The 248,313-nt window shown below is 39.2% G+C and overlaps 2 protein-coding genes and 1 pseudogene across 3 annotated transcripts; 2 read left to right on the top strand and 1 right to left on the bottom strand.

Moving 5' to 3' along the window:
- The first annotated feature begins 41,620 nt into the window (after positions 1–41,620).
- On the top strand, positions 41,621–42,696 carry LOC148097897 (uncharacterized; annotated as a pseudogene).
- A 38,258-nt stretch (positions 42,697–80,954) lies between these two features.
- On the top strand, positions 80,955–164,773 carry chrm2a (cholinergic receptor, muscarinic 2a). The gene is made up of 3 exons (XM_006780846.3): positions 80,955–81,090; positions 110,951–111,076; positions 156,671–164,773. The coding sequence occupies exon 3, from the start codon at positions 156,712–156,714 to the stop codon at positions 158,218–158,220; it is 1,509 nt and encodes a 502-aa protein (XP_006780909.2). The 5' UTR covers positions 80,955–81,090; positions 110,951–111,076; positions 156,671–156,711; the 3' UTR covers positions 158,221–164,773.
- Positions 164,774–164,835: 62 nt separating this feature from the next.
- Positions 164,836–221,084, bottom strand: ptn (pleiotrophin). 2 transcript variants are annotated; one of them, XM_035908082.2, is made up of 6 exons: positions 220,910–221,084; positions 180,211–180,274; positions 178,755–178,846; positions 177,282–177,455; positions 173,113–173,274; positions 164,836–165,625 (listed from the first exon to the last, which is right to left on the bottom strand). In XM_035908082.2, exons 3-6 carry the CDS (start codon positions 178,843–178,845, stop codon positions 165,558–165,560), a joined length of 495 nt encoding a protein of 164 aa, XP_035763975.1. In that variant the 5' UTR covers position 178,846; positions 180,211–180,274; positions 220,910–221,084; the 3' UTR covers positions 164,836–165,557. The 2 variants fall into 2 exon arrangements, with proteins under 2 accessions (XP_035763975.1, XP_006780910.1); XM_006780847.3 differs by lacking the exon at positions 180,211–180,274 and having other exon boundaries at positions 220,910–221,073.
- Positions 221,085–248,313: the final 27,229 nt, after the last annotated feature.

The raw sequence follows: 248,313 nt of genomic DNA on the forward strand, positions 1-248,313 counted from the left end.
GTTTTTAGCTAATGGCGCTTTCTATTTTATGCCTGTCAAACTGTGGTATGTTTGGCATTTTTTATAGATTCACCTAAAGAAGTGGGAACAAATTACATGATTTTCAACAGTTAGTAACAAGTGCCTAAAGATACAAATTTGTTGTTTGCTAAATTGTCCGTTATGTGGAGACACAACACTGTTTCACCCCTTGAATTAAGTGCCGTTTTAATGCTTGAATGATTCATAGGTCAGTGTTAAGTGGATGAACAAATAAAAAGAAAAAACAAAGCATTTCTGTAAAAATCGACTGAGAGGAACTGGACTGAAATGAAGTGAAATGTGCAAAGAAAAACGTTAAGAAACCTAACGAAATGAGGCATCTCAAGAATGTTCTACAATGCTGCATACTGTATATTGTGTGCACAACTCGAGTAGTCTGTGAAAGTAATAACGCTGATCCCAGGCTATAACAGTATTTACAGTAAGGTTAAAGGTCCGAATAGAAAACCGCTTACAGGCAAGGCTGTTTGTCAGTTTCGCTCTCATGCCTGGATGAAAATGGCCCAGCTAAATAGAAGGTCGCGACTTCAAAACAATAACTATTACCATTCAGAAACTGCATGGACCTACAAGAGCAAGGTCAAATTGGACTGCATTAGCAAGCACAAGCCATGATATCATACAGTGCTTTCTTTGACTTGCGGTAAGTGAAAATACAGAAACAGCAAATGGAAAGGTGTAAATTATGAGAAGACCCTCTGGCCTGAGCAGCCATGGCCTAGAGCAAAGCAGTCATTACTGTAACAGGAATAATGCTGAGGAGAGAATTTAAAATTCTGCACAGGACACATTAAAAATAAATCAAGGATCACTAACACATTATGCTGCCCTTCTAATTAGTTTTTTTTTTTTACAAAACATGTTTCCACTACCTTTACAATCCTTCCTCCTCATCACCATATTTTATGCAGGACTACGTTTCCTTTTTTTCTCTTAACTGTCTACCATAAGCCAGCGCCTATCATCGGTTGACCAGTGAATAAAACTTAGATTGAATCCAAGCCTTCGTCTTTTGAAGTGAGTGTTCTCAATTTCCATTTTCTATTCTTGCTGTCTTATCCAATGCTGATGCCATCTCTGCAGCTCTCTTGACGCACTGTTCTATTCAGGATTTATCGGGCCAGGCTGAATAAACTCAACTATGAAGTGGTTCGCATCATATGCTCGCAGTGGCTGTGCACAACAAGACAAAAGAGCCCAAAGAGTAAAGGCAGGCAATATGATTTAACATCTCGTTTTATCATTGGTTCCATCAACAACGCAGTGTTTACAGTGGGAATAAAAGAAAAGGGCAAACACGCATTGGGAGTAGAAATAAATACTGTGTATTATATGTTGATATCACTCGGCGTCTTTCTCTGTCTTCTCCTTGGAGATCACTTGAGTGCGGTTATTGATCAATAGCCAGTCTCACAGCTTGGTCAGAGCCATTAAGATGTGTAGGTGTAAACAGAGGAAAAAAAAAAAAGGTGATCCCTGCTCACTCCTGTTGCACCAATCAGTTCCAGGCACAGCAAATGATCCTCTGCAATACTGTGCATCAATACAGCATCAAAGCATCTGCGGATGGATTCAGCAACACACAACAACAAACAAATAAATACGCCTACAGTTCGTCTGTGTATGGATCCACAGAGCATTGCACAGAGGCTGCTTTTAAGTTCCAACCAATAAATTATATCAAACAGTGCAACATGAGAAAACAAATAAACAAACAAAAAACATTTGCATAGTTGACCTCTGTGACAGAAATGCCGTTTTTGAGACATTTAATTGCTGACTTCATTCCCTCTGCTCTATCAGATCACTAATTAAGCAATAGACGCTCTGATTGAAAGTCAAGAGAGCAGCAATGGCTGAGAAATGAGATATAACAGTACCTCTGGGACTCCCATAGTCACACTCTGACATCTATAGTCAGGCCTAATAGACCTGCTCCTCTATTTATGCACCAAGTGTAGTTTATACTAAGCTCATCACCTTCCTCAGTGCAAATAGCAAGTATATAGCTAGACAAGTCATGCATGTGTCAATTAATATGTATTTGGGTGGGTTTAATGGCTTAAACTTGTAATAAAGTGTATAGAAAAGGGTATGTTTATTGATCAGATGGCTGTTTGGATAAAGAGAAGGTAAACAGATGTCTGCTAATGTTTCTGATTAGTATCTCAACTGAAAGGCTGCAGGGTTTGTGGCTTTTTTTCCTGCGTGGTGCCAGGTTGCTTATTTAACATGTATAGACTGTTAACAGACCTTTCTGCCTGCAGAAGCTTAATATATCTGGAACTTGTTAAAAACACAAATCTAAGGTTGTTTCTATTACTTGCCATGTGTTTTGTGAAGCACTGCAAGGCTAATGGTATGTGCTATTGAAAGCATTACAGTTCTATTCTTTAATTTGACCAAAAGGTTTCACATCGTGACTGGATATTTAACTTTAAGAAGTGGTCACTGTGCCTTATTTGTTACAGTTGATTCAAGTTCTTGCTTGTATAGTGGCCTCTTGAATCTCGACAAGGGTTTGTGCCTCCTTCCAAGACAAATCCTTTTTATTAGTAATTAGCAATGCAAATAATACCGCTGTTTTTTTCTGTTCTTTTAATATGTTCACCATATTGTGTTTCAACTATTTTACTCCATTCAGGACTTCAGTCCTTTGATATGACTGACCAAAACTGGGCCAAAACTCAAGTAAATAATGGCTTTATAGCAGGCAGAAAACACACAAACATTTCCAGTGGGATGCCTGTTCCTACCCTTTAGGTAGCGAATTGATTGCAAACTCGTTAGCTGTAATCCAATTGTACATCACAACTCTCACAGGAGTCTTTGTACTACCTAATGCAAAAATGTACCTTTTGCATTGGAGGTAGTAATTGCAGAGCCAAAGGCTGAATGACAATGAAGGTAAGATACAAACGAAATATAAAGAAGCATGTGTTTATTTACAGATCAGCGCTAATAGTTGGTTTGCCTCAAAGGGTGTTTAACCATAGCCTTTTATACCAAACAGCATCTTTGATAAAGTTATTACTATTTTCATTATCTCAAGAATAATGGACATTTTTTTGGTCAATTGTCACTCAGAATTAACAAGAGAGTTCACAAGTCATTGTCAAGTAAGTCTTAATTGTCTTAATTCCTTTACTGTACATGTTAAGATTGTGCTTGCTTCCATAGTTACCTATACCCATCAGAAGCCCATTATGCTGCAGGTAAAACACAGCAGGTATGTTGAACTGCAGTGCAGTAGTGCAATGCAGTAGTGGTAGAATCTGTATGAAATCCCCAGGTAACGCTTCAGGAGCTGTCACATGCATCAGCATGAGGATTCGCAAAATTGAGTATATTAGAAATGTAGTTGTAGATGTTTTAATATTTCAGTTGCTTTGTAACACTAGGGTACTGAGATGCATTAAAGAAGATTACATTGTATGCCTTGTCTGATTCATTAGCAGACATGCCCAATTGACTCTAAGTACAGTAGCTCTTTTGGCCGTCACTGAACAGCTTCAGGGCAGTGTCCTTGAGCCAGTGACTTAGTTGTTGTATGCACCCATATGTAGAGGGACCTAGTGTTTTCCCCCTCAACAACCTGAGGCATGTTGGCAATAGCTAAATGCCTTGAAAGCAAATACTGACACCTCCCAGTACTAGTGCTGTGGCTTGCAGATGCCCCACGAGAGGAACTAGCTCGAACAAAAAGACTGGGGGGGACGTTGTAAAAGAGGAAGGCGTGATAGGAGATGTTTGTCAAGTCATTTCCTCAGACACAATTCTGAGTTGTGGCTTGGACGTTAAAGCAACCAGATTGAAATGCTGTAAGCTATTTTTTTTTTATATTTCACATCTTAACCAGTCCAGTTTATTAGGCACAGTTTTTGACTGAGTCTAGTGGCAAAATCTGACACTAGAATCCATGGAGATGTGTGCATGGATTTTGTAAGTACATCTCTGGTTTTGAAACCACTTCCACCAGTCTTTTCTGGCACATTCTCCATTAGCTACTAAGAATATCTCCTGCTGTATATACCTGTGCCTACATGCCGAGGTGGACAGGTGGCTGGTTATAAGCTCTGCTTTTCACCACCACAGTGAAAGAGCTCTACCTTTCTGATTAGGCAGATGTCAGATACTTGGCAGAACTGTCACCAAGATTCCCCTACAGTGGTGATCTTAACTATTTTTTCTCCATGTAGCTGCACTGACACTTTTGCTATGTGACAGAAAACCACACAGTTTTGGGTAATGGAAAGCAGAAATGTTGGTTCCATATTAAATGTAATGACTTGAATCTGCACGTGTGAAGGATAAACAAAAAATGACTTGTCCAGATTCTGCATGCCCATCTTATACACCAATCAGCTATAAAATTGAAAACTTCCCCCTCGAGTCACTGAATGCTGGTGTCTGGTGTCATGGAACGGCTTCTCTTGTGGAGGCTTGTTCCACTGCTTTCTTCTCATGCTCAGTCAGGATCTGGGGAATTTTGAACGTAGGCCTTTGTATTGTTCCTGAGCAGTTTTTTTGCAGTATGGTGGGGTGAATACTGTCTTGATGAGGAAGGCTGCTGCTGTGGAGTAGTGCTATTTCCATGGAGTGGTGTGCTTCATCTGCAGCAATGTTTGGGTGTGTGGTACATATTTTAGTAACATTCACATGAATGTTAGCACCCAAGGTTTCCTCTCTATTTCTCTCACAGTGAGTTTCAGTTGATTTTTCCTTAGACCTTTTCCTTGCTTTACCTGCTGCCCTCCTGTATTTCACCCCAACTTTATTGCAACTTAGGATGCCAAAATAAGGGCAGCATGGTGGCACAGTGGTTAGCACTGTTGCCTCACAGCAAGCAGATCCTGAGTTTGAGTCTGCCATCTGGCCACGGCCTTTCTGTGTGAAGTTTGAATGTTTGCGTGGGTTCTCTCCAAGTGCTGTTGCTTTCTTCCACGGTCTAAAAACATGCAGTTAGTGGGGTTTATTGGTGATTCTAAAATGTCTGTGAGTGTGAATGAAATGCTACATGAGAGTAAGGTCTTTAAGTTATATAATTTAGTCAGTTTTCAAGCAAGTTTGAGCAAGAAACTGTGTAGATACTTCATCGCAAGAAGTCCTTTTAAAATTATCACTTGTTCTCCATGTACTTATCTATCCAGAAACACTTCTGCCATTGGGCTATTCCCAAGGGCTACCAGAGCTCCCAGCACTGCAGAGAATATGTCTTGTGTCTTTGGCCTACACTGCTAAATGCCTATTGTAGGTGCTTGAATTTTTTTTTTAAAAAAAGATTGTGAGCATTGGTTACATTACCATATATTATAATATACCTGGCGAGTACTGATTAAAGCTTGGCAGATCACATATGGCTTGTGAGTGGTGCAGTGAGTAACACTGCCTTACAGAATGTCTCTAGACAGGCTACTACTCTGTGCCAGAGATAAAAGTGATCTTCCTGTTCCCGACTCTGTTCCAGATACTTTTCCCCTCCTGTCTGTTTTCACTTGGCTGGTTCCACTTTTAATAGGTCATCTAATGATGAAGGCAGACTTGTGGCCGACACACCAATCACAAATGAGGAGCAGGGCTCAGACTTACCCACATTCTAGCTCTCCTGCTGAGCTCACTGCAGGGAGTTTATCGGCTCGTCCTAACAATCCTTATAATGCTTTATTCAGACCCACTTTACTTTTGAATCGGTGCTTTGTCACTCACATTTCTTTTTTTTTTCTTGCCTCCCTCCTGGAGGGAGAGATTGTGTATTAAATCATTAACGGTTGTCCTAACAATGCAAATTCCCTGTGAGTGCTGATCTGTCAGTGCAAACTCTTGGCTTCACACAAAGAGTGAAACCGAGTATGATAAGGGGGCTCATGAATAAGTGAACCTGACATTTCATGCTTTGAAAAGTCATACCATCTCCATTGTGATGAATATTTTCATTTGCGACTCCATTATTTTCAAAAGGAGTTGTGTTCCTGCTGACTCTTTCTGCCTGACACTTAACCTACTCTTAGCCCACGATGTTTTGCATCACAGGTACATTATATAAACGAATTTAACCCCTTCTGACAAGAGGGAAATAATAGCTTGGGATTTGGCTGGTAAGAGCAAACTAATATGAATTAGTGCAATAGAGCGCAACAGTGGCTTCTCTTTTACTGATTAGGAGTTGCTATCATATGGACTTGTGGATATCATATGGATGGTATGAGGCTGAAGCACATACCATCCTTTCACAGTGTTGTAACTCGAAGTAAGTCTTCTTTGGATGGTAACAGGATTGTAGCCCAAAATCAGAAACCCTAGGGATAATATGAATGGGAGTCTTACTTCCAGAACTCACCCAGTGACAGAGTCAGATAATTTTGTAGAGGTGAGCTAGATCATTACCTAACTTGGACATGGGACAAAATCTTACACTGTTTGTTCACCTGTACTGGTTTGATTTTCTTGAAGAAGGAATGCATAGATGTTTAGGAATGTTGAACAATGAACTTTAAGAAATATCAAAATGGTTATTCTAGAAAAAATAGTAGTAATAATAGTAATAGTTGTGAGCCTGTGTGTTGCACCACTGATGGTCTTTAGCCTTTGGTGATCAGAAAGGTTGTCAGGCTTTAGAGTTTCATCGAAATAGTTTGGCCCCTACCCATTTGGCAATTGTGCATTATTCTAAAGACACAAACACAAGCAAGAAAGAGGTGTTGATTTTGTTAACAACAAAATAATAAAGCAATAAATATACAATAAATTAAATAGAAATATGTCTAAAACTGAAGTACTGTCCCTCTGAAATCAAAAGGTAAATGAAAAACTTCCCCAAAGCTAAAAAAAATAAATAAAATCTGCCTTCCATGAAATTGTATGAATGTTCTCCAGAACACAGTTGAGTCATATATCCAAAAGTGCAGTTCTTTTAACTGGACTGGTGAGCTCTGTGTTACAAATCATGAAGTGATATCATCATGCTACACTGACTCCTCAACACTGAGGAGGAGAAATGCTAATTGTTAGTACTGTGTTCCTCCTTAATTTGAAAAAGAGGGGTTCCGCAGGCAGCTTCCTCTTGCCATATGCTCAGCCAGCTCAGCTCCGTCTTGCAGGAGCCACCTCAGCCTTGCAAGTGTGCAGAGGAAGTTGACATAATAGCCCTAAGTCACAAATGACACAAAAACCCAAAAAATACAGAAACTCTGCCACAACTGCTCCCAGCTATATGGCGGTTTGTGTTTGTGCACTGCTTTCTTAATGTCTCAAAACATAACATCTGTTCAGCACTATTTTAAGAAGCATAATGCCAGTGAGCAGTGTTTGGAGATGGAGCCACAGGCACAAAGCAAGAGCCTCTTTTTGCATGCTCATAAAAGAGGCATACACTAAAGCCAATTGTGTCAAGATTTATCAGCAGGGCTTTAAAAATCATTTATTCGATGAAGATGGACATATATGTCAAGTCTTTGGTGATTGTGAATAAGTCAGAATAAGCCTGACATCTGGTTGACATCTAAATGATGTGCTCATTGCAACGATTGGTGGTGATTTGGGTGTCGCATCACTTGGACACTTAAATGACAGAATAAATGAAAGTTCATTCATGTAGTGAATGAAAGCCAACAGGAAAGAAAAGATTTCAACGATGAACAGTGTACAAATCTGGTTCCAATGCTGCTCAGCTGAAGGAGTTAAAAACAATATGATGATTGAATGCATTCCCAAGATCACCATCAAACATCAAACATCCACATACCAAATCCCAGTTTGTACAACTTGTTCTAAAAAAATGTTGCCTTTATTGTTTAAATGGCAATAATCCCTGCTATCAGGGAGGCTAAATCCACCGACTGAACAAAGCTCTTTGAATATGCCATTTAAAAAAAATAGTATACAGCTACTTTAACAGGCTGCACAAGATTCTCCATTTTATTAACAAATAAAAGTGGATCAGGGCCAGCGGTAATAAAGGCTGGAGAAACAATGCAGGACTTTTAACAGATGAATTTCGCCCAAGGCAGAAATGTTGCTCCCTTCAGAAATAAAGCACAAGAATTTTTATAGTTTGTTTCATAAGGGGGCTTTATGACATTACAAGTTACAAGTAACGCGTTACTGTAATCTGATTACTTTTTAAAGTACCGAGTAAAGTAAGGGATTACTATTGCAAAAAAGGTAATTTTTTCACGAGAGTATCTCATGACAATGACGTGAACGAGTGCGACGTTCGTGGCAACAGCTGTGTGCAGATCAACAATGGATAATATATCGAGTGGGGGAGAGAGTATGACCGTGCAGCGTTTAAAGCGTGGAAGTACTGACCTTACTCTGAGTTTAATTCCATAAAAAGTGACAAAAACATTAGTGTCCACTCTTCACTGCGTGGGAAGAAAACTTTTTACAGCGAAAAACCCTAAACTTCCGAGCAAGCACCGAGTACGCTGCCATGGGAAAGTGAAATTCATAGAGAAACCGCCGTATCCTTCCACTGACCGCTGCGGCACACCTGCACCATGCATGGCAAACCTCCGCCTGCCCCACTCCTGCTATACAGGTGAAAATAGAGCAACAGGACCACTGAGTCTTTGATTTTATTTATTTTCTGCTGTGTTTTACGTGCATCTATTTGAAAGACTGAGTGTAAACACAAAAAAATATTTTATTTTATGTGCTGGAATGTGCAGAAAATAGGTTTAAATGTTAAACAAATTTCTTCCAGTCAGAGAATGTTGCATATAACTTAATGTTTGCTTGATGCATAAAGTTAAAAGATTAAAACTAATAAAACTAGTTTCAAAAAGAGACTTTTTCATTTGATTACATTTTATATGATGGATTACGCAGAAAAAATAGAACTGGGCTGAAAGATCTATTGCTTTATTACCTATTCAGGTTGTAAATATTTTTTAAAGTAACTAAGTAACTAATTACCTTTGAAAATAAGTAATCAGTAAAGTAATGGGATTACTTTTGGGGGGAAGTAATTAGTTACTGATTACTTTTTTCAAGTAACTTGACCAACACTGGTGGTGTACCAAGGAAAAATTGCAAAAACATAATGGACCTAACATGAACCAGCTCTATAATTTGTATTCAGGTGTTGAAGAAACACTGTTAGAAAAAAAAAAAAGGTTTAGGAGGGTTTTTTTCTTTCTTTTTTTTTCAGCAGCCAAAATCTTTGAATTGATCTTCTTCAATGACCAAGTCATGGGTCACAGTGAACTGAAACTAAAGTCGTAATGCTTTCATTTCAACATTTCAGTACCAGTGAAACTATACCGTATCTGCTCGATGCTAGTAGAAAGAAAAAAGGGGTCTTTTAAATTATGAACCAGTCTACTCTTCACAAAAAACTGTAAGAGTGTGTGCGGAAAACACGGTTCAAAGGCCTTCTGTTCAAGTGCGAGTTAGAAACAACCTGAGGCAGCTGCCTGGGGGAACAGAGGGTGGGGTTGGGACATGATAGCTCTGAAAGTCGAGTATGTAGGGGAGGCAGCTGGTTGACGCAATGAAGTGCAGTGAGGTGACTTTAAAAAAAGAAGAAGATAAAATTAAATCATTTTTAGTGACCAGTACATTTACTCAGTGATTATTTGTCTCTTCCATGAAAATCATTGGAGTCAGGAGTGTGACCTGCCCTTAAAACATTTTCATAACCATGTTTGAGGGTCAACCACTGAAGAAAAGGGGGGAAAAAAAGATCAAATGGGAGGCTTTTTACTGCCAGCAGCAAGTAATGATTTCCTATCCTGTCTGGACACAATCTTGTACCATTGCCCTGGAAGGCTGTACTTCACCTCTTTAAGACAACATGGAATATCCCATTGGCATTAACCTTAAGAAACGATCAGTGAAAACAGGTTAATGTGGTTAAAGACAGAACTTCCAAAGATGGACTACCAGTGATAAATGAGGAGAAAATGAAGATTTAAACCCCCGTGGATTAATGAAAGGTGATCACTTTCTAAGGTTTGAAATTTATGTATGACTTTGGCAAGAAAACCTGGGGACAGAAGGATGTGTTGTCACTGCAACGGACACCAGGTGTAGGGAAATTATTGTCAAATTAAATTCGGAGCCAATTCTAAAGTATTATTAAACTGCCTACCTTGATCATTCATCCTTGAGTAATAAACTGTGATAAACCTCTTTTTGATGGTCTCAACATGGAAGACATCTACTAACTGCTACATGGACAAATACAGACACCGAGACATGAAAAGAAACAAAAAATATGTCAAGTTTCCCCTAAAGGACTCAGACACAGTTTTTAATTAACGACACTCAAATGAAAGGCAACAAAAAGTGATCACAGGTAAGTAACAGATTCCCAGGTAAGTCTCCAGTTAAAAGCTTAGGAGGCAGTTTTTTCAGGTTGGAAGAAGAGGGAGATACATTATACTTCAAGTAAGTAGCTGATTGGAATGAACAGTTCTCTCTATTCTCAGATTGTTGGGTTCTGAGGAACTTACTTGGAAATCATGCAGGACCTCCAGCTATCTTACAAGTGTAGAGTTATCTTACAATCATTGGCCCGGTAATTTAAATTTTACCATGTGCAGCGGGGTGATCGCCGATCTTAACAAATAAAAGTGGATCAAGGCCAGCGGTAATAAAGGCTGGAGAAACAATGCAGGACTTTAACAGATGAATTTCGCCCAAGGCAGAAATGTTGCTCCCTTCAGAAATAAAGCTCAAGAATCTTATAGTTTGTTTCATAAGGTGGCATTATGGCAATGGTTATTGTGTGCCCATGGGTGAATGTGCACGTCTCTTGATTTTTTTTCTAGCTTAGCTTTAGTCAGGGCAGATGCAGGAGAAGAGAAGGAGAACTTAGAAAGAGAAAGAAACCTCCAAGGCTCAAATGAACAGGTTTTGTGCAGAGGCCAGGTGGCAGATTGCTGGAGTTTGGAGATGAAAGCAGCAGAAGACTACTGATCTACTCTACAAGACAAGTATAAAACCCCTCTTTTCTATTTTCTCCCTTTCTGTGTTTCTCTCCTCCAAGCCCACGAGCAAGTGATACATCAGGGTCAGGCGTTGTTGAGTGTAGGGAGGATCAGAGTGGCTGGCGCCTACTCATTTGGGCTCAAGACATATGAAAAGGTCAGAGGAAAAAAATGATTGGAAAACATGGAGGGAATGTTGTCAAAAAACTACACAATGCACCAAAAGCTGCTTAGTATTTTCGCCTTATCAGTTTCTGAATGAGAAAAATGTCAGGCTGTACAACAATGATGAAAAAGTCACATTAAAATTAAGTTTGTTGGTTCCATAGAAAGAACTCGCCGACAAGCTCTATGCAGAGCATCATGATGCTTTCATCGACCTTCAGGATCCAAATGAATGAAGGGTGCTTAACTTTTAGGTATCCATAGTCTGTTAAAGGAAAACATAAGGTGTTATTCATGTATTTGCATTGCTGATGAGCTGTCTGGCATCTGAGTTTGCAGGTGGTTCATTTTTTGTTTATGAGAGTGCATAAACAAAAAAACGCATGCTGTAAATTCCCACCCAGGATGCAGATGTTGCATTGTTTCCACACTTGTCTCTCTGTAGTACAAAAAGAGGGGTTTGCAGACAGGATATCACTGTTGTAATAACCACAATAATTTGTAGAACAACATATTCGTCCGTCACATAACAAGTCAGGAATCTTTACTACACTTAAGTAAGTCCTTGATTATTAGAGTAAACACTGCAGTTCGTTTTTAACCTTCCCATCAAATGACAGGTTGATTGTCGTACCTTCAGAGCACTGATTATAATAAACGCATATTTCTTATGTTATTAGCATATGATGAAAAATTAATTCTTGTGGATTCCATCATGGAAACTAAACAAGCTTTTAGGACCATGCACAAAAGTATTGGGCCACACCAGGTAACATTTGAAGTCAGTGGTTTTCCCACTCATTGTCACAGGGTTATCAAACTAAACACCTAGCCATTCAGTCTCCTTTAAGAGCTCACTGAATTCACATATGGTATCTTAATAGGATGGTACAGTACCATTACAACAAGTCAGTCACTATAAAGTTCATCCCTCCTCAGTCAACTGTAAATGGTATGTAGATTAGTGACTACCTGCCTGCAAAATATTTGTCTGCCTATGTCCGGGTGTGTAGCCCAGTAAGACCTTAATCCACTTGCTCTCCGAGCAGTAGTGAAGTTGTGAAAAATTAATCATAAGACAAAAATTTAGACTGTTCACCTTCAAAGTAAAAGTTGTGCCTTACCTCAGCAACCAACACATTCAAAAGGATTTTTACTTTGATGATGATTAAAACACTAATTATTTTTTGCTTGTTTTGTTTTTTGTAGTAGGCAAATCTAATAATTATTATCTTATAATTACATCTAGTCATTTTAATAATTCTTTCTCTCTTTTCATTAACGTGAACATCAGTAGAAGCACTAGTTTTTGAACACCGCCCTGGATAATACAAAATCTTGTACCTGGATAAATATCACCAGACGTCCCATCTGTTTTTAGAAGTCATTGTAAGAACTGATGAAATTCATGATCTATCCTCACTGACTCACTAGCCCTCAGGGTCGGCTGGGAGGGCCTGTCCTTTCAGGGTTGCGTCATGCGGCAGTTGTGTATGCACCGACTCTCCGAGGAGCAACTGTAAGACAAAAGAAGAAAGGGTGAAAAAGATTTAGTGGGTGAGATTAAAATCTCAAAGGGATGGTGAGAAAGCCAACCCTGTGCTGTTCAATTTAAACAAGCCTGGTAGGGGACTTTATTATTTATATTCTTATTTACAATGGCTTTGACATTTTTATCTCCATTCCCAGCAGCAAGTGGCAGTCAGAGCATTGCTTCTGCCCTTGGACGAAATGTCGTCCGAAATAAAACTTTTACTTTCCAAAATCACAACAATTTTTCCATCAGCTTTTTCGATTCCAAGACAAAACTGTATTCTGCTGTGCTCTTACACTTTTCATTGAGAGCAGAAGAGCTTATTACACAGTTGAATGACTAATACTTCATATTGTCATAGGACAACAAGCATCAAAGATGAGGATCACCATAGTCCTCTATTGTGTGCCTCAGCTATTGTCATCAGTCACTAATTAGTAAATAAGAGCTGTTGACATGGTGCTGCACAGTACTAATGAACACAAGAGGTGTTAAGCCACAGGGGACTCAGTCACTGTAATGTGGAGGTGGGTGGTGAAATCAAAATGGCTGTGCATGTTCCTGTGTGCTTAAAAGAAGAAAAGACTTATTTGTGCCTACTGAAATAGCATTCTCCTCTGATTCGATGATATGACAATGAACAATGTAATGCAAGTGTGTTAGTGCTCTAATGCATGGATGAGCTCAAGACAGAAAGCGCGAGAAAGGAATCACCAGATAAGCACTCTCCCAGAGCTTTATGAGATGGTGGCAATGTGAGTATAAAGAAGGAGCTGTGATTGAGACAATAACTCGTAAACTGCAGCTGCTGGCACCCGTGCTAGGAAAAAAAAATGCTTCTTAGGCAAGGGCGGTGAATGGTGTTGGGGACGGGGGAGGAGTGAGGAAGAGGAGGGAGGGGAGATAGGGAATCTGTCAGGTATAGAAGCGAAACAAAACAGTAGCACGAAATGAGGAACAGGGCTGCCTGGGAGTTGACAGAAAGACATCAGTCCTTGGTGACAAGGACAGAAACCCTTATCAATGGGCTGCACTCTGCAGACAGGAGGGTGGGGACGAGCTGTGCCCCAAAGACTTTGTTTTCCACCGATGAAAATCCACTAAAGACTCTGCCATGCCTTAACTGTATAGATTTATTCTCGATTTGTAGTTTGTCCAAACACTCACCTTACAGTGATACCATGGCATGTTGTACTCGGGCTGCTGTTTCTCTTTTCCAGTCACCTAAAAAGAGGATTGAATATGTATGTATGTATGTATGTATATGTACATATGTATTTTATATATATATAAAAACAAACATTGACTACTGACATAAAGTTAATGAGTAAGAACATGTATGTAACCCTTTAACCCAGCACATAGAAGGACTTAGAAGGATGTGACACTTATAAATATATCGTATCTATAAACACCAGTAAAAAAAATATTCCCGATCGATCGATCGTTAGATAGATAGATCGATCGATCTTGGGTTTTGATTGTTGGTATAATCAACTATTCGAAGCTCTAACCATTGATATATTTTGCTTGTAATGATACCTTGTAGCAGACCTTATGGAATAATACACTGAACCAATGGTAAGAATAAAACTAAAATAAATATTTTCTATGTCATACACCAATAATGTCCTTTTACACAGTCATGCAATTGATAAGACTGAATTACAGTCACATCCAATATGTGACAAAAAGTAAATAAATAAAATAAATGAAAATAAATGAAAAATTCCTTTATTATTTGCAGAGTTAACAATTTATTAAAAATGAATTAAATTCTTATTTTAATATTTACAGACTTGCTCAGAACATCCTAACCATCTGTCATGTGTATATTGTGTTAGTTTCCTGGACTCAAAAGCAGATGTGGAGAGCACAAATTATAGACAATAGAACAATGCTTTAAATAAAGTTTAAAAATCTAAACTGAAGCTACATGAGGGGAAACCACACAAGCAGGCAAACCATCAGTATAATGCAACACAGAACTGAGGGGACACAAAGGCTATAAACACACACAAGGTAATTGGGGAAATGGGAAACACTTGGGGAACACAGCTGAAACTGATCAAGGATGACCAGGTCACTGGTCACTGATGAATTATTCTACATGTATACAAAAACAAATTTTTTTTTTTTTAAACTTGATTAAATAGAGATAGAATATCCAGATCTTCTCCATCAAAGCCAGAATGGGAGCAGAAATACAGCAAACCCAGCGATAGAGATCTATACTGCCTGTCATCAGTATTCTGGAAAGGTCCTTGGCCACTAAACTGAAGACTAGTCAGCAAGTGTCTGTAATCTGCTGTGAAAGCTGAGTGCTATGAAGGAAACATGTCAAGCGTTCAGCTGGCGACGGCTGTCTGCTCCTTTTGCTAAAGTCAATCTCCCGCTTGACTCTCTTCTGCTGCACTGATGGATATGTGTGTGTGCGTGTGTGTGTGTGTGTGTATTTCAAGGGAATGTAAGTGCACACCTACACATAGACGGATGGAAACACACACACAGAAAATTCAGTGAATCATCAGCAGGGCTTTTGCCCACAAGTTTGCCGGTGTGAAGGGGGGCAGGTGGAAGTGGGGGGCGCGAGGGTTTGAGTTGCTCGAGCTGACAAATGTCTCCTCTCGCTCTAAAACTCTAAGACCAGGCGATTGTTCAATCTGAGGACAGCACTACAGGGCCAGTACAAGGCACAGAAACACAAAGTGAGAGAAACTGTGAAAGAGACAGGACCAAAGAGAAAAAAGGCCTGTTGACAGATTTGGTGAGATTTTTCTGTTACAGGATAAAAGTCATCTTTGACCTGATCATCTTAGCTTTTATGTTCACTTTTGTCGAGTGGTGAGAAGATAGTGAACGGCTAGAACTTTGACTCATGGTAACTAGCCTTCATTTTATTTTGCTATCCAGATGATGCCTAAATTTGCTTTACTTTTAATTTTTGACCAGTTTTACATATCTTAAACTAAGGGCAACTGGGTGAAGTGCTGTAATTTATTCAAAGCTGCTGGTGTCAGAAAGATGACCAAAAGCTTTTTCTTGGCCTACTTGTTGTGAAGCACAAGGCCAAGGTGGTGGCTTAGGTCTCACTCCTAACTTTTTAGATACGGATGTTTGCTCGGGATCCCCGGCCACAGATGCACTCTGCCTTTCTTTACTCTGAAGACACCAACCTGCTCTACCTCGTCCACACATACAAGCCCAACTACTTTGTTACAACCCACCTACTCTACAAATGTGTGTGTGGTATTAAGGTTCGTGTGTCTCCCACACAGTTTCCTAAAGTAGCCCATGAATCAGTATAAAAGTAATAATAAACTGCTCACCACATGCATACTGTATGATGGGTTTGAAAGTTTAATTACCCTGCTTTATTTATGGAAAATTGGCTGAAAAAAAAGTGACAGACAATAACAGTGTCAGCTGCCATTCACTGTTATTCATTTTCCAGTGATGCAAAAAAAGACACGGCATGCCCGAAATGAGGAATTTACGATGTGTTACAGAACTTGTCAAAGATGCAGACAAAGAGGTGAATATGAAGAGAAAACCATACATCCAGGAACAGAATGTACAGACCATGACAGCGAGGTATGGAGTGAATTCAGACTGATCTGTGTGTGGGAAAGGCTGGCTGACAGAGTGTGTCGGAGAAACACTGGGGAGACTAGCAAGACAGCTGGATGGAGAGGAGGCTACTGCCTCAGATTCACAGCACACTGCCGAGCAGCTGGCCACCTATTCTCTATCTCTCTCATGCGCACGCACACACAGCGGCACAGAAACGACCTGAATAAAGACACGAGCATGGCTGGACAAGCTTGAGGACGAACAAATCTAAAATTGTAGGTTAGAGAGTGGAGAACTGTGTGTGATGTGCCTCACAGTGAACACAGATTGGTACTGAAATACGCTGTCACCCTTTAGCCCTTGTAAGTCAGAGCTGTGCAGGTGAAACGAAACAGCTGAAAAGATGGAGAAGACAGAAAGGACAGAATGAGGGGCGGGGAAAATAAAATAAATTGAGTCAGTCTTCCCAAGAAACCGATTCCAACATGAAAGTGGTGCACTGCCACACCGCACTACGTTGAGTATAAATTGAAGAGGACGTGCATACCAATACTCTACACGAAAACTACTTGCCCTGAAGGTGTGTGCACGGGGCCTCTGCAGATCTGACAAAACTCTCCACCCACAAGTGAAATCAGCAAATTGTATTCTTTCACCTGTCATGCTGACATCAAAGGCAATTTCCTCTGTTTACGCTGTCTGAAACAATCACTTTTATTTTCAGCAACAAGGTAGTCTGAGGATGTCACCTGCTTTGTCTTCATCCTGCTACCGTATGCAGCATTTTCAATAATTGGTATTGTAATAAATAGTTTAGCTGGATTGTTCTATTCTCATAGGATTTTGGGAACGGTGGTTTATTTCATGTTTTGGTGACAGCACATTATTAGATAAACCTAAAGTGCTTATGGGCAAGTCAATTTACTCTGAATGTTTCAGACTTTTAATCACTTTTCTACACGAGATGGGTCTATAATGGCATATTTACCAAAATACAACAATTAATCAGACTCAGAAAAACCTAAAGTGGGTTAATGTTTAAATGTTAGGAATACATAATGCTGACTTTAATTAATAACTGAGTGATCTCATGGCATTCAAGAAATACAAACACACACTTGGCACTCTGTAACTTCATTAGGGCTGCCACAAACGATTATTTTGATAGTCGACTAGTCACCGATTATTTTTGCGATTAGTCGACTAATCCGATCATGCATCCATTGGATGTAAAACGTACAGCTTATTGCACCAGTAGCATCTGCTCTTATATAACTGTTATTAGCTTACACCTTTAAGTGTCTCTAGTGAGCCTTGCCCCCGGCTAGCTATCGAGCTGGTGGGTAACAGACGTCTCCGAAAACGTCGGAGCGCTTTTGAAAATATGTGGTGTCTTGATAAACTGAGCAGATATTTGAGGTTTACACAGTTACATTCTGGCCTGAAAATATGTTAAACGTTTATTTTGTGACCCAGAAAGAATAATAAGAGTAATATTAAAACTAACTAGCTGCCGCCATTGTTGGAAACTGAGCTGGGCCGCGCTATGAATTCTGGGACACTGCTTCTTCTTCTTCGGAGTTTAACGGCAGCTGTCATCCTTGTACATGCAGTGTTGCCATCTTCTGTTTAAGTCCGTTATTACACTCTTAAATCCTACTACTTATTCCTGCGTCTTTTGGGATCTTACAAAGCTTCAAACGACACGTCGACTATTAAATTAGTCGTCGACGATTTTGATAGTCGACGTAATCGTGACTAGTCGACTAATCGTGGCAGCCCTAAACTTCATTAATACTTTTCAGTAGAGGTAGGCGGAGCGATCCAAATATTAATAGTATTGGATTGATACTATTGATATGATTGAAAAAATCTGGGGGGGAATAAAATAAATAAGGAAAATATACCTCAAACATGCATTATGAAAAGTGTCTGAACCATTTTGTGTTGACTGTAACGTCTATTTATCTATAACTTATAGCACAGTTCATTTAGTCCTTCAGAGTCAGGAACATTTAAAATCCAGATCTTTAAAAATACATGAAAAGCTGAAAGCTGTGTTGTTGTTGTGTTAACTAATTACTGTGGAAAGAAAAGGAAAAGTCTTTAAAATGTGTTCAGAGTTTGGCAAATCATGACACACTGCTCTCCCCTACATAAGCAGCCTTTATAAGTTAACCTCCTAGCTCCTAGGACCTGGCGTCCACATATGTGGACATCACGTTTTGGGACGTCTAGACCAAAATACTTAATTTTTCTCTACAAGGGCCTGATATCCACTTACGAGGACTTTATACTGCCACTGTTCTATCAAAATTTGAAACAAATATCCTCATATGTGGATCTCATTTTTCTCAAAAAACAAAAATGAGGTAAAAAAAAAAATCTGGTAATTCTTTGTTTTTACATTCTTTAGGTCCCAATCAACCCAAATAGCAAAGAAAAATTAAAAATGCATGCCATGAAAGAGTTTGGGTCTTAGGAGGTTAAAATGTTAAAAGGTTCGGTACTGGTATCTGCAATATTTACTTGATAACGGATCAACGCTGATGGGCCAGGATCTGACAGTAAATAATGTTTTGTGTTCTTCTTCTGAACCTCCTGCAAGTCATTTATAACACAGATTTCACATTTATATGATGGAATAGTTTGCAGTAATGCAGCCCTCCTCTGCATAAATCCTACACTCTTCCTGATTAGATTTATCCAGAGATGACACACACATTTGTCTACACAAAGTTCCCAGCTATTTCTAAAAGTGTTCATCCTTAGATCAAAAACATATTAATTCTCTGCTGATTTCAAATTGATTTGAATTGCTGTTTCCACATGAGTAAAAACAGTGCTTATACTTTGGGGTAAAGTGGTTTTGGGCAGGTGGGGGAACCCTAACATTAGGCGTAGTGCAGCACGGGTATAAGAATTATTTGGAAATAAGTCACAAGAATTTTTATTGTAAGGAGGCTGTGGGGTGTCATTATTTTCTTATTACTGACCAAGTATGTCCATGCTGTCATTGAAACAACAGGCCGCAGGTCATAAAAAATTAGGATCGGATTTAATTGCTCATTAACTGAAGGTGCTGGAATGCCATTTGGATTGTTCCGGCTTACTTTAACCCCTGTTTTCACTGTATTACTTTAGTTAGTAGATTACTCGCTCCATTAATGGATCTGCTTCCTTTTGCCCTGCAAACTCTGCTCTTGCTATAATACGTGTAATGTGTCATTATTAAAATGAACAGGATAATTATAAATTAATACATGATTGGTAGATCACCCACAGAACTTTACACTTCCAACAGCACATTTTTAATATTCTACACAGTCATTTCCTCCACTTAGTAAATTTGGTCCTGAAAGTGTTAACAGGTTCACACTGTCAGCTTATACATTAGGTAAGATGCAGGAGAATGTTAAAGCTTAGGTTTACACAATAACATGTAAAAATAAAAAAGCAGCAAAGTTACCCCCAAATTTTTGAAGCACTCCAAAAGCTAAAGGCTGATCAAACTTAGGATCACTATTGCTTTATCCACTTTAACACTATGCTTCCTCATACAGTCACATTATTTACCTCAGAAGCCGCAGAGAATTAGGTCTTGTAATATAAAGCAAGTTCAGCATATTGAGGGTATTTTTCCATTATCTGGATTCACTTACCCCAACGCTGGCTCACTATCAGCTTGCTAAGTTCATCCAGGGTCTCCCCTGTGTCTTCACATGAAAAGGGTGGCGCTGACAGTGCCTGACCAATCACAAACATGAATAAATGTGCTTGCAGCAGAGCGGCTGATTTTACAAAGTTAAATAAAACGATACTATGGGAATAATATGAATAGATAATATGAACAGCTGCTGCTGACAAAGCAGCAGTGTGTGAGAGGAAATGCTCATTTATTATAAGTAAAACTGCTGCATGAGTGTCTGCACTTTAAGGGCTTTGGTCGGTAAGCTTGGAAAAAGCCAACTTTAATAATAAAGTTCATACATTTTCACCTATATTTGAAGGCAGGAAGGAAAGCTTGAAAAAAGATTCTGTAATTTTATAATTGTCAGTGCCACAGTTCTGTCATTAAGACAATCAATGTTTAGTTTTTATTCTTTCAGCTGCAACTCCAGTGATGTTTAAGGGTTTGAGAGCATAAGAACGTCCAAATTCTAAAATAGAATCTGCAAGTACAAATTGGTGCCTTGTTTTAGCATCAAATATATTCATGCTTATGGAACAATAAAATTATTGTAGGATGTTTTGCAACCAACAAGAACCAACAAGAAAACAAATCAATAAAGCTGGATCTAAAAATTGATCATTCTTAAACACAGAAGTCTGAGGGATCTTCTAGGAATGATGATTGGTCAGTTGGTAATGATTTCAAACTATTTAATCCATAATCCACTCTTGAGCAGATTAGATTTGCAGCCTGAGTTACCATGGCAATGTACCTTGGTAAGAAGCAAACCACCGTTGTAACCGCAAAAATCCAGGTTTAATCCTGAAGGAACCTGGCTCTTGCTGTAGTACAGGCCTCTGTTCTTTTCTTAATCCTTCTGACTGGCATTATATCAACCCGTGATCATGTGACAGTCCATCAGTGTTTTTTGCTCCAGATGTGTTATAATTACTGCAATACACTGTTTATACTAACTAAACACAAAAAGGCTTCAACCTTTCAATGGACAGAAACACATATTCATAAAGAAGCTTTTATTGTGAACTCATAAAAAACTTGGAATAGATGATCAGACAGACACTGCCTGGCGCACTGACATTAGAAAAACAAAAGAATCAATTTCCAGGACATAACACAATATAGTAATATATAAATATAATAGTAGATTCCATGATACTTAAAGAAACAAAGGGGTCACTATTGTTAGAAACCCTTCAAACATAAATTGAAGAAGTAACTTTTGAATGTGCAGCTCTGCCCAGCTTGCTACTCTATGAGGACCATGTTTCTCACACAATGAAACAAACACAAAAAAAACACACTTTATGAAAATTACATAATCTCACAGAGTTTTTTGCCAGCTCATTTGATATCTAGCTGCTCAGACAAGGGCACTTCCCTCTTATCCTATGTATCTAATTACCAATGGCCCCCGAGGAAGCGACTGTGAGGCGGTCTCGCCATTGTCATTAAACTTTTAGCTCTTATGCAAAATAGTACTGGACTCAAATGACCCAGTAGGGTCACGGGTCAGCCGCTGATACCAGCCCACAACACACCCACACACACGTTCATGTGCACACAGAAACGCACATGCTCACAATACACAAACTTTCAAAACAGCATCTGCTTGACCACAAGGTGAGTCAGGTGTGTTCATGCGCTGTGCCCTGCAGACTCAATATGCTGCCTAGTTGTGAGCAGACCTCCAATGGCTGTGCTCTGGTTGGTGTGTGATTTCAAACTAGCATAAAACACAGAAGCCCACCTACCGTATATGACCCCCACTGGAGGTAAATAAATGAAAGTTGGAAGGCAGCTTTGTCTCTTGTTACATGCGCATGCATTCTATTTGAATGGTTTAGTTTAGCATAAAGTAGGAAACATTTGGCTTTTGTTTTTTTAACACCATGATCTGCAGTAATGGTACCTATGGTGGATTTAAAACCTGTTTGTTTTTTTAACGACTGCCCCATAAGACAAAAGGCACAACAAGAATATCCATGATATCGGATCAGAGTACCGATCCTTTCTTAGTATCACTACTTACCAAATCTTTTTTTACAGCTCGGAAATTGTCTCAGCATTACTCAGTGGAGCTGTACATGAAAATGCAAATGTCTGACTCAGTGAGTTTGAACAGTCTTTATCCTGCCAGCTCCCCGGTACAAAGTCAGTATGATGTCCGATTGAGCCCGTGCAAGAATAGCACAGGCAATTTTTGCAGCAAGGGAAGTGGATGTTATGTATCGTCTTTCCTGCAATCTCTACCTAAGCAGCAAACTAGGCAAAAAAGAGAAAACATTTAAATGCATTAACAACGTACTTTGATAAAATCAAGTTTGTTTCTAGATTATACCTGTATGCAAGAAAACAGTTGTGCTAATTGGCAAGATAATGGTCTCTTAGTAGTATTTAGTGTATTTACAATAAGTGTACTAATTAGCATTAATCCTTCAGTTCATTTTTAGTGTTGTCAAAGCATACAACCCCAAAATATCCACAAGGGTTTTTATCATGCATTAGATAAGTTTGCCTTGCATACTTATGGTTTTTAACATCACAGGTGTTTTGATGCTTCCTCATAAAATTTAGCCAGAAAACCTGAGATGCCACATATAATACTTTGTAACAGGCAAAATTTCCCCAAAAGGTTTTGCCAGAAGACTTTTTTAAAAAGAAAATAAATGTTCATTATTAATAAATAAGTATTTAATATTTAAACCGGTGACTTTGGGATTAGACATTAAGCTTCAGTGTGTATGCAAAACAATTTGTAAAGAATGATTTAAAAACAAAATCCTGTGAACATCTTAGCCTCTAAAAGTCCAAAACTCACAGGTGTGTGAGCAATATTGGATAGATAAGCGATGTGTGAACACTAGCTGAACACTCCACCAGAAGCGTAATTCAAGTATAAATCTCTGGTTTATATGGAGCATTAAAAAAGAAGGTTGCACTTCGAGATTCGGAGGCAAGTATCTGATTCTGTGAAGCAGAGATTGAGCTGGAGGGCTGCGGCACGGCGAGGCTTCGCTGTGAATCTGGATATTGAAAAGAGACTGAAATGAGGAGGGTGGGGGAGAGAGGTTGGACAGACAGAGGAAGAGGAGACAAAGACATGCTGACAGCACTGCTGAGAGGAGACTGAGGCAAAGAATATATGGAGGAGGGAGGTGGAGTGCTCAGAAACACTGGAGGGTAATATTCCAGGAGTGTGGTTGCCATACGGCCAGTATATACTGAGCAGAAGCCAGTACCTTCTTTAACGCGGGCAGACGTGTCTGTGTGTGTGCATGTGTGAGGCAGCAGAGCCTGAGGCTGTACCCGCTGAGAACAGTCAGACTGGGAATCAGACGGCTTGTTGGAGACAGTTCAGCACAGACTGGGAGAGAGATACTTATATATAAACCTCCACGCAGTACATAAACACTCAGTACATAACATGCCAGCAATTTTCTCATACTAAGCAACCATAACATGAGACTGGATTTCGATTCATTGTACCTTATTGTTTGCTTCAAGTGCTAATGGCTAAAAATACCATTTAATACGTGTCATCTTGCACGGAAAGGGAGAGCGATAAGGAGAGAGCTGGAAAAGGAGGAGCAGATGGTGTTGTCGCATGCAGGACGGCGCGCGCATCTGAGTGTATGTGACCAAAAATTCCTGAGGAGGGTCACTTGAGCTCTGAATGCATTATTAAAAACGTGTCGCATTAACACCTGTCACATGGCTATAGCTAGAGAGTGGGTGCTCTCTGTGTAATGGATAATTAGAGGACACTTAAATACTAAGAAGAGACACAATGGGTCTGAGGAAGTAACAGTGTTTGAAGTGAAGTGTTTGTGTCTAAATTATCATCCAGAGAGCTTTAATTGAGAGTTTGGGTGTCCTGAATAAAGTGGAGGGTGGTTTATTTTAGGGTTCTCCTCAGCATGTTTGTGTGTACTCACAGATGATATGTGTGTTCTAAAACCATGACATATGCAACACTTCCAAAGTGGCGATTCAGTGAAGACTGAATTATTTTGGTACGAGTGGTGAACATTGTATCAATCAAATCATGTTTTTTCCACACTAGCACCCTGAATAATCAACTTTTTCACTTTCTAAATGGTCATTAACATCACATAGAGTGACATACTGTTGAGTACTTCATCAAATTGAACATTATGGATTTATCTCTGGCAAATGTTGGGGTTATCCAACTTTACAAAATAGGAGGGCATATAAAATTCATTTAATAAAGCACATCTATCATATTTGGCCTGCTCTTCTAAAATACCCTAATCAATTATACATGGGTGCTGCTTGCAAGCTGAGTGTGAGTCTTTTCAGCCCAGATTCAGCAGCTGGGTTTGTCTGTGTGTGTTTTTTTTTCTTTCTGTTTGTTTGACAGGAAGGCTGATAGTGTGCGACTGAATAACACTCTGCATCATCAAGTTTACCAGTTTGTCTTTTATTTGTCTTTTGATTGCTTCAGCAACTAGACCAGGCCTCGGTTTGTGCTAAATGCTGGCCATTTCTACAAGATAACAGAAATTTTGACAATTCTTATCAAATCTTATCACCCTTCATTTTTGTTTCATCAAGAATTAAAACAACATTTGAAAAAATCCATCCACTTTTCCACTACACAATTCAAAACTGTAGTGGCAGAGTGAAACTTTATTTTGCTTGTCGTACACCATAATGTTTGTATGAAATGTTGGATCTCAGTTGATCTAATAGTCGGGAATTTTTGCAGTATTCTCCATGCTTTTCCCTTCATCCTTTTGCAATGACTGTGGCAAAGCCACCACATATTTGTCACTACCTCTCTGCTGCCATAAACCAAGCAGCTGCTGGTATCATTCAAGGAACCAGGCCATCTTGTTGTGTCTCTAAAGCACCATATGGATCAGTATAGGAGCTCCTTTAACACAGAATCTGGGATATGTTTGTGCAAACTTTAATTTAATAGACAAAACTTCACAGGCTTGCTGGCTGGACAAAGATTTTATGAAGCTGTCCCTAAAGAGAAATATAATAGTCATAAAATGAGATAAATGTTAACGCTAATAAAAGTCAAAGTAGCTCTTTCTTTATTCGCTGATTATACTGCAAGAAATGTTCGTCTGAGAAGAGAGTAAAATATATCAGATTCGGTCTGTTGTTGTAAAAATGTTTTTTTTTTAAAAAGAAGTTTATTGCAGCACAAAGTTTGTGAGCTAGACAATGCAAACTGGCCAGAGATAACAGGAAGAAGAGTAAAAGTTGCTGCTGCGAAAATAATGACATGTCCCTAGTTTCCAGTTCTTGTTATTCCAATTTACTTCTCCTGACGCTTCACTTGAGATGATACTGGCTACTGTTATTAGTTTAACACCTTGAGTGGAACACAGTGGCTTGCTATAGTGAGGAAACTCTTCAGAAACTTGCTCAGAGAGCGCAGTAATTAAAATAAGCAGAAAACAAACTCAAAAAGCTGCATTTGCCATTATGTCCAAAAATATGTGGGCAGATAAACGGTGAACGGTGCTAATTTCGGTTTTTCATGGTCTCCATATCTATTAATACCAGCTGGCCAGTCTGATATTGTTTCGTGAGTCTGTGATTGTGAGTCTCCCTCTCTGTTCCAGCACAAGCACACAAGCACTTTTTTCCTACATCTAGCTAACATCCATACATATTCAGCATCTTGTCCAAGGATGCTTTGGTATACACACTGGAGGAGCCAAGGATCCAACCACCAGCAGATCAGTGAATGACCTGCTCTACCTCCTGACCTGCAGCCACCCCAGGTATCTTGGAGAAATATGGATGCATAGCAGGAAATGACTGTTACTAATAACATGATAGTAACAAAACTATGCTAGATAAGACTTCAAGTATTGCTGGGTTTATACATATGAGTATGGAACGGTTCCCCAGCATTTGTCCCACTTCTGCCTGAATTATCTTTAATTTTCTATGTGTTATTGTATGTTAATCCTCATATGTAAGTAGTTTTGACAGGTATTTAAACATATTGAATAGTATACCTTGTACTGTTTTCACATGTGGCCCTGGAGAATGGGTCACATGCTACAAATGTTGTTTTTAATACTTTAGCAGAGGTGTATATGTGTGCTTATGGATACAGTGTGTCAACACAATAGCACAAGTGTGGAGGATGTTGGTATAAAACTTTGATGTTCAGAGTGTTGTTCTTCTTTTAGGGGTCGCCACAGCACACAGCTGTCCTCATGTCACTCATGCCTAGCATTCTTCTTCAGTCTTCTGTCACACCAACCCTCCGCATGTCCTTCAAAACTACATTCATGAATCTTCTCTGAGTTCTTCCTCTTGTCCTTTTGCCTGGCAGCTCCATATTCACCACTTTTAGTCTAATATATCCACTATCCCTCCTCTGCACATGTCCAAGACATCTCAGCCTTGCCTCTCTAACTTTCTCCAAACTCTCAACCTGAGCTCTCCCTCTGATATACTCATTTCTAATTCTGTCCCTCCTGGTCACTCCCAATTAAAGCCTCAGCATTTTCAACTCTGTCTCTTGTGGTTCGGCCTCCTGTCTTTTTGTCAGTGCCACCGAAACATACATCGCAGCAGGTCTCACTATCATCTTGGAAAATTTTCCTCTTTCACTCTTGGTGCTATCTTTTTCTCACAAATTTCCCCCTAACATTAATCTCCACTCACTCCACCCTGCCTGCACTCTTTTCTTTGCTTCTCACTGTCTGTTGCTTTAGATAGTTGACCTCGGGTTTTTAAACGCCGTTGTGTGACGTCAGTAGTGACTATTAATTGAATATTTAACTGATGAACACCGAGTACATAGGGGTGAGAACATCAATAAGTTGATGGGCATATTTGCTTTTGTCAAAAATGGTCTTTAGTCAGCTATTACATTTATTTACTTCATATAGTCAGCGTAACAGAGTCAGCATATTTAAGATATTTCTCAAGTGGCACACTAATAGTTTCAGGCTCAAAACTTCAACTAATCATTATCTCTTTTGGCTGACGGTAGGCAGCACAAACAACCAGAACCAATCACCCAGCTGAATGTACTAATAAGCCAAGCGTGTCATGGTATATTCATTTTCTGACATCAGCTTATGGCTCCGTGTGCAAAAAAGAATTCACACAATCTTTTTCTACTGCCCAAACTCCAGTTTTGAGAGCATAGGGTATGCGGTTTTTCTGTAATGTCACTGTTAATGGATCCCAGTGGGCTCACTCATATCCCGAAAGCTGACAAAGGATTCTTCTAAACAATGATTCGTGGTGGGTGGCTTGTCATTTTTAGTGTTGCGGGGCATGAATTAATGAGTAAAACCCTGAAAAGTCTACAAATGACCAATCACCCAATGTGAAACCTATTTGCATTTGGAAAGATAAATGGTGTGGAGCCAGCAGAGGCCTATTAATTGTGTCAGTTTGGTCAAAATCTGAACTTTCTCAAAATCAGGAAGTTGATAATTAAAATGGTCAGTATATGAACCTTTATTCCACTTGAGACTAAAACAACACTTCAGAAAGTAAGACTTTATCTTTGTATTGTTTTTGCTCATATACTTTATTAACCTCCTAAGACCTGAACTCTTTCGTGGCATGTATTTTTAATTTCTCTTTGCTATTTGGGCTGATTGAGACCTGATGAATATAAAAAACAAAGAATTACCAGATTTTTTTTTTTTTACCTGGTTTTTGTTTCTGAGAAAAATGAGATCCACATATGAGGACATTCATTTTAAATTTCAATAGAACAGTAGCAGTGTAATGTCCCCGTAAGTGGATATCAGGCCCTTGTAGAGCAAAATTTTGTATTTTGGTCTAAATAACCCAAAATGTGATGTCCACATATGTGGATGCCAGGTCCTAGGAGGTTAAACACGGTTGGGAATCTTTCAAAATATTGTCCCCAAATGCTGACCACCCATCTTTAGTGTCAAATGATTGATAATCTGGGGCTTTTAATGATTTCTGTGAACTGTTCTTTTCCAGGGTGGAATGATTGTACAGCATACATCTTTAATGACTTAAAAAAAACAACAACAACAAGAATTGGGTATTTAAGTCTGAATGTATTTTGGATTTTCTCTAATCCACATGAGCGTCAAAAGTATGCACACAGGCTCAAGTAATGTATGTCCACTCAAAGCCTTTAATCAATATAAGTAGAGCTGAAGGTTCTATCATATTTTTTAACTTGACAAGGCCAAGCCTATTAACGTCACCTCAGTGATCATGATTGACTATAAGTGGTAGATTCGCTTGAGGAGGATTGATTTGACAGGAGGCATTTGTTTAGAACCACTATAATAAAATCTTTAATATAATAACATAAAATAATAAAAAAGAAAGCTCTGTTTGGAAGCAGTCTCATTTTGCAAATCCAGCAAATTCTGAAACCAGTCTTGCGTGACAGCACTCAATTAAGTAATTAAAAATTCCATCTATTAATACCATCATCTCCATGACAACACTGTCTGTGACAGCTACATCGCTCGACAATGTATACCAACTTTATTCCACGTTTTAAAGCGGTAAGTGCCAGCTAAGAGGCCAGCATTTCCTAGTTTCCCAGCAAGGATGAGATCAGGTCTTTTTTTTTTCTTTTTTCAAAAGTCTCTTCTCTCTGTCCCTGAACCCTGGGGGGTAAAGGAGAAAACGATGCAATTGCCCTCAGCCATGAATGATTCAAGAGCTCACACTGCCTTCTGAGTTTGCAGTGCTTGCAAACATCCTGGGGCGAAAATTGAGGACTCACTAAAGCCAATCTTTTTCTGTCATTTAAATATTTGAAAAAAAGCTGCTACCTTTAAATATTTGCTTCATTTTGATGAGTTCTTAGACATAATGTTTGAAATACTTTGCTCATTACTGTCTGAAAATACACCCTTGATGCATTTGTAATATTTCTCCTTCATCACCTTGTTTGGGGTCGTTACTGCTTACATACGCAGCTCTAAATTATGAGAAGTACCTTGCTTCTTTATGATAGTCTAAACTCCCACAGCACCCATGAATGGAGATTTATCTGCTAATCTCACTGCGTTAAGCTTGAATTTGAAAGCGATGGTATGAATAGACACCAATCAGGAGCTACAGAGACATCTCAGCACAGCACCTCTCTCAAATCATTCCGATTTCAGAGCTTCAGAGCATATGAGTATTTAGACAGTGGCTGATCATCAGAATGGATACTGAGATTTCTGCAGCCAGCTGATGAAGAACCATAGGTGTAACCTGATGGACAAGTGCTGCTCTTTTGACACATCTGACCCCTTTGTTACCAAAGTACAAGTTTACAAATTGTACATTACAGCTGATGATGTAATGCCTGCATCAATATCTTAGAGTGGTATTGCTCATCTAATATCTTAAGTAAAAAGTGATTTTTACTACCAGCTTGTAGACTATAGTGTTTATGTGCACAGTGTAAAATTGAAAAGTTTATTAGACCCATGTTATACCAACACGTTCTCACTCCCGAGGCGTAATATTTTATGCTAGGAGACAAATCGTCAACATTGTGTTAATTGAGAGGTTCAAAGTTAAGGATCGTTATCAGCATAGGAATCCGGTCAGAAGAGGACTGCTACACTCTGAAAGAGAAAACAAGGTCAGACTATAAGCCATCAACTTAAAAATGAATGTGCTACTAAATAATTTTTAAATTAAATCAACTCAAGAGAAGGACAAAGTAAACTCACTTTAGCTGCCTCTCTAGATGGGAGTGGAAAGAGTGTAAGGGAGTGCAGTCCTTAATAATGTGTCCCAGGTTGTTTAAGTTAAGGAACAAACAAACTCATTAGGCAATCAATAATGAGAAAAGGAAATGAGGAAAGGAAGTAAGGTAAAGGAGGTGAGGTGTGCATTAATGAGTAATGAAGTGTAGGTCACTGCAGATCTGTATTATGTGAGGAATATACTGACCAAAAAAGCAATCTCAGCCCAAGTGCCAGCTATAAAAGCAAAAATCTACAGTTCCCCAAATGTACACTTAAAACATGGCAATCCTCATCGATCTCTATGTTACAATCTCCAGATTTACAGCTAAGATAAACATCCATTTGGTTTTTTATTAATCCTTTATTTGTTGTGTGGTAATTTTTTAGCAATCAGTTTTGTTAAAAGTGACCAAGACAATAAAGAGTCATGCTCAGATTTCTCATTGTTTGACCTTTGGGAAATTATCATATTATTTAACGTCACGGAAAATTACAGATGCAGCTTGCTAACCAAGAAAATATGATAATTTCTTTGTATCTCATCACTGAGTTTGAACAAATGAGACGAGTTGGAGCTACACCTCGGGGTTGTATAAATGCTGGTCATCCTTTGTTTGCATTTCTGTTTTACTAAAGTGTACTGAAGTGTCGCCCTTCCTGCTGCAAATGGGTTGGATTGTTCCTAATTTCAGTGATAGTTGCTGACAAAGCTTTAAAAGCAGCAATACAGGGTGCCTGCAGAACGGCAAGCCTCTGTTTGCATCAAAGAATCAGAGAGTTTAAGGCTGGATAAAAAGATAAGCACAAGAAAGCTCTGTAGTTAAAAAGTGGAAAAAAGGGAACGTTTAAAGGTTTAGTAGAGCTTTACTTCTCCAGGTGCGTGTATGCGTGCGCAAGAGTTCTACACTAGGGAGTCCGAGAGAGATTCTTTAACTTATTTCCTAAATATTTACAGCTTTGAGATCTATGGGGCACAGATGCGAGTTCGTATTTGTCATTGCACCTTATCAATGGTAGATCCAGCTTACAAAGCTAAGCAAATATGCCTCATAGCAGAAACCTCAGGGAGAAATTTCCGTATTTTTTCTTTGGTGTGATCCTTATTTTTGAAATTGCTTACAGCTGACTGGAAGACAGCTGGTGCAGCTGGTTTCTGATGTGACTTTTGTTGAACAGCAGGCAGGTATAACTTCACCCTCTGAATTGGAAAGCCTCCTAAAACCACCTCCCAAACACCTGCCAGACATCCCAAGCAGTGACATTGTTGAAAAAGTTAGAGGACCCACGTTTTTTTAGTGCTGCTCCACTTTTTTTTTTAAAGCATCATCTAAAAATAGGTTGGCAGCACTGTGTCTGTTTCATGTGTCTTTTAATCTCTTGATTGAATTCAAACTAAAATATAGATTAGCCATCAAAGCTCTCCTGTAGTTTTTACAAAGGCGTGCATCTGCTGGTATTCCTGCTCCATCACTATGTGTGGAAAGCCACCTTACAGTCTCTCTTAGTCTGTCTTGTTTTTGACTTAGTCACTACCTACATTTTCTGTCAGGTTTATGCTTGTAACCCCTGCTGAGAAACTAATGGATGAAACGCTGTCTCTTTCTGGCCAAGCTGATGGGCTGTCTGCAGGGCAGAGTAAGGCAGCAGGTTGGTGAAATAAAGATAATGGTCATTATCTCCTCACCACTTGCCACAATTGCCAGATGTCCGATGACCCACCCTGACAGATGCATTCGGCTTCACCTCCCATGTTGCACCCAGCTGAGAGGAGAATGAACAGAACTTTTTATAGTCTTATTGCGTCATTGAGCAACATCAATCAGCAAGTTTTTGGGGGGGACTGCAGCTTTAGCTTTTGCAACAGACCATTCAAAATCCATCCACACAAGGTTGTTCCTACATATCTGCATACCCTGCACTCTAAGATGCCTGATGACAGTGTAAAGCCAAGGAAGGGAATTAAGGAGAACCCCTCTGGCCTGCAAACAAGGATTAAACGGGTGAGTGTGGGGGATGCGCTCTTTAAAACGGAAAATGAATCATTCGAATAGGAGGAGCTTAATTTAAGTGTTTCAAAGCTAAATCTTCTTTTGTTCTTCGGAGGGACTCAATCGAAACTGTTAAATGCCGTTGCTAGGAGACACCAGTCATGGTCCACAGATAGTATATGCAGGCAAATTAAGTGATGTTGGCATTGACTTCATACCAGTATCACCAGTCGTGTGAAGGAGCAAAAGAAGAAGAAAAAAAGATTTGACAGATGGAGAGCAAGCATGTGGAACAAGGCCATAGATATAAGCATAAATGCAAAATAATAAAAAATAATGAGGAGAACAAGCAGATTAGAATACCTCAGTGGCTGTTTAATGTTACTTCACATAAATGGTACTTTGCCTGTGGAATTTGAACTACAGCAACCCAGACAAGGATTGCCTCTTTTGATGCACCACCTCCCAATAAATCCTTCATACACAGCAATCAAATAAGCATGAATAATTCAGTGTTGCCAAACAACTCACACATAATCATTTAATGAGTTTCGCGCCTATCTCATTGCTCCGATATACGTGTGTGTGAAGATAACTTCCCGTCTATGAGAAAACTTGGCCAGTTTGTCTTTGAACATAAATGCATCACTCATCTGAGTCAGGACGCCTTGATTGTTGGGTTGTTAGATTAATGGATTTTTCTGGATTTTTAATGAAAAACAAACACAGATTAATGGATTAGTAGAATCTGTAAACTGTAAACATTTGCGACAATTAGTTTGTTAAAGAGCATCTACGGCATCTGTGTGAAGATCGCCTGCCAGCAAGAATACAGTTTTCTGTGCTCTCTGCAGAACTCATATCATTTGTCATACAGTGACTAGTTCAGACTAGAAAATAAAAGAAAAACACTTATCTTTGGTGCACTATATATCATAGCCCAAACAAAAACATGACAAGATTTTCTGCAGTGATTTAGCTGTAGAAAAACTAAGGCTAGACACTTTTTGAACCTCAGAGGAGAAACTCAGACTAATATTTTTCAATATTATTTTTCAATAATACTTTACAGTGACAGCATGAATTATTGCATTCGTAAAAGGGAATCAAATCATACTTTACATTGATAGTACTGGCATCAACATACAACAGATAATAAATATATGATATGTGAATATATGAATAAAATAAATGAATCCAAGTGCAATCACATATAAGTGGACAGAAAATAGTTCAGGAGACCAAGTATGAAGTTTAGGTGAAAGGAGATGAAAACTGGGGGTTGCTGCTATACATTTGTAGAGTCTTGTAGCTGACAAAAATAAGAGAAACGTGAGCCGGTGAGTTATTCAGGGCGATGTAAAGGTCTTAAGCCACTCCTCAATTCTTCATATTTTGCTAGGAAGATGACAAATGGGTTCTTAAAGCATGTACAAATGTGCGTGGAAATACAGTGTGTAAGAAACAAACTTTACATATTTGTTATGAGCTCCTTCTTAAACACAGCCTGAAGTCTTTTGGGGAAGAGTTCCTTATAATTTCTTTGAGTAGTCTTCAGGATAGTTCTCCAAGTGTCTTGAAGGGCATTTCAAAGCACTTCTTTGGATGTTGACTGTCTCGTGTTCCCACGCTGCTTCATTAATGATGAGATCCCGATTCTGAGAAGGCCAATTCATGACTGAATGCTTTTACTGCATGTGTGTTTGGGATTGCTGTAATGCTGAAAAATGAGGCTGTTGCCAGTCAGGCCCTTTTTGGATGGTGGATCAAAATCTGACGGTACTTTTCTGCCTTCAAAGTTTCATCAGTTTTGATAAGATCCGAAACACCACTGGATAGACTGCAGCTCTTTAGCTCGGAACAATTTTTGTAATGCTTGAATGATTCTGAAAATGGTCAGGTACAAGGATTGGACTGAAATTAGATGGAAAAAAAAAATCCTGAAGAACTACTCTTCTAGCCAATAAAATAAAAATACACAAAAATCTGTCTCCTTGGAAGCAAAACCTTAGGAAACAAGGGTCGGCCAAAGACCATACCATATATAGGCCTTTTATTTAAGGTTACAGTGTTTTCACAACATCAGAAGCATTTACAGAGTTCATAAATTGTTTCCCATGTATTACGCACACACACACACACACACACACACACACACACACACACAGAGTGTATTACCTTACTATTATGAAGTCCACCTGCCATGGTTTCAGCTGTGTCATACTGACTGGAGTTCAAAAGAATACACTTGTGCATCCTCAATCATAGCTGCTCTGGCAAACATCATCTCTCCTCATTTTTTCTACCTGATGCAGTTTAGGAATGAAGGCATTCTCCAGGATGGTGTGCTAAGACTGATTTCTGAGCAGGAGGACACAGGAGGCAAGAAGGCACAAAATAAAACAAAACAAAACAAAAGCCCAGGGAAGGTGGGCAATAATCAAAATGCTTAATAGCAACAAACTAGTGGCACTAGCTGTTAGCAGAGACTACGATATTGCTTAATGGGGGTAGCAGAGCTTACTATTTGGAGATTTCTTGATTATGGAAGTGGTTACAGGTGGTGAAGCTCTGTTTGACTCTGACACACCTGTCTTCACTCGTGCAAAAAAGCAGACACACTCGCCACAGCGAGAGACATGCAGAGGAGCGTAGCATCAGGTCAGCCGGAAGATGATGTTGACGAGGAGCCAATGGCCAGTGGCAGTTTTTCTCTGCTGCTAAGTGCATGTGAAATCTCTGGTAGCAAATATTGTTTTTGACTTCAAAAATATAGCTTACTGGTAACAGCCCAGTGAACTGAGAAGAGCAGTTAAGTGGGCTAATATTTCAAACTGAGCAGGCCCTTGCCATACCACAGGTCGGGAATATGGATCCAATATTATTCTCACATAAACTCATATGAATGTTGCCCCTTCCTCTTTGCAAAAGAGGAAGGGGCAAGGAAGGGCCTCACAATGTAAGCTCTACACATGTTACCCACAGTTTTAGTGAGTGTTTATAGCATCTCATTCTAAATTAGCAGACATTAATATGAAGCTTGATAATTTTAATAAGGAGGATCTGTAGTCACGCTTCTGCTTTCCAGGTGTTTGGTGGCTAATTTAAGCTTTACATCACTTCCACTTTCCCACGCTGTTAACCTTATTGTGACATCACTGTTCTAGTCCAATCATCTTTCTGCCCCTTTTTTCAGGCCAATCAGCCTCTACTTTGCATACTTTAAATCTCACTGCTCATCTGTTACTCTACCTTGCAGATGCCTTCATGCAAACCACCTCCCCTGCATCTCCGCCTCTTCCTTTTTACTTAGGCTCCATTTAAGCCTCTATCTTCATCTCCATCACCAGCGTCTAAACTCCAGGGGGTCGTGCCCTAATCCCCATCACCACTGAGATTCAGTTCTGCTGTGATGGGGCGTGGGAATCTAATTGCCAAATACCTTAACTGAATTCTGTATATCAATAACTTGATATACTTTAATTTCTTCTGAGCTCTCCATATTGAAATGAAGCTGGTCCTCCCTTTGCAGCTATAAAAGCTTCTACTCTTCTGTAAGGATTGGCAGTACACACCTACGCTGAGGTAGAAAACATCCTTCAACAAGATTTCCCTTCACTGGAACTAAGGGGCCTAAACTTGTAAAAGCAACCCCACAGCATTATCCCTTGTCCTCCAAACTTTACGGCTAGCGCAGTCCGGCAATGAACGTTCTCCTGGCATTTGTGAAACCTCTCTCACAGACTGCCTGTTAGAGGAGCATGATCTGTCACACCTTTCCACTACTCCAGAGTCCAGTGGAGGTTGGCCTTACACTATTTTATCTGGCTTTGTACTTGGTAATGGAAAGCTTGCATGTAGCTTTCTGGTCGTGGAAATCCCAGTGTACAACTTTGGCGCTAATATTAATGGCAGAGAATGTTTGGAGCTCTGCAATTCCTGAGTCAGTAGAGCAGTTCTGAATTTTACACATTACGTGCTTCAGCACACAGCGACCCAACTCTGTAAGTTTATGTGGTTTGCTGTTTTATAATGGATTTGCAGTGGTCCCCAGATGCCTCCAGTTACAGCTGATCATAGAATATGGTTGCAACGGTGACATCTTAGTATAAAGTCATTCTTGAATTCAGTGAGCTCTTTAGATCAACCAGTTCTTTCACAAATGTTTGTACAAGCAGACTGTAGGAGGGTAGGGGTATAAATACACAATAAAAAACTGCCTTAATTTGCTCCCCTTAAATGTAAAATGTGTATTTTTTCCCTACTAACTCACAACACATCAACAATAAAAAAAGACCAAAGAAACCCCAACTCGAGCCAGGTAAAATGGTACTAGCACAATTACATTATGCGGATACGTCAAATTAACAGCAGTTAGCAAGCATGCCCCTCCCCCCAAAAAAGTTTGACAAGAACAGCAGGTATCTGAATGTGGCTGCTAATTAAACGGAAGTGTCACGGATGCCAGTGTTCCTTCACTGTCAGCTACCTGCCAAACGCTGTTCTGTCTCACAGCCTTCCTATGATACACCCGGAACAAATGTGACACAACTCGAAGACACTTCAGTCCACAAAAGAGGAGAGGAATGTATTTCAACGTTGTGAAACACTTTTCTTCCTAATAGTGGAGCCACTCACTATCAGAAGAAACCAACATCATGTCAATATGACACGAATACACAAGCAATTAGTGTCATGGAACAAGGTATAAGCAGCCACTTACAAATGTGCACAATCTATAATTCTGGTGTTTTTAGCAGAAGACTGCTCAACTTCTAACTGTAACTTCACACCAGTTACCTGGGACATTAAAACCACTGACAGGTAAAGTGAATAGATCGTCTTGTTGAGAAAGATGTGGTGCAAATATATTTGATTGATCTAATGAGACATTTCAGAGTGCTGTAGAATACAGCAAAATGTTATGGAGCCTGATGTGAAGTGGGAGACAGAGGTTGTTGACATAAAGCAGAATGGCTCAGCTCTGCAGTCAACTGCTTATGGAGCTTATGGAGGATAAACATCATTATTTATTAACAGCCTAACATAATTAGTGTAGCATTAAACTGTACTAATAAAATACACTTGAGTATAAGCACCATAATTGCAGATATTAGAGATGCAAAGTAAGTGAGTAAATACCACTTGTGTAAAGAAGTTGATGATATAAGATGATGGGATTTTGAATTCCCTTTTAAAATAATGTCCAAACTTGAAGTATGTTTGGGTAAGTAACTATGATAAGTTTATGGTTTACAGCGTCATAAAGTAGCTTTGTATTCATCATAAAGCATAATATAATCCTATTGTATTCGTGTGCGCTGGTGATGAAATCAGGAATTGATGACTTGTTAACAGCTGTACTGTCAACAAAAGGAACCATCATCATATGTGATACCAAAGTGTTCTCATCCCAGGGCTGTTCTGTGAGATGCTGTTGGCATTTCGAAATTTGTCCTTTTGTTATTTGTGCCTTTTTACACTGTAAGCCTGAGGTAATGGTACTAGAGGTCAATAGGTGTGGCAGGAGAACATGGGTTGCTTTTTGCTCTAATCTTTGATTTGCTTGGTTTATACTAGGCAGTTGAATTTGTTTTTAATTCCTTTAAGACTAAAAACTATACTTGGTTAAGTTAAATGAATAGATAGATGATGAAAGATGAAGTGAAAAATTACCTCACCCAGTGTATTTAAATAAGATGCAAACAGTGCATTATAAATTCAGTATAATTCATAATAGTGTCTTACCAGTACTATAGTGCTGGCAGAATACTTGGTGTTGCATTAGCATAATAAACAAACTAGATACAATTATACAGCATCGGAAAGCTACTATCCTTGTAGATAACTAATATACTGTGCTCGTATAACTACCATATTTTTCAGACCATAAGGCGCACGGGATTATAAGGCACATTAAATGAAAAAAAAAAAAGTCAGATAAGTTAAACTTAACTCCTTCTTCTTGCTTCCTCCACTTCCATTGATTCATCAATATTGAATACTCTCGCAGCTGCTCTATTCCCATGTTGTTGCAGTATATTAATGACTAACCTCGTATTGTGGATGGATTGTTTCAGTTGTTTTCCTGACTGTAGTTTGGTCCGTTTACAGCTTCCTGCCATGCAATTCCATTTCTTCCTAACCATCAGGGAAACCTCCCATTAACTTTTATCAAGTGGTAAAAAGTTAGCTTTCATCCTCCAGCTTGACTGTGTTTATGTTATGCTAACATAGCTGTGTCGCTAGCAATCACGTAGGACATCATTAAATAGCAGCTAGACCACCTCAGTAACCCTACAAAAGTCACTGTTGTTTAGTTTTCTGTCTTCATTTATATTGGAAGTGATAGCAGAGCTGTATGTTTTAATTTTTCAGAAATCCCTCAGTCAGAGCATGGTATATCATGTTTAGGTGGAAACTAGCGAGCTAACTTCCTCTAACTTCTACCTCCGTTAAATTTAATAAATTCTGTTTTCATGGATGCCTGGATGTTAAACTTAATTGTTACACCTGGTAAAGAAGCAACGCTGATCATTTTATTAACAGTTGTAAATCTCAGTGATGCCGCAGTGTTCGTTTGGCTTTGGGACCTGAAATGGAGTTTGGACCCAGATTACTCCCTGAGGCTCCTGACTACGGTAGCAGTAATGCTCCGACAATCCATCAAGCGGTGCGGCTTCATAACTTACCAAAGTCGTACTAAAACACAACCAGAATTCATACACAAGGTACTGTTGATTTTTGAGAAAATCAAGGATTTTAAGTGCGCCTTATAGTCCGAAAATGCGATACTATGGGTACTTATTGTTACATTTATGGGACGGTGCATGTCACAATAAACCATAAGCTGGGCCTACCTCTGTTGTTGATTTTACAAAGTACTCCAAATTAACCTTTCTCAGGATTGCCTAGCTGGGCGTAGATATCAAAGGACAGCTTATGAGTAATTTGGAGATGCGAGCAGATTTTACAAATAGGCAGTATTTGATGTCCAGAGAATGAGAAATCTCAGAGTCCAAATAACTCTCAACATAAGTGTGTGTGAAAAGACTTTATTTAACAAAAAAGTAAAGGGACCTGTATTTACACACTGGCCATGTTGTTAAGCCAATGATTTATTCACTTGCATTTATAAATTCATCTTAAACTTTCAGTGAAGAGACACAAATCCTTTTAGGGTTACGTCACAACGGACATCCAGTGTAAAAATCTGCTGAATCAAATAGGTCGAGCTACCTGCTGGCAACCCCTTGTAAATAAAGGAGCAGCCCAAAGTAGCATTATCCAGTAAACACCAGTTCTCTGGTTGAAAATGTTTAGAAAAGAACATCCACAAAGCAAGAGAAGGAAACAGTAACTCAAATAATTGTTTGCTACAACCGAGACGGGCATCATTTAATTCACACCTTAAAGCAGATTGTCAGTGAAGATCACACTGTTTTTAGGCTCACCAAAACAGACAACAGAACACTGCAAAACTATTGTTTGGTCTGGTGAGTCTCAGTTTCTCTTGTGATATTGGGATGGTGTGCTCAGAATTCCAGTGTAAACAACGTAAATGCATTGATCCATACTGCATTGTGTTAAGATTTCAGGCATAGTACCGTACCAAGTAAATATGATTTAATGACAAAACCCATGTCACCAATTTGATGAAGTATGACGGCTTCAACAAAGTTGAAACAGCCATACAGTTCACTGTACTCAAATGGTCTTCACAGTCACCATATCTCAATCCAGTAGAATACCTTTGGGATGTGGTGGAATGGGAGACTGACAAATCAGCAGCAATTGCTTGACACTATTATGTCAATACGGACAAAAATTAACCCATTCAGCTATACACAATCAGACACTGATGAATGAACAGATGGCAATTTGAATACTTCAACATGTGGGGCCCCCAGAAAGCCCACAGGTACTGCAAACAGAGCCAAAGCCCAAAAAAGACACCAGCCAGTAGACTCCGGGCACCGGGATACACCCCCAGCAGCACAGGACAACCACTCCCATGGGGTGTCCACCCAAGCCTCCCACTCCCACCACCCATGACAAAGCAAGTGGCACCCACTACACCCCAGAGAGCCAGATGCAGAGAAAGGGAAATGAGTCAGGCCTGCACCACACAGGTCATCATGGTGTAGAGGGGGCAGGTCAACAGAAACAAAAAGGGAAGGAGAAAGACAGAGCCAAGCCAGTAGGACCTGTTCTTATGCATATCATCCACACATCCCTTCTTTTATTGTTTTTAAAGAAATAATATACTATATATATATAAAATGTTCATGCCTTTTTAATTTGTCATTTATTAAAATTATAAATATATATTTTAACTCAAAAGTACAGTTTTTAAATTTAATGTTGCTGAAACAACAAAGTAATAAAAAAATAAAGAAATCACTCATCTTTGGAAAAGAGAGTTTATTACAGAGAAATGGCTCTTTCCAAAATAAAAGCTATACTATACGCTTCTTCTGGGCTATATTCTCAGCAGCATATTAAACATATCAGGTCCCCATAAGGAGAATCATGTGCTAACGGCTGTCTAAATGACTCGGGTAAAGTTTGTAGCATGCGTGCTTGTTGTTTTTGTCTGCTTCCACTTGTCTTTGCACTAGGATGATGTCGGAGTAAATGTGCAGTCATATTCATTGTGTTCCCACTAGTGCTGTCAGCGTTAATCTCGTTGAACTTTTGTCCATGACGCGCTTACCTTCAGGGTCATACGTCACATGAAGACCAAAATAGTTCCAAACACCAGATCTGAATGAGGGTGGGGGAGGTTCAATTTGCCATATTGCAAGGAGAGCTTAACTTCTGTCTCGCTAGCTTGCCCTGCGCTCAGTGAATCTGCGTTCGACTACTCCGCCTAGGCTGCACTGTCGAGCGCAGATCCACTGAGCGCTCAACACAGACAGCATCGTCAGAAGGAAAGTTGATAAAATAAATGTAAAATTTTGTATTGTTCGATACATATGCGTACCGAAAGCACTGTATCGAACGGTTCAATATCGATACGAGTATTGTTGCACCCCTAATATATATATATATATATGTCCCCCATACATCTATAAATTATTATAAATAATAAAATTCATTTTTCAGTTGCATTTTTTTCTTTTTTTTCAGAATTTCAGGAAATTAGCAGCTGTTAGCAAACTCACTCTGTGGGCTGTGAAAATCTACAATTTGGCCTCCGTTTGCTGAGACATCTACCGTTAGAAAAAGTGACCAATGGGTCACTTTGGGTACTATTTTAAATAGTCTGGGCAGTCTGATTGGATATAAACCTATTCGTCATGGCCTTACAAAGTCATATTTCAGTTGTCCCCATTTAGTGACACAATTTCAAAGCTAACCCTGAGAGGCAACCTGTAACCTGCTGTTCTTGGCAGATTAAAACAAGCTTCATCAGCCAGTCAATCATTTATCCCACCAAGTAACTTATTTGATTAACCAGTAATTGCTCAGGTTGAATGAAGTGAGATTTAATATCGTAGCAGGGCTTTATTTAGCATTTAATTAGCATAGGTGCATCAGAACACTGTACCACCTGCCTGATGATCTGTCATTTAAGATTGGCCCTGCTGATTTATGTGTCACATGCTGTCCCCAGTGAAATCCTAAAGTCCCCTCCTCACTCCCCCTTAACACACACACACATTCACACAGACGCACACACACACACTTTACACAAACTCTATCTTATTAGTTTTTATTAGGCTCTCTTATCTTGTTGTTGTAAAATAAAGCCATAAAAACAGATTAGAAATCCTGATAGTTTCAGCAATGTCATTGATAAATACCACAGTAAATATAGAAGAAATTCTGGAGAAAAGAATTCCACATGAAAGAAGGTCTATAAAGAGAGGATGTAACCTTGAGTCATTTCATTGTTGTTTTTGAGTATACAACAAAACTCAAATTCATAAACATCTTGACAAAAAATGTTTAAAAAACATCCCTGAACTCATCGCTGTGAAATCATGGCTCTGATTCCTAAAAAATGTTCTTCATCTGAGATGGAGACCATCATTAGAATGATGAGGGCTTTGAGCCTTAAGGACGAGCCCGTGTCCAAACCAAGTATGGAGCACTTCCTCCACTGGAATGCAAAGTCCACCCAGTGTGCTGCCAGCACCTAAGGCTGATCAATCTGCTTTAATGAGCACCAAGTTTGCATCAAAAAGAAAGCGATCCAAAGTTGAGGTTGAACTTCATGGCAAAAGAAGCTTCTCCCCAGCAAAGAAGCAACGGTGTATCTATGAAGAGAGAGCACTATAGTCACACTGCAATCAGCAGTAAATGTGTATCAGAGATCTGTCGCCCAGAAAACAGAGGAAAAACAAATAGAGATGACGGAGAATTAGCAGTGACCACAAGCACATCAAGAGGTGCCTCTTCCACTGTCAAGTTAAGACCTCACAATCGTGGCAGAAAATCCAAAACCACACGGAGAAAAAAAAAGAAAGAGCAGAGGGTAATTGAGAGAGTACCTAAGATATGGATCATTGATTCAGGTTGCATAAAGCAAGGAGAATGAGCAATGTGCCAGATGTTTGAAGAAAAGTTTGGAGTTGATGCTAATGTTCATTGGTTTGGAAAAGGCAGGATGCGCCGGAATAGGTGCCTTCTCGTTTTTTTGCAGAAATTTCCACAGAAAGAGTCCACCTGATATTTTGGTAATTTATGTCGGCTGCAAGACTCATATCCACCCTGGAACTTTCCTCTGCAATGAAAAAAAGAAATGATTGAACTGCATGCAAAGTTCCCCTCCATGACAATCATATATTCCTGCATCAACAAGCACCAAATGTAGAGGTACGGAAATCCAAAGTACATCGATAAGAACAAGACAACTGTAAACTCAGTCACGAGAAAGGCAGCAAATTCCTATAGGGGTATCATCATTGAGCATCCCTCCCTGAGAGATTATGACAACACCATATTCGTACCAGGCAGAATTCACTTCAGTGAGAAGCAAAATTATGTGTTTTTGACCAACATTCACTCTGCCATGAAGAAGATCCTTCAGAAGTCCTCTCACAGAAAACAGACTTGAGAAAACAAAAATTGGAAATGAATGAAAGCTAGAAAGTGCCTAGAGTCATTCTTTGCTTACAGATTATGCACAAAGATTAGACACATCCTATCATGATGTATACATGCATGAAAATCTGTCATTACCCATATGGAAAAGAAATAGGAAAAACTTATAAAAGACTTGCATCAGCTTGCTTCATGTAGTGAATCATATAAGGCTTATATGATTTACTCATGAAAGTGGCCACTTTCTCATTACTTTCATAAATTGTTTTAGGAAGTATCCAAAACATACAAGTTCCATTTATATAATTTTCCAAGGGATCTTATATCTGTTTTCACTCTTGTATGCTTTTCATACAAGTTTCAAACAAGATGGATATAAACCTTATAAGATTTATATACATCTTTTCCATATGGGTAGTTTAACCAACCAGTGAGTTTCCCCTTGAATTATTCAAAATATACTCATTCGATGTTAAAACCTCTTAATCATAGGTGTCTAAAAGATCAGAGCTGATTCCAGTACACGTGTAAGACATGGAAAGGGGACAAAATAAAATAAAATTGGGTTTAAAGTGTAAATTAAACACTAAATGTAAAAAAAAAACGCTAATTTACATCATGGAGCCCTGCTGTAAAAATATACACAGATGTACCACTGTCTGTGTAGCTGAATTTAAGTAATAAGTGCTTAACGTCACAGCTTTTTTCATGTTACTTCTGACACACCTTGCCAGCTTTAATATCATATTTAATATCAGACAGTTTCAAAGATCCCTTGAAATAACAACACAGACAAACGAGAGCTGTTCCACCCATTGCTTTAGAGATATTGAGGAGTGGGTATTTTTGTATTGCAGATATGAGCTTACAGATCCAGCAATTTTCAAACCTAAGACACTCCATAAGAAATACAAAAAGTGTAGCATATATCTACTTAACTCCTCATTCAGATAAACTTTACTGGGGTGGGGGTTAGAGAGCGTTCTGGGAGCGGCAAACAGCTTTCTCGTTCCTTGTATCAGAAGGATGACGCTGAAGCAACAGTACAGCAGGTGATAAGAGGAAGGACGAAAGGTGCTTTATCAGTGTTTTTGAAAGGGAAGTACATACTGTGTTTGGAGATGAACATATAGATACATTTCTAATTGGTCCACCGAAGACACCAGGGTTGTCTGCATGTATTGCAGATGTACTCAGTGGGAACGACACTGAAATGACGGATGCCTAGGCTGGCAGAGAAGATAAAAAGCACACAGAAAGATGTAGGTGAGAAAGAGATGGGCAGACTCAGGAGAGGGAAGGCAATGAATGACGCTGCTGGAATCTAAGAGAAGTCAAGGTGCGAATATCAGTAGGAACACATGTAACAGTGAGTAATAACCAGGTTTTGAACACTGCTTTGATTGCAGTGTTTTTTGTACATATTAATTAAAACTTATATAAGAGCTTTATTCACATTAAATCAACTTAGTAGTAGAAAAAGCCTGACAGTTCAATTCACTTCATTTTTATTTATATAGCACCAAATCACAAAAACAGTCGCCTCAAAGCGCTGAAGCTCGTACAAATAAAAAAGACAAATAATTACTGGCAAAAGTAAAAGCAAGGGCACAGCACAAGCTAAAAAGTAGCACATCATCTCCTTCAAATAATGCCCATATGGACCCCTTTGATAAATGCAAAACAAACAGCATCTTCTTTTCAAGGTACATCTAAAGCAGTGAAGCAGTAAGGGGTCTTTTAAAATTAAAATCAGCATTTCACTGAGGCAACTCAGCAAGTTTTCAAAGAATTTTTTTTCTCTTTGTCTCCTGCTTGTTTAAAAAAAAGTTTAGGACGTACGTGTGTTTTGTAGAAGTCTTTACCCCTATATTACAACACACTTTTGAAAACTAAGGGTGCGTTTTAATACAATGAAAAAAAGATAAGATGACATTACAATATTTAGTTGGAAATGTTTCCTGATTCACTAAGTTTCAGTCATTGCCACCTACATTGAAAACGATGGGTAAAAGTCAATTGCTGTTTGAGAGCAAGAAACTCTTCTGTACATGGTCTGACGAAGATGATGACGTTATGGCCATGTCCAGTAGAAGTCAAGTTAGTAACTCTTATAAGCCATAAAATATTTATCAAATTATTGCACCCAAAAAGCAAAACAGTCCAGGAAGGAGAGTCCAGGTAAATTCATAGACCTCAAGACAGCTTAGTTGTGATTGCCAACCAATATTCTTTGAATGTTCAAATGTTTGGGGTAAATTTGCTACATAATCAGATCTGTGGTATTTTTTTTTAACTCTAACACAAGAAATTATTTTGATGGCTTCTTAAACATCTCACTGCTGCTGTTCTCTGGCAGCAGCACCATGCTCTCCCGTGTTTTAAATGCACCTTAGAACAACACGCAAAAACACTACACATGAGCGAGAGGAGGGAGGTTTGGGGTCTTCACACACCCCTGTTCTCTGCTGGCCATCGGGGCGGGGGGGCTGGGAGGAGGTGTTGGCCGTCCGATTGGGATCTGGGATGCGGGGCCTCCCTGCTGCTGCAGAGCCTGGGGTGGTCTGCTTGCCTCCACCCCGGGGGAAAGGGTAACATCTCTAGGTCTAGGTGCCGTTTCCCCCTCCAGGGGTGAGGGTACCTGGATCTGGGGTATAGAGTTTGTTTGGGGAGTGTGATTGTGTGTACAGTGCCCATGTATGTCTATCCCTACGTTGGGTGAATGCTGAGTATTTGTATATGTGTGCATGAGGGTGGGAATGCATGTTTGTGTCTGTGTGTGCCTGTTTGTCTGTGTTTATATGTCAGGTCGGGTCTTACACTCCACCTCTCTGGGAACTCCCAGGCCCTCCCAGGCCTCCCTCACCACACTCCCTGCCGGTAACTGATGCCCTCAGGGGTCGGTGCGTTGGTGGTTCTTGGTGTCCAGGGCTGGGCGCTCAGGTATGTATCAGCTCACTCCCGGTGACTACTTGGCGGGGCCTGGTGCCTGTTGCTCGGTCAGGCCTCTTCAAGGGCGACCCTCGGGCCTCCAGCCTCTGGGCCTGCGGCTCGGTTCACTCTGGCACAGCTGGCTGCCAGCAGAGCCGGCGGGCATGCCACTGCAGCCCCCTCTGGCTTCTGGGTGACCCCTCATCTGGGGCTCTCCTCAGCTCTTCCCGGGAAGGTGGCACGGATGCCCCTCCGGTGGTCCTCCTTGGGCTCTCGCACTCTGGGGCCTCTGGATGTCTGGGGCCTGGATCTCCTCCATGCCTGCTTCATGCCCTGGGGGACAGGGCTATGGCTCTCTACATCCTCTAGCAGACTATTACATGGGGAAACCTTTTGAATACAAGCGCGCTGATCCACACAGGTGTGCACACGGGTGTTCACTGTTCATAGACATAAACTACACCTTTATTGGCTGCTATTTCCAAGCACATTATGCGCTGTCGGTCCTGCTTGCTACACAACAACATTCAATATTTAGTATTTACTGCTGTTTACACTTAGCTAGATTAACGTGATGGTGTTGTGTTTAGTATGTTGCTCTGTTTTTTTTATGCTTGTTTTCTCTTCTTTTTTTCTCAACAGGTTATCCAGGAGATTTTTTTTCTCTTTCTCTTTTTAAGTGCCCTTTCTCACTGTCCCTCTTCCCTTCTGTTTTTCTTTTCCTTGATCTTTCTTTCTCCCTTTCCTATCCCTCAGTCATGTCTGTCCCGTCTGTAACAACTGAAAATAAAATAAAATAAACAATAACAACAAAGGTTGATCAAATGGACCAATACGGCAAGGCCGTGATGATCCATTTGGCAAAGTAAATCCATTGGGTATCCTTGTTGGTCTTCAGACAACAATTCTGACGGCTAAAGAACCAAATGGGACAGGCGAAAAAAACCCCATCTCACTCCCACCTTCATACAGACATGCATGTGTAATTGTCATTTTACGCCTTGCAAGTTCAAACAACACTTTCTTATGCTTTTTATAGATGTGGTAATAGAGAAATTACAGGAAATTAGGAAGCAAAAAGGGAAACACTTAGGTTCGTCCACACGTACACGGGTATTTTTGAAAACAGAGATTTTTCGTTTATTTTTTTTTAATCCCGTCCACACGTAAACGCAAAAACGAAGGAAAATGCTGCTAGGAACATGCCAAAGCAACATGCCAAAGCGATATATTCCTAACCGTGTAGAAATGTTGGCCAATCAGAAGTCTAGAAGCCTGGGTGGGAAAGAGTAAACAAAGATGGCGCACAGAAGCAGAACTGAGTCCTATGTGTGGAGGGACAGAAACTGTGTGTGTGTATATGTAAGCATGTAAACACAGCAGAGAGTAAAATGAACAGTAACAGAATTCTGTCTAAGTCCGCCATTGTAGAAATCCATTTCACCGAAACAATAATGTCCACACGTAAAGGCAAAAACGGAGTTTGCGAAAATCTTCACCCTGGCAGGAGTACTTAAAAATCTCAGTTTTCAATGACCGAAAACGCCGTTTACGCGTGGACAAAAGGTGCAAACGCATAGAAAAATATGCGTTTTCAAAAATACCCAGGTAGTGTGGACGTAGCCTTAAAGTTTTGATTTCAGCCAAGGGCAGGCCAGCACTGACATTGTGAGAATTTTAATTTAATTTAATTTTTTTAATTTTAACTCCCCAATATATAGTTTACCAAATAAAATAAGCCATTTTACAGGACATAAACAGGAAGCAATCTGTGAGAGTATTTTTGTAACAGAAATGGGATCACGAGCAGCTGCACACTAGTGAGAGAGGTTGATCTAACCTTGTGTCCCGTAATAAGACAAAAACAAGAAAGCAACCACGCTTTCAGACTAAATCCTCCCAGCATTTTTTTGAACAATACGGGAGCAGACGAAAAACTGTGGATGCATGCTTAGAGAATTGGATTGCATTCCCAAAATCCCTTTGAGCCTCTTCGCTTGCCCATACACACAGCTTTAAAAGAAAACAGAATAAAGCCCAGGGCATTACAGAGAAATACTTCTGTATTGACAGCGAGTGGAGATAAAACAGGCAAGCGAGAGGAAAAAAAACAAAAAGTAAAAAAAACAAGGTATTCTGCCTGTCATTTCGCTTAACTGTTCAACTCAGAAGCCACTGATCTCAGGGACACATGGTGCTCTGGCCAAAGTGTCAATACTGAGTATGCTTATAGTTTATAGACACTGTGGTTCAGAAGTAGCAAGAGTCGCTTTAGATGACACCGAGCAATAGATGTGTATGGGAGTTTTAAAGACTCCAATGCACCTTTTGTTTTTCAATGAAATTCACAGAAGACAACCTTTGCTGAAACACTGATGTGGAGAAATTTAAGCATTAACAAGTGGTCCAAAAACAATCAGTCTACTGTCAGCTTTGCCCAATTTGTGCCCAATGAATAGCCTTATGTTCATGCACCTCTCAGCGGCCGTTGTTTTAGCTGTGCACAGTTTATATTTATAAAGCAGTCAGCTCGACTGGGTGCAGGATTACAGGATCCTTTAGCGTATACTGCCTAGGAAAAAGTAGAGGGTGGGGATAATTAAAATGTAAGAGACTGTGGATAAAACAGCATATTCAATCAAAGACCCCAAATATTCTAATTCAAAGAGGGAACAGATGGGCTACAAAATAAACCCAATCCAGCGTATCACCAAATGTTTTTGCCTTCCCTTTATAATTTACACTGTGATAAAGAGATAAAGAACAGCTCAGTGAGGAAACCAGACTATTATATATGGTGTAAGACAGGTGTGGCACTGAGTGTGACTTGAGAGCCGGCTTACTCCCTTTAAATTCCATCCAATGGGCCTCCTCACCACTGCCCTCTCAATATTAAGTCATGACTGGGGCTTTTATTTATTGTCTATTACTTTCAAATGAGACGAATGGAACCGCAATCAGTGTTGGGATCTCGAGACAGTTCCATGATACCAGAAGTGTTTTCCCTTTCTTTTTACCTTTGCCATGATTTCCCTTAGCGCCAGGTATGCCTTGTGCTCTGTTTGTCATAATTTCCGACGTTTCTTTTGCGTTGTGTTCATTTGTCACATCTGAGCAGCAGTGCCATCTTTCAAAACTCTCCTTCATTTCCATTGGCTTTATCACTTTACATGACATTATTTGTCATCCCTATCTGGTGCGGACAGACATAAATCCATCGTCATATATCTGTAGTGTGTAAACAAGTCCTCCTGTTTACAACTTTGATTCTACAACGGGGTGTTATCATCCTGGACAAATGAAGCTCTGAGTAGGTTCAAACAGGAAGACACTCCCTTTAGCTGCATCTAGATAACCATTTCAGTTAATGACTGCTGTGCTTTATATGTTTGACACTATTGATCGCATGTTTGTTATAGCAGCTTTATTGCTGTTTAACACGTTGTACACTCCATTACCGTCTTAAAGGCCATTTGCTAGAAGGCAGACCAGCTCTCTAACCTGCTTGTGGTCCTGCTACTTTTTCTACTCCTTGTCATTTTCTGTCTCTGGCGTTTTGTCTGAATTTTAAGTTATAAATATTTCCTTTAAATTTATTGGTTTACATAAACAATCAAGTAATTAAATTATGCCCTATTAAGATTCTGCTTTGTTAGCTCTCATGAATATTTTATTGCTGTTTTCCATTAATGAGCACTAGAGAGATCGAAGTAATTTGAAACAGCTGGTTGAGAGAAAAGTTAAGGTGTTTAACACTCACGAGGGTCCCCGGCATCCTGTGTGATTACCTGTGCGGTAATAACTCAATTAAATTAGAGTGAGGCTGGTGGTCTATTTCCAGGGAGCACAGCTCTTACAACAGGAACAAACTTTGCGCGTTCTTTGATTATGTCAAAGACACCTAGATTAAAAAGCATAACTATAGCAGCAAATCTAAAACAGCCATTAGCTCGAGTTATTTTGTCAATAAAACAAATGTAGGATATAGTTTGCACAGAAATTATGTTGTCATTCATATTTCAGTAAAGGTTTATAACATGATCTCAGACCCCCCCCCCCCCCCCCCCCCCGCCCCCGCCCTTACAATGAAATGTGTATAGAACATCTCCATTATCACTGATTCCACACAGATGCATGCAAAACAAAACAGGCGCTGCATTTGCTGCCTCAAAGCTTTTTATTAGTGTTTGCAAATCTATCTGAAGTCTACTGCTGCTAATGCCATCTCTGTATCATGACTGCACTGGAAACCTGAAAAAATTGTGGCTCCTGCATGTGGAAGCTAAATGAGCAGATGGGCCAGGCGGGTTCCAGACTGCAATGCAACATGAAACGTTTAAAGAGCATGCAAAGATCAGACCTTTTGACCTAAATAAAGAGAGTGTGATTGCAGTTATTAATAATCAGTAGTTCATCCAACATGAGACTTTTAAAGAGAGCTAAGAAAAGATCCTTGTCCTTACAGTGGCTTCCAGCTGAATCCAAGGGCATCAAAATCAAAAGAATCTGTTAAAACTCACCTTCTATTCCACAGCTCAACTATTATATAATGTATTAAAGTATGCTCAATCCATGTCCACTTAATCCACACGGTTTTCACAGTATTTAATTTTTCCTGCAAAACTGAGCCTTCTTCTTCAAGCCTTTTGTAAGTAACGCAGCACAGCCTGAGTAACAGTCAGTAAGTCCAATTCAATAAGCAAAAGCACATTAAAAATGTGCATTCATTTAAACAAATACAATCCAAATAAATGCAACCTTTTAAATACTCGATTGCACAAGCACATTACAAACAAAGACAATGGTTACTCCTCATCCAAGCCCTCAAGACATTCCCTTCTCAAATGATGTATCAAATAAGTTTCTTTATGCCCATCTTTTTATCACCTTCCTTCCCTCAGTGGTATAACTGCTTCCATAAACATAAAACACAGCTTACATACCTCATGGTGTGTGACATTAGAATGTCTAGCTGCTTTTATGTGCTATTCAGACTTTTAAATTCTCTGGAAAAACAAACCCACGGGGATATTTGTAGCAGACATACCACAAATTATGTGTGATTCTAGCTTTCACTTCGATTTTGTACTTACTTTATGTGTGGGTGAAAAAACTGATTACTCTTAATCATTGCACTGCAGTGCCGATGCATTTCCTATTCCCCCTAGAGACTAATCACGCATGATTAGCTGATGGTTTCTGGTACTGGCTTCTGAATGAATACCTTTCTAAATTTAACTCCAAAAGCGCAATCTGAAATGCCACTGTACCCTGTGCTTGCATCATTATGGGGCTTTCTTTACTTTTATTATAAGCCGACACTTTGGAAAAACAACAAGGACAATTACTGGAAGTTTTCAGTTCCCACAGCAGTATAATCTGAGCTAGACACAGTTAAAGGCTAATCAGTGAAAGTGCTTTTTAAGATGTCCCTTGAAAATCCTAACAGAGAGGGTGAATAGTTTGGGGGAATGGTGGAAGTTCTACAATTTGAGCACATATGGAGAATGCCCTGTTCTTGTAACATTTACTCCTGTCACAAGACAAAGAAATCCGCCCAGCTTTGACTGTGCAAAGGACACTGTGACTCTCCTTGAGGTTTTATGAGATATGGTCACATTTTATGGTCTGCAACTATCTGTAATATAATTATTTGAAGGTCATTTTGATTTAAAAGCTCAAAGAAAAAAAAACAGTTACATTATAAGAACAGTTCATTCCTCTTGGAAAACAGATGAGGTACCATTTCCTTAAATACAAAATGACCTGAATATGAGCTTTTATACATATTATTTCTTAAATGACAGCATTGTACCTACTGCATGTATTCCTGCTCCAGTGTTGGTCCTACTCAAGCAGTACCTGTATAATTTGATCACTTGTAACGCGGTCTGGGGAGGAAGGAGCGGCTAGCAGGTCCAGCATGCATGTGGTGTGGTGGTTAGCCGGACAACTCGGAGGCCAGTCAGTTAAATAGAACAACAGACTTTTATTTGGGGTTAAAAGAGCAAGACCGTACAAGCCAGGTCTCCACGGTTCTACCCTATTCATACATACATGTGCCGGGGTTAGGTAGTCGCCAGCGCCAGCCCGTTACAATGGTAAGGTCTCTCTAAACAGATGCACGGAGAGCAGCATACTCGGTTGTAATGGCTGCTGCTGCACTTACCCTAGGAGGCTCTCCAACTGCTACAATAATAGGATGACACCCACTAGCAGTGCTATACCATAATAAGGGTTCTTACATACTGAGCTCACAGGCCCTATTGAGTGGACACAGCAAAGTAAGTAACCCTGACGGAAAACCTCAGATCAAATAGGCTGCTTCCAGTTCTTGTTGCTTCATAATTTGCCAACCAAGTGATCAGGAGAAGAGATCCAAAACTTTAACACATTTTTAGATCTTTCACAGCAAAATTCAATATCTAGTCTATGTACATGTATATGGCTGTGTTATATGGGCTATCCTTACAGTCCTTGCATCCCCACATGTCCACTTCACAGTGACATCACTCTTTTTAATTGAGTTCCAACATTCTGGTTGTTTGTATTGATGTACAGAGAATACAAAAAGGAACATCTGCAGTGGGCTATTATAGATTGCCCTTTGGTTTAACTCAATGCCATTTAACCATAAATCCATGAATACACTTTTACTCTCTCTGCCTCCACATCTCCCACTTTCATACACACATGTTCCCAAAGTGCTAAGTGCACATTTGTGAGCAACACATTCATGACACAAGAGAAAGAAATGCACAGTTTCCCAGAGATATACTATTCTATACAAAACCCTTCAAGGCAATGCTTTTAGTTCCCTTCTTTTGGACACTGCTCTTATAAATATTAGTTAAATGATGCCTACTTTTTTGACACCGCAGCAATATATACAGTTTACAAAAGTACATTCATACAGGAAAGCAAATAGCGACCAGAAGCGGTGGTTAAACTTTGGTTGACAGCACACATTAATCATTTGCGGCGGGGCACTTAAGGTGAAATTGAAAGTACAAAGATACAGAAAGAATATCTGTGAGTATGGGATAATGAGACACAACGCTCCTCTGCAAAGAAATGTAAAAACCCCACAACCCATCATTTTATTTTTTTTCTGTGAATGTATCAAATCTTTTTCTCTCTCCTTGTGGTTTATATCTTTTGTCTCTTTGTGGTCATTTTGCTTCTTGTGATGGTCATAATTCATCACTTTGTGGTTCCGTTGTGTCTTCTCATAGTCATGCTTTCTGTCTGTAGTCATTTTGCAGTTTTTTATGGTGATTTTTTATTACATGTCTTCCCATGAGCCCTGTGCCTGGCAGGCATATATAGAAATGGGTATGAGTACTAATAAAGCCCTTGTGGCCATTATTTGTTTAAACAATCAATATGCCAATGGAAACACATTTGTTATTATTGTACTATTTTTTTATGAAGTAAGAATGTGTTAAAAACATGAATGCTTGCCACAGTAACATTTGAATTTACAATTCTTTACTGAAGCTTTACAGAAATCATTTTTAATGTCTAATATGATATCGCAAATATCTGTAGCTCTCTGCCATATGTTGCATGTGTATTCCTTTAGAGGAGACATGGCGTCTGTAATTGTAATAAGTTCGCTGCTGCTCTCTTTTCATTATTCTTAAATAACACAAAAAATATATATATTTGCAACCAAAGAACAAAAAGGACATCCATTTGATCACTTTGAACTTTAATCACTGCCTCGGCTATATGCCTGTGGCTGACTGTGACTGCTTTTGATAACAGCTGTCACATCAGAACAGTGGGCATGAGTGGATTCCCATCAGGCCTTAGTAGATCCTTGCTGCTGAAGAGGAACAACAATCAGTGTCCATGACTTTGTTAAAAGAAGACAGACCAAACCCGTGCTTACATTTACTCACTATGTTGTGCAGTTTTCAAAGGAAAAACACACTGAAGATAGGAAAAAGAAAAACACTAAAGTAATGTACACAAACTAAGCATGAAGGCAAACTACTCTTACAACATTTAATGTAAAAAGTGATATTATTTAGTCTTATATGTGCTGAGGTGGCGTTTCATTGTAGACCTCAGAAAAACTGGTAGATGGAAATATGAATTATAAACACTGACTGGGATCAATGAGAATAAATGTGAGTTAAAGTGCTTAAATTATTCTCTCCTTTAAGGATCGGTCATTCGTGCGTGATATGGACATGCGTTTCCCCTCATTTATCTATTTATTTATATTAAGAACATTATATATATATATATATATAGTATACACATTAGGTGAATGTGCAGTAGTAGCAGCAAGCAGGTGAATTCTGTACATTAATAGGAATAGACAATCTGACTGTTTTACAGAATAGACAATATAAACATATTTAAAATTAAAGGAATTTGAAATGTACATTGTGCCTGGGTTTAGAGTGTCTGGAAGAGAGTCCTGTCTCAGTCAATTATAGATGATGTGAGAGGGCGGGTGTGTGTGTGTGTGTGTGTGTGTGTTTAGGGCCCGGATGGCTTGGGGATAGAAGCTCCTCTTGAGTCTCTCTGTCCTTGCCTGGATGATGCGGAACCTTCTACCGGATTGCAGAAGTTGGAACATTTTGTTGCCAGGATGGGACGGGTCCTTCAGTATCTGCGCTGCTCTAGTCCAGCATCTCCTGGTGTAGGTGTCCTGAAGCCGGGGGGAGAGCAATCCTGCAGCAGCGTTCTGCTTCTCTCACTCTCTGGAGAGCTTTTTGGTCCTTAACACAGCTGTTCCCAAACCACAATGTGATGTTATGCCCTGTTATGCCCTGTTCACAGAGTGTTTCCTTGTAGACTATATGGATAAAAGTATCACTGCTGTTTTCAGTCTCGTTGTCACAAGTGCATAAAATCAAGCACCTTACCATGCAGTCTGCCTTTACAAACATTTGTGAATAAATGAGTCATCTATAGTAATTCCACCATTTCAAAAATCATGAAATGATGTTTATGAAATGTCTTTCCTCCCAGATATTCCTCAAGCAACTTTAATGGTGTTATTGCAAAATAGAATTCAGAAACTACAGCATGTAAGCCACAAACTGTCAGACCACATGATGTTACGACATGATGAATGCCACAATAAATAGTGTATATACAAAAGTCACTAACGCTCTGCTGGCTACCTACAGAGTTCAGGACCTTCCAGAATGAACATCAGCGAAAAAACCCAAAAACAAAACAAAACAAAAAAAAAAACGTATACGGGAAACTTCATGGCATTTGTTTTCATGTCCAGGCAGCTACTGTATGTGTAAGTGACCCTGTTTTTGTCAATATTCAAAGCAAGAACTTGTTGGTTAGTTGGGATAGGAAGAAGATGAATGAATCCTCTGCCTAAGTAGACAGCTATCTTTGCCCATTATGTCTCAGCAAGGAGCTAATCACGTGCAAGCTGGCTCTGCCACATCAGTTATGGCGGGGTATCTGCAGATTCCATTTAGCATTCGCACCAAGAGTACGTCAGACTTTCAAGTCAGTTGCTCAAGTGACAGAATACAATGGCGTAACAGTGCATTTCATCACAATAGTAGCATACATGGACATATAGCAATTGCAGATTTAACATTCAATGCAGAAACTTTTTTCAGTATTTTCAGTAGTCAATTTATGAAAAAAAAGACACATGAGATGAAACTGTTAAATGTTTTTAACTGTCCGCTCAGCTCATCCAATGATGTCTTATTTCCTTATTCACAAATAGGAAAACTACCACAGGTCAGAATAATAAAATTTTACTACAGCTACAACCATTACTACTTGATAAAAAACAATTAAATATATATATGCAACTGAATTACAAATTCTAATAGTTCATTTATCAACTGCTGTAACAGTGGACTTTAATTCAGACACTCAATCAGTCCCCGATTTTAACAGGCTCAAAAGTAGTTGGACCATTGAGTAACAAGTAGTTTCATGGCAGTGAGATCTGTTCCCTTATTATTTAATGAGACGTTAAGATGAAAAATAATCTGGGGTTGATTCCAAGTGTTGAACCAGTATTTGGAAGCTTTCACTGGAATTCTCAATATGAACTGAAATGAATATGAACGTAAGGAGGCCTTCATTAGGCGGAGAAAAAAAAACTGTCAGGAATGTAAGAGATTGTTGGCGACTCATATAAAGAAGAAATGCACTGGCTCGCTCAGCAATATCAAAGGTTTAGGAAAGCAGTTTTTTTTAAATGGTTAATAAAAATAAATAAATAGATTAAAAAAAAATCACAACACAGAAAATCTTCACAATGCAAAAGGATCATGACCAATGAAGTCACTGAATGCAAAAGAAACGATCCATAGGTTTAAAGAAAGTTCCCCCAATTGCTTTCGAACCTCTCAGAATGGAGGACTTTATATAAAAATGTCTGTAGTCCCTAAACTGTAACACTTTTATTAAATCCCTTAAATCAAAACTGAAAATCTGCACTTCAATCACATTTTGATCGATTGATTTTAAATCCACTGTAATGGTGCACAGAGGCAAAATTACCAAAGAGAGCATGATTTTTCAAAAGCTTATGGACCTAGCTGTATATATCACATATTAATGCTGTATCTTTAATTTTCCTGACAGTCTAAATACCATTCACGACAAGAATTATATATTTCTTTAAAACACATTTGGAAGGTTGCCCCATTTTTGCATAAGAAAGAGTAATCTGTGGAACGGATGCATTAGAAGTCTGAAAAGTGAGAATCAAAGGAATTTTAATCAGCAGAAAACATGCTGCTGTTTAGCTTTTATGCAACCCAGCAGAGCTATTGATGTAAAAACTCTAAATCTTCCTTATAATTACACCCTGTGTTCTTATCGCCACAAACTACAAGGGGGAATAAGGAAAGCAAAGAACAAGGGAAAAACAGGAACAGATGTGCAAGGCTCAATTCTCTTTTCATTCAGCTAGGAGTAGTAGCATTATATTCAGCTCTGTCTCAAACAGCCTGGGACTGATCAATCAAAAGTACTGACAGTTACTGGCTGTGCCACTTGTTAAGCTGGGAAAACTGTAATACTAAGCTGTGCTGTCTCTTACTAGACCGTAATTATCCATACATTCATCCATTTTCTTCAGCTTTTCCGGGCCAGGTCACAGGGGCAGTAACTTAAGCAAAGAAGGCCAGACCTCCCTCTCCCCAGCCACCTCCTCTAGCTTGTCCGGGGCAACATGGGGGCGTTCCCAGACCAACTGGGAGAGATAATCTCTCCAGTGTGTCCTGGGTCTGCTCCGGGCCCTCCTCCTGGTGGAACAGGGCCCACCCAGGAGGCGCCCAAGAGGAATCCTTGTCTGATGCCCGAACTGCCTCACCTGGCTCCTTTCAATGTTGAGGTCTAGCAGCTTTACTCTGAGCCCTTCCTGGTTGGCCAAGCTCCTCCCTCTATCTCTAGGGGAGGGGTCAGCCACCCTTCAAAGAAAGCTCATTTCCACAGCTTGTATTTACAATCTCCTTTCTTCATTCACTATCCAGAGCTCATAACCTTCGATGAGGGTAGGGACGTAGATCATCCAGTAAATCTAAATTTTGCTTTTATGCTCAGCTCTCTTTTCACCATGAAGAACCAGTACAGCGTGGAGGGAATTGTAATCAGCACCTCCATGTCTGAGGCCATGGTCCTCAGCTGAAAAAGGGTGGAGTGCCCACTCAATTCAATTCAATTCAATTCAATTCAATTCAATTTTATTTATATAGCGCCAAATCACAACAAAAGTCACCTCAAGGCGCTTCATAGATACAGAGAAAAACCCAACAATCATATGACCCCCTATGAGCAAGCACTTTGGCGACAGTGGGAAGGAAAAACTCCCTTTTAACAGGAAGAAACCTCCGGCAGAACCAGGCTCAGGGAGGGGCGGCCATCTGCTGCGACCAGTTGGGGTGAGAGAAGGAAGACAGGATAAAAGACATGCTGTGGAAGAGAGACAGAGATTAATAACAGATATGATTCAATACAGAGAGGTCTGTTAATACATAGTGAGCGAGAAGGGTGACTGGAAAGGAAAAACTCAATGCATCATGGGAATCCCCCGGCAGCCTACATCTATTGCAGCATAACTAAGGGAGGATTCAGGGTCACCTGGTCCAGCCCTAACTATATGCTTTAGCAAAAAGGAAAGTTTTAAGCCTAATCTTAAAAGTAGAGATAGTGTCTGTCTCCCGAATCCAAACTGGAAGCTGGTTCCACAGAAGAGGGGCCTGAAAACTGAAGGCTCTCCCTCCCATTCTACTTTTAGATACTCTAGGAACAACAAGTAGGCCTGCAGAGCGAGAGCGAAGTGCTCTAATAGGGTGATATGGTACTACAAGGTCATTAAGATAAGATGGGGCCTGATTATTTAAGATCTTGTATGTGAGGAGCAGGATTTTGAATTCAATTCTGGATTTAACAGGAAGCCAATGAAGAAACATAGCAAAAAACATAGCTTCCATGTTGAGTTAAATAAACAATCAAATGTGACAGATTTTCTAGAGCAGAACAACATATTTTCTATTTTGTGTGTGTGAAGATTTTCTTCTTCACATGATTTCTTAACATCTGTATCAATTACCAAATTACAATTGTATTGAAATAAAGGATGAAATATTACAAAACGTATGACGCCTTTTGTATGGCCTGCTTTAACAACGTGCTAACCTTATTTACAATCAATATTGTATGGATGTAATAATGATGCTAAAGATACCACTCCAGGTCATGGAGGTGTTACTGCCCCACGTGAAGGAGTTGGAGTATCTCAGGGACTGTATATATATATATATATATATATATATATATATATATATATATATATATATACACAGTGTTGGTTTACTGATTACTTATTTTCAAAGTAATTAATTACTTAGTTACTTAGTTACTTTTTAAAAACACGATTTACAACCTGAATAGGTAATAAAGCGATAGATCTTTCAGCCCAGTTCTACTTTTTCTGCATAATCCATCATACAAAATGTAATCAAATGGAAAAGTCTCTTTTTTTAAGTTGTTTTATCAGTTTTAATCTTTTAACTTTATGCATCAAGCAAAAATTAAATTATATGCAACATTCTCTGACTTGTAGAAATTAGTTTAACATTTAAACTTATTTTCTACACATTCCAGCACATAAAATATTTTTTGTGTTTACACTCACTCTTTCAAATAGATGCAAGTAAAACACAGCAGAAAATAAATAAAGTCAAAGACTAGCGGTCCGTGAGTTTCTCTGTGAATTTCCCATTACGTCGTTGCGCACTCGGTGCTTGTTTATGGGTTTTTTTTCGCTGTAAAAAGAAGTTTTCTTCCCACGCACAACAGACGCTAATGTTTTTGTCACTTTTTATGGAATCAAACTCAAAGTAAGGTCAGTACTTCCACGCTTTAAACGCTGCACGTTCATACTCTCTCCCGTACTCAATATATGATCCACTGTTGATCTGCACACCGCTGTTGTCACGAACGTCGCACTCGCTTACGTCATACTCATGAGACATTCTTGCAAAAAAATCTCGGTTTTAGTAACGCAGTAACGCAGCGTTCCTACAGGAAAGTAACGGTAATCTAATTACCGTTTTTGCGATAGTAATCCCTTACTTTACTCGTTACTTTAAAAAGTAATCAGATTACAGTAACGCGTTACAAGTAACACGTTACTGCCCATCTCTGTATATATATATATATATATATATATATATATATATATATATATATATATATATATGTGTATAATTATTTTTTAAACTTACTAGAAGTTTGAGTGTGTCCTGTAAATCATGCAAACTCCACAAGCATAAATGTCAGTCTACATTAAAGGTGAGCAACCAAGTGAAAAACTGTACTCGGTTAGAATCATGTCAGAAAAAGTTAATGTGAAGAGTTACTGGATGAGGCAGGCCTCACGACAGTCAGATAAAGTGCTGTGATAGGGCAGAGAAAGGTTAGAAGTGGGACATGAGCAGAGATGGGGTAACAGTTGGGGGGTAACACTATTCGGTCCTATTATAACATCCTATTACTAAAATTAAATCACATTAATAAGTAACTATTTTGAATCAAATTTACCTGGTCAGAGTCATGTCTACCTTACTTTTTACTAACCATTGATCAAGTACTCTCTGTAGGCTACAATCAACACAGTGACCTCCATTTTTACAGAATCTAGTTTTAAAGTATCATACAATATATGTGTAAATGTAATCTCAGATGTAATCCACAATAGTTCAATGTCTAAAAGCTTGTGTGATATACTGACTTCACATCACCTCATGTACAACTGGAGCTCGCTGCTCTCTGCTTTGTGGTCGATTACCTGTTAGTACTTGTTCAATAACAAATGCCAACAATGGGAAAGTAAAATAATCATGCTAAATCTCCCCCTGTAGCACTGAATAGAAGCATGGCTGCATTATGATAATACAGTGTGAACAGACCTGCAATCAGCACACTAATCCTATGATTGTACAGAAATGCCATGAAATAATAATGGTTTCATTGTGATATTCTTCAAATATCTGCTCTACTAAGAGTTGAATATATGTAGCAGTAAAATAAAAAGCTACTTACATGTCACAGAGCAAAAGGAGCTCATTACTGTCAAACTCTGCTCTTCGCTTAATAAAAACTCCTTTCTGGCTTCCTAACTTCCTCTCCTCTGTCGTGTCACTTTTTCTTTGAACTTCCCTACAAATTATTATGTTGATTGCAGGAACATTTTGGCCACAAGTGCTTGAAGTTAAACAATGTGGCTTCCTAAACTTTTTTTTCTCATTTTCATCACAAATCTGTCTTGCATTCCGGTGGATCCCCCAAAGATGATTAAAAGCAAACCCTCCATCATGCTGGGCTGTGTTCAATGCATCTTTTGTGGTGGACCATCAGGGGACTCCACTCACACCCAGCGAGAAGGGAAGTGAGAGGGGTAATGTTTCTGGGTCGTAGGAGGTGTTTGCCACCTTTTGAGTTCAGTTGTGTCAAGCCAAGATTAAAGTTGGAGTAAAACGCGATGAGCTCTCGTGTCATCCTTACGTACCTCCACACTTTAACCCAAAGTGACCTAAAGAGGTTTCGGGGTTAGCTTGCTAGGGGTTCTTTTAATTAAGATTTGCAGCTTTGTTTGATTGAACACTAGGCCAGACCAGTTAAAATGACAAGTTTGTCTCATGTGATGAAATTCCTATTATCTGCCAATTTTTTTGGCTGAATGCTTTTTATAAACCAAAAACACTGCTTGGGAATGTCACAGCCCCAGTTTATTCTATCACCAGCAATGTGATAGCCTCACGTTTATGTTGTAAATCCAATATGTGCACTATTTCTTTATGACACTGTTTAAAAGTCAGTGTTGTTTACTTAAAGTGTGGAAAGTCCTTAAAGGTCAAATCGAATGTTGTTTCTTTTAGATTATTAAAACTCAGCCTGTGTAGGAGGTCAGTTTCACAAACTGCTTTGATGGCAGTATGTATGTTTCAGCGAGACTACAATGCATTTTTAATTGCTGTGTAGGTTTCTGCTTTGGGAAGCAAGGTGTGTCTAAGTATAGAGGCGTGTGATTGCAGGTGGGACAGCAGCACTGCCAAAGGCTCTGCACAGCAACTAATATCCTCTGTGGATCTCAAAAATTTTCCTTTCTAACTTGTTAAATGAGACCTGAGAGGTATGATGAGTGGGTGTGCGGAAGAAAGCGAGAGTTCCACTCTGAAATTATTAGATAAGAGAATTAGCTCCACAAAGTGACTGCTGCTCTTTAGTTGTGATGGTTTGGAAGGAAAACGAACTAAATAAAGGCACAAAAAATGTAAGCGTGAAGTATAAAAATGGTATTTGGAAACCTTTTGCTGGAAATCAGTATTTATTAACAAAATATGGAATGAGATGAGCTTTCACACCTCACCACCTTCTCTCACATACCCACTGGTTGGACAAAATGTGTTAGAGTATCTTACAATAGAATTTATCTAAGCAAATTTAATGTAAATTGTGATTCTGATCATAATATGTGTCTCTTTTAGGACTTAGGCATAGCTAAGATGATTAAAAAGCAAATGAAAGGCAGATTTTAAATATTCCTACGCTATACATTGAACCTCACAAGTGTTTCTCTTTTAAGATGATTAATTTGAGAAGCATGCTAAGGAGATGGTAATAACACTCAGGTGGAAACAGTCCAGGTTAAATGGACTGAAGTTATTTAAGAGGCTTCCTGAGCTGAATACAAATAAAAGACAGTATTACCCACAACGTGTGAGGAAAAAAAACACTCGGCTCAATGAACCAGCTGGAGTGTAAAGTAAGGTGGCAGAGGATCTGTGAATTGATGTGCTGTTTTATAAACCACATAAACTCAATAAATCGGTGACTGCGAATTCTTTCTAACAGTTTTAAACTAAGAGGTAACAGCTGCATATTTCACAATTCTTATTTTCTCAAACAAAAGAGAGGCTATTTTCAAACCTGCCAGTTAAGTTGGCATTTGGTCAACTGTTGAGAAGCTGAGTGGTTTATTTGAAATTGGATGATCTACAGTAAACAAACTTGGACACACAGCATAAGCACGCCTAGAGGGACACAGCATGCAAACAGACCCAGCATGCAAACAGACGCAATAATGACCCAGTTGCCCTTTTTTGACACCATTACAAAAATATTGTGGTGATAGTAGGACAGGTCACAAATGCAAGTTGGTTGAAAACTATTTCAAAGTGCTGAGAAACAAAGAAAACCCAGAGACTGTGATGCTTAGTCTCATAAAGTTTCCAGCCATTAACGTTTATGTATTTCTAACATTAACTCTGACAGGAGATCGTCCTCAGATATGAACTGGGACTTTCTCTTTGTCACAATCTTTTGACATTGTTGTTGTTCTAACAAAGGTAGTCGTACCTTAATTAAAATGCCAGTATCTGCTATACTATAAAATCATGAATTAATCAAATGAATTTGAGGTCAGTTCTTCCTTTCCTTATTTCTAAAGAGGCTTACATTCTTTGTTTTTCCATAATTAATATTTTTTTACAAACATAGTGTGATGAGGAAAAGTGCAATAATTGTAAGCAATGTTTACACATGAACCCAACAGCTACTTAAATAGGCACGTTCGTTTTTCTGCTTCTTAGACAAATGTATGGCTAGAAACGAATGACTATCTAATCAGCCAATCACAGGGCAGCAACTCAGTGTATTAATGCATGCAGACATGGGCGAGATGACCTGTCAAAGCTCAAACAGAGCCTCAGAAGGGGGGGGGGGGGGGAGGATTTTTCAAGTGACTTTGAGACTGGCATGGTTGTTGGTGCCAAGTAGCATTTTAGCAACTGTTGATCTCCTGGGATTTTCCCACAAAACCATTTCTTCGCAGTGAACGGTTCAAAAAACAGAAAATGTCCAGCGGGAGAAAATGCCTTGTTGGTGGCAGAGGTCAGAAAAGAATGGTAAGAGTGCTTCAAGCTAGTAACTCAAACAACCACATATGACACCCAAGGTGTGCATAAAAACATCTCTGAATGCACATCACGTCGACCCATGAAGCTGATGGGCTACAGCAGGAGAAGATCACTTTGTGTGCTACTGCTTCAGCTAAGAACAGCAAAAGAAATGGCTCACGTAAAAGAAAAAGTGAAAAACGTGTGTGGTCTGAAGGTTTCTGCTCCCTCCTTTGAATGGGAATGTCAGAATTTGATGCAAAAGACATGAAAGGATGGATCCATCCTGACTTATAATAACAATTCAGACTGTTGGTGGTGGTGTAATGATGTAGGGGATTTTTTTGGGGACTTTATACCAACAGAGCTTCATTTAAGTCCCATAGCCACAGAGTATTGTTGCTGACCATGTCCTTCTCTTTTTGACCACTGTATACAAATCTTCCACTGGCTGCTTTTAGCAGGATAACGCACCCACGTCACAAAACTCCGATCATCTCAAGCTGATTTCTTCAACAGAACCACAATGTTTTGACCATATTGTGTAGACAACTGTTGTTTGGCACAGGCCACTGGAAATGACATGCTTGGCACAGCAGTGCCATTGTCTCATCCACTCTGAATGACCTATTATTCAGATAAAAATCAATATTTTCAAATTGTATATAGATCACAACAATTAATACTAATAGCAAAATAAAACATTATACTGTAAAAATTGTAACAAATGTGTTTATATTAGAGCTATATCTTATTTTTGTAACTTTGCAATATATTGTATTATTTAATTTTGTTCAACCTCTTGCTGTTGCTGTTATTATTATCGTCTTGGAGCAACTGTAACCACATCATTTTATTAGGAAATAATAAAGTATTCTGGTTCTGATCCCAACGTTCTGTTTCTTCCATATCAAAGCATTTTAGCATCTTTCTTTCATCTTTCTTTTTTAATTGGTTTGATTTCACAACTTTGGTTGATTAAAGTAATTGGTTCTGTTTCCATCCAGCCCAGCAATAAATATCAGACAGAAAAAGTTAGCAACAATTTAGTGAACCATTTAGCAGCTAAAGATTCTGATTTTTTTCCTCTGGAGTTGATTGGACAAGAGTTCAAAGACAGTTAATGCTGGACTCACATTCAACCAGTGCATCCTTAGTTATGCTGCAATAGATGTAGGCTGCCGGGGGATTCCCATGATGCATTGAGTTTTTCCTTTCCAGTCACCTTTCTCACTCACTATGTATTAACAGACCTCTCTGTATTGAATCGTATCTGTTATTAATCTCTGTCTCTCTTCCACAGCATGTCTTTATCCTGTCTTCCTTCTCTCACCCCAACCGGTCGCAGCAGATGGCCGCCCCTCCCTGAGCCTGGTTCTGCCGGAGGTTTCTTCCTGAGAGTTTTTCCTTCCCACTGTCGCCAAAGTGCTTGCTCATAGGGGGTCATATGATTGTTGGGCTTTTCTCTGTATCTATGAAGCGCCTTGAGGCGACATTTGTTGTGATTTGGCGCTATATAAATAAAATTGAATTGAATTGAATTGAATTATGGAATACAAAATGATGGAATGCACCTAGCAAACAGTGCACACCTTTCAAACAATAATGCAACCAGCGTGGTAGAAAACAAGCATTCAAAGTATTATTGACTGGCTCAGAGAAGCACCCAAGCTTGTCCAGTCTTTTGTGGCACCAACCGAACTGTAAACCCGATCAATCTGTGTTACCTGTCTCAGGTATTGGCTCGCTTGATTCTTTTCTGTGAGCAGTTTGCAGTGCAGCCTCAAAGTCGGCGTGTCTCGTTATCTCCCTCATTGGTCCCAGAACAATCAAAACTCTTGTATGACTTTACAGCCATTTTAAACAGTGATATATGGGAGGCTTCTATTTCCAGCTTTAAGAGGCACTACACATCCTCATTAAGAGCCAGTGTTCCTGTTTTTATGACAGAAGAATAGCTACTGTTTCCTGGTTTTTAACTGCACTGTGTAGTTCAATAGAAACCACACTGATTATAGGCTAGCATAAAGTGAGGAAGAGGGAGAACCGAAAACATGCGTGAAACAAAGAAGAAGAAACAAAAAGGAAGATATAAAAAGGCAGGAAAACAAAAGAAAAGTAAAACACTGATAATGGAAAGCAGAAAGTGAGTGTGGAATCATAAGTCTTGGAAATGTACCAAGAGACAACAGGCACTACCAATTAACTTGCTACACGAGTTAGGATTTTCTCTTGAGCTCTCGCATTGGCTTCAACCTTTTGACCGCTCATCTATAACTTAGAAACCATTAAGTGTCTCAAAAAAGTATGCCTCTCATTATAATTGCTTTAAATATTCATAACATCTTCACAATCAACAGTAACCTTCGCTGAACGGTGAGGCAGATGTGCAGCTGGTGTCAAGATACAACTCAGCAACCCGAGTTCCAGAAAGCGGTTTAGTAATATGACAAATGGGCTTGAAAGGTGCCTTTTAAAATATACATGCAAGGCAGCAGTTTCTTAAAGTAGTAGCAGTTTCTTACAGTATAATATAATGGATTATTACTATTATTTTTTTTATAGACTGTACATTAAAGAGGAATGTCAAGTGAAGCTAGTGTCGAAATATTTTAAGCCTGCATTCTTTTTAGAGACCAGCAGGGGGTGACTCCCCTTACTAGAAAAAGAAGTCACATTATTGAAGCTTAAGGGAAAGCAATGCAACCACTTCCTTGATCTAGGACCTGGGCAAAGATTTGGGTTCATGCTTTAACTCAAATGGGCTCATGGAGAGAAAATTTGAAAGTGCTGATAGTTTATGCCTCCAAATGTATAAGAGTGCATTACGTTTCTTAGTTTTGTTCTGATATTCTCTGTTTCCATCTTAACTGTGATAAGCTGATTGGCTAGGGGCTGTGATGGCTTGTTGGTTGGGCCAGTAGACGCTAGCCTATTGTGCAGCCTTCACTCTTGGTCACCAGCCTGCTGTAGCAGCTCTTTTTAGATGTTTGATTTATCCTTTTCATTTATTTAATCTTTTACTTACAATAAAGAGCTGCGTAACGCATGATATCTAGTTTAAAATCGAACATCTAAGTCCTTTTTTACACTGCCACCCTAAACCTTTCTAGATAATACCTGGCAGAGGTGAATGTGATAACCAACATACCCAACACAGTCTGGTCTTGAATCTGACAACTCCCTCAGTACAACTGTGCCCATGTGAGAATTGTGCAAATAAAAGTACAGTGAATTCACAGTGAGCCCATGCTCATCATGTGTCCTTCCTCCTGCATGATCTATTGTGGTAGCACCTATTTCCAGTACTGAGAAGACATCACATGAAAACTGTAACTGTAAGAGCATGCAACATACAAGAATGGGCAACTATGGGCATAATCCTGATCTGATTCTTTTAATGTTATCCACAATTCATGTGAAAAATAGTTAAAATTTGGATTGACTGATGTGCCAAATAGCTCATGTGATGAGGCACACGCTCTTAAAGGACAACGCCCACTAGGGCTTAAATACCTGGGACTCTCCAGCGTTTGCTCTTAGAACTGAAGAAGCTTCTCGGATGATGAGCTGAAACTTAAAGAAATCTAGTCGTTTTTCTTTCCAAGCTCCTTAGATTGCTATTGCCTGATAGGTGTAAAGTTTCTTTAAAATGCTACAGCTCTTTTTGATCTCCTGACGATTTTATACGGCCAATTTTTTTGTGTTTATCAGTATGACATTGTGTTCAGTGAGCATCATCAGACAAAAGCTTTAGAATAATTACAGCAATAATGCCTTTAAGGAAGAGTAAAAATTAATTACTTTTCTCTGCATCTTTTATGCATAACAGCTTGCCTCAGTGACGTCTCTTTTTTAGCTGATTAACTCCCTTTAGAGCTTTGCAAAAGCACCAGGTATGTTTTCCATCTGCAGTGTCTAATTTATTGATGCGCATTGCCAAAGTGTGATGATTCACAGTGGATCTACTGTGGATCCCGGATTAGGTCTTGAACAACCAGCACCAGGCTGTAATATAAACTCATATAACTCCTGTATTCGTACTGTTAACAGAGGCTGCCTCCCTCGTTTATGCAGAGATTGATGTGCACTGTCAGAGGTTTGTGAGACGATGACTTTCCGAGGACAAAACTTTACTATTTTTTTTTATTTCACAGAAAACCCACCAGGACTGTAAAATTGCACTATTCAAATGCACATTTTTTTTGTCTGATAAAAAGTACTAAAGCGTCACATTTAAATTGTAATAAATATTTATTATTGAGGACATGGTTTAGTCCTGCTGACTTAAGTGGAATAAAGATAATGTCCCAGTTCCACAGAGGCTTAAAAATTAGATGACATTTTAAAGTGATGAATATATTTATTAAAATCATGTCTAAACTCTAAAACCAAAAAACTAAATGTCTACAATCCTAGTGGGAAATGGCTGGAGCTTTATGATTTTTTTATTTTTTTTTGATATTTTGTACATTTTATATTAACACATGAATTAAACATATTCACATCATTACTTCTTCAGAGTTACAGCACTTTTAGCAGCTTGCAGTCATTGACAGAGCCATCCGACTGTTACATCCATCCTGGCTGCCAAAAATACAAGTTGATTTATTTATTTATTAATTTTTCTCCACAACCACAGTTGGTGCTTTGGCTGTTTGCCAGTCAGCACTCCACACTGCTGCCTCCTTTTTTCCTTTCCCAGGAACTTCTGTTAAGCTGTGAAAGCACCTAGATGGACTCCAACAGTCTACTTTTCCGCAACTCAGAGAGCTTGGAATAACTAAAAAAATATTTTAACTTTTTTCTCACACCCAAGGCTAACTGCTTCACTTGCATAACAAATATGTTCCATCCTCTGTGGCCTAATGAGAAATCGGAAGTCATCCACGTGAGTGAAACTCTCTGTGGGGTGAATTTAAATTTGTCTCACGTTTTATTAATAAAAAAAAGTACTACTCTTTTCAAGGAAATACACATTGTGTCAAGCTCGTAGTGTGGTGATTTATCTCACTGTAAGCAGTCAGTATTTGCTGTTGTAAAAGAATGCTGTTTCATTTACTGAATCTTTGCAATTTTGTGTTTTCCTTAATATTTTGTAAACAATTAGTAATCCAGGAAAGAAACCAAAGTTAGCTATTAAACCTCCTGACAGTAATACCCCAGTTACATAGAACTCTTCTGACCTACCTATAAATATACAACACAGAGCTTGACCATCTTCCAGATTCCTAATTAATTGTGCTGCATAATTTCCCTTTAGATTTGGTCACAATAGTTAATGATCCCACTCAAGTATACAACGTAATTACTGTTAAATAAAAGGCATTCTCATCTGTCATTTTTCCTCTGGTGGTTTCTTCTTAGTCTCATCACAGCAAGTGCTCGAAAATCAGTGCCAGGCTCCAGTACTTCTCTGCAGCCATTTTTCAGTCACACTGCCACAGACCATATTGCTAAACTTCATTTTGGTCATAAAAACAGAGCGACGTTTCAGGAAGCACACAGTGAGGACAGGGGTCCAGTGCTGGGGCTACTACAGTAAAAACTACTGTTTCCGCTGACAATATTAGACGTTGGCCAAACTCAGAGACAAAAACAGTTTACAATTATGGTATATAGTACAGGAAATTACAAAACAGAGTAAACATTCACTCACATTTAGGCATTCATGAAAACTAAATGAGATAAAAGTTAAAAGATCATTTATTTGTGAAAATGTGCGTTTCTGAAATGTACTTTGAAATTATTTTGAAGACATTAAACTTTTGCCATTTGTATTGATGCATGAAATAAAACTGCACTAAGGTCACTTAAAATCTTATCCCTCATCTGACCATCAAAAATTACTTCGAACAGAGAAAACAAATACAGATTATTCACCATAGATTATGGATAAGTAATGGATATCATCAATGTACTGTTAAATATACTGTGGTAGTGATGTGTGGTTTTCTGGCTCAGCTGTGGGAGGGAGCGGTGGATCAGAGCGATTTAGGAAACAGTGCCAGCTGAGGACAGAGGCACACATGGCATGCTCCTGCTAATCAACCTCTCTCCTTATACAGTAGGTGTGAGATGGAGGAGATTACACACACACACACACACACACAGACTTGGAGCTCGGCAGACAGCTGTGATGATCTCTGAAAACTGTTAAAGTGGACAGTGAGCTGTCCACAGCAAGGTAGCAGTGTGAAGCCAGCGTTATTAATATGTGTGTGGAATAAGTCGATAAAGAACTGTGACCACAACCTAGCTGAACTGTTGCGACATATGCAATGTTCACAAAGTCATTGTTGACTTTTTGGGCTATAACGTGTGTGTCCAATCCCAAGAAAAGCCAAAATGTTCAACAGTAACCGAACAAAGAAAGCACATTTTGAAACTCAGCATCAAGAACAAGAAAATTATCAAGCAAGTATGCACGGATAAGCACAGCTGTGATTAATGGCAAGCATTCTGCATGGCTGCGCTTGTGCATGACTCATATTTAATTTACATAAGACCACACTCCAAATAAAGTATAGATGGTAACCCATTTCCATGTAGAATCCTTTGGTGGCATACGTGTTGCTGAAACTTCTGAAAACAAAGCCCCGATGAACAAAGCAGAGCTAAATAAAACAGCTGTATGTGGCACAGTTTTGTGCTGGACTGTCAAAATAAATGAATCATAAATAATAAATCCCTGATAGCTGGGCTGAAGAATGTCTACAGACCTTAAGGAGACTGAACCACTACAAAAAACAGGTTTTATTGCAAGTGCTTTTTTTATCCAGGCGATCGTTTTACCGCTGTGTATACAAATTAGTTCATTTAGCCCCCAGATGACATTCTGGTTAATCCTCCTGTAAGACAAGCACAGTAACTCTTTGCTTTATTTTTAGCAACCTCTAAAACCACATTCTTTATCTGATCTTTTTCAGGGTGATTTGGGTACTAAGCGCAAGCATTGGGGAGGTTTCAGGATCAAAGATATCAAAGTCTTAAATTTTATAGAGCAACCAGCTACTACAACGACCTCCCTTGATTCTTATGCGGCAGTGTTAATGTAACACCTCTCATGCTGGATTCTGACTACACTGTACACTCACATGTTAATTTGTCAACTGCACATCCATGATGCAAATCTCTTGTTTCACCGCATCCCAAACGCGCTCTGCTGGATTAACAATCTGGTGACTTTAGTACAGAGAACTCATTGCCATGCATAAGAAACCCGTTTGAGATCATTTGACCTTTGTGATATCGTCGTGCTGGAGGCAGCCTTCACACCTGACACCTGAGTAAAGACTATTGCAAAAGTTGAGGCGAGATGAAACAAAGGCATGGATAGCTCTCTCAAACTCTCTGAAACAGAAGAGTGGCTTCACCTTTGCAATAAAAATGACCTGAGATAGATGGGGACAAAACAGAGCCAAATGTTTAGTTGGCTATGTGAGGATTAGAGAAATATTTTGCTGCTATTGTTAATAATAGTCATCATTACCATTGCAGTAATAACATTGATCTACAGTATTGATATTGCATTCAGATGTTTAAACATATTGGTACCCAATTAGCCTTTATTACAGGTGCAGTTATAACCACTTTAAACTGTTGAGTTAAATCAATAATCTTAAATGCTTTTGAATGCTTGTTATAATCTTAAATGTGTATGTGCTGATTCTGATAAAAGAAAGGCCTAACTCTGAGTACACTCTGTGCCAAAGTAGACAGGAAGTGCAGGCTTTTGCAGAGCGTGCTTGTGAAAGTTACTTTGAGGAGCTGTGGGGAGGATGCTATTTGAATAACCAGGTTATTCATTATTGTCTTTTATTCATTTATATCCTTTTTATTAAGCTTTGAAGTAGGGGCATTCGTTTACAGTATTTGTTCAATATATTATATATATAGTTTTAGTAAACTGCTAACAACTGCTAATACATTTGAGGGTGGCCTCTGTTTGACTGTGAGCGTTAGTGGGTGAGGTGAGAGGTGACACAGAGTGCCAAGTGAGGTCAGGACACCTACACACACACATACACACACACACACACCTGCACACACTGTAGGTAGGCTTATGTTCTAGGTGAGAGTTCAGACATATTTGCTTGCAACTGCATTTTTGTGCGTGCAGAATTGTTAGGTTTGTTGCAGAGCATGGCCTGAGGTTTTGGAGAACCGAGGGTCAGAAGGTTGACAGGAAGCACCTGCCGTGGAGATGGAGACAATGTTCTTTTTAAACTGTGTTAAAAGTCATTGTGGTTTGTATGAACTGTATCTGTTTGACGTTGAAGGGGCGTCATTAAATTTAAGCCCTGATGGTATAAAACATCTGCTTATGCTTTGTTAGTCGGGGATCAGCGCTGTTAGCGTACAGCGGTGGTCTCCCCACGCGTGTATTTCATTAAAGTCAATTGTTTGACCAAGCTCTTCCAGACCATGGTTGTTTTTACTCTCCTCCTCAATATTGAACCCTTAACAGCTAACACCAGTTAATGGTGTAACTGATGGGTTAATCTGTGCCAGATGCTCTCTCCAAACACAAGGAATTATGGACGTACCATACCACAGGGTTTGCAGTGAGTATCTAAAAGCAATGCAGACTAAGTACATCCTTTCTCTTCTGAGTTTCTCCTCCATTCACCAGCAATAATTTCCAATTTCCTTTGTACTGTCTTGCTCCACTTGGCATAATCAATTTCAATTTCTTATTATTTAGAGACAAAGGGAGCCACGCTTGACTGAGAATGTTTGATCTAGCACCAGTTTACTCCACAGTCCTTCATAATTTGCACCACTAAAGTAGACCACCTTCTCATCCTCCTCCACCCTCCCTCACTCTCCTCTTCATTTTGTTAGCTCAGCTGATGGAGCTCATTGAGGGTCACATTTGATTACAAGAATGAGACGAACCGTGCTAAGTAAAATCTCATTTTTTGCAAACACAGCCATACACACACCAGACATTTGACAATATTCTCCCCCAGACCAATTGCCAGCTTGTTGTTGTCCACACAATATAAAAGTACAGTGAAGATGCATTTGCATTTTTATGACTTGCATTATCTGTCTGTCATTTTCCATGAAATCACTCTGAATTTGGCATTGTAACTTAATGATACAACAGAAGCAAACACAAACATTTGTGCTCAGCTGCTCAGACAAAAATACAACTTATTTATTTCCCCTCACAAAATCTGAAAAGTTTCTATAAGATTTAGCCTCGGTTATAATTTCAGTCCAATCAGGATCAAGCTGCTTGCACACGTTTTGCTTCAATACAAACTCTATGCATAAAGTTTTGGAGGAATTTTCCAATCCAGTGGCTTCACAGCATTGTCACACAGTGTTTATTTTTTGCTCTAATCATCTTTAAATGATAATTAGACAAGGGTCTTTTCACCACTGCAGGCACAGCTTGTAGTGGGCTCTGATTTGTCTTCAGTACTTTCCAGTTTTCTCGTTGTGAAACAGCAACACTTTATCCGAGCAGGAGACAATTTAAAAGTTAAAGACTTGGAGGGCAGGGGAGGGGGGGCTTGGAAGAACAAAGGACAAAGCTCAAAGAAGAACAACACTGAGATTTAACTTTTAAATTGCATCTGTCTGCTCACAAAGACAGTTTTCATTACTAGAACAACACTTGCCAGAATCAGAAAGATTCAAAACATAATCTGAGTGTTTGTCTCTCAGCTCAGAGTAGCAAAAGGCCAAATTGCCTCTTATGTTACATTTTTTTATATCAAAGCAACTGTCTCAGTGAGTCATTGCAGCACAAAGCTTTTGCTGTTGGTGAGGTATTTAGAGGCTACAACAGCCTCTGTGCACAGAGGCAGTCCTCTCACATTCACTTCATTGCAGTCACAGGTGGAAGCACCTTTAAAAAGGACTTGAGTATCTTCAACAGGACAGACCTGAAGTACAGCCAAAACAACAGTCTGTTTGGCTAAGACAATTGTTGTTTTTGCTTCTCCCTTTTTATTGCAATGGCAAGATGAAGGTTGGAGAAAGTCCAAGTGAAGGATGACTGACCACATCCATTCATATGGTGCCTTCTTTTGAGCTTAAAGGTTACAAATCAAAGTACCGTACACTTTGAGGATCAGTGCCCATAATTTCATCTCATTTTTATTCTCTTTAAAAAATGCTTACCACTACAGTGCAAGTCATTTATCTTTGCAAGAATAGATACAGTAGTAGGTCACTTTATCCTTTTGGCAAGCAATAGTTTTAGTGCTGGTTCACACCACAGACCATTAGAGCAGTTTGTCTGTGCCTTTGAAAAACAATGCAATAACCAGTGTTAATTTCACTGACCAATAATTTCTGTCATAGTTTTAATCAAACATCAAATAAAAGCTAACGGTGAAGCTAATAAAATTATGATGAAATGTACTGACACTTTTGTCAATGAACAAAAAACACGAAGAAAGTCATCTGGACAGAGGAGATCCAATCGGGACTAACTGAGTTGTGTAGAAAGGCGGGAAGGTTTGGAAGTTATCCAATCAGAAGTAATCTCCTGATACAGTAAGATCGCATGCACATATTTGATCTGTCCCTGGGAAACGGTACAAGAGAAGAGTAGAAATATGAACATTTCACATTTGATGTTGAGGAAAATAACATGCTTTTAAACCACATGATAAAAACTTTAGTCTACTAAATCGACTTTAGATTTAGGCTACTAAAGCACCAGTGTCCTACAGGTTTTAGATATCACCCAGGGTCAACCCACCTGAATCAAATGATTAGTTCATTAGTAGGCCTCTGGAGAACAGACATGTTGAGGAGGTAATTCAGCTGTGTTGGATCAAGGACACATCTAAAGCCTGCAGGACACCGGCCTGGAGTTGGACACCCCTGATTTAGACTATGACTAAAACTAAATCAATATTTGCTGTCAAAACTATGACTGGTAACAATAAACCTATTAGTTTTGTTGTTTGTAGCCACCCAAATCAACTGAATAGGTCAATATTGAGGTATCAGTTACGATAAAAGATCAATCAAGGTTAAGATTAGAAATAAGAGGAGTGGCAAGCTGACAAAATGCCCCAAACCTTTTCATCTGTGAGGAACAAAAATCAAAACTCCTCCTGCAAGCCATTGTCACTTGAACTAGGAAAAAATTCTCATTAGAGCCAATCCTTAGAACACACCTTAAAATCAAAATACCGTATTTTCCGCACTATAAGGCGCACTTAAACTCCTTTAATTTTCTCAAAAATGGACAGTGCACCTTATAATCTGATGCGCCTTATGTATGAATTCTGGTTGTGCTTACGGACCTCAAACCGTTTTTTTGCGGTACACAGCGCTCAAACATCTGTCAAAAAATGTTTTAGTACATCTTCGGTAAGCTACGAAGCTGCACCGCTTGATGGATTGTCTGAACATTACGTCTTCTGTAATCTGGGTAATCTGGGCCCAAAACTCCGTCCGCTTCAGGTCCCAAAGTCAAACAAACACTGCAGCATCACTGAGAGTTAACAACTGTCTAAATTCTTTCATCTTTAATAAAATGATCAGCATTGCTGCTTTACCAGGTGTAACAATCAAGTTTAACATCCAGGCATCCTTGAAAACAGAATTTATTACATTTAAATGAGGTAGAAGTAGAAGTAGAACAGCAGTGACTTTTGTAGGCTTACTGAAGTTGGATTAGATGGTATGGTATGTGATCGCTAGCGTCACAGCTATGTTAGCATAACATAAACACAGTGAAGCTGAAGGATGAACACTAACTTTTTTCCATTCGATAAAAGTTAACGGGAGGTTTCCTGATGGTTAGGGACAAATGCAATGGCATGGCAGGATGCAGTAAATGGACCAAACTTCAGTCAGGAGAACAACTGACATCATCCACAATATGAGGTTAGTCATTAATATACTGCAACAACATGGGAATAGAGCAGCTGCGAGAGAATTCAACATTAATGAATCAATGGTACAGAAGTGAAGGAAGCAAGAAGAATAAGTTGAATAAAACTTGACTTATCTGATTGTTTTGTTTCGCTTGATGCGCCTAAAAGTACAGTACAACAAATTCCACCTACAGGGTAGATAGGTTTGGTGGTGACATAGGGGAAAATAGTACATGTCTTTTTTATTTTTATTTTTTTTTTTTAAATTACATTTGAGTTTTTATTTTAATTTTTTTTTTAGTTAAAATGTGGTTAGAATCACACATTACACTGAAAAAGACCATAGACTTAGTTAAATTATTTTCACAATCTACATGGTAGAAATGGTTGATCTAACAGTAAGCGTTGAAGGAGACAGGTCTTGTCTCACCTAAAGGTGTTCACAAGCTATGTAAATATCGATTACCATGATCAACCACCTGCAAAGGCCTTTTTGAAAGGGCGGACAGGTCAGTAGGTTAAAGTTGCATATAGAAAACACACGGAGAGACTAAAGATAAATGAGCAAACATCACAAGTTGCATTTGATTTATCACTGATCAGACGAGCACCGGGACGACACTTCTTTTTCTTCTCAACACACATAAACAGACTGGAAAAGGAAGGCGTGACACGTGCTAATCCTGCTGGTCTGCACAGTTTCAACACAGCTTTACTGCACATCTGCACTCTGGTGCACCATTCATCCCCCTCCAATTATCCCACTTATCTAAATAACAAAAAATGTTTCAGGCAAATGCACATTGGCCATTCTAAAGCTTTACCACAATTAGAGATTGTGGGGTTTATTCTTGAGTGTCACCATTAATGACATATTCATGTATGCTGCACCCCTAGCAGAGGTTTTGATGCTTTGTCCACCACTCCACTAATGCCATCACTTCACTTAATTACCCTCAATTAAGACACTATAGAAGAATTGCAAAGAATTGCTAATGAACTAATTTGGAGACGTGGAAACATTCAAAAGCAGATCCTGGATTGAGGGCAATTAACCCCAGGCATTTTAGATAAGCCACTTCACTCCCTTAGCCCTTCTCTTTATACAAAAAGAAAATGTGAGCTTAAAGTGAAAGTCCACCTCCAAAAATGAGACAGTTTAATCAATATTTTGAGATAAATATCTGCTGACCATGAATAGGTACCTGAACTTGAATGCTTGTGTTTCCATATGTTGCTAAGGGGACTGAGATATCATCTGGAAAAGATCCCATTTTCTAATAAAACTCTACTTTATTCTTTCCACCCCATCTGCACTCCTCCACTGATTTTGTCCTGCATTTAATATAAGTGACATGACTCAGTGTGAGCTGAATATGAGCAATCAAAAAAGTGGTGCTCATGATGACAATACTGAACACAGTTTAATCTGAAAACACTGTAAAAGATAGAAGCAAAGTAATTAAAGCTGAAATATAAGTAAAATAAAGATGTCGTTTTGAGACTGAGACTTAAAAAGACATTTGACAGGGGGCAATGCCACGTTCAGTCGTTTACTGTTTAGGTTAATTCACTATTGCTAAAGAGAACTATGAGTTGATTTGATGCAACTGCTTTGGATGAAAATAATTTCTTTTACTAGCAATTATTTCTACATCAGCTGACTTAATGGGTGCTTTTCCATACTGTTTGCTTAGATTTAGGAAACAGAAGGCAGCAAAAGTGACAAGTTTGGGAAAAGGTTTTTTTTTTTTTTTAAAAAGTCCATGTTCACACCATGACACTACAGCAAAAATGGCACCCAGTGCAGTTAAAAACATTCCAAGGAGTCCTGCACAAGCATTGGAAGTGGGCCGTTTTCACCATTGCCATGACCCAGGGCCATGTCCAAGCGATATCTTGCACGTACTTCTTTGATGTCAACAGCTTTGACAAAATTAACAATAATAACAATAATAATAATACATTTTTACATATCTGACTTAATACTGTATGTCTGTTTAAATATGTATGCATATAGATATCCCAGCATATACTTTCAAGCTGTATGATTTGATATACATGAAGAGGAACTTTGTAAATGAGTGCTGGTTAGTTCTATAAAGACCTTGGACAACGGAGAAAGCGGTTCATCTTTTTACATAATCCAGTACAGCTGGTCCTTATGTGCTTTAACACGTTTATGCTCAAATTGGGCAGCAAGTTACATTGTGTACTGCCAATCACCACACAGCTTTGGGCTGTTGTTTGGGGCTTAATGCTCAGTGCCCACATAAAGTATATATATTCACACAGGGATGAATCAAATTTGAGAACTATTTTTAAAGAATGCTGGCATTCCTAGCGTTATATATACAAAGTTTAGCGTATGGAAAGAAAGACTAATAGAGAGAAATAAGATTTGCTTTTTGAAAATAAAGCCCGATGACATGCAAACTTAAGATAGTTTTGTTTTTTCTATACTGATAGAAAATTAATTAGCAAGCACATTAAATTGTTGTGACAGTTGTTTGGCCTGCTCCTTAAATTACAGGTGAATCCCATTCCCCATCCCATCTATCGAATCATGTGTATTGTATTTCTTCTACTCCCTCCTTTCTCCCTCGCTTCTGTCTTTTGTTCTGCTGGTCCTGGGAGGACTGTGGGAACAGCTTGTCACTGACTTGTTAAACCCGATCGAGACAAAATGGTCCTACTGCATACAGCACATTTGCCTGCAATGACAACTCATCCCAACAGAATTGTTAACTGTTGAAAAGTGAGTAATTAAAAGTTTTCCAACACCAACCTCTGATTCCCCTTTTGTTTTGTTTTTTTAAAAAAGAAGTGATCACAGGATCAGCCTTACTTCATCCACTCAAATTCTCCGCAGCTTGGAGCGTTACAAAATACTTTCTATAGAGAACTATGGTGAGAGACTTGGTTTAAGACACCAAGGGGATTACTTCATCCTTCTGTTTAGTCGAGTGGTACTTCAGGTTTTTCAACAGCAAGTTAAAGTCTCTTGACAGCTGCTCACATTGATGGACAGCCTGCTGATCAATAAGCATTCTCAAGCACACTCAGTGGCTGACTGTAGTATTTAACTACCCTTCAAGTGGTTAAACACAAATAATGGTGACGTTCATGCATTTTTTAGACATATTGATTTCAGAATACTCACATTAACTTCCTATTTCCGATAAGAAAGCCACATAATATAAATCAGTGGAAGCGTTTCAAGTGTTGGATCCAGATTTATTGCCTTTACATTAGTGGCTATGTATTACAGCACCATGTAACTTCAGTAAATAAATGTGTACATATAAGAAACTACATTTTTTTTTCAACTTTTCTTTGCTGTCTTATTTTATTCTTCAATTTAAAAAATCTCGTTTAAGAATATTAAAAGTATTGTTTACATAAATTGTGGTAAGCATACACGAGCAGAAAAATAGATAAAAAATTTTATACTTTGCAAACACACATTACCTATCACAAGTGCAAATTTGTTATTCAGATTTGGCCTCATAAACCCAAATAAATGCATGACATCCCCAAAACAGAACAATAAAATGTGATTTGTTTTATCAGTTGCTGGGTTTGAAATGACAGCATTTGGTTTTCTTAATGAGATTGTATTATTTTCAAATGAAAACAATGTGCCTTAATGTCTGAGAGCCGGAAAAACAATTATACAGCTGCTTCCAATGTGCAAGGAAGAGGCATGCCAGCCAGCATCTCTCAATACAGATTAAGCATGTAAGATAGTTTAAGAAACTCATGTTTTTAAATGTATTAATCGTGCTTTTCATCATCCTTCTAATGTCTTCCAGAATAGGTTATGCTAAGCATTGTGAAATCCTTCATGGCTTTGCTTTTCTTGGCCGTGTGATTTGACTATATGGGTCCAGATGTTCAGTGACGTCAGTCAAAATCAGTACATTGGAAATCTTTGTCGAGCAGGCGTACAAAGGCTTTGGATCAGAGGTGATGAGAGACGGAGCCGAGACGAAGACAAGATTTCTATATTTCAGTAAAGTTAAAGCACACCACGGCCACACAGGTGCCATGAAAGTACATTAACGCTGAATTTTATATATGCACTTTGATGTGTTTGCTATTTTCCGGATAGTGCATTAGATGACTCTTTGTTCATCGTGTTTCTGTTAATTGGGCAATAGCGAGTCCATTAAAACTGCGATTTTCTATAACTAATTGCAGTGCACTCGAGCCACCCTTTGAGGCTCTCCTGTTCATCAGCATAACACAGGTGTGAATGCAACACGTGACGCATCTGTGGCCATTTAGGTGACTGCTCGCAGCACTAACACACACATGCACTCACATGAGTAATGAGCAGCGTATGTGCATATACGGTGAGTCGTGCGTGTCAGAAGCAATGCGAATAGGAATAATTAACGCATGTGGTGGATGTTTTTGTTGTCACCCTACTTGTTTTTGGCACATGCAATCAGATGGGATTTAAGGATTTATCACGTACCTGGAGCATTTACATGAGTCACTGATGTATTATTCTCTCATAGCCGTGCAAAACCATGTCTGATATCTGTCACTAGATGACAACAGCCTCTCTTCTGTCTCTTACTTAGTTTTTTCATTTCTCTGCAGAGCCTTCCCACTTTATATGCAACCTCTCTGCATTTTAGCATTTTTTTTCAGTTGCTACATGAGCCACATTGTTAAATAATTCAAATGCAGTATGTTTTCCAAACCTAAACTAGTACCACTTGATACATTTTAATTAATTGGCAGGTAGGACAAAGAGACTCTGTGTGTAGTCTCTTTGTCTCTGGATCAGAAAACACTAAAAAATCTTCATGGTGATTTGATCAAATTCAGCATAGAGGAAGAAGAAGAAAGACTTACCTGTGTTACCTGCATGTTGGGCGATCTTGGGAAGGGTGCTGGTTGGTTTAGGTCTATGAAACTGACTTCAGCTTTACTTCCTGTGGGCAGATGACCTGTTAATAGGCAAACACATAAATACACAGAACCAGAGTAACTTTAAAAACTACTTCCCCAGTAGATGTCAGTAAAACATTCTCATCCTCTGTGTGTTTTTCCAAAAATCTTGGCTGTGTGGCAGATTTTTTTTTTGAGAAATACTGAATAATGTCAAATCACTCCAAGACTTTAATAGCAGTCCAGTTCAGAAAATGTAATGTTGTAATAAATCAGGCAGAAATTCAGCTTTCAAACAAGTGCTAAGCGGATAAATCTGATAAGCGCCAGTCAGTTATGATAAAAGGAGTCATTCCGCTGTGAGAGCCGTCTTCAGAAAGAGAAGGGGGGAAACTAAGTCCATACAATGTATACAACTTGACACAAAGCAGGTCCTGTTGGCCACGTGTTTAGATAATCAACAGGTTTCCTGCAAAGACACGTATGCATAGACAGAAATACATGATGCAGGTCTGAGAGCCATTCAGTTCTTCTTTTGTTTGAATTTAGATTTCTTTTCAAAAAGTACTTGAATAATTAAAGATTGTTTCTTAATTAAAATTACACTAAAATCCACGTCGATTAAAAGATTGGATTTTGCAGACGTAAAAGGTGAGCAAGCTTTGCTTTTTTTTTTAATTTATTATCGTTTATGTTCGCTCTCCTTGGTGCTGAATCCAAAAGTCTACGCGAAGCTCTCACTCAGGCTTTTTTTTTTTTTTAAATGGGAAGAACTATTTAAAAGAGAAAAGCCACAAGCAAAATTCTGTCTTTTCAATCAAAATGACAATGATTAAGACCGAAGTACACCCCAGCCAATTAAAATATAATTCAAAGATCCAATATAAAATATACTAACGGGCTAAATGAGCTGATTTACCGCGGAAAATCCGTGGCAAGTGTGTGTGATTCTCCTGGCATGGGGTTTAATTAGTGTACCGACGAACAGCACTCTTTCAAGCTGCGGGTGATTTCTGTTTTAAATCACGTGTTGCTGCACTAAACTCAGGCTGGTTTCCCTGAATCTGAAAGGCAAATAACGACTGTCGTTACCGTCAAAGAGAAGCCAGCCTACTTCTTACGGCTCTCTCTCCCTTTCTCTCGCCGTCTTGCTCACGCACCCCCACCCCCTCTCCACTTTCTCCTGTGCAGCGCGTTTTGTCTCCAAAGCCCGTCTTCAGAAGCATGTCCTCAGACATGCAACAGCGATGCGATGAAGCGGACCAAAAAGAAGCCACCAGCGTGACAGCATAAAAGCAGGTAAGCTGCTGACTGAATATTGGCCCCTTTATGATCAATAGTCTGTGATTTCTGAGAGGAACCAAAGGATTCGATATTTTATCGGATACTGTCAGACAAGAAGTGCTTGTTCTTTCAGTAAAAGGGGTTTATTAAGCTGTCTTACTCAAGGACAGTCCGAAAGGAGGAACTAGTTGTGGTCAGGAGTTGAACCTTGGACTTTTTTTCTTTCTTTCTTTCTTTTTAGTATGGGACTATCTATCTATATCCGCCAGATTGCTCACACAGCCACATGAACAACTGCATATACATTCAATATGTGGAAACTCGATTGTCACGGTGCTACTCCGAGTGGGGTTTATTCTGATTTCAAACATTTCAGCGCTGTTTTGGTTTCATGGAGTGGCAAAAGTACATAACTCCCGTTTCACGTAATTCAGCTCAGAGAAAACATCCCGATCCTCGGTGACTATTGAAAAATATTTTTACACCTTATAATCGAACTAGAAAGAGCCCGTCTAATATCTACTGCTTTGGAAGCTATGCGCAATGAACACAAAGACATTTCAACAGCTCCCTGTGCCAACATCGGTGTCTTTGCGCATCTTAGATCGAGCAAGGGGAACTTTGTGGTTCTGATATACTTTTTTTGACAACCCCAGAAGCGGAAACAATTTCAGAGTCATGGACCGCTATACCTTATTAATTTTGTCAGTATTATACGATCACGCGTCCATTGCGCGCATTTTTTTTTTATCAAGTATTCAAAACGTTAAAGCCTCATTTCTCCGGACATTACTAATTCCAACAATCTGTTTTTGGATCGTTTCTAAAAGGAAGAGCCAATTGACTTACTCGAACTCGAACGAAATGTGTGCTTAAAGGACTCCAATGTGACTTGGATAAAAGCGCTCCGCATCGTTTCATTCAAGTCTGGATAAAATTGCTGGTCTAATTTCTGCAGTAGGACGCAAATAATTCCCAATGGTGAGAAAACTCGCCTTTTGACAATTCCAACGTGCTGAAAGCTTATGTATGGTCGTTAATGTGGCACCAGAGATACAGATCTGTGAAAGTCTATAATTGCCCAAAAGCGGTTTTCTCTCGTCTAATTAATTCGATAAAACCATTCTTGATTTCAGCAAGCTTTTTCGCCACATGTTCACATTCCCCGTGTTTTCAACAGCCATCGCAATAAAAAAAAGCATTTTTTTTTTCATATCTGCACTGAGATCTACCGCCACCTTTAACAATGAGATTAAGAGACGATTTGGCGTCGAAGCCGCACCAGAGGTGCGTAAAAGCGCAACGCAACAGAACAGATTTGAGACTGCGGGTTTCTGTCGGATTTTATAACCACGGGTCTTATAGTTGAGATGTTTTACTTCTAGATTGGATCTTCCAGTCATATTTAACGACAGATAGAGAGGCTTTTGGCACTAAATCGAACGGGGGGCTCAAAGGTAAACCTGTTTCTGTTCTTTTTTGTTTCAAGTATTTAGATTTTTTTATTCGTTTATATCAAACAGCGTTTGGCTACAAAATCTATTGTATTTTTCTAATCTGCACGACAGCAAAATTAACCGCAGTCACAGTCGTGTGACTGGAAAGGAGACCAAAAAAAAAAAACCCCAACAAAAACTAACAAACAACAACAACAAAACGCACTCTACTCCTACTGTATCGTTCGGCTAGATTAATCATCGCAGTTGGACGAGCCCTGTGGTTCGCTGCGATGATTGGAGGTTGTAGTTTGGGGTCATTTAACTTCACTGAAAAGTTACAGCCAGAGAAGAGGGAGAAGAGGTTTTCTTGGAATTGGGGCAGGTGGGAGGGTGGGGGTTCTCAGTTGTTACAGTGGGGAGAAAATCAGGTTTCGCCAAGACTGGCGGCTAATTCTGACTGAGAGAAGAGGAAACATATGGTCTCTGTGTTCCTCTTTCCTTGATTTTAAGGACTTTACAATAAGGCTAAGTACATTTTGCTTGTGCGTATTCATTTCTTATTTTGTAAATATTTAGTCTGATGCAGTTCACCAACATCTGTGCTGATATCTGATATTTTTAGCATTGTGTTGTACAGTTAACTGCTGTGGCTTGACCTTGATTACGTTTTCATTCCTGACTGTAACTGGCTTTGTTTAAAGAGCTGACGAGTAAACAAAAAAGACGTGGTGTTGCCTTAGTACCTAACACGATACTGGTTTTGTTCTTGTAAAATCATTATTAATTAATGTAACATTTGATTTAGTTTCTTGCCAGAAAAAAAGGATTTCCATTTGGTGTGGAATCCGTTTCGCCCCGTTTTCATCTTTGGAATTGCACTACAGGGGAACTAGCCCAGTTTTCAGTGTGACGAATAGTGTTCATTTGGCAAAACTCTTAAAACATGATGAAGTCAAAAGGAAACCAATATCAGAAACGTCAACAGGTTTGTGCTTGAGACAAAAACATGATTTATTTTACTGAAAATGTTTAATATTGCTGTATGTGAATGTGCAGATAAAGTTGTTGTCTACTTATTATGTTTTTATGGGGGAAAAGCCACTAAAGGCAAAAAATAAATTCCATTAGGTGTAGAAAAATCACTCAACAGATTCACAGGACCTCTAAAAACACAAATGCAAAAGACTAATAATCACTGAAAATCAAATCCAAACCTGGATCGAGTCATATTTATTACATAATAGCATTATAAAAGGTGATATTTGTGTACACTTGGTAAAGTAACTGTTGTAGCTGTATTAAGTGCGACTGTTTCACTGTGCTACCCACGTCTTTTTCACAACTCCAACCACTTTTTAAGTTCCCAAGGCTTTTATTGTGTCCCTTTGTTCCTTCCGTTCTGTAGCAACGAAAATTTTTCTCTAAGCAAGTATTCGTTGTAACTTTCAGCAACTAGTTGCTGTCCATTTCCACTTAAGACCATGTCTGATACCATGATGCTGATAGGTGAGGTTTACATGAACTGTGAGTTATTCATTTTTGATCTATTAGATTTTTTTAAAAAAAAGTTATTTATAATTTCATGAAGCTCGCTGAGGTCTACTAAGATCAGATGTGTAGCTTGCCTTAATTTAAACCCTTTTCTTTAACTCTACTGCTATTCCATGAAATATGCAGATGACAGAGTGCCAGCATTTGGTGTCCATGAGCTTGACTGATGTAGTAAATGATGACATGCATTGATTTATGTATCACCCTGCAGTTCTGCATGAATATTGCGTATTGGTGTCTATGTTGTTGATGCAGATGAGAGTAAAGTGACAACTATTTAATAGATTAAGTGTATTTCTGGGATTTAAGAATCATCACCCTTTGCTTTGCTTTTGTGTTTAAAAGTGATCTTTATTCGTCATGTGTACAAAACACGCTAATGAAAGCTCTCATTCTTGTTTGATGTCTTTCACGTTGAAATCATGACAATTTTAACCAAAACGGTGCTTCATAACAGTGAGACATGCATGCACGTACACTCAAATGAAATGGAATGAATCAGTCTTTCTCGGTCACATTCACACGAAGGACGGAGAGCGAAGCGATTGAAGGAGGAGGCTCATGCCAACCCTGCTACCTTCAGTGAAGGCACATTGCACACATATTGCTAAATCTGTGCTTTTGGCAGTGTTGGAAACAGTGTAACAGACAAGGTTGCTTTTGTAAATAGTTAAATTTAGCCAGTGGGGTGCCTCTTTGCATGGACATAAGCTTCTCAGTTGTAGAGAGGCTGCACAGTGCACATTAGTGAATCTGTGTATCTGGCACACACAGAAAGGAATGTCTAATTATCACGCTTTCAGCCGCAGTAGGGTCCTCTATTTGCACTGAGCTCCTGCTCTAATCACTGTCTTTTTGTTGTCATTACACACTTATTTATTTTATTTTTATGCAGTTAGAATGTTATTTTTGCTCCATGTGGATGAGCCGGAAAGTCCGTGTAGCATCGGCTGGGTGTTGAAGGAAGCAATTGAGCAGAAGCAAAAGAATGGGCTCAACTGATCTGTGGAATTTTTCTGAAAGAGATGAAAAGAGATGAAGGGGTTTTACATAACAGTGAGCATGTTGTATACAAGTACAGATATATATGCAGGGATATGAGGTTATGCGAATGAAAAGAGTGACGGATGAGGATGTCATTGACTCATACATATATAAACGTCGTTTCATAAGCCTAAATATGCATATATCCTCAGTCAGAGCGTGCAGATTTTCATACGTTGAAGCTGATTCGGCCAGTGTAGCAAATGACCAATGTACCATTTAGTTGGACTGCTTCTCAGATGATGAGCGACTGCAGAGCTTTGCAATATGAAGTGGCTCTAAACCACTGCACGAAGTGGCATTGATTGGACAGCATGAGAGGAGGGAGATTCCTCCTTAAGGTCATTATCAAGCAGACAGAGAGAGTTAGACGAAACAAACCAGTGTAATTGCATTTGTAACAAAAGACTTGGAATCAATGGACTAAGCTCTACGTACAGCAGTTGGTCAGTGTATTTCATCAACATTCAAATGGATCCAGCCTCACTGTAATTGCTTATAAAATCTATGCTACGAAATTGGTTCAGCAGTTCTCTATGATGTAGTCTGTTCTCTTATATGTCGCGATTCAGAATGTGTCTGACAAACCAGAAACTTTTTAACACTTTATAACATTTAATGAATTTTGACAGATAATTATTTATACATAATATTGCTACACACATACACATTTACATTTGTTGATGTAATAACAGGGACTATTAAGCTTCATGCTCTTCCAGACATCTACATGTACAGTCTAAGTGCACAAAAAACTAAGTACACCCTTACTGCATCGATAGAAATCAAGAGGGGAATTGGCAACCAGGTGTTTTGGCTTGCAAAGTTTGATCTGAAAAAAAAAGTGTAAGACTTCTTGGACAAACTTCTTTCGAGAGATGAGACAAAAGTGGAGATATTTATCCATAACCGACAGTGAATCAGCACAAACACCTCATACTGCCGGGCATGGTGGTGGAGGGGTAATGGTTTTGGCTTGCTTTTTAGCTACAGGACCTGGAAACCTTGCAGCCAATGAGTCAACAATGATCACCTCCGTATATTAAATTATTCTAAGTATTCTAGAGTTGAAAGTGAGGCTTTCTGTCCCACATCTAAAGACTGGCTGAAAATGGGTCATGCAACAGGATCATAATCTCAAGCATACCAGAAAATCTATAAAATAATTACTGTAAAAAAAAAGAATCAAGGTGCTGTGATGGCTCATTCAAAAGCCAGTCTTTTTTGAAATACTGTGGTGGGACCTAGAGAGAGCTGTGCAAGAATGAATGCCTGCAAGCATCAATGAACTGAAACAACACTGTAAAGATTGGGACAATTCCAGAGAGACTGCTAAAAGAAAACAAATGCATTGCTGCTAAAGGTTTTTCTACAATATATTGAATCATTGGGTTTAGTAAGTTTTTCGTAGGACTGCATAGAGTTCTTTTTACATTACTATTGCAATGCTGTCTGGTGTGGTTTATCTAGTTCCTTAGGAAGTTGCAGCTCAAGGCCTGATCAAGATCAAACAGCAATGTCTACAACCTGATTTTTCAAAAGAGCTGGATTATACTTTAAGATTGTATTTCAAAGGCGCTGCATGGTTTTTCTTTTAGTCTAAAATTGATTTGAAGTGTCTTATTGGCTTGACATGTCAGATATACTTTTTAGACTTTTAAATAATACATCTCACGGATCCTCTGTAGCTGGCATCCAACTTACCAGCTCAATGCCTAGTCTCTGGGAATTTTGTTTTTATGGCCATTTCTTAAGAATACTAAGGACAGATCATTTTAGCTTGGCCTTTAATTTAGCTGACTCATCATTATGTTCTTTTTTTCCCTTTTTGAACTTCAGGTTCTATTTTCTTTTTTCAATAAAGAACTTTTTTCCTTCTAAATTTTATTATATCCACTTTTGTTTTACCGTTTTCAAACCCGAAGCCACAGAGCTAAGCTGTGAAAGGTTGAATTGCTTCCTGGACTGGAAAACTTCAAGCACCTCATGGTTTTGTTAACGAGTGGAGAAACTCCCTGACAAATTGGTGCAGGACGCCACAGCACATATCTGTCGTAAGAAAGGGCTTAGGACTCTCAGCTAACGTGGGAAGACCTCGGCATCCCTCTTAGAAGTGCTTTAGCTGGTGGCTGGTAAGAGGAAAGCATGGACATCTCTGTCTAGAATACCTCACCCACTATGAGCCCGACCCTTGTTTTGTAAAGCACATGTTCGTGGACATGGCATGTGAAAACAATTTAGTTCATTCAGTTATTTTACTCTTCTATTGTTGGACATTTTCTTTTAACTCTTTCGACTGAAGTTTGTGTACACAACTTTTTAAAATGAAAATAGCTGCCCGTTTTTACTCTTGGGTAGCAAAACCAAAAAAGTGAAAGATGTTCAATTTCACGATAGATTTCAATAGAGTTCAGTTATAATATAATTTTTTTTAGCTTATTTTGTTATGTATTTTACTATGTTATAACTGATACCATGACACATTAACTGGAGCCATATGGAAATAATAAATCACTCTCCTGATGAAATATACTAATATATACTTTGTTGTATACTATATACAACAAAAAAACTCTTCAGGTGGAATTTTGGGCAGAAAATAGAAATAAGATACGGCCACACTTTAGAGGACTAAATAGTAAAGTACACTGGCATGATTTTTCAAACATGTCAAAAATGTAAAATGTCCTTACTCTTTTTTCAAAAATTAACATTATCAACATCTTATCTTAAATCAAACTGGATGCAAAATGTCCCGGTGGTGCATCTTCATAATGTTAGTCCTTTTACCCTAGCAGCATTGGTCTGTGTTGCATTCCTGAACAGCAGTTGAAATGCGACAGCAGCAGTTGTAAGTACTACCCTCTAAACCTCTGGAGATTCCTTTGAATGTGGTGCACTTCCAAAAGCCTCAGGTGTTCTCCAGTCTTGCCACTCACCCAGCAATAATGCAAGGCAGCCATTCTTTGCTCTTAATTACTCTGAGCCTCAGTACCAGATAATTCCAACCAGCTTTATTATCTGGCTCAGCCATTGTCATTTCCTCCATAAAACATTCAGATTCGGTATTCTTGTCTGCTCGCATCTGACCTTGGCAGGGAGGCGTTATTCTAATTGCCCACAGGCCAAATTCCTCTATGATTGGAGATTGTAAGACACATTAGACTAAAAAGGTGGAATCTAGCTTTCCCTCTGACCTATAGCATATGCTTTTACACACAATTAGGGCCTATTCACAAAATGGCATTACCAAGAGAGCGCTGTGATGTGGACAAAAACAAAGAAAGAAGGTAGGAGTGAATTTAGATTGCTTTCTCTCTTTTTTTTCTTTTTGCAGTGCAACTTTAGCAGCAGGGGGAACAGCTTCAGCTGGTGTCACAAGTTCTTGTAAATGGCGCCAACATGACAGGGCGCCTTAATATCTCACTGCGCTGCTGCAGATGTTTTTGAAGTAGCCCTGCGTGACTTTTTCTTCTTGTTGGCGAGGAGCACTAACAAGCAATTAGCCAACAGGAGGAGTGCTTGGTATTTCATGGGACAAAAGCTGAGCTTACAGTCTAAGAAAGCTCTTTGTTTTGCCTTTGAAGGTTTGGTCATAGGAAGGAAAATTCGCAGCAGATATAAATGCAGGTTCAAATCATTTAGGCACATGAGGCAGAGGAGCGATGCTCCTAGTGTTTGAAAGATGTAAAATGACCAAACAGAAGATACAGATGCACATAACCTTCATTATACCATTGGGAGTTTTGTAGATTTATACAGCAGATTATATAACAGTATGTGTGATCCATTAGAAGTAGCTGAGCATTAATTCATGCTAAGTGCGTGTCAATGAGCTGCTGGCGGTTGATTTCTATTTGACTAGGCAATAAAAGTCAAACTGTCTTCCTGGAGGAATTGCTGTCCTAATTACTGGCCTGCCTGAAGCTGATAAACAGGAATGATCATCAGTTGGAGACGCCATGTACTCAACGTCAATAATGAATCACAATCATTTCTTCCCTGCCATTCTCTTGTTCTTACTACAGACAGATTATGCCATCTGTTAGCTTCTTGACCACTTTGGTGCAAGTTGAATGGTTAGTGGGTAGACTGCCATGAAATTGGATAGGTATTCATGTCTGGGTAACCGTTAGAAGACATAATGATGTTCAGCATCGCTGTTTGTCATGATGTTGTGATAGTTTTAATAAAATTTGCTAATTGGCTTATTATAATGGAAAACAACACAGCAGTTGTTATACCTGTGAACATTGATGTTGTAAGCATGTCTAGCTAGCATTAGCATGCACGACTATAAGCTTCATTTCAGTTTGCAATTCTAAAATGTGATCATATATTTTCTTATTGGAGTTTTGAGAATGTTTTGTAACAACACTGCGACTAAAAATTTAGCTAAAAACTAAAATGTAACTGTTGCTACAAAGTTGCTTTTTTAGAATCAAATTCAATTTTTTTAAGGTAGGTATTTAAACTCAGAATGGCTCTTTATTGTAATTAAAACAACAAACCTAAAACACTCCAGTGGGGTACTTTGAATTGCAATCAGTAATGACACAAAAAGCAATGAGCAGTCTTCTCTTTGAATATTCCTTATTGCATTTTGGATCTACAAACTCTATCGATAAACTGGGCTTTTTTTTTAGGAATGTAACTAACAGGTCTGTTCATTTTAAATCCCTAACAAAAATAGAAACCACATACAGCATACATACACACATAGATCTTATTTCACAATTAAATATATCTGTCTACAATGAAAGAAAATTTACTTCGAAAGCCAGACATATTGCATTCAGAGCTTTGAAAATCACTAATTTTAGAAAGCATTAGTTGAAATAGCTTAAGGGATTTGAAGTGTTACAATTCAGTGTCTATAGAAAAAAAATAATAGATTTAGTTTCCAGACAGTTTACAAATTGTCAGAAAGAGTATGAAACAATTACATTCTGTCTTCAAATTCCCTGTGAGAAAAAGACCATGTGTGAAATCAAAGCTGAATTAGAGCTGCCACACGAGACGCAATACTGTGTACACACACAGCAGATGAACATGGCCGTGGCCCTGGATACTGTGGATCAAATCAAAAGGTAAACATTCTTCTCTCCACACTGGAAAAGAGGCTAGCGTAGTGGCTGGCACAAGAAGGGAGCATCGTTTAACCAGGTCAATATTATTAAGTCCAGTCATAAAAGTAGTCTGTTAATGTTATTGCATCCGGTGTCACCTCTTGTTTTATTCCTCTGATTTGGCAAGTGAAGACTTGTTTATTGCCTGAGGTGTAACCTGGTTCTTCCTGTGTTTCTTTTAATGCCCGGAGGCTTTGCAAACTGTAGTTCCCCTTTATGTGGTCAGTCGGTTCAATTTATTGACTCTGTCAACACTGTCTTTTTAAACGAAAACGTGAGATGAAGCCCAGATAATGGTAGTAAATACCACAGAGTTTGTTGACATTTGGCAGATGTTGACTTTTTTTCTTCTCAGAAAAGATTTCTGTTTTTGAGGTGCCTCCAGGGAAACTGGAGTATGGACACTTTCACTTTTATTTCAATATACACAAACACGGAAATTAGGTGCATGTGATATTTTCACAGGATAAACATGCTTGGTTTATTTAAAAGACAAAGCACAGGCTAAGATTATATGTACATTTATGAAGTGCAGTGTGACTGTGTGACCGAGACCTGGATGGTTCACTTCCCCTCAGGCTTGGCTATAAGAAGTCAGTGGACGTTGTACTTTATCCAAAGCTTTGTACAGATTCGTGGTTTAGTTTGACATTCTCAAAGAGGATCCCTGAAGGTCTGTGTAACTCGTTCCAGGTGAACGATTTGACATTTGGAAGAAATGCCAGCAAGGAGGAAAGTGGGCACTTCTTGGGTTTTCCGAGCTCGTGCGTGCTTGTGTGTTGTGGAATTTTGGGGGGTTTCTTGTTTGCATTCTTCAGTGGATGTATGGTGAAGTTCAGCACATTTTCCAACCACTTTTTTAACCTCTCTGGCATATTATTCAGTGGGCTCACTATGTCAGAGTGAGAAGCCCATCTGAAATGCTGTTATTTGACTTGACAGGAACAGGGCTGCTGACAGAGTCCAGAGACTACGCTGTGTCAGAGGAACACAAACAGACTGTAGGATAGATTCACTGTGTGAGGCACCCGTCGCCCCTATGTTCACACTCTCTGATGGCCCTTTTTGACAACCCTCTCACAAACAAACCAGTCATAGCAGAAAAAAAGAAATGCCTCATCATAAAACAACTTAGGGTCACACGAAATGGATTTTCCAAGTTATTATCCTTCGTTGCCATCCACGCTAATTGTTTGGCTAGCACTTTTAATAATATTATACTATGCAAATTCCTACCTTTTTCTAAAAAGCGTTCATAGTTTTGACCTGTAGCGCTTTTTTTTTTCTTAATTGGCTGCAGTGAAGTAGGTCATGTCAATAAACTTGCCACTCACCAATGGGTGTGGTTTGTTACATAACTGCAGTGAAGTGCAAAATTGAGCCACTGGATGTCTCTAAAAGCATGTTTTTTGGATGACTCATCCTGCATTAGTGGTTCATCCTTTAATTTGTCCAATCATCTGTGAGTCATCATTCATCACTAACATTATTAGCTTGGCCATATTAGGAAGTTGGGAAATGTTTGGGCTTGAAGATGTTATTGGAAATGCTGGTCAGTTGGGGTCCTTTACCTCCAATTAAGTCTTTGTTTCTTTTTTTGTATTCAAATTCACGTATTTTGCAAAAGTTAAAGATGGTGTTAATGCATTCACTGTGTTAATCACACTGCACTGCTGAACAAAATGAAGGAGAGCATTGCTATGCAGGTACATCTCCGCAGCTGTCTCTACTTTGTCTGTCGATCAGGAGAGAAATACAAGAGACAAGGTCATCCCACTTCTCTACAATTTTACACAGTTTCCTTGTCCAATCAATACTCTCCAACATGGCTAAAATGGAGAGGTCTCATTCCCCAGTCACCTAATAATTGAAAGCAGTTAGCATAGAAGATGGGACATGAGTAACAGTGGTGTCTGCTTCTTGTTTTTTCATTGAATAAAATCAAGCTTTGTAGTAAAAGCTCAAACTCAATGCTTGGAATGTTTTAGGTAAAAACCTTTTCCACTTCAGTTTGGGACATATTAACTTTTTTATTTTTATAAATAAGGGCAAAATACACAGAGTATCCAAATCCAATAAAGCATGCAGTAATAGAAAAGTTTTCATGTTTTTCATTATCTTAGAGAATTTCTTTCAAGTAATTCAGTTGTAAAACCAACTTGTATCAGTAAAAGTTGATTGCTTTTAATAAGCTGAAAAATATGGGTTTTAAGTTTTTATTTGACTGGGAATAACGAATATCTACAAAGAAATGTCCCCGGGTCTCTTTATCTCTGTACCTGTAAAACGTTTTCTTTTCTGTTCTTTCACCTTTCTCATTTGATGTTCAGATTTTATTTGATCAAAAATGTTCCCAGTTTCCAGATGACTCTTAAAACTGCGAGCCTCAATACTCAGAAGTACTTTAAACTTTTTTTCATACGTCTTTTTTTATGCAAGACGGCTTTTCAGTCTTCAAAGTAATATTAACTTTTTTTTATTTTGTGGGCCGACACATGTCTCCGGTGATTAGTGCCGACTGTTCGACTTTGCATTGGGGGACTGAGGACTTGTTGCGGTCTTCTAAAATCCTAATGAGATTAGTGGTTTATTGGTGGGGGAAGTACAGGAAAGGTCATCCACTTTGCTAAAAGCACAGACGGCCATAGCATTGATTTGAAGAAAGCACCATTCTCCAGGTGCCTAATTAGAATTATTAACATATAGTCAGTTTTAAATTAGATCTAGGTAATATTGAATTAGGTACAGTATGAATAAAAGGTCAAATAAGTGAGTTACAATAAAGGCCTAAGTGTCTTGATTCTTATCAACACAACAGAAAACATAGGTTGTTTTGGTGATATTTAACATTGCAAGCACATCAACGTCAAGAATGGGAGAACTACTGAGGATTCTTGTGATGGGTCATCCCCTCTGCTTTCATGCTTCCTGTAATGTCCCATTGTTACCACTTGCATTCAAACCTGGATATGCATGTTTATGCTTTGATTATTATCATCTACATAATAGATAACTGATCTGACCTTGACATTCTGTCTCAGCTCAGCACAGCACCTCAGCAGTACTGTTTTATGTTTTCAAACAAACCTCCTTATTGAGAAATACATTTATTTTGGTAGATAAGTGAACACCAAACCTTGTATCAGAGCGATTCTATCTTTAAATTACACTTCTGTGAGAATGTGAGTGCGTGTTCTGCATAATTATGCCCTTAAACAACTTCTGTTCAGAAGTGCAAATGTTGATACTGAGTCTGACTCAATCTTCTTGTCCTTGAAACCACTTAACTTTGTATATTCTAATTCTCAACTGCAAAGACGCACTTTGCACGTGATAAAAACTGCTCACCTGACAAACATTGAAAGTGCTCAGCTTCCAAGGACAGTCCTGTTGTGGTCATACAGGGGTAATTTCAAATGTTTTTAACCTCTCAGTTGGGGGCCTCTACTCACTGGAGAGCTGTGCCATAATATGAGTTAAATTAGGATAATAATTCCTACTCCCCAAAAGATTCATTATGGCAGCCATTCCTGGAATTATACCAGAAGGAACTAAATCCCTCGGACTTAATTTCAAACCGTGGTGTCACTTTTCGCAGTGATGCAACAGAGGAGTGCAGCTCGTCCAATTACCTGTTGGCCAGTGATTTATTTGGTCACTTCTTTTCTCCTTCCATCCTCACGCTAGCATCCTTCACTCACACTCCCTCATTCCCCTCTCCCTACTTTATAATTCTGCTTATCCGATATCCCGGCTTCTCTCGTCTTTCCATCTCTCCTCTGCTCTCCGTGTTTGGCCTCTATATCTCCAGAGCAGTAATGGTGCGGTTCACCATGCCGGGACTCAATAATGAAGCTGCTGCCCCAGAAAAGCCATGTTAATGTTGACTCTGGGATCAGATTCTGCTCCAAGACACACAGCGGTGACAAATGAATGTGCCAGATTGAGCCAACCAAGCTCAGTAAACAGCACATATAGATTTGGGGCTTTGACTGAGAACTGGGAGATGAGATATTTTGCCAACAGATTATGGATATGAGAAAACAGAAATTCAAATTTACTCACCAGGGGATATTTGAATGAGCTGTTAACATAACTTTAACTTGCAGTAAATAGCTGAAAACTTGTAGCTTTTTGGGGCATGTCCAACTGGAGTAGTACATTGTGTTAATAAATGGGAAAGTGGAACTGCAGCTCCCTTAAGTATTAGCTCATCCATCTGGTTGTCAGCAGCATTGACGAGCTGTCTGACTGCTCTGGCTTTGCTACTGTGACCTCCCTTGACCCCCTCGATCCGGTCTGACAGGCAGCGATGCGCTCTGTTAGTAGAAAGGTGTGTGCATCTGTCTGTCTTCTTCTGTGCTTAGCTGCATTTACATCTGAAGATTGGTGTGCCAGTGACCCCGGCTGATGTACATAGGCAGGCACAAGGAGTTTCCTATGTTTGCCATTCCCATGTTTCTCCTGTCAGACTCTGTCTGGAGCCTGCAGAGCAGCCATGCATGCCTTCCCTCCATCACCAACAATACTCTGTCTGTTATGCCCACCCATGTTCCTGTAGCCTGATGTATAATCCATTTAAGTACCTTCAAACTATATTAGGCCCATTTGAAATGTTTGTCCTCAGGGCCATCCTAATGTAAAGCCCCACTGTGATGCTTTTAAGTAAAACTAAACCGGGTTTGGCTGCCAGATACAATACTATTTAACCAAACATAATATGTATTGCTGTTAAAGTCAGATTTTTGGATTTTATCCTGTCTACAGTGTATTTTTAAACCAAGGGTTTCTCAAACATCACTGAAATGAATGTTCAATTTGGTTGTAGAACTCGACAAGCAACAAGCAGAGTGACCTTAAGGTGGATTAAGCAAGTGCGGTGAAGAAATTGTAAATTTTGAATGTAAAGTTTCTAATTTATTGGCACATTAGCAGAGCAGCCTCAGTGTTTTGTGTCTACATGAGCACAGTAATGTGATGTTGAGTCAGAGCCCAGCACACAATCACTGCAGATTCACTTAAAACAGAGGTAAAAGGACTTTAGTTATGATAGAAAAGAAAAGAAAAAACGCTACACTGCCTGTGTAAAAATCTGAATTGATTAGTTTTGTCAGACTAACTCAGGGGTGACGGGAAAAAATGCAGCTGCAACACTTGTTAGATAAATACAGCTTTGCAAGTAAGGAAAACAAATTGCCATTGCTGAGAAAACTGTTATTTCACAACAGCAGTTTCTAAGCACACTCTACATGCAGCTTGCAAATGTACCCAAATGACAAAGAAAAAAAGATCCTCTCTCACAAATAAAAAAAAAAAAGTGTCATTTATTTGTGTGAGTGTGTGTGTGTGTGGGTGTATTAAGTCACACTTGGTGTGGGTAAGCACTTCTCCCAACTACTGATTGCTTGAATGTCAGGAATTTAGGGGTGAGAAATTTGGTGGTTGCTGTGCTACGCACAATCCCATGTAAATTCTCACTCTGTGGGAAACACTGCAGTGGAAATTGCACACAATGATAAAAAGAAATGCTCTCACCTCATACGGCTTTGTTAAAGCAGGCACGCTTCCATTCGATTATTTAGCAATGGCTGCAGTGATTTATTTGAGCTCTGCTCCTCGGGGCTCACCTTTGGCATCTTGTGTTTAATACCCTGAACGTGAGGTGTTTAGGGCACATAAACTGTACAGAAACTGACCTGCATTACATGCTCCCATTGTAAACTGATGGACTTTTTGCATGCAAATCACCCACATTTGGCAGCACATGTAAATTAAAAGCCTGTTTTAAACAGTGGAGTAAAATTTAGAATCCAATCATGAAAAAAAATGGCAGTTTTGTAGTTCGCTGGTGACTATATGTACATTTCCTATTGTTTTATAAACTCAGACTGTATTTTTAATGTGTTTAATAAGCACTAGTATAGTACATTTAAATGCAAGTAGAACATTTAGTGATGTGCAGTCAGCGCAAATCAGAGCATTTCTAAATTGGCAATTTAAACACCCTGGAATCTAATAGTTTATAGGTATGGGGATAATTAGCTTATTTTTGGTCCTCATTTTATGATAATAACAACACCAAGTATCCATCTTGGAAAAGGAGGAGTTACTTTCAGTTAGTTTTTTTTTGTTTGTAGCAGTTGCAGGGCAATGGAACTTGAAACCCAGATATGAGGCGCTGCTCGTTCTGCAGCACCCACAGCTAGGAAAGCTGCATCCGTCATGCAAAGATCATCCCCACCCTGTCTCTTTGAAGTAATGGCTTAGATCTGTGGAGGCAACATGGTTTCATCCAAACAATTTTTCCCTACAGAGAAACACAAGTATGAAAAGGTTGTGCTGCCACGGAGCTACTCATTGAAAAAACGCATCAAACTCACTGTGCATGAAGGATGTGAAATGCTACGAGACCAGGTGTAACACGGCTAACTCGATCAATTTTCAATCAGGCCATGCTCCTCAGTCATTCATAATTCTTTTTAGCATGTAAGTGACTTTTGAATCTTTCCACACTGGGGGTGTGCTTAACTCATACACCCTTTACAAAGAATGTCAACAAGTGCAGCGGAAGTTAATTAAAGTAGGCAACGTGTCATGCGGATAATGCTGATTTTTCCCTGTGAAAAATGAAGTTAATTCATTTTGAATTTAATCTCCAATATGTGTTTAAATCAGGGTGTCAGTTCCACTGATATTTGACCGACTCAATTACATTTCTAAAAAACTCCAGAGATTTATAGTGTCCTTTAACCTGACCATATGAATAATTTATTACTTTCAAGCAAAACCCAAGGAACTCTTATTAGTACAAAACTCTCATGTAGATCTGTGTTTAGTCTTCAGTCTTTAAGAAAAAGGCTGTTTTTTAAGGTGAAAGCTGTCAGTTTGTTTAGTATGGAGAACATGACAGAGAATTCTTCATGGCTTCTTATTTGAAAGGTTTTCTATCTCTCAATATGGCAGCTGATTAAGTTTTCCTTTCTGGGCTGTCATTGACACTTTGCCCATTCTGGGGCCAAAAAAAACACCTGTCCAGGCTGTCACTTACTAAAGTTATGACATCATAAGGCCCCTCCATTGTTTTGAAGTGAAGGCACATCAGTTTTATGGGCTCTGGTGCCCAGCGGATGATTTGTGAGTGCTATTATCCCCTGAAATCGCTCTGGAAAATGGCTCCAGTGTGAAGATAGAAATTGGTGACAGACGGAGTGGGGGTGGGCGGAGGGGCTTGCTTAGTAGTATAGAAGTGGTCAAGTGGTTGTGTTTGTATCCAGTAAAAGCAAGATCTTGTTCTTTTTTTTTAATAGAGAAAAACTCTACCAACACATTATTTGGGTTAAAAATAGCTTTCTTAAAAAAATAAATGTCATCCAGTAATTAGTAACAAACGCATGGCTGAGAAGTTGAGGAGGAAATGGAAGAAGAGAGACGGGGTGAGTAAGCAAAAGGAAGAAGGGGTGAGTGACCAATAACCTAGTTACAAAATCAGCATGCAAGCACTTCATCTTTTTCTTCACATAGAAGCGGTGCAAACAGGTTTGACCGCCATCCAGCTGACAGGGGAAGTTTTCATTTCCAAGCTTGACTAATTCATTATAAAGCCATTTGAGTGCCAGAACTTTGTTGTTATAACTTGAATCTTAGAAATATAAACTGCTGAGTATTTAAAATATTAATTTCAAACTCCCCCGCCTTGGAGGTATGCAAAATGCATCTCTTTAGAAATTCACTTCACTGACCATTTACAATGAGCGGTTCAATTTGTCTGAAGCTTCCTCCGTCCTAGCAACAAAATAAGCAGATCGCTGATAAGAAATGCTCATTAATCAGGTCTGTGCAGCAATTGAAGCTGTGCGCCATCTATTTCCCTTTCAAGAGTTTGCTCTTCTTTTCAAAACTCAAAGTCGTGCGAGAACAAAAACGCGAATCTGTTTGGAGGAAAGCATCGCCACAAGCTTTCATAAAACCAGCTGCCTGCACACAATACGTGGTCAAATGTTAAGGTTATCAGCGGAGTCCAGAAGTGAAGGAGCCCCTTCACCACTCTGCTTTCCACACCTGCACTGAGGATTTCAGTTCACTGGCAAAGCCCTCTATGACAGCGCAAAGCCATTCTGCTGGATGGAGATAAAACGTAATACTAAAGAAAGTTAAATAATCAATTCCAAAGAAATCCCTGAGTATTAATCTAGAGCAGACCGCAGGATGGTACCTCCCAGGGGATTGCAAGATGATTTGCAGAGGGATTTAGGAGATGATTCACAGCCTGTGAAAAAGTTATATACTAATATTTTCTAAAATACAAACATTTTATCAAGTTTTGATTCATTCTTAAATTTCCGCGATGATATGTTCAATTTCTCTCTGCAAAAAGAGGAATTGTTCTTCTCTGCAGTGACCCTATTGTCACACTGAGGCACATATTTTATCAGGCAATATTATCAAAACGTGTAGACTCCATTCAAGATAATGTAAAGCTGAACTGTTTGTCATTTTGTCTTTCAGTAAGTGGGATGTGTTTCGTTAGGTAGACACCTTTCCATTCACTAGAAGAAAATACAGTATTTTCTGCACAGCTTAACATTGCACTCACAGATGTGCTCAATTTAGTATAGTTCTTCTGACCAGAGGATTATACTGGGTTCACTGGATGGGAAATAAAATTGCACATCATTACACCACTAATGATGTGCAATTCATTTGCAGATATACACTTAATATAGTGAAAAATTCTAGTTCTGTTATTCGCTTACCTGTTGTTGGCTAAAACTTTAGCGCATTAAATGCATTGACACAGTTTGCACCTTATAGTAAAGCTGCATGTGGGGCACAGATTTGCATGAATCAGTGGGATCAACTACATCTGCCAGAAGTTATATGTTAGTTACACTGTGCAGTAATAATAATAATATGATTTTATGCTACATTTAATGAACCACCAATCTCACTAGGAAGTATTTTGGTCTTCCAAGATTTTTTTTCAACTTCATCTACTTTATCTTTAAATTTTAACTCATTTCTGTATTTTTTTTATTTTTGAACTCTGAGGTCCTTCCCTCTCCTCTCTTGCCCTAATGCTGTGGGTGTACAGGTACCTACATGTAGAAATAATTTAGGAGTGCTTTATGGCTCACAATGAATTACTGTGATCTTGCGTTTCACAGGTTACCACTTGAGTAAGATGTCATATGCCTTTTGTCCATGTCCTTCATTCCACGCTATTCCCCATTAAAGCGGCTCCATGGGGAATAGCGAATTGTGACATTATCAGCAAGTGCTGGTAAGGATGGTTAGGGAGGAGTATAGCACAAATGCTGATACCTAGTAATAAGCAGCCTGGAGCCAGCCTCAAGTGGCCCTCAAGAAGAGGGTTTAAACCACATGTGGGGTAGTTGTTATTCAGTTGATGTTACAGTCCCATTCAGTCAATTCAGCAGAGAAAATTGGTTCAAGAAACCGAGTGAAGAATCATATTTTTAGTATGCAAGTATGCATGGCATAAATGCTGGCAGAGAACTACATCAATACTACTTCAGAGTGTGAGAGGTAGGTTATTGGCATTCCCATGTGTTTCTGTTTAGCTTTCACTATAGCCTCGGTTTTGCTCTGTGAGAGATAGTGACCCTTGATGATTCACTGTGTATTAGCAAAAGTTCTATCAGCTGTCATTGAATGCTGATTTGGAAAAGCACGAAAAAAAAATATCCGCAACACCTAATATAAATGTATGATAAGGGATTTAAAGGCTTGATTTGAAAAGCTGCTGATACCACATGAAGGTAATACTTCTTTAAAATTGTTACTCGTAATCCACCAAATGGATTATGGTCTTGAAGAGTAGTATAAATGTACCTTTCAGCTTTCTTAAACCAGCAAAAGGATGAAAAAGGACGTCAAATATTTTACAAAAGCAATGAAAAATTTAATCCACATGCACAAGCCATTAACATAATTTTGCTGTCTGCTATATGTGCTTAAACCCTGCTTTTTAAAAAAATATTCCCAGATTCTAGACTTCTTTAAAGGGAATATATAATCTAAATGACCCTGCACACGAACATGCACACCTTTGATCCTGTATCATGTGCTGCAGTCAAATATCTCAGGTCTAGGGATACACGATTAAAACCCCAGTGACACTGTATACAGGCTTTATTCAGTTACCTTGCAGATTATTTTTAAATAAAAGCAAAGTGAAGTTTCATCTTATCTCTTTGGATGTGATCTCCACCTCCTGTTTATTCAAATCTTATTCTCTCTGTAGTTGAATAACTCTTGCTCCGGTCCCTATAAAAGCTCACCCTGAACTTTTAAGTTTTTCATCCTTTTGTAAAAGGAAGTGGATTCAACTGAAAAGAAGATGAATGGTGTAAAGGCACATTTTTCAATTGCAAAGATTTGTAAAAGCTGATAGAATGGATTTCTGTTTATTACAAACCTTTAGGATATTTTTTTTAATCAAAGGAGCAAAGACTAATTTCGATTGCTTATCATTTATGTTGAGTAAATGAAGTTGAATAAACCTAAATATTTAATGTTTCTGTTTTTTAACTGTCATCTTAAATCTCTGTACAATAGTGTTTAAACCATAGGCGGTGCTCACAAACTAATCTCAGGCAGACTTTTCCATCTGCAGATTTTGATCTAATCTTTCCCTTTTGCTCGCAGCCTGAGAGCTAAAACGAGCAAATTGTTGTTATTTGCTACACTTGCTCTTTCTTTTCACTCAGTGAAAACCTAACACAGTTAACAAGTACTTTTTTGTTTTTGTTTTTTTGTTTTTTAACTCAGAAAAGAAGCGTAACACCTGGAAGGAAAGAGAAATCCAACCTCTTATTGGGAGGTTATTGGCAGCAACATCAAAGACTCTTCTCTGTCTGGTCTTTTTAAAATCAGCAGCAGTTCCAAGTGCAGGTAGCTCTTAAATTCCTTAATAGAATATCAGTACCTGCACATGCAGTAGATCATCATTACAACATGAAAAACACTATAATTTGTGCTAAGAATGCATAGAAATGTGATTATTTCTACCAGTTGTCTGAGGTATTTTTTCACCCTTCGGTTAATGTCAGTTTTAAAGTGCCGTGAAAATGTAGTGACACGCTTTTGTCTTGACTTTGAATCACCGTGACAGTTAGATGGAGTTTCTGAGTGGACTCAAAGTGACTAGTTTGTCCAATGATGTGGCGCTCAATGTTTTGATGTCTCAAAATGTGATGGTACCAGTTCAGCCTTTAAGCACAAACCTCAATTCCTATCGGGTTCCAGTGAAGAGTAGTGCAAACACCAAGTGATGGAGACGACACAGTCAGAGATCTAGAGAACCAGAATTTCTTAAGGTTAAACAACACTGGGCAACATGACCAAAGAGATACCATCAGCAAGAGCTGCAGGTATTACCTTGTAAAGTAGCTAGGAAAGCAAAAAAATATGGATCTAAACTCCAAGAAAAAAGACAAGCTGGAATACCCGATTTGCAACAGTAGAAACCTGTGAAGGCTGCTTGCTTATTTAAGAATTACGACAAAAATTTGTACTGTGCAGGACTATACAGTTAACAATTAAACGTCAAAACATGTGTTTTAACCTCTACAATTTCATTGTATTTTCGGTTACTTATTTGCTACCATATACACAAGTGTCACTATGTCTGCAAAATAGACTGGTGGTTGCACTGGCCCACACAGTTAGCTTGTGCAATCATGAAGCAGAGGCATTAAGTGGAAGAGAAAATGGAAATTCAGGTAAAGATGTTATCTTTGCTAGGACAGTTTCTCCTAGATGCACTCAAGCTTGTTTTGACAACAGTTTGAACATGTTATGATACCTCTGAAATATCGCTCCCATGGAAAAAAAAATGGCTTCTTGTCTCACACTGATCCTATTCTGAGCTCTTAAAATTTTCCAGATTGTTACTCCCACCTTCATGAAAGAATTCTTTTTTTTCCCCTTAAATGTTCTTCCTGTATTTGTGTCAGTGTGCTAAAGTTTATATCATATTTTGTTGAATATTTTTTATTACTTGGATGTCTGCACAATATATATATACATGTGCCAAAGCTGCACATGTATATATATATTGTTATATATCCGAGATCGCGGATACAAGCGGCAGAAATGAGCTTCCTCCGAAGGGTGGCTGACCTCTCCCTTAGAGATAGGGTGAGTAGAGCCGCTGCTGCTCCACATCGAAAGGAGCCAGCTGAGGTGGTTCGGGCATCTGACAAGGATGCCTCCTGGGCGCCTCCTGGGTGAGGTGTTCCGGGCATGTCCCACCGGGAGGAGGCCCTGGGTCAGACCCAGGACACGCTGGAGAGATTATATCTCTCGGCTGTCCTGGGAACGCCTTGGTGTTCCCCCGGATAAGCTAGAGAAGGTGGCTGGGGAGAGGGAGGTCTGGGCCTCTCTGCTTAGGCTGCTGCCCCTGCGACCCGGCCTCGGATAAAGCGGATGAAGATGGATGGATGGATATTTATATATATATTGTGGGTTAAAGGATGCGGTGCCTATTAAGACACCAGCATAGTCATGTATTTATATTTACGTATTTATTCTTCTTCTTTTTTTTTGATAGAAACTTTGTTACATCGTGGGAAACACTTCACAATACAGTAATTGACTTGTAATAATAATGGAAAAATCCCTGAAGCCCAAAAAGTAGTGCTTTAAATCTGAAAAAGGACCTGCACATGTATTGAAGTCTATGGGGGGGGGGGGAACAGTAAAAAAAACATGTCCTGATCAGTTTGTGATTGTTAGTTTCAAGTCTTATTGACCACAACATGACTGTTTGTAAATTGTGGTCCTCACTGAAGACAAAAATGAAGGATAAAGCAGTGTGTGCTTTACACCTGGCCTGTTGTGTGACTAAGAAGTCACAACGAGTATACAAGTGTGCAGGGATGCTCAGTTTCTTAGTCAGATCCACCTCTCACTCTTCACACTGGTCTGAAAACACCAAGATGGTAACAATGAAAAACACTTAGTCTGTCATAAACTGATGGGTGATAATAAGCTAGAGTGTCACGACGAGTGTGATCATGCGTCTTGAACGCATCACAATTTTTAATAATTCGTTTCTACAACAGTCCTTCATACTTTCAAACCAAATTTAACCTGAGCACATCCTTATTAAAATCCTGTTCATTTCGCTTGCTTCTCCAGTTCTTGAGTTCATTTAATCTTATATCCATTTTAGTTATTACTTCATATTTGAGCTGAGACAAAACATATCTTTAATACATCTCTATAGACAAAGAACACATTATCATCATGAGCAGTAGCACAATATTAAGATAAGTTGCAGTTCTTGACTAAATGCTTAATTAAATTAACTACAGATCACATATATAACTGGGTGATTGGCACACATTACGCCAAAGCAAGACAGGCACTGATTCCAAAATCCCACGTGCAAGTAATGGAAATGGAAAAAAAAAAATCCTTCAGTGGTTTATCTAATTAGTGCCGTTAGCTCCGAGTTGCACTGTCGAGACATATTATAGAGGGAGAGCACACGGCAAGGCAAACGGCAGTGCAAATAGCTAAGCAAACTCCACGGTCTAATACCGTATCCTTTTGCCCTGAGGTTAAACAGATCCACTAATCTTTCTCCTTGTTTGGTCTGGGCTTTGCACTCATCCAGGCAGCACCCACAGCAATTGACGGCAGCACAGTCAATGCTCCACTGTCTTTCAAGCTGAATGATTTGGCTCAACATGTAGGTGCAAAAACATCCACCTACTGATAATATGATTGATGTCTGCATTAGTCAGGATACAGTAAGATCCTTGTTACTTGGATTTCTTAATCAACCAGAGGAAAACATTCACCAGATGGGCATGCCTATCGATCTATAATGTATGCTGGAAGCATATGACTCTCTATTCTAAAGAGATGAAAAAGCACTGGGAGACTGATGCATTAGCGTGTAAACAAGCTGACAGGCAGCTTTTCAGACAGTTACATAATAAAGACTTTTTATCCAGACACATCGCCCCCAACTGGGATGTTAGCTGAGAGCAGATAATGAAGAGCCAGAGTAGATGTCCACTGAGATCTATGACCGCGCTTAGACTTATAGAAGCTGCCGCTCATTCCTCTCTAACATAATGCTGATGTTGCAGGAAAGCAAGAGCCCACACTTGAAGGAGGACCCTGGCAGTTTCAGTCAGGGGACACCAAGTACTAGGAAACTGCATTATAGACCTTCCCTTCTGAGTATTTAAAAATGGAAACACTGGGAGGCTTGTTTTATTGCTTATGCTTTCGATGAGATTTCTCCAAAGCACTTCCGACAGTTCGTAGCAGTGTGAACATGTTTTTGCTAGAAAATGCCCTCTTAAGGGGAGTCTTGTGAAGATGCAGATGTCACTGGACATAAAACAGCAATTTCAGGACGGGGTATTCTGAGGTGATGCTGTGATAAGTGAAAATGTGATATGAAGGGTTTAATCTCTGTGGATATCAAATGTAGCTTGGTATCCACCTGTCCTCATTTCATTTAATGTGCATGCATTTCCTTCTATGTGCATTTCTCTATGTAGGCACATTTTATTATTTTTTGTGACCTGCAGTGAGCTATATTCATACTAATGCACAACCAGGTCTGTGGTCAACCCTAATCATGGTCAGATCTCTCTCTTGTGATGGTTACTGTGTTAAAAGACAGAAAACTGTCTAAGTCACAGCCATAATAAGATGTGGCTGAAGTCTGACTGCTGAGAAAAAAAAGGAGCTTGAATGCTTCCTTTCTTATCTCCCTTAGCAGAGAGTACACAGGACTATCCATAAGAAAAGGAAAGGTGATAATGCCACCTCACAATTCAGAGCAGTGCACCATCTGACGGCTCACGAAAACAAACGATCAACTCGACCTGTCAAAGGATGCAGATCTTCATGTCAATTACTGATGTGTTTCCATCTCCTGGTATAACTTGCTAAGATGCTTATACATCTGAGCTTTTAATAATACCTTTACTTTACAGGTTAACTGTGAGCTTTAATCTGATTTAGTAAAAACTGCTTTTTATGACGTTGTTACTTTTGTCAGACAGCTCTAGAAGTTTTCTATATCTGTATAAAGACTGCTATATCAAAATGATCAAAGTAAAGTTGAGATGATTTTGCGCGTCTACTCTGCTTTAGTTAGGTCCTCATTTTAAGCCTTCCTTTATTGCCAGCCTTTAGGATTATCATTAATGAGTTTGACTTCAGTCACAGATACTGAGAGTCTTAATGAAGGCAAAAGTTTAATTACATCATCTCTTCACCGAGAAGACACAATATGAGTGGCAAAAATGAAAGCAAACACTCTTATTTCGCCGTTACATTTGGTAACTTCCCTTTTTTGTCTATTTTAACATTGGTAATAAAATAATAATAATGGATTGCATTAATATAGCACTTTTCAAGACCCTTAAAGCGCAGACAGAGCTGGGGATTGAACCGGCAACCTTCCGATTACAAGATTAGCTTCCCAATCCCCTGAACCACGGTCGCCCTTAATGCAGTAATATTTTATGACTTATAGCTTCCATAAAACAACACGTGAAAAACACATGTGGCAAAGCACCTAAGATGTGCTTTTTTTAGTCCATCTTCAAAACATGGTTTGTACTACATTTCAAATCCCCATCAACATCTGCCATTATATAATTAAATTCTTAAAATCTTTCCTTGACCTCATGAAGTTTTATACTGAGGTAAAAAAAAAAAAAAAGACAAAAATGTCATCCATACATCTATCCATCCAATTCAGGGTCATGGGGGCTGGAGTCCAAGCTGACATTAGGTGAGATGCATTCACATTCACACCTAAGGCCAACTGAGAATCATTAGTTGTACCCTGAGAGAACATGTAGCCTGAGAGAACACAGAAAAGGCCAACAGGTTGAGACCCAGACCCACCTTGCTGTTGAGGTAACAGTAATTACCACTATACTATCGGTTGCCCAGGAAACCACAACCCATAAACACAAAGAACTTTGAAGTGACTCTACTATACTACTCTCTTATGTCTCAGTGTCATATTTTTTTTTTATTTTATTCATCACGTTTCTTATTATTGCAATTTTTTGCTTTTCGTGATGCTTAGAAAACCGCATGTACAGAATATTCAGTCGGCATATCCTGAGTGCCATGCCTGTCTTTTACCATGTCAGGACCCAACCTAGCAGTGACCATGGATACCACAGTTTGCCCTGCACCACTGCAACAGTCCATCACTGTAATCTATATGGTAATACTGCAAACAGTTTAGCCTGCACCTACTGTATTAATTGAATAAAATAAAACAATAAAATAAAATAATTTATCGGTTTGCTGTAAAAACAATTTCTCTATACGAAATAATGAGATAGCATAACTAGCAACACATCACTGCAATTAAAAAATAATAGCATGAAAAAAACCTAACAATACTACATTTAAGTTTCCAAGTTTAGTTGTGTTGAGATTGCAAAGAAAGCTACATTTGTTATTTCTTAATTGTCTGACTGATTTCTAAATTAGGTCGCTGACTGATCTATACAAAAAAATCATAGTGCTTGTAGCCAAAGGTGTTTAATTTTCAAATTGTTTGATTTATTAAATCAGCAATACAAAACTCAAAGATATTCAGTTCAGTACCTCATAAAACAAAGAAAAGATCAACTGGGATTAGAGGAATTAGGCACATTGTGTTTCAAAATTACTTTATTAGTCAATCATTAAAATAATTACTTAGTGATACCTTAATTCCATTAAAGGACACTATTTGCTGCAGTTAAAATGTGTTAATAAATCTCCTCTGACCTGTAGGAAATATTCAAGAATTAAAAAGAAAGAAAAAAATAGACTGGGTAACATCTAATTCACATTCAGAGAAGGAAAGTAAATGTTTGTTTGAGTTTTTTAGGGGTTTTTTTCCAGGAGTTTGTGTTCTTAAGCATTTCTTAAGACTCCTGGGAGATATATATATATATATATATATTTTTTGATATTTTCTTTTAGGTTTTAAAGGGTAAAGTGCAACAGATTAATGCTGTTATGTTTGGATCCCCAAGAGGTTTGTCAGTCTCAAAGATAACGGCATCTGCTGCCTGTCACATGCTATTCTACTGACAACTGCTGGCAGCAACACACAAAGAAAGCTAGTGTAAATAATGAACAATGTAAAAATAACAATTTGCTTCAGTAAGTGATACTGAATATAAACTTAAAAAAAACAGAGTACCTTAAAAAACACATTTATGTTTATTTTCTCAAGCAATCTTTACACCAGCGGTCCCCAACCTTTTTTGCGCCACGGAGCGGTTTATGCCCGACATTATTTTCACGGACCGGCCTTTAAGGTGTCGCGGATAAATACAACAAAATAAAACTAGTACTGGTACCGAAAAAAAGAAGATTTATTCATAACACACGTGAAAAGACCCAGGAAAACCGAGTTAATGATAAAAACGATAACAAAATAACGCTGAAAACCGATAAAAACCCTGAAAACCATACATTTCACACCTGAGCCTCAAGTCTCGCGGCCCGGCACCAAACAACTCACGGACCGGTACCGGTCCGAGGCCCGGGGGTTGGGGACCGCTGCTTTACACCTATGGTGCAACCGGTAAATATATACTTTCTATATCGAGTAACTGGGTATTTTGCTAAATACACCATTCCGTGCCACAACCTGGAAGTTATCTGAACAATAACCAAAAATGGTATTCTTAAAATAAAATAAAATAAAATAGAGACAAATACTAAAAATGAACACTTACCACTAAAAACAATTGTGATCTCTTTATTAGTAAGACAACACACGTTGCCATTACGCCAAAACTTCAGAGGAACACAAAGGAACAGGAAACAGAAAGAGCAACAGGAACACAAAGAGCCCGAGGTGTTGGCTTGGTCTAATTGCTTTATCTTAAAATGTGCCCCCTTACAACACTAATGCTGCATGAAGAAAAATGGCAAAACTGAGGCAAGCTTCTGTAAGTAGCACTTGGTAGTTGCAGACCCATCTCACTACTGCCAAGGCACTGACACCAAATGAACATCTAATGCATATCTGGCAATAAAACCCTTTCACAATTCCCAAAGGATCCGCTGCAGGTGTCACAGTTACAGGAAATGACACCCCTGCACAGTCCTGTACAGACTGTAATTGGCCAGGTACTTATGCAATGGGTGGTTTTGATGTGATTGACTGGTGTAGCTATATTTCAAGAATAGACACCACCATCTGAAATCCTTTGTTGCGTAATCAGATGTAAATGTCATTAGTAGACAGCCTTGCCTTCTTGCCTTACATAAAGACTAAAATTAGATCATCCACACAATGACACAAATAAAATTAAGTTTGAAGCTTCCAACCATAAAATATTGGTTTGTGACATTCGTGCAGCTACCCAAACATACTCGCTAACCACACAACAACATTTTTTTCCTGCATCTTTGCAGGGCTTAGACAAGTGTCAGGATGTTACAGTCCACCCAGTGTAGAAGCAAGTCAGGAAGTGTGCTCTTCACCAAATGTTTAGTTCTCCTCAGTGATGACAGTCTGCTAGACAGGTTGGTCACTCTATTAAATCAGAGTTCCTCCTCCCCAGAGGCTGAAGTAGTTCTTGGGAGATTAAGGTGATAGAGTGTGGGTAAAGACAGCTGCCTGCGTCATATGCCAGGGGAGAACCTCCACTGCATTTTTATAACCTTGATGGCCTTTTTTACTGACATATACAGTAAGCCCACTGCTTGCAGCAGAAAAGAACTTAGGTCATGCCAGACTACCGTGAGCCAGTCTCAGCTATGCACGTTTAGCCTTACAGAGCGTTTATTCAGAATTCTCAGATTTGTTGATGAATGATTAAAATGGCTGCTGGCCAGGAAGATTGCAATCGCCGTCCAAAGCTGCCTATTAGATATTTAAAACCCTTATCATCTGACAATTTTGTGAATAATTTCCATCATGTTATAATGCAGCAAAATTGCTAGGAGCCTTCAAATCATTTTCCTACATGATTAGAGAACACTGAAGCGCACTTAAGTTTATGCAATGTCTGATCAGACTAAAGGCTTTTCCTATTAGCATAATAAATGAATTAGAGCACCAGAGACAAGAATCGTTAGGCAGTTTTTCACCACGGGGAAATAATTTGGTTTCAACTGTTTGAGACAACAGTGGTGTGTCACCCAGCCTCAGCATGTTTCACCCTCCAGCGTTCCCGAAATCTTTCCATCCAACGAAAAGCCCTGCTGGTGCCTGGATTCTGCTGAACGTGGGGGTCCTATGATTTCTCTGCCATCTTCTGTTTTGTGATTAGTCAAAACATGACTGACACGGTGCAGACAGTAATGCGTCTCTGCAGCGACGTTCCATAAACACAAGTTGTTATCATGACGCTACATCTTTTCAGCAACACAGACTTAGTGTACTAAACACTGTGGCCTCAGGGCTCAGGATTTATCCTATTATCACCTGCTCGTGTCTTCCCCTCCCCTTGCGTCTTACACTAAGGTTATTGCTCATCCACAGTTCAAAAGAAGGTATTTTCTTTATCTATTTTTTACATGCTTGCCCTTCATATACTAAAGACACAAGCAGCAGCTGTTATTTCCATGAAGTGTACAAGTCTTTGTTAGAGAGATTTTGAAACTGCCTGGGTTCCTGTGAAGAGTTCTGTGTAAAATTTACACACATGACATGTGCCTGTTAGTGTCCATATGGGTGAGAGTGCTTCAGCACTCTGGGATAATGGTCTCAGAGGGCTGCGGCTGAGGGTGCGAACATATAGTGAACTCAGGCCACAGTCATTTACATCAGAAGCAGTCAGAACCATCGTCATTTTCTTTGGTTCTCATGCTGGATGTATACATTATGGATAATGAGGATTATAGGTCTCCTGGGACTGAGTACTGTATAATTTACAAAGTGGTCTATGACACTTTTCTGCCCTTGAAACAGCACCACTGTCTTAGGACAGAGACTTGAAGAAGTGCTGGGTTGTGAGCTAAAGCTTGTTTAAGTCCTAGCAGAAACTTTAGTTTGATTTTTGGATTCATGGTTACAATTAACAAGCTGTACATTACGCCATCACCAGCCTCCACTCCAAAACAATGACAAAATGAAGACAAAGAAATGCCTGCATCAGTCCCATCCCCAAATGTGTGTGCATGTGTTCAGATGAGAAGCAAGCAGAGTGCTTGATTGCACAGACGGGACATTCTCATTAGAATGGCTATTTTAGAAAATACGGGTGCAGCAATATGATGATTGTGCTCCTGACAGCATTAAGTCCACTGAAATCACTGCATTTTTTTAGGCACGACTTATCTCCAAGATTCCTTGTGAACATTCACGGGAAAAAAAAGCACTGCAACACTATATTCGCCAATAATGAAGACCATATCAGAATAGTTGTTGATTTCTGTAGTTCACTTCTTCCTTTGTTAATATTTTTTAAAAGTTTGCTTATTTTTTAATTTATTTGTACTATTAAAATGATAAAATGGTCTTTACAATTATAAACAGGGAGTGACAGTAATTTATTGAAAATAGAGGTTTAATGTGATTTAAAAAGAAATGTCAGAAATGGAACTGAGGATGGATTTAGGAATTTATGTGAAGATACTGTACATGCACATCTTTCACTTTATTTAGGTTTTGTGTTCTATTATATCTTAAGTTGGGAGGCTTTCTATTGCTCATTCTGTGTCATCTTTCTTTTTGTGCAGTGGCCATGGCTATTAACCATCAAGCTGGAGCCTGATCAACCAAGCTTCTCTGGTGCTACACTAAATGGACACTCAGAATATGTCAACCGAGCACGAGAAAGCCCAACGGACTGCTTAACACTTGCTGTAAGTACGGATGCGCTCTGACTCTGCAGTGAGAGAAAGTTCACTTATTACTCAGACCAAGTCAAACCCCACGAGAGATTAACTCATCCTCAGTTCTGATTTTCAAAACGAATCATTTCCAAATTATGACCTATCTGTTCGACTATTGTAGTGAAATATCTCTCCCGCTCTTTAAACTCACGTCTGTTTTTTTAATAACCTACATTTTTGTGCGCTGAATTTCTGAGCTAGCGTAATGCACAGACTACCCTTGAAGCATTATTAAAGTGTATATGTGACATTTTTCCTTACTTTCCAAGAGCATTACCAGAGTTACATATGAGCTCTTGAGCTAAAGAGGAGAGCTCACCCTGTCTGTGTACAGACCCTTGAGCAAAGGGTCTGTACACAGAGCAAAGAAAATTCAGAGAATCAGAGGTAAGTTTTCAATCATGGTACCACATACTAAACTGACACCGTTTTTGGTAGTATTTATGAATTTAAAAGCAGTCCAGTTGAGCTAAAGTTGTTTTTTTTTGTTTGTTTTTTTAAGATACCAGCTCTATATCCTACCATTTATATATATCTGTAATCTAATTAAGGTTTAAACCTGATCAGTTCACTTTTTTGGTTTTATGACATTTGACTTTACTGGTTTAGTTTCGGTGCTCTTATCAGCTTCATTTCCAGCAGCAAATGATATTTTTTTTAGAAATAACTTGATAAATCACACATTAACACTGAACAGCTGACAGAAATGTTTAGCAACGGTTAATATAAAGTTTCCTCGAGAGTTTGAAAGAACACTGCTGATTTGTTCATTGTCTGCTCTGTAAATATCTTATAACTTTACTTATAACAACATAAGTCATTACTATGTCTTTTTTGTGTTGTTCCCTTGCCTTTTCAGATAAGTGACTGTTACTTAACGCAGATTCATATGAGGAGCTTTGACACCTCTGGTCGTGTTAAGACTGCTTATTTGTTTTACAGCTGCTAAACTACAAACTTTCAGCTTTGTTGACTTCTCGCAATGCAGTTCACCCCTGCTTTTCCTGTGATCAGAGGCTGTAGCTATGGCTTCATCAGTGACACTCATTTAATACCCTGTGTTTGAAGACCTTCTATAATTGTGTAGCGTGTTTTCCCTGTCAGTCTCCCTTAATAAAATATTTGCATATGTGACTAGACAAGAACATGTTTCCGAGGCTGTGCGTCATGTTCAGAAGTTTCAAAAGCCATCAGATCAGATGTCAGTCTGCCGTGCCAAGATGAGCTCTTCAGACAAAAAGGACACCATGTATAGCTATGTGCAAGTACTTGATATCAACAAGCTCACTTCTCATTCGAGGGCTGCGTGCGGACATTATCAGCAGATGTGGCATCGGCACGCACTCACACATACTCACGCCACTGTTTGATGCCGTTCCCCTAACAACACTGTCAAGAGCTCTCCCTCTACATCATAGTGATGCTGTCCAGAAACATATCTCAAATGGAGTTGCGGCTCTTTGAACTGTGATTTTGCGTTGATGTGTGCGTGCACTTGTCTGAGTGACTGCATATCTGTGTCTCTCATTTGCATGAGAGTTTGTCTCTTTGTGCAGGAGTACTTGTAGTTAAGTGTCTGTACAGTCATTCATTTCTTTTTTTTGTGTGTATATTTGTTTGCAACAGACACCCAAAGGACTGTCAGGTCAGTTGAGTGTCAAGTGAGCCAAATCCTTGGCACAGATTAACAGAGAAGGGTAGTGCCAGACTGTGAGGACAAGAGTAGTGGGAGCAGTCATACCAATTAGGAACCAGCAACCTCAGCACCCAGCCCTGCACTTACCCTGCCCGGCTCAGGATAACAGAAGAGACACACTCGCACAGACACATAGGCATGCATGGGGATGTGCTCACTACATGCCCACTTATAAGTTGGTAGCTAATACATATGCAACACTGCGCCAAACACCATCCATTAGGTGCAACGGGGGCTTGAGAGCGCTGCTAGAAGTGTCAAATATGCATGAGAGAGTGGAGGTCTGTGTCTCATAATCCCGAGGCAATTAATACAATCGTTTCCAGGGCCAAGCACCTATGTGCACACATCTAACCGCTCTATGGGCTTGTTGAATTTTTTAGGTAGACTAATTTACAGATACGTTGGCCAGAGGCTAGCTTTTATTGATTGGACCCGTCTGGAAGCCGACGGCAAGCCATACATTGAGAATTCTCTACAGTGATGTATGAGGCTGTGGGGACAACACATTCACACTGTAAAACACTGCTGCAAAACTGTGTTTAAAGATAAAAAGCATCCTCTCCACACACTTATGCTGTAGCAGTGATTGAGCTGTGATGCAGTGTTTGATTTGCCAAATTGAGTTGAAGTTAAATAGCAGTTTAATTGTTTAATTATGACAGGCTGTGAAATCATTTTCCTCTGAGACTTAAACCATGTAAAAATCCACACAACACAGACATGACGTTTGTAGACACAACCGTCACAGAGAATTAAATTTTTCATTTATTTTTTTGGTTTCCATCGCATTGCCAGTCCTGCAGAAACACTCCTGCAGAGCGTGGCGTCATTTTCAATGTATTGTAAAGCATTTAATATTACCTCGCTTTTTGTTGTTGCTCCTGCAGATGTTTTAGCCCCCCAGTCAAATATTGATTGAAATGCTCGGCCCAGTACGAGGCGAGGGGAGGGCTGATATTCAGAGGCGTTCAGTTGGTGGGGAAGCATTATTGATTGCACTTAAAGTGACAAGATGGAGGAGGCCCACTTTGACACATTATCCCTATTGCTGCCAACAGACAAAGTGCGGGCCAGAGGAGCAGTGCCGATTGATTTGTGTGATCATGAACGCCCCGAGACCCATGAATCAGTTGTCCAACCTATGCTGCTTAAAAATAAGTCAACAATTTTTCATGACAACATTGCAATGTAAGGACTGGCACCCTATTTGATTTAAGAAGGCAAGCAAATACCGCAGTAATGAATGATCTTCATGCACATTCTGACAAGGCGAAAAGTCCTCACACCTCTGGCAATAATACCTAGTGTGTAAAGCTGGTTTGAGAAGGCAGGTATTGTGGGCAGCTGGTTCAGGCATCTATGGGATTTTGTTGTGCATAATTCACTGGTGGAGGCATGAAGCTGATATAGCCTCTCCCAGTCTTATGATCATCCATCAGGTAAAATTGCTTTCTTCTAACATTAGGCTGTCAACGAGAAATAACAAATGTAGCCATGCAGAGCAACACATGATTACAGGGTAATAATGCCCCGAGGTCAGAGAAATGTGACCTCATTCAGAGTAGTTTGTTGAAGGAAGCAAGAGAAATACTAGTCAAATTAGATGAAGAGTCACCAGGGAATGGCTCATCTTGCTTTGAGGTAACTGCTGTCAGGAGGCCCACTAGCTTTTTTAAAATCACTGTAACAGCTTGTTTCATATAATTAAAAAAAAAAAACATCCATTTTCGACTATGTGCTCAAAGAAAGTAGTCGAGCAAATATGAGCTTTGACCACCGCTCCAAAACATCTCTTGCCAGTAGCAGAGGGCTATTTTGAGCCACATCTTTGCTCTGATTGATATTGTGTAAATCCATCACTATAATCTTCCAGGAAATTGCAAAGGCATTTCCAGAGGTCTAATCGAGATATGGGTTCGCTGTCAGATTGAGTAGGAGTAAGAATAAAGAGGAAAATTAAGGAGAGTTGAGACAGATGGAATGAAGGCGTATTCAAGTTGCACATTTTTAAAAGTAAAATATAAAGAGATGCTTGGGAGGGTTGTGATGGGTTTGCAGAGAAGGGGAAATTAATAGGTAAACAAGATATAGCAATTTAAAGGAGGGAAAAGGGGGAAAAAAATGTTTGACACGCTTCAGTGATCGCAGATTCTTCCATCCCAATGTGCCTCTTCCTCTGTGTCGCCTGCAGGTCTCTGGTTTCCATGTGCTGCATAACCAATTACCCATGACAATAAGATAAGGAAAGCCAGCTGCAAATGATTAACATGCACTAAACAAACACCTATTGGATTCATAAGACAAAATTTGGATGCTTGTAAAAAAAAAAAACATGCAAATATAAGAGCCACAATGAACTGCAGGACAAGCATAATGCACATACTTTTTCTGTACTTACAACAGTGTAATGACAGGAGGCTCTGCACAAACACCATGGCTTTGCATCACAGCAAGCACGGTCATGTGTGAGCTTAAACTGTGAGGTCTAAATAGTGTTCTTCTTTGTAGAGAAGAGCTTAAAGGGCATTTTAATGAACTAAGCGTATTGGAGTGGCATTCGATGTCACAGCAAAGTGAAGAATATGCTGTGTTCCTTACAAAGAAATTCAATGACATGGAAGTAATGAAAGCGAATCTGTGCACTGATAATATTGTTAACTTGAAACCAAAGTGAGATTTTCCTTGCGCTGGTTTCCAATCAAGAACAACTGTGGTGCAATTCACAGACTTTGCATAAAAAAAGCCCTTCACCCTGAAGAACTAGAGTTCAGTTCATGTCCTCTATTACCATAGAAAAACTGAAACAAGTGGCTGAGAGGCATGTTCCTACTTGATAAGTTAGATGTGACAGCAGACTCTGCTCCGCCCCGGGTAGTTTAGTGTGCGCTTGTGAACAAATACCGCAATGATGTGCAAATGTATTCTTATAACAACTTTACGCTGTTTAAAATTCCACCTTTGATTCATTTTACTTGTTACCTACAGTTTTTTCTCTCATCTGCTAATCAAAACGCAGGGGGCCTTTGGGGAATTTATGTGCATATATACATCTTTAATATTACCAGTATGAATTTCTGTGACATGGTAATATATTTTAATCATCTTAGGATTTTAGTTATTCAAATGAGCAGGTTTTCCAGCTGGGTGGGATTAGCAAATGTGCAGAGTGCTTAAACTGTGTGCAGGATTGTGCCATTGTCTGTGCAAGTGCTAGTATACTTTATTTTGTGTGTAAATACTTGTGTGAATAAGCATCTGACCCTGTGTGGTTCATTTCCCCTGCTGGTTTTAATTAGGTTGTAAATGTCAACATATAAACTGTTCTCTTCCGCCATGTGAAGCACGTGTGCAGTGCTTGCCGTTTGCTTTGCTGGACGAAGGGCTGCTGTTCATCTTTTGTCACACGTTAACTTGAGCAATTAGAGAATGTGAATGACTCGAAGCTAAGGCCAAGAATAGCTACCTGAGGCGTCTCTCACTTCCTGACCTCCATTCCTCTCATTGGCATTACAACAGAAGCGGGGGATACGTGTCCTGGCAACCACCAATTATTAAAGCCACATGTCATTCACATGAGGGTTATCACTTGATCAAGTCCCTGAGAATAATGAGATACAGAAATCAGTAACTATAGCAGCAGAAAAAGAAAAATGATAAGATTCCAATAAGAGTTCCAAGAATTCAGACTATTTTTAAACAGATTTAATTGAGCTCTTGTAAATGAACCACATCTATGAATAGCTACATTATTGACAATGTGGTCTTGGCCACCTGGGAATTTGATCCCAAGCCCAGTGTGTGGTTTAATGAGCCACGGTGATAAAAAAAAGATTCAAACGTACCTTTATACATATGAAGGAAATTGCATCACAGGTAAAACGCTTGCAGTTAAAATTGATTTTTTTCAGACACTAAAAATTTTTACAATGTAACTAACTTTTAAAGTGACCTTTGGGAATTTCTTGCACAAAGTGTTATTTTTTTTATTATTTTTATAACCTGAACTTTAGATTTGGTAGTAACTGATTCAAGAGGAATGGCTTATTGCAGCAAAGGTTAGATATCAGCTTGCAATAGACTTATGCTGCTGTGTTAACAGCCCGATATCAACGCGTGTAGTAGACACGACGTGTCCAGTGTGAAATGGACACACATGCAGAAGTTCAAATACCAGCAGGGGGAGATAATACATTTAAAGCTAAGAAGTCGCTAAGTGTGAAGTACATTCCAGGGTCTTTCTGTGTCAGAAACAATTAAGTTATCTGGATAATATGCATTTATATGTAAATGTGTAAATAATGTCTCTTTTAGCTCTTTCCTGTGATTATTTTCACATTGGCTTGAAAAAAATCATCTCCCTCTGATGGTACTGCAGCTTACTGCAACTTCTGCATGCGTGTACATTTTTACACTTTGGAGAGAAAAGGTGTGAAATGGACACGGTGCACCGGCATGTCTACTACACAGTTTGCTGTGATATTGGCATGTTAAATGCTGGCAGTGGTGTCAGCCAATTGCATAGGCTGTAGAGCCTACATGGATTCAACACAGAAGTCTAAGCTAATCTTAAATTACGACACTAAATCATGGAAACAGAACTGTGTACAATCCATGCTGCCAGTATATGGATTTTGTACGTTTGTGGAATCCCATAGTGGTGAAAGACGTTGTGTTTTATTATTTAAGCTCAGTCAACACCTCCTGAATTTCAAGCTGATATCTCACAGTTAGTTATTATAAATTTTTGAAAGTGACATTTTTTTAATAAAAAGGAATTGGCTCATAAAATGGGACAGGCTGAAATTTCCCTATCAAGTTAAGATTAGCAAAATCCAGAAATAAGCCTCAGTTTTAGGATAGCTGTTCCAGTGATTTCTGATGAAATTAGATTATTAGAAATAATGACTTGACCGCCATTTTCACGTCTTATCTTAAATATTACAGTATCATCTATGTGCTCAGTAACTAAAGTTTTGGGGGGCAAAGTCACAGAGAGGAATTTAAGGCCGTGTTATAAAGTTTCATGTTTCCAGGTGTTGCTATTCTTGCTTCACAAGTTCTTCACCGAAGAAAAAGGGAAAAAAAAGAAATAAGATGTATGGTTGCCAAAGCTTTACGGCTTGAAATTATATATGTATTATTCATCAGTGATCATAAATCAATTCATGGGGCTTGTTTTGGGAGTATGAATAATGCATTCTATATAAATTTTGTCTTAGTATGCTGAAGATCACATCAGGAGAGATATCAGTATGGACATGAGAATGGCTGATTAGTCGAAGTTATTCCAATCTGGGACACAATCGAAATCTAGGAGCAAGAGGTTAATCGCATAGAAAAGAATTGTATTCTTTGGAATGATCACGGGTTGTATAAGGCAAGTGATGAAAACTATCTGTGCTCTATGCCCCCTGGGTTATGCAAATGGACCTCCTCTTTCAGTAGTAAATTGATGTGTAATGTTGGTCTACTGGACTCAATATGCCGAAAATACAAACTGCCTGCGAGTGTATGTCTTTTTGTCACAGCTTCTTCACTGATTTAAGGCCAGTCAATTAGGCAAGTAAAATAAATGTGACTATTAAACTGTTTTTTAAGACCTTGGCTTACATTTAGCTAAAAAATTTTACATGCTGACCATGCATTAAAATGAACATGTTTGAAATTAAGAAAAAGTCCATCCATCGATGTCTGGATGTCCTTGACAGGTCACCAGTCTCTCTGAAGGCCAATTATACATCCATGACCAGATATGAATCCCACTACTACTGTCCTTCCTACTTAACTGACTAAATGATGATATGAAATACCATACCATATGGAAGTACTGGAACACTAAGTGGTATTATCTCAAAACTTTGCATATCCCCCATTGACTTCGAATGCAACTGAATGCTATTTTTATTTTATTTTGTTTTCAAATGTGCTTAGCTATACAGTACATACTTACCAGTCATTTTCATTTCTAAAATATCCTGGTAATAACTGACACACACCTCAGAAAAAGCCGTGTGAACTTTCAAATATTCACAGAAAAGGGGTCGTGCCGTTGCCAGATAGCAGACAGGGAAAGACATTAGCATTGTGTCAGTCTATGCTGCGTTCTTCTAGTACTTTAATGACAAAAGATATTATGTTTATACAGCATCTTTCTGCAGGGGGGTCAAGAGCCATCATAAAAGGCGAGTTATAATCTGAACATTAGCAGTGGGAACACATTAGGAGCTGCTTTCTCAGAACATTATCATCCATCATGGCCATTATTAAAACAGATGATCTCATAAAAGACAAAGATGTACCTCTCAGTGCACGTATATTACACTGTATGCTGTTTGTATCTTAAAGAATCATAAACTATTTTATTTTAAGCCATTTCGAATATGCTCCGAATCAGTGACAGGAATGTTCTGAGGCAGCGGAATTTGCATACATGTTACAGCCACTCAGTGTGAGGGCAACATAAAAAATGCAATTTTCTGCATGAATTCTCACTCTTCAAGATGTCAGCTGTGCAAAGGAGAGGGTGCATAGCACCTGTAATTGCATTGCTGCTGACATTTCTCATGATTTCAACTCCCAGTGCAAAAGGTTTAAAATTGTTATTGAAAAGGGTCAAACTTCAGTTAAAGAAATACTTCACAATGAACTTTTTCAGTCATCCCTAATGGCCTGGTGTGCTAGACAATAAAATGCCCTTTCACTGTTAAAAAATAGAAAAAAACATAGCCTCCAAAAAGAGCCTGAAAGACAGTGACATTTTATGACTGAGTTAAATGTAAGGGAGGAAAAAAATTAAAAGGCACTTATTAGGACTGTTGCCTCACAACAACCTGCTGGTTAACTGAGGCATTAAGTATGTGTGGTATTTGTGGCTTTATCCCACACTCAAAACAGATAACGGTAAGGTAAAGATCATCTAAATCTTCTGACTGTGTTAGCCTGATGGAGAGGTGGCTGTAGCTCAGGAGGTAGAGCAGGTCAGCTGCTGATTGGAAGGTTGGTGGTTCGATCCCTGGTTCCAGTTTGCATGCCAAATATCCTTGGGCAACCCCGTCTTGCTCTCCGATGCATCCATCGGAGTATGAATGCGTATGAGTGATAGTTAGAAAGCACTCACTGTATAGAAAATAGTGCTTGTGTGAATGGGGTGTGTATGCGGTGAATGCAACGTGTTGTATAGAGCGCTTTGAGTACTCCAAGAGAGTAGAAAAGCGCTATATAAGAGCCAGTCCATTTACCATGGACTGGTCACCCCTCTAGGATATCCAGATGAGATAGACTGCAGGCCACATGACCTTACTGTGAAGAAGATGGATGGATGAACATCAAAAAAGCCTTAAAACCTTATTTTAAACACATCTACATTCACTGTAAGACTTCTGGTACCACCAAATGGCACTCTGTCACAGTAAAAGAGTGTAAACATGGGAAAACAGAACTTGATAGAAGAATGTGCATACAATTACTTTGCACAGTGTATTTCAATTATAAGCTATGATAAAATGTGAATCATCCAGTGCTACCGTGGTGCTACTGACAGATGAAGTCCCATGAACTCATTTCATGTAAAATAAGTTTTAAAAAGGTAAATCTCTTATGTAAAATCCATACACATCTCCTCTTTATAAAATGTTCTGCTGCAATAACAAAATAATAAAGGGAAGAATGGAGTTCAACCAAGAGCAGCCACAAAACATCCGTTATATTTGATGGCAGAGAGAAAATGAAGGGAATTGTTCCAGGGTCACATCTGGCTCCCTTCTATTTTGTATCCAGATATTCATCCATCTGAAAAATTTAAGTCCTCTAACGGGTTTTATGATCGACTGCAGGGGTTACTCTCCGAGGCTGAATTAAGGTCTTACATCACTGACAGATTTTTCTTAAAATCTTGCTCTACATATCAGACCTTTGGCTGTCCACGTTAGATCGATGCTTTGGCATGAATATAGACTGGAGAGATTGAGCGGCCAGTGTCCAAAATGCTCAATGTATGGCAGCCATGGCTCCTGTGATAGTTTCGATTCAGTACATCAGTAACACTCAGCAATTTCTAAAACAGAATGAATGAGAGGTCAGTAGGGAGTCTAGCAAGAGAGAAAACGAACTCAGCCACAAGAAGCTCTCTCCCCTTGATCTGCAGCATTGTCTGTGATGAGATTATTCTTGACACAGACACACAGTAAATGTAACTTTCTATCCTTCTCATCTTTGCTCTTTTCAACAGGGCGAGTTCTAAGAGCACTTCAGCGATACATTTAGCACAATAAAACTGTAATGACGATGCTGAAGTACAAGACTTTTAATGTGTTGCTTTTTTGATTTTCATTGCACGGTCTCTGCAATTTTCATATGCCCTTTTAACATGACAGGGCCCTCTAGCAGTCTGATGTTGGCACCCAGCACCACCTGGATTTAAATCTGCAGCCAGAGAACCCAAGCAGGACAATGACCAGATTTGGGCAGGAAGAAAGGGTGCATGTCTCAGTCCTGAAAGTGAGGTGTCAGGATTTGATTAATGTCCAACATCATTGCACATTTCGACTCGGGCAGACTGATAAACTGAGATAAATTGCTGATGGATGGCCACCTTCCTCAAAGATAAGGCTCATTTCTTTCCCTGCGATATAGGAAATGCAGAAAGTATAGGTTCCTATTTTGACATTAAAGACCTTTTTTGTATCACTCTGGTGATCTTATTACCCATTGGTCACTGCAGCAGGATGGCCTTTACTCAGTGTACACTTTCAATAAATACTTGATGGCTGGTCGGGGTTGGCGTGTTGCTGTTTTGAGAAACAGAATTTGAATTTTTTGGGAAATGATCCAAATGGTGAGTTTTAAAATATTAAAGCACGATAGATAGGTCAGCTAAGTGCCAGCCTAGTTTGCATAAATGCCTCAAACGTGCCACGAGGGCACATAAATGAGTAATTAGTTTGTTTGTGTCATTTAAAACATTCATTTAACATTTAGCTGTCGGAATTCATTCTTCTTTTTTATAACATTGTCAGAGTATAGTCTCCCCTCCCACAAATTTAGCAGCGAGGCAAGAATGTGAATGTGTATCACGGCTCAGTTTGAAGACCCAAGATGCAAATCTTTCTCACGACTGAAAGCTTAGACATATGTCATCTAAATCAGACATCAATGACATCATACTCATAACATAATCAATACTTTAGATGGATGATGATTAGGACAGCCCGATTATATCGACATGTGATCAGTGACATGTGCACAGGGTTCATGTAGTTGAGGGATGCAGAAACATAAATTGTTCATGTTGACATAGTAATTTCTAGACTTTCCAATCACATGGCCCCTGGGAAAAAATATGTCGCAATAGGAGAATTATCAGCTTCTGCTATTAAGCAACAGGAACAACAATAATACCATATTATAGGTGTCACTTTCATGTGCCCAGTCTCAAATCATAGTCACTGCAAATTTCTCTCAAGATAACATAATGTCGTTTTCATTAACTTTAAAGGCATGCCCCTTAAGAAGATTTAGCATATTTTCCAGGTGTCTATCTGAGGTGAAACTGAAAATTAAATTTTAACATTTCTGTGAGTTAAAAAAACAGGCTGGATGTTTGGGGTGAAAGGAGAAAGATAGGACAATTTAATTTATTTAATGGCTCTCAGGCAAATTGTAGAATTAAAAAAAATGATAAAGAGACACCATCTTTAGTATTAAGAGCTTTAAAAAAAAAATACTATACATTTCTCAAGTGGACACAACTAATTGTAAATGAAAGTATAAGATAGGATAGAGCATCTGTTTAGTCTGTCTAAAGAACAGTCTTCATTAGGAAGATTTGCTATCAAATTAAGTAACACTCCTGTTGTAAAGCCCAGTATGTATATTTTGAACTGGGTGGGAGGGTATGGCTCACTGGAGTTCACCTTTGCTAATCTCTGTTGTACACCTTCCTCGGCTCTTCACTGTAAATTATGAGCTACATTCACCACGGTTGATTTGGCGACTCTGCTAATCGCATTAGGTAATCCCACTACTGCGTGGCAGCAACAGGACATTGTTCAAAAACTTTTTCTAAGATGCTTAGGCTGGCAGTGAGCCAGATATTATTCAACCATTCTAGTATGCAGCTTTTCTGCTACTGAATGTCAGTTCACCTTGATCTGGTATGAGGGCGTTGTCAGCAAGATTCACAATGTGAAGCCATTTTCTGACAATTTTTCAAAAATATTTTTTCATTTTTTTATTATTGGGAATGACTCGAGAACAACTACTTATGCACAATGGCAAATCTGGTGTCATGACTTCTATAAACGCTCTTGCTGACAGGCCAAGAGTTCAGCATATTTTTATCCTCCTTTACTACCAGTGGTTTCGACACTGTATGTTTGTCTGTATCAACTGCATTTCCTCAGTTTTAGCGTTTTCCTTTTTCTCCCTTCAGGACAAATTTGTAGTATCAGAACTCAGAAACAGTTGTGAGCAGGTCCACAAAGTACTGTGTTCTTTCATTTTATTTTTACCAACTAGGTTTCAGGCTTCAAGTATAACATGATATAACGTAATTTATAAATCTTCTAAATAAACCCCAAGGTGTTGTCAAACCACCTGAGACACCGAGCATGTCCCGGGTGTGCCACGGTGCCTCCTATCAGTTAGAAATAACAGAAAAACCTTAACTGACTCCTTTCGATGTAGAGGTGTAGCAGCTCTGTTCTGAGCTTCCCCCAAATGACTGAGGACTTGTATCCACAATCTCTTTCTTTCTGTCATGAAGTTTGAGACTATAGGGGAGAGTGGGAAATGGAGAACTTTTCTTTTGCATTTAATGGTCTCTTTGCCACAACAGACCAGGTCAGCGTTTTTAGTACTGCAGAAGCCCTGCCAATGCCCTCTTTCCTCGCCATGAACAATACCCTGGGATATTTATAGGGCCCAGGAGAAGGCACTTCACCCGTTTCCATTTGCGGTGAAGGTCTTTGCTCGATGAAAATAACAGGACTATATCATATGCAAAAGGAAGAGTGTTGTTATTTGGAAAAAATTTAATCCAGAAGACTTTTTTCTGCCATTTTCCATTCATAAAATTTCTGAACAGAGTCAGTGACAAAGGGAAGCTCTGTCCAACACTTATGGGTCTAAGCTGTTGTTCGCTGTGCTCTCACTATGGTTGTACAGTGACTGAGAGACTCAGTTAACTGTTTCAAAAGGTCAGCATAGTTGCTGCGGAGCTGTACAGTGAATGTAGGCACTTCATTGTATCATGTATACCTCTGACTCATTAAACAGTCTTCTGATAAGCCAGAGGAGCATATTGAGCCAGAAAATAGGAATGAATGAAGGCTACACCAAATGTCACTGGAGGTCCTTCCTTTCTGTGGTCATTATATAATTCCTCGTCTTTCTGCAGAAGTTGTATAATTTTATAGTTTATACAGTCTTGGGCAACTACTAAAAAGCAATTTCCCTGAAGGATTAATATGCTTGTTCTGATTCTGATTTTGATACTATAGCTGTCTATGTGGTGAATAATTCAAATGACAGACTGATGGGTGACTTTAATCATTCTTTGGTTGTCAAAAGAGTATCAGAGGCCACAGACAGAATCATAACACCATAACCACCACATAATTACAAATTATAGTCCTGAATGGAACTGTAAAATTGCCTTCTGTCTGTGACAAAATGGTGCCAAAGGGAGTGAAATGTTATTAGAAGTAATATATCATTTTACATGTTTTTTCTTTTTCTTTTTTTTTGACCTAGCAGTTGAGATGGAACATTCAGTAAAGGACTTAACACTGTTATATTTTAATTATGTCTGTTATATATATATATATATATATATATATATATATATATATATATATATATATCTCAAAGACTTCCAGGTCATAGATTTAGAATACTTTATGACCTGTTTATTTTTAGTTATCCTTACACTTTTCTGGTCAGTTTCCCTCTTCTGTGATTGTCTCTCCCATCTTTATTCTTGTTTCCCTTTTTCCTATTCATATGTATTTATTTGTTATATGTTGGGTCATGCACTGCCCCATTGTTTTTCACTTTTCATTTGACCCCCAGCTATCTGCTGTACCTTTTGTGGTTATGGTTCTATAAGTTCAACTAAAGAAGGACAGGTTTTACCTCACAAATTCAAATTTGAATCCTAATCTGAAAAAAAAATAATAGATCTACCCCTCATTTATTTATATTTTGCTTCCAAAGAGTCAGACTTTCTTTTACTTTTTACTAGTCCTGACTTTTTGATGATCTTTGGACATTGGCTGCTTTTTCACTGATTTTCAGAAGATGTATTTTTTTTTTTAATTAAGCCACTTTACTTTGTGTTTACTATGATTCAAACACAAATAAGACACTAAATTCAAGATATGGAGTAGTTTGACAGGAATAGTTTAAACAAACCTCATTTGAGCAGTTTGGACATGTCATCAGTGAAGAACCTAGGGTAATCGGGGATTTCAGCTTTTTGATCTTCAGCCACCCTGACCTGGGTGACCCACATAGGTTTGATCACGCCCTGACTTCTGTCTAAGCAGTGTACTCTGGAAACCTCAGGTGTTTCCCCCAGGTCCACTTGTAGATGCTAATCGTGAGCTGGAGTTAGTGAGTCTATAGAGTTCTTCAGCTAGTTTGGAGGCTTTGAATCTGTCTGGATGATGACGTGAGTTATTGAATGCGCAACAATGTATTCCCCCTCTACCGGGGCTTTGGGGTAGCAGCTCAAAACATGCTCCAAAGACCTGGTAGCCTGAAACAGATATGAAAGTTGAAAGAGCTTGGGAGAAGATTTGTACATGGACTGGATCAGAAATTAGAGTGTTGCCTTTTCCCAATTCCACATCATTGTCTAGGTAATCTTCCAATGTCCCTTACATTCTCCTTTAGAAGCCAAGCAACTGTTTGGGAAATAAAATCCAGTAAAGACCTAACACAGGACCTAAGAGATGTATCTAGTCCTTCAGTTGATCTGTCTACTGTTCACTGAAGGCTCATCAGAAATGGTTCCAAACGAAGGATGGCAGTCGAGCCAGAAAAATCAATGGCAACAGTTCATAAGGGATAAAATTTTGTGTTCAAATCCTTGTCAATACGTGCTGAAGAGATCAGGAGTGTCTACAGCCATCTGTAAAATTCAGTTTTTTGTCTTTTAAGTGTATTTCCTTTCGTGTTTGCACAATTCAGGATATTGCTGCCACTATTTTCCATTTTCCTAGCAAAATGTAAAGAAACAAGTGGCGGTTTGAGAGTTGCACAGTGTTGTACCAAAGTGATTATCTAGTTAATATCCATTCAAGTCTATTGGAAAGAAATCCCACATAGCTCAAAGTATTAACTGTCTCAACAATTTAACTTTCCTAAAACTTTATTTCAGACAGTCAGCAGATATTGTAAATACCATACTGGCCCACCAATTAGCTTCATTGCTTAGCAGTTAAATATGCACTTCTGAACTGTTGGCAGTTACATCACTGAAATCTGTAGTAAGGAAAACTGCTTTGAGGAGCTCTCTGCTTAGAGTGTGCAGTGACCCATTACTGAAGTCTGGCCTCTCTGCCTGCTCAATACAGCCTCCCAGTCTTTCATGCACAATGCTTTTGCGTATATTACTGAAGGGGTCATTGATAACATTCTTGACTGTTTCTGCGAGCTGCCTAGCGCCCACGGACCATGTGGTTGTTCATTTCAATACTCATACTAACACACAGAAGAGGGATTTGATGTGCATAATGGACCATCTACACATACTCTGGCTCATATCAAGACGGTTCTTGTTCTCTGAGAACATCTCTCCATATACACAAGAGGATGACAACCTCCAGCCTTCGATGCAGCTGCTAATCTCAGGCCATAAATCAAAATTGGCAAAGCCACTCCCTCGCAGCCTCTGCTTCATAAAGGCAGCATAGCCGAGTGTAGCATATTGATGCCAGCCCCTGGAGTCTAGCTGCAGTGATCCAGCTGGACTGATGCCTGGCAGTGCCTCTGCTTGCTTCCTGCCATAGCAGCCACACAGCGCTTTGCAGTGGTTTATCAAACCCAGTGTGTCATGAAAGCATGACAGCGTGAGGCCTGAAGATTAAAACCACTCAGCGCTTCGTCATTTGAAAATGAAACACACAACACCCTATAAAAATAGATTTGACAAAAGTCACAAGTCTGGGTCACAGCCAGATAGAATTATCATTTCCTTTCCATTTGTCTGTGTAGGGGAAAAAAACTGGACCCTAATCCAAATTTTTTGAGTTTGGCCCCATTTGTGAACTTCCCATTTCAACAATGATACTCGAATCCTGAAAGTAGTACATTCAGACAGTTATCCTCATGCACTTAAGTGAACCGTTTCAACAGAACATTACTTTTCTAAACCAGAAAGAAGCAGCAGAAGTGAAATTATTATGCAACTAACCAGCAATTTGTTCAGCAAATACTACCCTTTTAGCTTCTGTGTGGTGGCAAACTCCTACAAGTCCTGCCAGCTCATATGGGAGTAAACAGATCAATATGTTCACCTGAGAGATGGATGCTCACCTCCTCTAAGCAGAGGTTATCAGGCAAATTCTACAAATCCCTTCTTTCAGCTGCAGCCTAATGACACTAATGGGCGGCAATGCTCTCAGAGACCCTTTATTACACTGGTTAAGCCAACAACCTCAAATATAATGTCCTAATCTGATTAGGAGATGGACACAGCTGAGCAGAAGAGAGACAGACTAGACAGCAAGAGGGAGCAGACTAATCGAGATGGGTTTTTATTGTTCATGAATATAAAAGGCGAAATTACACAGAACTGGATGTCTGCTAATTTTTATATATGTGCTAAAATATAATCTGTATAGTCATGCAAAGTGTTCCTGAAAAGTCTGCCCTTTTGAAGTGCTATGTTGACACTAACTAACCAAATGCCCAGATGCGTGGACATCTTATAGAGCTTAATGGAGCATGAGATCATCTGCGGAAAATGCAGAACTACTAAAGCGGCTGAAACCTCACTTTAGCTAGAAATTTGAAAGCAAGCAACAGCATAGAATCTCGTCTTTGTATTTTAAATTATATGCTAACCTCCTAGGACCTGGCGTCCCCATATGTGGACATCACATTTTGGGTTATTTAGACCGAAATACTTAATTTTGCTCTACAAGGGCCTGATATCCACTTATGAGGACATTATACTGCTACTGTTCTATCGCAATTTTAAACAAATATCCTCATATGTGGCTCTAATTTTTCTTAGAAACGAAAAATCTGTTTAAAAAAAAAAAATCTGTTAAATCTTTGTTTTTACGTTCATCGGGTCCCAATCAGCCCAAATATCAAAGAGAAATTAAAAATGCATGCCACGGAAGAGTTCGGGTCTTAAGTTATTCCCATCCATTATCCATATGGCCACAAAAAGTATTATTTTATGTGACAATCTGTTCCCAGGCTGGATGTTTTGCTCTGACTTGCTAGTTAGGTTTGAAATAAAATGTTTCAGAAAAAGATTCAGCTTTGGGTAATATATGCCCCTTTACAACATCATCCCTGTGCACTGAAAAAAACTGATGCATCTTCATGCTTAACAAAAATAGACATTATATCTTCAGAGTCTTTCAAATGAGAAAATAATGCACCTTAAGCTGAATTTATCATGTGATCCAGGCCGACCAAAATCAATCGCTTCCTTCAAGATGGAACCTGCAGTGATGGATACTACCCCGCTGCTCGTTGCGAGACAAGAGTGCCACTTTGGGAGAGCGTGTGTGTATATGTGTAGACCTCACTTCATTTAGCACCGCACCACAGGGGAGCCAGGGGAAATCACACAGACACGAGAGAGAATAAACAAACAAATCAAAAGCATTAAACCAAGCAAACACAACATAGGAGGCTTTTTTAAGGACTGTTAAACCGCCATTATCCAAATCAAAATTCAATGACTTCTTTGATACTCCTATCACCATAGGGAGGTATGCAAAGCGCAGGTTTCAGACCAGAGTAACCGTACCTAAAAATACCTGCCCTAATCTTCATAATTTTCTCCTTCAACCTCTGAACATATTTATAGTGAAAGAAGAAAATGTGTTGCTGTCTTTTACCCAAAATAGAATTCGATTTATTCTCCAAGTGCTGTTGACATTTTTACTATCAAATGGGAATTAAAGGAGCACAAAAGTTTACACTTAAAGCTTTCTTTGGTGTGCAAATAAATGCCTCATTCCCTGCAAATGTTACACACCCACCATCATACATCTGCAGGCATTCTGTCGTTAGGTACAGGCTACCTACAGAGCTTGGAGGAGGTTCAAATCCATAAGTTCAGATCTATAATAGTGACTCGCTTAATTACAGATTTGCAAAGAGAGATCACGTTGCCAAGCCTACATGTATGCCAATATAAAAACATACAGGAATATATATTGCTGTTTACTTTAGTGTTAGGCTGTCTGAATGTCAAGAACTTGGGTTATGGAAAGCCAGTAATTAAATCCAAAAATACTGCCTTTTAAATAAGGTCGATATATATATAATAATTGGAGCTCTCTATCTACAGTTTAACTTTGGTTTGTTTCTCTAACATGTTCATAGCCAATGTGGATGCTGGTTAAGGCTTCAAATGACCGAAATTAAGTTAGCTCTTAAATGTTTCAGTGCATCTGCCATTTCTTCAACATTAACATTATTTCATGGCGATCTAAGGACATGGCTTGGAAAAAAAAGCAGACTGGACTTACCTGGATGACCAAGAACCTACACAGAAATTATGTAGAAGCCGTTAGTCTTCAATCCAGTTTGCAAATACTTTTGCACTTCTGCCATATATTGGTCTGTTAAGATACACCATTTTTCAAGCCCGACACAGGCTCTAAAAAACCATTTAGGGCTTCGTTGCATCAGTCATGACCAATTTTTAAATCTGATGCTCACAAGTCCCATTACTTTGTGGAGGTGGAATACCATATTGCTTAAGTACTCCTTTGAAGTTTAATTTTAGGCTGCATGAGAGGAATAGCCAATTGAGTTAATTAACAGACAACATGAATATAAAATGACTGGCTACTACAGAGGGTATCTGTCATGTTTTTGGCCTACATTGTCTCTTATAAAAATAAATTAAAAAAAAAAAAAAAAAAAAAAAAAAAAGACCAGCGCTGACCAAACAGATACTATTTTTATCTAAACATATTCTGTCTAATAATATACAAACAGAATATCAAGAAATTGAGTTTAGAGTTTGATCTGATAATGGGCTATCCCAATACTTCAAGTAATGGACTGTAAATCTTTGTGACTCATGAAAAGGTCAGAGAGTTTGTAGATTGCTTCCATATATAGTGGTTCATAGCTAAAAATTGCTTCTGCCATTAAAAATGACCTTTTTAGGTTTATAAATGCACAATTTAGCAAGCTGTCCCTCTAAATCTTCGCAAATGTCTTCAGCTTTTAGCTGAGTTTAACTGACTGGTAAATATTTTATTAAGTGTGCTGGATTCCAAACTGCAGACAGAACAGTATTAGTCCAATAAGTGTATACTTATATATTTTGTTTTAACATTGTGAATGCAGTGTTGCATTGTACTCACAATCTGTATGTTCATTTAAATTCAACACCAAACCTTACCTAATGTACTTTAACATGCCTAAAAACATAATGTATGTTTGTGGATTTATACTGGGCATCTTTTTTAAAAATAAGCTCATGATTGATCAGGTGCGTTTCTGATGTCTGAAGCTTTTTATCTTTAAATTGGATCACCTCATGACTGAGTGCTTGCAGCTGTGAAGTGGTGGGTGGGGGTCAGAGTTGGTATGTTTTGCACACTGAAGAAGCCTCAAGGCTTAGCTGAGTAACATGTGGAACACTTTTTGGGAGAGCAGTTTTTGTAGCCTCTCTTTTGGTTAGTGGGCTATGATGTAAAAAGAGATGTTTTGTTTTTTGTTTTAGGAGTCAAGTAGTAAATCTCCATAGGAACCCACAGTGTTTTTACCTTTTCTTGTGTGTCTTCCAATCTTATCTCTTTTTTTCCTTCTGCTAATAGGGTTGATAGAAGCCCAGACATTTGATATTAGTATTTGACCTGTTAACTACCATTAGTCTCTTGGTTAAAAAGATGACATCAAGAATGACAGATGCAGATTTTTCGTCCTGCATAAGATTGGCTACCTGTCAGAGGTGTACCCTGCCTCTAGCTCTGTGGTAGTTGGGAAAAGCTCTAGCCTCCCCACAACCCTAATAAGGATAAGACGAAAAGGATGAATGGATGGACGTGCAGATTTTTCAGTATTCGGCCCATCACCATCAATGTGTCCTTAATTTATGTTTTAATTCATTTTCAGTGCCCTCCAGCAAATTCACTTTGAAAATTACTTTTTCACCTGTAACAGTAAAGAAAATGTGCTTGAATGCTCAATGAACCATCTACTTGAAAGGTTTAGCATTTTAGATTTGCATTAATTCAGGTCAGCAGTCGTTTTCTTTCATGCCTTTGTAACTGTAAAAACTGCTGTTTTCTAAGAACGTGTACATATGTATATATACACAAAGGATGACCTTTTCTGGTTGCTGACTGCAATGGTGCCATGCAGTGAACATAGTTATAGTTGACTGAAGAGACTCATCACCTGGAACCAAAAACTGAGTTCAACCTGTTTTCTGGAATAGACCTCAGGGCTTGTGCATTGTGAGCTTCAACTGAAAATATGAGTGCAGAGGAGATACAATATTTTTGGCTGACATTTCAATTGAATAGATGGAAAATAGCTATAGAAATACTGAAGGTTAGTCTAAAAATACACCAGAAAAGAACCCAAAGCTTTTTAGATGGTGTACAGGAAAGATGTTATAAAAAGCAAGGTCATGCCTAAAGCTAGTCGGTCTTCATGAAAACCTGTGTGTGAGAAATTTCCAGTTCATCCAAAGGGTTTCAAAGAAAGCGAGGAATTGCTAAAATCATCAAAATCCTTTGATGAGATAGCTAATAGGGTAAGATATAGACCAAACTAAATGCCATGCATCCATAGTGCATGCACTATATGGACTACAGTCCTTGCCACTGAGCAAAGTGACGTCTTTTATATGTCATTTTTGCATGTCTAATTATGGTCCATTGAAGGGGTTGTTTTGTAACGTCTAGTGTGGTTGTTTAAGCAGATAGTCCAATTCATTCATATATATATATATATATATATATATATATATATATATACATACATACATATACACACACACACACACACATACACACACTTTTTTTAATAAATGACAGTTTTAACCTGGTTACAGATTAATTGAAATAAATAAACCAGTTGAAGTAAAACAGGATTATATAAAAAAGCACATTGACTGAATAAATCAATAGGCTAAGAAAATCATGTTTGAAAATCATAACCTATATTCATATGTATCGTGTTGATAACAAAAAGGTTGATATTTGTAAATCAAAAAAATGTTACATTCTGTCACAGCCAGTGGGAGCTGACTGTGTGTAGCGTGAAAAGGAGGACCCAAGTGCAGACACTGAAGGAGACGTAATTTAGGTTAAACAAAAAATGAGCTATTTATTCAGGCTGGTAAACATGAATGCAAAAATAGAGCAAAGGACAAACTAAACTAAACCTAAACTGGGGACACTATGATTAAACTGTGATTACTATTAAAACAGATATGAGCAGACCAGGAACGTGGAAGTGGCTATGAAAATCAAAAACATGAACACGACCTGGGCAGACTCATACATGGAACTTGACGAGACAAGAAGGAAAGAACACAGATGATCTGACAAAGTCTGAATGAAACACACAGACTAAATACACACAGGAGGTGATCAGCGGAAGTGGAAACACATGAGGAAACAGCTGACAAAAAAGAACATAACGACGTCACAGGAGAAGAGTAAAACTAAACACAATAAAGAAAGAAACACAAGACTTTCAAAATAAAACAGGAAACATGGAGAGACGTAGACATGACAACACAGGCTTGACAACATGAAACATGCAGACAAGAAATACATAACAACTAGCACAGAAGGCCTGGGTGAAACAGACTAAACTTAAATTCATGGCCAATTAATAATAATCCAAAACTCCACATTATATCTTCAAAATATAACAAAAGAGATCAAAATCAATTGAAAGCGCTGGGTCACAGACCTGGGTCACAGACCAGACCTCATATCTATGTCCAGGTTTGATCATCCAGTTGGACGTACAAATTTTGGACCTAGTTTGGGCCAAAATGTCCAGAATTGGTCATGGACCGACGGACCCAATCATCTGCATATCTATCCAACATCCAAGGTTTAGTGTGTTACTAATTATCTGAATCTAACAACCAAAGTTTTTATCTGATGTACAACGTATAGAAATCGTACATATACCAACAAGACAGCGTACATCACTGTCACAACAGCGTTTGTTTTCATCCAAAGGCTTTATGGATTTTCCTATAATACCTGTTGGGCCGGTCTCTAGTCAAAATGCCCGGGCCGATTTTTTGTCCCAGTCCAGCCTCGGGCACGACACACAGTGAATTAATCTGAGAGGGTGCATTAAAAAATAAATGGCCGGGCCAGCAGTGCACATCACAAATTAGCTTGCATAGACACATTAGTTGTACCGCTTCTTAATGACAGTATCTTAGCTAACAACCCCAACTACCAGATTCAACTTGTAATTGGTTAAAAATCACTTAGCCAACTGGTGAGAGGGACGTTGCTAGCTGTCAGTCTTTTCAGGCGATGTTGAAATTCCCACATTCCAACACTTCAAATGCTTCAGGAGCTCTCCACTCAGTACTGCAACTGTTAATATAGAGCGTTATTAAATTTATTGCTAATGCAATTATATGGCACATTGACTTCTGAGGAAATTTTAGATGGCACTCGTCATCAAAAAGGTTGCCTACCCCTGGTTTAAAAGAACGAGTTCCACTAAAACGGGAGATGCATGCGTATTTATTTTGCTCATTAAGGAGGAAATGGCTCACTAATGTAAACAAGTGCAGGAAAAAGGATTCCTCTCAGTTATGGTTATGTAGAAAACCGCACATGTTCCTTTTCATAATGGACCTTTTTTTTTTCCCTGAAGCTTCTTCTGCTCTGCTCTCACCTTTTCAGTCTGGCTGATGCCATGATTGCAGCAAAGAAAGAACACAGCTGAGGCAGATTTGAATCTTTTCTCCAACGACAAGGATATTCTTGCCCTTTCACTCTGGTCAATTATCCTTTTTTATGTAACTGGTAGTCATCTGAATCAAATTACAACAAAGGGGATCAAAATGAGTCTCTTCCCTGCAAATTACAGAGCATGACAAAATTTGAGCAGAAATGTGGGATGAACTCGCTGGAATTAATCAGAATTTATCATTGTCACTGTCACACTTGCGTAGGCACTCTAACACTCAGAAGCTGAGCTCAGTCTCTGTCAGAAGTTTGAAAAGGGCCCCTTTGGATATTTGAGGACAGATTTAAACCATTAGGCTGGGAATCGGAAAAGCTGTATCCCATTTGTAAAAAGAATCACTTAGAACAAAAGCACTTTAGCATTTATTATTAATGCAGACGTTTCTGTATCTTATATCAAATTTCCACCAAACTTCCTTTCAGCCCAATACCTTTTATTTAATGATGTTTTCCATTGTGGCTACAAAAAGGGCAAAAAAAAATCGTATGTATTTCACAATATCTATAGGGCCCTCTGATAATTTGACATCAATTTAATCAGGATTAAAAGATAAAGCAGTGTATGCAGTGACCGTGATTAGTGAGTGGCATGGATGAGCTGAATGTCCTTGTTCATCCATTATAAAATCTCATTTAGTGTCTCTGCATGTGGTCAGTGTCTAGTTAAATGCTTCATATACAATAATGATTAGGGTAGCTTAGGATGAGCTGTGTCTTGCATAGAAAGTGGGTAAGAGCAGGCGGCAGCAGCAGGGGGAGGAAGACAAAAAGCTACAGTCAATATAAACAGTTTGCAGCAGTCCTTACAGTCTGCACAGGAAGCTACAGAAACGCACTTTGTCAGTTGTTTCCAGCCTAATGTTATCAGACTAAATTACTATGTGTGTAGTCTCCTATAATTACTGTTGCTCTGTGGTAGCTTTACAGTGCTACATGTCAGTAGGACTTTTGATGTTCATTAAACCAAAGGCACCTACGCACTGTGAAATTGAGCACAAGCTCAATTGTGACATGGATCTAATAAGCCTTGTTGAGACATGATGTCTGGTGCATGTAGACTGTACACTTAATAATACCTACTAAATCATGGGCTACAGTGCACACCTGCAGTTCCTCCTTGTGCACATTGTGAGACAGTCATCTTAATATTTTGACTTTTCACTTGATTTGATTTTGCAAGATAAGTCCATCATTTTGGAGCCACATTCGTCTTGCAGGATATGACAAGCTAATTCATGGCCAGGGAATAGAAGAAATCACAAGACAGATTAGACGAGGATGCTAATCAAACGTCTGTGAAGGTTCTCAGCCATCCAGATCATGCCAGTCTCAAGAGCTTGAAATAAGGCGACTGGGCTTCTTTAAGTTATTTGCAGGCGTTTCATTACTCATCCATGCAACTTCTCCATTTCTAAACCAAAAGGTGGAGACTCCCAGGCATTTAAAACCTACTGGAGCTTTTCTTGTAGGAGGTAACCCACTATTACTCATGTGGGTCATTACATGAGCCAAGTTGTGAAAAAAGGCGTGGGTAATTACCGCCTAAAGTTTTGGATAAACCCACTGCGAGGCTTTGTCTCACCTTTATAGGTCGCCCTATCATGTGACCTATAAAGGTCACCTGATGCAATTTATGAATGGGGGAGGCGGTGCCTGGGAAGGGATCTCAAGAGTGCATTGTATGTGACTGACAACAAGTGTGTCTAGCTGTTAGGATGCTAATCATAAGTTTAATTGCAAAAATGAAGACAAGAATGATAAACATGAGGGGTAAGAAGAAAGTAAGGTCAGTGGTGGCTGTAATGCAAATGACAGCATGAACCAGCATCTGGGGGGGTGTACACAGAATGGTTAAACGATGCTTATTTCAGCGCTGTGTGACGGTCTTAACATATGTACCCTCATTAGCTTTCTTGTTCTCCCTACCAACAAACTTGCAGGTAGAAACTCTGCATGAAAAAAGAAAGGGGGGGGGGGGGGGGGTCCATAACAGAGAGTAGCAATGTGGTCATCAATGAATTAATTTTTTTACAGCAAAAATTGTGTTAATTCTTTAGAGCTGCTGGTACACATAATTTTTCGGTCCCACTTTTTCTGCCACTTACTGTGTTAAATATTTATATTGAACACTAGAACTATGAGAGATTTTGTACAGTCTGAGAAATGTGTAATGCAAATTAAATCCATTCAGACTAATTGGCAATTTAATCACATATGTATTTTGGTAACAATATAATGTGACAGGATGAAATATTTTACTGGTAAAGTTTAAATATCTTTACAAGTTTCTTTACAGCACAGACGGTCATTGAGTTGATGGGAAATATCCTCTCCCTCCTGATCTGAGGTTTTGCGGTCTGTGAAGATCAACTGTGTTGCTTGCATAGCTCTCTCTTAATGTTTCCTATTTTTATATGACAGAGTTTGTCCCGATAGAGTTAAAAAAAACAATCTGTATATATTGTAAGGCAAGCACCGATGATCGATTTTGCATAAGTATAGCTCATCTTGTTACCTGTTGGCTGATTACAGCAATGTTTATTTCCCTGGTTGTTGGCAAATAATCCTCTCTAATATATCCTCTCTAGCTTCATTAACTTACTCATTTCCAATCAAGATAAGGGAAATTACACTGAGAGAACAAAACAATACAAACAAAGAGCCACTGAAAAACAATGTCCTTGGTCTTGTGGTTTAGTTATCAGTGTGTAAAACTTAAAATATACCAGTTATGTGTGCATGTATGACTTTTTGAAGCATCAAGATCAATTCAGTGTATACTGTATCTTCTCCACAGTGGAGCAGATGTATCATACCTTTACTGATATTACCAAACAAAAGCATTTAGTATTAATTACCAATTTGTTTGGCTGCGATTCCCTAAATTTCTTAGTTTGAGTGAAACAAAAAAAAGTAAGTGAAGAATGTCTGCTGGTTTTTAATGTGTTGCTATAAGAGCAATGGTCCAAGCTGAGTGCCAAGTAAAGTAAACAGAGCACTAATGCTAAATCTGGCCCAGGTTCTAATTGGACTGTTTTTAGAGACCATTTAGCTTTTATCTCGGTATGTTTCTCCACTGTAGATGATGTCATTTTAGCTATGGACTGAATAATGTCTAAACACTGTGTTCAAGTTTGACAGTCCGTAAAAAAAAAATGAGGTGCTAAGTTTGATCAACACAAGTGTTAAAGTGGGTTAACAGCCGGTCTTTGCTGACTTAAATTGAAAAGTTGCAGACTGACTGTGGCTCTAATAGCTCTTATTGAGTGCATAGAAGTTCTGCATAGCAGTGAAATGATTCTCGGTACTGCTACATTTTGCTACAAGTTTGGTTGTCAGTATGTATTAACAGTTTGTGTATTATGTCTAGTAATGTTCTATATTCTTGTTTGGAGCAAAACTGCCACAAAATTAATTCAGTGAGGGCTGAAAGGCACTGAAATACTCGGTGACACATTAACTCTTAACACAATTTGGGTGACTGTGGGCATAAATGCCATTACACCACTTGGGGTGTATGTGTGTATGTGCGCTTGTATTACAAATGTTATGGGGACCAAAATCTGTTTACACAATCATATTATGGGAATGTGTCTTCCTAAACTATTGGTGGGCAATTCCAGGCCCCGAGGGCCGGTGTCCTGCAGGTTTTAGATCTCACCTTGGGTCAACACACCTGAATCACATGATTAGTTCGTTACCAGGCCTGCAGGAGCTAATTTAGCCGTTTAAAGCCGCTGCGTTAGTCACAGGGCCGGTCTCATCTAAAACCTGCAGGGACAACGGCCCTCGAGGCTTGGAGTTGCCCACCCCTGTCCTAAACACATGTAAATTGTTAGATTTTATGTTAAAAGCATGTTTTACAGTTGTGTTAAGGGTTATTAATGGGCACATGTCTAATGTAATGTCAATTTGCTTGAACTGAGGTATAAATTATGCTTAACTAGTACAAACTCTTAGATGTAAAAGCTAGTGTCAAACTATAGTGGGCTGTCCAAAATTTACAAATCAAGATGATGCCCAGAAATGTCCTAATATCTTCATCCTTTGAATTCATTATAGCTTTAAATTTTTATATGGTGGGTTCTGTTCTATTCAGCAGCAGTTCACCATATCTCGGGTATCTTTCTGTTATCTGGTTTCACTTACCCTAACACTGACCATCAGGATAAATGGTCATAAGAAGCTGGTTATCAACTCACTACGTTAACCTTCAGTGTGCATTCCCATGGATAGGGTGTTGCTGGCAACATCTAACCAATCTAAAAGGAGCATTTTGTGGGTCATATGACTCTTCTTCGACAGAAAATGCTCCCTGTGAGTGCCACCTACTCCACAGACTTTATCAAATGCTGATTAAAATTCTTTAGTGAACATAAAAATGCAACAGTAAGATGCAAATGTAAAAAGGAGAAGAGGAGCATGCTGCAGCAAGTCATTAAGTGCCTGAGTAGTAAAATAAACATTTTAATTCCAGTTAATTATTTTGTCACTGAGTGTGCGCTCACTGCTGCTGCTTATTTGTAAGGTTATGGCTGCACATTAGAGCTCTCAAACTTTAAACTGGATACATTTAAACATTTAATGTTACGGTCCCACAGTCTAATAAAGAACGTGTGGGGATCGCTTTAGTTTTTCAGCATATCGATGCAAAATGAATTTGATTGAGCAGGTATTATTGGTGTGTGCATTGTGTCCTTTTAGCTGCGATAACCAGCAGTGTGAAAGAGACTCAGCAGCAGATTAGAATCAAGTATTTTAGTTTTTTTTTCCTTAAATCACCAAATTAATATATCAGTATTCCCATGACAATGTGACACAGTTTGCGCTTTAGTGATTTTGGTAAGGTACGGCTGCACATATAACGCATTCCTCTACCATAGAATCGATATCACGCTGAAAACATGCTGTAAATAAGAGATTCCATGAAAATGCGCTGCTTTGAGCTGATTTAAACTGAAATTCGGAACATATCCCAGCAGTTGTATTTTTAGTCTCTCACCTGCATTTTAGGGTTTGAGAGCAAATATTAAATATGGAATTTAAACATAGCCTTAAAGCCTTTACACACCAGATGCATTCAATCTGTCTGAATATTTTGTGCATTCAAAATATTTTTTAGACTATCCCATTTTTCATGCAGCCGTTCACACCAACCAGGTAAATTTTTGGATCCAAATAAAAAGGTTTGACCAATCAGACCAGTGCATTTTCCAACAAGTGTGCTCGTAGCTCAAAACATGCACCAGTACTGAATATACAAATAGTAAAATAATACTATTTTCCTCAGACACACAGCTAGATGCAACTTCATGTCAACTGGCTCTCTGAAATTATTTCCCTGCTTACTTAGATGTGGTCCCAACTCTGCCAACTGAGCTCAAACTGCCCCACTGACATCCTGAAATATGTATGAAAGTGGTCGTGATGCCGCTGGATCAAACCACAGAATTCTCCCTGCTGCTGCTGCTTTCTCGTGAGAACGTCCTCCTCTTCCTTTCTTTGTTTAGAAACATCAGGATCAGCTCATCCCGGCTTGATGTGAACTTTATTTTTTACACAGTCTTTTGTTTGAAGAGAAATCTTCTGCAAAAACACATTTGATGAGTATTTATGTTAAATGGAAGTTCAGATCCAGAACATTGGTAATCTCCTCTTGTTTTATCGCGACACAGGCAGAGTTCTGTTGACTAATGAAATTTGTAAATAATAACTACAGGATCATTCACCAAGCCCAGAAACTCATTGTTGTCATATGATCCAGATAAAAGAGTAGAATAACCCTTTGTCATTGTACATGTACAACAAAATTATGTAAAACATTTTTGTCAAAGAGGGATTTGAATCCATGCCTCCAGGGCAGACCGCAACCTGAACACAGCTCCTTAGACCAGTTGGCCACCCTGACTAACATCTTGCGTTGACCGAACCTAAGACTAAAAAGACTTAAATGCAGACATAGCATGCAGACTGATTAATGGGATTGGAAGCCGTTTATTAAGGTTGATTCTGAGTTCAAACCAGACACACAACAACAGAGCTCAGGGGGATCCACACACTTACCAGACACTGTGACAAAGACAGAGTGGAAGACGAGACTATTTATATACAAAGCACTAATTAGAGGAACAGGACAAAGGTGAGGTCAGAGTATTAAAATTACCACAGGTGAAGATAATCAGGGAGGAGAAGGCAATCACAAAGGAGGGAAAAGGCAGGAAGTAAAATTAGAAGTAGATACAACAGAAACTAACAGTCAAACAGGAAATGAAGGAATGAAAACAGGAACACAGAGGGAGGCATAAACGGGAACAAGGGGAAGACTACTACTGGTACTACAACTACTATCACTACGGCTACTGCTAATAATAAGAAGAATATACATGAACCAAAAACTAAGACCTCTCACTCGAATGCAGTAAACACAGGAACCAAAGACTTCATTTTACAAACGATCAGTCTCACTATAAAATAATAAAGGCCTCGAGCAAGTATCCAAACCTCCATGAGCATGAAACAGTAACTGGGACTCCATAAACACCATAAATAAATGCTCAGGATTATATAATGGAAACAAAACAGGAGTCAAGCACTCAAAGCAACAGTAGAATAACAAAAGCAATTAAATGTCTGTAACAAATATCTTCAAAACAACTCAAACCCTGAAAAAACAGTTGCCCACAGAAGCTAAATGATGTGTGCTCAGACTACCAAGTCACTAATTTGTGTAAATTAGATAGGAGTCTCACTGAGTAAAGTGATTCATGATCTGGACATGTTGAAAGCACAGACATCAGTACACATGACATTTTTAATGTTAATCCATTAATAAAATATTTTTACCTTGAAAAATATTTACTTTTTGGGGGTTCAGAGTATTTTTCTTAATAAAATCAAATTATGATTCAGGGTTAAGACACTGCATGATATTTACCATACTAATGTCAACAAATTAGCCATCATTGGTGTCAGGTCTGCTAATGACTGCTTAGTTGAAAGAATCTGATTGGCTTGAGGCACAGTGTTTTGATGAAATGTTGGGTTAGGTGCGCTGTTGTTGCTACAGCAAATCTGAAACGCCAATTAATCACATTTAAATGGTGGAGAGAATGGAGTTTTTTAAGCACAAAAGTCCAGTAGCATGCTTTCTCCAAAATATTAAACTGTCGATCAGAGCAGATGGGAATGATATACTAAAAGCAAGGGGAGGACAGACTAAGGAGGACTAATTACATGGCTGATTCTTGCTTTCTTTACTTTTTTCTCTTTTACACAGTGTTTTTACAACAGTGGTATTGTTTGGGTGTGCATCTTGTGTTTTGTCCATTATTTTTAAGCCATTGCGGTATTAGATGTGACATGTTCTTTGAGCATTACACAGTTTGGCAATTTATGTTATTTCTTTTGAAATATTGAGAGCATTGCTTGTCAGTTGGATCAATCCAGTGTCAAGGCCTACTTGAAAGACAGATGCCTGAAATAAATCAAATGTAACTCAGGAGCATCTTGTCTTTCAGAATCCTTCATGCATTCCCTCTTTGCAAAATGCCTCTGACAGCATGCCAGCAGCTCTCCCTGTGATGCCTTCTTTTCAGAACATTAAACTCTGGTATTTATTTTTCTTTTGATACTCCATAAAGATTATTTCACTATGCAGCTACTAGGAATTCCTATTCCGAGCATTGCAAGGCAATGTAAGTAAACAAGCCACTCTCACTTCCAAGTTCCAGCTTCCTTTTGTCAGGACTTGTACAACTGCTGCAGTGCAAAGCACACCCTGAAGTATAATTTCATATTGTGCAGGAATTTCAGTAGAAATCACCTAACATCTGAAACTGATGCTTTGAGACAAGAGACAAAAGTATTCTGGAGCTTTACTCCGCACAGCAGACAATAAAGGGGAACGCTTTACAACAGCATAACAAGAAGGGGGTTTCCCAAACAAATGTCAATATGAGACCAGTTGGAAATGAGAAATGTTGAAAGGGAATCAATAGTGAAGCAAAAGTATTTAACTGACTTTTATAATAGTTGACAGCTGTGAAATATAGTGAAGATAAAGGCTGGATGCTTTTCTGCAATAGCAGAAATTTTATTCAGAATATCCAAAACATTTCAGATCCACTTTGGAGAAGTCATTGAGGTAAAATGTAAAAAAACAAAAACAAATAAAGATAGAAGGAAAGAAAAAAAGATGAAAAATTGCTTTTAGGTATCGCTTTACTCCACTACTAATCTCTTTTCATCAGCAGTTATATTAGAAGGAGTGACGTGGTAATCTAATCAGGAGGGTCACATAAGTGGATTCTGTCAAAATTGTCTGCCTGTAACAACATGGTTCAACAGCCCGTCAGGTTTGAACACTTTGAGTTTTGGTCATGACGCATCTGTTATTTGGATTAGCGTCTGTCAGCTTTATTTTCAGTGACACCAAGAGGCTTCAGAGCACAGATTACTGCCAAGGATGCTGATGGCCACTTGTGACTGGCTCTGGCATATTGCGTTCCTGTCTTATCTGACATAGCCGAAGCTGCTTCTTTACAAGCGTGAGACAGATCTTTCTGCAAGTGAACAATCACAGAGAGCCTTCATACATCAGTAGTTTTTAGACCACAAGTCCCATAACACTCCACTGAAACAGTTTGTTGTAGTCTCTTGAGTTTTCATTTGGGTGCAGCATTTTAAAAAAAGATAAAAGTATAACAGTACTTTACTCCCATTAAAACTTCACAGTACTGTAGTGTAAATCATCTTCTGGCTTAGGGCAAAAAACCATAACAGGTACTGTAAATAGAACAACCTATACAAGGGCAGCATAACTCTGTGTTTTATTATTAAACTCTGAATAACAGGAGAAAGACAGAGTAGGGGGATGGGAAGCATAATACAGAAACAATGAAGTGGAACAAATCCAACAGGCACAAGCTTTATCTCGTTCCCTTCGCCTTCCCCGCCTTTTTTCCATTTTTGCTATCTTTCTTTATCTTAATGAGCACCACAGCTTTCTATCGAGGGATGGTGCCAGTGTGATACATCACAGGCAGGACACATACAGGGGAATGAGGACAGGACAGTAGCAGGGTGACAGTGATGCTGGCAGAGCGATTAAGAGTGCTTAAACAGGCATGCTGATTCAGAGTGTGAGCAAAAGAGCACCATCATGCTCAGAGAAATGGCAGAGGTCCTCATTCACTCCTTGATAGAAAAAAATAAATAAATAAAGAGAACTGAGAACACTCAGTGTGTGTCTGTGTGTGTGTGTGTGTGTGTGTGTGTGTGTGTGTGTGTAGCCATTTAGCCATGACTAAGTCAATTCCAAGACTGAATGCTCTGAGTGAAGGTAAAGGTGGTCACACAAAGACTAAATTAACACATACGTCTTCACTTCAAAGACTTCAAAGACAAAAAGCATTAAACTTACACACAAATACAGTTACAAAAATATATGGCAGATACTCTTGTCCATGAGCATCTGACCTGTAAAAACTGAGACCAGTGGAGTGAAAGTAACGGATTGCTGCATCAGTGTAATTTGAACAGACATACAAATTGTAAATACATTTTACATATACTGGCTTTAAATGGATGTCTAATATATTTTGAAAAAATGGATGTACAGTGCTTAACATATTTACTAGACCGCACCTACTGTAAGGTTTATGCCCCAGCTGCGCTAAATGAAACAATCACTACAGCCACTGAGGAGGTTATGGTTTTCTGAGCGTTTGTGTGCATGCATGCATTTATGCATGGGTGTGTTGCATTTGGTTTTTAAACACGATATCTTCAAAAGCTTTGAATGAATTCTGGTACTATTAGCAATTTATTAAAACCTGGCTTACATCCACCACGGCTTTCAAGGTCAACTTAATGATTTATTGGTTGAAAATCGACAATACGTTTTACACGTGTACCGTCAATGTTCCCTCACACAAATTCCCTGAGCGATCCCTTGGACCACTGTGAGCAACATCAGACGTGTGCACTGTGGTCACGCCAGCATCGAATCCATCCAAGTTACATGGTTTATTACAATAATCAAATTACAGCATTTACATTTATGTTAGACTGCTTTTAATTAACTGCTTTAGCCCACTTACAATGAAAATTTAAAAAAAATCTTGTTCGTGACCTGTGTAGTATGTTAACACTATTGGAAGTAAAAATAACTTGAACTCCAATTTTGAAAACACAACTTTCTTTTTTTTTTCTTTTTTTATATAAAGCTCTGACTTGTATTATGAGTCTGTGGTCTGGGAGAGAGTCCTGTAACTCTCTGTCTGCAAAATACAGTATATAATGACCAATGTTGGGCAATTAATTATATAGTTACTTCTTCAAAAAAATAACTGAGTTATGCAAACAACAACGTTTTTTGCAGCTGTTTACCTAAAAACGCAGCCAAGGTGTTTTTTTAAATAAACATTTCAAACTATTTACAGAACAATCAGCTGTTCTACGTCAAATTTGATGCCACACAAATTATTTGTGCCACTCCAAAAAATAATTTCTGTCCACTATGAGTTAAAGGAGAACAACAGCCTGATACCTGCAGGCCTGACAACAGGAGATGTATCACTCCTGTAACACCTGTAACATTCAGTAGTCGCCTCATTGTTCTGACACACACAACAAAACTATTGACTACACTACACACTAGCTACACAAGATTTGCGCTAAACGTCGCAAATTGCTCACATCTCAAAACACCGCCGTCACTTCTAAAACGTTCCCCCTTCCTAAACAACTAAATGCCATGTTGCCATATCATTTTTTGATTGGTCAACATGGTACATTTTTCCACCAATAGGAAAGGGTGGGGGTTTTTTGTTTCGTGTTTCCTCACAGGCGGAGAGTGCTTTCGAGCGTTTTCCTTATAAAACGCCGTTTTTACCGTTTCTTTCCGCAGTAAATATAAACAACGATAGTATTCAGGAAGAAAACCAAACATTGCATATATTTTTTATCATAACTCTGGTTTTACGTGGCCTATCAACACAATTTAAAAACTGGTATAAAGTCCACACTTTTTCCGTCAATTGTTCCGTCTGTCCTGCTGACATCTGCAATGGTTGTCCACGTTGTCATTAACGTGGCTTCACTCCACATCAGCCACGCCGCTTTGCTAGCTAAAACACCGGTGTCAGCACATAAGGACGCTGTCATAGCCTGTCAGCGACGTTGATTAGCTGCGTATATACGAATGTGAATCGCATTATTGGCTGGGGGTAAGGTGGCATTGTTCTAATCCCATACGGGAGCAGCCAGTCACTCACTGACTAACACTGCAAAACAGAATTGTTAAAGTATTAATTTTAATTTCAATTCAGGTTAGATTGTTTTTTCTGTGCGCAATGCAGATTTTCTGTGCGCAGAGACATGCCAGCAGTGCGCAATTGCGCACACGCGCAGCTTAGTGGGAACATTGTGTACCGTGTATTGTCAACATATCAAAAGTACAGTGAAAGGATTTAAAATATCAAGTCAACTTTTACCTTTAACCTCCTATTATTTTATTATGACTTATTATGACACATGTGCAATATAGTAACAGATTGTAAATGTTTAAATACATAACAATTTGAATACATGTACAGGGTCCCTGAATAAGCATATTTTTTTTTACTATATAATGGAATAGATACTATACATATATTATATCCACATATATAAAAAATGATACAAAATATTTCTGCTCAAAATGATGTGCGTATATTAAGTATATTAAAATGGGTTTCAAGAGGGCAAATAACAAAATGTAAAAAATACAGCAGCATTCCCCTAAACATACAATAGTGTCCAGAGAGTGAGCTGCCTTGCTAGGTTTGCCGTCTCTGACTGCTTCTTGTTTTTCTGTTCTTCTTTTGGTTTCTGTAACGGTGTACACAAGGAGTATGCACAAGCTCTTTAATTGAAATGATATTTCCAAGGCTAAAACATAATTACTGTTGTTATTGATGAATTTTCTAATTTAGTGTTTTACAAAAAGAGCTGAAAAAATTTTAAAAACACATTATTATTGGTTGATTAAGATGTCAAATTAAAATGAATGACTGTTATACTTGATTAATGTTTAACTTCTCAGAGAAGTCCAATTTATTTTGACAGATTTTTAAGTTTTTGTGTTTTCTGGTCTAAAAACATTTTAAGAACAGTAGTTATCATGACATCATCCATTGTTTTCTGAAGTCCTAATTTGAAGCCTCGCACTGTCGGCTGCAGAAAAAGAAAAACAGATATGACAGTGACTTGTTAAACTGTATGCTCATTACACACACTTGTCAATCATAAATTGTTAGACAACAAGTGTGTGTTTTCATACCACAGATAATTCTCCATTTTGAAACACAGTATGATCAAAATTTACAAAAAAGGCTTATTTTTTTATTCATCATGAACTTAAATGACTGACTGAGCCCACAAACCTAGCAGCAAAGTGTTTACAGAGGTTTACAGGTAAAGTCAGAGAGCTCTTTTGCCATACACCTCCATAGGATCAGAGGTTTTGGTGCAGCCAACCAACTATGGTGGCTTTCAAACAGAATGCTGATTCGCTTCTTCAGTGGCTTCATTTTTCTGACTCAGGCATGTTAACTTTTTCTATTTAATAGGAAAAACTGTAATGTCATCTTCTCTAATACTACAGCCGAGTCTATTTAATATCACACAGCTTCTCTTGAATTTGTTCTCAGTAGCTCAATAAAACCTTATGTGCTTGACACCCTTTGAGAAACGGTCAAACCTTTTGAGAGTGACACTTGGAAACTGACATTAACAGGTTCCTGTTCTTCCAGCTCAGCTTACTTCAGTCAAAGAGTTAGCTATAATTGCTCATTGGCCTGAATTAAAATGTCAGGTCTAAAGTCAGTCTACGCTGACCCCCATGGAACAATCATAAGTACTCACCATACAAAGTCTGAGAGCTTAGTTGCGTAACTCAGTCTCATTATTCAGAGGCAACATTGCACCAAGTTAATAGGAGGTGACCTTTCCATTTATTTGCAGCAGACACTGTCTTATATTTTATTTTTATTCTTCATAGTCGTGCAAGCTCAAGCTCTTCAGTAGATAAAAATTGAATTATGTCTGCAACACCTACCCTTAAAATTACAATAATAGGAAATGTGGCACTATTTGCCTTTTCAATGCTGGCACCCATGAGCAGGATTTAATTGAACAATGCCTGTGAAAAGAAGGCTCGGTGCTTCACCTGCGTGAGATGATTATTGCATCCATGTCCGTGCTCTATGTGAACTCAGTAATGAGCAAGAAATTACCAGGAGACAGTAGCAGGTTGGTTCATTATCATGCATTCTATGAAGAATCAGTGACGGGGGTTGGGGGGTCCCAGAGGCGATCTAAGAATGGAAACAGGCTTTTCTATGTTGCTTTTGTCATCCTTATGGGAAAAACCAAACTCTGAAGATGTTCTTCGCTAATAGCAACAATAAGAAAAGAAACAGCATTGCCACTTAGCAGTGGCTCCTTTTCCTTAGGATCACATCTGAATCTGAGTCATAGCTGCAGCTGCAGCAGGTCTGCATGAGAGGAGCCGTGGTAAAAGGAATGCACTGTATTGTGCAAGAACATTCATTGATGTGCTATTTTTGCCCACATGAGGCACAGATTAGATAATGAAAAGTGGGCATATTCTGTATGGGAGAAGCAATGGCGATGTCAATACACTTTTTCAAACTCAAAGGATTTCTGCATGCACAGTGTGGAAAGAATAATGTCTATTGTGATCATTGTACATTATTCTTTACATTATTGTATTGTTATTTCCATGGCTTTAGCCTCACACAAACACGCAAGCTGTTGTGGGCTGCCAGTGTTGTGAAGCAGCTCACCAGAGAAATGGCTCGCCTGCCAGATGTTGGTTAATATGTTTGTCTGTCGATTATAGCTTGTTTGAGAGCTGCTGCAAATGTCCTTGGTGCCGGGTAAAAAAATGTTTGTCATGTATTAGCTAACACCTGGGACAATTTCCAAAAGGAAAAAGCAAAAGAGGTAATGTCTTACAAGCCCCGTTTTTTTTTTTTGTTTGTTTGTTTTTTTGTTTTTCCGCCTGCCCTGGATTTTTTAGGAAAGATAATGATGATGGTATTTTTAGGTGGGGATAAGAGAGGATATTTGCGCTGACATTGGAAACACATCTGATGTTACTTACACTAAAATAAGTCCCTAAAATTCCCCACTGAGACTCCGACTAATGAAATTGTACTAGGTGGGGTAGAAGCTCACAGCTCTACTCTTGAGAAGCAATTATGATTAGAAATATGGAAATCTGCTAATTAAAACCAAATCAGCAGAGTATACATGGTGCGGGGTTTTTCAGTCGAGGGTGAATTATTTCTATGAAATAAAATGTTTAATGTGAAGCGAGAGGCAAGATAGCGAGCGTTTGAGTAGGTAGTGTGACTGTGTTTATCAAGTCGTAGCTGTTGCAGGGTTTCTTTTGTATGACAGGAGGAAAATTGACTCATCCCCCTTACCTTCCTAGCTTGCTTGAGGACATTGTTCGTTCATTACTGGCTGAGCTCCAGTGTTTTTGAATCCCAGAAGGCTTGTGATATTTTCCAGACAGGACGGCTTTGAAACTGTCATGTGCAGCGAGAACTGTAAAAGCTCTTTCCATTGACCTGTATTTGTTCAAAATAAGTTCACTCGGTTCTTCGAGGCTGGTTTAATTTACACACAGGAGAAGCCTAAAACTTGCTTCAAAATGTGTTGATCTTGCTATTTTGGCTTTAACGTGTCAGCAGAGGTCAAACTGTCATTTTTCACAGATGGCGTCGAGGCTGCTATAGCAAAGTAGCTGGAATATCTATGGACAGATCTCTTGAGCATTCACCGAAGAGGCGGGGGGGCGGGGTAGCAGAATAAAGGACACCTTAAAATGACATTCCCGCAGTGCTGAAGATAATTTGCACTGAATCAGTATGAACATAATTTATATGAAGTGCACATCAAAAGGTCACAGTAAAATAATTGTGAGCCTTTCGCTGTCAAGCCTCGGGACAATTCATCAGGACACATCAAACAGGAGTGCTGCAGCCACTTGATTTAAACTTGGACGACCGTAAAACAGAAGACAGGGAGGAGTGTGACCAATGTCTGTATTCTTGCTCTCCTAATATGTGCATTGAAAGACAAGTAAATTCTCCTGTGTACATTCTGAACTCGTTCCCAGCACTTTGTGCACAGTGACACATGGCCACCTACAGGTTCCACGGAGAATTTGTGAGTAGTTGACTGCAGATTATTACAGCTTGTTTTTCCACCTGCTTGAATGTCATTTCCTGCTTGTTAACCCTCCATTAGTACCCCTTGCTTCGTGTCCACTTAACACAAGCACTGCTAGAGAGGTCTGGGTTTGAGAGGCTGTGTCACACCTGCAAAAGAGAGGTTGTCCCAGTAATTACATCCTCTCATGCAGAATGCTATTGTCTAACTTTTAATAAGAAGCCACTACCATTTTTTTTATAAAGATTTAATACTCCCATTAGTGAATCATAATCTTATCACGTTAAAGAGGCTACATGCTGCTATGACCCTGGAAGTTGTGATGTTTAGCTTCAAAAGGATCTTATGATCTGTTGTGAAGATCAAGATGGCGAAGGATTCTAAGATCCCCCCTTTTATCTTTTATTGTAGAGATTAACCTTATACACAATAGGGAAACTGGGAAATACCCTAATGCATTTTCACATATCACATGCTCTGAAAACAATATCATTAGTGTAGAGTTCTTCAGAGCTGCCACCAGTCAAGTATTAAGGTAATCATAAGACACTTACATAAGTCCTCTATAACACAGGACTTAGTGCATGTGCTATTGGCTCCACAGGGGGTGGGTTCTGGATCTCATTGATGCTTTTTGTGATTGTAATTGATAGATGTAAACACTGTCTTTACAAAAAAAACCACAAGAATCTGACATTTACAACATATTTCAGTAACTGGCCAGGTTTACATAGCTGAAAATGCAATCTGGGTTTAAATGCCTTATTCAAGTTACGTTTCCGTTTTTAATGCACTGCACAACTCTATCATTTAAATTTTATACAGCAGAGTACAGCTTGCATGTCTGCCAAATGGGACCATATAAAAATAAGCACCAAGTTATCCACTAATGTAGCTCAATTATCTCCCCACTCTCTGAGATACTGCAATGCCCCTTATTTCCTTTCAAAGCCTAAGTGTGAAGCCTCAGTAACACAGGAAGTGTCTAGCAGCAGTGTGACGTCCAGAGACCACAGAAAGTCAGTGATATTCAAGCAGAGACCGGTGAAACTGCTGGCGACATCAAATAGGCACATTCTAAGGTCAGCTTTGTTCATTTTCAGAGATTAAAGCGACTTTGAATGACAGTGCAGGACACCGCTGATTGACATTACTGGGTAGTAAACATAGTACTGTGCAAAAGTCTCGAGCCAGCACACTTTTATTTGTATTTTGCTTCCAAGGAGGCAGTAGTTTAGGACTTTTTTCTACCTAAGCCACTTAACACTGACCTATGAATCATTCAAGCAGAGAAAAGACAGCTAACTCAACGTATCAAAGGTATAAGTCTACACATATCAAGAAGAATCATTCTTACAAAATCTTACAAACAACTGTATCTTTAAGCACTTACTTAATTACTAGTAGCCTGTTGTAAAAACACTTTTTTTTTAGTTTCTTTAGTTGAATCTATGTGAAATACCAAATTTAACAAAAGTATAAAAAGGCATAAAATTCTTTTTGGCATTCTCAAATCTTGGCATTGTATGTAATGGCATGTAGTGTCTCCTTAAAATAATTGAGAAAACCAGACAAGTGGAGGACAAAAGCTGTCAAACATGGTGGAGCATCTGTTATAGTTTGGGGCTGCATTTCAGCCAGTGATGTTGGGGTTCTTGTCTAAATCTATGTTATTATGAATGCAGAAAAGTACCGTCACTTTTAGAGCCATCATGCAGTACCATCTGGAAAGCATCTGATTGGCAGTGGCTTCATTTTCAGCATGACAATGATCCCAAACACACTGCCAACGGCAATAAAAGAATACCTGGATAGAAAAACACACAGTGGAACACCATCAATCATGAACTGGCCTTCCCGCAACCCAGACCTTAACTTTATTGAAGGAGTGTGGGATCATATTGACAGAGAGCAGAATGAAAGGCAACCAACAGCAACAGAGAGCTTTGGAATATCATTCAAGAGGAAATTAAAAAATTGCAAAAAAAAAAAAATGGTTAAGAGTTGAAGAACTCTATTTATGCCTTAAATAGTATATTTCCAATGATGTTTTCATGAAAGGAAGTGCTGGACTAGAGCCTGTAATGGCTACTAGCACCCAACCATCAGTGACAAAGCAATACACAATGAGCAAATCACTTCCAGAGGGGACACGGCTTAAGGCAGAGCCTGAGTCTGACAAGCAGATGCAGGTATTGTACTGAATTTGTGTTGGTCAGAAGAAAGTTTGTCTCTCAGTTTCACGGGTGATGCCATCCATTAGCCATGGTCATGATATCTGGGTAGAGACTTCAAGAATAACACTGGAAAGGAGCCAAAGAGTACTTTCTCAAGAGTTTGCCTGCACTCACCCGTTAAGTATAACCACTGTTCTTTTGAAAATAGTGAGTTGTTTTGACAGGGTGCTTGCTGTTGAGAAATCTGCTGGGTCTCTTTCCATGACAACATCCAGGAAGATTTTGCCATGGTATTACCTATCAGGGTTACCACAGAGATCCAATATCCAATAAATCACAGAAAATGGATTAGCAAATAGCTTTGATCATTCACAGTATAAATATTTACTCTGAATCTCTACAGGCATCTGTCAAGCTCTATAACTCACAGTCTGATATCCCTGAGACAGTCGAAAGGGCCTGAGGAAATGAATGCAAATTTGTAATTACACTCCAGCTCAAGATTTGGATCGTTTGGTAGCCATGTCTCATCAGAACACTGGGATGCTGTGTTGTTTTGATGGTTATCAGAACAGTTTTCATTTCCTGCTGGACTGTTTTTTTTTTCCCAAAAGAATATTTGTATGCATTTCTGTGTCTCTGTGTATCTCCCATCTCGGTCAGTATCCCTGTCTGAATCACAACTCAACTGAAGATTAGTTTACAAAAAGGCAAAAAAACAAAAATGTTTAATCCCAACTAAACCTGCTTAGCTTAAACTCAAATCTGATTCCAAAGAGATAAGTGCCCGTTTAACCTGCTCACATATTACCTATTATTAAAGCTGTATTTATAACACTTCTCTTTGTTTTTTGTTTCTTTTTTTTAAGGCGTCTGCTCATTTTGCCCAAAATAAAGAATCCTTAAGCTTAGATGAGCAAAAAAAGCAGTGATTTTTCTTTTTGAAAACTGGCTTTTTCAGTAAACTGGTATAACCCCTGACAATAGGGCTAAATAAATCTGTACCCCTGTGGATGAGCTGGACTGTAGCAATGCAGGGTTTTTACATTCCAGTCATGCTTCTGTGCAAACAGCAAGTAAACGAAGGCCTAACCTTGCACGCTCCCATGGAGAGGGCCTGCAATGAAATTGCATATAATCACAGAAAGCAGGGTGCAAGTGCCCTGGGATTTGGTTGGGATCAGTGCTCAGAGATGGGGGCTGGAAATCTGGACACTAGGAGCAGTCAAATGCATCAGTTTAAGTTCAACTACAATAGTGGGACATTTGGAAGCAATCTTTTATATATTTTTGGTTGAAGCCATGCGCATAGAAAGCTCACATTTGTAGTCTGTCTCTGGCAAAACTATCGTGTAAGTGATTAGTTATTTTCTGATTAATTTTAAATCACAAACTTTAACTTAGGGTTAAATGCACCAAGTGTTTCTGGCTTCACTTTGGGCTTTTTTTTGTTATATCTGGCTAGCCTGGAGTCCACCAGAAGGGACAGAGTGAGGACATAAGACGTGAAAGAGAGAGGTTGGCCCTCTCTGTTTCCCAGAGGGCATACGCAATTTTCAGCTCTAGTGAGCCAGCTCTAGGAATACCAGCATCTGAACACAGAACAATACTGAAGCTCATTTAGTCAAGTCTTCCCATGGTAGCAACTGACTTGTCACCTTTTTTTAAATAAAAACAATTTAAACAAAAATGGCAAATTTAGGATTACTGGACACACATTTAATTCTCTGAGTTGCAGAGCACAAATTACAACAAACAACAAACTTATTTTTTATTACATCATCTGTGACTGATTATGTTAATCCTTTAAAAAACTTTACAGAATAAGTAAAAAATATCTGAATATTCATTCGTCTGAGGTGCCACTCATGCTCTGATTGGGCTCTGTCTGATGCAGTGGTACCTGACTACTGTAGTACTGAGAGTTGCAGGTAAGCTCCATGATTGATAGCTATGCTAAGAGTGCCACTGCTGCTCTCCCCAGGTGACGACAATTGAACTGCTGCTCAGCAGGCTGCATGTCTACCAGTCACACTACAGCAAAAACATCTTGCTTCTGTTCAGTAATGGCTTATTAATGTTCCTCAATTCTTCTTAAGGAGCTAAGATAAAGATGTTTAATGAGGTTTTCAGCTAAAAGCACAACAGTAAAGCTAAAGTAAATAAATGGGTTTCCTTGGAAGGGGTGTCTAATGGCTTCCTTTAAATAAAGTGATGCTTTTAAACCAAGTCTGGGCCCCTAAGTCTGCTTTTGGAAAACCATGGCTGCCCACATTGAGCTTAAAAAGGATTTGTGCATTTTTAGTTGACTCTAGCAGGGGCCCAGCTTTCGCCCTGTTGTGGAAGAGATTTCAGGTGGGGGACATAGCTTATGGCAGCTAGAGGTGGACAAAGAGCAGCTATGGGAGTTAACTGTCTCAACAGTGCTATGACCATCTATACTCCACTTTACTTCTCTAATCCACTTGGCTGAAGCAAGTCACAAGTGTGTCCCATTTGTATTGTTAGTGTTTTTGAATGTAAATCGGTGGACTTAAACATTTTATGCGGATTAGACAAGCTTAGCTCCATGCCTAATGCAATGATTAGGGATTTCTGGCACAGCAGATAAGTGAATGTTCACTAGTTACTCACTGGGCTCAACGGTTAAAGACCTTAGACCAAAATGGCAAAGTCTTGAACAAGACAGCTTTCAAGCTGGAGAAGCGTCACAGAGAAATGATCAGATTGGTCACTAACCTTTTGTTACATTAAACTGTATTCAAGCAAAAAACTTGGATGTAAAGACTGCTTAAATGTAGATTGAAGAAAGCTGAATGAAAGGAAATTTGGAAGAGAACTACACTACTTTATATGATAGAGGATTGCAGGTGTGTGTTCTTAAACAATTGAGTGAGACAGATTTTCCAGTTTGTCTACACTTTTCAGATTTGGCATTTATCCCCGAAGAACAAACAATTTGATTTTCTGTCTTGTGTAATTAAATTCAAGGTGTTGTATGGACAGGGGTATGTGTTGGTGATTTATCTAGCAGTTTTTAGTCAAATGTGCTTTGATTTATATTTACTGCAATGTCAAGAAACGTATTGGGTAACATTAAGGTTGGTTTTTAAATCACAGCAAAAGAGTACCACTAATACCTGAACCTTCAGTTCAGAGGCTGAACAAAGTTTGAGTATGTTAAGGTGTTTGCGTAAAAACACTAAACAGGTCACCAAGTGCCATAAAATCTGCAAAAAAGCAACTGAAATGACTCAAAGAATTTTGACCCACCTTAAGACACATCACTCATAATTTCAAAAGACTCTAGTACAGTATGCGCAGAACTGAGCAGTGCTTTTAAAATCAAAGCAAGGTCTACAACACCGATGAGTGTTTAAGATTAAAAGGGAGAACTAGTGGGTCACTTGGGAATCAAAAGAAGTTTATAGTGCTGTATGAAAAGAATTTTTAAATGCAAGTTGGAAAATGTCTTTGAAGTTAAAATGCTAGCTCAAATTGTCAATAATTCCTTTTAAAGTTTTCATTGAACTCTTGGTAACATGACGTGTGTAGTGTATAATCACACAGTTCCTCGCTCTTTTTAAGAATGTATGCAGTAACCCTGCCTTGGTTTAAAGGAATAGTAATTTTAAATAAAACATCATTAGCTAATATATGGGTTTAGAAACACAGGAAGAAGACATGAAAGGACAATAATTCAAGCCCCAAACTAGTCATTAGGTATTACGGTATTAGTTTGAAAATGTATCCATCAAAGTGTTAACACCTAGTAAGCTTTAATCACTGGGGATTAATAAATAAATACATTTTTATATGTACATGGTTTTAAAAAAAATAGCAAAGAAAACATTACAGGTATGTTGTTGCATGTTTAACCAAATTCAGTCCAGTTGGGACAACAACAGTGGCATAAAAATGGCTATCAATCATCTGCAGCAATTAAGATTTAGAGGTATGGCTTTGTCCTGAGGCCTCCCCTCCCCCTGACATACACATACACAAAGATCCCAAAGATAAAATAGAACAAGTATCAGTGACAACAGACATGACATTAAGTGAGAAATTGTATTGTAAGTGGGTTGCAAAGCAGCTTGCAGAGGCAGCAGCAAAGATGAGCTAAACTCTATGTGGGCTCAGCATGTTCTATTTTATCACTAGGATGTTCAAAGATGTGTTGAGATATACACTGAAGCTAGCGGGCACTGAGATCAGTTGACATAAAGGGGTTTCAGAGTGAGTTTGACTATCGACTGAAGTAAAATTATGTTGTATTATGTTGGTTTAAAATTAATAATTTATGAAAGTTATTTATCCTTTGTTTATATGTGTATTAAAAATGATTTGCTTATTAAACAAACAGTCCTATATGTGAACATCTCTATTAACATGACCATGTCGTCATCCATCTGTCCATCCAGCCATCTTCTTCTTTCCGCTAATTGACTAAAGTCATGGTGGAGTTGGAGCGTGTTTTGAGCTATCACAGGGGGGAGAGGCAGGGTGCATCCTGGACAGGTCGCCAGTCTGGCACAGGGCGATCTGTCATCATGATATCCTCATTTCATATCCTACCTCGATTTATTTTTACATATCTTATTATTCATCAATCACTGATGTGCATTAGGTTTTTGCCTCTCAGGGACCTTTTGGGGGGTTTTTTCTCTATAATGAGGCAGGTGTCTAATGGGTAGATGTTATTCATGCAGTGATTATGAAAAATATAAGTGCCTGATACCTGTGCTTCCAATTATCAAGCTAATTAGTGTGTGGCCAAAATTGCCACTGTTATCTGATGAATTGCTTTTAGGAGGGCTAAAAGCTAGTTTGAAACAGAAAGGGTCATATTGCCCATAATGATGGTTTAGAGAAACATATTTTCACATTTTTGTAATGAATCTCGATTATCATCTGCTCTACTTGTACCATTACAGGTTGGAAGATGGCATCGCATCTTTTGTAGCATTATATTATATTTATCAAGTGTGCTGATATGTGCTGCTGTCATTTGCTGTTTTAATTTTAATTTAGTGCCAATCAGCACATGTTAATGTACTTTGGATTAGGTACCCTGACTATATGTGAGAAAATACTTGGCTTGCTAAGTTAAGTTAAAAATAAGTTACTGTGGGCTTCTCAGCTTTCACAGTTGAAAAGAGAAAATAAAGTGCATACAATGTATAAAATAGTCTTTAGCTAACTAAAATGCTGAAGCTATCACCGTCATCCTTTGCACCTTATTACAAATCTTCTCTCTTTTGTTCTCTTGTAGGTTCCATCTGAGTAGGAGGTGGCAACAAAAGACCAAATGCCATGGATGCATTCAATTTCACATACTGGAATGCCTCTGAAGGCAATGACACAGAAGTTGTGGAAGAGAGCGAAAGCGCCTACAAGACTGTGGAGGTGGTGTTCATCGTGTTGGTGGCTGGTTCCCTCAGTTTGGTTACAGTTATTGGAAATATCCTAGTCATGCTGTCCATCAAAGTTAATAGGAACTTACAAACTGTCAACAACTACTTTTTATTCAGCCTTGCATGTGCTGATCTCATTATTGGACTGTGCTCGATGAACTTGTACACAGTCTACATAGTGATTGGCTACTGGCCCCTGGGGCCAGTGGTGTGTGACTTGTGGTTAGCATTGGACTATGTTGTCAGCAATGCATCTGTCATGAATCTTCTCATCATAAGCTTTGATAGATACTTCTGTGTCACCAAGCCCCTCACCTACCCTGTCAAAAGGACCACCAAAATGGCAGGAATGATGATTGCGGCTGCCTGGGTCCTGTCTTTCATCCTATGGGCGCCTGCTATTCTCTTCTGGCAGTTCATTGTGGGTGGGCGGACAGTGCCTGAGAAGGAGTGCTATATCCAGTTCTTTTCCAATGCTGCCGTTACTTTTGGCACAGCCATTGCCGCCTTTTACCTACCTGTCATCATCATGATTCAGCTCTACTGGCAGATCTCAAGAGCAAGCAAGAGCCGTGTGAAGAAGGACAACCGGAAGCCATCCGGAGCGATCCCTGAATCTATCTCACCAGGCCAGAGGAGAAACAACACTCCAAAATCTAACAACAACAATGTACCAGGGGAAGATGCGGGGCATTCGCAAAGCCAGAATGCTGCTGATGGGGCAAACCAGCATGACGGAAAACTCCAGAATGGCAAAGGGCCTTCCTCAACCACTGCTGAGGGAGAAACTGAAGGTGATGATGCAGCAAGGGAGAACTATACTCCTGGAGAGGAAAAGGAAAGCTCCAATGACTCAACATCTGGCAGTGTGGCTGCTTCCAATCAGAAGGACGAGGAACCAGCACCATCCACAGCCAACTCCAGTCTTGAGACAAACCAGCCAATCACACGTCAGCGAGCCAAAGCAGGGGGCTCCAAGCTGACATGCATTAAGATCAAGACTAAATCGCCCAAAGGTGACTGCTACACACCATCTAATGCCACTGTTGAGATTGTCCCAACCTCAGAGCGGCAGAACCATGTGGCTCGGAAGATTGTGAAGATGACTAAGCAACCTCCAAACAAGAAGAAGAAAGCAGCACCGTCACGGGAGAAAAAAGTTACCCGCACCATAATGGCCATCCTGGTAGCGTTTGTTGCCACTTGGACTCCTTACAACGTGATGGTTCTTATTAACACGTTTTGCTCTAGCTGTATCCCCAACACAGTATGGACTATTGGTTACTGGCTATGCTATATCAACAGCACCATTAATCCGGCCTGCTACGCCCTGTGCAATGCCACATTTAAAAAGACATTCAAACATCTTCTTCTCTGCCAATATAAGAATATTAGGTCAGCCAGATAAACACAGATCGCTTGGCAGGAACCACAGATGGATGAGTCGTGTGTCTACGATTGTGTGTTTGTGTGTGTCATCCATGAACATGTGTATCTGTGCCTATGAAAGAGGCTTGTAAGCATCATAAAGACTGCAAGAGTACCTTTGCCATCATTCAGCCATTAGTTTTCCAAATTCTCTCAATAACCGGTTGTAGCACTTTACACAAATTCAACTGAAGCCAGTTGCATTGAGATATGTTTTGCAGAAACAGTGTAGATACGAAAGGTTGTGAGGTAAACAAAATAGGGTTACTGAATGCCTAAAAAAGAAAGGGGGGTGTAAAGCAGGGAAAAGGAAGTGAGACTGATCCGATGAAAAATGAACAAAGGTAATGAGCAGAGGAATATCTCTGCTGTAAGAAAACACAAGAAATCTTCAAAATGGGAAAATAGGGCTGACTGAATTTACAAACATCAGAAGTTTGAAGTTCAGAAAAGATACCTGTAGATAACTGTAAATATCACTATGTAATTATGTGTGTGAGTGCAGAAGTAGGTGCGTGCTGGCTCTGCATTTGTGTGCACACTTGTGGCCCTCTGCCTGCCTTCTTTCTGTGATCATCATCATGACACCTCCAATCACTCACATTAGGACTCGAAGAGTTCCCATTTAACAATGAGCCCCTGTGGGAATGAGTTGCCATTAATACATGATACTTACATAAGACTTTTAATGTTAAAGTTGCACTTGGCACGTTTGCACACTGGCAGGAACAGATCCCAGTCAGAAATAATGTTGAGCTTAAAAGATTGGTTTAGCAAAGTTTTTTTGTTCTTTTTAAGAATAAAATTTGTACATTAAAAAAAAAAGCAATTAAAATCCACTGAAGCAGCTGATAAAGATTGAAAATACTCAACAGCAAAACTTAATTTGAACCAGTCAGATAAATCCATTATTCTGCTAATTGAGGATGGATCCCCATTGAGGATGTAAATATGCTCGTTCACATCAGTGATGGATGGGAAGACTATTAGCACTCATGTTTGTTGAGATGAAAATGGGACCAGGAGACAGTTGCTGTAGCTTAGTGTGGCACAAATAATGGAAACAAGGGGGAAATGGCTGATTAACGTGCTCTGTCATTTAATCTGCACAAAAAATGTAAATGCAAACTGCAACAAGGAGGAGGATCTTAGAGTAGAGCGCTTGCTTCTTCAAATTGAAAGAAATCACTTGAGCTGGTTGGGAATGCCCTGCAGACCCCCAGAAAGGTTCAAGGTAATCACCAAGGTGAGCAAGATCTGCACAATTTTGAGTTGACTGCCACTCGGTCCTGGATCCAGATAAGAGGTAGAAAATGGATCGGACTGGACGTAAAGAACAACATGATGTTTTCTGAGGGTCTATGTATGATACTACCTTTTTTTTGTTGTTGTTGTTTGTTTGTTTTTGTCTCGGGGCAGTGATTTTTGCCTTGTTGTCAGTGTGAGGAAGTCACTGCACACAGCCAAAGAGTAGTCTCAAAGAGTAGTCTGTCATATACCATTAGAAGGGATAACTAAATGGCTGTAGCTAAAGGCAAACAAACAGACCCAACTGCAGTAGCTATAAATAGCTATAAAAAAATAAATTAAAAATGTGGCATAGCTTGCTCAGTCGCTCTTTTGTCGCTCATGACAGCTATGAAGAAATGTGTTTTTGCTGTCAAGATATTCACCGCTGAAATGAAACTTCCTTTTCAGTGAGTGAAACAGGTGGTTGGAGCTCAGAGCTGTTTTTTCTTACCGTCTGTGGGAAGGCACTTTGAGTGGGAGACGTCATCTGATCATGCTGATTAGTGGATTGATGTCACAGCGTGCTCTGTACTGTACTGATGATGATTGCGATTGCGAAGACCTAGGTGTGTGTGTTGGGTACGCTTGTGTGTGGCTGTATACATGCGGAGTTTGTCTGTGCACTCCATGAGTGGAGTTTACTTCTGATCACAGGTCATAGACTCGTGATTTTTCTGTTTTTAAAAAAAGGGCTATTTACACCTTTTGTGTTTTGTGACTTTTTTTATTTTACTACTGTTCAATTATTATAAACACACACACTCATACACACACACATACACACACACACGTACACTTGTGTTAATGAAATGAAAAATGGAGAAAAATATATTTTTCCAGCACAACATGTTCTGTGTGCTCATACATGTCATCCATCACTTAAGCCTCGAGATCCTCGTTTATAGTAATGTGCACTCACCAGTTGATCTGATTAATATGCAGGAGAAATTGCCACGAGGATGTTGCCACATTGGCTGGTAGGGGGGCTTTTTTTTGCAAAGAATTACGCCTGCACCGAATAGCTACTCAAGGCTGTCTCCTTAAAGAGAAATCTGGGACAGATCCTATAATGAAAACTCACCATGAGGCTGATCAGATTATGGGACGATGTGGAACACCTACATTTGAGATTAAAGATTGCCCATTATACGCTCAGCTTGCTACAAGCCCATGCCCCACTTAGTGCTCCACTCAACCCTGATCCTGTTATAGTCTCTTACTCTTTTAAGGCCATGAATGTAATGTACATATAAATGTATATTTATATAGTCATTTTCATATATTATTTCATTGTATCTTTCATTTTTCTCAATGTATCACCTTACTTGCAGCTACTACACCACTGATGTATGCTCTGTTCATTTCAAATCAGTCCATATATATATGCATTCTGCCACGATCGGGTGGGGAAAGGGGGAAGAGATTAAACAAGAAGGTCAAAGCACAAAATTACAGTGCAGAGGAGAGTAGTGAAAGTTTGGAGTTACAGTCTTTTATGGATATTTTTATTCAAATGACTTTCAGAGACATTAGAAGGTTAGAAATAATGATATTTAGTTCAAATTATAATTTGCCTTTCATCAAAGAATCATCAATTTTCACATTCTCGCAGGCATTTGACAATCTAGTGGCCAATTTGCCTAGATAATCTGGAAATATGTTACACCCCATGTTCCTTGAAGCAACCCTCACAAGTTAGATTGACTTGATGGCACTGTTTAGGTGTCATACAGTCAAAACTGTTCCCGCAGCTGCTCAGCAGGTCTGGGATCCAGTGGTTTTGCTGGACTCTGCATCGTAGACAGAACACCCGCTGACTGCCTCTATTCGCAGTGAAGTGATTGCCTGCCTCCTCACATTTCTTTCAGCATCCATGAAAGATGGCATCAAGGGCTCCCACAGCATCTTTCCATTTGTTCTGCATCTTCTAAATCTTCTTTTTCACCAAGACACCTGAACTATAATGCTCTGATATAGGTCATCGTGTCTTAGTGGTGCGTTCATATGTATTTATCTTTTAATATTGGCACAAAATGTTTTGTCATTCTTTTAAAGTTCTCAGTAGAAATGCAAAGCAGTGTAAAACAGAAAAAAATTAAACCACCTCAGAATTTTACTTTTGCGGTTTGAGCAACAGAAGGGAAAAAAAAACCCAACTGGTCCATATTTATCTAAACACCTCCAGCAGGAACTCAGACGTCCATCAGAGCAGCCATCCTTTTCGATGATAAGTGGAGCCATGTCTGTCTGACATCTGTCACACATCTTAGAAGTGAGTAAAGACCCTTCCAGAATAACTAATCTTTGCTAAGCTGTCATTTGAGTGATACCAGCAGGAGACTAAGTGGCTCACAGCTCAAGTGGTGGTCTAGGGGTCTCAGCTTGAGCAGCTGTGTAGGTGTTTGATGGAAGGCGATGGCAGTTTATCACCTCCCGGAGCAGGAAAAGGGCAAAATGCATCCAACAAAACAAACGTGTGTACTTTGAACATTAGGTCGATTAAGCCATTTCACTCATCCTGGTCTTGTTGCCACGTTGTCAAACACTTGAGAACTAAAAGACGTTCTTGTATTAGGGCTTGACTGGAAATGGTGGGGGAAAGTGGGTGGGGGTTAGGTGAGGAATGTACCCTTATGACAGAGAGAAAGTGCAACACATAGTGACAGTGAAAGAGTACAGCTGTCGTCCATATAACGGAGAAAGCAAGCTGATGGCTCCAAGGTGTTCTTTGTACATGTGAAACAGCAGAAAATCGTGGTTACGAGAGGGGCTGAGTGAGACATAGAAAGGGCGGAGAGAGTAGGGTCTGTTCAGTGACAAAATCCAAAGCTAGAGGATCACACCGCAGGTGGACCATGTTTGGAGAAGTCCCAGCCATTCTCGGCAGGTCAGCCAAAGGTTTTCCTGCAAGAATTTTAGTGTCCCGGTCCCAAACCTGCCACTGTATGTAAACAGAGTGACACGGCACCGTTTACTGTCGCTCCTATGCTTTTATTTCATCTCATTCTCATGCCGTGCAAACGCAATTCATAGTTTCTCACTGTTTTCAACCATTTTAGCATTTTATCAGTGATTTCAAATGCATTATGCTCACATACATATCTTGATGTCCATGACCAAAATAAACATAGTCTCTCTCTATATTGTAATAGTCATCATATCGTGTTGTGCCGTCAGAGCTAGCTGGGCTCCTGTCCATACGGCTTATGTCAAAGGGCTACATTCCTTTTTTAAGGAGAACATGTGACACGCAACGTTTATCAGAGACAACTTTAAATTTGAGGTTTCTCTGGCTTCACTCTTGGGGCCGTTGCTGAGAATAATCTCAACAGTCTTGTGCAACCAAGCAGATACGAAGACGCAGCAGCTCGTGCATGCTGTGAGATTTTATTCAGAGACCGAAAGTTTATATCGCCAGATTGTACAGAGCAATTTGAAGTGCCTTATCCAGAATGACATAAACAAATTGCTCTTTTATCCTAAAATCCCTGTTGCTTCTTCAGAGTGTCTGGCCTGAAAGTTGTGGATTGTGTTGCTGTGTGATGCACATTAAAGAGGGTGTTTGTCGGCCTTCCTGATTTTATTTATTATTGATATTATTTTGCCAGCTCTGGGCTACCATCACTATAAGTTTTAGGTTAACAGGAGTCACCTGTTTCGACTGAACAAGCTAAAGAATTGAAATGATGTAGAAATATCCACAGCTTAACCAGTTTGCAGGCACAGTGGGCTTTTTTAGTGGACTGCCAATCCTTTATGTATGTATTCTAAATCGTCTTCAAAGGCATTGTAGTTTTACATGCAAAAATGTGTGTGTCTTTACGTTGAGATCAGGGGTCATCATTCATTCGTGTGTGTCTGTGTGTGTGTGCATGCACCTTGCTGTGTGGTGGTTTATTTTTTTTCTAACTGGCATCCTCAGCATGAACTCATCAGACTGGATAAAATATCATAACGCACATCAGGACAGATTCAGGCAGAGTGATTACCCATTTCTTTGTCTTCACTTCTTTCTCTTTAAACAGTCTTTCAACAGCAAAAAGCTTCCAAAGACTCACTGAGACACAGAATTCCATGGAAGAGACATGATATACATACATTTTCTATCACATTTTGTAAATCTGAACCTTTTATCATTGTACAAAGTACAAATGTAGTATTACAAATTAGAATTTGACCACTGTACAGCCAGGGTTTTTGGTTTTTTGGGGTTAAAAAAATGATTAATAAAAATCTATAAAGATGTGAATATTATAAACTGTGTTTCTAAGATTATATAACTGCAATGGTAGAAGGTATAAATATGTGCATTTCTGGAGTGCGTCATTTGAAGAAATGGATTCTTGCCTTGGAAACTGAGTGACTGAATCCAAACTTTTACACACTGGAAAAACGTTCCAGGGGATTCGAAGAATGACTTATGCAGCCAGAAAGAGGAAGAAAAAAAAAGAGCAATCCCCAAGAAGGGAAACCAAGGATGGGGACAAAAGCTAAAACTAGTTTCAGTGTGGCCGAAAGCTCCGAGGCAAGGGTTTCATTTTGATTTCACCTGTAAATGTATAAGGCTTCACACTTACCTTGAGAAAAAGGTGGTTCATCTGCTATCTTGCTAGACACACTTTACAACTTTTTGCAATTTTAACATCACGGGAAAAATGTGTTCTGTAAAAAAAATAAAATAAATAATGTGCTGAGGGTTTGAATTCTATGACCTGGTCTGAACTTCATGCGTCAGAAAACGTGTATTTAAAATGGAAACCAACTTTTAAAAAAAGCAATCAGTAGCCTGCTGCAAGTGTTAAATGTACATTCAGGTGTTAATTTTTCATTTGCTTATATATGTAGGTGCTCACTGTGTACTCACTCACTGTGGCTTGTGGCTTCTCTTGTAATAGGAAAAATAAATTTATTGTTTGCATTGTATATATCTATATGATATTACATTATATGTAATTCAAATATATTTGAAATGTACATACACGATTAATAGCTATTCTCTGAATGTTTCCCCTCGACAATCCCTCGTTTATTCTCTCCCCCCCTCCCCCCACTATGAAACTCCCTGTACAGTAACAATGGTAATATTTTTTGCTTTGATGCATTCTTGATCGATTATCTGTTCTGGACAATGAATCTGAGTGTTCTTATCACTGGCTATGACACTGTAAGATGAACTGCATCAAGTGGTTACATTGTGCCATATCCTCTCGGAATGAAATTCGAATAAAAATATACGAAACGTGTTTGAAATTTGGAGGTTTTTGATTAACGGGAAGCACAGGATGAAACACAAACACTGTTGGTGTGTTTTCTAACTTTGAATTTTATTTTATTCATTTTTAACTTTTGGAAATGTACCAGGGAACAGAGAAGATGTTAACTCGAAGGGCTACCACAGTGGGGGCTCGTTTTTTTGTTGGTTTTTTTTGTTCTTTTTTTACAACCGAGAGATGGAGAATTACAACCAGTGAGTATAATAAATTGAGGTACAACAGAGCAGCAGGAGAAAAAAAAACTATCTTATGTTTATTCGGTGCTATTTGTCAGGAAGAAAAAGAATTATAAAGTGAGCCACAAATTGCAAATTCATGACTTTTTTTTTTTTTTGCTCAAATTAATTGAGTAAACATTTTCATAGCTTCAGTTTTAACAAACCGACTTATTAAGTCTGGGCATGGATCAAAGAGTTTTCCAAATTAGGGTTATGCTATGTGAAACTGTAAGACAAATCCTAAGCAATTTGCCCTTAAGAAAATAATTCTAGACATAACATCATTAAGTGGGAATGCTACTAATTAAATCTGATTATTTATCTCTATTGTATTACATCCTCTATTGCAACATACAAGTCTTTCTCCTCAGGTGCTAGAAAGAAGAAAAAAGTAAAACGTGGTCACTAAGAGTCATCTTCTGACTGATTTTTGTCAAAGCTATACGGGCTCCTACAGTCAACCTACAGGACACGTAAAGAGGAACCATGTTGAAATAGGGCCGTCTGTTCCGCTGTCTTCTTCCTTCTTCACCGGCTCAAACAAGCTCATCAGCCATTTGGGTGCGCTCTCGCTTCTTGCCTTCCTTCTTTTGCTTCTTTGCATCTGCAAGGATAAAAAGGTTAAAATAGACAATTTTTACTTTGACAGTTTCTCTACAAGTTGTGCAATTTTGTGAAAAGTTAAGATAACCTGTGCTCGGTAACAAAATGTATTAACTGTATGAGTTTTAATCTTTTTTTTGCCAGAGTTCATATTTTGTGCTGTGACGATTGTCGTTCTGTGCTCTCTTGGGGATTGATTTGGCAGCCTGGGTTGTACCCCATGAAAAACCACCTTATCAACTTGCCGCAACAGTGGCTTGGTACCTGGCTGCCATGACAGGAGCCACAGTGCATGGCTCTTCTTTCTGCTTTATGGCCTCTCCACTCTGGTAAACAGAAATAGAGCACAACCCTCAGAGGTTTGGACAGCTAGCTTCTGCCTAGCTGTGTACTGGTCATTCAGCTGTGCTGTTTATTTTTGTTTGTATCTGCGTGGCTCCATGTATGTCTATCTCTTAGCCAAATTGTTGGTGTCTTATCATTTTACAACTTTGATGTTTTGCATTTTAGCGCGCAGATGTTATATGTCTAAAAGTACCACATCCAACATCTGTGCAAATGGTTGTTTGGCAGGAAAATGGCTCATTTCATTAGAACATATTCTGCCAAGTCATATTGGGAACAATATAGGTGGAAATAAAACAAATCATGACTGAAATTCACTGGACAATAAATACAGCCATTTTTTTTAATCATGTGCATATAGAGACAGGAAAACAATTCATGGCTCTCGACTGACTTTGCTCTATATGAAGACTGCTTTTGCAAAAAAATAGAAAAAAGGGAAGAAAATGCCTAAAAGCTACAGTGTGGTGTGGTGCACTACCACAAGGGTAAAGAACCCAGAACTAAGTTTTGCAAGCTGCTGAACCGAAAAACTGAGACTTAAGGAGACAAAGTGGATACAGGCAATAAAACAAGAGACCTCAGAAGGACAAATGACAATTCTGTGGAATCCCAACACTCGCTCTGTTTCGCAGCAAGCATTCTGTCAGTGAGAAGTAAAATATATAAATGCCAATTTAGGACTACTATATTTACTTCTGGCTAAGCCAAAGCATTTTGAAAGTGTGCAGCAGCAGTGAGCTCCAGAGTTTTTCCTGGCTCAGAACAGAGCTTTGGGTGGTGACTATGCATGTTAGCAAAACTGGCCTGTGCAAATTCATCTATTTCCTTAGACATTTATCCAATCCAGGGTCACGGGAGAGTCACTGGAGCCAATCCCAACTGCTATAGGGCGAGTACTCTGCATAGTTCTGTACGGGCTCACCAAATGTAATGTTTTCACTATGAGTATTACATAATACTATATTGTGTCCAAAGACATGCAGTTAGGTTAATAGGTGATTCTAAATGTGTGGTTATCTGTCTCTCTGTGTAAACCCTGCGACAGACTGGCGACCTGTCCAGGGTGTACCCTCCCTCTCACCCTATGATCGCTGGGATAGGCTCTGCGACCCTTATAAGGATAAGCAGAAGAGAATGGATGGATGCATCTTAACAAATCACAGCTCTTAAAGAGCACCATATGTCTAGTTAGCAATTTGGAAGCAAATGTTACTTATGTGGAGAGTGCTATGAATATTATGCTTGGAAGCGTCTTAGCAAACTGACTCACAATAACAGGGCCTTAAAGCCTTATTTAAAAAAAAGATTCAGTTTTTAATTGTGCACATATCAAAGCTTGTTTTAGAATACAGACAGTGCAGTGGCATCTGCACTCCCTCTCAGCAAGAAAGTGGTTTTTGAAAATGCTACAACCTAACCATGAGTCTGTCAAAGTAGCCGCACTGCCGTGACTCATCTGGACACTTCAAAGGAACAAAGCCATGCTTAATATTGTTAGTAACACCTGTGCTTTCCCCACGATGACAAGTTAAAATGGCTGGTGTGAAAAATGCACATGGATAATGTTGAATAAAAATAATACATTTTGCTCCTTCTGCACTTTTCATCATCCTCTACGTGTTTGAAGTTCTTAGGTGTTTGGCATGTCTAATCTCTGACTATAAATCGTGTTTCAAAGCAAGATTTGTCCAGCTTAGGACACGTTGAACGGCGATGTCAGCCATCTGCATCCAAAGCACATGGTCTAAACAAAAGAAGTGACTTGGCAAAGTAGAAAGTGATGGTGTGTGATGAAAATGACTGTCATTATAAGATGTCTGGACAGTAACATACAGAAAAGCTACATTGTGATTCTGTATGCATTCACTTTGTGCACTTTGTTTGGAGAGATTACCTTAAGAAATTATCTTAGCCTAATAACGTGCTGGCAAGCAGTTCTAAACTCGGACAAGGCTTGCTTTACCAATGAGATTCGAGCCGCCTTTCAGCCTTTTAACATTCTCAACGTGCACTACCAGGAAAAAGCCGAAAAGCTCTTCTTGTCATCTCAGTTGCAAACTTCCACTGGCATAAGAATCTTGACATGCAAAGCTCTCTCGCCCCTGCAAATACAGAAATTACTCTTCCATGCCATTTGTTTACTTGTTTTTTTTATTTGTTTCAATGTTTTCTCTCTCTTCATCTCCCTGCTGTTTTGTGTCAGCATATTTTGCTCCCTGGAGAGAGAGAGAGATGGAGCAAAAGGATTTATTGTCATGCTGTTCTCTCAGCTCCATATATGAGATGTGGACTCTCATGCCAGGTTGGAGTACTTTCTGCTGCATTTGCACATTGCATGACTCTGCTTCTTTTTGCCTCTGACACACACTCATAATCAGACCCTCGCTGGCTTCTCCAGCTCGAATCTGCCCTGAGCCAAAACACAGTGGCTACATATTTGCACAAATTTCAGGCTTTTTGCATTCACTTAATAAAAATGCACATATTAAAGTAAAACTTGCATATTAAGTTAATGATATAGGATAACTGTAAACTATTTATCTACTTTATACTTCTGCTTCACAGGAAGAAAATGATACTGCTCCACATTATTGAATCACAAAGTAAAAATTAGCTCCACCTCAATGAAATGCAATGTTACTATTTGACATCCACCTTTTCACCCTCATTTGATCAAACTTTCTGTGTTATTTTCTAATTAAAACATTATTCCAACAGTAGCTAAGGACACAATATTATCAAGTTTTTTGTTTTATAATTTATTCTAATTGTTTTGCTTCTCAGACTTTCATTGAGGTGGAGCTGCTTAGACAGCTAAAGCAAGAGAGCTGGAGTATGACACTGATGCACATGCCATCAGCGTCATAAAATGTCATAAAAAAGAATGAAAAGGCATTTTATTACTTATTACAACTTTATCAATTATAAAGTTTGACCACTCTCAACCTCAGTTTTCGCAGCTATGCCTCTTCGCCTTTGGGAGGCAGTAATCCTGAGTGCAGTAACACAACCATATGTGGCTGTGAATGCATGTCTTTGGCTTAAAAACGAGGACACCTCCTGTCTGTTCAAGATGAATGACAGAAGCAAATTTACTCCAAGAAGATCCAGAGATGCCAGATTTCTCCTAACAAAGCCTTTTGTTTTACCCGAAATCAACTTTGGCATGCAAAGACTCCCTCACGCACTGCTCTGTGTGTTGTGCTGAAAGAGAAGGTGGGGACCTTGAGATTTCTACAGGTATTCATAATGTTTCATTTCTGTCAGTCTTTGTTCTCTCTTTCGCTCCAGAGGGTCTGTGTTTCACCTGGACTAGACAGCAAAGACACGCAACTCTGAATCTCAGATCGCTCCCAAGGTGCCTCTTACCATTGTCTCCTTCAAAATCTGCAAATGACAGATGCTGCCGCCACAGCAGCAACCCTGCTGCACTCAGGGAAAACCCGGCTGCATCTCCTAAACCTAAAGTGGCCGGTCAGGATTACATATTTGGCTGGGCAGACATGTTCTCCCAGCTGGGGGTTAGATGGTCTCTTCTTTCTCTCACTTTGTCTCTCTAAGGCAAACATTTCTGTGTTTGTTTGTTTTTCAGGGGTTTTTTTTTTCTTCTTTTCATAAGCCCTCTGACTCTGCTGCTGTGGACTGTATCTCTGCCATCCCCTGACTCACAGAGTAGAGCATGCACAATTCCCCCTACTATGTGAACCTTATTGTGCACAGCACCCCATCTCTGTTTCCTAGTAGCTCCCCTGTTTCCCAAGGCTTATCTTCCAACTGGCAGACATGGGATATCACACCTCGCACAGATATCGAGTCTCTCTTCCCAACTGCCTCCCTTCATGTCTACCCCTGTCATCCTTGCTCTGCATCTCTTTTGCCCTCAGCTCTCACACCTCTTAGGTTGTCACACCGCATCCGTGCATCTGGCTTTAATTGATGTGCAGGTATGCGGTGCTGCACACATGACTGCTAAACAAATAGATTTTGACACAGTCACAGACTATATTTAAATACATGCTGTACTTTTTTACTTGCGCTGCATCTTGAACTGATGTGCAGTGATATTGTCTACATGTTTAATGTGGATATAATCAAGCATCTCTAAACGATTGATAAGAATTTAATGAGGAAGTCATATTTGATTTTGTTTAATTATGTAAATTAATGATTTGGTTCCTTATGAAACACTCAAGAAACTGAAAAAAACCTGCATGTCCATAGTTGCACAGATAGAGGAAGGTCTGAGAAGTATAAATGAGCACACATTCAATTTCACATTAAGTAAAATATTATTTTGAACAAAATGGATCCAATTACTTTCTATACCTTCTAAATATAAATCCACATACACCTTTACGTGTTTAAAAGTATCATATACTTGCTGCAAAGCGTGAGAGATGGTAAGTAGAGTGCATCTCTTCAAGATGCTCCTACTGTCACAATGTATTAACAATGTGCTACCAAGAGAAATACTCAACTGATCCCTCTTTTGAAAGTCAAATAGTGTGTGGCAAAAAATCTTAAGACAAACAGTGTTGCAGACAGATGTGCAACATTTCACAGCACTGCAGCGGCAGACGTGTTGCACTGAGAGGGTCTCTCAGAAGTGCTCACATTGTCTTATCTTTGCAGAGCGGGACTTCGCCTGACTGTGGTTGTTTGATAAAGCGATGGTAAGGTTAAGTAAACTGTATGTGCAAACTTCATGTGCACATGTGGCATCTGGGGAGTGTGATAAGGTTGCCGTTTATGGCCACTGGCAACATTTTGTACTCATTATAATCCTGTTTGGACAATGGAACATCCTTGTTTACAAAACTGACAAAAAGCACCAGCTCATTTGGAATGAATCGAATGCTTCTCATCAACAATTTTGCCTCAACTTTTCAAGCAGGCAGGAAAATATTGTAGATATTCCATGTTTCTTTCAGATTTTCTAATTACCTTGTATCTTATAGCTCCTTAAATGTTCTATAAACTGATTAATTCCCACATTCTCTGTGAAATGGAGGCAAAAAGTATTCCTCAGTTTAGTGTCTTATACATGACTGAAGAAAGCTAAAAGCTTGTACTTATAGCTGAATAATGAGTTAACCTATTCACCCTTGCTTTAACACTGTCTTTCCCAGCTCCAACTTAGCACTTAAGTAGGAGGGTTTCCATCATACTGATGGCAGATTAAATATAAATTTGAATCACAGCTGGCTTTGCCTCGATTAAATCATTTGCTGGATTTAGCGGAGATGCAATCAGTCTAAGATGTGCCGGAGACAAGATAAATATCTCCTGAATTTACACAGTTATTATCACAATGAGGATAGAATTAGTTCATTCTCTCAAATACCTTGATACATACTTTGTACTACTCTACTGACGCCAATCCGTCCTAATTAAAATGAAGCCTAAGTAATTTTGCCTTTGATTTTGACCCATGTGTCGTGACAAACAAAAGATGTAAATGTGCGGACGTGTCAGGATACAGCGAAGCACTTTGGCAGAAGAAACAAAGAGGTCTGAGCGGTAAGCATCCCTTCAGCTACGATTAATTACAAAAACGAAGTGATCTGACATTGCCCGTAACTATTTACAGTGATCTAACAGTGAAAGTCCCGGAATGATTTTTTCATATAGACCACGTGTCTGCGTGGGTCTGGCTTTTGATCTAAACCAACCTAATATTATGTGAGTTTCCTGGAAAGTAAACAGTTTTCAAACGAGCCCAAAAAAGGCCAGTGTTGTACGTAGGGTGGTTTTCAACAGATCTGTCTTACATTACAAATATTGAAGGAAGTTTATGAACGTGGCTTGTAAAAAAGGCTTTGTCCTGCTTTAATTTCACCCCAGATTTATATTTTACGATATTTTGATTCCTTCTGTAAATATTTTGAATTGCCATTTTCTTTTAGGTACAAGTTATATAATAGGAAGCAGACAGTTCCCATATTAGCACGCTAAATTCTAACCAATAAGCGGTGCACTTTTCTGTACACCCCTATTTCCTACACATACCAAATAAGGCTGTCAGATGAAACTAAAACAGCAAACCAGTAGATCCTATAATAGCTGGACTAATTGAGCCTCACTGGAATTTGTAGAATTTTTTTTGATGTACTTGGCACCAGCCTTACACATACTTGGCAGGTGTAGGGCTGGTGGTCAAAGTGAGTGCACGTTGTGGTCTGAAGTTGTTTAAAAGAGCAGTTGTCGAGGGGAAAAAGGGCCAAGAAATATAAACACAGATTCCTTCATTTATTAGTGAGATGTTCCACATACTGAGTAAATATTCACGGGTAGGTAGCCAACAGAATTGTGACTGCTTTGAGGAAAAGAGATTACAATTTGAAATTTCCACTAAGGCTCCATTACTCAGACTTGGGATCTGCATGTATTCTGACTTACTGGGAATTTAATGGAGGGTTTACAATACGCCCGTCTCTCTGCTTTCATTAGCCACCCACAAGGTGTAGTCTTGGAACTGGAGGTGTACTTAGTCAGCGAAGGAATTTCATTTCCAGTAACTTCAAAGATGCAATATGGGCTGTACAATGTGAGTCATCAGAAGCTGCTGAGCTTAGCTGCTAATCAATAACCTTGTTTTTTAAAAAATACAAAAGGTAGGAAATAGTACATTTGATGTATTTCTAATTGAAATGTTAAATATTTACCAATTACACATTAAAGTAACACCCTCCTAACTAATATGGAAAGTTTATTTAGCTAATATTATTAATTACTTTATATTAGATCATAGATAACTTCTTGGATGTCATAGGGCCAATGTAAAAGGTCAAATGCATGTTTCTGACAAGCCAGTTGCTTTGAGTCGCATTCATTTCTAGAGTAGAGCATGCTCTCGGATCAGTAACGAAACTTTTATTTTAAAACGTCCCTCTCTATATAACTAATAATAATGATATACGAGACACTAGATATGACATTATAATTAACTATCAAGGAACGATTTTTACCAAAAAGCTAATCTCTTTAAAAGTAATAGCAACAAAATGCGTAGTACAAGATATCACATTTTTGGACATGGTGATTCAGCATAACAACTTTAGTGCATCCCACCTTTCGTGACCAGCTCAACATGGGAGAGTTGCATTTTATGCAGCAAATGTTTTATTTCTGTCATCTTACCTTGCAGCTTGGTTTTAGGGATTTTCCCACAAGGCTTGGTGGCTGTGACGGTGGCAGCGCAGGTCGCGTCCATGAGCGCTCGCTTTAGCACTCCCGTTCTGTTCTTCTTGCCCGTTGCCAGATCGCACTCCCCCCAGGCCTGGAAGTCGTACTTGCATTCACCTATCAAGTAAAAAAGACATCAGACTTTAAATCACCTGCTTATTGTTAGTGAAGTCGCTCGAAGAAAGAATGGTATGGACGGGATCAGAAAGGAAACCTGCACATCTTACATTTGTTTTTAAAAGGAGTCCATTGTAATCAGTGACTGTAACAAGCCTCTGAGCCTGGGGAGTGCTGAGTCATTGACTTTGAATGGGTGTTTAATGAGCAGTTGCCTACCCTCTTCCATCAAGAGAAACTGTCCACCGCTCACAAAGTGCCTTCATGAGACCATTTTCTTAACAACAAAGTAAAGTGTGTTTATGTTTGTTCCTGCTGGAGTCGGTGATGCTTCACAGTTTGAGTCTCATATTCTTGATATGATGAAACCTTCTAAAAGATGAATGTAATCAAGCAGAACCTGGCTCCTGGATAGATGTCATTTTAGAGCAGGACAATTTTACATATTTACATATTCGTGATGTTTGGGGCGAGGTCTTGCTGGTGCTTTCATTTTATCATACATTTTAAACAACTTAAATTCAACCAAAAGAAGTGCAAGATTTCTCTAGACAGATGGCAACAGTCACTAATGCACTGCATGTTACGGATATTGGTTTGAAAAGCATGCAAGCATGTGTATGTTAGTGTTTGTTTATGTACTGTATGTCCATGTCCCACTTATCTCTCTCCATTAATTTTTTTTCCCCAGTCTAGCCGGGTTCCCTCGAGGATGTGACACTCATTCTTCTGCCTCCTCTCTCATCAAAGCACCAGCGCCCTTGTCACTGCTTCTGAGTTCCCAAGGTGCTCATCAGAGGAGGGGAGAGGTGGGAGAAGGGGCGAGGAAAAGAGGGGCGAAGAGCGAAGAGGGGGAGTGACAGGGCCATTGTTGCAAGAATCCTACAGGGACTTCCTGAGCAACCAACTTTAAAAACCCTATGCCTCCACAGCTGTAAATTGTCTTGGAGAGAGAGCTCCCTTGCTGACTACCAGGAAATTGTCAGGCAGCTCATGTATTCTTTAAGGTGTTTCATACAGTGTAACATACAGTATTTGTGCTGGCAAAAATGATGGTTGCAAAAGTGTGAAAACACCCCCTCATGACTATTCATTAAACCAAAGTCTCAAATCACTGAATATAATTTGTTAAGCAGTGAAAAAGAGTCATAACTCATTTCTACAGAGCCTAAAGAAACTGGAGTGCCATCAGATAGAAACAGCATATATGCAAAATGAAATATCATCATGAAACAGCCAACATTTTGCTTTTGATGTTGTTTCATACATTTCACCATCACTAAGATCATCCCCACCATCTATTCTTCATATCACATACTCTTTATTTCTGGAATGATTTCTAGTTTAAGTCCTTCTTGCTTTCAAAATCTTAAAAAATATGCACATAAATTTTATGTACAGTACTGTGGTCATGAGCCATCCTAATTTCCTTATATTTTGCTTCCAACAAGATTTTTTCCCATTTTTAAAGTGGTCTTAAGGAATTTTTTTTGGTTTTTCAAGCTATTTAATACTGATCTATAAATATTTCAAGGACAAAAAAAAAGTCACCTTTCTTTTTCAAAGAACCACATCATTTGATCTCTCCTTTTTTTTAGTTGAATGTATATAAAATGCCAAAGATAATACTCTGTGTGACAGATATAAATAAGCAATTTTGCACCAACAAGGTGATTCCTAAAAGCTATTAACTGAAAACTTGCTATAGCTAAAAAAAAAACATGAACGGGATGTGAAAGTCATGTCTTTTGCTGGAAAAGAAATGCAGCAAAGACCTGACACAGGACCTGAGAGACACGGCCATTTCTGATGAGTACCTGATCATGGTCTCAGAGGAAGCGTGCCTGTCAGTCATTTACAGGAAGGGAAAAGGCTGAGGTATGCTAAATTACATAAGAATTGGACTGACTGTGACAAACTGTCTTGGGGAGTGATAGATCTAAATTTTAAATGTGTGTTTCTAATCATCACGAGTATGTATGGAGGACAGGAGGTCAGGAGAGAGGTACAGTACAGTAAAAACATGGTGGAGGCTCTGTCATTGTTTAGGGCTCCATTTCAGCTAGTGTTGTTTGCTAGAATTAATCGAATTGAGTATAGAAAAGCATGCTTGGATAGAAAAACATACAATGGAGCACTGTCAGTCATGGATTGGTCTGCCCAGAGCTTAAATAACATTATCGAAGCAATGTGAGATCATGCTGACAGAGAACAGAGAAAAAGGCAGCCAACATTCAAAGGAGGATTGTATAAACTGATGGTTTTCCCTTATATACTGTATATTCTTGTATGTGCACGTCTACATTTCATCACTGCACCATTTTCCAATTTTCTGAGCAATATATAAAGAAACAAGTGATGTCTTGAGACTTTTGCAAAAATATTGCATGCTTGTGTTGGTTATATGACATATGAGTATATGGGGATGGTCATATATTATATGGAGTGGGCAGAATTTGTTCTATGACTACCCCTTAATCCCTTTTCCTGGCAATAAGAGATCCAGTTATTTATTAATTTTAATTACTTTCATGCATTTTCATTTCCACCTAATAAAGAAGCAATGTGCTTGTGTTTTTGTGCTATGAAAGACCTGCATACGCTAACAGTTTTATAGAAATGCACCGCGGAACCAAATATTTCTACTTCCTAGTAATTCTTCTCCATTCAGCTCTCACAAAGCTGCTTTCTGTGGATTCATATTGTATCAGCCACTTCAGCACTCCATATGACTTATCTCTTTCGGTTTATTATAATGAGACCCATTAGCTGCTGTGTTTGTTACCTTGGTCACCAGTCCCATAGGTACTCCTCTTTTTTGTGTCATGCTGCTGGAAACCCCAGTTTTACAATATTGTGCCCACCTCTTATATTAATATTTATTCTCCTCACATCACTGTGTTATACTTTGGCAAGAGGCAAAGAACAGTTTGGGCTGTGTGCTGCAAACTGGAAAACCAACGTTAACCTAGTTTTCACTAGTTGGTTTTTAAGGGTCTTTTGGGTCTTAGTATTCTAATTAGATGTAAGAGTTTTGCCAGATGGGATGTCAAATCTTTCATGCTCAGGACTCTTAGAACTATACTAAAAAAATCTCAGTTTTTCATGTCTCTTTTAAGACTTCATAGCTAAAGGCATATAATACAGCTCCTTATTTGAGTACGCTACCTACTAGAGCTTAGATAATAAGTGTACTAGTAACATAGTATATTAATTAATGGCAAAAAGACAATTTACTTAGCTGCAGCATAACCAAATATAGACCTAACAGCCAGGGTTGAAATAGAGGGTCTTTTCACACCTATTCTTACAGGTTCTGTTATCCATCTTTTTCAAGTACAAAAGTATCCACACTTAAAACCACACTGCTCTCATTTTGCAGGATTTCCAGCCAAGAGGGGCAATTCACACTTTAATTTTTTTTTTCTTTTCACAGTTTCAAACACGCAGGCGTTAAACTCAATGCCACTCCTCCAAAACTTTTTTTGCTGTAATCTATGTAGCCAGTTAGCACCATTATTTCCTGCAGTGTGTTCATCATTCGTGACAGGCTCATTGCAGAGCAGCAGGCTCTTGCCTGACAGGCCTTACTGTGGGAACAAATATCCTCCAGGCTTGTCACTGCAAGACATTTCAGCTGTAAAAGCCTCACCGTCTCAAGCCCAAAAAAGAAAATGACAATGCTGGGCAATTATTCCTATGTTTTCCATGACAATATATTATATACTGCATAGATGTTTTTGTTGTACCTCTAATTAGCTAGCTTACTCATTCCTATTCTGAAAATGGGACCATTGTTTGTGTAAATGACGGGCCACAATAAATCATCAGGAGACGTGGTGGGAGATGGATGGCATCCATGTATTTGTACAGAAGGAGGGGAGTCCTGGGTCATTTAGAAGGCATAAATTATTTAAAAACCTAAAACAGTAGGTATTCTAAATTCTACTGGAAAAGTAGATCCTTCTTTTCCTACTTCAACAAAGCAACATGTGAACATTTATCACCTCCAAACTTCTTTTTCCAGTTGCACGGGATCTTGCAGCGCTGGGTCTTGATGGTCTGCTTGCAGTCAGTGCCGGTGCGTGTTCCCTCCCTGGTGCCGAGTCCACAGTCCCCTTCGTTGGCTACGCACACACTCCACTGCCAATCCCCACAGTCTGACTTGCGTTCCTTCTTTCCTGTAGAATCACATCCATATTATAACAACATCAAAATAGATAGCGTTGAGCAGGGATCCCCATGAATGTCTGTTTACAGATCTTGTAAAGAGCTGCTCACAATACCTGACAAAAGACAACAAATGTCACTACTTTTAGGCTTAACACAATTTAGCGAGATGTGAACTTATCAGCTCATCTCTACTAAGGCTAGTAGCTACAGGTTGTATTACTTCTATCAGTATAAAACAACTGAAACTTAATGAACTGAGAGGGCCAGAGCTCCGCTGAGGGTAATCTAAAACAGAGACTAAACCGATGATAGTGCTTGTTCTATTACACTGATTTTTGTACTTGCTGCCAAAAGTTAATGAGAGCTCACAGTACACTCATACACTGCTGATCTAAACTGGTGAAGAACTGCCTGAAAAACCAAGGCTGTTTTTAATTCTTCCTTTAAGCTGAGTTTAGTAGCAAGTATTCCAAAAAAGGGGAACGTTTAAATTGTTATTTAAATGAAATAGTGTTTCAAACACCCCTTGATTGTTGTTCATTGTGTATTGTGTTTTCCTTTTGTTTTGTTTGTAATTTCTTAAAATAAATGAATATAGAACAAATAATATAGTATTCCAATAACATGGTTCTCCATTACTCATGTCGACTCCTGAAATGGTGCGTGTTCAGCCAGACACCCACGTGATTCTGTTATCTTGTATTCTAGAGGGTCAAAACTTGAGATTTTAACATCAACTGTGAAGTTATTTTCCACAGTGAAATATGATTTAGGTCTTACATCAATCTTGCTCGTGATTTTTATTCATTAAATCTTCTGTTTATGAATTCCTTGCTTATCCTTCTACAATTGCAGACCAACTTCTGTTAGATGGTAAAAACTGCAAGGATAGATGGATGGTTGGATGTTCGTCTGTTAAAGTACCCCCTTTAGGACTGTATCACATTATTTTAAGGCGGCTGTAATGAGTTTAGGTGTTTGCACTAATTTCGAATGCAAATTAACTTTTTTCCCCTGAATTTAAATTAGGTTAAATGTGTTTTCTTTACCCAAGTGGGATTACTCCACTTTTTTTTTGTTCCTTATTGCAAATTATTCCTATTTGTCTCTTGTTAATTCTCATAGGAGACCAATTATTTTATCCTCAAAGTTGTATTTTAAAAATTATATTTGTATTTTTTGAAGAGTTTTGTATGACTAAATTAGTTGTTCAACAGGGCAATGAAATGTGACAGCATGCACACTGCTTAATTTAAGGTTAACCAACACTTTTCCTCTTTATCTTCTGACAAGTTTGAAGGAATCACCTTGTTTTTCTGCTTTGCCTCCTTCAGCTGCAATCACTGTAAGCACCAGGAGTGCTATTGCCACCCGTGTCCACTGCTTCTGTCCATTCATTCTGAAAGTCCCAAAAAGACAGCTGTTAGCAGAAGAATCCTACTTCTTCACGGTTTAAATGTTACAGATCAACATCAAGCAGTTATTCTGTGTTCCTTAAAATGCAACTATAGTCAGCTAATCCACTCCCTTAGTTCACACAGGACACAAAACCCCAATCCCAGCAAATAATCTGATATCATTGCCACTCCACATCAGTTAAAGCTCAGATCATTCTATTCTTTGAATCCTATAGGCAGTTGGCATATATCTGCAAGTCACTTTGCAACCATCATTTCCTCAGCTTCTCCATTTTTATGCTGTCTGACTTCATTAGCATTATGGATGTTGCCACTGATATGTGATTTTGTCTCTACCAACCTGCCTGTGCTATGAATACCCTTAGGTTTCCATGTATGCATGTGGGAGGGGATGTTCTAACATTTCAAAGCTCTGATTTAAAAGAAAATACACCTGAAAAGCAATCGTCATGCAGCCATCCATCACACGGATCAACAAGAACATCCTGCAAAATCTTGTTTCATGTTAGCCCCACAGTGCTGGGGTCTAAAATCAACATTTTGTTTGTCTACACTCAAAGCAATTTGGTCTCGGTGTTGGTGAAATGTTCACTATACGGATTTCATTTATGTCAAACTTAATGTCAAATGTTAATGTTTCTACACCCAAAAGAAAGAATCCTAAATGTTATTGAGTTTCTCACTTAATCTGTTTTTGGATTGTCAGTCAAGTTAAGTTGATCCTTCTGGTCACTTTACTGATGGATGCAAATATACTGTAAATAACCCATAATTTATAATTATTTGACCCACACTAACTGAATGATAGAGTTCATTGTTGTACTGCCTAATTAGATATAATAAGATGCCCAAATTACTCAGCCAACACATGTACAACATATAGCACAACATATTTGTTCTTTTTCTTTTAATATAGATACAATCATTGTTGAAATTCACAGGTATTCTTATTTTTTGCCATCATAAAATGCAATATTCCCAGAGGCTCGAGAGACTTGAGATGCTTTGAGTCCAGGCTTACTGAGGTGCAAAACATTTGCTCAAGAAAAGATTATACCTGCAGCAAGAAAAGAGCAAGGAAGCAGAGGTGACCTCCATCATGTAGCCACTGTACAATTACTGAAACTGTTGAGAAATTTAGCCATCTGGCTCATTTTTGTCCAGTGCAGCTGACATTAGAGATTCAAAATCTAGCTGATTTATGATTTCATAAATCAAACTAAAGCCATGTTTCATATTTCCCGACCTTATTTAGTCCTCCTGCTGATTTTGGATTGGCAGAAAGCTGTTACTGTCACTACCACTAGCCTAATGCACTAAGATGAAATTGCTGCAAAAAGCTTACTTTTTTTTGGCTCTACTGCCCTCTCCTTTTTTTCTGAGTGAGATCCTCTAGCCGACAGCACTCTCTGAGGGGGAAACAGCATGAGACTGAAGCAATTACAAAGTGTCTGACGCCAGAAACGCTCCTCTGGGCTCGAATTCTTGTAGAACAGTTCAGCCTGGCAGGGAAATAATATACATTTGTCATTTTTAATTAATCACGAGCTGGATCTGAGCCATCCATCCTATTGTTCGTTCTCAGCTTTTCATTTCACTCACTTAAGATTCCACATAAGTTGAGTCTACGGCAGTGAGCGCCTCTGAAATGTAAAGGCATTCAAATGTTATATTTAATTATTTGCTGCTATTGAAGTAAGTTTTATCCCGGAGTTAATGTCCTCCAGCACTTCTCTGAAATTCATAATAGACCTTATGCCAGTGCCTGTAGTTTGCCTAGCAGATTGTTTTTATACTTTACTGAGTGCTCAGCTCACAGAGAAGCCCCGTTTTGATTAAATACTTCAGACTCCGTCTCCCAGTTTTTAAGAGGTCCACAACTATTCATCTCCATAACCCAAAGTATGAAAGGGGGAAAAAAATTTGAATCCCAACTGTAAGAAGTATGTACAATGATTTCTAAAAGATTCATAGAGAAAGCCCAATGAAAGCACACTGATAAAGATCATTTTCCAAGAAAAAGGCATTGTGGCCTTTCAAAAGATAAGAAAGCCGTTCCCTGAGTTAGTCACACAAAGAATGATAGGCTTTTGGTGCAGTGCAGGCATAATAATAGGGGACATGGCAGATGACTTTGAATGAGCACTACATACAGCAAGTTAAAGTAAAAATATGTCCTGGAATTGAGCTGACTTAACCATTTCCTCTGTAGAAAGTGGATCCTGGGAGACAAGTTCTTCCTCTTCGAGAAGTTAATAATTTAAATGAAAGTCACTGTACCTGTTTTCAGAGCATGACAGCACCTATAATGGTTGGATGGGTCTGAGCATTTGACTATACTTCAGTAGGCATGTGTGCTGCCAGTGTTCGACTTTGATAAGAAGCCTTCCAAAGTGCCGTCTTAAAGGACAAGCGCATATGCTTTCCATAAATGCTTTCTCTCACTTTCTTTACGCTCAGAGGCACCTACAGCTCTACACATTGACAGAAAGGAAAAGACTCGGCTCCTGCTACAACCTGAGCACAAACCAGCCTTCTCACCCCTATAGTTTGACTGAACCAATGGGGGGTTTGTAAAAAACATAATTCTCCAAGGTCCCTCAAGTCACCTCTTCCCTCCATGTAGCCAAAAGGAAATTGGTGTATTCAGATAAATACATACAGACTCCAAATAAAGGATGGATATAGCTACTGTGACGTAAGTCGATTGGTTTATAAAGTTCTGTTTTGAATTCTTATCTTAAGCAATTCTATTTTTTGCTCATTTTTTTAAACTGGTCAACGTAAAAGGTGCATCTAACGAGAAAAATAGGACACTGCACGCTTAACTTCGTTTATTGCCCATTTGACTCCCATTTTAATAAAATGGGAACTTTTTTTTCCAAGTAAGACATGAAACTTGCGATTAGGATTACACTCATCGACTACTTTCTTAGATAAGCCTGTTCAACTGCAGGGCAAGTATTTAATCAGCCAATCACATGACAGTAGCTCAATACAATTAGGCATGTCGACATATTCGAGACAAACCAGGTGAAGTCAAATCAAATATCAGAAGAGGAAGAAAAGTGATCTAACTTGATCTGAGTATTTCAGGACTTGCTCATCCTGAAACGATCTCTAAGGTTTACAGAGAATTACCCCAAAAAGAGAAAATATCCATTGTGAGGTAGTTTTCTGACTGTAAATGCCTTGTTGATACCAGGCTGCTTCCAGAAGTAATGAAGCTAACACTAACCCCTTGTTACAACCAAGGTATGCAGAAGAGTACCTTTGAATACAGAGCATAGCAAACTTTGAAGTAGATGGACTACAGCAGAAGAAGATGATACCGTGTGCTGCTTCTGTCAGCTAAGAACAGGAAACAGAGTTACAGTTCACACTGATTCACCAGAATTGCACAAAAAAACTTCCGCTGGTCTCACAAGACTCATTTCTGGCATTTTCTTTCATTTTTTCGCATGAACAACATGAAAGCCTGGATCCTTGTATGGCTGCGTCAATGGCTGTGCCATGCCGCAAGGCTCAAATCATCTCAAACCGGTGTTTGAACATGACATGTCATGTTATGTGTGAGTGTGTGTGTCTGTATTTTAAACTGTAAGGTGTACCTAATAAAATGTCCATTGGGTGTAGAAGCCTAGTGAAAATGAAAGTGAAGTGAGCAGGCCATGTTTTTTTCTCTACATTCAGGTGTGTTTGAAGAAGAGAAGAAAAGAGTCACTTCTGTTTGTCATTAGAAGAATGCAGGAAGCCTTTTTGATTGGTTTCATATTTCAGACTTTAATATTACATCCATCTTTTATGTCTAGTCTATAAAAGATCATCATAAAATTCTTAGACATTTTAATGTTCAGCTAAAGTTGATACCTAAGTAGCCTGACACAAGAGAGCAAGAGTCATTAATCATTGCCGAACTTATTATTGCCAGATTCCAAACTAGATATTGAAGGCAGGAAATTGCCGTAAGTAAAGGTTTAGTGAAGTGGCGCTTTTCAAATAAGAGATTTTATTTTGCCCTCAAGGTTGTCTTTGGACAATACCCCTCACTGCCCGCCTTTCCCCAGTGCAGGAACAGGAGAAGTGAGTGTTTGCAAACCTCAACAAAGGGGGTTACTTTAACTGGAACATCAGAAACATCCTGTGGTTGATGTGGCTCATGAGCCACTAAGAATGAGCCCTATCAAACCCTACCATTTGCCCCATTGATCCAAACAAATCTGTGAGTTTGCTGGTGAAAGGAAAGGAGGAGGAAAGCCAGTACCGGGCACAGATCGATGGATCTTCAGTGACTCCTCACATGCTTCAATAAATACGAACAAGATGCTCCTCCACTCCACAATAACCCCGCATTCAAAACACATCCCATCTCTTTCCCCTCTCTCACGGACTGACGTAATCCCTGCTGAGAACATAAAGGAGAATCTATTTATACGATCGGATCCTTTGGTTGCGTTTGATATGAAGGCAGGAGGCAATGGAGTCAACAGTGAAGGAATAAAGGAGAGAGCAGTTTAATGAATCAATTATATGGCCCAAGAAAAGGGGAATTGCTCGGGTTATTAGCTGTACCGGCTGAGCAAAAAAGATTTCCACCATTACCCTTCTGTGAAGAATAGATTTTGGTTTCTTTAATTAAAGCTGTTAACCTCTCACAATCCAATTCCCAATCAGAGAACTTGTATAAATACATTTGGGGAGCATGCAATTAGGCAACAGCTCCTCTGTGTGTTTATAATGAACACAAATATTACCATAAGACACATGTATGCATTTAATATCACTTAGCTGCATATGAATTATACATTTTTAAACAACTCCTGGCTCCCAGAAGTAAATCAAAGGATGTGCTTTCCAAATGGGAGACACTTTTGGCTATCTCTAATTTCATCACTCAATATTTAGACTTGCTCAAGAGGAAATCTTTTTTCATTTGTGATATAAGGAGTTTAGTCCAAATGTGCAGTAATGACAATTAGTAAAGTGGGTCACATGGGTTGGTTGTTTTTGTGAACATAAAGAGAATAATTACCCCAATCTAGAGTTCCAATCAGCATTATAGGGAGTTCCAGTTCGTTATTGAGCTTTTGAGGCTGCTTTTAACACCAAATGAAATTCATGCAGTGAATTTCATTTGGTGTTAAATTATTCATTTGTAATAATAACACATAGTCAATCAACACAACACAACACAAGCCATGAAAGCAAACAACAAGTTGTGATAAATACAGCAACACCCTGCACATGTCCCAACTAATCATCAGATACAGTCACTGACACTGAGCAGAGCGAAGCTGATACGCACACATTTAAACTCACAAATAACAAGATTAGATTTAAGTCAGACTTCGTGAATTTCTTTTATCTTTTATTGTAGCATTTCAAATGCAGTGAACTTTTTTTTGCTTCAAGTAGTCAAAAGTCATTATCTTTTTGGAAAATATTTTAAAATCCATAAAGATCGACAATCAGATTTTGTGCAGACCTCAGGAGACTTGGGAACATTGTACTTGAGTATATATTCAAACTATTATAAAGAGCATAGAAATTAATGGAATGGTCAGAAAATCAATTTAATGTCCCCACATTCAAGCTCACAATGTCAAAAACCAGTTGTACTTCAGATCGTAACAAAGGATCAAGCAACAGGTCACACAGGAACAAGTCACAAGTCTCTCTTCTATTTCATTTGCTAAGTAAAAGGAGGGATGACAGCCAAAAGTGTTCCATATCATAAAGCTGACTGACGGAACAACACCGATCAGAACAGAAGAAAAAAACCCAAAAAACTCACTCCTCATGTGTCCCCATGTGGAAAACTAAATGTGCAGTGAAGGAAAAACATGGTCCTGTAAGCTTTTTGCTCCCTGATATCATTCTAGCCTCTCTAGGTTCTCTATTTTCATTTTTAACATTTCACATGAACACAGGATAGAAAAGGTAACAATAAGCCAGCACTCACAGTTTTCTACCGAGTGATTAAAAATATGTTACTCAGGTCATTTGGAGGTCTGTACAGATGAACTGAAAGAAGACAAACTATCTTTACTGCTATGTGCATTTACCTGTATCTGTGTTTCATAAGCACATCTGCACATCTGTGACTGCAACTTTACCTGCCCCCAGTTTTAAATCTTTCCGTTTATTCTGAAAATGTCAGGGAACGTATTACACTGCTATGAGATGTAATGGATCACCTACTGTACAGAGAAAAGCACACAGGGTTATCAACCAGTTCTGCAGAAGTGGTATAAAAAATATTCTTCTTCAGGTTTGTGGAAAAAAATATAAACCAACTCTCAAAATAAAAAAAGAAAGAAAAGAAAAAGAAATGAATATGTATTATAACAGGTAGAATTTTGAGCAGCACCGTCTTTATTGATTATTGATTCAGGTCATTGGTGCAAATGGAAATTTGGAACCTGACAGAGACTCAACTTTGAGCATCTTAGCAAACAGAAACTGTAGAACCAGGCTTCTGTAAAAGTGCTCCAACCTCAAATATGCCCAACATCATGGGCGCAATAATACAGGCATTTTTGCAGCAAAGTGCCAAACCCATACCAATTTTCTTCCCTCATTCTTTTCATAAATGCCTAGATTGGATCATGCTCCCCACTGCCAACAAATTAATGTTGCTGGCAGTGGGGGGCATGATACACTTCTTGATAGAATGATGTCATTGAAATTCACCTGAAGCAAGATCCTCCACAAAATTATCTTTTTTTTTCTTTTTTGTGGAGGCACGTTTGTCATGGTTGGTGTTATTGCTCTTCGTTGTGTTTCTAGTTTTCTCAGCCTTCTCTATCATCATGTTTATTATTAGCTTTCATGTCTATTTTTTCCTTTTGTACTTTGAAGGTTACTTTTTCTGTCTCTAGTATAAAATTTACTTCCTGCTTTTTCACCTTTCCCAGCTTTGTGACTGTCTCCACCATCCTCTTTACAGTCGCCTGTACCTGTGCTTCCTTCCCACATCATCAATCACCCTCTCTGTTTTTGGATTTCTGTTTTGTTTTTTTGTTTACTTTACCTTTTTATGTGACCTGTGTTTAGGTTCTCCCTCCAATACATCCTGACAGATTTGACAAAAGCTATTTGTCTCATAAGATGACTGTATTGATTCATGTTTCTAAAACATAAGAAAAAATGCTAAATGAAACACATTCTCACTTGAAAAAAGAAGTATTATGAGATTGGACATAGGATTATGGTAATCTTAACACTATAAAGTGATACAACTGATGCTGGCTAAGATCTGCAAGATAAATCTCCATATGAACCCCTTTATAATTCCTCAGCACCAATATGGAAGTCACCATCTAGAGCAGGGGTCTCAAACTACAGTCCTTGAAGGCCGGTGTCCTGAAACTTTTCCATGTGTCCCTGTTGCAAAACACCTGAATAAAATTAGTAGGTCATTAGCAAGAGTATAGAACTTGACTTCACGTTGAAGTAGCAACCCTACTCAAGTAAAGTCAAGTAAATGCAAGTGTTTGAAAAAATTTACTTCTAAAAGTACTTCTATTGCACCATGTTCATTCACTCATGAACTGCTGTAACATGAATCAAATCTGTAGAGTCTTGCTAATGACCTACAGTGACTTGCAAAAGTATTCGGCCCCCTTGAACAAACACCGTCCATCTAATCTGACTGAGCTGGAGCTGTTTTGCAAAGAAGAATGGGCAAGGATTTCAGACTTTAGATGTGCAAAGCTGGTAGAGACATACCCTAAAAGACTGGCAGCTGTAATTGCAGCAAAAGGTGGTTCTACAAAGTATTGACTCAGGGGGCTGAATAATTATGCACACCCCACTTTTCAGTTATTTATTTGTAAAAAAAATGTTTGGAATCATGTATGATTTTCATCCCACTTCTCACGTGTACACCACTTTGTATTGGTCTTTCATGTGGAATTCCAATAAAATTGATTCATGTTTGTGGCTGTAATGTGACAAAATGTGGAAAAGTTCAAGGGGCCGAATACTTTTGCAAGCCACTATACTAACAAATAAAACTGAAAACTAACTGTATTCAGGTGTGTAGCAACAGCGACACATGGAAAAGTTTCAGGACACCGGCCCTTGAAGACTGGAGTTTGAGACTCCTGATCTAGAGGAACTTGAGCTTTTGACATACCCAAGAGCACATTAGACTTGTAGTCAAGACCACCTAAACCAAGACCAAGACAATACCAAGACCAGAGAGTATCGAGACCAAGACAAGACCAAGACAGACCGATTCAAGACCAAGACGAGACCGAGCCAAAAAAGTCTTTAAACTGAAGCCAGATGCTGCTTCGTTTACGGGTGTCAGGCATATTTATGTGTTTTTGCGATGCACTCGCACAGCCCTCCTCACTGCTGTCTACTGTCTCACTCACTTACTGAGAGGACAGACGCACGCTCCACTTGACTGTTGCGTCTCTCACACTCTCTGTTTTTCACATAATGATGTTATCCTGTATCGTCGCAGGTGATTGGCCACAATATGGAGGGTTCGAAGCACAGCTGAGCCACTGTGTGAGAGCTGAGCAGCGAAAGGAAATTAAGATAGGAGCCAGCTCTCGCTCAATGGGAGTCGACTCTTCTGATTCACTACAAAGCACTCTCTAAGCGCGGCTCTTAGAGCTGATGCTTTTGCACATGACACATTATCGAACGTTACGTTGTGCGTCATGGATACTGTTGACTCCAAATCTCCCGACCACTATGTCAATCTGAGACAGCTAGACCAAGACAGCGCGACCAAGACAAGACCGAGGGATCCGAGACCAAGACAAAACCAAGACCAAAGTCCGTCGCGACCAAGACAAGCCCAAGACCAGGTAAAAGTGGTCTCGAGACCGGTCTCGAGACATCCAACTCTAGAGCACATCATCACCCATGACTGCACCTGTTCCATGTCCAGCACTATTTCTATATATCCCCTTGACCTCCTTTCATGTCGCTCATGCATTGCTTTGATTTGGACTGCATTTTTTTTGTATCTAATTTCATGTCGTCATCAAGTCTTAAAAAAAAATGATGTCACATTGTTACGGTTTGCTGACACAGTTAAAACATAAATGGGGCAGGAAGTGTGGTTTTCTTAAGAACGCACATTTCCTCTATACACGTAACATTTATCATGTACAATTTGCTCAAATGTTTGTATTTCACCTGGAACGCTTACATGAGCAAACTTTGTGGATTTACTAACAGAAAATATTCTCTCAGGACACTTGATAGGATATGAGTTGAACTTACTCTGGTAACCGTTTGGGGTTTGTTTTGTTGGTTTGGAAATCTCCCTCGTGAAAAAAATTCAGCTGAACTGACATCGGTTCTCCAAACAAAAAAACAATATATAAAATGTGGCAAAAACAAATGTCTCCTTGGATATTGATTTGTGTTCCAAAGTCGCATCTGATATTTAGAGAGAGAGAGAGGAAAAAACAAAAGAAAAGCCACTGTGCTGACAGATTTCCATTGTGTGGTTCATTGTTTTTTTGTTTATCTTTAGTAGACAGACAACACAACACTGTGTCCTTGGGAAAAGTCAGGCAGAAAAATCCACTTTTGAGTGGCTTTCCCATCCCAGTAGTTGTGATTCAGGAGAGGAGTGAATGCCTCACCTAGAGACAGGGCATATTGAAAGGATTTATTTAGGAGTCTCTCTGTTTGTGTGTGTTCCTTGAGCTGAGCTTTTGAGAGATTCTAGCACGGATGAAATGAAAAGTGTATTGACTGGAAGACAAAGAAAGGCCTTTGAAATGAACTGAAAGGCAGAAAGCCACGGAAAGTCGAGCATATAGCTCCAATATGCAGCCACTGTCACGACTGAGGGTCCTGTCTTTAGCTTGTAAGATCACCTCCCTCGTGTACCTTAGTGTTTACTTTTTCTGCCTCTTAGTTGTGAGTCTGCATGCTTTCCTTCCTGCCTTTTTAACAACTTCTCTACAGGTCTGCCCGTGCTTCTGTGTGGTTTGCCTTTATTCGCTTACTCCTCTGGTTTTTCTATTTTTCTGTTGGACTTCAGTTGTGATTCACTCTACCTAGACTTTGCTGTCTTCCCTATAAGGAGCAACCTTTTCCTACCTAAGAGTTTGAGATCCCTTCGTCTGAACAAAAACAGAACACCCACAGAGCAAAAATGTATCTACAAACTCTACAAAATGTACATAACTACACAGTAAATAATGTGAGCTAAAGCTTGATAAAATGCTGCTAGGTGCAGTAATCCCTCCAGGTTTGGTGTTGAAGGAAAGTGAATTGTTTTCCCGTGGGACCGTAGAATCCCTTAAATGCGGCACGGCACCATTTCTTGTGTGTTTAGGTGCAGATGATTAAAGGAAAATGCCACACTAAAGGTCAGACAATGGGGGAGAGGGTATGTGAAGATGGTCCCTACTACAGTATCTCTCAGAACAGCCTGAGAGAAGCCTCCGGGGAGCCATGCTCCAGAACAAAAGCAGCATGTGTGGCATCCTCCGTGTGTGTTTCAGCTTGCGTGTATTGTGTGCTGAGTCTTCAAAATGAAACTAAATCTGAAGCAGCAGTGCAAAATAGGCTTGTTTAATGATTAACAAAAACCAACAACCCCCCCCCCCCCCCCCCCCCAAAAAAAAAAAATAATAATAATAATAATAACAAGGATGGCAGGCAAAGGCTGTGTGAGACCATCAGAGCTGAAACAGACGAAATTGAAGACTTCGGTTTATGCATGAATGCTTCCATCACGACGATCGTATTATATTATACCCCCAAACACTCATTCATTTGCTTATCCTCCCTCTCATCTCCCCAGTATATTATTAGCTGCATGAGAACATTATGAGCCCCATACTATCGCTGCAACGAATTCCAGTCATCCCAATTTTTAGGGTTATGAAACTGCGATATAGAAAGATTACAGTTGTATTAAAATTTATTGGCAAATTAAAGTTTCTAATATTCTAACTATGTTTTTACAAAGGTTGCACAAAGAAAGCTGGCAGCTGGAGCACTGCAGCAGTCAAGCAAACTTTCAATAAAGTTTTCTTTTTAGTGAAGTAGAGATAAGTTGGTAAAATGCTGGAAAAAAAAAAACATGTTCTGCCTCCGAGGGTAAACATTTAAAACAAATATCAGAGAATGTTAAAATATAAGATGCTGTGCACGAACATTTGAGTGAGGCCAAAGTTATTTTGGAGCAGCACTGAGACGCACTCTAAGTGAATCGGAATTTTATATATAATTTGCATAATTTACAATAAAAATATTCCATATTTATCGTACACCGCTCCGCTGCGGCCATTTAATTAGGCCTTTCTCTCGAATCAGGCACTTTAGCTGCTGCAGCTCCTGATTACCCGAATGTCCATTGATTGGTCGGCTTCCATAAACAGATTAACATCCCCCTGTAACAAACATGGGCATGAGATTATAAAGGCACCTGAGCTGCCATTTCAGTGAGCGTGGGGAACAGTGCACTACTTCGTAATACTGCATTCTGGTTCGCTTGGAGTTCACTGGGATTTTTCTCCATCTTGATGTGTTGTGTTGTGGACAGAGATCTCAGATGTCATTACCGGAATTTGCTGGAAGCACTCTCCCATTCTCACCATGGGGATGTTACCTTCAACTTATACATCTTCCCTTACTCCTCTCTCAGCCTTTGGTATTTTTCCAGCATCTTGTTTTCCTTCTACCTGATGTTGCTATTGCTTGTAGTGATGTGTCGGTTGTGAACGAAATGGCTCTTAGAGCCGGATCTTTGACATGAACGACGCGAGCCGTGTTTTTTTTTTCTCTCTCTCTCGCACTTTTTTTCCGCTTCACTCCGCACATGAGCCTTGTGCTTTACGCTGGGATGAGGGGGGAGGGGCGGTAGTTACACTGGCAGTAGCACAGGAACAGAGCGGGAGGGAGAGAGAGAGAGAAAGAGAGCCAGGGACAACAACGTCACATTAGAAAGGAATAGTAATCATCCACAACTGATTTCAGTTGTGGATGATAAAGGATTCAGAAAGTTTATTCATGCAGGCCCATATGACATCTTTTTGTTTACATATTTTAATTTATATTTATTTGTGTTGTGATTTGCAGTGTTTTGTGTTGTTTCACTTTAAATTTGTTTAAAAGGAAAAAGATGAAAATTTTAATATTTAAAAGTTGAAATGTGACTAGTTGGTTTTTGTATTATATGATTTATATATTACATTTTATGTGGAGTGAATAAATAAAAGTATATTTACGGTGGCCCCTAGAGACAAAGCACGTACAAACTTCAAAATACGTAAAAACTCAGAAGCACATAAAAACTCAAAGCACGTACAAAAGACAACAGAAGTGCTCCAGGATGCTAGGGGCAGTGTTGAGCTTTTGTTACCTAGTGGCTACACAAGCCAGGAAGTACCAACAACCGGATTTGGTGTGTGGTAGTAACAGGTAAACGAACATTTTTTTTTTTAATTATTTGAATATATATGAATGCTTGTGTATAAATACACAAACAATACACATATGCTTTCGATTGTGTAATTTAAGTGATCTAGGTAGCTCTGTTTTGGAAGTTCAGTTAACGCTAGAAATGTGTTTTGGAGTTTGTACGTGCTTTGTCTCAAGGGGCCACCGCATATATTTATATAAACATATATAAATAGAACCACTTTTTTTTTTCATTAGTAATTCCTTTTGTGCATAAATTTATATTATTGTTAATAATAAATTAATTAAAGCAACAAAACAACCTGAAGAGCCGGTTGGGAGCCGAAAGAGATGGCTCTATTTAGTGAGCCGAGCCGAAAGATCCGGTTCTATAAAAAGAGCCGGAAATCCCATTACTAGTTGCTTGGTGTAGGTACATCTGTTACCATGGATTCTTTCTCTGCTTGTCCACTGTTACTATGTCCAGTTGGTTAGCCATCACCAATTTGGACTTCCTCAGCACAGATGAACGTTAACATCACCAATGAAACATTAAGGATTAATGATTCATTCAGTTATTTATTGTTCAATAAGTGATTTTCTAAATTACTCTTCAAAATTGTTGTTCAAAATTTGTTGTAGTAGACTGGTCAAAGTTGGTCCAGACTATACTGGTCTAAAGGCATAAAATGTGAAGAGTATCTAAGGGCCAACAGGGTTTCCAATTAGCATGAGAAATTGTTGTTTCAAATGAGAAAAATGTTTTTTAAGCTACTATGAATATGTGATGAAGGCAGTAAAAGAATAATAGCACTAGATGAAAATTAAGAGCAAATGAAGTCAGATGTCTTTGGCATAGATAGCAGAGATGCACACAAGACACTGGTGCCTTGGCACACTGGCGGCAGTAATACAGGACACCAAGAGATATAAATTTTTATGACACCATTAAAGTTCACATTTTGATGTTATGGGTTGGCCAACAAGACTGTAGTTTGAGTCCAGTTGGGAGCTTTGTGCTAGCCAATTTTCTTTTTCAGATTTGTCTAGTGCTTTCTATTTTCACTTTAAGGAATGAAAAAAAGTAGTTTAATAACGACTTTCATTTTCATTGTTGTTATGTGACAGGTTGAGAGGGAGACCCTTCACTCTATTTCCATAAATCAAGTGTGTCTAGCACCAACAACAAACATAATGCTAGATGTATCTATGAGGCAAAAGTGGTCATATTAGATGGCCTGAGAATGAGAATGGCATCTTGAACCTTAGAAAAATCGGCTCAGTGAGTCTTTGAAATTACCTCCTTAATTACTTACTTTTGATAAAGCAAAATAATCATCAAAACTCTGTTTTATCCCTTTTCCATTTATGGAATATTTGTAGATTTTCTGTATATTGCATTCTAAATATAGGCCTTTTTGTTTTGTGTTGCACAAACAGAGAAAACCAAATAACTGTTATTCTCTAATGGATTCTTAAATAGTAAAATTTGAAACCTTTTTTTCAGGAACACTGTTCAAATTACACAACTACAAAACTGCAGACACTTTTGAGAGTTTCTCTGAAAAGAACAGATTGCTCAAGGTCATATCCAAACAGCGAAGATATTCATAAATATTACTTCTGCATCTATTCCATTTTATAAGGGTCTCACGATAAGATCTAACACATTTTGATAGTAGGCTGAAAAGAAGGCTACTTTGAGTCAGCAGGTTTTGCTCATTGTAGAACACTCTGAAATAGATGTGCCGTATTCATACACTGGGCTATTTTTACCCTGTCCTTTAATCTCCATTCCTTTCTGTGAAGCTACAGTAGAAACACCTGTGTGCCTGGCTGCAGGGGACACCTTATCACCCACTACTTGTGCTTTTGCTTTTCTCTCCATTTGGGTACCTTTTGATTGCTTGAAATAGCTAGTCTTGTTCCCTTCACATGCTGGCTGTCCTGGTGCTGGACCCTTGCAGGCTGATCCCCCTGGCAGCCACTGACGGCACAGAAACAGCTCAATGCTGCTCCATCCCTCAAGCCCCACACAGTAACATCAGCAGTCACCGCCCGCCTCCCTCTTTCCGTTCTCAAATGCTTTCTCCTGCCTACTCTCCAAAGGCGCCAATTTAGAGGTGTCTGTCTAATTGAGTAGGCAACATTTATCTGTGTGTGTGTGTGTGTGTGTGTGTGTGTGTGTGTGTGTGTGTGTGTGTGTGTGTGTGTGTGTCTAAAGTGAGTATGTGTGTGTCTGTGTTTCTCTTAGGAACCTGCTGAAAGCACCTTGAGTCACTTGTTCATTAAAGTATGCTGGATGAGAAAGCCTTTGCAGAGAGCGTAGGTAGTTTTGTCTGGCTTTTGATAAAGCCATGCTCCCTCCCTTTCTCTTTTTTCCTATCCTCCCTGCCTCCTAAAATGACTTCTCTCTTTCTTTCTCTGCTTCTTATTCTGTGTATTTAGCAGAGAGTTATGCAAAGAAATTGTTTTTTGTCCACTTGAGCAGTGCTTTGCATATCTCTGTGTATTTAATTTGTGCTTGTAAACAGACTGTTGAATTTCTTAATAGCAGTGGAAAGTCGGTGACAGCTTATTAAAGACCCAAGAAATCACTCTTCTTGAAAGTGAGAATGGACTTCATCTGCAGCTGAATAAGGTACATAATGCTGTAGAAGATCTAGTTATCAGTCACACCTCAGCTACGAACACTACACTAAATTTGCACAATGGATGTGGAAGATTTTAATTTAAAAAGTATCTACTGCTTTGGTTAGTACATTTATTTTAACTGTTTCAGTGTATATTGTAAATATCAGGGTCTTTACACTGTGTTTATCTGTATGTAATGGGCACTGCATAGATGCCATTCAATGTATTATATATACACAATTCAGTATATTACATATACTGACTTTTGCTACCGATTCAGATCCTTCCATGTACTTCAGAACTCAATGCCATTGTCATGTGGTTGTTTTTACTTTTAGAAATCACATAAATATGCAACAACTGAGCAGTAAGCAGTTATAAACAAAAGATATAAGCCATGCCTTGCCAGTAAACTGTTGATTTCTTATTTTAAGCTGTCACAAATTAATTCACCTTGAGGTATTTAGTTATATAAATAAAAATCCTGTACACTACAGGAAACAGGAGGCTGTGTTTCAAACACTAGTCACCATTTTCATTTTCTTCCTAATATATATCCCTCCTAAGCTTTCAAGAAGTGATGGCTTCCTGTTACCTCTCAAGTCACCCCCATTCACTCGCCAGTGCCAACCTACACAATAGTTACCCTTCTCATCCATTTAACCCTTTCAGGCTCAAATTAAACTTTTTGTTGCTAATGCACAACCAAGTCCTGCAGTGGTACTTCTGAGTAAAAAAATCTCATAAAATATGTATGTGGGTTAATCAGGTTGTTAGTTTTTAACTGTTGCAAATCGGCAACGCCTGCCTTGAGAGGGTTAAGCCATTGCAGGCTCTGAACGTCTGTAGTTTGATAACATTCACAAATGATAGGCTACGACTTTCAACTTACATGTTTTAAAAGAAAAGGTTCACTCACAGAGTTACTAGAGTCCAACAAACCAAAGATGTTGCACTCAGCATCTTAAGCTACCTGTCATTTTGTTACATTTTGCAAAGAAAATGATAGAACAGGTCTAACAATTTGTTTAAAATGTAACCTAACCTAAACATAAATGAAAATACAGTACATAAGGTTAAAACAGATTCGCTTGAAAGTCAATGCCAAATTTGGTATTTATTCTTGTAATTCCTCTAAGTAGTTAGGAATAGTTCTCCAGGCTTCTTGGGGAAAATTCCAAAAGTCTTCTTTGGTTGTTAGCTGCCTTTTGTTCTAGAACCTGTGTCTTATAGATGGCCGTAGACACTCACTGTATAAAAGCTACTGATTTCCACTGATTTGTGTGATCAGTTCTTGTGCAATTTTATCTCTGTTTCCCTTCTTTAAGAACGGCTTCTTGACAGCCACCCCATTTCTGATGAGGCTTTGGTAACAGTAGAAAGATCATCTGAAGAAACTGTCATTTGATATTTTTCATACATTCAACTAAAGAAACATGAAAACATTGTGTCTTTCCAACAGGCTGCTAATAACAAATTCTTAGCACTCATTCATCCTTTTTAGGTACCCTTTTCATGCTTAAGGGGCTCATAGGCCCAGGTTAAATGGCTTACCAAACAAAATTTCTCTGAAAATGGTCAGGTACAAGGACTGGACTGAAATGAGTAAAAGAGCAGCCAATGTCCAAATTGACACTTTGAAATATCTCCAGAAAGCCTGGAGAATTTTTACTTAAAACACTAGGAAAAACTAGGAAAGTTTGGATTCTTGGAAGCAAAATATAAAGAAATCAAAGACGGCAAAAAGCCCCAAACAAACCCAGACCCAACTGTAAATACAGTCCCGATCAAAAGATTAAGACGACTTGAAAATGGCAAAAAAAAAAAAAAAAAATCATATTTTGCATGGTTGGATCTTAACAAGGTTCCAAGTAAAGCTTAAATATGCAACAAGAAGAAATGGGAGTGAGACAAAACCCATAACCATGAGACGGCATCTGATACTGAAGCGTTTCAAAAACAAAAAACATCTTCCAAAGCCTCGTCTCCTTGAATGCCACAGAAGTGACCATTTGGACTTGGCAATACATCACCAACCATGCAGCATTGAAAGGTGGAAGAAAGTTTTATTCTCTGATGAGAAAAAATTAACCTTGATGGTCCTGGTGGTTTCCAACGTTACTGGCATGACAAGCAGATCCCACCTGAGATGTTTTCCACGCAATACAGTGGAGAGGGCACCATAATGGTCTGGGGTGCTTTTTCCTTCAGTGGAACAATGGATCTTCAGGAGGTGCAGGGGCGTTAAACGGCCGCTGGCTATGTCCAGATGTTGCCGAGAGCAACCCTCATCTGTGTGGTAACGACTGGGTTTTTCAACAGGACAACGCTACGGTACACAATGCTCGCAGGACAAGGGCTTTCTTCCAGGAGAATAACATCACTTTTTTGGACTATCCTGCATGTTCCCCTAATCTAAATCCAATTGTGAACCTTTGGGGATGGATGGCAAGGGAAGTATACAAAAATGGACAACAGTTCCAAACAGTAGATGCCCTTCATGTGGCCATCTTCACCACTTAGAAATGTATCCACTCACCTCATGGAAACGCTTGCATCAAGCATGCGGCAACGAATCTTTGAAGTGCTCAAGATTAACGGTGGGGCTACTCATTACTGAGTTCATATTTGGAACATTGATTTCTGTTTTGGGGGGATCACGGGGTTTTTTTGTAGGTGTGGTCCTAAACTTTTGATCAAAAAAATGTTCACTCCCATTTCTTCTTGTTGCATGTTTAAGCTCTACTTGGAACCTTTTCAGATCCAACCATGCAAAATATAATTTTTGGCCATTTTTCAATTCAATTCAATTCAATTCAATTTTATTTATATAGTGCCAAATCACAACAAAAGTCGCCTCAAGGCGCTTCATAGATACAGAGAAAAACCCAACAATCATATGACCCCCTATGAGCAAGCACTTTGGCGACAGTGGGAAGGAAAAACTCCCTTTTAACAGGAAGAAACCTCCGGCAGAACCAGGCTCAGGGAGGGGCGGCCATCTGCTGCGACTGGTTGGGGTGAGAGAAGGAAGACAGGATAAAAGACATGCTGTGGAAGTATCTTGGATTTTTGATCGGGACTTTATGTAGCATCTACATTCTATTTTGCAACAGAATATTTTCCAAAATTAAACTGTTGTGTCATTTTTCAACAGCATCTTTATGTCAAACCTTAATGTAGCCCAATTCTGGCATATTTGTCTCATCACTAAAACTACGATATGTTTTCAGAGATATGAAAAAATATAATAAGCAACTGATCTTATTACAGCAATTGCTTTTGTTCAGTGGGAGAATTACATTTTTCTACATTTTTTTTTTTTACAGTTTTCAGAAATGAAGTGACTAATAGCTTGTAGGTGGGACCTGTGAAAAACTCCCTTAAGTTTACACAGGAGTAAAAAAAATAATTTAATTGAAGTCGATGCTGAGCTGCGATCAAAATAAACAGCATTAGTGAAGGTTGCTTATATATTTATATGCAGCAATGCACATAAGAGGTTTTAACGTTCGGAGAAGGAAGCAGAACAGAAATCTGATAATATAGTACGGCAATATGGTATTATGGTATATGGCAGAGACATGGACTTATAAATAAAGTTTTCAATGTGTGTCCTTCGGTGGTTTTTTAAGGTTTTTTTTGAGTTAGCTTCAAATATTCAGTTTTCTGTTTTGAAACCCTTACAAGCATATACCTCACTGATGTAAGGGTCCGTTATGTCAATATTTCTCCGTAGTAAAGGGGGAGGATGGGGCAGGCTATCGGGAAGGGCCATTATATTCTTTTGCAACCATGGCATCATATAACTTATATAAAAACCTTGAAAGTTATCTTTGCTGCAGCAGCATGACTGGTGCAATCCATGGAAAAGGTAGCAGTTACCATCACCACTGAAAGCATGCTGTCAGACTGTTTGCATCTAATACTCAAAAACCTGCTTAAACATGGATAGAAAGAAAAACATGATCAGTGCTGCAGAGAAAGTGCACCAAAACAAAGAAAACTGCTTTCTTTTTCTTTTTTTCCTGACCTTGCAAAGTGTGCTGAAATAATGGATTTATTGATGTAATCTGCAAGTGATGATGAGAAAAGTGGTGAATAGCGAAATAAACATCAGAAGGAGAGAGCAGGTTCTTTTTTATGCTTAGCTATTATGTGCTATCTAGGAACAGAATGTTTTAACCTTGGAATTTTAGTGGGGTAATAAGCAGGTCTGGCCATTTTCAACAGTTAACTACATTCAGTGCACCATAATTTGTAGAACTTTATTTAAAACTTTGACAGTAAATGGCTTTTTTAGGTTTTTTTATTCACACTATAGTCTAAAATTTGCTCTAAAACTGATTGCTGAAATGTTCATGTAAGTCTGCACCTAAACAGAAAGCAATAACTTTGAAATCTAATTAAACTTTTCACGGTTGTTTTTTGTACATACACTAGAAAGTTCATGAATACTTTCTTTTACTGCTGATACACCATGATACTAGATCAGCATTTACTTTTTTGCTATGAAGTAATCCCCATAACAAACAAACATACAAAACTGCAGTAAAAACATAACTTTAATGTCTTGCCCCAAAATACTAGCTAAGTTTCACAAGCAGGTCAACCTATATGAAAGCACAGCCAATGCAAATATGACATTCTCATCATCAACAAAACACAAAAAATATATTTTAAAAACCCTTTAAGAGAGTTTTTGCTCTCTTAAAGATCTGATTCACATTCACCAAGCTACACTGTCAGCTGGACTGGATAAGGCTATACATACAAACAGTGAACGCAATCCATTTATTCTACAAGGCCTCTGTGGGTAGAACAAATCACCTCAGTGAGCTGACAGAGGTCCTAACCAACAAAGGCATAACCAGTCTGAAACCACGATGGCTGGTTTGTTGTCTGTCCACCTTGCAGAATGAAGTAAAAAAAACTTTTAAACAACAGTAATGGAAAAGTCAAAAGTGAAATATCCAACCTCAGTGTATTCTAAAACAGGCTCATAAGTACTCCAATGTGCAGAAGAACTCTTTGATCACCCACACAGTGGCTAACTTCCATCAGTTTGAATTTGGTCTTTCAACACTGCAAGAAACAATCTCAGGTCTTAAAAGATTTAGAAAGTTTATCATAGCAATACCAAACTCCTTTATTTTGCATAGCCACCATAGAAACTGTTACAAATTCCATTTTCTATGATAAAACGTTTAATTTTATTCCAAAAACTCGTACAGCAACACCAAATCTATTTTATCTAATCCTACTGATCCTAACTAGCACAACCTAATGTGTTTTTTTATATTGCTATTTTATTCGTTACTTATTATAATCCCATCGTACACTTCCATCCCACTGTCTCAAAAATGGCTACAAAAACATTTTAAAAATGCTATTTCTTGACTTTGTGTTGTCAGTTAAATTTTTTCCCCATAATTGTTAAATCTGTCCTTTCTATAAAAATAAACATAGACCCCTTCAGACCGTTGGGAATCTCACATATATAATCAGTATATTCAGAGGCATCTTTGAATACACAGATAATCACGAATCGGAACAGATGTATCATCTCCTTTGAGAACCTCCTGTTGGCTGTGTGATGCCAAGAAGTGACGTGTTTCCCTTGTGCAGTCTGGCTCTTGAGGTAATTTGAATAATAATGACCGTAGGCTGAAAGCTTGGCACATACAGTAGTACTCCGAATTCAGCACACGGTTATGTACTATTTGCCACATGCCAAAGAAGGAGGTATTGCTCATCTCTGGCTCTAACCACGATTCTAGTCTCAGATAACCTACATCTTCCACCTACACACACACCAACCTTTCCCCTCTGAGGTTTCCCACCCACTTTCCCCAAACCAGCCATCACACTGTGAGGCTGAGAGGGAGCAGGTTTACAGCCGTTGGTGGAGAGATAAAGCCCGCCGTTACCTTTATTTCTACACCGGCTGCTCCTGCACCGCATTATGGTCAAAACAACATGCTCAACAACTAAGAGTTACTGGGATTAACACCAGACTGAGAGCCACAAATAGTAAAACAGTCAATATAGTTGAGTGCTGAAACGTCTTTTCTTGCCATACTTCTGCTGTCAAGCACGGAAGTGCATCTGTAATTGCATTCAATTCTCATCAATGTGTGGAGAGAATTTCTTCAAATTTGGCCAAACACTTACTTTGGCTCAAGGATGAAATTATTTGATTTTTAAGGCCACAAGTCAAGATCACTGTGATCTCATTCATAAGCTATCTGAGGATCCCCTTTGATGAATGTCTTCAAATTTGGAATGAATGTCTTTTTCCTTTAGAGGATGAGCTGATGTTGCATTCAAAGGTAAAAGTCACCATGATTTCGCAAATATTTTTTAGCCATAATTCAAGAAGTCACATGATTATGATTAAAATTGGATACAAAACTCAGTATGGTAACATGCCCAGACTATCTTGGTTTTATAGAGTCAGAGAAAAGCAGACTTAGATATTAGCTAACACTAGCAAGCGTGGTAAGCAAAGTTCTTCTGTTGACTATATAGGTGCTCGTTGTAGCTACAGGTAAAATCAGTGATTGCTTTGGTTGCTAGCTGATGGCTAGCTAATTGTTGCACTCGCCTACAGTTTGTATAAAAGATGCAAACTTGTCTGAAAACACTCGTCAACTATTCACTGGAGGTTTGTGAAATCCAAGAAAGTGTGACGCAAACCGGAAATGAAGAATGTTCAAAGTCAAAGTCGTGCTTCCAGTCTCCAGCAACCTGACGTTGGCAGGGTGTCACAGATTGGTCTCTTGCCCTGTGTGACTTAAGTAAGGCATGCGAATAAAATTATTTCATAAAACTTACCAAAAAGTCTTCTTGAACACCCAATTAATACAGTTAGTGATGCACCAAGCAATATTATTTGTCAGGTGATTGCAAAAAATAACACACACACACACACACACACACACACAAATTAAGCATAATTTTAAGATATAACTAATAAAAAAGTTTTGATGAAGCAAAAAATTGGAAAAGAAATTATAGAATTTTTGGGGGGGGGTCTAAGACTGTAAACATGTTTATTTCTGCTGCATTTATTCATTCTTATTTCTTTATTATAGTACCAGTTCAAAACAACAACACTCACCTCACGGTGTAATTTTAATAACTTTTTTATGCGACTGTGGTTGTATTATATGCACATTGTATTATATTTTATATAGGTCCAGTATGAACAGAGTTATATAAACTTCAAACTGACTACCGGAGACGTACAGCCGTCTAATTTCATATGTTCTTTTGCTGATGCTTCTCTTTCACTTAGAACTTATTTCATTTTTATCAAACAAGCCAGAAACCTAAACCCTGATTGGATGGTTTTCAAACATCCAGGAAGATTTACCTTAACAGGTGAGAGCTGTTGAGAGCATTAAATCAACGCTTTTCACGAGTTGAAGCGGATGAAGGGGGAAATCAAATTTATTTATATGAAAATGTCACAGATTATTACTTCATAGCTGCACTGCACACAGTTTTTTTTCGTTTCATTTAGTGAGTTTGACACTTAACATTGGTACAAATTTGCATATTCCCAGGAGTAAGGCTGAGTTGGGTAAATATGTTTTGGTGCCATAAAACATGACAGTGTTCAGTGTTTTACCTTCTAGTAATTCAGATTACTTTGTTGCTTTTGAGTTAGGATAGGTATGAAATATAAATATGCAGCCTTAATATAATAAATAAGCAATTTAATAGCATTGCAATAGAGATAGTAGTATATTAGCATATGTCATGTTCACTGAAAAAAACAAGTTAGCTATTACTGCCAATCTGTAAAATCTTCTATAATGTCATGCTACCAACTGTCCTTGTAACAGAGTACAACAGAGCATCAAGATCAGCTATTAGAAAGAAAAAAAATGAGTGGCAAGAGCACTGGATATGTACTGTTGTCCGCAGGCAGAACATAAAATAACGCACATTATTTGGTGGCTATGTTTATCCAAAACATATTGCAGCACAGTGCTGGCGAGATTTTGGCAAACAGGCTGATTAAACAAGTTTTTGAATCAGCTTTGTTGAGTGTGCGTCACAGCATGCAGGAGAAGGTTATTGTCATGTACCGGCTGCGTGAAGGCAGGAAAAGGACCCAAAGTGCAGACTCCTCGACAGGCAAAAAGTGTACTTCCAAAACTCAGCTTTATTGCTGGATGGCAAAACGTAACAAAAACCCAAAAAATACTAAATAAACTTACACAGGCAGGCAGACAGAACACACAGCATAAATGAGGGTAGATCACAACACGGACACAGAGAAACACAGGGCTTAAATACACAGAGGGAGCAATCAGGGAATAGGTAACAGGAGGGAACCACAGCTGGGGCAAATCAGGCCTAACGAGACAAGGGGAAGCAAAACCAGATACATTAACATCAGACATGGACTTTCAAAGTAAAACAGGAAACATAACACAGACTCACAGGTAGGCACTATAACAAAGGGAACAGAGACGTGGGACCAGGGTAGACACAGACACTGACTGGACGTGGGGAGAAAGCAGACAGGGGAGACAGCAACTATGGAACACAGACAGAAAACCAGAACACTAAAACTCTAACAAAACCCCACCCAGAGAACCTAAACTAAGAATAATCCTAAAACCCATAAAGCAAAGCTAGAATATAATGAAATAACAAAATCAAAGAACCAAAAACACTGGGTCGACAACCCAGGGACCCTAACAGTTATCTTCTGTTGTCGCTAGCTGTGTTATTAGTTGTGGCAAAGTCCAAGACAGAATAATCTGCTTTTACACTATTGATTTAATTTGGCATTTTCTATTTTATTTTCTGGCTGGCATTACTTTTTGTTGTGAGTAAGTTAGGGGTGAAGATGTGAGCAAAACTGTCAAGGGATTCATTATTGCTCTCCTCTTTACTACTCTTGCATTTTTGCAGCTCTCATCTTGCCTCTAGAGGGAAGCTGTGGTGACAATGGTGCAACATTAGCTTGAAAGTCATTTTAAAGTGTGCTGTCACTGAGACTTGCTCAAGATGAAGAAGTTTTGACTGTCTGACATCGATGCGAGACAATAACAGGGAAAGTGTGGGTGGATTGTGTTTATTCACTTTAGCAAAACAAATTGTGGTGGACAGCTCTGACAGCTCTTCCCACCATTTTTAGAATATGTACTGTTGCCTTTACAATCTTAGTGTCACACTTCTGCCACAGACATGAGAGAATATATACAGTCTGTGCTATATATATAAAGCAGGAAGAAGGAACACGAGAAGCTAGAAAAGTACCAAGGGCTCAGAGAAGAGCTCGAGAAGATATGGAGGGTGAAGTTAACAGTGGTCCCAGTGGTCGGAGCACTAGGTGCAGGGATTCCCAAGCTAGGTGAGTGGCTCCAGCAGATCCTGGGAACAACATCGGAGAACTCTGTCCAGAAGAGCGGAGTCCTAGGAACAGCTAAGATACTGTGCAGGACCCTCAAGCTCCCAGGCCTCTGGTAGAGGGCCCGAGCTTGAAGGATAGACCGCCCGCAGTTGAAATGGTACTCTCATTGAGCCCACATAGTGTGAATCAGCAGCGTTTTATGTGTATTCCTTCTGCCTTCTTGAAATAGATATTAAAAGTGCAGGTGAAAGACAAAGATACACAATGGTTTCTTTGTTTCCCTGAAGCCTCGATGATTCCCTTTCTGTGTGGCAATGGAACAAAGCCTGACTGCACATTACGAAAGCCTCACAAAGGCATACTGTTGTAAATTTCCCCCCAGGCTGAGTCTCACCTCTGATCACACAGCAGCAGCGGCCAGGAATAGTTGCAGTCCAACATCTACGAGATGCACGTCACACATCCACAACCAGTCAAACCCCCACAAGTGGTGCATAAAAAAATAGCCTATTGATTTTTAAAATAACAGTAATAGTCGGTCTCTACAGCCCTTTACGTCGCAGCATTACTTCAATATCTGTCCAATTTCAGGGATGACTGCAAGCAAGTAAGTTTAGGTCTTTTAACCACTAACCTGTATGCTTTAGCAGAAGCCAATCAGTTGTTATTTTCAACCACTTTCTTCCAAGGACAATCTATCAGTGACCCTTTGATTTTTTTGGACCACACGTACCCCATACAATGGAGATTTCACTGTTAATTAGCGCACATGCATGCAAACAGTCTGCCTGATCTCATCTCAAGTTTAGAATATTTGCTTGGTTAATATTGAGTAACAGGTTGCTCCCAGGAGATTTTAAGGCGCAGCGTTGAATAACGGTGTTCCTCTGCTGCTTTGGTGGGGGATTTGTTTCTCCCTGCAGTGTGTGTTCTTAATGTTTGTTTGTTTGTTAGTTTTAAAAAAAATTTCCTTACTCAAATACCCCTTGTGGCTGTACCAAAGCTGAAAGATGGACAGTTGGAGTTGAGATAAACTTTGACTCAACTTTACTCTCCTCTCCGAGTGTATATGGGATTCAAATGTGTTGAAAAAGTAATGAACAATTGCATTAAACTGTGATTTAAATGTCTAAATGCCTCGCTTACTCTAATGAGTACCTCTGCAACAGAGATAAGATTTCACTACAATCTAATTGCAAAATATGTCACATTTGGTGCAACAGAAAATGTATTATGTAAGACTTGATCTCATAGAGTTAGAAAAGTATAATTGTTTGCAATGCAGCACACCTGTAAAAAGACCTTGCAAAATTACACTTCCGTCTTAAAGGCTCCAGCATCAATCAGGGGTCACTTCTCTAGGCTATTAAAATTTTTAGCATATTCCCACTGTTATCTTTATCTCTTTCACGCCTCCCTTCAGATCACTAAATCTTTGCAACATTTCTCTCTGAACAGCAGGTGGGCGTTTGAATTAGGATTTTTAGAGCTAAATGATGATCGTAATTTCTGAGTTCTCCGCATGATGAGAAGAACATAACTAATTTCAGATGGTTCATCCACAGAAAATAATCATGCATGTTCAGTAAAGTCTATTTTCCTTCTTAATGCACAGGAGGAAAATAAAAAACTGGAGAGTCTGCTGTGATGGTGATACTGGTCCCTTTTGATTTAACTGTCAGTAGAGGGCTCTCATGATCTATCTATAATGGGTCTGACCTCTCTTGCAGTAACTGTATTTAATGACACCCACTATCAATGCCCTTTCATGGCAATACTGAACAGCGCTTTTCTTTTCCAGCTCACTGTTTTTCTGACTCAAACAGTGGTGGGGATGGCCTTATCATTTACCTTAACTCACCATCAGACAGTATGTGCATCTTTGTTTCCTGCTGCTCGGTGTTCCATTGATTTCTTCACTGTGCTTCTGGACTAAATTATATCCATGGCTCTGTCTCTTTACTTTGACCTCCATGTGAAGGTGTTTAAAAACCTTTTTTGTGCATGTACAGTATTTCTCATATTGAGTGGATGACCTCATCAACTACACACTGGCCTCTTCTGGGTAAAATAAGTTATTGCCTGAAGAAAAGCAAGGGAAGGGTAGAGATGCTTTTTGAGGGAGATAGGATCGGTTTTTTGTAGATGGAAGGTGTCAGCCGTATTAGGGGTTCATTTAAGAATGTCCTCCACGTTGATTGGTAGTTTTGGAGCATGCAGCGGCACAGAAACGAGAAAACAGATCTTCTTCGCTGCTCTTTGTGAACCCGTGTGTCTTCTCATCTCCCCATAACACTCTTATGGCAGGCTTTGAATTACCTGCCCTCATCCCTGCCTAAATTGTTCAAATATGTTAGAAGTTGATCAAACAGAAAGGTTTGCAGTGCACAGCCGACAGAGCTTCCCCTGTGGGCTGTTCGGGATCAGACATGAAAACAGGAAAAGAACAAAGGCTTGTCGGGACAGTTAAAAGATGTCTGGACCACAGCAGCCCATCAAAATTTATTCAGTGAAACAAGCATGAAATACCCGCCATCTGCAAGAAGCTCTCAAACATGTCAAACTCCCCTCCGGTCTTTGAGAAAATGTGCTGTCAAAGCAAGGAGATTATTACATATGAAAACTTTACCTAATCTTTGTTTTCTCACTGGCGTAAATAAATAAATACTCCCTGCAAGTCATGTTTATATCAATGAGTACATCACAAACATTTAGTTATAACAATAATCTTAAAATTATCTCTGTATTGTTTGTGTATAATGGACATAAATATCTGAAACAGGGAAAGACTATACAAACATTTTCTCACATTTACATATGGAAACCAGGATTATAAAGACTGTTTTGATTCACACCGTCTCTTTCAAAGTAACCAGAAAGTTGGGGACAAGCAGGTGAACATACTTAAGTATTTAGTTTATGTGTGTAAGACTGACAGAAGATATGTCACCCATTGGTTTTTGAAGTCTCAGCAGAAGCATTATAGCAACTACCAACTTAGGACCAAGAAATTACTGCATTTGGACATAAGTGTGAGTTATCAAGCTGCAGCTATACAGAGATAACGATATCTGCTAATTAATCTTAAATAACAGTAACTTTTATAGTGCCAACCTGTAAACATGTTTATTTCTGCTGGCATTTTAATACAAGCCTTTGGGGATGAACTCGATTTCGTGCAAGCTCAAGTGAACATTCAAGGAACTGTAGTAGTATTTTGATACGTCCATACTGACTTCATTTTTCACCCCTATATGCTGCCACTTGGCATTCAAAAACAACTCCTGATAAGGACTATCTGTTCAGCACCATGCAGTACACAGAACACTTCAGCAACAAGTTACTTGACGTAAACAGTCCATTTATCTTTTCTGAGGCTGAAAACAAAGTGAACTTTTAAAGTTCTGCCTCGTGTCACTGGTATGCTCACCACTTACTTGGCTTTGAAAACGATCAGTATACAGTGCTTTGCATTTGGCTTGCTGCTACAGTAAGACATTTCTGTGCTAATTTATAAACTCTTTTAAGAAGGCATTTCATATTACTTTTCTTTCATCTTGTCTTGCTTTTATTGCAATAAAAGCAAGACAAGATGAAAGAAAAGTAATGAATGAATGAGGAAAGTTAAGTGTGGCAGGAGATATAAATGTGATGGAAGAGACTACATAATTCAACAGCAGTTCTGTGCATTCAGTGTCATGTTTTTGTGGTTGCCATATTATAAAACTGTTTCTTTCACCATGAAAAAAAAACGATTTTGTAGAAACATGCAGCAAAGAAATAGAGCCGTTTTATCTGGTTCACTCCAGTTTGTAATGATAGTGTCATTCAGTTCCTATGCCGCCAGGCTCCACATGACCTGAAATGAATCACACGTAGAACCCAGTGACAGTCTTATTTCCAGCCATCGATGAAGCAGAGGTAATGTTATTTACTGAGAATGCACGATGGACAAAGATTGGACATCCCTGATCTGTCAAGGACATGACTTTTGGCCAAAGCAAATCTTTCACTTTGATTGCATTGTCTTTTGGGCCATTTGGCACAAAGCGATCAAATTGGTAATGGTGGTGGTGGTGGACGGGGGTGGCTGGCTAATGTGTAGCATTTCTTTGATCAAACATTGTTTCCCAAAGCTAAGTTTCTAGGAGAAAAAGGAAATCCATTCTTCAGAGTTTCTGAAGCCTTGTCATTAGTCTGACATAAGCAGAACAGTCTTGGTTTAAATAAAGAAATACATAAATTAAAATAAAATTACTAATGTAAATTTAAACACACAAACACTTTAAAACATCTCTGATACCTGATGGATGAAACCCCAGTTTTTCAAATAGGTACTCAAAAGACCCATCACCAACCCTGATAATCATGTAAATAACGTAAACTTCTATGTGTAAATATAATAAATACAATAAATAGTAATTCAAAGCCAAATAAGTGATGAGCATAACAGTGACACATGAGGCACTACGTTCAGTAACCTGTTGTTTAGATTTTCTGTGAGCTGCATGTTGATGAACAGCTAGCCCTAGTCTTAGAACTAGGACTATTTTTGAATGTCAAGTAGCAGCATAAAGGGATGCAAAATGAAGTTGACACGGACGTATCAAAAACGACACTTCCTTGAATGGTCAGTTGTACTTGCACGCAAAGCGAGTTAGTTCCCAAAGACCCTCATATTAAAATGGCAGCAGAAATAAACATGTTTACAGGTTAAATGCCACCACTTGGGACAGGCATCAAGGGGGGCACGTGCAGCATCACAGATATCCACCGCCTGAGGTTCTCTGACGTTAGCTGGAGAGAATGATAGGAATTCAATACGCAGCATCCACACTGCCTAATATATTCCACAATAAAATCGGTGGGAGCTTGTTTGTGTACCACTCCATTGATGGTTCAGCCAACTGAATGTCACTAAAGTTCATCACAAAGTCTTTAACTAAACAGGTTTCTGTGTGACAGAATATTCTTGAAAAGAAAAGCATTCAGTTCAGGTCATTTACTGTCTTAGTGTTGTTTACAACACTATCCAACCAGTGTTCTAATAGTCCACATATATTAAAGAAAGTTCAAACATCTATAGTCATAGTAATGGCATGGACTTTATGATAATAAGGAATGAAAATGTATACAATTTTTACTCCTTTAAAAGTGCTATCCATTTTCCTGCCAAAGTCATTTAGTCTTTTTGCTCACACATACAATGCAGTGTTTACTAAAGTTCAGCTCACAGATCCATCCTATTCACCATCAACCTGCTTCTGCAGTAAGCTATTTCCTTCCATCAGGAATGCAATGCGCCAGATTTTCTGTGTGCCCACCAGTGTCATTGTCTACATTCATCTGCACAAAATACTATTTGCTCCAGCTTTATTTACCAAACCATAAATGCAGCAATGCTATATGTGACACAATTTACAAATAAATAAGGGAGCCCATTTTGCTGCATAGACAGATCCAATCATTCCTATTCAAAGTGATAACACAACTCAGAGCTGCTGTGCAAATACCAGCAACCCTTCTGTGACACAGGCTCTGTTCGGCTGTGGGATGGGTGTAGGGTTAAGAGGTGAGCAGGGGAATCAGAGGAGTTTGCATAGTGGGAGAGAGCGGCTCTTGCCTTCAGTCACAGCCCAGGGCATTAAACATAACCTTTCAACTTGCCACCAAGCATTGCAGCAGTCAAAAAGACATCAAGTCCTTGTGTATGAACGGAGTGTGGTGGGACTACTGCTAGGACTGACACACTCTTTTACTTTAACATCTGCTAAGTAAGCCATTGCAGTCGAGGAGGTTTTACCCTGTCTAAAACGAGTGGCCAAAACTGACATGCAAATAATTCAGTAAGAGGTTGTTGTCTCTGCAGAGCTTATACAGCGAAATAATACATAAATGACAAGTTTCTATAATAAAAATTGAAATATTTGGCAAGTAGTTAGTTTATTTATTTCTATTTTTTGAGAAACACAACATTATCAAATAAATAAATGTAGAAATGGGAAAGGTAAACGAGAATTTCATGCACCAGCAAATTTTCATCTAATTCTCTTATCTTTGTATGTAAAAAAAAAAGTCACCAAAAGTGTAACTTCATACAAAAGAACAAAATAAATGTATACTAATTCATTTTGGTTTGCAATGGCAGATTAAACATCACTGTTTTCAGAGTCATTTTAAGTAATGCACTAATTAAGGAATGCAAATATGGAGTTCGGGGGTTGAGGTGGGAGGTTCATTCACGCTGCAGACACACCCGGTTGAATTCCCGCTAGTGTGGCTGTTAGGTTGTTTGTAGCCAGTGAAGGTTCATGTCCTTGTCATGGCAGTGACTTCCTCCTCTGTTTGGTTGCCTGTAGCATCCCCAAACCAAGCATGAGCGATAACTGCAGTGTATGGAAAATTGGCCTTTCAAATTAAGGCAGTAGTCTGATTTTCTCCATATTCTCTGATGATTATGTTTAAAGGTCACTCGGGTACATAACTGAACTTTTCAAAGTACAAATGGCAAATGCCAGAGGTTCAGAAATTGACTTGCAAAAAAGGGTGCTGTAATGTAATTCTTAGGGTCACGTTCTCGGGCTCTGCAGTACAACTCTACATGTTTCTTGATTATGCACAAGTGGCCAGCTAGGGTCCAGTGACAACTAAGCTCAATTCTGTGGATTTGTTTAACAATCTTTACTTTAAAAAAATCTCAATCAAGTATGAAGCTCAGTTAGTGGATAAACGTAACAGCCATATCCATTGTTCAAGGCAAATTTAAGATGCAAGTCTGATAACAAAAGAAGTTCACATTCAATATAACATGTACACATATCAGATTTACATTAAACCAAAGCTTTATAGCTTAATATATAAAAAATGAATTAGCATTGAATGAAAGGGAAGATGCACCGTGGTCCTAAACACTACAGATTACCATACAAAGATCACTACTCTCCTCAGTGACAACAATACCTACGAAGCCTTAAAGCGAGACCCCACAAGCAGCTACAAAAAGAAAGTTATAGCTTGCCTTCAAGACTTGGAAAAGGACAAAATCATTGACCGCCTTACTTACCACCGCCTTTACCCAGGGGATGCCATACCCTGCATTTACGGACTTCCAAAAATCCACAAGGAAGCTGTCCCACTCAGACCCATAGTCAGTAGCATAAACTCAGCCACTTATAACATTGCAAAACACCTTGCTACCATCCTTGCTCCTCTCGTGGGGAACACCCCACACCACATCAAGAACTCCACCGACTTCACTGACAAGGTCCAGAAACTTACCCTGGATCCAGATGAAACCATGGTGTCCTTTGATGTAGTCTCTCTCTTCACGTGCATACCCACCACGGAGGCAGTGGAGACTGTCAGAAAACGACTACAAGAAGACAACTCCTTGGAGGACAGGACCAACTTCACACCCGATCAGATTTGCACACTGTTAGACCTCTGCCTCACCACTACATATTTCAAATACAACGAAGGCTATTACAGACAAAAACATGGCTGTGCCATGGGCTCCCCCGTGTCACCTATTGTAGCCAACCTTTACATGGAGGAAGTGGAAAGGAAGGCTCTTGGCTCTTTCAAAGGAAGAGTACCCAGCCACTGGTACAGATATGTAGACGACACCTGGGTCAAAGACACAAGAAGTGGAATCCTTCACTGCGCACATCAACGCTGTGGATAAAAACATCAAGTTCACCAGGGAAGACACAAAGGACGACTGTTTGCCTTTCCTGGACTGCGCTGTGCACATTTAAGAGAATGGCAACCTCAACATCGAAGTTTACCGGAAGCCCACACACACGGACCAGTACCTCCTGTTTGACTCCCATCACCCTCTGGAACACAAACTTGGAGTAATTAGGACCCTACACCACCGGGCAGAACATGTTCCCTCTAAGCCTGAAGGGGAAAAAAAGGAACACACACATGTAAAGGAAGCACTCAAAACGTGCGGCTATCCGAAATGGTAAATGGTAAATGGTAAATGGCCTGTATTTGTATAGCGCTTTTTACTAGTCCCGCCTAGGGACCCCAAAGCGCTTTACACGTCCAGTCATCCACCCATTCACTCTCACATTCACACACTGGTGGAGGCAAGCTACAGTTGTAGCCACAGCTGCCCTGGGGCAGCTGTGGCTACATTCTTAAAGTCAGCAAAGAGGCACAGAAAAGAAGATCAGACACCAGCGAGGGAGGATAAGAAGGACAGACGCAACAACATTGTCATCCCCTATGTAGCCGGTGTATCAGAGAAACTCAGGAGGGTTTTCTCCAAGCATGACATCCCGGTGTACTTCAGACCCAGCAACACACTCAGACAAAAACTGGTTCACCCGAAAGACAAAACGCCAAAACACAGACTTAACAATGTGGTGTATGCCGTACAGTGACCAAACAGCCACTTCACAAGCGCATGGCACAACACAGAAGAGCCACTTCCACAGGACAAGATTCAGCTGTCCATCTGCATCTTAAGGATAAAGGACACTCTTTCGAGGATGCCAATGTTCACATTTTGGACAGAGAGGACAGATGGTTTGAAAGAGGAGTAAAAGAAGCCATCTATGTCCACTGTGAGCGACCATCTTTGAACAGAGGCGGTGGTTTACGACACCAACTCTCTGCCATCTATAATCCAGTTTTGAGATCCCTTCCCAGACGCCTTAACGCCCACTCACACCCTGGGCCATCTGACCTCAGGAATTCGCATGATAAGGTGGGGCCAGGTTTCACAATGAACTCACCTGAAACTCTGGCTGATTGGGACCCACACCCAGTTCCACACCTTGGCTCAGGCGATTAGAGGATCATCAGGGGGTCCTTTTGTCCCTCTGTGGGGGGACACTCCCACTAGGTTTATATCTGGGACTCTCCACCATTTGACCTTAGAACTGAAGAAGCCTCTCGGATGAGAGGTGAAACGTCTTCAAGTAACTTAAAGAAGTCCAGACGCTTTTCTTTGCAAGCTCCTTTGACCATTGAATGAAAGAGCATTAAGCATCTGATATACAACTCCATGTCGCAATTCCAACTTTGACTGTTAAACCACATCGTAACCCTCAAACTGCTTTTTTTAAAGCAAAGTGAAAAAGTTAGGTCCTCTCTTTTCAAAAATGTCCTCATTTCATTGGCAATAACCTCATGCTGGTCCTCACTGAGCTAGGTTTACGAGTACACACAAACACAGAGAGAAAGGGGGAGAATTAATCCTAAAGCCACGTGCTTCTTTATAAACATCTCTGATCTCTAAAGTGCAGGTTTATTTTTATTTATAGTCTGGTTTGCTGTACTTGGCCACCATCGATCTTGCTGCCAAGCAGAAGAGAAGAGGTGTTGTGATTTTTTTCTTTAAAAAAATCACTGTTCATGGTGGCTGAACTGGTAACACTGACATACCCTGTAACAGAAATTTGTCACTCCTCTAAAATATATGTTTTTTTAAATATTTTTTTAAATTTTGTAATCGTGATAAATGCTACAGTTCTTGATAAGTGATTGATGATTAATGATTCACTGGTAGGTGTACAATTACCAGCAACAACTAGAGTTATGTACCAAAATTATGTACATTCCCTCACACTGCCAAAACAGCTCCGATGTCAGACCTCCAAATGTGTCCAGTGATGTCTGGAACAGGGATATTTGCAGCTGATGATTTAGATTATGCGGGTTGCAGAGCTGGCATTCATGTTGTTCCAGCATCCCATCGATGCTTTCAGAGTATTTGTGGACTGTTGAGAGCTTTTAATTTTTAAATCTTCACATTTACAGTTCCATTGAGGGCTACTGTTGTCTACATTTTATATGTATGCATAAGTCAGGTTGCCTCTCCCCTTTAAAAGTTGTTAAAAGAACATTTGCTCTTTCATTTTTGTTTCTGTAAAGTGAAGAAACAGTGGCCAACTCTTAGTTAATGTATAATGATGATTCACTACAAAATAGGGATGTTCTCCCTCTCGACTTACTTAAGTTTGTTTGTTAATTGTTTTTACACTGAATAACTCGGGGGATTTCCATGAATATTTTTATACCTATTTAAATGGATTTGTGGCTGACTCAAGTTCTATATGGAATTCCAGTGTGGACACAAATGGGTTAAAAACAAAAATGCCATCTGTTGGGTAATTATATTACCCTGCCATATGGCTCTGAATGTTTTACGTAGGTATTGTTTTTGATTTTTTTTGTTTGCAGGTATTTGCAGGAATTCTGTTTTCTGCAAATATCCTCTCAGTGCCCCTGTACATCAAGCACAAGAGGTTTACATGCCCCTTGAGAGTCAGGGCTCCCTTTGGGACCTGTGAAGTCTTTGCTAGATACAGTACTGGGAAAGATAGGTGAAAGGAGTAGACGTCTCAAGATGTCCTTTCCATAAATGCATCAGGCTGTAGAGGCCGCTAAGCTAAATTGCTCCAAGAGGTAAAGAACAGGAATTCAGACTGTGTTTTTGCTTTCTTCTTACAGGATGCAGCCTTGTACTGTACTGTCATCATCATGTACTGAACAGCATGTGAATTGTTGCTTTACTAGCCCCACTAACATCTCTAAACTCCAGTGGAGAAAGAGGGCAAGGCCACAGCCCCGGCCTAGTGTTTATGGTCAGATGGAATGTGAACTCCGGGTGAGAAGAAAGGGGGGAAGTTATAATGAGGCATCCCCCCTCTGCCGGTTGTTTGTTTGGACAGACCGGCTGTCTCACAGCACAAGCTGTGGATGGAATACTAATGGATATGACTAATGATTCTCTCGCCTCTCTCGATTTCTCCAGATTCCATCCCACTCTACTCTTTCCTCTCACTCCTCCATCTCCCATTGCCTCTTTGTGGAAAGAAACTCCTGAGTAAAGTATTCAAGATGCTTAATTCTGTTCAAATTAACAGAGATGGAAACTAAAATAGAGCAAGTAACAACACCTCCACCCCTACTGATCCTGCTATCTAATCACTTATTGGTAGGTGGACATAAAGCCATCCTCAGTGTTTGTAACCATGGGCCTATCTAATCCCCTCCCCTTCCATCACAGGCATTTAACTTTCCAAATCATACTTTCTCTAGAATGTGGCACCCTGAGGTAAGAATACAAAGACATCCCAGAGCTGCAGAAACTCTCCACTGGGCCTGATTAAAACCTGCTGAGATTTAGCCAAGGATTAGAAACCCCCTTTGGCATGAGAAGACTATATAAACTGTTTAAAATTATTTTTATGTTAAGTATTGACGATTTTGCCCCTCAAGCAGCCAAGTAACCACTATTTGGCCTAATAAAAAAAATCCACATAAAAAAGAACATATAATTTTATTGAGTCAGTTCAAGAGAATTATATATTTTACAAAACTGGCTCCCTTTCATGTGATCACAGCACTGGTAATGTGGTTAGATTTCACGATAAACAATGCAAACCATTCTAATCAGAGAAGAGTCTAACCTCTGTGCATCATTGCCATTAGCAATCCAATTAGCAGTGCGACTGGGATAGAGAAACTAAGTGGCAGACGGTGTTCCACAGTGATGCTCACAATCAATTTAACTTTCCATTCAACATCACTGGTCACATGATGTTGAACAACAAATTCCTGCATAAGAGCAATCTGCTCCCATCCATATCAGATTTTTGTTTTCTTCATTTTATACCCTTTCATAGTTTATGGCTTGCAAGGATCAAATTCTCACTATTGGAGCGATTATAATATCGCTAATAACTCTCTTGGTAAATCTACTGCTGGCTTCAAAGCAGCTAAAAAATCATTCTAAATAAAATGAGATTTCATTGATTGAGCCTTTACATTATAGCATTTAGGTGGAACTTTGCCAACGTATTGGCTCTATGTTATTTAATAGCCCCCTTAGGGTTTTGTGAGCCATTAAGCAAGGTTCTGGACTGGAGAGAAAGTTACTGATGCGGCTTACTTTTATTTCTGTCGTACCTATTATCAACAGAGAAAGATTTGCAGAATAACAAGATTTTAATTATTAAAAAAATGACACAGTCTCCAAGGAATTACTACTAAACTGGTGCTATTATCTAGATGTTATAAATGTGCTTTTGCCATTAGCTTTGTGGTAACTAAAGTATTGCTATTTATTGTAAAATCCTGAGTTTCAAGCTTTCCCTTCGTGCTGAGAGACAAGATCATCCTTCAGTTTATTAGAGGAATACAAACAGTACCCATTCCCCTGTGCTTCACACTCTAAGGCCTGTACACACAAAAACCTTGAGTGAGGGAGCACCCTCAGGAACTGTATTCCCTACATGACATTTGCTAAACATATAGTACATCTGTTCAAGGTTTCAATCTTGCACACTGCTTGAAATATTTAACCTGTTTGAGTCATTACTTAATTGCTAAAATGAAGATATAGTTTAGTTTCTTACTTTTGCATTGTTTTATGAATTACAGTTGGGTCAAAACACATGTAAGGGCACATGTATGTAAATTGTCAGGGGCCGCCTTATAGTGCCTCAAGGGGCTTGTCTGAGTAAGGCAAGAAAAACCCAAAAAAGATAGAGAACCCGCGTAAACACTCTGGTGTGTGTGTGTTTGTGTGGCGCCGAGAAGTAGCTGTCTCCCACGTCTCACGGTTTGACTGAGACAAAAAAGGAGATCCGAGAGGTCAGTCAAAAAAGAAGTTGAGACTGCAGCAAATGAGTTTCGCTCCATGCGGGAAGCTTGGCTTGTGTAGCCACAATGTGTGGTGCTGCAGGCCATCGTGGAAGGAGACAGCGTGGTGGTGGGGAGTTGGAATGAGACCTAACCTTAGCTGTGCTTTTCTTTAAGACCTGTCACCGTTGCAGTTGGATTAGGCTGACTTTGGCCCTTAAGTGAACGTTCAGAGCAAGGCAGCACGGCTAGCTGCCTCGCTGGAAGCTAACATGTCTCTTGGAGGGCTTTAGCGACCTCACGTAATGTTGCCCATTGCTGGTCTGAGTTTCTACGGACTCGACGCCGAGAACAAAGTGAGTCAGCGGTGAACGGGTTACCCTGACATCCAGATGACATCCTGGTTGTTCATCCGCCTTCGTTCAGCTGTATGTGAAAGCGCTGCCTTCTCATAGCCCAGTATTTTTCCCGCGCACTTTCGCCTAGACACAAAGGCATGGTTTCTATTTTCTTTGCTTTTGTGAACCCAAGACTTCCAAGAATTCCTCACTCCAGCTCCTGTACCTCTGGTCATCTTAACGGAATGGGACCCCACAGTTATCTCCTTTTCACTACAGTTACACCTTCAAAGAAGAGACTGTATATGGTTTCATATTCAAAGGCCATTTTGGGGGGTCTGACTAGTAGAAACTGGGACTATTTCCTTGTGAACATTGTAAATTGTGTTATGTTTGTGATACAGTGTTAATAATTCATGTAATCTGGAGACCCTTGGCCTTTAAAAGAGGGTTTCATACAGTTCTATCCTCATTTTTAGTGCTCTGAGAAGAATTTCTTCCTTTTATTTTTATTATTTTGTTTGTGTTGTGTGTTTTGTTTGTATTTTTGGACCCTTTCAGTGGCTAATGCAAACCAGGGGTTTTAAAACAGCGGTGAAGTGGCTGTTTCATGTTTATGTTGAACCCAAGTTGCTTTGGAGTTGGGGCACTCTAACAATCTGGTTGGGCACAGAAAATCAGAGGGAAATGATGCTAGGCTATGTTATTGTCTGACAGTACAGTGCACTCCCGGTAGTCGTCGTTTCTCGAGCTTGAATTCTGGAGACCCTTGTCTTTACCTGCAGCAGCCACACACGTAAAAACATTCTTACAGTTGTAAGTACCAGATTTGGGGTTTATTCCCTAACAAGGTGTGAATTGGTGTGAAGGCTGTGAATTTGCATTTTCTCCCAGAGCTTTGGTTTTCCCGCCAACCAAACATAACTAAGAGTGCTATTCTATTTGCTTAGGACTTCACAAGATTGTGACAAGGCTGAGTTACACAATTTGTTGTCAGGCAGTCAGGGAAGTGAAAAAACACCTTCCAAAGCACTTCAAATTACATTTATATTGTGTGTTATGACAGTGCATGCCATAATTTGCTATGAGGATAAATACATGGCTCACAAGGTAAAAACAATACCAGCAATGCTAGCACAGCTGCACAAATGCATCCAATTAAGTCTTACATCACAGCTGCATGTTTACTTCCTCAGCAAGTACAGAAATTCACACCCAGCCATATGACCTTTGCCCTATTTTCCTTCAGTCATTGACTGAGGGGCCTGGGGAGAGATTGTCTGTATTTGTGCATGTGTGTAAGTGTGCGTGGGTGGCTCTGTGACTGAATGGAACACTAATGAGCCAACTGATTATAGTGGAAAGCCTCAGGTCTTCATTAGCTCTCAGAGGATCAAATACTAGATCAAACCAACAGCATGCCAGAGAGAGAGGCTGGCCACAAAAGTTTACTGAAAAACTTTAAAATCTGTACAAATAGCAAGATGGAAAGTTTTACCTTTTTAAATCATATGATAAAATTTTCTTCTGATCAAAAAGAAACTGAGAAATTCATAATATGCCTCTATACTATGGACAAACACAAACACTGGCTTGTGTAATTGAATTATTCCACAAAAAGCATTCATAGCGCTTTCAGTGAGCTTCCTTAGACAACAGGGACCAACCCCCCTACAAACCTAGAGGTTTTGTAGACAGCTTTGATTGTCTCACCCTTCCCTATATTGAAAGAGGTGCTGGCTTGACATCTCTGTGAGAACATCAGCATTTCCACTCTTGATTATTAACCCAACAGACCAAAAAGGTGGGCTCTTTGCAGTAACTTTGTATTGCCACAACTGCAGAAAAAAAGCTATAACAACCAACAAACTCAGGAAATGTGATAGCGAGAGCTCTCTACTCAGTGTCACTTTGACCCAGCATTTTCAGTTTCATGTTTTTGGTATTCTTCTGTATTATGATTTGTGTCTGATTCTTTAGTTATCCTGTTTTGATTATTATAAAGACTGTGTACTTAGGTTTTGTTCTTATGCCCTCATGTTTAGTTTAGGTTTAGTTCTGTGCTTAGTCTTCTCTGCCCGTGTGTTCCCTCTGTGTAAAGTCTGTGTTTCTTAGTCTGTGTCTTTGTGAATTGTTTCCTGTTTTATTTTGGAGGGTTATGTCCTATGTCAGTGTTTCTAGCTTCACTCCCCCGTCTCGTTAGGTCTCATTCCTCCCAGCTGTGTTCCCCTTCTGTCTCTAATTCCTTGATGACTTCTTCAGTGTATTTAAGCCCCGTGTTTCTTTGTGTCAGTGTTGTGTTGTACCCTCAGATTGTGCCTGTTTGTGTCTGTTCTCAGCGTTCATTGTTCAGTTAATGTTTTGTTCATCACCAGCAATAAAGCTGTGGTTTTCAGTTACAATTTAGTCTCCACAAGTCCTGCATTTGGATCCTCACCTCCGCCTGCCCGCACACAGAGCCCCGACACTCAGTTTATCAAATATTTAAATGTTTAAATACACTAAATTGCAACTATCAAGGATTAAAGAATGAGTGGTCAGCAACAAGTTTGATAGTGAGCAAACCAATACTTTTGCCTGAGAACCCAAAGTACAGGATGCGATAAAAATTAATCTTGAGGCTAAGTTGATAATATCTCATCCCTGCTACAGGTGCAGGGAGAATTTAACAGAGTAATGGGTTGCTTTGCGTCAACTGTAGGTTCCAGTGGTTCTAGAGTGCTACCCATATAAGGCAGTGTGAATCAAATATGCCTCAGTTCTGCTGCTTTTATTTATTTTTTTGCCACTTGTAATAACCATAACTATTCCAACCACCTTTGGAAATATTTAATAGTTCATGTTTAACTTTTTAAAACACAAAGGATTTTTTAACCAGATTTATTTACTTCCAAGAGGTGGGCACCAGAATAATCATTTAAGGATCACATGATTGCTTTTTCCAGCTCTGCTTTACTGCAGATTTTGCTTCTAGCCTATTGTCTTTAGAGATTGATGGTTAGGACAGTTCCTTGACAGGCCTCTCTACTGGCATCCTTCCTTTCCTCTTTTCTTCTAGTCCCTTTCTTTATCTTTTCCTCCCTTTCTCCATAGGGCCCCCGGACCCCATCAAGTCTCATTCTGTACATCCCACATGTTAGGGGTCAGTGCATACCCCACAAAAATAAACCAGCCACTCAATGTGAGGATCTTTGTATGTCCTTACCCCCCTAGCCTCTTTCTCCATCTCTCTCTCACTCATTTACTTGCGCCCTATAGACGAGAACTGGCTCCATTCACAGTGTTCCCTCCCCCCTGGAGCGAACTTCTCGGGCCCTAACAGAGTAATTCTATGCCTTATTGCTCCAGCTCCTTCACGGAAAACTTTCTCGCCAAAGCATTTGTAAGGATACTGAAAGAAATGAACTGGCTTTGTGCTTAAACACATTGACATATAGGTGACATCATGTGGTGAAGTCTGGGGGTCAAACATTTAAAAAAGAAAAAAGGGCAGAATGTGTGAAATGTCTCTTAAAGGCCTCCAAGTGGCCATCTTGGAGGAAAAATGCCAGGACTCTTTTAGAAATGAAGCAGTTTTATGAGTTTGCCCCTGCTGGCTATCATCCAGCTTAATCCACATTGTGTTCTGACTTCCTACAGACCAAAGCAGGTTTCTCAAGCTCATCTCCACTTCATGTTTAATCTCCCCCTGCTCTTTCATTAGGACCACACCATGTGTTGATTCTGAAGAAATGAAGCGGACACCTCATTTCGAGCAAGAATGAGCCAGAGAAAGCTTTTGTCCACAGTAGGAATGCCCATAAGACAGAGAGGAACACTGTTTGGTCTGACTCGGGTTGCTATACCGGAGCTGAAGAAAGCCATGGCAACGCAAGCAGAAGGTCTGCTGGATCACTTAGTGCTGATACAATACAGCAGCTCTGGGTTTGTCATTCCAGTCAGGCCTGACCCAAATTACGACATCCTGGGAAAAAGTAGCTCACTTCAATCAGTGCCCACGCACAGGCAGACTTAATTTGGGCCAACACATATTTGGCTGATAGCAGCAATAAACAAAACATATGGATGTTTGAAGTCTAATCACTGAGAAAGAGGGCCTGTTAATGATTTAACAGCAAAGTCCGTAGCCTATGGCGGTTGGATTACTGGGTCTTTCCAATTGTTTACACAGTATGTCTACAAGCCATTTTTCCATCTGCTGTTATAATTCTCAGCATTTTAAGCTTAATAGTCTTTTATATTTTCATATGTTTATTATCTCCTATCAACAGCCTCAAGACAAAATCTGCTTAAAATGGAAAGAACAACAAAGAATCAATTAGGACCATGTCTACAGAAGTGTTTTTTTTATTGTTTGTTTGTTTTTGTTTTGTTTTTTTTACCAAAAGGCGAAATATCAGAAAAATGCACAATTGCAAAACAGTGTTGTGCTTGGAGCAGAAACTTTTGCTGAGTTAATTTTTTCAACTTTACAAAAACTTTACTTATTCCAAGTTTTAAAGCCATATGAAAACAAGCTGGATGGATACTAGCAGTTCTTGAATCCATATAAATCCCATCCCAAACATACAGAGTGAGCAGACAGACCAAAAATCATCCAAATTTTAACGTCAAGTTACTGCTCTGTTAATCAGCTCAACATTACATCACCCCCCAAAAGCTACACATCAATAAGTGTAGACCACGAAAAGGAATCCACTTACTTTGTTTTGGAGGTCTGGTAGTTGTATTTCAGAGCTTAAAGCAATAGTTTCTCCAGGCTCTTTTCATCTGCACCTCTGCCCTGCTGCCCTGCCTCTCCAATACTATTTGTCTTTGTGGGCTGAGCATTCGATAGCAGTGTAGACTTTTTTCTTTTTTTGTGTGTCTGTTACATGGGGTGAGGGGAGGGTGATGGGTTGGGTGTTGAATGCCGGGATTCCTGACTCGTGATCAGGAGCTCATTACCCCCCAAGGTCACTCCAGGGACGCTACGGCCTGGCACTTATGGAGACACCAGAGAGAAGATGTAAGATGGTGGATGAGTGTGTGGGAGAAAGAGATAGGGGGAGAGAGCAGTTAAGAGCCAAAGTGTTTGGGAGATCTATGGGGACCAGGAGAAAAAGCTGTGAGGGAAAAGAGACGGACATATATAAGCAAGAGAAATGAGACGCTGATACAAATGCCAACAGAGAGGCAGATATTCAGGAGGAGCGAGCTAACGCTACAATAAAATAGGTCTGCATGTGACTCTGTTGAGCCCACAGAGTGAGCAAGCTGAGAACAGCAGTCCCATCAAACCACACAGTTACATAAAATATCGTGTTCATCTATGGAAAAGTCAGTCATAAGCAATCAATAGAATATTGGCAAACACCAGCAGGGCTCTGGGTTTGTTTCTGAGTGCTTTATATAGGCCAGTGTTTCCAAATAAACAAAAAAAACCCTTTTGTTTCAGGTAAATAACATATTTTCTGAAAAAATAGTACCTTTAATCACTTGACTGTTGTTTATGTGGAATTTTCCAGTGTGTTCATTTTATTTTATTTTATTTTACTTATGCTAGGATTGTGGTTGCCTGACTTTTAAATGATAATTGCTAAGTCTAAACTTTACACTAAACCGGATACAACTTTTTAAAATTATTATATTTAATCAAGTTTGCATATAAAACATTAAAAAGTAGCAGTGCTGTGCCTGACATAGCCTTATTCACATAATGTACTTCTTGTATTTGATATTCTGCGCTCACGTGGATAAGCATGATCAGCATCCAGATAGTGTACTGATAATGAGGCTTGTGCTGATGCAGTGTTTGGATCAGATATCGGCACAATCCTGACTCAAAAAGCTGGCTCAGATAGAAGTAATTCTTTATTTTACCACATATTAGCGGGAAAAAAGCCAAAAAGAAGCTAACGTGCTAATTCAGAAAATGTACATTATTAGATGTGTTTATTTATCAGGTTAGTGAAGTTGTGTTAAGTGTAGTCTGACTAGCTCCCAGCAGGGATGTTGTGGAGATTCTTAACAGATGCAACATCTGCGGTGTTTACCATCATTGTTTACTATCAACTAGAACGTTTCAACAAATTGCTTGAGCCACATTGCACCAGACCTCTATGGTCCATCCTAAGAGTGCTGGGTCATCAGGAGGTCTTGCCAGTGCGACTGATTTGAGTGGGTCCAGCCACCAGGCACTCGTCAATGAGCACCTCCTCCAAGCCTGACTCTAGGGTGGGGCCCTGGCAAACCCCATCTATGGTTACAGGCAAAATGTAGTCATCTGTATCCATCGTAGAGGACTTGAATCACACTTAGTCACACTCATTCACAGAGGGAATTGTTCAAAAATGGGGGAGGAAAGAACTGGAAAGTTGACAGATTTGGTGCAGAAACTGCAGTAATGCTGGACCTGTCATGGTGTTGAAAGCACTGGACGTGAAAGCGAATCCTTCTATTTAATGTCATCAGCTTTTCAAATATTTAATCATAAACTTGCAATAGTACTAGCAGTAAGTAATGGAAAAATCAAAGACAGTGGGGAGCCAGTCTTGTTGTGCAGAAGTGTATGGGAAAATGACCCTTTGGGGTCCTTTAATTTATGACCTCAGTTAACACTTTCCTGATAGGATTTTGGTCTCAATGTCTAGTTTCACATGTTATTGACTAAAACATGAAGCTCATTTTGTAAATTATGGTGCCCATTAAGAGCGTAATTAACAAGTCATTACTGTATCTGTCAGTCAAATCCACGCTTCCTTTGTCACATCCATTTTTAAAACACCAAGATGGTGACGGTGGAAACATTCAGCTAAAACGCAGCAACAGGACTTCACTAACCAGTAGGTGATCTTTTATATACACTCTACAGAAAAATGGGAAATTTACCTGGCTGTGCCCCTTTATGGGAAGTCAGGAATCACCAGTGACATGAAACTTTATCATGAAATAGGCTTCAAAGAACTTCATGATAATATACTAAAGAGTGGTTGAGATGATTCATTGAAACAACAAAATTCAATCAATAGATCAATTTTGTTTGTTTTTGTTCTAGAACACCAGAGTGAGACGCCTAATGTTATCAGTAACTAATGAATTTTTTTTAGTCAGTAATTAGTAATTGATTATGTGTTATGGGTAACTTGACTAATAGGCTAATCCATTCATTCCCAAACATAAAATTACCAATCCTATTAAGAATTTGTATTAATAGAGTTTGTTGGCACTGTCAAGAGGTAAGGGCATCAGCGTAACTTTGTGCTGAACATCGGGGGGGTCAAGATCTCCATCTAAATAAATAAATCTGGGTAAATTCCCAGATGATTAAACATGCAACTATTTTGCTGGTAACAACGGAAATGAGTAAAGAAAATCAACAGCCGATTTATGCAAGATAAAACATAATTTTACTGGGGGGGTTATATTGGTTGGGTCTGATTATTGGGGGGCTCATAACCCCCCTAACCCCTCTGGAAATTACGTCCCTGTGTAAAGGGTGTCTTGTTCACCGGTCTTTGCATATTGTCTACGCAGAAAAGAGAGCTCAAGAGAAACTTCAGTGTGAAAACAAATCTAATGAGTTCACCACTAAATCTACATTTCTACCCTTAGCTGTTTTCACAAGCGCTGGGTAGTGACCAGAAATATACCATGAATACGAGGGATGGAAGTGAGTTTCCTCCAGCATGTGGTCGGGTTCTCCCTTGGAGACAGAGTGAGGAGCTCAGCAATTCAGGAGGGACTCAGCGTGAGGTGGCTACTCCACATCAAAAGCAGTAGTCAGTAGTCAGACAGTAGTTTGGCCATCTGACTAGGATCCATCCTGGGCGCTTCCTAGGTGAGGTACTTTGGGTATTTGGAAGAGACCCTGGGGAAAACTTAGACCATGCTGGAGAGATTAGATATCTTGGGTGGCTGGGAAGGCCTTGGTGTAACCCAGGAAGAGCTGAAGGAGGGAGGTGCACAGGCAAAGGGAGGTCTGGGTATCTCTGCTTTGACTGCCACATAAGCAACAAATGGCTAAATGGATGGCTGAAAATAAATCATCACCTGACCAACAAATCAGCAAAGTGTACAATTTTGCAGTCTAATCTAGATAGAATAAACTGTGACTTTTAATGGTCAACTTGAATTGGGTTTAAATCTGAGAATTGCCTTTAGAGCTACAGTGTCTGACAGCTGATATGTAGTTACTTGATTTCTATCTTTTCCTCTCTTCCTCTCGTATTTCCAGTTAAATCAATTTCAGCTCTCATTTGTAGCAATATATCCTTTTGGAAGGGGTTGTGGTAAAAAGATGTGAATACGGTGAGTGTGTTTTGAAGAGCAGATGGCTGCAGATGACCCTATAGAGCAAACCCGGCACCCTGCCACAGCTGGACAAGTCTGGATTGACAGATTACAGCACACACAATCAATAAAGTCTACCATTAGTTCTGTCCACAATGTCCTGTGTACAACACTGATGTCAGACTGCCTCTATACTCGCTAAAGTCCCCGCAAAGAGGAATGGCCTTATATATCACATTATAAGGCTTTTTTTCCAGGCTTGAGTTATTGATTGAGTACCTGGCACAGGCTCTTTCTGTGCTAGATTAAAATGCCTCTTAGCTCGAAATGAAAGCATCTCTCCAGGTCATAATTATTAGATAACCCATTTTAGTGACAGAGACTGCTGTCAAGGTGCTGTTCAGTCATTGGCAATGTGATTATAATGCACAATTACAACTTTAATCGTCTTTATGCACATTCAAGAACCATTAGTTACTATGGTGAAGCTCAACATTATGAATTAAAGATAGGGGAAAAAATAACCTTAGTGACTAAAATATGCCCCAAAGCCTTTTCACCAGAGTTCTTTACATCAAGAATGAATTAAGGAGTTACTTCAGTCTCTGAATAAAAATCATTAAACTCACAGTGTTTGAACATTTTCCTTTCAAAGTTGGGTTGTCATTCTGCAGCATCAATTTAATAGCTTTAAATTTAAATCGATTTCAATTTACCCTACCGTCCTTCCTCATTCTGTTAAATAGTTTGGTTTTTATTTCTTTCAAACTTTACTGCTATATTATTAACAGCTGATTTAATATGACCAGTTGCCATCATTGTCAAGCCGTTGTGAATAAAAAAGTTAGTATGTTTCATAAATTAAACTGAAACATGACAACATATCTGTTAAATACTTAGTGCACATACCCACAAGATCTAAAAAAGTGCAAAAAAAAAAAAAAAAAGATGCACTCCTTCCTTCAAGAGTCCGCATTCATCCAGAGAGCAAAGTGTCAGCTCTCCATGTTTTATTTATTTTCACAGATTTTTTTATCATCCTAAAATTGGAATCTTTCACGTAAGGTCTTGAGGGAGCCTCATAGCTCTCAATTTCAAGACTATAACTGATTTTTATCTGATGCAAGTCTCACTCAAGTCAAGTCTCAAGTCTTGAAATCTGCTTTCGCTTGGACCAAGCAGCTTCTTTCAGGGTGATATGAAAAGTGAAAAGATGAGGGGTAAAAACCTTCATGCCGCTCGATCGCAAGCATTTAGACTTAGAGTTCAAAAGCACAATGAAGAGCCTAGCTCCTTGAACACCTTTCGCCTAGCAACTGAAGGCTTGTTTTGAAAGTCTTTAGAGTGTTGCTGTGTTAAAAAATGCTGAAATTGGAAAGCAATAGGCCAGACGCAAAAATATGGATTAGTTACTAAGAAACTTTTAGAATCCTTGGTGCATCTGCCCAAGATAGATTTGTCCTCATCTATAGCCTAAATTTAGGTAAAATCTTGTAATGTAGAAATTTATTTATTTATTTTTACAATAATACACAGATTAAACACTTGAGTGTACACATGGCCAAATGGCATCAAGATGCAAGTTGTGTTCCCCGATCGTATCACATAGTTTTATTATTCCCGAGTATTTTACTCCACCGTTCATTTGTGCCGACAAAGAGAGAAGAAACAGAGAAATTTATTATGTCTTTTAAGACTCACATCACTCATACTATGATTTACCATAGCTTATAAAGTCCAATTTTTAAGCCTCAATTTCAGCATTAAGGCTCTCATCAATTTGGTTTTCCACAAATTAAGAGAGCAGATCACTAAGCTCCAGCTAATGCTAAAAGCCTTTTAGCAAGCTATATACAAACACTTGCTATATATGAATATTTGATGAGGCAATCACATGACAGGGACTCAGTACATTTCAGAAGGTAAACGTGGTCAAGAAAACATGAAGTTCAGCATCAGCGCGGTGAAGACAGTTGATTAGAAACTGCTGATCTGCTGAGATTTTTACTACACAGCTATTTCTAGGGCCTACAAAGGATGGCTCATAAAGAGAAACTATCCAGCTAGTTGTATTGCTCCTTGGGATAATAAGTTGTTGATGTTACAGATCTGAGTAGGATGGCCAGACTGCAACAGTAACCCCAAAAAAACCCAACTAATTACAACCAAGGTCTCTGAAAACACAACACATGGAGCTTTGAATGGGATGCAGCAGCAGAAGACCACATCGGATGCCACTCCTGTCAGCTGAAGTAAAGACAAGCAGACAGAAATTGGCTACACCCACATGTGTTGGCATACCAGTATCAAATTAGCCTTTTTACAAGCAATGCACCATTTAAGCAACCACATGTAACATTTAAATGAATGAGTTGCTTAAATGTGGGAGTCTATGGGGCTTCACTCACTTTTGGAGTTTGCTTCAAGTGACCATTTAAGTGACTGCTATGTTTGGCACTCACTTTTTCAGCCACTGAGGATGCTGACAGTAATTTACCAATACAAATTGCTGCTTTCACACTTGTTTCAGACGACATATTCATCAGAATCTAATCATTTAAATTTAATCATAATGTATCCATAAAATAAGAAAACTGCTATTTTTTTTTTTAAGTGAATCATAGCACGGGACATATAACGCTTAGAGGACTTACATGAAACATAAACCTTTAACTCTGGCTTTCTTTTTCTGTCAGGGTCACATGTTTAGCTTCGTGTTGCACTATTGGGGATTTCAGCATCAGCCCCAAGCCCCAGCTCCACTGATGGTCCGTAATTAGCATGACTCATACCTCCCCATTCCCCACTGATAAAGATATATAATTCCACTCCTGCCGTCTCATATTCAGCTCATTAATAATACATTTGATCCATTTGCTTTCCCTTCAGTCCACCACTTAGTGTGTGCTGCTCTTTAGTGTCACCCACAAGGAGTTTCACAAATGATATCATTTCCCTTGTTTGATTAAATGAGATCTGGCAATCAAGGAAAAAATTATGAAAAAGAAGATCGTGTTTAGAATGCTCCAAGAGTTGATTTTCTGTTTTTATTCTCTCAAAAGTATGAAGGGAACTCCACAAAAGAGTTTAGCTACATCTAAACGGGTTTGAGTGAAATATGACCTTAATGTTAAACCCAACAGCTTCCTCATTATTTTTTACACAGTTTAAACTGGCTGCTGTCATTGTGAGCCAGGGATGAAGTCACTGTTAAGCTCCACTAGCTTTGTTCATTGAGTACATGTCCACCGGCAGCCCAATCAGAGATGGCAGTGACTCGGCCTTTCTGTGGCGAGAGTCTGATGAAACCAAATGAAATAAGCCTGTCAAAGTCAGCCACATGATTTCTTTCTTCTTCTTTTTTTTAAGTCACAGCTCCACCGGTTCTGCCTCTTCATCCCATCATTCCTTGACACAAACACGGCACAGATGAGAGCGACAGGAAATGGCAGAGAAGTCATTTTTCCACAGTTTTTTTTCTTTTTTTCAGAGCAAGTATTCAGTGTGTCTAGAAGGAAATGGAGATTCATTTTATGGATGTAAGAGATGCAGATAAAATAGCTGTGTCTATGAACACCTTCTCAAATCACTCAAAAAATTGTTTAGGTATAAGATTATCATCAGAACATATTGAGCCCTTCATGGTAATATATATCCCTTCGGGGACAGATTTGTACTTTTCTCATTTCAATCGATGCATTTCATTCATCATATAGTAATGGTAAATGAGGAGAAAATGGAGGCCCAACATGTCTTGGCAATGTTATTCACATAATGTGCCCTGCGAGGCTTCAAGTCACATCAGGCACAGGACAAATCTCACATGCACTGACGCACACTGAACATCTGCAGGCCACAACCACCATTTAAACTGAAATCTAGCCATATACCATATGGTAAATGGCCTGCATTTGTATAGCGCTTTTCTAGTCCTTAAGGACCCCAAAGCGCTTTACACTACATTCAGTCATTCACCCATTCACACACGCATTCACAATATCCAGCTGTCCACAGTACATCTAATCAAAACAAGTTCATTTGTATCAAACTTACATTTGTCTGAAATGTAGAGCATAGAGAAATCACCCTAAAACCTTAATACAAGCAAGGTGGATTTCATGGTTTCATGTTCTTTATACCAAATTCTGACACTACAGTCCAATCTCCTGTTGTCTAATTTTGGTGAGCCCATGTGAACCGTTCTGTTTTCAGCTGATTGCCACCCAGTGTGGACCTCTGCTGCAGTAGCCCATCAGGTTGGGAATGTTATACATGCAGAGATGCTGTTCTGCATACTTTTGTTGTAATGAGTGTTGTTGTTTTTTTCAGTTACTTCCTGCCAGCTCATTACAGTCTGCCCATTCTCTTTTGCCCTCTGATATCAACAAGGCACTTTCACCAAGAGAACTGTCCCTCATTGGATACTCTCTCCTATTGAAATCTTGCTATCTAAACCCTAGAGATCATCAGTTTCTAAAATACTCAGAACTGTTTGCCTGGCATCAACAACCATGCCACGTTCAAGGTCACTTAAATCAGCGGTCTCCAACCTTTTTTGCGCCACGGACCGGTTTATGCTCGGACCGGCCTTGTCGCGTGTCGCGGATAAATACAACAAAATAAAACTAGTACCGGTACCGAAAAAAAGAAGATTTATTCATAACATGAGTTAACGATAAAAACGATAACAAAATAACGCTGAAAACCGATAAAAACCCTGAAAATCATACATTTCACACCAGAGCCTCAACTCTCGCGGCCCGGTACCAAACGACTCACGGACTGGTACCGGTCTGAGGCCCGGGGGTTGGGGACCGCTGACTTAAATCACCTTTCTTCTCAATTCTGATAATCCGTTTTGAACTTCAACAGGTTGTCATCTTACATATTATAATAAAAAAATCGCTTAACCAGTGATGTTACAGCTCTGCTAGTTATTCCAGTAGCTGTATGTTTAGCAGCCAGTTGATAATTTTGTGCTCAAAGTAGCTGCCTGATGAGGCAGCGATTGTGAAAGCAGCATTAAAGTTGAAGATTCAAATTGAGCAACTCTCTGGCAAAAGGGCGAGACTAGATGAGAAGCACAGAGCTGATCAGTGAAGTTTCTTGGATTTGTCACCACCAACATCTTTCTCATTTTATGCAGCGTATGGCACCCGTTGTTACTGTAATATTAATTCCATTTGATTTTGATCATTTTTCAGAAGCACAAACTCTTGTACAACTTTAATTGGACACAAACACAACATGAAAACTTCAGTAAAGTCAATTTCCATCGCAATCTATTCCTTCTGAAAACACAAAGGTTTATGGCTCTAATTAATTCAGCACAAGGTAATGAACAGTATTGCATTATGCCCATTTAATTTCACAAGAAGCTCATGTTCATTAATACAACATAAGCTCTCAGTTGAATATTAATATTCATATGCCTGTGCCAAAGCTAATAAAAGTAAAGAGATTTTCACTTTTCCAAAGACCATCTTCAGCATTCCCTGTGGTAAATGATTGGCATCTTTGGAACTTCAGGAATGATTTTTTTTCCCACATTTTTACTGTAGTAAAAGGAATGTAAAAAGCAAAGGTATACCTCTTATACTTCCAGTACTGCAGCTGTATTTCTAATTCAGGCCTTAATGCAGTATTTAATCTCCATTTAAAATCCATTTGATGGTAATTAGTCATCATACACTTTTAGCATCAGCAATGTAATGGTGAAAATCTATTGATTAGCAAGATAATCAGAATTCAAATGAAATAATGCTGATTTATTAGCTTGATGCTTTTGTATGATAATGTGGTTTCCCTGCACTGGGATCCCCAAAGGATCTTAGGGGATGTGAAGTTCTCAGTTTCTCTTGAATGTCAGACTATGGAAACTTCTACCAGTCAAACAAATGGAAATCTGATACTGTGTTCGCTTTGCTGTGCACAATGCCTTTAGAAATTTCTCTGCTGAATTTTAATGCAACTCCAGCCAGATAAATCAAACATGTTCTCTCCTGTACTCATGTATAAGCATGTCAGTGAAAGCCCCCTGTCTTGGCAGTCCTGTTATAACACTGCAGAACTTAAGTTATGACTGACAATTAATCTGAAGGAGCAAAAACACTGCAGCATGGCTGGTGAAGCGTGACAGCGTTGGCAAAAACAGCTTTCGCCCAATTCGTCTCTCAGCCGACAGTCTGGCCCTGTCGCCCAGCATTTATCTGCCTCCATACGCTTCCCCCCCCAAAACTCATTAATCTCTAATGACTTAATTCTGTGTTTCCAGTATGGCCTGCATATGTTCTCATTAATGGCTTTTCAATCTTATGCTATAGAGTAGAAACAAGATTATGAAATGCCTTTCTTCCAAAAAAAGGAAAAAAAAAGGAAAGAAAAAGGGAGGCTTAGATTAGAAATAGGAAATGTACGTGATCCTTTTTGTAGCTATTTGATGTCGAGTGCTGCAGATAATCAAGTATGAGATCTAGGGGTGATGACAGAAAATGAAAATGTATAAAAGCTTCAAGCAAGTTATAGTTCAAACGAAAATTAAGAACTTGCGAAAGACATTGAAAGACACGGGGTAAAATAAGTTTATAGAGGCCAAGTTGTTCAGCGTGGTGGTTTGAGAGTAATGCTGGAAAACATCAACATCCTTGATGCTGAATGAAACATTTTAAGATTCATATTTGTTGAGGAGATTGGAAACCTAAAAAAAAGGGGATGGAACAAAAGTTTGTCTGCCTTAACAACTTTGTAAACAAGACACTGTTCTGCAGTCTTGTTCTTAAGTATTGTTGGGATTATGGGTTCTCACACTCCCCTTTGGGTATTTGCTCTGTGGTGAAATAAACACAGTCTTCCATATTTCATGTCACTCTTTTCAATTCGAATTCAATTCAAGTCGTCAAAACAACCCAGAGCTTGACAAAGAAAGAATGTGTGCACTTGAATAGATCAATAGCTTTGAGGCCAATTAACGAGGGAATTGCAGTGGGTGGGGGGGAAAGGCCTGCACAGAATGATGACGAGGTGAAGAAAAACTTAAATGACATGTCATCTGCTCGGTTCTGTAAGAGTAACTTTGTGTTATCCAAAAAACACAGAGCTCTGTACTTGAGCTCAAAGCATCGCGGTGTTCCCAGCCGTCACCTTTAACAATAGGATTAGTGCCAAGCTGGGCAGCAAAAAAAGGCAGGGGGGAAGGAAGATAAAAACTGCCTGGGATCACTGCTATCACTGATGGAGCCTCAAACCCTGAGGGAGCACTTGTCTTTCTGTTTGATTTGTTCTCTGTCATCTAGTCTGTAGCCAGTGGGCAGGGGTCTGTTTGCTTGGCACTGGCACAGGCCTTTTATCTGCTGATTGAGAGAAAGAAGTGAAGGAAATAGCTCTGCGACCAACTGCTGAACCTTCCTCGTTGTTCCCCTTAAAGGAAACGCTGAAGAGAAGGCTCACTAACCTGAAAACCTGTTCCTCAAACCTGTTTGATGATGGGAGACCTGTGCTGCACAAAGGTAACCATCCAGGTCTGTTTAATACAACATGCTCTGGCCGGCACCTCGCCTCAGAAAACTTTATGAAGATGGCTTACCTGTGCAACTGAAGTGAGCTTAGATGGAAGTCAATATCCTCATAATAAAACACCTCTTTCTCACTTCTTCAGCTGATTGCCAGTTGTCAGTGGCTGGACCTGCAGCGCTAATCGATGAGGAAATAAATTACCACTGGCAGTCTGGGCATAGACCTGAGGAGAGAAGTTGAGCCACAGTGCCAATTAGTGTACAACTGACCTGATCTTTTAAAGAAGAAGTAATGGAAATAGTTGTGGTAATGACATGGCCTTGAGGTGATACAAGACATACGCAATATATGATTTTGTCTCAATTTTTGACTCTCGTTTTTAAAATCTCTTCGTCTCTTGTCATCAGCGAGGTTTAGCAAGACAGTTAAAATGTTGATGATTGGCACTGAGCCCTGAGCCTATTTCTCAGGTTTTGGATACTTTGACAAGCAATCCAAGCGTGTAAAGACACATCAGTTTAGTGGTTCAGCTCTTTACAGGCGTACACTGTCAGTCCAGAACGTGGAAAAGTAAAAGAGCTCCCAGTGCTCCTTTGAACAAAAAGAAAGTTTTATTTGTAGTTTTTGTTTTGTTTTTTTTAATTAAATTAATTTACATTAATTTCATTGCAAATACAGTACTTCAGAGAAACATATCATGCTAGAATAGGGCAAGGGTAAGTCATTCAGGATTTTGGGGGGATTTGCTGGTGTATTTGCAATCATCTTCCTGTTGTGTAACCCAGTTTTGGACAACCCATAGCTGTAATTCAAATTATAGTTCATTGTTAATTCAGTGACTCCAAAGTGCCCAGGTCCTGTGGCTCTAAAACAGTCCCAAATCATGACACCTCCATCACCATGCTTGACTGTTGCTATGAGGGATTTGTGCTGATACGCCATGATGCGCCTGCTTTTTGCAAACACAACATATCATTACATAGCATTGTGCAACATTTCGACTTTGGTCCTGTATCTTCAAAGGACATTTTTGTTGTGGTTTGTTCAGATACAACTTAGTCATACTTGTCCAGCCTTTCTAATTGTACTGCCATGAACTTTTAACGTGCTAACTGAGGCCTGTCGAATCAGAGATGTAGCTCTTAGGTTCATTCTCTGAGCACTGGACAGTTTGACCTTGAGGTAAAATTCCCATCCCGGGAAGTCTCTGGCATTGTGTTATCACACACCTGAATGCTCACAATCAAGTGTAATTGATTAACAGCAGCTGGCTGCTCCTTACTCTATTAATTCCTCTGGAAGCAGTAAGGGTATGCTCAGCACTCTATAAAGCCCTTTGAAAACAGACATGAGACTGTAAATATAAAATGATACAGAAATTGCAGAGTTTAAAATAAGGAAAAGTACAGCAATAGTGCAAGGATGCATGTTTTAATGGTTGTGGCACTAAAGAGATTGCTGATTCTGAAAACTAGAGGGGGTAAAGAATCATCTGAGTATTTCCTTTCCTGTGGGTATTTGATCAAAAGTCAATTTATTATCCATGTTTAAGACTTGATCGTGATGCTGAGAGAAAGCTACAGCCAGTGATAAACATGATAACCAACTGAAATTACAAAGAAAGCAGAATAATTTTATTTACATAGAGCTTTAAGACTCGCCACATTTTGATCACCATCCATTTTTAATGAAACCGCATGCAGCCCCCTCTGTTGAAACGTGTTTGAGCAGAGAGCCATTTGTCATGGTTGGAAAAGGACATTCTTGCAAAGATAGAATGTAAGGATTATCCACTGCATTGCAGTCTCCCATGCTTAATGCTTGCTGATGAGTTTTCATGTATAATTGAAGTATGCAAATGCTGTTTTCTCTTTAGCAAGCGTTAAAAGTGGTGCATTACAATCCATGCTCCCAAATGGTCTCCTTCATTGTACTGGGATGAGTTTGTAACTTTTTTAACTACAAGAGCAAAATGCTTTTACTGTTCCTAAAACTTCTCGGAATTTTTTTGTTTATTTTTTGTTCCATAGATGACACTTAACTTAATTCTGGCTTGCATCAGGTTTATGAATATTGATCACAGCATTCTAAATGAGCTTTCTGCACTCACAACTTAGATTTTATGACTGGCACCATGAGAAAAGGAATCCAAGCAAAGCAGCTGCAGTGATATGTGTTTCATTTGTGTTTTATTTGGGTCAATTTTGGCCAAGCAGATGGAGCAAAGCACCAGCCGCATTGATGTCTGTGTTAGTGTCTCCTGGCATACAGATGAGAATGCGTCTGGTCCAAGAGGACTTCAGTGATTTCTTCTTAATGAGGTTGAGAATATCCCAAGTCTAAGCAGTGTAGGCTAGACTGCGCTGACCTTTAACACCCCATAGCCATCATTCACAAGAGCCTGACGGATTACAAACAGCAGACCAAAGCGCCAGCCAAGGAAGGGGGTTCAATTGTCACCATAGCATGAAGGCAGTTCCTAGTTAACTTATAGCCAACCAGCATGCCTATATCAGTTGAAATCTATACATTAGTAAATCATTATCATTCTTCTGCCAATTACGGCACAAAATATACGGGTCAATTTAAAAAGAATGAAGAAATAAAGACTGGTATAAGTGTATCCTGTTTTCAGTGTAGCACCATGACCAGAGCATTGTAAATAAGTAGGAGGAGACAAATAGGAAGTCTAATCAAATGAGGCAGAGCAAATCAAATTGTTGGTATTTTGGTCAAAAGAGATTTAGACATTGCACTCAAACAGAATCATCTGTTTTCATGGTGCATAATCTGTTCTGTTGCAATGTTAATTAGTCTGAGGCCAATCCGGTCATCCCATTAATAAGAGAAATTTAGAGAAGCAGGACCCAATAATAATAGAATTGTGCTTAAAATATAATATTATATTACCTTCTAGCTTTTAGATGGTTTTGATATAAGTATTAGAATTTTAGCATTGAACAGGAACATCACTGAAGCAGTCTGCACAGAAATATAAGTGTCTACTGCATCATCAACACATATGTTCTCCACATATAGACACATATTGTATACTGAATCATACTGTACCTTTGCCATGCTTCTCTGTCTGTAGGGTTGAGTCCCTACTGAGTGACATAATATTCATTCCAGTATTTGTTTATTGTTTTTAAGTTACTTCTTGTTTTACTTAATTTTAGATATTTAGATAGTTTCTTCTTAGCAATATAAAGACTCGCCTTTTCTGTTGCCTCCAGCTGCCTCTGTGTACTGTGTTTGGTGTCTTTGCACTTTTGAGAGTTCCATTCTGAGAGTATGAAAAGATTGTCCTTCACTCATTCAAATTCATTAAATCCCAGGATGAATGCTTCTTTATTTATGTGGTAAATATTGGATTCCAGCAGTTTATAAATCCTGTGTGTCACTGCCTCATTTAAAAAGTTTGTTTAGCCAAAGTCAGGTGGCCCTGAGAGCTTGATGCACTATTTAAAAGGAAACAGGTCAATAGGCAAAACACCAGCGAAAAAAGAAAATATTTGCAAATATTCTACTAAAGTTCTAGACTTTAAACAAGAACTAAAGTGTTTTGCAAATACTGTCAGGTAGTAGAGACTTTAATATAGGTGCTACTAGGGAATTTGAACAAGTGATGAGCAAGGCTGGGAGATATTTGTTGTTGCTTTGGTGACTCATGAAGTAACTGAAGTTTATTAGGCCACAGTAATGTTGAAAAGTTTTATTTATCACCTTTAATAGACTGGCAGTGTTTCCATGGTGTATTCAGTTTTTCAGCGTGTGACAGCTGGGATAGTCTCCTGCAACACTTAGTTGGAGTACTGTTTACAAAAATGGATGGATGGACTTTTTTGTTGTTTTTTATATTCTGGTTCATTTTATGTGTTGCTAATGTTTAATCATTGTGGGGTGACTGTGGTTCAGGGGGTTGGGAAGCTCATCTGTAACCAGAAGGTTGCCGGTTCGATCCCCCAGCTCTCTCTGTCCTGGTCATTGTAGGGCAAGACACTTTACCCTACTACCTACTGGTGATGGCCAGGTGCATGGCGCGATATGGCAGCCTTCTGTCAGTCTGCCCCAGGGCAGCTGTGGCTACAACTGTGGTTTGTCTGCACCAGTGTGTGAATGTGAGAGTGAACAAATAGTGGAATTGTAAAGCACTTTGGGTGCCTAGAAAAGCGCTATATAAATACAATCAGAGTTTTTGAAATGAAATTTCGCATTTACCTTTAGCATTTGGATAATTTGCATGTGTAAAATACCTAAATAAAAGTAAAATACCATTGTGATGCTCTCTTGTCACATTGTTTAAGTCTGCATCAATATAGTTATATCAATATAATTAGTTTAATTTTGTGTGCGCATGTATGTGTGTGTGTGGGGGGGGGGGGGGTCCTCTGTTGCCACAGATAAACCAGGTGGGGTGAGGCAGGTGCTCTTGGACCTTGATATCTTTGGGTTTCATTTTAATAAAAATGAGCAACAACATTTAGAAACATGTTCAAGATGAACAGCTGCCAGTGACAAATCCAAGCTAACGTAAGTTTGGGGCCATGAACTGAAGGAACAAAAGGAAAATGGATCATCAGGCTTTTAGAATATTATTTTTTAAGTTTACTTGAAAATAACTATGATGGTAATTGAGTACATCATATGTAGATATGCCCACAGCGAGATTTAGTCAGAATCAGAATAAGATTTCAGTCAGAATCAGTCTGAAAGGATTTTTTTCTATCAGCAGTCATTCATACCATGGAATGGCTCTGTTGTGGGATCTCCCAGCCCTTCCATGCACACATATCTGGAGATCCATAGCTAGCAAGATGCCTAGTACAGTTGTCTATTGATGACAACAGATGTTATCATTTCAGGGTGGAAGTGGGTTGCAAATTGGCTTGCAGACAGGCAGAAGCATCTTAAATTAGCACCCATAAGCCATCAGTTAGTATGAAGTCATGTTTACATCAATCTCACTGAATGTGGTCTCTACACTTAATATTTATTCCCCTCAGGTGATACATAACCCTTTGTTTATATATGTATATTTATGGACCATTTCTGAATGTTAAATGTAACATATGATGTTGAAAAGCCACAGGCAGCTTTGATCAATAACACCATTCTATATAACTGCATGGTTATGGTTGCAAGTGCAGCCAAACACTTAGTAAGGCATTACCTTCACTGAGGGCATGGTGGGGTCAGGGAAGGAACATCAACACAATAATTATCCCAGCTCAGTTCCCCTACAGTACACCCACTATACATCACTTTTTTATCAAAATTGAAAAGGCCCAACCGAATACAGCGACCGAGACCTGGTCTCTCCATGGATCGATGGCTGGTTATAGCGCTTGCTGTGGTTTAAGCTCTCATCACAAGCCAAGTCCAGTCCTAGCAGTATGAGTCAATACAGATGGTCGACACATTAGAGGCCACACTGAGGCTAGCACTGAGGGTTAAAGTTGAATTGTTGTCTCTTTTTCAAAAAACAAAACAAAACCAAAAAAAAAGGCTGTTGTTTAGAGACAGTCGTGTTTTTCTTCTGTGAGTGCCAGTACTAAGGAAGCTAACGTGGCTCACAACAGGATTCAACAAGATGTGACATTCAACAGATTTGGGTCATTCCAAAGTTGTTAATATTTTAAAAGAAAAAACAGAAGGACCACAACAAAGACTTCAAAAATGGCATTGTTCTGTCTCGCCCACGGTAAACCTGTGCCTTTTCTTTTTTTCCAAGTCGAGAATTAGCTGAGCTTCAGGATAGTCTCGTTATGCAACTGCTATCATCAAATGCACTCAGTCAGGGCTCCACTTGAAGAGTTTGCTGCGTCTCCTCTTCTTCTTGAAAAGAACCGCAGTGATAAAAAGGTCTCTTATCAGCTTCTCTTCTCAGCCCGCCGTCCTGCAGTTTTCTAGACCCCCCCCCCCCCCCACCCCCACCCCCCTCCTTTCATAAGCATATTAAAACATGTCAAGACCTAAAAATCACTAGTCCTTGTTGTCTGACATTTAATTGCAGCCAATTCTCTGAGTTGTCTCAGGGCACTGTCCTCTTCTTGTTTAAAATGTCAAACTAATAAGATACAAACAGTCACCGTAATCCGATTTGGTGTACGTCCTTAAGCATAAGATGTAATTAATGCATTCGTGTCTGTGGTATCCCAGCAACATGGGCAAGTCTCCGAAAGTTTTCGGCTACCCCATACTTGAGAGAGTAAGAGGGGACATGCCGGTTACTGGAAGGAGTGTTTGTTAATTTCCCACCAGTACACAGGTTGTTGACATTAAAAAAAAAAAAAAAAAAAGCTAGCACATTTATAGATGTCAATCATGTTACAGGTCACAACCTGAGAATATGTCAGTGCACCCTCCAACAGTCACGAAGGCTGGTAATTGCAGGCTCGGCAGGTATCTCAGCAGGTAATTGCTCGACATGTGAGTGTTATTTGTTGATTTATTTCACCTGGGCATTCCACAAGATATTAACTGGCCCGTGACCTCAAGCTGTATTTAAACAGCTGCCTTGGCACCTGCAAGCAGGGATTACTGTCGTTTTGACTGACTTTCACGGGCCTTTTTTTGTTTTGTTTCTGCCAACTTTACGTTATACTTGGTTTGAGTCTAACCTTACAAAAGACATTTTTTAACCTGGGTTGTCAAACACAGCAATCAGTATGCTGATATAACCCAGGCCTCAGTTAAAAGTCTTATCATAGTGTCTGTTTATCTAAATGATTCTCTGCAAAGTGTATTTATGAATAATTTCTTTTCTTGCAAAGGTCAATTCAGTTTTTATTTGTATTGCTCAACTTCAATTCAAAATATTTAAATAACTGAAAACTGAGCTTCTTCCAGAGTGAAGATTTTCAGAAACTCTAGAACAGAAAAGCCTTTTATTGTCATTGTACAACGAAATTATGGTTTACATGTGGACAGAGATTTTGTCTCACAAGCATAAGCCTTTATCTCCTTTTTTTTAATTCAGTCTGCGCAACGCATTACTGTTTGATCCACCAGTGTTTCTATACAGTTATGTTCATCTACAAATTAACTGAAACTATTAATCTGGAACTTTCAATGATTTTCCATGGTCCCGGAAATGAAGAAGGATTATTTCTTGCTCGTGATTTTATCTGATTACTTTCGGGACTGTGAAAAGCCTTAGTTCAAACAAGCTTTACTTTTCCACAAATGCATTCAAAAGATTTTCACTCCATTTTCTGCCACCTGTTGATTTCAGCTGAGGACAAAGGGTTGCTTGGCTGAAGCAGAGGAATACAAGTTGGGATCTGAGGACAGACAAGAGGTGGGTGGTAGTGTTGCTGGTTATTCTGGTGGCAGCTGTGGCCTTTGTGGCTGGGTGGTGTTTCTGTATCAGACTGTGTTTGCCTGTGCAGTACATCCTGTAGTAAGGACCTTTGCAGTGCTGCTGACTGGCCAGATTACAGGATTAGTGCCGTCTCGGACTGTTTGACACCTTTAAGTCAGGCGAAAGCTCCAATCCTTTTTCTGGCAATGGGGATTTATATCATTCAAATCCTCCCTGTAGCTAAGATAGGAAATAAAATAATAATTTAATCTCATTGGCTGATGTCATCCTGATGTGTGAAGCCACAGGAATGTTAATTAGTGATGAGGTCTCCAAAAGTCTTATCAGGAAAAAATTGGCAAATATTTGAACCTGAAGAAATGCTTCTGATTCATCTACGAAGACACACAAAGCCACAAAAAGACAACCCAAGCAGCTCTCACGTGTGTTAAAGTGGGCTCTGTATTCTCCCGCTGTTTTGTCCAGATCGTGACTATCTGAGCATTTTATCAAGCGAATCATGTGCATCACACTTCAGTGGTTGTTTGCACCTTTATCTCTCCCAGTAAACACATACCGACAAACACATGTGCACACAAATGCAGTGACCACTACAATGAAGATGCTGGAGAAAATTCTTTTATTCTTGACTTGTTGCAATTTGCTTATCAGCTCAGTGCAGGTGTCGATGATGCAAAAGCCTTTTTTAAATAAAGGGTGTCACACCAAAAGACGATACTCTAGGGAAGAATCTAATGTGGCCAACTGAAGCTGCTTAGAGGAGTTATAACTACTTTGTAAAAGGAATAAACAAGTGAATGGATATTAAAATATTAACAGAGTGAGACAAACAAGTCACATGAGATGATTGAAAAAGAGAAATGACTTCCAGCCTTATTCGAGCCTTCCAGAAATGAAAGTCCAGATGGGAAAACAACAGGGGAAGGAAGGGAGAAAACTTTCTCCGTGTGCCAACAAGGCTTCTCCTACAGGTACTCAAACTTCCTCCTACAGCCTAAACTCATGCTTGTCTGGTTAATTTGTGAATATAAATGATGTGTGAATAGCTTGAGGTCCTAGTGTGAAAAAGAAAAAAAAACAGGTTAAAAAAAATAGAAAGAAAGAAAGAAATTATACTCATGGTAACAGTAATATTATACCATATGGGCTCCATTATGAGTCCAATGATGCCTTAAGGAGTGAGTTACAAAAGAAGACTCTGGATCATTTATGGAGCTGTTAAATTATTTAAAAAAATGTCCTTAAGAGGAGGCATTCGCTTCCAAATATATACATGGCTCAACAGGGGTCTGTGGGATTATGTAGCCTCCCTCCTGCAATCCATATCATACATTTGGTCTGATGTAGACCCATTTGGGGTGGTATCTATCTCACAGACCAGCTCATAATGTACACTACCATGTGACAGAGGGGCTTTGGGTGCCATAATGGCAGAGCAGGCACATCCATCTCAGCGCTAAAGAGAACCAGGCCTGCCTGAAGTCGATGAAATGAAGGGAGGCCTGGGTCTAATTTATTCCTGTGGAACAAAACCACATACATGTGTACGTTTTCTCTCAGGTCCTTTAACTGTATTTTTGAAAGGCTTGATATAGTTAGCCATGATGTCCCTGATGATCACATTTAGCATTTTGTAGGCTTTGAGATGAATAATGTTGCTCTGTCTCGTTACCCTGAGATCCCTGGCTTCAGCCCCACAGCCGATCATGTCATGCCACAGCTGATTTGACACATCGATGGTGACAGACGGCTATAGCCTAAGCTGAGCCAAATGACCCACATAGATGGTTACTGCGTGGTCCTCCTCGTGCTGCAACAGCCCCACGGAGCCATTAAAAGATTTCACTCGCGTGTTTACAGTTTGATCCGCTTCATCTAGTTGACATTCATTTTTTACGACTACTGAAGGGACCAGAGGTACGCCATTGCTGTTCTGCTTCACCTATTCGAGATGGCACGAAATGGCGAGAAGATCACCTCCCCCCACCAAAAAAAAAGTGAAATAAAGAAAGAAATACCTCAATTTCAACAGAAAATGATTGTAAGCAATTCTCTGACACGGACACAATTTCCTGACTCTCTCTACATCATTTACGATAGCAGGGAAGTGACAAAAAAAAAGAAAGAAACTTAATAAAGATTTGGGTCATCACAGGCAGCAGATTCATCCGGCTAAAACAAAATTGTCATCACGCTTCTTTGCTGAGCTAGGGTTTAAAGGGAAGGGAGGAAGCCAGGAGGGGAAATGGGTTAGCAAAAAGATGGAGAGAGCAGCTGTGTTATGGTGTATTGCTCTGTCCCTGTCAGGCTGAGCTTACTGAATTGATGTCACTCCTTTAAATTTCAGTGGTTTCGGTGCAGGTGTGAGGGAGTAAGCGAGAGAGGGAGGGAAATAACCAAGGTTTTCCTGTGAATTTGGAGAACCTGGCGACCTTCCAGAGATTCAGGGAGGTTTCTGAGCCCAAGGCTTTCCAGCAGTCTCTCCAATAAGATCAAATTTACCTCCAATTCAGTACACATTTGCGTGTGTGAAAATGTCAATGTGTTTATGTGTCAGCATGGCTGCATTACACATTCAGGTGTGGGTATTGTGTGTGGGTCTTCTCAGTCAACCCTTCCCTCACACACTTCCATATACACACTGAAAATTGCTAGCAGGGAAAAGACCTAAACTTTACCACGTCACACATGCTTTACAGTGTCTGTGAAGTTTCTCAACCATTACCAGGAGGGGAATTCAAAATGTGACACCCCCCCCCCCCCAAAAAAAAAAAGGCACCTGGTCTTTGAGAGTGCCTTGCAAGCTGTGGTGAAATTGGGCATTTAATCCAATTTACATGGAGCGGTCAATTCATGTGTTAAAATAGAGACAAAATAAAAGCATCCTCCGATGAATTGAATGCGCTAAAGCGTTTTCCTTTGACGACGAAACTCCCTCCCTCCCAGTCACAATGTGAGGAGCATGGAAATGGCTCGTCAATGCATCACATTTTAATTTGAAAAGATCAAATGGTACTGATATGGCACAAAGTATAATTCAGCTCTGGTGCCTATGTCCCTCTGCCTCTCTGTCTTCTCTCTGGTAGCATTTACAATTATGAATAAACCAGGAGATTAATTTTACACTGTCTTCCCCACACTGTGCACTGACTGAGCCGACTGTAATCTTTTGCACTGCAGGAATTTCAATATTTAGAGGAATGTTATTATCTGTCGGATACAACTAGGCTTATATGCAAAAAGCACAGTAGGGCGCTTGTGTAGTAAATTAAGATTTTTCAGACTTGAACATACTGACACGTGACAGAGCTTAATGCAGAAAGGCAGCTTGATATAAATGCTGGCAACTGGTCTGAACGTGAAGTGAATCTTAGAGGCAGCCTTCTTGCTCAGAAAGACAAGTGGACAGAAATTCACAGGAGGCGCGGACTGAGGTGAAGACATCTGAGTGATCTGGTACAAAGATGTTTTCCTTTGCCTGTGTGGGTCTCCTCTGGGTGCTCAGGCTCCTTCTCATAGTCCAAAGACACACATGTTAGGTTAGCTGGTGACACTGTAGGTGTGCATGTGCTCTGTCTGTCTGTTGGGATGGCAATCTGTCCAGGGTGCACCCAGCCTCTTAGTCTATGTCAGCTGGGATGGGCTCCAACAACCCTGCAACCCTGTGCTGCATAAGCTCTAGTCTTTGTTACTGAAAATCATGCATGTATCAGCTGTTTGTATGAGAGCAGCTTTGTAAATTCATGCACATGCACAAAATAAGAGGTATTTGAAATCATGATGTTGATGAGCAGGAAGATGGAGCAGTTGGAACTATCCCAACCAGCACACCCCTCACACACAGTCGGTGTGTGTGTGTACTGTGCTATGACTAACATAATCCCTCAAAAAAAGGGAAACCCGGTCCATCCCAGCAGCTGGTGGGAGTTAAGAGAGTGTGACACATCAAAAGCCATGATTGACAGTGAGCAGGATTACAAAGGGGAAAAGTGACATTCTTGCAAAAAAAAAAAAAAAAAAAAACCCTCTTTGCTCCAGATACCACAGATGGGCTGTCTAAAAAAACTGATGACGTGTCAGATGGAATAGAGGCTATTTTGTGCATATGTGAATACAGCTGAAATTTTGGCTTGCCCTTTGCTGGTCTAAACAAGGGGGGACAAACTCATTTTCATTCATGGCCAATAAACAACCCTTTTTTTAAGTGAAGTCAAGCATTCACATTTAGTCGGCTATGTCTTAAGGAAAATATGTACAATTTCAGCAGCAGGTCTAACTCTTTCACATCAAGCGCACCTATGTGTCTGCTGTTGTTACAAAGAAATGCTACGCCCATAAATCAAAGAAACACGTCAGCACGGATTCTTGACTCAACACCTTACTTCTGGGAACGACCACAGGGAATGTCATTGACTTGCATCACAATTTCCTGGTGGAAAACAGAGTAAAAAAAGTCCAAATGTTCTCTTTTTCTGCTAATTTAACACTGTGCAAAGCTATTTACTGGGCCACACTGCACCTTTTTGGCACACCACCCATATGTGTGATGCCTCGGTCTGAAAATCTTCAAACATAAGGTGAATAATTTTTGTTTTGTGAGAAAGTGTTACCTTAAAACAGAATTTATATACTGTCAGAAAAACACATTGTGATGCATATGCATGGTGAAATTAGGAAAGCTAAGAGGATAACTACCAGGTATGGGATGTATTTGGAAACACGCTTGCACGGGGGCAATATAAATATGAAACCGCTATGCTTCGCTGATAATGGTTTTGAAGCACCTCCTGAGCTGTTCTCATCAATACTTCCGTTGACCTACAAAGGAGTAGTTCATCTCCCGCTTCTTGGTGTGAAGTGTCAGGTGGTGAGACAGGTCTGACTGAGGTTGTCTCTCTGGTTTGTTACCCTGCCTGTCCTCATTAGATGCTCAGGGACTGACACAGCCCCCACATCCCTTCCCCTTTCCCCTCAGCCCAGATGAAGTTCTCTGTGAACACTGGCTGGGTGTGGGCAATAATGAATCACTATTAGCCCGGGTCACACTGGCTGACAACCAATTTACAGAGTAGCAGAGGCTACAAAGGGTGACATCCAGGTAAATGTGAGCGTTTAACTGCTTTATCCTGAGGTAAAGCAGTTTTTCTTCTCTAAAGTAATATCCAGGTCAGATAAGACCAGAAGATTATATCTTATCTTTTGAATCTTGTCAGTTTGCCTCAAGTCATTTTAATGCAATGCTATTATGAACTTTTCTGCATTGATACTGCAGCATTTGTTCAGTATTTTTAAGTACTCAGCGCGCTATTTGATGTCATAGGTGAGTATATTCTGACATCTAGTGGTGCTTATTGGTTACAGCAATACAAATTAAAATGGTTACTGGTGAGAGGTTGCCAGATTATACTGCCGATTATGATGTGAATATAAAGAAGTTAGCTTCCTTATAAATAAACCAGAAGCAAACTTGCAAATGCAAATGTATCCGAAATGCCAAAATGAAACATATCCTGTTAAACAGCATATGACATGTAAAGAGGTATGGAGAAGCAAAATAACAGGGATATGATTTCATTGTATAATACATGGAGCCACATAAGTCCACAGAGCACTAAAACCTTTCCCTGAACCCACAGTGTAATTTAGAGAGCAGCCCATGCTAATAAAGACATAGTGTTTTGCAATGTTCTGTAATAAACTGCAACACTGTAAATGTTTTAGTGGCCAAATGAAGCTCAGTGAGCTCAGCTTCGCTTAAAACATTCCGTCATTTGGAAATGAAGAAAATAACAGAAACATCTGCTGGAAACTTTATGACTGGCACACAGACCATCTGTGTTACCAGTCTTATTACAAAAGCATAGTGCTAAAAGAAAATTTTCACAATTTATTGTAACTTTTGCAAAGCTGACTTCATACTTAAGTTTTTTTTTTTGGAAAGTGACAGCTCAGTCGTGTACTCCATCAGTCGGGGGTCCCTCAGACAAACAGCAGGTTGTTGAACTAATCAGCAAAATCCCCTTCTCCATATCTAGGTCAAAATGTGAAAAAAGGACTCTCGAGTGTACAAAAAAATCAAAGCGCTGTAGCGGCTTAGTTCACACTCAAATATCTCAACAACTGTCAGGTGGATTGCCTTTAATTTTGTACAGACATTCGAGCACCCTGAGGATAAATAGGCCCTTTTCACAGCACTCAGGTTTGACATGTCACTGCAAGCCAAATGTGGATGTAATTAACACATTAACTATGGCACCGTTCCATTAAATTGGCCGGGCCCCTAGTATTGTGCACGGTGGCTCGCAGGAATGATGGTGACATTCCAAATAGAAGGGGCTATAATTAATTTTGATCAATTGCACCTATGTTTACCCTGCTATGACATGTCCAAATGGCTGCTGTGAACTGGGTTTATTGCCACACAAGTAGGCTGACAGATGATGCTGAGGGGGGAAAAAATACCTGAACAAATATAGATGTATCACCTACTGTGACAATTTGGTGATCCTTTTGACAATTGACTCAAACTTCCTTCAGTACTTAGATTCTGATCTGATACTTGGCACATATTAGCATGTTACATATTATCCATGGAATACAGGTCTACATAAAATATCAACACAGTCACCATGACAGCACCCAAGGAACGTATAAATATTCCATATACTTCTGCTTTCATACTGTAGGTGCAAATCGCAAAATGATCCTGAGTCAATGACATGCTATGGACCTGTAGCCAAAAAAATTATTTATTTATTATGTTTTTTTGGGATATAGATGTATTTCAACATTTGGGATTTTTATACATACACACACATAAAAAAAAAAATTCCCCTCTCACCTCTGCCGGCAGTCTGTCCTTCAGGCTCAGGTCCTCTACCAGAGGCCTGGGAGCTTGAGGGTTCTGCGCAGAATCTTAGCTGTTCCTAGGACTGCGCTCTTCTGGACAGAGATCTCCAATGTTGTTCCCAGGGTCTGCTGGAGCCACTCGCCTAGTTTCGGAGTCACTGCACCTAGTGCTCTGATTACCACGGGGACCACCGTTACCTTCACCCTCCACATCTTCTTGAGCTCTTCTCTGAGCCCTTAGTATTTCTCCATCTTCTCCTGTTCCTTATTTCTGATGTTACTGTCATTCAGAAACCGCTACATCGATCACTAGGGCCGTCTTCTTCTGTTTGTCTACCACCACTGTGGTTGGTTAGCCACCACCATTTTATCCGTCTGTATCTGGAAGTCCCACAGGATCTTAGCTCAGTCATTCTCCACCACCCTTGGGGGCGTCGCCCATTTTGACCTCAGGACTTCCAGGTTATACTCGGCACAGATGTTCCTGTACACTATGCCAGCTACTTGGTTATGGCGTTCCATGTATGCCCTGCCTGCTAGCATCTTGCACCCTGCTGTTATGTGCTGGATTGTCTCAGGGGCATATTTACATAGCTTGCACCTGGGACCTTGCCTGGTGAGATAGACCCCAGCCTCTATGGATCTTGTGCTTAGAGCTTGTTGCTGTGCTGCCATGATTAGTGCCTCTGTGCTGTCTTTCAGTCCAGCTTTGTCCAGCCACTGGTAGGATTTCTGGATGTCAGCCACCTCCTCTATCTGCCAGTGCAGGAACCTGTCCTTCCATGATGGTGCCTCCTCTTCCTCCTCTTTCTTGGGTTTCTGCTGCCTGAGGAATTCACTGAGCACGCGGTCAGTTGGGGCCCATCTTACTGATGTATTCATCCTGGACCGTAGTGCTGATGCTCACTAGCCCCCGGCCTCCTTCCTTCTGCTAAGCATACAGCCTCAGGGTGCTGGACTTGGGGTGAAATATATATATATATATATAAATAAAATGTGTGTGTGTGTGTGACACTGACTCAGGATGAATGTTTTTAAGCTTACATGTAAGGCTCCAGCACCACAAAAAAAAGTCAAAATGTCAAGTTGCCAGGACTTAGCAAAATCCAAAAGGGTGTTATGCCCGTTATAAAAAAAATTATCACCCATAACACAGTTGTTATCAAGGTGGGGGGAAGAGGAAATTATTCATGGAGACAGAAGCTGTTTTTGTACAAGGCTGTAAATATGCTTTGAATCGTGTTTAAATTGGGCATGTCACCATGGGAGTCTGTAGAGGTTGATTCGCTTTCAGACGGAGCCTCTAGTGGCCACTACAGCAACGGCAGCATTTGAAGTTTTTTAGCATGTTTATAGTTTCTTAGAGTGGCACGTATGGCTATAGACACCTTATTTTGTTTCAATATCCATCAGTGTTATTTTAACCACACATGAATCTGTTCATTGGCTTTGCAAATGGCTGAAATATTAATGTAATGAATTATCAATAATAGCCTGTCATAAATATCATGTATGGCATTTCTAAATTGAGTATAAAGGCAAAAAGCAGGTAAAGTCTTAGGATTGGTGCAAAACCTTTGAATTACAAAGTTAGTTCTTATCTGTCCTAATACCAATTTCAAGAAAAATATTAACTTAATTGTTTTCTGGCAAACATTAGTAGCCACTTGGGTTTGTTCCTACATTTCTAAAAACAGTTCTTTCTATCCTGCTTTGAAATGCAGACCAAAGCCAAATGCAATGACTCACTGAAGTGCTTTCTTTCCAAAGCATTCACAATAACTCAAGTGATTATAGTGCTGACCTGGTGAGGAGTCCAGACCGCTAATCACACACCAGAGTGGGGTAACAGGATCACTTCACAGCAGGCGATTGGGCTGCAACTCTCTCATGGAAACAACGAAAAGTTTCGGCTATTTTTAGTCCCTCAAATTACAGTCACAGAAGTCACGTTGTGATTGGAGATGCATTCAAGTGGACTAGAAGTGGAGAGAATGGGAAAATGAGCAAAAGACATGCTACACATTGATGCCCTAAAGTTTTTCGGCACATTTATCAAGCAACAAGAACCCCGGTGATCAGTTTATTTGTCTCTGTGTGTTTGATTTTGTTTATTCAATTTGAAAAATTTGTTCCAAATTAAGGAAA

The sequence above is a fragment of the Neolamprologus brichardi genome, chromosome 17 (genome assembly GCF_056152115.1).
Source record: "Neolamprologus brichardi isolate AB-2024 chromosome 17, ASM5615211v1, whole genome shotgun sequence".
Classification (NCBI taxonomy): Eukaryota; Metazoa; Chordata; class Actinopteri; order Cichliformes; family Cichlidae; genus Neolamprologus; species Neolamprologus brichardi.

Excerpts from the sequence above, each read along its gene's own strand:
- chrm2a (XM_006780846.3), top strand. The coding sequence starts at position 156,712 with ATGGATGCATTCAATTTCACATACTGGAATGCCTCTGAAGGCAATGAC.
- ptn (XM_035908082.2), bottom strand. The coding sequence starts at position 178,845 with ATGAATGGACAGAAGCAGTGGACACGGGTGGCAATAGCACTCCTGGTG. Across the intron at positions 177,456-178,754 it reads AGGCAAAGCAGAAAAACAAG|GAAAGAAGGAACGCAAGTCA; the intron begins GTGATTCCTTCA and ends GTGATTCTACAG. Across the intron at positions 165,626-173,112 it reads CCCTAAAACCAAGCTGCAAG|ATGCAAAGAAGCAAAAGAAG; the intron begins GTAAGATGACAG and ends TTATCCTTGCAG.